Source organism: Lepidochelys kempii, chromosome 4 (assembly GCF_965140265.1).
Source record: "Lepidochelys kempii isolate rLepKem1 chromosome 4, rLepKem1.hap2, whole genome shotgun sequence".
NCBI lineage: Eukaryota > Metazoa > Chordata > Testudines > Cheloniidae > Lepidochelys > Lepidochelys kempii.
Window position 1 is genome coordinate 12,786,948 of NC_133259.1, and position 243,827 is coordinate 13,030,774.

General features: G+C 44.3%; 9 protein-coding genes across 18 annotated transcripts; 7 read left to right on the forward strand and 2 right to left on the reverse strand.

The window, feature by feature from the left end:
- The first annotated feature begins 8,917 nt into the window (after nucleotides 1–8,917).
- On the forward strand, nucleotides 8,918–11,456 carry LOC140910960 (C-X-C motif chemokine 10-like). Its single transcript, XM_073343174.1, has 4 exons — nucleotides 8,918–8,986; nucleotides 9,772–9,898; nucleotides 10,514–10,603; nucleotides 11,348–11,456. Exons 1-4 carry the CDS (start codon nucleotides 8,926–8,928, stop codon nucleotides 11,454–11,456), a joined length of 387 nt encoding a protein of 128 aa, XP_073199275.1. The 5' UTR covers nucleotides 8,918–8,925.
- Nucleotides 11,457–18,091: 6,635 nt separating this feature from the next.
- Nucleotides 18,092–21,335, forward strand: LOC140909931 (C-X-C motif chemokine 10-like). The gene is made up of 4 exons (XM_073340024.1): nucleotides 18,092–18,197; nucleotides 18,983–19,109; nucleotides 19,725–19,814; nucleotides 20,559–21,335. The coding sequence occupies exons 1-4, from the start codon at nucleotides 18,137–18,139 to the stop codon at nucleotides 20,665–20,667; spliced, it is 387 nt and encodes a 128-aa protein (XP_073196125.1). The 5' UTR covers nucleotides 18,092–18,136; the 3' UTR covers nucleotides 20,668–21,335.
- Nucleotides 21,336–22,806: 1,471 nt separating this feature from the next.
- Nucleotides 22,807–59,576, forward strand: SDAD1 (SDA1 domain containing 1). Of its 2 annotated transcripts, none has more exons than XM_073340414.1 (22): nucleotides 22,807–22,981; nucleotides 28,347–28,451; nucleotides 29,129–29,227; nucleotides 29,728–29,874; nucleotides 32,666–32,737; nucleotides 32,837–32,937; nucleotides 36,612–36,669; nucleotides 38,181–38,255; nucleotides 39,587–39,688; nucleotides 40,511–40,580; nucleotides 41,996–42,099; nucleotides 43,421–43,478; nucleotides 44,600–44,658; nucleotides 46,173–46,249; nucleotides 47,476–47,573; nucleotides 48,319–48,395; nucleotides 49,737–49,869; nucleotides 51,554–51,651; nucleotides 52,679–52,869; nucleotides 53,409–53,493; nucleotides 53,969–54,130; nucleotides 59,416–59,576. In XM_073340414.1, the coding sequence occupies exons 1-22, from the start codon at nucleotides 22,892–22,894 to the stop codon at nucleotides 59,464–59,466; spliced, it is 2,112 nt and encodes a 703-aa protein (XP_073196515.1). In that variant the 5' UTR covers nucleotides 22,807–22,891; the 3' UTR covers nucleotides 59,467–59,576. The 2 variants fall into 2 exon arrangements, with proteins under 2 accessions (XP_073196515.1, XP_073196517.1); XM_073340416.1 differs by having other exon boundaries at nucleotides 22,808–22,981; nucleotides 29,728–29,838.
- Nucleotides 59,577–65,325: 5,749 nt separating this feature from the next.
- Nucleotides 65,326–85,258, forward strand: NAAA (N-acylethanolamine acid amidase). The gene is made up of 10 exons (XM_073340417.1): nucleotides 65,326–65,557; nucleotides 66,839–67,003; nucleotides 73,060–73,186; nucleotides 74,383–74,473; nucleotides 76,580–76,656; nucleotides 81,274–81,446; nucleotides 82,332–82,394; nucleotides 83,025–83,091; nucleotides 84,088–84,116; nucleotides 85,177–85,258. Exons 1-10 carry the CDS (start codon nucleotides 65,376–65,378, stop codon nucleotides 85,250–85,252), a joined length of 1,050 nt encoding a protein of 349 aa, XP_073196518.1. The 5' UTR covers nucleotides 65,326–65,375; the 3' UTR covers nucleotides 85,253–85,258.
- Nucleotides 85,259–93,347: 8,089 nt separating this feature from the next.
- Nucleotides 93,348–132,623, forward strand: PPEF2 (protein phosphatase with EF-hand domain 2). Of its 6 annotated transcripts, XM_073340420.1 has the most exons (18): nucleotides 93,348–94,331; nucleotides 95,604–95,676; nucleotides 100,481–100,510; nucleotides 105,378–105,505; nucleotides 107,541–107,598; nucleotides 109,219–109,394; nucleotides 120,246–120,360; nucleotides 121,363–121,409; nucleotides 122,376–122,542; nucleotides 122,632–122,668; nucleotides 122,762–122,911; nucleotides 124,230–124,580; nucleotides 124,993–125,178; nucleotides 125,935–126,077; nucleotides 126,915–127,021; nucleotides 127,477–127,640; nucleotides 128,683–128,770; nucleotides 130,767–132,623. In XM_073340420.1, exons 2-18 carry the CDS (start codon nucleotides 95,622–95,624, stop codon nucleotides 130,985–130,987), a joined length of 2,223 nt encoding a protein of 740 aa, XP_073196521.1. In that variant the 5' UTR covers nucleotides 93,348–94,331; nucleotides 95,604–95,621; the 3' UTR covers nucleotides 130,988–132,623. The 6 variants fall into 6 exon arrangements, with proteins under 6 accessions (XP_073196521.1, XP_073196519.1, XP_073196523.1 ...); XM_073340418.1 differs by lacking the exon at nucleotides 93,348–94,331 and having other exon boundaries at nucleotides 94,356–95,676; XM_073340422.1 differs by lacking the exons at nucleotides 93,348–94,331; nucleotides 105,378–105,505 and having other exon boundaries at nucleotides 94,356–95,676.
- Nucleotides 132,421–157,684, reverse strand: NUP54 (nucleoporin 54). Of its 2 annotated transcripts, XM_073340425.1 has the most exons (13): nucleotides 157,551–157,684; nucleotides 155,049–155,210; nucleotides 148,562–148,645; nucleotides 148,303–148,440; nucleotides 145,875–146,101; nucleotides 142,937–143,124; nucleotides 141,254–141,450; nucleotides 138,225–138,279; nucleotides 137,476–137,569; nucleotides 136,121–136,228; nucleotides 134,550–134,669; nucleotides 133,998–134,108; nucleotides 132,421–133,123 (listed from the first exon to the last, which is right to left on the reverse strand). In XM_073340425.1, the coding sequence occupies exons 1-13, from the start codon at nucleotides 157,600–157,602 to the stop codon at nucleotides 132,995–132,997; spliced, it is 1,665 nt and encodes a 554-aa protein (XP_073196526.1). In that variant the 5' UTR covers nucleotides 157,603–157,684; the 3' UTR covers nucleotides 132,421–132,994. The 2 variants fall into 2 exon arrangements, with proteins under 2 accessions (XP_073196526.1, XP_073196527.1); XM_073340426.1 differs by lacking the exon at nucleotides 155,049–155,210.
- Nucleotides 157,685–160,160: 2,476 nt separating this feature from the next.
- On the reverse strand, nucleotides 160,161–200,322 carry SCARB2 (scavenger receptor class B member 2). 3 transcript variants are annotated; one of them, XM_073340429.1, is made up of 13 exons: nucleotides 200,076–200,322; nucleotides 194,293–194,450; nucleotides 189,904–190,051; nucleotides 182,494–182,682; nucleotides 181,888–181,979; nucleotides 177,551–177,670; nucleotides 176,130–176,308; nucleotides 173,533–173,651; nucleotides 168,905–168,978; nucleotides 167,664–167,715; nucleotides 166,539–166,697; nucleotides 166,339–166,407; nucleotides 160,161–163,817 (listed from the first exon to the last, which is right to left on the reverse strand). In XM_073340429.1, exons 1-12 carry the CDS (start codon nucleotides 200,190–200,192, stop codon nucleotides 166,378–166,380), a joined length of 1,437 nt encoding a protein of 478 aa, XP_073196530.1. In that variant the 5' UTR covers nucleotides 200,193–200,322; the 3' UTR covers nucleotides 160,161–163,817; nucleotides 166,339–166,377. The 3 variants fall into 3 exon arrangements, with proteins under 3 accessions (XP_073196530.1, XP_073196529.1, XP_073196528.1); XM_073340428.1 differs by having other exon boundaries at nucleotides 166,334–166,407; XM_073340427.1 differs by lacking the exon at nucleotides 166,339–166,407.
- An 8,341-nt stretch (nucleotides 200,323–208,663) lies between these two features.
- On the forward strand, nucleotides 208,664–225,498 carry FAM47E (family with sequence similarity 47 member E). Its single transcript, XM_073343175.1, has 6 exons — nucleotides 208,664–208,768; nucleotides 211,655–211,812; nucleotides 213,393–213,546; nucleotides 218,526–218,705; nucleotides 220,895–221,047; nucleotides 225,320–225,498. The coding sequence occupies exons 1-6, from the start codon at nucleotides 208,664–208,666 to the stop codon at nucleotides 225,431–225,433; spliced, it is 864 nt and encodes a 287-aa protein (XP_073199276.1). The 3' UTR covers nucleotides 225,434–225,498.
- Nucleotides 225,499–231,769: 6,271 nt separating this feature from the next.
- On the forward strand, nucleotides 231,770–234,943 carry STBD1 (starch binding domain 1). The gene is made up of 2 exons (XM_073340025.1): nucleotides 231,770–232,167; nucleotides 233,580–234,943. Exons 1-2 carry the CDS (start codon nucleotides 231,900–231,902, stop codon nucleotides 234,440–234,442), a joined length of 1,131 nt encoding a protein of 376 aa, XP_073196126.1. The 5' UTR covers nucleotides 231,770–231,899; the 3' UTR covers nucleotides 234,443–234,943.
- Nucleotides 234,944–243,827: the final 8,884 nt, after the last annotated feature.

The following is a 243,827-nucleotide window of genomic DNA, read 5'->3' on the forward strand; positions in this document are numbered from 1 at the left end:
AAATTATCCTTGACATTTTGACAGCATTTTTTAAACAGTTTGTTGTCAAAATTTAGGATTCAGTTTCTGGAATTTACACTGTGAGGGTTACCTAAGTCATGGCATTGCTTATACTCCCTGATTGGATGATTTATGCAAACAAAAGGTGCAAATTTCAAATTCTGAATATCATGATCATAGACAATGTGAAATTTGTTTTGAGTGAATATTCAGGTTCAGCGTTCTTTGTATTAATGAAGCTCCGCCGTTCATGAGGAGCCAGTGCAAAATGGTTGCAAATATGGTCAAATCCAAGTTAGTTTTTGTAAGCAGCCAAATATATACAGAATATTTTTTTGCAGTTCTTTCTGTTCTATTATACAGATATCGATTCAAAGCCTAGTGGAATAATAGGATTCTTTCCACTGACTTCATTGGGCTATGAATGGGCGATGGGGGATGGATCACTCGATGATTACCTCTTCTGCTCATTCCCTCTGAAGCACCTGGCATTGGCCACTGTTGGAAGACAGGATACTGGGCTAGATGGACCATTAGTCTGACTCAGTATGGCCGTTTTTATGTACCCAAGTGAACAATGCTGGTCTTGGACAGAATAACATTTTGGCTGATTACAGACATGCTAGGACCTTTGGATTTGCAATGGCAATGTCCTTCCATGGTGGGTACAAGTCCTGTTTATTTCTCAGTTGCCAGCGTTTTGCTGGCTTGAGGCCAGAGCGCTCTGTCCTGTTGGCCCATTGATTCATGGCCTTCACAGTGCACATTTTTAATCAATACAAACTGTAGTTTTCTTATCAAAGAAATTCTATAATCTCACTTTACTCCCCCATCCTCCTCTTACAGGCAGTCCCAATCCCAAGGTTTCTGATCTGTATCTTCCCTCACACTTTCCCTTTCTCCTGGGTATCATGATATTCCCTGGTTAGCCACATGCTTAACCTGAAGCATAGAGTTGGTCCTTGCTGGATCAGAGACCATGTTGAGCACCTTATAGGATCGAGACCAAGAAGATCTAGGAAGTGATCACCTAGAATTGGGTTATGACTCAGATTTATAAAATGGAAAATCTCTTATTTTTTCCCTTCTGTCTTAGTTATGCAGCTAGCAGAGTGTCAGCAAGACTCAGACTGAAAGAGGAACTGGGAAGGTGGGGGGGGTCTCCTGCGGTTATAATGAAGATATTATTTCAATATAGAGAAAACAAAAGCAAAGCAGGGGTGCGGTGGGGAGGTGCATTCCCCTGGTTAATCATCAGCCATTTGATGCCTAAATATATATACACAGCAAATCTCTCACTTTCACATCATGATTAAACGAAGGCCGTTTGATTAATTATCTATCTTAATATAGGGCCTGATTACCAAGAAAAGCCTTTACGTAAGGAGCTCCAGGGGGAATTCAACCCCAGACCGCTAAGTCACCCAGAGGGCAGCTGTAATAGACTGATTCTGTGGATGCGGCAGAGGGTGTACCCAACGCACCCAACAGTGGCTTGCACTTGCTTCCTGCATAGTCACTACACCTGTGCAAAATGAGGGGACAGCAGGGTTAGAACATTACTTTGCACAATTGGGGGTGGCCACACAAGCTGCAAGGCAGTGGTGAATCGGGCTGAAAGCCACGTTTTAGTGCCGCTTTGCCTCCGGCGTGTCACAGTGTAATTGTTCTGACCTTTGTAGACAAATATTTCATGCAATGTACAGCGCTACTGGAGAACAGAGACCTGTCGTATGGAAGAGAGCGGTTGATTTAATGTTAGAAAATTAAATGGAAGGTGAGAAAATTAAAACAAAGTCTTCTTAACGGACGTGCACGTTATACCATTTTTCCAGCCAGGCAGCTGGCTGGGATTAGTGAGCAACAGCTTTTTCTTGCTGCTTCCTAGTAGCTCTGCAAAGCAGAGAGGATTCCCGAGTAAAAAGGAGTTAGGAGGCTTGTTTCTGTTGGTAATCATTTCAGGCTGCCGGGGCACAATGGTTACTACAGTAGCGGCTTAAGCCGCAGACTGTGGTTTGGCAAAGAACATCAAAACTTGTGGGGATTTACTACTTTTCTTTTCTTTTCCAGACAAACACTCCATTTAGTATAAGTGAACAAGAAAATGGAAGTCCAGGAGGGGAGTTCGGGGGAAGTGGCTTTAGAAGTGGTGTATGTGTTGGGCTGGACATGTCGGAGACGTATGTCCGTGTGGTGCAGCGACAGCATTCAGACCCGGGCCACACACGCAGGGGTTCCTGTTATCCCTTGGCAGCCTCATGTTCTTGAGGTCAATGCGGATGGATGGCCCTTCGCATCTGCCAGGATCAGGCCCTCAATTTGGTCATTCACATAGGAAGAACCAAATTAGACAGGCCATTTGGGGAATATACTGACATCACAAAAGGCTCGAGTTTTTTTGCTCTTTGCCACGCCATTTTCCTGTGGTTTGCCAACACTTTCTCTTCAAAGTTCTTGATTTCATTCTCTTTCTATCCATACGTCTTCCCTTATGCCCCCTCTCCATTTGCCTTTTGCCTCCATTGTATCCTCTTGGTTCCTGGTCTTAAGCTCAATAAAGGCAGTGGGAGACTCCCACTGATTTTAAGGAGCTTTGGATCAGGCCTATGGCCCTCATCCAGCCTCAAGTCTCTACTATGCCACCATCCAGAGTAGGATGGCAGTGAGCTCCCCCTAGACTCCTCTCTCCTTCTGTACCTAAGGCCTGTGCAACCAGGTTGGCTATCCTTCCTCCTTCCTGGGGCTCTTTGCAGGTGGGCATCCCAAAATACATTGCACCATGTGAAAGACACCCACAATCTTCTGTCATCAGCATCATCAGGTGAGGCAGTGTAGGCCAGCTATTGAGAGATCCAGAATGCAGGGGTAAAAACACGGTTTTACAGCATGGTAGGACAGGTCAATATATACACTCTGGGCTTCGTTTGAATTAAATTTTGTCAGTTACAGTGCACCCACCTGGTGCTCTGCATGCATGCACTCTCTATTTAAATAAAAAATACATGAGGAGGACCAGTGTCCAGAAACTAAGGCCAACATTTTCAAGTGACCATTGGTTTTGGGTGCTTTGTTTTCTAGGTTCCCCAGCTCACACCTAGGCCTAATTGTCAGTGGTGCTGAGTGGCTGCAGCTCCAGCAGAAATCAAGAGGCTGTGTGTGCGTTCGCTAACTCTGAAAGGCAAGCAGCCCCTTTAAACCGTCTCAAGATGAGCACCCAAAAATGGAGGCACTTAACAGTAGTGGTCATGTCTGAAAATTCGGCTTTGGAAGTCTCGCAGCTCTTCCTCCCCAAACAGAGGGCCAAGGTGTGCACTGTGGTCTGTGTTGGGGCAGGAAATCCCTGGGAAGGATTGTGCTTCAAGACGTACAACCCCACCCTTTGCCACTCAGCATGCCGGGGAAGCAAGTACAGCAGCTAGCATGTTGGTCAATGCTGAGGACTGAACTGGAGAATCTCCAAAGTTAAGAGTATGTTTCTATAGCTCAAGCTATCTGCAGGCAGTGGCTGTGGATCAGGAACACTGAACCTTGCAGCATCAGCCGATGGAGCTGGCCAGGTGCTCAGGCAAGATAGCTTTAGCCCTGGTTCTTCCCCATCCCTTTCTGCTCCCTGGGCATGTTTGGAAGGACACTTTAAATGATTCATGGGTTAAACCTGGCACCTTAATTTGAAGTTGCCTGATCCTGCACAGCAAATGTGCAGTGTGTTGTGTGTAGAAATGCAAAGCCAAGAGGGATGGGCAGGGGCAGAGCACAGGGGAACCAGTCCTGCATGGATGAGAGCATGGCTGCCCAGACACCAGCTGTTCCCAAATAGCAGCAGGAATGAGACCAAAGAGGGTGATGTGCAGCCTCATTTTCATGAGGAGGGTCACACGGAAGCCTGTGTCTCCTCAGATAAATCCATTCTCAGCCACCCTTTCTTTAGCTTGCACTTTTCAAGTGAGGTGCTCAAGGAGATCACCACCACTACTCAAGCAGAGATCGACACCAGGTGAAATCACAGCCCCACGGACATCATTGGCAGGCCTATTATCTTCAGTGGGTCCAGGATTTTCCTCCTAGTCCTTAACCCTACTTGTTCTAACAGGCCACTTCCATTCACACTTGCACCAGAGCACAACAGGCCTTAGGGACCTGCCATTCTGGGCACAGTGTGCAGCAAGGAGCAGTCTATAAACACTACAGATACATTCTCATATTTTAGGCAAGGTGGGAAACACTGAAAGACATGACACTGTGATCCACTGGACTTTCAGAAGGCCTTTGACAAGGTCCCTCACCAAAGGCTTTTAAGCAAAGTAAACAGCCATGGGATAAGAGGGGAGGTTCTCTCATGGATCAGTAACTGGTTAAAGTTAGGAAACAAAGTGTAGGGATAAATGATCAGCTTTCACAGTGGAGAAAAATAAATAGACATCGGAAATAATAATACACATCGGAAAACATAATCCCAACTATACCTATAAAATGATGGAGTCTAAATTAGCTGTTACCACTCAAGAAAGAGATTTTGGAGTAACTGTGGACTGTTCCCTGAAAACATCTGCTCAATGTGTAGCAGCAGTCAAAAAAAAAAAAAAGTTAACAGGATGTTAGGAACCATTAGGAAAGGGATAGAGAATACGACAGAAAATATCATCATGTCACTATATAAATCCACGGAATGTCCAAACTGTGGATACTGTGTGCTTTTCTGGTCAACCCATCTCTAAAAAAGATCTATTAGAATTTGAAGAAGTACAAAGAAGGGCAAACAAAAAGGGTTACAGGTATAGAACAGCTTCTGTGTGAGACAAGAGTAAAAAGGATGGGACTGTTCCCCTGAGAAAAGAGACAACTAAGGGGGGACAGGCAAGAGGTCTATAAAATCATGACTGGTGTCAAGAAACTGAATAAGGATGTGTCATTTACCCCTTCACATAACACAAAAACCCAATGAAATGAATAGCCAGCAGGTTTAAAACAAATAATGGAAGGACTTCTTCACACAACGCACAGTCAACCTGTGGAACTCATTGCCAGAGGATGTTGTGAAGGTCAAAAGTATAACTGGTTTCAAAACAGAACTAGATAAGTTCATGGAGGATAGGTCCATCAATGGCTATTAGCCAAGATGTCCAGGGAAGCAACCCCATGCTCTGGGTGTCCCTAAACCTCTGACTATCAGAAGCTGGGACTGGATGACACAGGATGGATCACTCGATAATTGCCCTGTTCTGCCCCTGCCTCACCTCTTCCCATGCAGTTCCGCCCCCTCCTCTGAGTATGCCTCGTCCTCACTCCTCCCCACTCCCTTCCAATGCCTCCTGCATGCCGCGAAACAGCTGATCGTGGCGGTCGGGAGGCCCTGGGAGGAAGGGGAGGAATTGATCAGTGGGGCCACAGGCAGATGGAAGGCGCAGCAGGGTGGGAGCGGGGGAGCTGGCTGCCAGTGGGTGCTAAGCACCCACTAATTTTTTCCGTGGGTGCTCCAGCCCTGGAACACCCACGAAGTCGGCACCTATGCACCCAGCCATCATTGAGGATAGGTAGAACTTTGACCCTAACTTAGAGGAAAAACAAATACATGTTTGGGTAAAGTGTGTACAAAGGCTTATGGCCAGCTGCCTAGGTATGTACAAGACCTTGGCTTTATTTGTACGTGTATTATATACACATCCTGTTCATCTTATCTGTGAAGAGGGGAATTCTTATGCTGTTCTGGTGCAAGTTGTCAGCACGGATCTTCCCAGCCTGCTCTAAAATCTATCAAATATAAATTCACCCCTTCCCTGAACTTTGGCTTTAATAACAATAAGATCACAAAGATCAGTTCATGGCTTCTCCCCAGGTTGGCCTTAACTCAAGTTCCTCACTCAAGACTGCTCAGCCCACACTAGAGCGGGTCAAAGCTTGGGATTTCTGCTCTGTGGGAAAGTTCAGTGTTTTATTTTTGTCCAATTTGGTCCACTCGGACTGCTAGGGACCCCAAAGCTTCTGCTCTCATGCTTGCCTGCTTGGAGTTGGGCAGCGGAGGAGGCCAGCTGGCCAGGATGTCTTCAAGTCCTTGGGTTCCCACTCAGGGCAGTCTGTGTGGCAGGCACAGCACCAGGAGGGGTGGTGGAGGAGGGAAGGACAAGGCCACACAGCACTTTAAAAGTTTAAAACTTTCAAACTTATTGAATGCCAGCCTTCTGTTGCTTGGGCAATCCCCTGGGGTAGAGTGGCTGGGTGGCCGGAGGCCCCCCCACCGCGTTCTTGGGCGTCTGGGTGAGGAGGCTATGGAACTTGGGGAGGAGGGTGGTTGGTTACACAGGGGCTGTAGAGGCAGTCTGTGCTCCTGCTACCTTTCCTGCAGCTCAACCATATGCTGGAGCATATTAGTTTGATCCTCCAGCAGCCTCAGTATTGAATCCTGCCTCCTCTCATCACGCTGCCACCACATTTGAGCTTCAGCCCTCTCTTCAGCCCGCCACCTCTCCTCCTGGTCATTTTGTGCTTTCCTGCACTCTGAAATTGTCTGCCTCCACGCATCCGTCTGTGCTCTGTCAGTGTGGGAGGACAGCATGAGCTCAGAGAACATTTCATCAGGCGTGTGTTTTTTTCACCTTCTGATCTTCGCTAGCCTCTGGGAAGGAGAAGATCCTGTGATCCTTGAAACACATGCAGCTGGTGGAGAAAAAAAAAAGGGACAGTGGTATTTAAAAAGACACATTTTATAGAACAATGGGTACACTCTTTCACGGTAAACCTTGCTGTTAACATTACATACATAGCACATGTGCTTTCGTTCCAAGGTCACATTTTGCCTCCCCCCAGCGCGTGGTTAGCACCTCCATCCTCCCCCCTCCCCGTGGCTAACAGCGGAGAACATTTCTGTTCAGCCACAGGCAAACAGCCCAGCAGGAATGGGCACCTCTGAATGTCCCCTTAAGAAAAGCACCCTATTTCAACCAGCTGGCCATGAATGATATCACTCTCCTAAGGATAACACAGAGAGATAAAGAACAGATGTTGTTTGAACGCCAGCAAACATACACTACAATGCTTTGTTCTACAATGATTCCTGAGTACGTGTTACTGGCCTGGAGTGGTAAAGTGTCCTACCATGGTGGATGGAATAAGGCTGCCCTCCCCAGAAACCTTTTGCAAAGGCTTTGGGAGTACATCCAGGAGAGCCGCGAATGCCAGGGCAAATTAATCATTAAACATTCTTGCTTTTAAACCATGTATACTATTTTAAAAGGTACATTCATCAGAGGTCCCTTCTCCGCCTGGCAGGTCCGGCATGCAGCCTTGGGTGGGTTCAGGGGGTACTGGCTCCAGGTCCTGGGTGAAGAACAGTTCCTGGCTGTCGGGAAAACCGGTTTCTCCACTTGCTTGCTGTGAGCTATCTACAACCTCATCATCATCATCATCTTCTTCATCCCCAAAACCTGCTTCCGTGTTGCCTCCATCTCCATTGAAGGAGTCAAACAACACGGCTGGGGTAGTGGTGGCTGAACCCCCTAAAATGGCATGCAGCTCATCATAGAAGCGGCATGTTTCAGGCTCTGACCCAGAGCGGCCGATTGCCTCTCTGGTTTTCTGGTAGGCTTGCCTCAGCTCCTTCAGTTTCACGCGGCACTGCTTCGGGTCCCTGTTATGGCCTCTGTCCTTCATGCCCTGGGAGATTTTGACAAATGTTTTGGCATTTCGAAAACTGGAACGTAGTTCTGATAGCACGGATCCCTCTCCCCAAACAGCAATCTGATCCCGTACCTCCCGTTCGGTCCATGCTGGAGCTCTTTTGCGATTCTGGGACTCCATCATGGTCACCTCTGCTGATGAGCTCTGCATGGTCACCTTTGCTGATGAGCTCTGCATGGTCACCTGCAGCTTGCCACGCTGGCCAAACAGGAAATTGAAATTCAATAGTTCACGGGCCTTTTCCTGTCTACCTGGCCAGTGCATCTGAGTTGAGAGTGCTGTCCAGAGCGGTCACAATAGAGCACTCTGGCATAGCTCACGGAGGCCAATATCGTCTAATTGAGTCCACAGTACCCCAAATTTCGACCCAGCAAGGTCAATTTCAGCGCTAATCCCCTTGTCGGAGATGGAGTAAGGAAACTGATTTTAAGAGCCCTTTAAGTCGAAAAAAAGGGCTTCGTCGTGTTCACGGGTGCAGGGTTAAATCGATTTAACGCTGCTAAATTTGACCTCAACTCCTAGTGTAGACCAGGGCTTAATCCCAAATGTGAGTTGACTCATCTTTGGGGCTTTTAAATATTAACAGAAATAGTGCACTTTTTTCTGATTAGTATGTCCTTCACACTTGCACAGAATTTGTAGTGAAAACTTTGGTCCATGTTTCCAAGCAAGATTCCTAAGAGATATGAGAAAACAGGGCACGCTTAATGGAGTGCCAGGAGCTGAGATAATTTGACTCCCTTCTCCCCATTCCTCACCCCACACAATGTTTATTTGTGGCTTTCACTTCAAGAATTTCCCCAGTGTTATTTTTGCCTCGGAGAGCAAAACAATGGTCACCTTTTGGGACTTTCATGCACAGATTGAATAATCTCTGATTATTTTAACTGTCACGACAATAATCAAGACCAATCAGCAATCACCAATCACCAATCAGCTCCGCTCCCTGCACACATAGAAGCGAGCATTAATCACTTCCTAAGACTCACTGAAAGTCTTATGAGAAATCAGGAATTTCAATGAAAAGGGAACAGTTGGCAAAGCAAAACAATGGTTACCTGTTGGGACTTTCCCGCACAGATTGAATAATCTCTGGTTATTTTAGCTGTCACGACAATAATCAAGACCAATCAGCATCAAGGAGGGAAAAGGCTGAGAGTATAAATGTACACTGGGACACACTTTGTCTCAGGCACTCCTCAACCTCTCCCAGACATCCAAGAATCATACAGAAGAACCTTCGCTCTCATCACCATGAAGGGAACCTGGGCTGTTGTCCTTTGTTCAGTGCTCCTGCTCGCGGCTGAAATTCAAGGTAAGAGGCAGCAGTATAAAAAAAGACGTGTAATACAGTGAGAAAGCCAGAGGTGTGATTAACTGGAGAGCTGTGCAGAATAAATGCTTGGAACTTCCTTTTGTGGCAATAAAGTGATCTATGTTCAGGGTTGTGTTCTACTGCCACTCACAAACATCTGTCCGCTCTGCTCGTGTCTAGAAGGTGTGTGTTGTCCACACAGGACTCGGACTGATCTGCTTGTATTTAGCAGGGAAATGAATAGAACAGTTTTTGGCAGGCTTGGATTTCTGCCCAGACTGTCCCCTAGTTTGTAAGGGTGTGAAATCAGCCTCAGTCCATCATATTTTTGTCTTGTTTTAATCACCAGAGGAAGACAGTTTGGGCCTGATCCAAAGCACATTCCAGTCAGAGGGAACTTTCCCACTGATATCAATGGGTGTTGGATCAGACCCTTTGTGAGCAACAATGATTTTAGGTCCAACTGCTCCCTCTGTTCATTCACTCCCATCACTTTTACACCAGGGGTGACTCCTGTTTTCCATTGACTCGTGTGAGAGCGGAATCAGGCTCTCTGACTTCAAAACTAACGAGATGAAGGCAAAAGAGTGTAGCGCTTTTTGTGACATTGACCTCATGTAAATATGCACATGGTAACATTGCAGGACAAATGATTCTGCAGCCCTGAGGATGAAATGGAGTGTTTTCAACCTCTCTTCTTCCAACTTAAACATATTTTACTGAAGGCATCTCAGGTATCTAATATCATTCTAATCTCTCTCTCTCTCATGGCCCATTTCTTTTAGGGCAGCTGGCCTATGGACATGGACGTTGCAGCTGCACAGAGAAAGGTTCTGATTTCGTTCAGCGAAAAGCCTTAGGAAAAATAGAAGTGATTCCCAAGAGCTCTTCCTGTGACCATGTTGAGATCATGTGAGTAATAACTGCTCAGATATCGCCACTCAGAGGGGCTGCTTGTTGCAATGGTAGAAAATATGGGGATTTTTTCCCCTTTAATGTAACCCCAGGTTCTGATGTCCATCTCCGTATTCCAAGCAAAGCGAAGTGCAATGAGGCTAGAGACTAAGGCCCAGGTCATCAGCTGGTATAATCAACACAGCTTCACAGACTTCAGTGGAAATACACCAACCCATAGCAGTTCCAGACTAGCCTGGAGGGTGGGATTCTCCAGGGCTCTGTGCCCTGTTCAGTCAATGACCCCAGATCTGAATAGGAGCATTTTGCACTCAGTTGGCACGGGGTAAATGACTACACAGGTTTTAGGGATTCAGGCCCTGAGGCTGGATGAGAACCTAGATCCCGCTTCCTAGGTGCACATAAATACATCAGGTAGATCATTCTAATGCTTTAGCTGATTTGAGGTCTTTCGATTTAATATTCACTCCCAGCTCATGGCGACAATGTAGCATATCACTCAGCTCACCAAGGGCCAGACTCCTGCTATTCAGACCCTGATCCTAGATCACAAAGACAACGGTGACCTTTCCATTATATGGAAATAAATTCTGTTTTCTTTGTTAATTTCAGTGCTACAATGAAGCCCACTGGAGAGCAAAGATGCTTGAACCCTAATTCCAAATGGGTACAGAAGATGATAACAACCCTCATCAAGAAAATGTAGGTTTCCCATCCATCTGCAAGGAAAAATTCTCATGTGCTTAAGAGCTCACGTTATTCTTATACATCAGTGAGATCCAACTTTGGGCTGAATCGATGGTCACTGCAGTCTCACAGCCTCAGAAACCTGCATTGCAACCCCAGAAAATGGCATATTTCTTGGGACACAGTATAAGGTATCTGGTGTATACAGAACCCCCCATTGAAGCAATAGCCCGTGCTTCACGCAAAAGAGCAGGTCAAATGCACTGCATTGTTTCAAAGGGAAGAACAAGTTCGTTTAAACAGCCTGTGTGTCTCAGGCTCAGTACTAAACTCACTTGTGCTGAATTTTGGGGCTCTTTACCCATGTGTGGGCTTCAAAAGCTGGGAAGAATGGCCACCCTTGATGCCTATTGAGAAATCACATAATCCTTTAGGACCAGACTGTGCCACATTTACCCTCGCTGAGTAACACCTTACTCCACAAGTCATCCGATAGAAAGCAAAGGGACTATTCACAGAGGAAGGTGCCAATCAGCTTAACCCTGGCAGAATCTGGTCCTTTAAATGTAACCTACTGTTCTACCAAGTACTCGATGGCCCTGGTTCTGATGTGACTTAAACTGGTGTAAATCAGAAGTAAGTCCAATGGAGTGGCACAGCGTAAAGCTAGTGTGAGAGGAAAATCAAGCCCTTCTGTATGTGAAATCCAGAAAGAAAAATTCTAAAGGATAAAGTTCCCACTGTGTTTTATTTTGACAGGTCTTCACAAAGCACTCACCGGGAAAGGAGAAGAGCTAAAGATCACTTCAACAGACACGTGAGATTTTCGGATTTCAGCGCTTCAGGCTCCCTCTCCAGTGAGCAATGAACTTGAGTCTGCTTCCTCCACCTGGCTCTTCGACTTTTAAAATACAAATGCTGCAGTGAGGCAAGTTGTTCCCAACATACAGTCGTTGCATCCATTAAGGTAACATCTGGGCAGTGACATCATCTCAACACTGTGATGAAACATCAGCATGTCACGGCAGGACGTGCAGTGAGGCATATGTAACCTCAGTAATCCTACTGGCAAACCAGTGACAGTAAATGCCCAGTTTGTCTGTGGGGTCTCCTGGTGGCTATAAGTGGTAATAGATTGCTTCTGCTTATCTAATTAGCAAAGGTTTCTTTGAGCCACATGATTGGGTTATTATATTATTATAATCATAACTCGGAGATACAAATATTCTCAGATAACACATACTAAGAATTCCAGTTTATTTTTTCTAGCAGATTTGAAATTAACGTAATTCTTAGATACATGTTCCATGTTCATTTATATAATATAACACATGCTTGTTGTTCTAGGATATGTGTAACATTTGTCTGTAGGCTTTATAAATAAAATTGAGGAAGGCTTATAATCTAAAGCCTATCACACTGTGTTATTAACTGATGTATAAACGTTTATTACACAGATTAAATGGATCTTATCTTGATGAAATATAATATAACAAATGAATGTAATATAGTATTCACAAACATTCCTTGTGCTAGACTTCTCCTTTTAAAGATAAACCAATTAAAATGAATAAATGACACTGAAAGTTGTAACAGTTGCCTTGGAGTTTGTACTATGTAATCATTCATGAGCTGAAATTTCATTCATAGTGCTAGATATATTTACAGTTGAGTAACTCCATCTGAGAATTAATGCTAATATCCTACCATATTAATTTGATAAAAATTCACGTATAGAAAGCTCAATGCTTGCGTACATTCAATCACACTACAGTGAAGCAATATCCAACCAACAGAACTTTCTCCAGTCCTCCTCCTACAGCTCTAACACCAGAACTGCACCCCATCCCCACCCATCTCCTTACCTTTCCCTGTCACCCCAAAGAAAACCCTGGAAGAACAGATAAGCAGTGCGGCTTCACCTGAAGGTCAACTAGGGTGAACAGATGTCCCTATTTTATAGGGACAATCCTGATATTTGGGCCTTTTTTTCTATAGGCACCTATTGCCCCCCACCCCCTGTTCCAATTTTTCACACTTGCTGTCTGGTCACCGTAAGGTCAACACATTTGGTCCTTGGCAAAGCGCGGTGGGAAAGCTAGTGCCACACTGGAGGGCACCTCCCTGAAGAGGCTCTGGGCCTGATTCCCGTGTACACTGCGGCTCTTTGCCTTGGTGTGGCAGTGCGAAGGGGCTGAGATGTGCGTCCCTGTTCTGTGACACAAAGCAGCTGGTCCCAGAAGAGCAGCACAAGGGCCCAGATCCTCCAGAGTATTTAGGTACCTAATTCCTATTGATTTCAGCGGGAACTAGGTGTCCAACACCTTTGGGGAACTGGGCCCGCTGGTCCCAGCTGGAATGCCCCCTCTGCTGGCCAGGGCAGCTCTTTCCCTTTTATAGAACTAATTCTTGTTAAGCGGGAAGATTTTAATGAAGCATTCTGCACCTATCCCTGTGCCTGCCCCAAGGAGCCCCATCTCTAGTGCTGGCCTTGCTGCCCATCACCCTCAGCAGCACACATAATACTTCCCAGAGCTTTGAAAGGGGAGGGGCGCATGCCTGCAGGGCAGCAGAGATCACAACAAGGAGCAGAGCAAACAGGGCAGGCATTGTGGGATACCACAATGTGGGGAGTTTCCCACATTGTGGGAAAGCCAGTTCTGTCAACAAAAGAATCAGCAGTGTCTACACTGGTTCGTTGTCAACAATAAAGGGAGGGGGAAAGACAGAAGTCTCTCATAGGGGTGGAAGTGTTTTCTTGACAAATCTGGGCATTTTTCCCGACAAAAAAGTCTCATTGTAGTAGGTACGCTCCTGCTGTTTGGTCGCCAAAAGGCAGTTTTTGGTGACAAAACTTGGTAGTGTAGACAAGGCCTAAACTGACAAACTAAATTGGAAAAAGGCACTCTTATTCTGGGATTAGTGTGTCTACACAGTTTGCAAATTAATTCCAAATGGACACAAATCAGATGTCAAGAATTATAACATTCAAAAACCAGTCGGAGAACACTTCAACCTCCCTGGTCACTCAATGTCAGACCTAAAAGTCGCAATTCTCCAACAACAAAACTTCAAAAACAGACTCCAACGAGAAACTGCAGAATTAGAATTAATTTGCAAACTGGAAGCCATTAAATTAGGCTTCAATAAAGACTGGGAGTGGATGGGTCATTACACAAAGTAAAAACTATTTCCGCATGCTAATTTTCCCCCCACTGTTACTCACACCTTCTTGTCAACTGTTTGAAATGGGCCATCCTGATTATCACTACAAAAGGTTTTTTCTCCTCTGATAATAGCTCACCTTAATTGCAAAAAGAAAAGGAGTACTTGTGGCACCTTAGAGACTAACCAATTTAGTTGAGCATAAGCTTTCATGAGCTAAAGCTCACTTCATCGGATGCATACTGTGGAAAATACAGAAGATGTTTTTATACACACAAACCATGAAAAAATGGGTGTTTATCACTACAAAAGGTTTTCTTTCCCCCCACCCCACTCTCCTGCTGGTAATAGCTTATCTAAAGTGATCACTCTCCTTACAATGTGTATGATAATCAAGGTGGACCATTTCCAGCACAAATCCAGGGTTTAACAAGAACGTCTGAGGAACGGGGGCGGGGGGAGGGTAGGAAAAAACAAGGGGAAATAGGTTACCTTGCATAATGACTTAGCCATTCCCAGTCTCTATTCAAACCTAAGTTAATTGTATCCAATTTGCAAATGAATTCCAATTCAGCAGTCTCTCGCTGGAGTCTGGTTTTGAAGTTTTTCTGTTGTAATATCGCAACTTTCATGTCTGTAATTGCATGACCAGAGAGATTGAAGTGTTCTCCAACTGGTTTATGAATGTTATAATTCTTGACATCTAATTTGTGTCCATTTATTCTTTTACGTAGAGACTGTCCAGTTTGACCAATGTACATGGCAGAGGGGCATTGCTGGAACATGATGGCATATATCACATTGGTAGATGTGCAGGTGAACGAGCCTCTGATAGTGTGGCTAATGTTATTAGGCCCTGTGATGGTGTCCCCTGAATAGATATGTGGGCGCAGTTGGCAACGGGCTTTGTTGCAAGGATAGGTTCCTGGGTTAGTGGTTCTGTTGTGTGGTACGTGTTTGCTGGAGAGTATTTGCTACAGGTTGGGGGGCTGTCTGTAGGCAAGGACTGGCCTGCCTCCCAAGATTTGTGAGAGTGTTGGGTCATCCTTCAGGATAGGTTGTAGATCCTTGATAATGCGTTGGAGGGGTTTTAGTTGGGGGCTGAAGGTGACGGCTAGTGGCGTTCTGTTATTTTCTTTGTTAGGCCTCTCCTGTAGTAGGTGACTTCTGGGAACTCTTCTGGCTCTATCAATCTGTTTCTTCACTTCCGCAGGTGGGTATCGTAGTTTTAAGAATGCTTGATAGAGATCTTGTAGGAGTTTGTCTCTGTCTGAGGGGTTGGAGCAAATGCGGTTGTATCGCAGAGCTTGGCTGTAGACAATGGATCGTGTGGTGTGGTCTGGGGGAAAGCTGGAGGCATGTAGGTAGGAATAGCGGTCAGTAGGTTTCTGGGATAGGGTGGTGTTTATGTGACCATTGTTTATTAGCACTGTAGTGTCCAGGAAGTGGATCTCTTGTGTGGACTGGACCAGGCTGAGGTTGATGTTGGGATGGAAATTGTTGAAATCATGGTGGAATTCCTCAAGGGCTTCTTTTCCATGGGTCCAGATGATGAAGATGACATCAATATAGCGCAAGTAGAGTAGAGGCATTAGGGGACGAGAGCTGAGGAAGCGTTGTTCTATGTCAGCCATAAAAATGTTGGCATACTGTGGGGCCATGCGAGTACCCATAGCAGTGCCGCTGATCTGAAGGTATACATTGTCCCCAAATGTGAAGTAGTTATGGGTGAGGACAAAGTCACAAAGTTCAGCCACCAGGTTAGCCGTGACATTATAGGGGACAGTGTTCTTGACGGCTTGTAGTCCATCTTTGTGTGGAATGTTGGTGTAGAGGGCTTCTACATCCATAGCGGCCAGGATGGTGTTATCAGGAAGATCACCGATGGATTGAAGTTTCCTCAGGAAGTCAGTGGTGTCTCGAAGGTAGCTGGGAGTGCTGGTAGCGTAGGGCCTGAGGAGGGAGTCTACATAGCCAGACAATCCTGCTGTCAGGGTGCCAATGCCTGAGATGATGGGGTGCCCAGGATTGCCAGGTTTATGGATCTTGGGTAGTAGATAGAATATCCCAGGTCGGGGTTCCAGGAGTGTGTCTGTGCGGATTTGATCTTGTGCTTTTTCAGGGAGTTTCTTGAGCAAATGCTGTAGTTGCTTTTGGTAACTCTCAGTGGGATCATAGGGTCATGGCTTGTAGAAAGTGGTGTTGGAGAGCTGCCGAGCAGCCTCTTGTTCATATTCCGACCTATTCATGATGACAACAGCACCGCTTTTGTCAGCCTTTTTGATTATGATGTCAGAGTTGTTTCTGAGGCTGTGGATGGCATTGTGTTCCGCACGGCTGAGGTTGTGGGGCAAGTGATGCTGCTTTTCCACAATTTCAGCCCATGCACGTCGGCGGAAGCACTCTATGTAGAAGTCCAGTCTGCTGTCTCGACCTTCAGGAGGAGTCCACCTAGAATCCTTCTTTTTGTAGTGTTGGTAGGGAGGTCTCTGTGGATTAGTATGTTGTTCAGAGGTGTGTTGGAAATATTCCTTGAGTCGGAGACGTCGAAAATAGGATTCTAGGTCACCACAGAACTGTATCATGTTCGCGGGGGTGGAGGGGCAGAAGGAGAGGCCCTGAGATAGGACAGCTGCTTCTGTTGGGCTCAGAGTATAGTTGGATAGGTTAACAATATTGCTGGGTGGGTTGAGGGAACCATTGCTGTGGCTGCTTGTGGCATGTAGTAGTTTAGAAAGTTTAGGGTCCTTTTTCTTTTGTAGAGAAGCAAAGTGTGCGTTGTAAATGGCTTGTCTAGTTTAGTAAAGTCCAGCCACGAGGAAGTTTGTGTGGAAGGTTGGTTTTTTATGAGAGTATCCAGTTTTGAGAGCCTTAATTGATTAGTCTCCTTACAGCTGGTATGGTAACACCCATTGTTTCATGTTCTCTGTGTATAGATATCTTCCGACTGTATTTTCCACGGCATGCATCCGATGAAGTGGGTTTTAGCCCACGAAACCTTATGCCCAAATAAACTGGTTAATCTCTAAGGTGCCACAAGTACTCCTCATTTTTGTGTGTGCTAATTTCCCCATACTAATTTCCCCCGACTGTTACTCACACCTTTTTGTCAACTGTTTGAAATGGGCCACCCTCATTATCACTACAAAAGTGATTTTTCCTGCCTTGGTATTCTACTGTTAATTGTATTGTCTCGTTAGCACTGACCCCCCACTTGGTAAGGTAACTCCCATCTTTTCATGTATTTATACCTGCTCCTGTATTTTCCACTCCATACATCTGATGAAAGTGGGTTTTAGCTCACAAAAGCTTATGCCCAAATAAATGTTAGTCTTTAAGGTGCCACAAGGACTCTTCATTGTTTTTGCTGATACAGACTAACACGGCTACCACTCTGACTCCTTGTGCCGTATCATTGAAAATATTGCCTTGTAAATTAAACTAAGTAGAGAGTATACAGTCTAGGTGGAGAAGTCACAAAAGCCAATAGTCCTGCAGAATTTTTCGTCTTTGCTGGCTGTTCCCTTTTCATTTAAATGCCTGTTTTCTCCTGGGGACACTAAGTAGGTTTCACTTTCCATGACTCTTAGGAAATGATAGCCCGCACATGGGATGTGTGCAGGGAGCTGTCTGGGTGATCTCAAAAGAGAAACTAACCCATGGGGATTTCTTAAAGTTAAAGCCCCCGCAAATATATTTTAGGGGTGGGACAGAGAAAACAGAGTCAGATTATCTCAATTCCAGTCCCTTAATCCCAAATGTGAGTTGACTCATCTTTGGGGCTTTTAAATATTAACAGAAATACTGCACTTTTTTCCTATTAGTATGTCCTTCACACTTGTACAGAATTTGTAGTGAAAACTTTGGTCCATGTTTCCGAGCAAGATTCCTAAGAGATATGAGAAAACAGGGCACGCTTAATGGAGGGCCAGGAGCTGAAATAATTTGACTCCCTTCTCCCCACTCCTCACCCCACACAATGTTTATTTGTGGCTTTCACTTCAAGAATTTCCCCGGTGTTATTTTTGCCTCGGAGAGCATAAAGGCAGCTCTGCTCCCTGCACACATAGAAGCGAGCATTGATCACTTCCTAAGACTCACTGAAAGTGAAACCGAGTTTGTCGCCTTATGAGAAATCAGGAATTTCAATGAAAAGGGAACAGTTAGCAAAGCAAAACAATGGTTACCTGTTGGGACTTTCCCGCACAGATTGAATAATCTCTGGTTATTTTAGCTGTCACGACAATAATCAAGACCAATCAGCATCAAGGAGGGAAAAGGCTGAGAGTATAACTGTACACTGGGACACACTTTGTCTCAGGCACTTCTCAACCTCTCCCAGACATCCAAGAATCATACAGAAGAACCTTCGCTCTCATCACCATGAAGGGAACCTGGGTTGTTGTCCTTTGTTCAGTGCTCCTGCTCGCGGCTGAAATTCAAGGTAAGAGGCAGCAGTATAAAAAAAGACGTGTAATACAGTGAGAAAGCCAGAGGTGTGATTAACTGGAGAGCTGTGCAGAATAAATGCTTGGAACTTCCTTTTGTGGCAAAAAAGTGATCTATGTTCAGGGTTGTGTTCTACTGCCACTCACAAACATCTGTCCGCTCTGCTCGTGTCTAGAAGGTGTGTGTTGTCCACACAGGACTCGGACTGATTTGCTTGTAATTAGCAGGGAAATGAATAGAACAGTTTTTGGCAGGCTTGGATTTCTGCCCAGACTGTCCCCTAGTTTGTAAGGGTGTGAAATCAGCCTCAGTCCATCATATTTTTGTCTTGTTTTAATCACCAGAGGAAGACAGTTTGGGCCTGATCCAAAGCACATTCCAGTCAGAGGGAACTTTCCCACTGATATCAATGGGTGTTGAATCAGACCCTTTGTGAGCAACAATGATTTTAGGTCCAACTGCTCCCTCTGTTCATTCACTCCCATCACTTTTACACCAGGGGTGACTCCTGTTTTCCATTGACTCGTGTGAGAGCGGAATCAGGCTCTCTGACTTCAAAACTAACGAGATGAAGGCAAAAGAGTGTAGCGCTTTTTGTGACATTGACCTCATGTAAATATGCACATGGTAACATTGCAGGACAAATGATTCTGCAGCCCTGAGGATGAAATGGAGTGTTTTCAACCTCTCTTCTTCCAACTTAAACATATTTTACTGAAGGCATCTCAGGTATCTAATATCATTCTAATCTCTCTCTCTCTCATGGCCCATTTCTTTTAGGGCAGCTGGCCTATGGACATGGACGTTGCAGCTGCACAGAGAAAGGTTCTGATTTCGTTCAGCGAAAAGCCTTAGGAAAAATAGAAGTGATTCCCAAGAGCTCTTCCTGTGACCATATTGAGATCATGTGAGTAATAACTGCTCAGATATCGCCACTCAGAGGGGCTGCTTGTTGCAATGGCAGGAAATATGGGGATTTTTCCCCCTTTAATGTAACCCCAGGTTCTGATGTCCATCTCCGTATTCCAAGCAAAGCGAAGTGCAATGAGGCTAGAGACTAAGGCCCAGGTCATCAGCTGGTATAATCAACACAGCTTCACAGACTTCAGTGGAAATACACCAACCCATAGCAGTTCCAGACTAGCCTGGAGGGTGGGATTCTCCAGGGCTCTGTGCCCTGTTCAGTCAATGACCCCAGATCTGAATAGGAGCATTTTGCACTCAGTTGGCACGGGGTAAATGACTACACAGGTTTTAGGGATTCAGGCCCTGAGGCTGGATGAGAACCTAGATCCCGCTTCCTAGGTGCACATAAATACATCAGGTAGATCATTCTAATGCTTTAGCTGATTTGAGGTCTTTCGATTTAATATTCACTCCCAGCTCATGGCGACAATGTAGCATATCACTCAGCTCACCAAGGGCCAGACTCCTGCTATTCAGACCCTGATCCTAGATCACAAAGACAACGGTGACCTTTCCATTATATGGAAATAAATTCTGTTTTCTTTGTTAATTTCAGTGCTACAATGAAGCCCACTGGAGAGCAAAGATGCTTGAACCCTAATTCCAAATGGGTACAGAAGATGATAACAACCCTCATCAAGAAAATGTAGGTTTCCCATCCATCTGCAAGGAAAAATTCTCATGTGCTTAAGAGCTCACGTTATTCTTATACATCAGTGAGATCCAACTTTGGGCTGAATCGATGGTCACTGCAGTCTCACAGCCTCAGAAACCTGCATTGCAACCCCAGAAAATGGCATATTTCTTGGGACACAGTATAAGGTATCTGGTGTATACAGAACCCCCCATTGAAGCAATAGCCCGTGCTTCACGCAAAAGAGCAGGTCAAATGCACTGCATTGTTTCAAAGGGAAGAACAAGTTCGTTTAAACAGCCTGTGTGTCTCAGGCTCAGTACTAAACTCACTTGTGCTGAATTTTGGGGCTCTTTACCCATGTGTGGGCTTCAAAAGCTGGGAAGAATGGCCACCCTTGATGCCTATTGAGAAATCACATAATCCTTTAGGACCAGACTGTGCCACATTTACCCTCGCTGAGTAACACCTTACTCCACAAGTCATCCGATAGAAAGCAAAGGGACTATTCACAGAGGAAGGTGCCAATCAGCTTAACCCTGGCAGAATCTGGTCCTTTAAATGTAACCTACTGTTCTACCAAGTACTCGATGGCCCTGGTTCTGATGTGACTTAAACTGGTGTAAATCAGAAGTAAGTCCAATGGAGTGGCACAGCGTAAAGCTAGTGTGAGAGGAAAATCAAGCCCTTCTGTATGTGAAATCCAGAAAGAAAAATTCTAAAGGATAAAGTTCCCACTGTGTTTTATTTTGACAGGTCTTCACAAAGCACTCACCGGGAAAGGAGAAGAGCTAAAGATCACTTCAACAGACACGTGAGATTTTCGGATTTCAGCGCTTCAGGCTCCCTCACCAGTGAGCAATGAATTTGAGTCTGCTTCCTCCACCTGGCTCTTCGACTTTTAAAATACAAATGCTGCAGTGAGGCAAGTTGTTCCCAACATACAGTCGTTGCATCCATTAAGGTAACATCTGGGCAGTGACATCATCTCAACACTGTGATGAAACATCAGCATGTCACGGCAGGACGTGCAGTGAGGCATATGTAACCTCAGTAATCCTACTGGCAAACCAGTGACAGTAAAGGCCCAAAAGGAAAAGGAGTACTTGTTGGATGAAGTGAGCTGTAGCTCACGAAAGCTTATGCTCACATAAATTTGTTAGTCTCTAAGGTGCCACAAGTAATCGTTTTCTTTTTGCGGATACAGACTAACACAGCTGTTACTCTGAAACCAGTAAAGGTCTAGTTTGTCTGTGGGGTCTCCTGGTGGCGATAAGTGGTAATAGATTGCTTCTGCTTATCTAATTAGCAAAGGTTTCTTTGAGCCAGATGGTTGGGTTATTATATTATTATAATAACTCAGAGATACAAATATTCTCAGGTAACACATACTAAGAATTCAAGTTTATTTTTTCCAGTAGATTTGAAATTAATTCTTAGATATATATGTCCCATGCTAATTTATATAACACATGCTTGTTGTTCTAGGATATGTGTAACATTTGTCTGTAGGCTTTATAAATAAAATTGAAGAAGGCTTATAATCTAAAGCCTATCACACTGTGTGTTTAATTGATGTATAAACGTTTATTACATAGATTAAATGGATCTGATCTTGATGAAATGTAATATAACAAATGAATGTAATATAGTATTCACAAACATTCCTTGTGTTAGACTTCTCCTTTTAAAGATAAACCAATTAAAGTGAATAAAAGACACTGAAAGTTGTAACAGTTGCCTTGGAGTTTGTACTATGTAATCATTCATGAGCTGAAATTTCATTCATAGTGCTAGATATATTTACAGTTGAGTAACTCCATCTGAGAATTAATGCTAATATCCTACCATATTAATTTGATAAAAATTCACGTATAGAAAGCTCAATGCTTGCGTATATTCATTCACACTACAGTGAAGCAATATCCAATCAACAGAACTTTCTCCAGTCCTCCTCCTACAGCTCTAACACCAGAACTGCACCCCATCCCCACCCATCTCCTTACCTTTCCCTGTCACCCCAAAGAAAACCCTGGAAGAACAGATAAGCAGTGCGGCTTCACCTGAAGGTCAACACATTTGGCCTTTGGCAAAGTGGGGCAGGAAAGCTAGTGCCACACTGGAGGGAACCTCCCTGAAGAGGCTCTGGGCCTGATTCCTCTTTACACTGCGGCTCTTTCTCTCTACAGTGGGGGGGGGGGGGGGGAAGGATAGCTCAGTGCTTTAAGCATTGGCCTGCTAAACTCAGGGTTGTGAATTCACTCCTTGAGGGGGCCATTTAGGGATCTGGGGCAAAAATTGGGGATTGGTCCTGCTTTGAGCAGGGGGTTGGACTAGATGACCTCCTGAGGTACCTTCCGTCCCTGATATTCTAGGATTCTTTGCCTTGGTGTGGCAGTGCGAAGGGGCTGAGATGTGCATCCCTATCCTGTGACACAAAGGAGCTGGTCCCAGAAGAGCAGCACAGGGGCCCAGATCCTCCAGAGTATTTAGGTACCTAATTTCTATTGATTTCAGCAGGAACTAGGTGCCCAACACATTTGGGGAACTGGGCCTGCCGGTCCCATCTGGAATCCCCCCTCCTCTGGCCAGGGCAGCTCTTTCTCTTTAATGCAACTAATTCCTATTAAGCGGGAAGACTTTAATGAATAGCTCAGTGGTTTGAGCATTGGCCTGCTAAAAACCCAGGGTTGTGAGTTCAATCCTTGAGGGAGCCACTTCGGCATCTGGGGCAAAAATTGGGGATCGGTCCTGCTTTGAGCAGGGGGTTGGACTAGATGACCTCCCGAGGTCCCTTCCAACCCTGATATTCTATGATTCTGCACCTACCACTGTGTCTGCCCCAAGGAGCGCCGCCTCTAGCGCTGGCCTTGCTGTCCTCTGCCTGTAGGGGGCGCAGGCGGCTCCCAGCGCTCGCAGGAGGCCAGACTCCGAGCAACGCACAAGCAGTCGCTTTTGGAATAAGTTTGCCCCTCTGCGGCTCCCCTAGCGCCGGAAGCCAAGATGGCGGCGCCCAGTGGTAGCTCACGTGGTCGTTCCGGGAGGGGCAGAGCGTCTCGCAGGCAGTAGCGCCCCGGCCCCCAGCAGCCATGTCCGGCCGCAGCAACAACAAGCTGCCCAGTAACCTGCCCCAGCTGCAGAACCTGATCAAGCGGGACCCGCCGGTTTATACCGAGGAGGTGAGAGAGCGAGCCCCCTCGCCGCGCCGGGAAGGTGGGGTGGGGGGGTCAGCCCCACGCTCAGCCCCCAGGATGCCCCTGGGCCCCAGCCCCCCCCATCCTCGGTGCGCAAGGCCGAGGTCTCTGTGCCTTCTTAATAAAAACCCCCTTTTTCTTGGGAGGCCAGTGACGCCGCTTGGTGTGGCCTGTGGGGGCCAGAGAGGGACAAGGCGCGGGAGGTAATATCTCTTAATGGACCAGCTTCTGCTGGGGGAAGGTGCAGGCTGGCGAGCTTCACAGAGCGCCTCTTCGGGTCTGGGGAAAGTAACCAGAGTGACCCCCCCTCCCCCCAGTCGGTGTCACGCCCACAGCGCGATCCCCCCTTGTCCCCAAAGGGCGGTATGTCCTTGCTCACACAGGGCGTGTGTACCTGGCGGTAACTAGTTGGACGAGGAGGGGAGTGAGATCCTAGTGGCGACGAGGCACTGTGCTTCTCAGCTCGGCTGGCTACATGCAGGTGCCTGGTCTGCGCTGCCTGGAGTTAGGTGTTTTGCTGTAAAAACGCCCCTTTCCCCCGTTAAGGTATAGCTGCCTTGACTAGAGATGGTGGCATATAAGGCAAAACTCCTTCTCTTTCTCACATGGGGCTGGACCCCTTAAACTCAATGTGACTTTACATGCTTCAAGTTAGGCATGTGCTAAAGCGTGGAGCTGAGCCAGGGCTGTAGCCCTGGTCTAGACACCTTTTGCTAGCAATTTAACTATTTTAGTTAGGGGTTATCTTTTTACCGATATAGTTAGACCAGTATAAAGGTGCCTTGTGCTTGTGTGATTTATTTGTCTCCCTGTACTGGAATAGCTATGCCATTATAAAGCACTGCTATACTAATGTAACTGCATCCATAGGGACGGAGGGATGACTGGCAGTTCTACTGTGAAGTCTGTACCAGTATAGTTAATATGGTACAACTTTTGTGTGTAGATCAATGCCTGGGAGAGACTTGAAAATTTGCCTTAGGGCTTGTGTACTCATGGAAGTATTAAGGAACAGCTATTGCACCTTATTCACAGTTGTTGTACAAGCATTGGTGAACCCTTAAACTGCCGTCTTGCCATCTTTTTAGCTTCTTAAAAAAGCTAGAAGTAACTTTATGCCAGCCCTGAGTCCCCTTACCAGTTCTTGTAGTCTTACAATTATCTATTCCTTTTTAAAATAAAAACTCCCCTTTTGCTACTGAAAGTCATACCCAGGCATCTGAACCTGATGGATGATAGGGAAGACATCAAAACTGGCAAGACACTTAGGGGTAGTCTGCATTACCCTGCTACATCGGCACAGCTGCACCATGTCTGGTGAAGATGTGCTATGCTGATAGGAGAGCGCTCTCCCGTCGGCATAGTTACTCCACCTCCACAAGAGGCGGAAGCGATGTTGTTGGCAGGAGAGCATCTCCTGCTGACTTAGCACTGGTGTGGCTAGCACTTAGATGGATGACATTTGTGTCGCTCAGGGGGATGGCTTTTTCACGCCCCTGAGCGAGGTAAGTTACATCGACTTAAGCGGTAGTGTAGATAAGCTCTAAGTGTTGTCAGATGCACAAGAAGAGAAACTGTAAATATATTTCTACTCTCTCAATGGGTGTTAAAGACTGTTACCCTGCTGGCATATGCATGGTCCAAGATAATGTCTCTGCCAGTGGGATAATCATGTTGAACATTAACTTTGGCGTGGGAGAACTGTTCTGTTTGATCCTTGATGTTAAACACAGCCGTTCTCACAATGTACATATGGTCAATAGGTCTGGATAGGTTTCAGAGTAACAGCCGTGTTAGTCTGTATTCGCAAAAAGAAAAGGAGTACTTGTGGCACCTGAGAGACTAACCAATTTATTTGAGCATGAGCTTTCGTGAGCTACAGCTCACTTCATCGGATGCATACCGTGGAAACTGCAGCAGACTTTATATACACACAGAGAATATGAAACAATACCTCCTCCCACCCCACTTATCTAAAGTGATCATCAGGTTGGGCCATTTCCAGCACAAATCCAGGTTTTCTCACCCTCCACCCCCCCACACAAATTCACTCTCCTGCTGGTGATAGCCCATCCAAAGTGACAACTCTTTACACAATGTGCATGATAATCAAGTTGGGCCATTTCCTGCACAAATCCAGGTTCTCTCACCCCCTCCCAAAAACCACACACACAAACTCACTATCCTGCTGGTAATAGCTCATCCAAAGTGACCACTCTCCTTATAATGTGCATGATAATCAAGGTGGGCCATTTCCAGCACAAATCCAGGTTTTCTCACCCCCCCCCCCCACCCCCATACACACACAAACTCACTCTCCTGCTGGTAATAGCTCATCCAAACTGACCACTCTCCAAGTTTAAATCCAAGTTAAACCAGAACATCTGGGGGGGGGGTAGGAAAAAACAAGAGGAAATAGGCTACCTTGCATAATGACTTAGCCACTCCCAGTCTCTATTTAAGCCTAAATTAATAGTATCCAATTTGCAAATGAATTCCAATTCAGCAGTTTCTCGCTGGAGTCTGGATTTGAAGTTTTTTTGTTTTAAGATAGCGACCTTCATGTCTGTGATTGCGTGACCAGAGAGATTGAAGTATTCTCCGACTGGTTTATGAATGTTATAATTCTTGACATCTGATTTGTGTCCATTTATTCTTTTACATAGAGACTGTCCAGTTTGACCAATGTAAATGGCAGAGGGGCATTGCTGGCACATGATGGCATATATCACATTGGTGGATGTGCAGGTGAACGAGCCTCTGATAGTGTGGCTGATGTTATTAGGCCCTGTGATGGTGTCCCCTGAATAGATATGTGGGCACAATTGGCAACGGGCTTTGTTGCAAGGATAAGTTCCTGGGTTAGTGGTTCTGTTGTGTGGTATGTGGTTGTTGGTGAGTATTTGCTTCAGGTTGCGGGGCTGTCTGTAGGCAAGTACTGGCCTGTCTCCCAAGATTTGTGAGAGTGTTGGGTCATCCTTTAGGATAGGTTGTAGATCCTTAATAATGCGTTGGAGGGGTTTTAGTTGGGGGCTGAAGGTGACGGCTAGTGGCGTTTTGTTATTTTCTTTGTTAGGCCTGTCCTGTAGTAGGTAACTTCTGGGAACTCTTCTGGCTCTATCAATCTGTTTCTTTACTTCCGCAGGTGGGTATTGTAGTTGTAAGAAAGCTTGACAGAGATCTTGTAGGTGTTTGTCTCTGTCTGAAGGGTTGGAGCAAATGCGGTTGTATCGCAGAGCTTGGCTGTAGACAATGGATCGTGTGGTGTGGTCTGGGGGAAAGCTGGAGGCATGTAGGTAGGAATAGCGGTCAGTAGGTTTCCGGGATAGGGTGGTGTTTATGTGACCATCGTTTATTAGCACTGTAGTGTCCAGGAAGTGGATCTCTTGTGTGGACTGGACCAGGCCGAGGTTGATGTTGGGATGGAAATTGTTGAAATCATGGTGGAATTCCTCAAGGGCTTCTTTTCCATGGGTCCAGATGATGAAGATGTCATCAATATAGCGCAAGTAGAGTAGGGGCGTTAGGGGACGAGAGCTGAGGAAGCGTTGTTCTAAATCAGCCATAAAAATGTTGGCATACTGTGGGGCCATGCGAGTACCCATAGCAGTGCCGCTGATCTGAAGGTATACATTGTCCCCAAATGTGAAATAGTTATGGGTAAGGACAAAGTCACAAAGTTCAGCCACCAGGTTAGCCGTGACATTATCGGGGATAGTGTTCCTGACGGCTTGTAGTCCATCTTTGTGTGGAATGTTGGTGTAGAGGGCTTCTACATCCATAGCGGCCAGGATGGTGTTATCGGGAAGATCACCAATGGATTGAAGTTTCCTCAGGAAGTCAGTGGTGTCTCGAAGGTAGCTGGGAGTGCTGGTAGCGTAGGGCCTGAGGAGGGAGTCTACATAGCCAGACAATCCTGCTGTCAGGGTGCCAATGCCTGAGATGATGGGGCGCCCAGGATTTCCAGGTTTATGGATCTTGGGTAGTAGATAGAATATCCCAGGTCGGGGTTCCAGGGGTGTGTCTGTGCGGATTTGATCTTGTGCTTTTTCAGGAAGTTTCTTGAGCAAATGCTGTAGTTGCTTTTGGTAACTCTCAGTGGGATCAGAGGGTAATGGCTTGTAGAAACTCGTGTTGGAGAGCTGCCGAGCAGCCTCTTGTTCATATTCCGACCTATTCATGATGACAACAGCACCTCCTTTGTCAGCCTTTTTGATTATGATGTCAGAGTTGTTTCTGAGGCTGTGGATGGCATTTCGTTCCGCATGGCTGAGGTTATGGGGCAAGTGATGCTGCTTTTCCACAATTTCAGCCTGTGCACGTCGGCGGAAGCACTCTATGTAGAAGTCCAGTCTGCTGTTTCGACCTTTAGGAGGAGTCCACCTAGAATCCCTCTTTCTGTAGTGTTGGTAGGGAGACCTCTGTGGATTAGTATGTTGTTCAGAGGTATTTTGGAAATATTCCTTGAGTCGGAGACGTCGAAAATAGGATTCTAGGTCACCACAGAACTGGATACCTTCCTTGCTGTTCCATCTCCCCTGTGGTTAGAGGTTGAGTTGCAACCAGAATTTTAAACCTCAGGAATTCTCAGGATGATAGTTTAAAGTGGCCTTATGCAACACCGGTCTCCCTCCTGCCTGTAGGCAATGTGAATGCATTGTACCTTCACTGGAGCTGTTTGTGCTTTATCAGCTTCTGATGCATACTCTTCTGGACAGGGACTGTGCTCTGCTGCTCCCCAGTCCTGCGAAGACTTAAGCCTGTGCTTGACTACTCACAGTGCATAAAATCTTTGGAAGGTCAGGGCCTGGGGGTCCACACAGTTTCTAGCAGAACGGTAACCTAATTTTGATTGGTGCCTCTGTGCCCCACTGTAAATATTAATATCTCACCCTAATAAGAGACTTACTCCCATCTCACATGGATAAGCTGTTAAAGTCACATCCCTGAGACGCTTGAGATGTATCATCAAAAGCTGCTTGGCAGGGAAAATAGAATTATATATTTAAAGGGACTCAGTGCCATTTCACGGGGCATGGAGCAGTGTTCACGTCCACTCCCCTTCAGTACTCTGGCCAAGCTGGGGAAGCTAATGATCCAACCAGCAGATGAATCCTGGTCACATGCCACCTGAGGCATGTTGTGCATATGCTAAAAAGAGGGCCATTTTGGGGGGGATTTTCTGACATGAATGGGTTTCTATGGGCCTGATCCTGTACCACTGAAGTCACTGAGAGTTTTGCTGCTGTTTTCAGGTGGAGCAGAATGGGGGCCTTAGATCTCTTGATATTGAGAAGCTATGGTATCCAGTAATGACAACTAAGAGTGAAATGGCATATTTGTGTTTCAGTTTCTCCAGCAGTATCGTCACTACCAGTCCAATGTGGAGATTTTCAAACTCCAGCCTGATAAGCCCAGTAAGGAGCTGGCTGAATTGGTGATCTTCTTAGCACAGGTAAAATTCTGTAATTCTAGGAAAAACAAACAAATTGAACTATTAAAAGGTGACCTGCAAAACCTTTCCCCACAATGAAATAATTGTAAGCTATATACAAATGCTCCATATAGATGACAAATAACAGACGAAAAGATTTTAACAATATATTTTTTAAAATTTCCATTCTCCAGGTTTGCTTTCTGTGGTTTACAGTATAAAATGGTAAAAACAAAACATTTTAAAAACTGAACTGTTTATTTAAAAAAAACAAACAAACAATAACCCAGTTGTGCCCCATTTGACAACTACCCTTGCGTCAGCAGAAATTTTAATAGGTGCGTTGCTTCAGAATGATTCTGGAACATCATAGTGGTGCCAAATAGAACTTGTTACTCATAATTATCTTATTTTTGGAATGGGTGTTCCAGATCACCTTTAAATGCAGATTTTACGACACTCTTAATCCTTTAATAAAGAAGTGAGCTTTTATGTAGGAATTAATATGATAGAAACTTCAGCATTCCAAGATATATTGCACATCAACAAAATTTGAAAAAGTTAGTCGTCATTTAATGTATATTTGGTTAAGGGGTATATTTTTACGGAGTCAGATTCACCTCTCAGCAAATGTACCATTGTTACACTGTTAGAGTTTATTATAGGGACTTCAATAAAGATTTTGTTTTTTTAAACAGGTTGGGCATTGCTATCCAGAACATCTTGTTGATTTTCCACAGCAGCTGAAAGAACTGCTTTCTTACAATCACACCGTTTTGGATGCAGATCTTCGAATGGTAAATCTGACATTTAAAGCACTGATATTTATTGCTAAGGTCTTTAAGAGGATTCTGTACAGAATTTTATTTTACAGTATAAGCAAGGACTTGCATTGTCCTGTGTGCCTATTAATTTTGTGTGCCTCAGTTTTTCAGTGTCCAGCTTTCTGAAAGTCGGACTCCTTCAAGATGCCTCAAATTGGGCATCCAAAAATCAAGGTCAAAGTGGTCAGTTTGGTAGAGAAGTGGTACCCTGGTTTTGAGGACCACCACAGAGTTAGCCACTCTGGGCTCCAGGAGCACATCTTTGCCCTGATCCTTCAAAGACTAATACACATGCTTAATTTACTGTGAACAGTCTTGTTGACTTCGCTGGAACTACTTGTCGGGTGTAAAATTTAGCATGTGTAAAAGTCTGAAAAGGATTTGGGCCTGACTCTTTTTCTTTGTAGATGAATAATAAATGCTCTTGTCTCAGTCATTTTCAAATTGTGATTCTGGTCACTTCTTTGTTGCAGACATTTTGCAAAGCTCTGATCTTATTAAGAAACAAGAATCTAATAAACCCTACAAGTTTGCTGGAACTCTTCTTTGAACTCCTGCGCTGCCATGATAAACTTCTACGGAAAGTAAGATGCAGAATAAGAATTGGTTTTATGTCCTTGGTGAGCCTCTTGTTAATGTTTTCCCCTCTCTTATGAGAAGGAAACACAAGTAATTCAGCAGTACCATACAGCCTGTTCGGTCTTCAAGGTAGCTAAATATATAATCTTATTGTAGTTCTGTTGGTTCCAGTAGTGAAGATTTTAGTGTATTTGGGCTTTAAGCAGTTTGATGTGCCTGTGACCAACTATTATGGAGACGGACACTCAGGGATAAATACAATGAGTATGAAAGGGCCAACTTTAGAAACCTGAAAGGTGAGATAAAATCAAGACCTCAAAAGGCCAGGGTGGGGATTGGCAGTTCATTGAGGGTTATGGGCTTGGTTCCTAGAAGTTCTGAGTATTTTCTGGTGTCCCTGACTTCCTGGGGCCTGAGCAGCTGTAACTCCTTGTGTGGGCTCATGTGCCAACCATTTAAGATTTAGTGGAAAAATCATTCCGATGATGGTGTTGGGACATTCCCCAGGATGCGATCTGAACCGCTGGACTGCTGTGTCCTCTTAGCTCTCCAGCCTGGGATCCGTTTTACATTGCTTTGCTGAGGAACAGCAATCCCTCCAGGCTCTGTTCACTCTCAGCCACCAGCAGGCAAAGTCACTCCTAGCTGAGTACATGACTGCTATGCTTAGCCAGCCATGAATTACATACAGAGAGGCACCCACATATCCCTCAGCTCCAGCCTTGCTCCCCAGAAGTGTACGTCTCATACTGCTCAGTAGCCCACTGGACAGTACAAGTTCATAGATAGTTCGTCATTCCAACAAGGGGTAATAAGTATGCACCAGGCTTATTGACCTAAGTAGAGATTCCCAAGCACTTCTGCCAAAACACACTGCTTTAGATAAAACAATAAAAAAAGTTTATTAACTAGAGAAAGATAGATCTTAAGTGATAAGCTATAGAAGTCAGAATTGGTTACAAAAGAAATAAACAGATAAATATGCAAGCTAATTCCTAAATTTTACTAAGGCTAATAAGCTTAAAAGCAAAAGATGTGTCTCACTGTGAGTTGCAATACATTTCCAGGCTGGGTCCCCCCGCCTCCCCGCACTTTGTTCAGTTCTCTGAGAGTCATTGTTGTCATGAGCAGAGAGGTGGCTAGGGACATTCCCCCTCGCCCCCTTCTTGCACCCTAGCCCTTTGTGCTGGAAACATCCTTGCTGGATCATAGGGACAGGCAGTTCCATTGTGTACTGAGCACCAAACTGTCCTTTGGATGAATTGTAAATTTCTTGTTTGCAACTCCTCACCACCCCTCCTTTCTGGAGAATGTCCAATCAAGCTGGTAATGACTCTTTAGCACTTTGCTGGCATGCTAGGGTGTCTTTGTCTCTGAGAAATTGAGTTGTGGACGTTACCCAGAACTCCAACACGTTTCAGTAACCATCATAATTTTACATGCAAGTGTTGTTGCACACATTTCAACAGGATCATAATATTCAGCAGATTGAGTTTTCAAATGATACTGCACAAGGCATACTTTGTACAAAATATAACATAACCATATAAAAGTGGTGAATGTGAGCTACAGCGTGTCATAGGTGTACTAGGAATAAACATAATTACATTGATTTAAAAATCAGCATATCTGACCTCTCTTGGAGATACTGTGGATAATTGTCTAGGCATAAGTTAGAATGTGTTCTACATTCCTACATGATACTAATTTCTGGAATGGAATTCAGGAGTTTATTCCTAAAGTTATGAGATAGACAGACAGTCCTATTCACTGAGGCCTTTTCTGTTGTAGGTGCAGCACCCAACAGGAACTCCTGAGTTCTTTAGGGAAACTTGTAAATGAAAAGCGCTGCTGGGCATAAACATATTTAAATGCCTTCTTTGTTGCAGAAAGATTTATCACTAACTGAAAATAGAATTGACTGGAATCAAACTTGCTACAACAGTCAGTCAAACAGACCAGTCAAAACTTAGCTGAATTTGCAAAAGAAATTTCAGCAATACAAGTTTTTTTTTTCTTTTTTTTTTTTAAAATTACGGCTATATTTGATGTTGTTCAATTCTCTATGGTTTTTATTCTGCAAAGACTGTGGTCTTGTCTACATTAACTCCCCATGTGAACGCTCTTCTTCTCCTTTTGTGGTTTAACTTAGGGGTTGTTTAGATGAATCGTATGCCGCAAGTTGGGTGTAAATCTACATTGCATTAGTGTGCTGTCTGTGTGGACCCTGCTACCACACATGAAAAGTTCCCTAGTGCGCACTGACCTGCTCTGCTTTGAAACAGGACTAGATGAAAATGCCCTACGGGACTTGTAGGATGTGGTAGCAGGGTCTGCAGCGATAGTGTGTGGCAGGCTTGTGCACTGTAGATTTATAACCCAACTTGCCACCCACTCACTGTTCATCAAACCGTTACTTCACTTTGGAAGTGGATTAATCTTAAGTGCAAAAAATCACTCAGTGCAAAATAGGAGGGTCCACACCGGAGACTAGTGCAGCATAGCTATTGTTCTTTAAAGTCACACCCTAGTTTATTCCACACCTAACATCCCCTTGTAGCATCCCCTCTGTGTGCTGTGAGTAGCCCTATTGAAGTTAGCGGGACCATTTGCCATGTGTGAAGTTAAACACATGAATAAATCTTTGTGTAGGATTGAGGCCAATGACTTTTTTTTTTCTCTCTCCCAACTGTGGCTTTGGAAAAAACTTCTTTGCCATAGTGACTGGCGCTCTCCTTGCATGGTAGTACTAATGGGCTTTAGGGAATTAACTTTGTAGGTTGCAGAGTGTAAATACTTCACTTTACCGTGCATGTCACTGTTTGTTTACAGACTTTATATACTCACATTGTGACAGACATCAAGAATATAAATGCTAAACACAAGAACAATAAAGTGAATACAGTAAGTATGCTGGCTTCCAGGTTTACTTTGAATGAATGTTTTTTATTATGAAAACTTTTTCAAACTCGCTCATAATTTTCCCAATTTCTTCTTCTTAAGGCACTGCAGAACTTCATGTATACTATGTTAAGAGACAGCAACCCTACTGCAGCCAAGATATCTCTGGATGTGATGATCGAATTATATAGAAGGAATATTTGGTGAGTTTCATTGCACAGAATTGGTTCTTGATTATTCTGGGGAAACCCAGGACGGGTAAAAATCTGATTTAAAAAAAAATACTTTTTTATTTAAATTTGAAATGGACAACTTTTGTTAAGGCCTAAACGTACTGTAATCTATTACAATCATTTAAACTAAACACAAAAAAATATTAAGTAGTACATCTTTGCTGCCTAATTCTAAAGAAAGTCAGACCACTGCACTGGTGGAAGTCACTGGCTAAGTACCTAAAACCAAAGTTTGTTGAAGGGCTAACTCAGCTTTTCACAGCAGTAGCCTCTATTGCATGTACTGAGAGAATATTTTCTTCATTTCAGTTTATTCAGCTAGTTCAGGTCAATGACTATTTTATTCGTAGGTAGAAAAAAATTGGGAGTTGGAAAAAGCAGAAAATCTTGTTTTCCTCTTCCAATCTATGAATAAAAATTAAGTGGGAAAGGATCAGATCTCCTAGTTCTAAAATCTTGAGAGACATGGTGGCAATCAATTCAGTTCGCTAACTACAGATAATACTTCTTTAGTTTAATAAGTCAGTTAGTTTTAAATGCAAAACATGTTTTGATAAACTTTTTTCCTATTGTATCCAGCATGTTTAAGATAGCTTTAACAAACGAAAAACATTTTAAAATGCTGTTTTTGTGCATTTTAATTGATTTTTGAATTTCCGTCCAAATAGATTTTACACAAATCATAAGCAAAAAACCATCTTTTAATAAATAAGAAATGTTACTTGTTGCTTTCTAACGTAACAGAAAATGTAAAAATTAAGAATCTGAATACATGTATTTAAGCAATAAAATTGTTTAAATAAATGTGTATAGAGGTAGTGCATCTTCCTGGTTAGAAAAAAGAAGCATCAAGTGTGATGTAAAGGCTATATTTTGTTGCAAATCAACCTGTTTTAATGGTTCCCAACCAATAAGAATCAATCTTTCTTTTAAAATCATAGAAGGTTAGGTTTGGAAGGGACCTCAGGAGGTCATGTAGTCCAACCCCCTGCTTGAAGCAGGACCAATCCCCAATTTTTGCCCCAGATCCCTAAATGGCCCCCTCAAGGATTGAACTCAGAACCCTGGGTTTAGCAGGCCAATGCTCAAACCACTGAGCTATCCCTCTTTTGGAAAATAACAAAAAGGTACAAATGCAAAACAAGTTTAAAATTGTTTATTTAAATCAAGGTTTTCCACTTGCTGATCTCAGTCATGATTTTAATCACAGATTTTAATCGCTTTGATTTTAAATCAGTGCACCCTGGGGCAATCCATTTGTAGTGTGGTTGTATTGTGTTTTGTAGAACACAGTCTAGAAGGGCAGAAGTGACTGAGAGACTTTGCAGGAGAAGGTGCGTAGGAAGAATCTTAGACGTTTTCCTTTTCAGAACAATAAACAAGTATACTTCAAACCATCAACCAAAACCTGCACATACACATGCTTTCTTGAGCCTCTCTATTGGTGCATTAAATCTTGAGTATAGTTCTGCTGTATAGTAAGTCGTGAAGTCCAACTATGGTTGATGCCCAAGCCCTTGGGTACGTTTGCGGCAGTGTGTATAGCGCATGTAGCTCCCTGCAGGGGGGAAAGGCGTCAGCAGTGAGGAGGTAGCGGGACACTACACTGCTAAAAAATATCAGTGTCGACCTGGGAGGCACTGCTTGGGTGTGTCGAGAGATGTGTAGGGTATTTCCCGAAGTTTCTGGCGAGTTTTGTACTCTACTTGCCTAAGCGGTGTCTCCCCGGCGACATTGATATTTACACCCGTGCTAGCCGGGGTGTGCGCTGTCTGTATTCTACACACTGCTGCAAGTGTGGATGTACTTCAAGAGAAGAAATAGGATTTGCATGGTTAGGATTTGAAAAGAAGCCTGTACATTGATGCTACGTGCTTGGTGAATTAATGTTTTTAGTTGTGAGTTGGTTTTCCGGAGTAAAAGCAAGCGCTGTTTTGAATAAGCAGGAGGCGGAGTAAGCTCCAAGATGGCGATGTATTAGAAGAAAAACAGAACTTGGAGTATTAATGGAGTTACACAGATGTTTACTGATTCCACTGCTGCCTTAGTTCTGGTGCTGCTGCTCTCAGCAGATGTTTCACAGTGAGGAATAGCAAGGGAAGATCTTCATTTGCCCATTGTTTTAGGTTTTAATTATCCCTAAGTGTGTGTCGGTCGGTCAGGGGGGAGTTGTCACCTAACTTGTACCCCCTTTTAACCTCCTGGTCCTGCCATGGAAATGAACTGTACAGATAAGAAATACTGCTCCTTTTGAGCATTTTCTGCCTCTTTGGGATCTCCCCAGTGTTCTGCAGGGGTGGTTTGCACAGCCCTTCGTTCCTTATTCCAGGCAGAATTCCTAGGGACTTCAGCAGGAGTTCAGCCTGACTGTGCGCGGCAGGACTCCTTTTACAGAAAGGAGAGATAACAGCTGCTGCATGAGGCGCATTGGCAGAGCATGTTTGGGCTTCAAGAGCTTTGTTCATGGGCTGATCTTGGATATACCATGAATCTGTTGGACAGGCAGGCAGATAAGTCATGCACTGCCACAATGGGTCTGCCAGCTCTAGAACAGCAGCGTAATAATGCCTCTGGTACAATGGAGGGGAAAGAAATATTCCAATAGAGTAAAAACTGGGAAAACTTAAAATATATAGATGACCATCTTACTTATAGACTCATAGGCTTTAAGGCCAGAATGGACCATCATGATCATCTACTTGGGCCACAGAACCTCACCCACCCACTCCTCTGGCTGAATGACTGAAGTTTTCAAATCATGATTTAAGACTTCAAGTTACAGAGAATCCACCATTTACTCCAGTTCAACCCAGCAAGTGACCCGTGTCCCATGCTGCGGAGGAAGGTGAAAAACATCCAGGGTCTCTGCCAATCTGACCCTGAGGAAAATTACTTCCTGATGCCACATATGGTGATCAGTTAGACCCTGAGCATGTGGGCAAGACTCACCAGCCTGACACCTGGGAAAGAATTCTGTGTAGTAACTCAGAGCCCTTCCCATGTCGTGCCTCATCTCCAGCAGTTGGGGATATTTGCTACCAGCAGTTGCAGATGGGCCATGTGCCATTGGAGGGAATGGTATGATGAGATTGCCTACATCATACCTTCCCCTTTCAAGGACAGGGCTTTTGCGGTATTGCTAAATAGCTTTATAGGTATTTAAGAGTCAGCTTAAATTCAGTTCAGGGCCAACAGAATTTATAAATCTCTTAGAGGTTGTTTCTGTCAAACCTTTCCAGTAGCTTTTGTAATGAAAGCCAAATCTCTCTGCATTTAATTTTAACAGGCAATGTCTTATTACTTGAAGTATCTTTTACTGTGGGGCCTGTCATTGCTTTTATGGAGTCATCTTCGTTGTCAAAGTGCAATTGTGTGTTCTTCTCCAGTGTGAACTTAGATAAAGCATATATGCTTCTGGGTATCTAGACCTGATCATTTTTGTGTAGGAAAAATGACCACAAATGGCATGGAGAAACATCATCTCTTGGTTTGTATTTGAAATCACTGATGGTGTGATGAAAGCAGCTAGTATTGTGGGATTTGTTTCCAGTGAATCGGCTTTGCATTAAATCTACCATGATGTCTTGTTTTTTAAAATCAGCAAACTTCTTGGTGAAGGTACGTTAATGTTTTGCTTTTTTCAGGAATGATGCCAAAACAGTCAATGTTATCACAACAGCCTGCTTTTCCAAAGTCACAAAGGTGGGTGGAAATCGATCTGAAATGCCAGTATATTTTGCTTCAGCTGTTTTTGCCATATCTCTGTCTGTCACATATATGTGTGTGTGTATATTTATATATGTATTTGTGCAACTTCCTTTCTATACAGTAGAACCTCAGAGTTATGAACACCTTGGGAACGGAGGTTGTTTCTAACTCTGAACAAAACGTTATGGTGGTTCTGTCAAAAGTTTACAACTGAACATTGTCTTAACACAGCTTCGAAACTTTACCATGCAGAAGAAAAATGCTGCTTTTAATTGTCTTAATTTCAATGAAACAAGCACAGAAACAATTTACCATGTCAAATCTTTTTTAAACGTTCCCATTTTTTTAAATAGTTTGTTTAACGCAGTACTGTACTGTATTTCCTTTTTTCTGTTTGTGGTCTCTGCTGCTGCCTGATTGTGTACTTCTGGTTCCAAATGAGATCTGGTGTTCATAACTCTGCTGTTTGTAACTCTGAGGTTCTACTGTAATTATTCACGAAGGTGTTTCATTAACTTTTGGCTACAAATAGCTGGAGCACATCTTAATTTATTTCTGATGTAGAGAAATAGATTTGTCACTTCTGCCCACAGATCTGCAGCGATAGAAATTAGTAGCCTAGCTATTGCTGGCTGGTGTGAGATTCCATACCCCCTCGCGCTGGGCAGTGCTAGCCAAAAGGGACTCTCGGGAGCATTGCCTCACGTTGATCGGCACTGTTGCGCTTTCTTGGCTCCAACAGTGAAAATAACTGGTATCCCAGCTGCCCGTTCCCAGAAACAACCCTGTATCTGGATGCTGCAATGGTGGTGGTTTTAGAAATGCCTAGGATGCCATGGGTAGGTTCGTTATATGATAAAGGCCCATACTCTCTTTCTTAAAACCACCATAGGCTTGTGAAACTGAGCATAGGATCTCAAGCTGCTGCCAAAGTTACCATGAATGGCCTAATTGCTCAGAGCAATAAAACTAAAATTGTACTAGCAACTCAAGAAACCAGACTTTGCACAATAGGTTGTGTCTACGCTATGGTCGTGTCAGTTGATGATCACACCTTTTCACATCCTTGGCTGACGTAACTCTGCTGGCCGCAGGTCCTGGTTTTGATGCCGTTGTGCTGGCATAGCTTGTCTTGTTTAGGGGCTGGTGGAATAAACTATGCTGATGAGCAGTGTAGCCGGTAGTAAGATCCATCCACACTGGGGTGCTTTGCTGATATACCTGTGCTAGTAAAGCAGCCCTCGTGCAATAGTACAGGTTCACGTGGGCCATTGTGAAAGTCCTGCTACACTTCGATCAGTTGCATGCCAGTGCTTCACTGCTGCAAGACTGGCAACAAAGACTGACCGTGGTTTTTTGCACATCTAGTGTTTTCAGTCAGCCTGTCCATTTTACGCCATTTCCTATCTCTTGTTATAAGCAACTGGTGACCTAACATGGGGACCTTTGCCTCTTGTAAACTAATTCTTCCCCCCTCTATCCCCCCAAATGCCCATGTTTTTCAGATACTAGTTGCTGGTTTGAAATTCTTCCTTGGGAAAGATGAAGATGAGAAAAGAGAGAGTGATTCAGAATCTGAGGTTAGTCCAGAGGCTAATTCTCCTGCTGTCACTTTCTCAAACTCTGCAACATGTATCTACAGTAGGTATTGTGTATCTTGCATTGTCCTCTCTGCTCCATCCAGGATGCCAGCCACCTACACCTATTTGTTGATTCGTCTCCCCGCCACCAGCCAGAAAGAACAGACGGGATTGTGTGTTAATTTGCCCATCAGTTTGAGAGATTCAGTCTCCTCAGGACATGTGCGTTATTGTTAATGGGAAAGACGCCTGCCCGTTGAGGGGAAGATCAGGAAAACAGTCCCCTTCGTTTTCAAAATCGTTAAGGGCCACTTAGTGACTGGCCCATTTGTAGTACCCGGGCTGATGGTTGCATTGCTGGCAGCATGGGAAGTCAGAACCTGTATTATAAGAATGAGCTAGTAGGAAAAACAATTTTTTCCCCTTACAGACTGTGAGAATGTAGTTGTTTCTAGTAGTGCCCTCAACATGCCGGGCACTACACATTGATGATACAAAGCAGGTGTGGCCTCTGCCCTGAAGAGCATACACTGTAAAGTACTTTTCCAGGAAGAGTGTGATGCTTTTAGGTTCAGTCTTGTAGTTGACCACTGGCCAAACTCCAATTAAAGTCAGTTGTTGATGTGCTTGAGTGGGGATTTGGGGATTGAGCTCTGTGATTGTTTAGAAGGTAAAGAATTACCAGAGGCTTCATGTAGACTTGTGATTGAGGAACTGAACTGGGAATCAGGAGACCAGGGTTGTGTTTTTTTGTTTTTTAATTAAAGCTCTGCTGTAGACTTTGCATGTGACTACTTAATCTCTCTGTGGCTCAGTTCTTCATCTGCAAAATGGGGAAAATAGCACTTCTTTATCTCACGTGGTGGTGTGAGAATAAATTTACTGATATGTGGGGAGTGCACAGAGGTTAGTGATGGGGGTCAGACAAGTACATAGATGCTATTACCCTAGCCATCCTCCCACCCCCAGCTACTTTATCTGATCTGTACTGAGATCCTTTTAAAGCGTTACTCATGAATTGGGTATTGTTGAATAATACGTTACTATTGCCTAATGACTAGTACCATGTCTGTTGTATTGCTTTATTGACGTGCTGTTACCTGGTCCTAAACCTTGGTGTATGTGTTCTCTTGTATGAAGTCAAAGTTTTAAGTATTGAAATGAATGTCAGGCTGGCTACATGGCAAACGTATGGAGGTAGAGTGAATTGGTTTCCTATTTTTGAAAACCTGGTGTGTGACCCTGACAGTTGTTGCTGTCAATCAGCTGCAATATCCTATTTGAAGCCTCATTCCCTTGAGTCATGCTCTATCTGATGTTCCTTTCCGAAGGATGAAGGGCCTACAGCCAGAAACCTCATGGTGAGATATGCAACCGGAAAGAAAACCACCAAACACAAGAAGAAGATGGAGAAAGCCATGAAGGTTCTGAAGGTAAGGGAAGCCCAGTTGGACATTTTGGCATCGCCATGGAACTAGCTGCAGAATCCAAGTGGTAGAAAGGGAAACAGCAGTAAATTGAATACTTGTAAAGCTAAATAGGATTTTAAAAGCAGTCGGGCCTACCAGTGCAGGGCTCAACTTAATCAAACGCCTAAAGATGACATGCTCTTCTTCTTTTTTCCCGTTTTGAGACCATAGTCCTCTACATCCGGTTCTCTCCTTCATTGGTTCATACACCGGGACCCTTGAAGACCTGGATTTTTGTGCTCTCCTGTGTCCCTTTTTAGCCAGCTACCCTTTGTCATGTCTTCTAAGCAAAGCTCCCTTTGCTGCTCTAGCAGCAGCCAGCTTGACATACTCATGTTCACGTGGAAGAATGTGTTGAAAAGAGACTTTGCTAGGTTAGATTGTGGACCAGGTTCTGCCTTGATTTGCATCTCATTCAATCCTTTTGCGTGGGGTACACTGTAAGTCAGGGCACGATTGTGGCATGTTTTCTGAACTGCTGTTTCCCATGCCCAGTGCCTGGTTGGGAACTAGTATCTATATAGCTAGAGGTATGTTTCAAGAGTTTGAGTGGAGCTTTCGTTACGCAGTTTGGATTGACTTTGCCTAGAGTCGTATGGCTGAAAACCACACGTAACTCAGGAAATGTTGAAAGTGCTGATGAACTTTACTATTTAAAATCAAAACATGCCTCTTAAAGCTGGTAATGTGAAATGGCAGTTTTCCAGAACTAATGTCTGAAATTAGCTTAGAACAACTCTTCCACGGAAAGGAAAAAGTGTCTCCTTGTCTCTTGCTGTCCTACAGAAACATAAGAAGAAGAAAAAGGCAGAGGTGTTTAACTTCTCCGCTATTCATTTGATCCATGATCCCCAAGGTAAGCGTGGTGTCCAAGCCAATTGATATACATGCGCCTTGGAAATTCTAATACATGTTCGAGCCAAGATACTGATGTTCAGGCAAAACTGCAATGGGAGAGACACCTATGCTCCACTGTTTGAACGCGGGCGTGATATGGAATGCTTAGATACCACACTTCGTCACCAGATCTCAAAGCACTTCACAAATGTTGATTAAATCTCACAGCACCTTGCAAGTTAGGAGGAATAGTCATAGATTTTAAGGCTAGATGGGACCACTGTTATGCTCATCTAGTCTTGACTTCCTGCATAATGCTGGCCACAGAGCTTCACCTGGTAACTTCTGGTATGTAACTTCTGTCCGAGCTAAGCTTATCTTTATCCAGTCTTGCTTTAAAGACTTCCTGGAGAAACTGAGGGAAATAGTGGAAACTAATTACCATTCATCACTTAGTTGTTTAAAAATTTGCCCCTTATTTCTAGTCTGTTTTTGTCTAATAGTACTCTTTCCCTCTGGACAGCATAAACTTGTTTTTTTTCAGATAGGCCTCCACTCAGCCTCCCTTTTAGTGCATGTTAACTGGCTTTAAATATTGACCCTAAAACCTTAAAGCTATGGAGCTGTGTAAAAGGCATGTGCCATCCGTGTGCCCTGCTTGAATTCCCCAGTTGGGCGTCAGTAAGTTGATTTTAATAGATCTTGAGACTTTGGTTCAGAGCTCCCAAACTTAGTTTGCAGAGCAAAGTCTCTGGCCAGGCTGGTCTCCTGGACTGAGAGAGGCTCCATGCAGGCTATGCTGGATGCTTCTAGTCCTGTTTTCCTTGCTCAGCTTCCTTTTCCTGTTTAAATAGCCCACCCACAGGATGGTACAGGGCCTCCTTGGTTGCACCCAGGATACTTCTCTGGAGTCCTTCTAGACCCAACTTCAGGGCCTTACACAGGAGCCCAGCTTTGCTCCCTGTGGTTCCTCCTGCAAATTGAGTTTTCTCCACCCTTTCAGGCCCAGGTGTTTCAGGCTGTCACCCGATCCCAGTGAGTCCAGCCCCCTTAGGCAGGGAAGCAGCTAAGTATGGCATAAGCAGGGCTGATTGAACAGGGCTGGCCGGCCCCAGGCCTCTTGGCCCTTAAAGGAGCAAGCCACCCTGTGACAAGCCCATTGATTTACCGTTTTGCTTGTTTATCCTGTTCCCAATTTTATGAGCAATTTTTTTCTTTAGTCATGTTTTTTCTTCTTGCTGATCTAATGCAGTAACCCATTCACCTTGTGTATCATCAGGGTGAGGCTATCTGAGCCTTAATAGCTGCTTATCTAATGATCTGTGTCTGTCTTATTCTGTGAAGTCTCTTGGGATGTGACACTGACGCACATCCTGCTCTGACATCCTCGAAACCCCAGTGCTATTACTTCCTGCTGACACTCCATGTTTCCAGATTTTGCAGAGAAACTCCTAAAGCAGCTCGAGACCTCCAAGGAACGATTTGAAGTGAAGATGATGCTCATGGACCTTATCTCTAGACTAGTTGGAATACACGAGGTACACATCATGTTAACTGCACTGGGGTTTTGAGCTCTCATGTCGGAAGTAGGCTTGTTAGGCAGTAATGGGTCTGAATGTGATCAAGATGGCATGGTGGGTTAACGCTCTGGCCTTTCACCACTGGAGACTTTGTTGTTGTAAGTGAAGATGAGTTTGACTTAATTTTATTTCCTAATGGATTTAGGTCTATCGCACCACGCCATTCCATGTCTGGCACGGTTAGCTGGCCTGAGAGGGCCAGCAGTGTAACAGTAAGTGCCTTACAGGCCAGGCCAGGGGTGTTAGAACAATGTGTATTGTGGGGTTGCTGAGAGCCATAGAACCAAACTGTAAACCCTGTATATGATGGAAACCCCTTCAAGCCCCTAGTTCGAGCACCTGTGGGTCAGGAATCCCTGAGGTTTATGATAACTACATAAAGGAGTGTCCATCCTGGGATCTGAATGCTTTTGGCAGTCTCTTCAAAGTACTGTCAATCATAAATGGACTCTGGCAATTCCCCACCTAACAGCAACTTGAGTATAACTCAACTGTATTAATCCCCACAAACAGAATTTCTACAGTCTTCCAACTTCTCCTTCTGTCCAGCTCCCTGTGGGCGCAGGAGAAAAGATGGGCCTTGCAGCCTGTCCTGGGGGTTGGCAAACTCAGGTGGTACCTGAGGGAACCTGCCCAGCCAGGGCCCGTGCCATCTGGTTCTGCTGGGACTGTCTCTTCATTCCAGACTGTGACAGAAGAAAAATTGAGTGACTTGACAATTTGAATTCAACAGACACTATATGAAATCCTAAATGTTCAATATTGAAGTGCAATGGTTTCGGGTCCATTGCCTAGTGGGTACATGGCCATGTGATGAAGGCCACACCCCTGACAGGTGCCCCTTTGACAGTCTTCTTGAAGACTAGCTTCCATGCCCACTCGCTCCTCAGTTACCTGCTTGTGCTTACAGGGGACCTAAAATGGGACACTTGCATTACAGCCCCAATTCAAAGTCCGTGAAAGCCAATGGGATCCCTTCCTTCCATTGACTTCAATGGGATTTGGATTGGGATCAGTATTTACTTTATTAAAGAAAATATGGAACATCTCATTGCAGTATTTCCCCCCGACACCCCCCCCCAATCCAAAGCAGGAAGACACATTTAGAATCCACTCTCTGTTACAAACACGTTGTCCAGTAACACCAATGCAGTCTGTGTATACCATTGTCTGTACAAAATGATTGAGTGTTTCACAGCCCCTCCATCTAGACAGGCAGATATAAGAGAGGAAACGCTGGCAGGGTTTTTTAATCCAGTATCAACTTTCCTCCCCACAGCTCTTTCTCTTTAACTTCTATCCCTTTGTGCAGCGGTTCATGCAGCCCCATCAGAGAGGTAAGCAACCATCGACAAAACATGTATCCTCTCCCTGCCTTTGGGTTTTGCATTCCCATATTGCCCTGCGTGCAGTCAGTTTCGAGCAGTGGTGCTGTAGGATAAAGGGTGGACAATCAAGTTTGCCCTGTCAGATAGGGAGGGCGTGGAAGGAGGAGGGTGAAGAACAGAGATGCAGTTTTGCTACGAGGTGTTGGTATGGGATACGGAAACGGTGTGTTCCGTACTTCTGAAAGTGGGAGCTAGAATTCTTTAAATACAGACTAGAATGGATCCCCTGAATTCTGTGAGTTAAACCAAGCTGCTACAAGAAGCTGTCTGTAATTGTTTAGCAAAGTTTGTCTCTCTTGCTGCACCATAGTTAACGTTGCAACACTATTTCAGTCTAGAGCAGCGGCTCTCAACCTTTCCAGACTACTGTACCCCTTTCAGGACTCTGATTTGTCTTGTGTGCCCCCAAGTTTTGCCTCATTTAAAAACTACTTGCTTACAAAATCAGACATAGTGTCCTGTGACGCTTTTGTATTTTTATTACCGAAAAATGGCTTACTTTCTCATTTCTCATATAACTATAAAATAAGTCAGTTGGAATATAAATCTTGTACTTACATTTCAGTGTATGGTATACAGAGCTGTATAAACAAGTCATTGTCTGCATGAAATTTTAGTTTGTACTGACTTCGTGAGTGCTTTTTATGGAGCCTGTTGTAAAACTAGGCAAATATCTAGATGAGTTGATGCACCCCCTGGAAGACCTCTGCCTACCCTCAGGGGTACATGTACCCGTGGTTTAGAACCAGTGCTCTAGAGCAGACTTTTCAAAGTGCTCTCCAGCCCATATGCAGTGGTTAAAAAGAGGTGGCCAGCTGAGGGCCTGGGATAAACTTTGTGGTATCAGATTGCGTGCGTTATTGTGACAGCGAGTGGTTCAGAGGATCTGGTTTTGCAAGGCTCCAAATGACCTTCATGTTCTCTATGGAAGTTCAGGGTGCTGAGCTTCCTGCAGGATGGGACCCAGAATTAGAAGTTGTGATGCACGGAGATACTTATAAGTCTCTGAAAGCAGAAATGGCTGTCTGTTGACTGTGGAACCTTTCTCTCTTTCTCTCCTATTCTTCTAGAAGTGACCAAGATCCTTCTTTTTGCTGCGCAAGCATCTCATCAGCTGGTGCCGCCAGAGGTCAGGATCCTTCCAAATCTCATTCATATTAAACAGTAGACTGTGTGCAAACACTGGAAATATAACTGCTGAACGTGTTGACAGAGCTATGCTGAGAGAGACAAAAAACCTGCCCAACCGTGTTAAAACTCACAGGCTGGAAGTGTTGTTGGATGCTGGGTATTGTTTAAGTAGGGGGAAAAGTAATGAAGGAGTGATTTCTCCGTTGTGTCTGCTCAGTTCCTCTGAGATTACATCCTCTTGGTGTCAGGTGGGGTTGAAAAGCACATGCTGATCTTTCAAAATGGGAACACTTGTGCTTATTCTGCGGTTTATGTTCCATAAAAAAAAAAGGGTTCACCCAGGCCAGTAAGGGGTTCAGTCAACACCTGCCTTGCAACTCTGGGTGTCTTAAATCCTATGCTTCTGTAACGTGGGGTTTTTTATCCATGAAAGCTGATGCCCAAATAAATCTGTTAGTCTTTAAGGTGCCACCGGACTCCTCGTTGTTTTTGTTCAAAGTAAGAGTCTCACCACAGTTGTTTCCCTGCATGGCTGGCTGGTTCTTAGCCAGGGTTCAATCACGGAGCCCACAGTGCTCTGTTTCTTTGACTGTTCAGGTGAAGGATAACTTCAGGGGTTCTCTCCCTCTCTTTTTGTAGTCTAGTAAACCTCTGAAACGTGTTCTTCTGAAGTTCTCTTCTGAAGAGAGAGGTTCTTTCCCCTGCTGGGTGTAGACTCCATTCTGCCTGGTGCAGACACCAGGCTGGCTTCACCCCTGCTTGTAATTTTTACACTGCAAATGATTTTCCTGCAATCTCCCATACCAATAAATAGCCCCCTGTCCGTGGCAACACCTGTCTTGTGGGGCTGGTCCCTTTCATTTGTCTCGAAAAACCTGTTTATCAACTTCCCCTGACATGCCTGGTTAAAACACATTTTAGTCACACATTTCTGGATAACTCTTTGCAGGTTAATCGTATATACATCACACAAGAATGTGAATGATCAGTGAGTTAGTTGTTTTTCAGTGATTTATCACATGCCACTTTTTTGGATAAATATCATGACGACAGTGGATGGGGATATACTGAGTGGGTCAGGCCAGCTGAGTCTGGAGCTCCTTGCCATTTAGCCTTGGGATGCTCTTAGGGTCACAGACTGGCTCCCATATATCACTTTTAATCAAAGTAAATCTCCAAATGGCTTTACAAAGGAGGTCAGAAGCATTACCCCCATTTTACAGACAGGGACACCGAGGCACAGAGCAGTGATGTGACTTGATCGAAGTCACTCAGCAGGCCAGTGGCAGATCCAGGTCTGCTGAATCCCCATTCAGTGCTGTATTCACTAGGCCGCATTTCCTCCCTGTAGTAAGATTTGTATCGCAAAAATTCTCCGTGGCTTAGAATGTCTCTTAAAGGGCCAAGTCCCAAGCTTTGAGTGAGTTTGCCCTTTGTGAGTATGGCATTGTATGCAAATGAGTATAACTACAATAAGAATGTGTGTTCATCTGTCTTTACTTTCCTTTCTAGATCATCCAGTCAGTATTAATGACCATAGCCAACAACTTCGTCACTGACAAGAATTCTGGGGAAGTTATGACTGTAGGGTAGGTATGAAAGTTCATGATAACTCAGTCTGGGATCCGTGGGGAACCTGGGTTGCTAGAAACAATGTACAACTCATAGAAAATGGCTTGGTGTATCTCTTTAAAAAAACACCCATTGAAATAAAAAAATAATCTTTTGTGCTTTGAGTTTAGTAAACTATTTTTAGTTGCCAACACTGCTATGTCACTGGTCGTAGAGGTCATTGGTGAGCACCAGGATGCTCCCCAGATGCGGCTGAATCCCTGCTTTCCTGGGTAACAAGATCTTTGGGAATGTTCTGCGCGTATCCCATTTATCTGTAAACTCTTAAGTACGTCATGATTTTTCAGGGTGTAGATACCATGATGGTCAAGACTTCATTCCCTATCTATACAATGACTGAAACTGTGCTAGCTACAACTAAGTTTAACCATAGCTGTTGCCAGCGGAATGCTAACCCAGTTTCTGCGCCCAGTATAAACTGGCTTATTTTGCCGAGACCCGTGCCATAGACTGATTGATGTATAATAATAATTGTACAACATATTGTATCTCTTTTATAATCGAGATATAAGATGAGTCTGAGGAAAAGGTGTCCCTGTTCATACCAACTGCATGGGGCTGTGGGTGGAAACATGCTCACTAGTTCGAGCCATGCTTTAAGAATGGTTCTTGCTAAAATGGTTTCAACCATAAGGAGGAGGTGGGGGGTGGACCTTAGAGAGAGACTGGGGAGGGTGAGGGTCAATGTGAGGGTAAAGTTACTTTGAAAGGGAACTCTCCTGAGTGAGCATACAGGTTCCCAGCATAGGCTGTCCTATACTGATCTAACCATGGATGAATGCAGTCAAGATTCCTGACTCCTCTAGGCACAGACATGGTCCACAGATTTAAAGGGTTTTAGCTTTTCTGTATGGGCTGCCCACTTCCACCCTTTGGTCTTGGATGCTTTCTAGCTAGTTAGTGATTGCTGTGCCAGTACTTTATCTTAATTTTCAAAGATGCTGAGCACTTGCACCTCTGGAAACTGGTCCATCATGGTGGCTAGGAGAACAGACTATGCAAAGCTGCCATGCTTTGGATAGGCTACCTCGGGGGTTGAGTCCCGTGCTGCTCTTTTCTCTAACACTGAGTTGTGTGCCTCAAGATGACCGTCCCTGAGTCTCAGACACGGTCGTGCAACATGCTGCAGCCAGGGTCTTTTCTAACTGAGACAAATTTTTTTTAAAAACTTTGATTTTTCTAGAATGAATGCGATAAAAGAGATAACTGCGAGATGTCCTCTGGCTATGACCGAAGACCTGCTCCAAGACCTTGCCCTGTACAAATCTCATAAAGATAAAAGTAAGTTTAGTGCTTTGCAGGTGGAAAAACGTGTTGCTCTTTTTTTTTTTCCCCCCATGTTTATGCTGAGTGTTCTGATGTAAGGAATAGGTTAGAGTTCAGAGTATTTCTCATGTTAGTCTCCTGCACCTCTGTGTCTGTTTCAGGTGTCCTCATGTGAGAGATGAAGTAGTCAGAGCAGTTGGGAGGGGAAAAGGGTAGTTGCCTAGCAGCTACCTGAACTGAAGCTACGTAAGGGCTTGATCTTGCACAGTTTGATCAATGGGAACGTTGTCAATTGGTTGATCACTGACTGTAGGGGATGCAGGTTCATGTCCTAAATAAATATTGATTGTGTGAGTTACCTTGGAAATGTCTGATCTAGTTCTGGAGACACTTTCTTCTTCACTACTTTTTTAGAAGTAACAGATTCACACCGATATTGGTAGCTGCTTAAATTTTGAAAAAGGATTTTTGGGGAGATGTATCCAATAAACAAAACTAGAGTAGAGCAAAGAAGGCTAAGAGTAGAAGGTAGTTTTACAAAGTAGGTAGTCCAGAGTAGAAGGGAAAGACATGGATTCTCAGATAGAATAATGCGAAGAAGTTACTATTGAGAAAGATGTAGGAAATATAGCGGTTTTCCTTTTACCCTCCTCCCCACCCACAGAACAAAACCTAATTCTAGCTCAATGCTTTCCTTTTCATTTGATCCAGATCCTGCTTTTTCCAAGGTGTTTGTTTATTCCTGGTATTTGTTTTGTAGATGTAATGATGTCTGCAAGAACTCTGATACATCTCTTCCGATCACTGAATCCGCAAATGTTACAAAAAAAATTCAGGGTAAGTGATGTTTATGTGCATTAATTTGTATCTGAAATGGAGGGTTGTGATCCTGAAAATGAGGATGAAATAAATTGAACATCTCTAGCCAGTGAACATGGTTAACTGTGTGCATACTTTTAACTAAGAATATGTGCATTGCATTTTGCTCTGGAGAGATCACCTAAAGGCAAAAGGCAGTGTGGCCTAAGGACAGAGCACTGGACCTAGGAGACATGGGTTCTATTCCTGGCTCTGCCACTCGCTTACTAGGTGACCTTGGGCAAGTCACTTCCCATCTCAGTTTCCCCATCTGTAAAATGGGGATAACGGTGCTTCTTTGCAAAGTGCCTTGAGAGCTGTAGAGTATCTTTGTCCCCACCGCTTCACTGCAGAATCCATCGTTAATCTATGGAGAGGAGATGTTTTTCAATAAAGTGCTGTGCTCTGAAAATGCAATATCAGAAGCTCTTCATCATTTATTTTTCTGTGTGACTAAAACCTAACCTTGTTAAAAGAAGTGGGTGGAGGGATTTTCTGAACCTGGAGGGCTGTGGATCTCTGTTGTTCCAATGCTCATTAATGTATAAAGCTTGTTTGGAATAGGCCCAAGCTGCAGAAGTGTAATCCAGAGTTTTGGAGGGCATGCTGGGATGTGTGCCTCTGGCAGATTTCTAACACTGGCACAGATTTCTAACACAGATTTCTAACTTCTTGTTTCATTGGTGAAAAAACCACCTTGTAACAGGGCAGTCTGCCCTTTAAGGGGAGCAACCAGCCCTGTTCTGGGGAGCAGCGTGGCAGGCAGGTGTTGGGAATTAACTGACCCAGCTGGGTAGCAGCAGTTGATTGGGTCTGATGTTTTCCACTAGGGGATATAAATGAGGACCTGCGGCAGTCCAGGACCAGGAGAGGGCTGGGAGAATGCTCTCCTGTAACTATGGCAGAGGACTACAGGAGGCCCTGTGGACCTCCTAGGCAGGGTGGAAATCCTGACACTAAACTGCCAGTCCCCGTCCAGTTCCCTTCGTTTGACCCTTTGACCGCACTCCTGTCCATGTTGTTCATTAGTTGTCCCCTGTAATTATTTGGTTTTCCAGGTCCTGTGGACCCCCCTCTTGGGCTTGGGGGGGGAATCCTTTAGCTTTGCCCGCCCACTTCCTGGATCCCAATAAGACTAAATTGCCAGAGGCTGGGGGAACACCACAGTGTGTGTTGTGAGCAGTACTATGTATATTACCATATCATGTTTCCCAGGCTGGTGATCGAGTCCACCAACCTTATGCCCCTTTTAAAATGTTCTGTTGGTGAAATTAAAGAAAACAAAGAGCTACTTACAACATGTACTTGGTTTACTTATAGGGTAAACCTACTGAGGCCTCATCAGAAGCCAGAATCCACGAGTATGGAGAATTAGATGCCAAAGATTATATTCCAGGAGCAGAAATATTAGAGGTTGAGAATAAGGAAGAAGAAGGAGGGAAACACGAGGAAGGTTGGTTAGTTTTTCTTCACTTCCAGGCCGTACAGCATTGACACTAGAGTTCTAGTTACATGTGAAAGTGTGGTGCAAGTCTCTTGTTGTAAAGCAGAAAGTTTGACAGTGTAATGTCTTGAGTAACCCTGGCCATGTGTCCAGTGAAACAGCACTAGTGCTGCCCTTGAATGAATGAATGAATGAATGCAATACACACCCAGTTATATTTGACATTGGGTCTGTGCTGCTTTATGCAGTATTTGCTTTAGCAAGAGATAACAAAAGGGTTTTGTTGCCTGTGTGACTAATCTTCAAGAAAAAGCAGGTCATACGGCTTCAAAAGTGCACCTGTTCAGCTCTCCCCAAGATAAAGAACTGCTTGCTTACTATGTCCTTGAGTCACTTTGAAGACTTAAGAAGAGCAGTGCTCAGGCTGTTGAAAATGTAACATGACTTTTTCATACAATGTGTGCTGCTTCCATATCTGTGTGAACTGGTTGGATGTTGGGGATGCGGCAGAATATCCCTGCCTGCTTGTCTACTGCGCAGGGCACCATACATCATGGGGCACTCGTGTAGCGCTGTTTATCTTCAGAGCCTTTTCCAAACACATTTTATAACTTTATAGAGCTCTTTACAATAACTGCAACGTAGGCTGGCAGTAAATTAGGTTTACACGACAGCTTGTCTCCATTGCCAGTGATTAGACATCGGGCACACCAGTGTTTTGCAAGCTGCCTTTGGTGTTTTCTTACAACTTTGGGGATAACTTGTTTATTTCTATGGTTGGTCCCACTTACAACAACTGATGATGACATCACAACCTCCATGAAGGATCTGATTCTAGTTACTGTATAAACTTGTAATAAAGTGACAGTTTCTGCCTTAAATAGCTTGTGTACTATGTTAATTACAAGATGCAACAGGTGCCTGAAGTAAACTGGTTAGGGGCACGTCTTGTCTTTGACAGCTTCCACAAGCCATTTCCACCAAACTGCCGGTTTTTATATAAATACACACATCTTAATGTTGCTGAGAGACACAACTTTGTGGTCCATGGACTATTTTTGTACAGCATGTAGCACAGGGATCAGCAACCTTTGGCACGCAGCCCATCAGGGAAATCCGCTGGCGGGCCAGGACGGTTTGTTTACTTGTAGCGTCCGGAGGTTTGGCCGACCGCAGCTTCCACTGGCCGTGGTTTGCTGTTTCGGGCCAATGGGGGCTGTGGGAAGCAGCAGCTAGCACATCTCTCGGCCCGCACCGCTTCCTGCAGCCCCCATTAGCCTGGAATGGCGAACCACGGCCAGTGGGAGCTGTGATCAGTTGAACCTGCGGACGCTGCAGGTAAACAAACCGGCCCGGCCCGCCAGTGGATTTCCCTGATGGGCCGCATGCCAAAGGTTGCCAATCCGTGATCTAGCACATTGTGGATGATACCTGAAATGTATACTTTTTAAATAGCAGTCAACCTCTACCATAACTTGACAACCCTTTAATGCTTGCTTGTCATTTCTAGTGGTATCTGGACTAGGTGATTGAGAACTGCAAAGGGAGGGCTTTTAAAAACAGTAGTGCATTTAGCAGGTAGAGATAACATGGAAGGAAACAAATCTGGGATCCAGTCTTAATTGCTATATTTGTTGTCACGCAATTGAACTAAGTCTGTTCTAGTCACTGTGTGTGCCTCTTGCCCTGGCAGATGGATGGCAAAGTGCCAGTCTCGGTGAGGAGGAAGACGATGAAGATGGGGAATGGATAGATGTGCACCATTCCTCAGATGAGGAGCAGCAAGAAATAGTGAGTTTTGTCATCACTTTCTGGCCTAAATATAAATGTGATTTTCAAAGATTGGGCTTGATTCTCCGTTGGCTTGCACCTTTAATGTAGTTTTCAGCTGTGCCAAGGGAGTGTATAAACAGTAGCTAATGAGAAAGGGGTGTGTCACACCACCATTGCACAGGTATAAGTGAATATCCACAAGTCAAAGCAGGGGAGAATCAGTCCTGTGTGTAAATATTTTACAGCCTATGGCAATGGTTTTCAACTGTGGACCACCACTTGTTCAGGGAAAGCCCCTGGCATGCCAGGCCAGTTTGTTTACCTGCCGTGTCCGCAGGTTTGGCCAATTGCGGCTCTCACTGACTGCGGTTCGCCGCTCCAGGCCAGTGGGGGCTGTGGGAAGCTGTGCAGGCTGAGGGATGTGCTGGCCACCCTTCCCACAGCCCCCATTGGCCTGGAGCGGCGAACTGCGGCCAGTGGGAGCCGTGATCAGCTGACCCTGCGGACACGGCCGGTAAACAAACTGGCCCGGCCCGCCAGGGGCTTTCCCTGAACAAGCAGTGAACCACAGTTGAGAACCACTGGCCTATGGGGAATAGGGCAAATTCTCTCCATCTTCAGCAAAGAGGAGGAGTATTTTGGCACATTTCTAATGCTCCTTACTCCTTCTCTCTCCCTTATACATGAACAAGCACACTCAACCAATTTCCTGGAAAGCCTGGGAACTCCTTGATCACAGGCTGCGTGGTGCCCCAACGTGGGCTCTGTTGGTAATGTTACACCCACTGTTGAACTTTGCTGTAGACCTGAAGAAGGCCAGTGCTACTCCCTCCCCTACGCCTCTCACCTCCCACATATTCTGGTCTTCTGCCCTAACCAACCATATGCCCTTATTATAAAGGCAAGTCCTGTTTCTCTCCAGCGACCTGCTTAGGTGGAGAGAAACAGGACTTGCCTTTACAATAAGATTATAGTGTACAAATAAACCATACAACACCATTGCTTTAAAGACCCTGATGATTGTCACTGTTGTCCGCATTTAAAGGGGGAGAAGATCAAAAGCATGCCTGTAGAAGAACAGAAAGCCAAAGCAGCAGCAGTTAGCACGAGCCGGGTTTTAACTCAAGAAGACTTCCAGAAAATACACCTGGCCCAGATAGCCAAAGAGCTCAACTCAGCACCTGGCAAAGCTGCAAAGAGGAAGAACATTGCAATAGACAGCGACGAGGAGAGCAGGTAGAATACAAAATTCCTTTTCACTCAGGTGGTATAATGGATATTATTTCTACTGCAGGAGCCCTTAGGAGCCTGAACCATGGGCCAGGACCTCATTGTGTTACGTGCTGTATAAATGTATAATAAAAAGATGTGTCCTCATGCTACACAGCTTCCAATCTAAGTATGAGACAAGGCAGTGAGTGAATATAGGGGGGTCAGCACAAGGGACCAATGAGACGATACTTGTCAGCTTGATAGGCTGTGGTCTCAGCACACCGGCTGACTGACCGCTGCTGAGATTTTTGTAGGTATGGTAGTTAAAAAGGGATTTGAAGGTGGACACTGAGGCAGCTGTGCAGATGTTTATGGGTAGCTCCTCCCATGCATAAGGGCAGCATGGGACAAAGCATACAGGTGCTTGTGTGAAAGTGGGCAGTGAGCTCAGAAGCCATATCTCGAGAATGAATGAGAGATGATAGAGAGGGTGAGGATAGATCCGTGCGTGGTAAAGGCTCTCGTGATGCCAGACAACATCATAATCTCTCTTTGTTTTGCAGGGGAGAGTTGCTTTCGCTCAGAGATATTGAGCATCTACATAAGAAGCCTAAATCAGACAAGGAAACAAGACTGGCCACAGCCATGGTGAGGAGCCATGATATTCCAGATCTTCTTCCTTGCAGATTTTCAGGGGTTTCAGGCTTTGCAACCTGCAGAGTTACAAGAACACAGTAGGGGCAGGTTTCAAAGGGCTCAGGCATGAATGACAGCTAGGTAACTGGTTGCCTCCCCCTCCTGGGTTCTTTGCCGACCTGGCACAGACCAATGGATAACTTTAGTCTGGTTCCCTGTCTCTGACTGTGGCTGATGCTGGGAATTTTAAAACCTTTTTTTTTTTTTTTTAATAGAGGCTCTTATTCAAAAGTTACAGTTAAACAGCCAATCACAAAGCACATAAAATCGCTCAGGAAAGCAAAGTGAGTCTGGATTTGCAGCTCCAGGAGTGGAAAGTGTGCAGGGGTAAATGGCATTTCTATGGAGACCAGTTAGATGATCTGACTTGTGAGAAGAAAAGATAACCCTATGGGCTTTAATTGTTTGGATATTTTTTCCTCCGTAGGCTGGAAAGACAGACAGAAAAGAATTTGTGAAAAGAAAAACTAAAATGAATCCGTTCGCTAGCTCCACTAACAAAGAGAAGAAAAAGCAGAAGAACTTTATGATGATGAGATACAGTCACAATGTCCGAACAAAAAATAAACGTTCCTTCAGGGAAAAACAGGTCAGTATTTAATACTCAGCCCATTGGTGACAAAGTAAATTGGAGACTAGTCAGGGGCAGTGTATGCAACAAATTTTAGTTATTTGTATTTCAGCTAAAATAAGCGCCCCTCACGTGCTCTAGGAGGTTTTATGTACTTAAAGATTTCCCGTGACAAAGCTTAGTTCAAATGAACATATAATAGGCTGCTTCTCTTAAACTAATGATCACTTGCCAACCAATCCAATAAAAAAGCCCCTTGTGCAGTCTATACATCCCTTAGCCTATGTCCTACCCAAATGCCTGAGCTTTGTAGCAGTCACAGATCTGGGCTCTTGCAGACCAATGGCTGCCAGTGCTGGGGGGCTTTCTTATAACTGGCTTGGACTTGTCTGCGTAGAAAACACCAAATCGTGGTGAAGTTATATTAGGGCTGTAGCATAATATGGGAATGTAATTATAACACAGCGTGGGCCCCTTGGCATTGGCAAGATCAAACTTTGATTATACTACAATCAGGGACACCAGTGGGACAGAACATGCTGCCTTTGCGTGGTAGAATTGGCTTTGCAGACAGGCCTTTTAGTCTATCCTTTTCTTTTCCTTTGGGCTCCTCTTCAAACCCTCATTTCACAGTCACCATCTTCCTGATTACCTTATTCACCAGAGACAGGTCTGTCCTCCCTCTCGTTCTGGCTGGGCATGCTGTATCTATGATCAAAGGTGCCTCCTGAAATCCTCTCATCTGCTCTGGAAAATCAAGGCCAAAATGTTGCTGACTATTATAATGCCGCTATACTTGCTCAAAGAGCCATTTCCAGGAAAATCCTGCCTTGTGGCTTTCTCACCAAGCTGTCTCTTTGGTAGAGCATATGTACTGACTTCATTATAAACACCCCTTTGTCGGTAAGATTTGGGTCCCAGTGAGTAGCTCCAGGGTCTGTTTCTGGCTTTTTATTCCCTGCTAAAGGCAGCCAAACAGTGTTGAGAATGGTCCGCCAGTGGCTTTTCTTTACAAACCAGATGAGGAAAGTAGATCCTGGGTATTCTTATATGATGTTTTATTAAATAACATGACTCTGGAGCAGTACCTCTAAATCTGCTCTTTACTTGGTATCTTCTCCATTTCCCACAAAAGTGGGATCTAGGCTGATCCCATTGACTGCAGCAATGTGCTGATTCCACCCTCTCTTATAAAACACAAGAGGTTCACTTTGTGAATGAGTGGCTTAGGTACTTTAATGAGCTCGCTAATCCTCTGCACTTGCATTGAGGTGTTGACGTCTCTGATTTGGTAGGCAGCCAGACTACCTCGCTACATCAGATCTCTGCGAGAAGCAAAACAAGCAGTGTGTTAGTGATTTGAGCCAAAAGGCTTGAAGGCCCCTGTTGGGAAGGGAACGGCTTAAAAGAACTAAAATTTGATTTTATAGTTCCAGAGCTAAAATCCCCATTTTAAATTAGGGCTGTCAAACCTTTAAAATAAATTTTGCAATTAATCGCAGTTGTAATCGCACTGTTAAACAATAATAGAATACCACTTTAAATTTATTATAAATATTTTTGGATGTTTTTCTACATTTTCAAATATATTGATTTTCAGTTACAGCAGAGGATAAAAAGTGTACAGCGCTCACTTTATATTTTTTATTACAAATATTTGCAGTGTAAAAAAAGATGAGTATTTTTCATTCACCTCATACGAGTACCGTAGTGCAATCTCTTTATTGTGAAAGTACAATTTACAAATGTAGGATTATTATTTTTTTTTTTACTATAACTGCATTCAAAAACGAAACAACGTAAAACATTTGAGAGACTACAAGTTAAAGCATGAAGGGGCTTACGAATGTTAAGCATATCTGGCATGCAAATACTTCGCAGTGCTATCTACAGCAATGCAACGTGAACGCCTGTTCTCACTTTCAGGTGACATATGTAAATAAGCGGGCAGAATTATCTCCTGTAAATATAAACAACTTGTTTGTCTAAGTGATTGGATGAACAAGAAGTAGGACTGAGTGGACTTTAGGCTCTAAAGTTTGACATGGTTTATTTTTGTGTGTGTTTACATAACTGCACTCAGAAACAAAATCTACGTTTGTAAGTTGCATTTTTGTTAGAGATGGAAAGAATGAGCAGGAGGACCCAGAGGCGGATTGAGTGAATGGACTTCTTTATTACGGTACTTGTTCCCCTTGACCCAGTTGTTGAGTAAGCCCTGAGTTAATCACATCACGCTCTTTTATCTAAGTTAATATGTAAATACCCACATTTACTACAATGCCCCCAAACCCCTTATTTGATAATATGAATGCCCATATAATGAATATTAATAGCTATATGCTGAATATCATATATCCGCCCCTGTTTACTGTTTATAGCATTAAGCATATTCTACAGACATTTTTACCTTGAAGATACTGCAAAGAAATGTAATTGTAGCCACAGGTTCCCTTAATCGCAGTTTGCAGGGAAGGGAGGAAGGGCCATGTCTCGAGCTCATTTATGTAGCTGGGAAAGGAAGGTGGGGGAGATAACACTTCTTCACACATGGGGTATCCTTCAGACAACCACATTCCTTATGTAGCTGCAGCGCTTATCTATCCTTAACAAGCAGAAGGGAAGGGAGAGGATGGTAACTTTATCGATTAAGCGAAGAAATAGTGCGTGCCTATGCCTACTCTCTATTACCATGATAGCACACCAGTGGTTTCCCAGGTCTTTACTTAACCCTTACAAGTCCCAACAATTTTCACGATAAAGAGATCGCACTATAGTACTTGTATGAGGTGAATGAAATATACTATTTTTTTTACAGTGCAGATATTTGCAATAAAAATATCAAGTGAGAACTGTACACATATTCTGGGTTATAATTGAAATCAATATATTTTAAAACGAAAACATCTAAAATATTATAATTTTAAATTGGTGTTTCTGTTATTGTTTAACAATGAGATTAAAACTGCAATTAATCGTGACTATTTTTTTAATCTAGTTGATTGGTTTTGTGTTTAATTGACAGCCCTGTTTTAAATGTGTCTACATTTCTGGCAGAACCTCTCTAGAGTGACTCTGTACTTGTAAATGTCAGTCTTTCTTTTTCTTTTTCTTTTTTTTAAGAAGCTTCATTTGCCCTTTAAAGAAATTACTTTAAACCTACTTAAAGGGACAAGAGTGATATTGTACTGATCTTTTCCAGTTTAACACCATTGACACAGTGCAATAACATTTATATTACATTAATTACATTAGTGATTTTTTTATTGTAGTGTCTAAGAAGTGTCACTACTGCTATGTTTACTGCTTGAATCTAGGACTTCACTGACTCTTGGTTGTATTATCAATTCTATCTAGGTGTGAGTATGATCCCTATCACGACAGTGCCTGCCATGGTTTTTGGTGTAGGGGTTTATGAGCGGTCTTTGCCTCTCATTTTTACAATATATATCGAGATTTTTTTCCTAAAGTACTAAATAATCTGCTTGGTTTCTTGGCATTTTTAATATTTTCTAGACTAAGTTATTAAGTCTAGCCTGATTAGTGTGTCACTAGAAAAGTTATAATAGCTTTTCCTTAAAAGGGTAATTTTAGTTAGTATATTAAACTTTCCTAAGTGCTTAAAATAAGAATTAAATTGTTTCCAAATTACTGTTTTTATAAAAGCTTTTGGCAGTGAATATCCAATTTTATCTCAATGTACCTCTTCCTAATTGTTTGTGCCAAGTTCTGTTTCAAAGTAGCAAAGTGTGTGACATTAAATACATAGCTGTTAATACCTCTGTGCATAGAGTACCTAGGGCACTAGCCCAGGCAGGCTGGCTTGATTCCAGTCGGGTGACTCATAGACTTTAAGGCCAGAAGGGATCATCATGATCTCTTGACCTCCTGCATATTGCAGGCCACAGAACTTTACTTACCCCGTCCTGTCTTCAATCCATAACCTCTGTCTGAGTTACTGAAGTCCTCAAATAATGATTTAAGACTTTGTTACAGAGAATCCACCCTTTACACTAATTTAAACCTGCAAGTGACCCGTGCCTCATGCTGCAGAGGAAGGCAAAATACCTCCAGGGTCTCTGCCAATCTGACCCAGGGGAAAATTCCCCATCCTTGGTGCTTAGCAGTCCCACTTCTTCTTTCCTTGTTTTCTTTTTATTTATACGGCTATAGAACATTTTACTGTTGGTTTTAATTTCCTTTGCAAGGTCCAACTCTGCTTGGCTTTTGGCAATTCTCACTTTTCCCCTGCACTTTCTGACTTCCAAGAGGTAGTTTTCCTTGTTGATTCATCCCTTCCTCCATTCCTCATAGGCTTTGTACTGTCTCTTAATAACCTGTTTGAGATGCTTGCTCATCCAGCTTGGTCTGCAACCCTTCCCTATGGACTTTTTCTCCTTGCTTGGGATGCAGGCTTCAGATACTTTCTGCAATTTTGACTTAAAGTAATTCCAAGCCTCCTCCACATTCAGATCCTTGAGTGCTTCAGTCCAGTCCACTTCCCTAACTACTTCCCTTAATTTTTTTAAAGTTTACCCTTTTGAAATCCTAGTTGCAGATCCATTTTTGTTTATCCTTCCATTTAGCTTAAACTGAATTAGCTCATGATCACGTGAACCAAGGGTCACCTACAATCAGCTCTTCTATGAGATCCACACTACTCACCAATACCAAATCTAAAATGGCATCACATCTTGCTGGTTTGGCTACAGTTAGGTGAAGAAATCTGTCAGCTATTGCATCCAGGAAAATCTAGTCCCTGCTATAATTAGTAGCACTTGTCCTCCAATCTATAACTGAATTAAGGCCACAGTTTTAACTATGGTGTGTTTTTTGAATTCCTGTGTGGCGATCTTGCCTGCTAATGTCTCCCATCCTATAGGTGGCTACATGCCAGCAATGAACAGGATTTTATATATATACGGTTTTCACATCACATGGGGATTGCTGCATGATGGGTGCTATATTGGTATTTCAGTTAAATACTTAAAAAGAACTGGAGTACTTATGACACCTTGGAGACTAACAAATTTATTTGAGCATAAGCTTTTGTGGGCTACAGCCCACTTCATCAGATGCATCTGATAAAGTGGGCTGAAGTGGGCTGTGGCCCACAAAAGCTTATGCTCAAATTTATTAGTCTCCAAGGTGCCACAAGTACTCCTTTTCTTTTTGCGGATACAGACTAACATGGCTGCTACTCTGCAACCAGTTAAATACTTGAAAACTTGTAGTAAGAATACCTCAATATTGCACTGTTATGCAACACGATTTATTTTATTTATTTGTTTTTTGTATTCTAGTTGGCATTACGAGATGCACTTTTGAAAAAGAGAAAAAGGCTGGTGAAATAACTTAAAACAACAAAGGAGCGGACTGTTTTATATCCTTACTGTGGGTATAGTAATAACCCTAGAAAATAATTTTTATATTGGAAAGTACAAGATCACCTGTACTGAAGAATTGGATGTCCATTGAATATAACTCTGCAGCACCAAATGAGTCTCATTTGTACGTGTTGGCGTCAAGAGATCCTGCATTCTAGAAGCATCTTCAGAAGGGAGGCTGTTACCTTTTATTGAATATAACTTATTTTGAGTTAACTGGTTATGTCCCTGTAAATATTAACTAAAGCAAGGAGAATTTCATTGTTAAATGTTTTGCCTGAATCATGGAAAATGTAAATCCTAGATCAATCCATGTAAAATCAATCCATGTAAAACTTTTACGTAGATTAAAAACTTTGTGCCTTTCATAAGCATGTAATTTTTTAAAGGACTTTGAAAACGGTTAACTTTAATTTCCCGCTTTTAGAAATAGAAGGTGGGTGAGGACTGAGGTAATCGCTTTTATTAGACCAACTTCTGTTGGTCTGAGAGAAGCTTTCATGCTACACAGAGCTCTTTTTCAGGTCTGAGAGAGGTAACCAAAGTGTCACAGCTAAATACAAGATAGAGCAGATAGTTTAGCATAAGTAGTTAGTGCATATTCTAAGGCAGGCATTCTCAACTTTTTTCTTTCTGAAACCGCCCCCCCCCCCCCCAACATGATGTAAAAACTCCACAGCCCACCTGTGTCACAACAACTTTTTCTTTGCGTATAAAAGCCAGGACCAGTATTCGGGAGTAGAAAGCAGGGCAGTTGCCCCGGGCAATATGCCCCGGGGGCCACCGCAAAAATAAGTTGCTCAGGCTTCGGCTTCAGCTTCAGGAGGTGGAGCTCAGGGGCCCAGGCTGCAGTCTGGCGCAGCAGGGCTTTGGCTTTCTGCCCCTGGCCCTAGCAAGCTTAATGCTGGCCATGTTTGGAGAACCCCCTGAAACCTGCTTGCAGCCCCTGGCTGAGAACCACTGTTTCTTAGGGACCTTTGAAGATGAAGTGGCCCGTTTAGCATGCCTGTAGTCATAGGACAAAAATGGGGGTTAGTGGGTTACGGCGTGTTGTAATAAGCTATAAATCCAGTGTCTTTATTAAGGCTATGTTTTTTAATGGCTAGCAAAGTTATGAATTTAAACTCCCAGGCTTGTCTTTTGAAAGTGTTGTGCAGGTTTCCTTTGAGGATGAGGACTGTGTTCACCCACAGGTGATATGATAGTTTTGTCTTCTATCATTTTCTTGTGAGTTCATTCAAGGGTGTAGTTATTGTCTGGTTTCCTCCCCATAGCTGTTGGGACATTTAGTGCACTGGCTGAGGTACACCACATGTTGTGATAGGCACCACATGTTGTGACATGTGTAGGACCCATGGCTCTTGAAAGGTGTGTTGTGGTGGACATTGATTGTTGTAGCCGTGGAGATTTGTCTGCAGGTGTTGCATCTGTTGTTGTGGCAGAGTCTGGTGCTGCTTTAAGTTGGTGACTTGTCCTAGTATAGCACCCCCTTCTCCCTGCCCCTTTTTGTGTCCTATGACCACAGAGGTGTTAACAGGCCCCTTAATCTTGAATGGTCCTTTTAGAATATGTGTTAACAGCTTATGCTAAAGTACAGGTTCAGTCTTGTTTTTAGCTGTGACACTTACCTTTCCCAGACCTGAAGAACTCCCAATAAGCTCAAAAAGAAAAGGAGTCCTTGTGGCACCTTAGAGACTAACCAATTTATTTGAGCATAAGTTTTCATGAGCTACAGCTCACTTCATCGGCTGCATACTGTGGAAAGTGTAGAAGATCTTTTTATATACACACAAAGCATGAAAAAATACCTCCTCCCACCCCACTCTCCTGCTGGTAATAGCTTATCTAAAGTGATCACTCTCCTTACAATGTGTATGATAATCAAGGTGGGCCATTTCCAGCACAAATCCAGGGTTTAAACAAGAACGTGGGGGGGGGGGGGAGCGGGTAGGAAAAAACAAGGGGAAATAGGTTACCTTGCATAATGACTTAGCCATTCCCAGTCTCTATTCAAGCCTAGGTTAATTGTATCCAATTTGAAAATGAATTCTAATTCGAAAGTTTCTCGCTGGAGTCTGGATTTGAAGTTTTTTTGTTGTAATATAGCAACTTTCATGTCTGTAATCGTGTGACCAGAGAGACTGTAGTGTTCTCCGACTGGTTTATGTGACCTAGAATCCTATTTTCGACGTCTCCGACTCAAGGAATATTTCCAACATACCTCTGAACAACATACTAATCCACAGAGACCTCCCTACCAACACTACAAAAAGAAGGATTCTGGGTGAACTCCTGCTGAAGGTCGAAACAGCAGACTGGACTTCTACATAGAGTGCTTCCGCCGACGTGCATGGGCTGAAATTGTGGAAAAGCAGCATCACTTGCCCCATAACCTCAGCAGTGCGGAACACAATGCCATCCACAGCCTCAGAAACAACTCCGACATCATAATCATAAAGGCTGACAAAGGAGGTGCTGTTGTCATCATGAATAGGTCGGAATATGAACAAGAGGCTGCTCGGCAGCTCTCCAACACCACTTTCTACAAGCCATTACCCTCTGATCCCACTGAGAGTTACCGAAAGCAACTACAGCATTTGCTCAAGAAACTCCCTGAAAAAGCACAAGATCAAATCCGCACAGACGCACCCCTGGAACCCTGACCTGGGATATTCTATCTACTACCCAAGATCCATAAACCTGGAAATCCTGGGCGCCCCATCATCTCAGGCATTGGCACCCTGACAGCAGGATTGTCTGGCTATGTAGACTCCCTCCTCAGGCCCTACGCTACCAGCACTCCCAGCTACCTTCGAGACAACACTGACTTCCTGAGGAAACTACAATCCATCGGTGATCTTCCTGATAATACCATCCTGGCCACTATGGATGTAGAAGCCCTCTACACCAACATTCCACACAAAGATGGACTACAAGCCGTCAAGAACACTATCCCCAATAATGTCTCGGCTAACCTGGTGGCTGAACTTTGTGACTTTGTCCTTACCCATAACTATTTCACATTTGGGGACAATGTATACCTTCAGATCAGCGGCACTGCTATGGGTACCCGCATGGCCCCACAGTATGCCAACATTTTTATGGCTGATTTAGAACAACGCTTCCTCAGCTCTCGTCCCCTAACGCCCCTACTCTACTTGCGCTATATTGATGACATCATCATCTGGACCCATGGAAAAGAAGCCCTTGAGGAATTCCACCATGATTTCAACAATTTCCATCCCACCATCAACCTCGGCCTGGTCCAGTCCACACAAGAGATCCACTTCCTGGACACTACAGTGCTAATAAACGATGGTCACATAAACACCACCCTATCCCGGAAACCTACTGACTGCTTCTCCTACCTACATGCCTCCAGCTTTCACCCTGACCACACCACAAGATCCATTGTCTACAGCCAAGCTCTGCGATACAACCGAATTTGCTCCAACCCTTCAGACAGAGACAAACACCTACAAGATCTCTATCAAGCATTCTTACAACTACAGTACCCACCTGCGGAAGTGAAGAAACAGATTGATGGAGCCAGAAGAGTTCCCAGAAGTCACCTACTACAGGACAGGCCTAACAAAGAAAATAACAGAACGCCACTAGCCGTCACCTTCAATCCCCAACTAAAACCCCTCCAACGCATTATTAAGGATCTACAACCTATCCTGAAGGATGACTCAACACTCACAAATCTTGGGAGACAGGCCAGTCCTTGCCTACAGACAGCCCCCCAACCTGAAGCAAATACTCACCAGCAACCACATACCACACAACAGAACCACTAACCCAGGAACCTATCCTTGCAACTGTGCCCACATCTATTCAGGGGACACCATCACAGGTCCTAATAACATCAGCCACACTATCAGAGGCTCGTTCACCTGCACATCCACCAATGTGATATATGCCATCATGTGCCAGCAATGCCCCTCTGCCATGTACATTGGTCAAACTGGACAGTCTCTACGTAAAAGAATAAATGGACACAAATCAGATGTCAAGAATTATAACATTCATAAACCAGTTAGAGAACACTTCAATCTCTCTGGTCACGTGATTACAGACATGAAAGTTGCGATATTACAACAAAAAAACTTCAAATCCAGACTCCAGCAAGAAACTGTTGAATTAGAATTCATTTTCAAATTGGATACAATTAACTTAGGTTACCTTGCATAATGACTTAGCCATTCCCAGTCTCTATTCAAGCCTATTTCCCCTTGTTTTTTCCTACCCGCTTCCCCCCCCCCCGGACATTCTTGTTTAAACCCTGGATTTGTGCTGGAAATGGCCCACCTTGATTATCATACACATTGTAAGGAGAGTGATCACTTTAGATAAGCTATTACCAGCAGGAGAGTGGGGTGGGAGGAGGTATTTTTTTCATGCTTTGTGTGTATATAAAAAGATCTTCTACACTTTCCACAGTATGCAGCCGATGAAGTGAGCTGTAGCTCACGAAAGCTTATGCTCAAATAAATTGGTTAGTCTCTAAGGTGCCACAAGGACTCCTTTTCTTTTTGCGAATACAGACTAACACGGCTGTTACTCTGAAATCTCCCAATAAACGGGAAAGCTTGTCTCTCTCACCCACAGAAGTTGCTCCAGTAAAAGATGATCTATCACCTACCTTGTTTCTCCAATATCCTGGGACCAACACAGCTACATCAACAGTACATACTTTCCCCTTTTTTGTTTAAAATAAAACAAACTTCACAGCTTGTACAATCAAATGATTGTGGATGTGCACAGTTAGGGTATTCTATGGTCCAAAACTGGAACAGTTAGTGGAAGAATGGGATCTGCATGACTGTTCTAAAACAATGCCCCTCTCCTAAACCTGACATCATATGGGCCAGAGATTTGGCCATACTGAGTCAATTGCAGAATGATGCCTAAATCTGTTGGAAGATGAAATAAAGTGCATGTCTATACCACCCCCCGCTGATAGCACCTAACCAATTACTTTTCTGTAGCATTTTGCTATGCAGTTTTTTTATTCAAAAATAATTTGCATCCTGTTTCCGTCACATTTCCCTCTCTCATCTCTGTCCTTTTTGTTGTCTGTCCCTCTCCCCACCCTGCTTTTCTTTTGACAAGTTCCCTTTTAAAAACACTTCACACTACGTTGCAAAGCCCGAAGTTAGAAGCTGGATTGATTTTTTTTTTTAATTCGTTTTCCCTCCCCTTTAAAGGTTTCTACGCTAGAAAATGTAAACAATAGCTAATGCTTTGTTTATCTGATACCCACACCACCTTTAAGAGTTGGCCGGAAGCCTGAGTCCATACCTGTAGGAAGGGGAACTGCTGCCCTGGGTCCATTTGTGTATGCATACAGAGGTACTGGAAGTAGGGGGGCTGCTACGCTGCCTGGCTTGAAGTGGTTTCCCTTTTATAGACAAGCTTTACCGTTTGGTGCAATGGCTGTCAGCACCCCCACAATTTAAAAAAGAAAAAAAAAGAAACGGTTCCAGCCCCCCTATGTAGCTAGAGCCTTGTATAAATAGGGACCAGAAGCCCCAGGAACGCAGCGTTCGTGGTTTAAGGCTGGCGCTGGCTGAGCGGGGATGGAGGGAGGCCAGGCCTGGCTGGGTCGGTGGGGCTGGAGCCAAGCGAAGGGAATGTTTTAAAAGCTTTGCCCCAAGGCCCAGGCTGCTGCTCGGGCCCTGACTGAAACCTAGCGGCTTCACAGCCCGCTTAGCCCCCTTTGGGGTGAGAAATCCGTTTCCTTATCTAGCGCCAGGGATTCACATCCTCCCCCGCCCGGGGGCAGAGCTTCCCCGCCGGCCCCCGCCCCTGCCGGCTCCGCCCTGCCCCGCGGGCCGCTCCCCGCTCGGAGCGGGGCCGAGGGCGCCGGGGCCATGGGCGCGGGCTGGGGCTGCGCGCTGGGGCTGGGGCTGCTGCTCCTGCTCTGGGCGGCGGCGGCGGCCGCCCCCCCGCTGTGCAACGTGAGCCTGGAGCAGGCCCCGCAGCAGCGCTGGCTGCCCGCCCTGCGGCACTTCGACCCGGCCTTCCTGCGGGCGGCCGTGGCCCGGGTCATCGAGTGAGTGAGTGTGTGAGCGAGGTCTCTGGGGGCGCCGCCCGGCCCCGCTGTCTGGGCCCCCCACGGTCCCACACACCCAGCCCGGGGCGTGGCTCGGGGGCGGGGGGGTGTCTCTCCCCTCGTTTTTCCGAGGGCGCCCATCACCGTGGCGCCCGGCTGGTGGGCCCTGCCTCAGCAACGCTGCACAGCCCCACTCGGGGGGGGGGCATGGAGCCAGCAGAGCCGAGTGCGGGCAACCAGCGTCGTCCCGCCGCCCTTTGCTCTCCGCTCGCCTTCCCCACCCGCTTCTTTTGCCTGGTGTCTTGTCCAGGGGCTCTCAAAGTGGGGGGGTCGGGACCCCTCAGGGGGTCGCCAGGTTATTAGCTGGGGAGGGGGGGCAGCCGCCAGCTGCCACCCCCAAACCCCGCTTTGCCTCCAGCATTTATAATGGTGTGAAATATATAAACAAGTGTTTTTAATTTGGGGGGGGGGGTCGCACTCAGAGGCTTGCTCTGCGAAAGGGGTCACCAGTACAAAAGTCTGAGAACCCCTGGTCTTGTCCCTAGCAGATCTCCCCATGCCGGGACGGCCCCTGCTGGATGGTACCGGAGCTGCTGCTTTGCTTGGAACCTGCCCTGGGGCTCTGCTGGCTGAACAGCTGCCTTGGTAGCAGGCCTAGGGGCCGTGCAGAGGGGCCCTGGAAGGCCATGTTGCGAGTGGGTGATGATGGGCTGGGCCCATACTTTGCACACCTGGGAGGAAGGGGAGGTAGCTGGTTCTGGCCCATTGGCTGGGTGAGGGTGCTCTGAGTGATGGTGGATTTTGCCAGCTTCAAGCCCCAATACTCAGGCTTTATGTAAGTAGAGTGAATGTCACCCTAATAAATAGCAATTTTAAAACCCCCAATACCACAGTGATGGCTGGTTAGAAATGTATAAAATTTGGAGTTTGAGGGGCCCTAATGGGAGAGGAAAAAGCATTGCACCCTGTAAAGCCTTAAGCACATGCTTCCCTTCCCTTCCCTTCCATGAATCCTGCTGAACGCCGCGGGATTACTTATGTGGATCAATGGCTGTGGGATCGAGGGATAAGATCGTGAGCCCTACAGGCAGTCTAGCACAAGTGTGGCTGCTAATTAATAATTGATAACGCAAAACAACTTTCTGTCTTGTGCTGACAAGATGGGCAGTGAATCCAATAACTGGTTAATGTGTGAGGTGTAGATACTGTACATACCACTCTGACTTGCTCACACCCATCTTCAAGGGAAAGATTAGCTGATATTTTGGATTTGTCTTTCAGTGAAAGTGTACCTAAGTGGGTCCATGCTGTCATTCGGCCAGTAGCAAAAGAACTGGAGTCTTTTATCCCTCAACCCTTTGCAGGAGAGATCCTGGGAATGTGCAAGGCACTGGGGATTAGTGTTGGAGATGGAATTCTCGTGAATTTGGCCTATGAATTTTCTGCGTAAGTATCTCACTTATCCTGGGAAATAAATTCAGAATATTCCAATTTTAAGGCAGTGGAGCAGAGTGTCTTAATGCAAAATGGCTATAAAGTATAATAGATTGAAGATGATAAATCTCGGGTCTAATATATGAGATGGAATCAGACTGAATTTTGAGCATACAAATCAATCAAGCAACATTAATGCTCTAATGGGGGGTGAGATGGTGCAGTGCAGTAATGTATATATTGAAATTAAGGCTGTCAATTAATCGCAGTTAACTCACATGATTAACTCAAAACAATTAATCGTGATGAAAAAAATTAATCGCGATTAATCGCACTGTTAAACAATAGAATACCAACGGAAATTTATTAAATATTTTGGATGTTTTTCTACATTTTCAAATATATCTATTTTGATTACAACACAATATAAAGTGTACAGTGCTCACTTTATATTATTTTTTATTATAAATATTTGCACTGTAAAAATGATAAACAAAAGAAATAGTATTTTTCAATTCACCTTATACAAGTACTGTAGTGCAATCTCTTTATCATGAAAGTGCAACTTCCAAATGTAGGTTTTTTTGTTAACTGAACTCAGAAACAAAACCGTGTAAAACTTTAGAGCCTACAAGTCCATTCAGTCCTACTTCTTGTTCAGCCAATCACTAAGAGAAATAAGTTTGTTTACATTTACGGGAGATAATGCTGGCCACTTCTTCATTACAATGTCACGTGAAAGTGAGAACAGGCATTCACATGACACTGTTGTAGCTGGCGTCACAAGATATTTATGTGCCAGATGCGCTAAAGATTCATATGCATCTTCATGCTTCGGCCATCGTTCCAGAGGACATACTTCCATGATGATGACGGTTGTTAAAAAAAAAAAAAAAATTAAATTTGTGACTGAACTCCTTGGGGGAGAATTGTATGCCTCTTGCTCTGTTTTACCCACATTCTGCCAGATATTTCATGTTATAGCTGTCTCGGATGATGACCTAGCACATGTTGTTCATTTTAAGAACACTTTCTCTGCAAATTTGACAAAATGCAAAGAAAATACCAATCTGAAGTTTCTAAAGATAGCTACAGCACTTGAACCGAGATTTAAAAATCTGAAGTGCTTTCCAAAATCTGAGAGTGACGAGGTGTAGAGCATGCTTTCAGAAATCTTAAAAGAGCAACACTCTGATGTGGAAACTACAAAACCCAAACCACCAAAAAAGATGCCACCAGCAGAAGGTTGATTTTCTGACTCATAATGATGAAAATGGACATGCATCGGTCTACACTGCTTTGGATGGTTATCAAGCAGAACCCGTCATCAGCATGAACGCATGTCCCCTGGAAGAGTGGTTGAAGCGTGAAGGGATATATGAATCTTTAGTGCATCGTGCATGTAAATATCTTGTGACACTAGCTATAACAGTGCCATGCGAAGGCCAGTTCTCACTTTTCGGTGACATTGTCAACAAGAAGCAGGCAGCATTATCTTCTGCAAATGTAAACAAACTTGTTTGTCTGAGTGATTGGCTGAACAAGAAGTAGGAGTGATTGGACTTGTAGGTTCTACAGTTTTACCTTGTTTTATTTTTGAATGCATGTTTTTTGTACTTAATTCTACATTTGTAAGTTGCACTTTCATGATAAAGAAATTGCACTACAGTACTTGTATGAGGTGAATGGAAAAATACCATTTCTTTTGTTTTTCACAGCACAAATATTTGTAATCAAAAATAAAGTGAGCACTGTACGCTTTGTATTCTGTGTTGTAATTGAAATCAATATATTTGAAAATGTAGAAAACGTCCAAAAATATTTAAATAAATGGTATTCTATTATTGTTAACAGTGCGGTTAATTGCAATTAATTTTTTTAATTGCTTGACAGTCCTAATTGAAATGTCAAAGCAAACCGGCAGGGAGCATCCCTTCAAAAGCTCATTAGATCCTTAACAGTTAAAAAGTAAATTAGATTAGTTTAATCATTTAGGCTGTAGGATTTCACTCAAAAAGCAGAAGTAAGGAGGATTTGTCTGCTCTGAGAAAATGAGTTTTGTTTTTTGTTTTGTTTATTTTTGAAAAGTTGTTTGTTAAGTATCACTTAGCTTCCGCTTGGAAACAAGTACATTTGTGTTTAAAACTGTCATGTTAGCTGATTGTGGCTATAGCCGCAAGTTACTTTTTGGGTTTGTCTACAGTGGGAAAATGAGGATAGTTCTCTTTCCTACGGTGAACAAATCATAGAATATCAGGGTTGGATGGGACCTCAGGAGGTCATCTAGTCCAACCCCCTGCTCAAAGCAGGACCAATCCCCAATTTTTGCCCCAGATCCCAAATGACCCCCTCAAGGATTGAACTCACAACCCTGGGTTTAGCAGGACAGTGCTTAAACCACTGAGCCACCAAGCTTAAATGGGGGGAAAAAGTTAACTTTTGTTTATTTTCAGTCAGTCAGTTAGTGCATGAGGAAACAGAAACAGGTTGTTTGAGTTCACAGCACTGCAGAGAAATGTTTAATTTAAAAAAAAATGACACACAAATTTTTCATCTGGAAAAATTCGCTCTCCATGTTTGGTTTTGACCCCTTTTCATCACAGTAGCTGAATGTTGGGCTTACTCTAGGTGACACTGTCTCTTTGCAAGCATAACTATCTGATATGTAAAAAGAAAAGGAGTACTTGTGGCACCTTAGAGACTAACCAATTTATTTGAGCATAAGCTTTCGTGAGCTACAGCTCACTTCATCGGATGCATAAAGTGGAAAGTACAGTGAGGAGATTGTACTCCTCACTGTACTTTCCAGTCTCCTCACTGTACTTTCCACTTTATGCATACGATGAAGTGAGCTGTAGCTCACGAAAGCTTATGCTCAAATAAATTGGTTAGTCTCTAAGGTGCCACGAGTACTCCTTTTCTTTTTGCGAATACAGACTAACACGGCTGCTACTCTGAAACCTATCTGATATGTGCGGGGCCCCTGCTGTGAGGTAGTCAGTGCCCTCTGCTCACAATGAAGCCATTAAGAGTTGAGGATTCTCCGCAGGACACTGGATTGGGTCCTAAAACATATGCGAGGTGGTGATGAAATAGCAACAGAAAGCTAATTTGTTGCTCATCGTTTCTATGATCTAAACATAATATATTTTACATGTAATCCTGTAAAAACAGCCTGGGTGCTGTGTTTGGAATCCTAGATTGCTGCATATTATGAAAGGAGAGTGACATATTTTTTTCTTTATCAGTTTTCTTCCAGGATCCTCAGGCATCTATTCTCTTTTATGGAAACAGTGTGCCACTATTACCATAAGCAGTAGGTTATTACATAGGGGTGTGTGTACCTTATCTAGACAGGGAAAAATATTGCATTAACACATACCTTCTAGTTCAGGTCAAAGGTATCCTGGGTGTAATTGGGTGCAGTTCCACTGGAGTCCTTGGAGTTGTACCTGTTGAAAAAAGAGCTGAATATGGCTTTTAGAGTTTGGTATATGCTCCTTTGAGTGTGCCGTGATCTACAAGTGATGGTCAAATGTTCAGTAATCATTCAAGTGTTACTGCATGACTCAGATGCCACTCACAATGGATAAAATTCTATATTTTTAACAGGAGATTTTTATTTTGTGATGTGTAAGTTGTTTCTTAATGCTAATAAAGGCCAGATAGCTCTGGTTAATTACTTTCTAGCTGAAGAGTTGTCTATTAAGAGTTAAAGACTGTAAGGTATGGTTTGCTATGAGAGAGCAGTATTAGAGGGAGACCGATTGCTATAATTAGGGTTCTATAACAATTTGCATTTTAAACTCCTGGTTACTGGTTTAAGTTACTCATAACTTCTCTGAACTCTCACATTTTGGGTTAAAATCTGCCTGAATTGGAATTTATGTTTTGGGAAACTTTGAGCCAAAATTGTTTAGTTTTCAAGTAACGGGAGAGTGGAAAAAAATATGCTTTCATCAGTATAAAAATGTTCTTAGTGGCTTTTTTATTTTATTTTTTTACGTTTAAATGCTGCAACAGCTGGTGTAAGGAAACTGAAGTTGAAATTTGGTGGGGATATCTCTCTCATTGAAGGAAAGTGTCTTAATGTTCTGATGAAAATTTATTTTGATTTTACCAAGTCTGAGCATTTGAAAATCACATTCTAAGTGCAGTGAGATTTTAACTAAGAAGTGCTAAATGTATAACATGCACTGCTAAAGGTTATGTTATAAATGCTTGAGTGGCAAATTTAGCAATCCAGTAACAATGAGCTGTGAATGCCTCAATCACTATTAGAGCTGGTTGTGAAATTTTTGACTCAACTTTTTTGTCAGACAGTGCCAATTCATCAAAACTGAAATTGTTTGCGGGAAAGGGTTGGTTTCGATAGATTTCTTGTCTGTCTCAAGTTTTTGGGAAGTTTTGAAATTGTCGAAATGTCCTGTTTTGAAACATTTGAAATGAAAAATTTCCATTTTTCTGTTTAAAATGACTTTTTATTTAGAAATTTAAGTTAATTATAGTTTAAAATATAAAACATTAAAAGGTTGAAATCAAAACAAAGCATTTTGATTGACCTAAACTGATTTAATTTTTTTTTTTTTTGGATTGTCAGTTTGCAAAAACTTTTGAGACTTCAACTTTTTGTCCCTATTTGGGATGGGAAAATTTTCCCAAGACAGGAAAAACATTTCCCACTCAGCTCTATTCACTATGTCTTGTAAGACAAAAAATTGCACAACTCCTGGGACTCACTTCCCTGGACCTCATGATGAGTAAGCTAGGGCATTGCAGAGATGTTAAGTTGCACAGTTAAGCACTCAGGTCAGGAGCAGTCAGTGTTAAGAGGCTGCATGTGTAATTTGAACGCCTCTCTTGTGTACATACATCATAATACAGTCTTTCATTACATGATTACATCCTGTTTCTTAAATAATACAAATTTTTTCTACAACCATAAGTACACATAATTTTTTAAATTCTGATATATTTTTATCATTTTCATTGTCAATAATTCAATATCTTTTTTGATTTTTGCCTTTAGAGAGTTGAGAACCAATATATAAAGCATGCATTTTAATATCGGGCCCAATCCTGTTATATTAAGGGTAATTATTGTTTTAGTCAAGGGAGAAGAGAGAGACCTAGCTAAGTTAATTCTTTTTAACTTGACCCTGGGCTTGTCAAGGTAAATGTAGATACATCATTTATTTTATGGGCATAATTTTAGATTTTTTGTATCCAAAGAAACTGCTGAACTGGTTGATAATTTGCAGCGGGATGGGGATTGGTACCTTTAAGGTTAGTGAATGAAAGCAGCATGTTACCTGCTTGAAAAGGTATTTTTATGGTTGGAGGAAACTGAGATGCCTATGTACCAAGAGTAGCACCTGACCTTTATAGCTAGGAATTATAGTGCTGGGTTATAATTGTGTTTGTCCTATAAATAACTTTCATGGACTCTTTTCAGAGTAGCAGCCGTGTTAGTCTGTATTCGCAAAAAGAAAAGGAGTACTTGTGGCACCTTAGAGACTAACCAATTTATTTGAGCATGAGCTTTCGTGAGCTGCAGCATCCCATGAAGTGAGCTGTAGCTCACGAAAGCTTATGCTCAAATAAATTGGTTAGTCTCTAAGGTGCCACAAGTCCTCCTTTTCTTTTCATGGACTCTGTTGGTCTGTCAGACAAAGAGTAGCACATAGTACTATAGGATATTATAGATGTGTATCTCAGTCAGTAAAAACAATTGGATGGCAATATGTACAGTATAGAAATGGTATATAATTAAAGATGGCATCGTAATACATATGCTGAAAGGGGCGGAGAGAAGGTTGCAAACGCAACTTTTACTGTCACAGATGAGCGTTTACATTGCTTTGTGGTCTCCACATGTGGTTTTTTAAACTGTAGCTGTTTAACATTTGTATATGCAATGCCATAAGTGCTAATGGCATTTTACAGAGAAAATAAAATAAAGGTTCAGTCACGGCCGTAAGAAATTTCCTGAAAAATTATTCAATATTGAAAAAATCTCTGTGTTTTGGGGTTTTTTAGATAGTTCCCTTCTGCTTTTGTTTTCCAAGGTTCTGTACCAGTATTGTTGCTCAAGATTCCAAGGGAAAGATTTACCATGGTCGGAACATGGACTATGCTTTCGGAGATATTTTACGCAAGATGACAATTGACGTGCAGTTTATGCAAAATGGGCAGGTATGGTCTGTTTTTGGTACGGGTTGATGCTGTTTTCTGAGAATGGCACACAGGTCTGCATATTTTTAAGCAGCTGGACTTAGTGGTTTGAATAACAAATCCACAGAGGAGTGCAAGAAAATGAGTAATAGAATATTTGCTGTTTAGAGTGCTTCGCCATCTGTCCAGGTTTATATAATAGAGCTTTGTTTATCATTGTAGTATCTGAGCACCCCAGCCTCTCTCTCTGGGGCTACGGTGTAACTGCATTTGAGTTATTCATTTTTGGGCACCACAATATCAGAGAGAAATTGAAAAACTGGACAGAATTCATACTAAAACAAAATTGACCTGGGGCCAGGAGAGACCTACTTACAAGGAAATATTGAAAGAGCAAAATATGTATAGGATAGTGAAGGGAGAACACAAGTTTACAAATATTAGAATGGTGAAAACTCCAAGAATGGAGAGGAATTATTTAAGGTGGTACATGGGTGTATAACAAGAGTTTAATGGAAGGAAGTTAAGAAAAGGGGAACTCAGACTGAGTTTGAGAAAAATCTTCTTGATTGTGCGATGTATTTGGCTGGAGAATAGTCTCCCAAGGAGACCAAACGCAGAGCACATTTAAAACATGATCAAAATATTTGAACACATGCAGTAGAGCTCAGTTTTGGTGAGGAGAGGGATTGGAGAGCCTAACAAGTAATTTTCGTCTCTGATTTCTCTGATTCTTCCCTTTCAACACTATCTTTTCCTTTTTAAGAATCTTATTGCATGGCTGTCAGTCTGACAACTTCTGCAAATATTATATGCGCTGACCAATGTGTGTGTTTTAGTTTTTAATATTTTAAATGATGTATTTGCTGTTGCAGTCTCCTCATATCTGTCTATCTTAGAAATGGAGGATTCTGCCTCACAGTCAGACACTCGCTAACTTGAACAACATTTTAATAGCAGTTGGGTTATCCTTAGCAATGAAATGCAATGGAATTTAATCTTCGCTTTTTTTATCTCTAGTTTCCTTCTTCAATCATGATGCAGATATTTGAATGTCATAATGTTATTGCGTTAACTTTTTCAAATGACAAATGTTGGAATCCAGTTATTTCTTCACTGGAAATCCACAGGTAAAATGTAAGAATCTGTTTTGGACCATTGTATTAAAAACATGTCTGTCCCATAACTGTAGAATGGTGTACATTTTCTGATTTCAGGTAGCGTATAAGGGTACCACATTTATGGGCTATGTCGGCTTATGGACCGGACAGAGTCCACACAAGTTTACAATTTCTGGTGATGAACGAGGTAAGTCAAGCTCACAACCATAGCACTGTCATACCAAAACATTTCAATAGTTTAACTCCTTAGTTGTAAATGATGTAGTTGAACATCGTTCTAAAGCACTTTTGTCTAAGTGAGGTTGGAGCTATCACCTTATGCCTGACAACTCTCCTACGTTAGATGGGACTTACTGCAGTTCAGCTGCTTTTATCCTTGTCCGACTCTTCTGCCAGAGTCTCCCTCAAACATGCTGGCCACTGAAGTGGGGTAGAGCACAACTTTCTGGCCTCCTGCATACATAAGCACCTGTGGCCACCCCGAAGAGGAGAGATGTTTAGATGTCTATATGGCAGCATTTGAACTTCAAACAGCAGAAGCAGGAGATGGGGGAATTCTGGGGAGGCAGCAGGAGGAGAATTTGTGGCCCTTTGAGGAGACGCCACTGAGGAAGGGAGACATGGGGCTGAGAGAAAGAGACCATCTTGTGCAGGGAGTCAAAAGCCTGGATCCCCTGGCCTGTTCTAGTATGGTAGGGCCCATGCATACGGGGGAAAAGAGGAGAAGAGAGGCAGTTGGATCTGCAGCGTGGGAAAAGAAGGGTTGAAGAAGTGGTTGGAGACAGTGGATTAAGGGATGAGGGAAGACTGAGAAGCAGTGCAGACCCACTTGAAGGGTCATTGGAGAGAGAAGGGACAACTGATGACAATGGAAAAGCATTTGAGAGCAATGAAGGCAGAGGTGGCAATGTCCCTTTAAGTTAGAGGCCAGTCTCTCCCCCTTGGGAACCTGAGTTTAGATTGAAAGATGTAGAGGCATGTATAGAACGGTCAGACCTTGGATCCCAGTTTTTGAAGGAAGCAAACCAATGTTTAATGAGGGGGAGGCAAAAGGAGAATTAAGCATTGTTAAATATTAGAGATGGGTCTGAGCACCAGAGTTGAGAGGTAGTTCGATGTGGGTCAAGTTAGGGCACCCTTGTCCACCAGGCACTGGACTGAGATGATGATCTTGCTTCATATACTCTTATATGATAAGGATGTATGACCTTGGTCTCTACAAAGAACAATAGCACCAACAGCAGCGTGCGGGGAGCGTGTATTGCTGTTGTGCAGAATAACAACTGCCGCTGGCTTGCTTTTTTTACCTACCGCTGAACTATTGAGATAAAATTGAGGGAAGGAGTCATGAGACTAGAGGAGGTGATGGCTCTACATTAGCCTAAAAGTTATTTAAGTGACAGGAAGGATTCTTCCTGTGGACTTTCTCATTTGTGTTTCTGGCCCGTGGATAATTTTAACCATGAATGTCAGTTTCTGTTCTGCTTAGTTTTCTTCAGCCAAAGAGTCATCACTGCTTTTTTAGCTGTGCTCCAGATTTCTGTCCAGTACTTTTCATTCTTTGTAGAATTAAAATACAATAAATTATACAGGGAACATAAAAGTAGGAGCGTTTCCCCTAGAAGCTGTTAACAGTTTAGGCGTGGCTGGCTGAATTGTGACCATGTCGTTAATGTGTGTTACAAGACTCTGCCCTCTGTTACACTAACCTCAGCCTTTCTCTTGCCCAGTATTCTGCTATGAAGAAATAATGTTTATAAATGGAAAAGCCAGTGAGTCACCAACTGTAATGGGAAAGGAACGTGGGGACTTTACGACTGAAATTGTTAGTGTTGGTCTTTCCTGAGAGGTGTTGAGTACTTCTTGTGACAGTGCCCCTTAAATTCACTTGATATTGAGTCTCCTACAGTGATTTTACTTTTGGGTTTTTGGTGTAGGTAAAGTGAGAAAAGACTAGTTGTCCCAAACTCTGTTGCAGTATTGGTCCCTGACGCAGTGGCTGTCGCATTATAGCTACCTGGTGGGTCATTCTCCACCCAAAAGTTGCTGCAGCTGATGCTGAAGTTGGTAATCAGTGGCTGTCACTTTGATTCCCAATAGCAGCATGGCTAGAGAATTTATTGTACTGTACTTTGTTGGTGAGGGAGAGGATTATAGAGATCGAAAACAGAGCTTGAGAGGAGAAGTGAAGGATGGTAAGATGGGGAGAGATGATGAAGATACACAGTATAGGTATTGGTTGGCAGCAGGAATTGCCTGCGTGTATAATAGCACTTCCCTTTTCTTTTTTCAGATAAGGGAAGATGGTGGGAGAATGCGGTAGCTGCTTTCCTGAGTCGAAACGTCCCAGTCAGCTGGCTTGTCAGGGATGTACGTATGCAAAGTGTTCTATCTTCTTTATCTTAGTCACATACCACTAGCTGTTTGAAGACGCAAAGTATAATAAGAACTTTGTCGTTCCATTTTTCATTTGTGTTGAAAATTACATAGATACCCTGGCAAGTATATGACCTGTATAGGAGCGTATTGTATTGGTTGAGAGTTTTTGAGCTATAAACTGTCCGAAGGCAGGAAATAGAGGCCCTTCCAGTACTGCAGGGGCTTCTTGCCAAGTAGCTTGAATTTATCACTCAGTAACATTTAAGTTTCTGTGAAAAGACGCCCGTCCCACAGAACAGGAAGTATTTTAAGGGACCAGGTGGCTACAAAGTAGTGTAAATGCATAATAGCTGCACTGTTAGCTAGACATACAGGTGGGTATGCGATAGGGAAGGTATTTTACCCCACTCTGAACTCTAGGGTACAGATGTGGGGACCTGCATGAAAAAACCCCTAAGCTTATTTTTACCAGCTTAGGTTAAAACTTCCCCAAGATACAAACTATTTTACCTTTCGCCCTTGGACTTTATTGCTGCCACCACCAAGTGTCTAATAAATATATAACAGGGAAAGAGCCCGCTTGGAAACGTCTTTCCCCCTCCCAAAATCCTCCCAAACCCTACGCCCCCTTTCCTGGGGAAGGCTTGATAAAAATTCTCACCAATTTGCATAGGTGAACACAGACCCAAACCCTTGGATCTTAAGAACAATGAAAAAGCAATCAGGTTCTTAAAAGAAGAATTTTAATTGAAGAAAAAATAAAAGAATCACCTCTGTAAAATCAGGATGGTAAATACCTTACAGGTAATCAGATTCAAAACATAGAGAATCCCTCTAGGCAAAACCTTAAGTTACAAAAAGACACAAAACCAGGAATATACATTCCCTCCAGCACAACTTATTTTATCAGCCATTTAAACAAAACAGAATCTAACACATATCTAACTAGATTGCTTATTAGCCCTTTACAGGAGTTCTGACCTGCATTCCTGCTCTGGTCCTGGCAAAAACAACACACAGACAAAGAGAACCTTTGTTTCTCCCCCACTCCAACTTGGAAAGTATCTTGTCTCCTCATTGGTCCTTTTGGTCAGGTGCCAGCGAGGTTATCCTAGCTTCTTAACCCTTTACAGGTGAAAGGGTTTTTCCTCTGGCCAGGAGGAATTTTAAAGGTGTTTACCCTTCACTTTATATTTATGACATAGCTGCACTGGTAGCTAGACATACAGATGGGTATGTGATAGGGAAGGTATTTTACACTATTTGCAAATATAGTTGCATATTTAGGCTATTGCTTCAGCAAGTATTCAGCTTCACAGTGAGAAGTACACAGGCATTTAAACTCTGGCTAAGATTATGGTTTAATGGAATCCCACGTGGTTCATACATATATGCGATGTACTGGGTAGTTGGCGAGATAAAACTGCGCTGCTTCTCAGTGTCATGAATTACAACAAACAAGACGCTTTCGTTTCCAAGTAAAATAAACAGTATGTTCCACTGCGGAGCAGGTGTGTGGTGTCTGAAAGCAGCACTGTAGTTGGCAGTTTTGATAAATCTGTCACAAAGGGTCTGTCTCTTCTGCAGTCAGAGGTGCGAATACAGCGCATGTAGACACACCTGAGCTGGCTTTGATCTAGGTAGATCAGATAACAAAAGCCGTGAAGCCACGATGGCATAGGCGTACAAGTTCTTTTGGGTCCTTGGGTCTGTACTTCAGCAGGTAGTTTGTGTTGCCATGTCTTCACTGATATTGAGTTAGCTAGATGAGAGCTAGTCTGAATCTTCTTGAGAAGATTCAGTTCCCATCTCAAACTCAGAAGAACCTGAATGAACACTTCTGCAGAAGCTAGTTAGTTGTTGCAGGGATTCGATTTAAAATAACCACCTGCTTATCCAATGTTTTGCCTTCAGCAATATGTATGTACTGAAACAATTAGTGTAACAGTTTTTAATTGTAAAGCCAAATGCCTTTTGCCAGAATATCTCAAAACGAAGACATTGAAAAATAATACACACCTGTTGAGGCATCAAAGTGGCATTGTGGGATCTTATATTTGATTCATTTGGTGAAACTCCAAAGGGGAGAGATTAAATTTTCAAGGAGGGAGTCGTTATGTGTAACACTGGGTGTTTGTTGAAAGTTCGTGAGTATACTAGAACAAAGAGGAGTCCTTGTGGCACCTTGGAGACTAACACATTTATTTGGGCATAAGCTTTCGTGGGCTAGAACCCACTTCATCAGATGCATGGAGTGGAAAATACAGGAGCAGGTATAAATACATGAAAAGATGGGAGTTGCCTTACCAAGTGTGAGGTCAGTCTAACGAGACAATTCAATTAACAGTAGGCTACCAAGGAAGGAAAAAAAACTTTTGAAGTGGTAATGAGACTGGCCCATTTCAAACAGTTGACAAGAAGGTATGAGCAACAGTAGGGGGAAATTAGTATGGGGGTAATTAGGTTTAGGTTTTGTAATGACCCAACCACTCCCAGTCTTTATTCAGGCCTAATGTGATGGTGTCCAATTTGCAATTTAATTCAAGTTCTGCAGTTTCACATTGCAGTCTGTTTTTGAAGTTTTGTCAACTTTTTGAAATGGACCACTCTCATTACCACTTCAAATGTTATTTTTCCTCCCTTGGTATGCTACTGTTAATTGAATTGTCTCGTTAGACTGACCTCACATTTGGTAAGACAACTCCCATCTTTTCATGTATTTATACCTGCTCCTGTATTTTCCACTCCATGCATCTGATGAAGTGGGTTCTAGCCCACGAAAGCTTATGCCCAAATAAATTTGTTAGTCTCTAAGGTGCCACAAGGACTCCTCGTTCTTTTTGCTGATACAGACTAACACGGCTGCCACTCTGAAACCTGAGCATACTAGATTTCCTGAATTGCAGAGTTCTCCCTATAGCTGATTACTGAACCCCCAATAGTAATAATCTTTTTGAAATGCCAGGTACATCTTGTCCAAAAGCTAAAGAAAATTAACTGTCTGTAACCAAACTCCATCTTGCCATGATATGTGGAATGAAGATAGAAATGTACAGAGGGCTGCATAGGAAGTATGTGCACGAAGCTCTAAGCAATTATTAGGATTTCAGTGCACAGATCCCAGGCTAAGGGAACCAAACAAGTGACTTTGAACAAGGTGATGAGAGGAGAGCACTTACACATTGTGACACACAAATCCAACCTCCTGCTTCTTTCCTGTTTGGCTCTCATTCACACACCTGATACTAGTTCAGCACATCTGAAATGAATTTGCAGGTGCAGTCTAGACAATGGTAGTGACCTTTGTACCATACGCACCATATGTTTCTTGCATAACTGCAGTGGAATAATGAGCAAACATTGAGACAGCTGTATATGAGGAAAAAAACCAAACCTTTGGTTACCGAGAGCCTGACATTGCTAAACATTTAATTTCTTCATGTACCTTGTTATACAAGGTACCTGCTGTCTCATTTGTTTGTTTTTATTTCACAAGCCCTGTTTTCTTTTAATTCCTGTACTGTGTTAATTTGTTAGGGTCAGTTTTTAAGGGAGTATTTCCTACAGCCCTAATCTTGCAAACACTTCAGCATGTGCATAGTTTTACACTTATGAGTAACTCCATTGACATCAATGGGACTAGCCGTGTGCATGAAGTTACGTGTATAAGTTTGCAGGAGTAAGGTTTAAATAACTCATTTGCATTTTTATCTCCCCACTGCCACCAGTATTCACATAAACCAAAGTTAAAACCAAGGCCTGGAGAAGCCTTTTTTCTTTCATCCCATAATTTAGGGCTCAGTCCTGCAAAGTGCTTCCGTGGAAATTGACAACACACTCAGGTCCTTTACTTTTCATCATTGATGCTCTCTGGGTACTTTCTATATTTTACTCAGTTGGGATGGTGAAACCAGAGTACTCAATTCCTAGTCATTGTCCTTTCCTGGTTCTTATGCCGAATGGTGGAAGTCGGGTTGGACAGCTATTTTCATGGAATTTTTAAAAATGTCACTTACTAGCTGTGGGGAAAAATGTGTGTTCACCAAACCTGGACCTACCTGACAATCGTGTGCTTGGGCTGGGATATTCAAAGGAGCCTAAGGGAGTTAACTACCCAAGTCCCATTGAAAGTCAGCTAGGAGCAGGGGCCTAATTTCCTTAGGCTCCTTTAAAAATCCCAGTCTTGGGGTTGTTTTTCTCTTTTTTGGTTTCCTCATTCTTCCTAATGGGCCTGATGAGTTGAAAGGAACGACTCTTAGCATTAACTTCTCACTAGTGGGAGGATGTGGTGTACAATTTGGGTTTATATATGGTTCCAGTTCTGCCAACATTTAGATGCGTGCTTAAGTTCAAGCACATTGCCTAGTCCTCTTGGCTTCAGTGGGCCTGCTTAGAGTGCATACATTGATTGCAAGATCAGGGCCTAAATGAGAAACCATTCCCATACTACACAGATACCCACTCTACTGATCACTAAGCCAAAACTGACCTTTTCCATAAAATGCAGCCTTCACTGGAGCCAAGAGCCCCCCGGCTCTGAGCTGTCTTGATGCAGTGTCTCGGCAGGCTGTGCAGTATTGATTCCCAGTGATTTTGGTTTTGCACTAGACCCTGAGCAAAGCTGCAGACTTTCAAGCTGCCGTTCTCAAACTGGCTGCGACCCCGATCATTGCGGACGTTTACTACATCGTCGCAGGAACGTCGCCCAAAGAGGGCGTGGTCATCACAAGGAATAGAAGGGGGCCGGCAGACATCTGGCCTCTTGAGCCCACAGCTGGAGCGTAAGTGGCCACAAATGTTGCTTTGTTTCACCTTTGTGAGCTGCTATTGGGAAGAGTGTTCAATAGACCCAAGACGCGGTGGGAGGGCAGCATCTTGTGGTCTGCAGTGTCGACTATGGTTGAGCCTGGAGATGCTTTCGCTAATGTCTCTGAATGGAGCTCCATCCAGCCCTCCTCAGCCAGGGAAGCCACTTTCGGACAGGGCAGGGGCAGTCCTCAGAGAACCGGGGGGAGAAAAGGGACATGTGGATTGTTTTTTTTTTTTTTACTGAGGACAATACACACAATTGAGATTATATAAGCCTGTGACAAGAAGTACAATTCAGTTACTGGTACAGATATGAATGCTATCCAATTGCTGAGCCGCTTCACTGGCAATAATATGCCAGTCTGCATGTATGTAGGAGATTCAGGGATGTTTCAAATTCATGTGTGTCACTGATGTACAGCTCAATTTACAAGTAACAGGATGTTTTTCTGACTGTTAGCCTTGCACACTCACTTTGGGATCTGAAAGTTATGCTGGATTCTTTCCTCCTTTTGTATCATCGCTGGTAATAAAAGATTTGCATGCTAAACTGCGCTATCTGTGACCTATCTGCAACCCCACTAGGTTCAGATATTACTATTGGGTAAATAATTTGTCGTCGTAACTAGAATTTAGCAGACAATTCAGTTGATGCACAAGATGAATCCAGCTGATTCTCTGTTAGTAATGCTGGCTTTGCAGGGCTAACAGAAGTAAAAAGCATTTTAAAAAACCTTATCTTTTTCACTAAAGTAAAACAAACAAACATGCCAAAAAAACCTCATGTCTGTTTTTATTAGCCACCTGTGCAACTGGGTGAAATTACACTTGCTTTTTTGGTTTGTTTTGTGGTGTAGGTGGTTCCGTGTGGAAACAAACTATGACCACTGGGTTGCTCCTCCTCCATTTGATAAACGAAGGTGAGTTTGAGTAGGAGTTGTGACCCCGGATGCCGTTTTTGTATTTAAGAGGTGACACAGGCTTCTTGGGTGCTTCCCTGGGCAGCTTCATGTGCTGAGCAGGCAGCCACTTCAGCTCCTGCAGCCTCACTCAGAAGAAACTAGACCAGGTAAGGAGTGATACTGCCTGGTTCCAGTGCTCTTTGGCTGGAAGCACAGTGGTCACAGGGTGACGACTCTCTAACATGAGGCAGAAGAAAATCGTGGGAAGGGAAAGATGCTTGGTGTTGGTGTCCCAGTAGAAGACAGAATTTAACCCTAACCATAGTGTTCAGGCCTCACAATGACAGGCTGTTTGGAGGCATTGTTAAAAGCCTCAGCAACATTTTTAGTTGATTTGGCTGTTTGATGCAAGGGGGCAAAATGTGTTGGCAGATTGGCTGCAGTTCTGTAGCTATATCCTCTAATGGTAATGCCTCTCATTCAATTATGGTCGATTGGATTCAGCTCATACCATCTTTTAGTGTAATTAAGCCCCAAGCAGATGTTTTGATGTGGATTGATTTAGTGGCCAACATTTCTCATTCAGGCTGCATAACGTTTTCTATGGCCGTTATTTTTGTTGAGTGACGTTGCATCCTTTCCTTGCAGAACTGCAGCCATTAAAGCTCTCAATGCCACTGGATGGGACAATATTAATTTTGAGACCCTCTTTCAGGTATTTCTTTTAAATTTTGCATCATGATGTCTGGATGTTGACTAAAAATTCTGCTGTTTGGAGAGAAGGTTAGAACAGCGATTAAGGAATGTGACGGTTTTTAGTGAGGATTTGGAAAATTACACAGGCATTTCATGGCTAAGGATATACAGCAAAGGGCTCATGTTTGCTCATTTGAGTGGCGATTGTCGTCAAGGGTCACTTGAACTGCGCTCTAGTGATGGAGAACTGAGCCAGGCTGTGCTGCTGATTTAGTGTATGACCTTGGGCAAGTCACTTAAGCCCAAATTTTCCAGTGTCTGTGAATTGTGGGTGACTCAATTTTGGAGCGCCCAAGTTGAGAATCCTGGGGTTTAATTTTCAGCCCCCATTGGCTTCAGCTGACACTGTGGGTGCTCAGCTTCTCTGAAAATTAGGCTACAGTGGTCTCAAACTGAGCATCCAGAATTAATTGGGCAGCCTTGATTCTTGTGTGGGGTTTTTAGGCAGTAATTCAGATATGGTAGACTTTCAGAAGCACATTAGGGAATTAAAAGTACAAGTTCCACTGATTTCTGCCCATTATATACTATAATTGTAGTGGTTCCTTTTAGGATGCTATGAACTATTACTTTTAAATGAGGAACATGTGTAACATAGCTGTATTCTGATTGCTCAGACAGGAGCATGTGAGGAACGCAGGTTGACTGTATCACCAGCATTATTAGATGATTTCTTTGGTACAAGCACAGGTATAAATACTGCAGACACTTAGAGAGGGGGTAGAAGGTTGATACAAGTTCCTCTTAAATGGAGGAACTTGACAAAACTTTGTGCATTTGCAAAGCTTTTTTGTTTAAAAATGTTCAATAAAGTGCTCTGATTTTTAAAAATGGATAGGGTAACCTTTGATCTTGCGTTATCCATCTTAAATAATTGTATCCGACTGTTTCTAAATAGCCTTAAACATTTCTTTTAATCTGACAAAATGACAGGCTCTTTAATTTTTTTGAATAGGTATTATCAGTGAGGCCGGTCTTAAACAAGTAAGTATCATGTTTAGAAACATAGATCAATGCCCATTGCCACACCAGGGCAGTTTATATTTAATTTCGATTTAGATTATCAGAAGATTTTCCTTTAACTGTGCAAAATATCCCATGATTTTCCCCAGCCTTAAACACTGCTCCTGTGCTCAGTGCTTTTCAGTGTCTGCCCTCACTTGGGTTTCTGACTTCTTTGTCGGTCACTCACTGTCCAGTAAAAGAACCATAGTTCATAAGGCTCAGTCCTCCTGTGTGTGGAGTCTACACTTCACAATAATATGCAACAATGAAGCAAATTGATACTCAGACCAGCCAGTCTTCCCCTGAGTGATGCATCTTGTTCCTGATATGTTGAATGTTCATTTTCCACTTAGTTTTTGTTGCAACTCTTGCCTTTGTTAATCAGTGTTAGTAAATTTGCTTTGCTTTGAAGAGGAAAAAATAATACATGCATACCGTAGCTACTGAGTGTAGTTTTACAAGCTACTGCATGCCTAACCAGTGCTGAGTTCTTTCACTGGCTCCATAATGGCTCTATGTTTTACAAAAATTTGCATCTCCCCTTCTTCCTGTTGTCCTGTTTTATTTTTAGACGTAGCTCAGTATCTCCACAGCTTCCCTCAATCACGCAAAGAGCTCTGGAATTGGTTCCTCAGGGTCAGCAACAAGGATTTAAGCCCCTATATATTGTGCTTATACTCTTCCTCACAATTTGAATTCTGTCACTGTAACAATTGAGATCAATACTATTAATATTCTAGTAAACTGATCAAATAGATACAGACTCACAATTTAGGGCATATTTTCTGCTGGGTAAAATTCCCTTGATCTCTATAGAGCTGTGCCATTTTGCACCAGGAGAGAATTTGGCTGTCAGTGTTACCAAACTCTTCCGGATATTTCAACACTCTGTGCCTTTTGATTGTTTTGATTTGGACAAGTAGAATGCTTCTTTCTAGTAAGATTGATTCTATTGCTTTGCTGTTGTTACCCGTATCTTCCTGGATTTGAGATGGTATTTTAAGCACACAGTACATCTTTTTTCCCCCTTTTCCCCCAGTTACACCATATATACCACGGTAATGAGTGCTGCAGTCCCAGACAAGTACATGACACGGATCAGAACCTGGGAGTGAACATGTGTAAGTAACATATTGGTGCTGATAGTTGTTTTCAATGAATATGAGCTCTCAGTGGTACCTATGGATGGGATTTCCTTTCCTGTTGAGGTGAGGGAACTTAGCACCTGATTCCCTTAGGCTGAGATTTTCATAAGAGCCCATCTCCCATTGAAGTTCAGTGGCCTGCTCTTCCAGTCCTGGGTTGGGCCTAAAAATCACACTTAATTTTATGAAGCTTTTAATGATGCAGTTTAAATGTCCAGCAGGGACTAGAGGTACAGTCCTATAAAACAGTGGTTTTCAAACTTTTTCTGGTGACCCAGTTGAAGAAAGTTGTTGACGCCCATGACACAATGGAGCTGGGGATGAGAGATTTGGGGTGTGGGAGGAGCTCAGGGCTGGGGCAGAAGGTTGGGGTGAGGGCTGTGGGGTGGGGCCGGGAAAGAGGGAGTTTCAAGGTGTGGGAGGGGCTCTGGGCTGGGGCAGGGGGTTGGGGTGTGGGAGGGGCTCTGGGCTGGGGGTGCAGGCTCTGGGGTAGGGCTGGGGATGAGGGGTTTGGGGTGCAGGAGGGGAATCCGGGTTGGGGGCAGGCTCAGGGCTGCGGCAGGGGGTTGGAGTGCAGGAGGGGGTCTGGGCTGGGGATACAGGCCCTGGGGTGGGGCCGGGGATGAGGGATTTGGGATGCAGGGACGTTTGCTGCTTCCTGCAACTCCCATTGGCCGGGAACGTGAACCGCGGCCACTGGGAGCTGCAGGCAGCCATGCAAATGTAAACAAACTGTCTTGTGGCTCGCCCGCGGATTACCCTGACAGGCCGCCGGTTGCCCGCCACTGCACTATACGGTAAGTTTTCCTTGAGGGTCCAATTTTGCTGTAATTTGAATGACTTTGGGTGTCTCATATGTCAAATCACTTCAGTTGTTCATTTCCCTCCCGCCCCCAAGAAACAGCATGTGCATGTTCAGGGGGTGACAATTGCAGTCTAAATTAGATATTTGTACTTTGACCTTCTAAAATTACAAAGCAAAGAAATTTTGTGACTGCTGCTGCTGCACTCCCATTCCTGGAAGAGAGGAGAATTCCTTCAGGGCCAAATCCTGATGCTGCTGATGTCAGTGGGAGTTTGGCTGTTGACTTTAGTTGGACATGGATTTGACTCGAGGGTTAGCAGTGGTCATGTTGAGCTTTTGAGATAGCAGGGTTTATTTTTTTTCTGTTGGAGAATTTAAAGTGTTTGCTTTATTTCTCTGATCTGTGCGGATCCATGCTCATTTCTTTCTTACTCTCTCTCTCTTAACAGACAAAAGGGGGAAAAGCTGAAGCTTTCCAAGTCCAGCATTCCGTTTAAACTAAACTAATGCATTGTAGTTGTTTTGTTGAAAACAATTCCATGAACATTTCAGGTAAAGCTGACTTGCAAGATTCTGATTTTGTTCATGTTCTGAAATGAAGGTTTTACTAATTACGTTGGCTTTCTAGCAGATTTTTAAAAGAGAGGGAACTGATTTTCACTCATGTTTCTGGAATGCAATGTGCACTTTAAATGAATGTACTGATGAGTTTATTAATAATAAAAAGTCTCTATTTTTGCTTGGCTGGTAAGAAAATACTGAAATAAAAATATTCAGCAGGCTGTCTGGCTTATGTAGGGCTATTTTGTTGTTGTTCTTTCATCTGACATGTTAGGGGCCTGTGATCCACATCCACAGTGGAAGCCCTATAGTCCTCTCTTTAGCACCACCCCTGAGTAAAATGAGCTGAGATCTGGATCAATCCCTAGGCAGGTTGGAATGGGCTGTGGGAAGTCTGCAGGCATCAGGGTTACAGCAGCCCTTCAAATTGGCTGCTCCTCCATGGAACTGTGTTTGGTTAACGGATAGGCCTGTGTTCTTCCCAGCACACAGGGGCCTGGATCCCCAGTGCGGGCTCCCTGCAATACTCCTCCCATGGGACCCTGGAACCAGACTGGTTCTCCTGTGTTCCAGCATTTCCTTGGCCCTTAGTTGGACTGCAGGATGATAGGTGATGGAAGGGTATGTTTTTCCAATGATACCCCAGAGCAATTTAAATTGCATTCCTTTAGCATTGCTGTAGAATGGATGGAAATACACCGTTTGTCTTTGATCTGAATTGCTGGTTTTCCCTGAAGATTACCACTCAATCTGAGAGGTGGTTATTTATGCTAAAGGAATGTGCAGAGCAAGTCTGGACTGTGTGTAACTTAAAATTAATGTGCTTTCCTCCAGGATAGAACAGCCAGGCTCAGCTTAGGGGATATAATGGCACTGATTGTTATTTCCCTAACAGATTGGAGGATCCTCAAGTCTAAGGGCAACAGAGACTGAATTTCCTTTGCACAGTTGAAGTTCACATCAGTAGAAATTTTGCAACTATGTTCCCTTTGATCGTGCTGCAATTGTGCACCAGTCACTCATTCAGTTTGTGATACTGTAGCAAAACCACAAGAGTTGGAAGGATTGATTTAGGTAAATACCTACCCTTATAGTTTCAGTGTTTAGGATCTGATTCCTGACAGGGCACAATTTTCATTGATGTCAGTGGGAATTTAGCCTGAGTCAGGACTGTAGGATGGGGTGATAGGTCTTCAAATAAAAAGCTTCCTAGGTAAGAGCTGCAGTAACGCCTCCGATTGCAGTGTAGACCTACCCTCTGCCAGGCTAAACCCCAGGGCCGTGGTGAAGTGGGTCGGACATGGCATTCTGTATTGAATACTGTACCATAGGTATATGCACAGCATGCTAAGAGGAGAGCTCAATTGAAATGTACTCAAACTGACTGAAGAGGAGACAAATGTATGTTTTTTCGGCCTCCACCTGCCACTTTCTCTTCCCTTTGGAATCACAGAACATCCACATGGTCCTTTCAGCAATGGCTCATGTGAAAAAGTAACAGTGGGCAAGTATTTAGTGTATCTTGACTGTCTTTCTACATAATTTAAAAAAAAAATAGCTGGGGTTTTGCCTTTCTGGTTTTCTATGCAGGACACTTCAATATAGCAGGACTTCAGGGATTGTTGTCTGGGTGTGGAAGTGGAGGCTGGGCATGCAGCCCTTCCGAAGTCTAGGAGGTTGAACTGCTGGATAAATTCAGACAGCATCTCAGGACCTGGAGTGCTCTTCTGCAATCAAATTTAAATACAATTCATTGCATAGCAAAATAATTTCCAAAACAATTGCTCCCTTTAAAACATTGATTCACAGTGTCCCTTGCAACATTTTTGAATTGGTTGTGTGAGCTTTTCCTACCAGAGCTTTATAGAAACATGTGTCCTTTATCTCCTCATGCTGTAGCTAGCTAAATGTCATTACGTACTTACCTACATGCTCTACTTTTACCTGGATAAAGGCACTGCAAGCTTTTCTTTGACCCAGTTTACTCAGGAGCATCAGTTATAGAGCTAGTGTCGTAATTGATGTGAAGAGAAACAGAGGGTTCCAGGAAGAATGTGGGAATAAAGGAGCCCACACCGATTTCTTAATTCCGTATCTATGTCACTTTAATTTGTAGAGCTGGCAGCCACTCCTGCCTCTCTCTCATTCACATATCTTCTCATAACAGCCACACCCAAAGCTAGGGGACCAGATATTTAGCTGGTGTAAATAGGCATAGGTCTATGGACTTTTCCTAGAGGTCTGCTGATTTACATTCGCTAAAGATCTGACCCAGAATCTTTGTGGTTTATAGATATGATCAAATTACTCATTGCAATTAACATTTGTTGTGAATATAGATTTTTTCCCCCCTGTTTGCAAATGGATCCTGGTTTTGCAGATATTTGTCATCTGTAAGTACCCAGTGAATAGTTTATGCAAACAAATGTCAGTGTGGTTTGTTGCAAACAGTTTTCACAAACACCCAGCAGCAGTCTGGTTATTCATGAACATCTAATAACAATGAACCGAGCTCCGCTATTTTAATTCGCCATTAGGTTAACTGCTGTAAATGAAGTTGATGGATTTCCACTCCATACGGCTAAATTCAGTGCCTTGCATAATGTCCAAGTACCTTTATTTTTTTTAAATTTAGGTTGATTTTTCCAAGTGTGGCAGAGCCCCACAAGTACGAAAGAGTTGCTGCTGCATATACAGTGTGACTTTTATAATGGTTTCTTCGGGCAGTCTCTTCATTACTTTTCCTAAGCAAGGGATTGCCACAAGGAGAGATGACATAAATTCACTGGGATTCAGTACAGGGATATTGGAACAATGTGTATAGTGATGGTGCTGAGAGCCATTGAACCAAACTGTAAACCCTGTATATGATGGAAACCACTTCAAGCCAGGGCATGTGGCAGCATCCCCAGCACCCTTATTTCCAACACCTATGGTTCAATAAGGATTTTTGCATCTATGTGGAGGGTGAACCCTTTAGAACTGCAGTATACAAGGATGGTGGAAGAGGCTCCTTTCCAGTTCTCTGAATCCAGAATTTAGCTAGGAATGCAAAACTGCGTCCACTGGGATTCACATTTGGTTAAAAACACTATTATATTGCCAGCAAGTATAGTGGTCCCAGATGAGATGAGTTAACTACGGATTTTCTGGCTATGAACTGCCCTGTGCTGGCAAGGGTATCTGTATTACTTTGAAGCTTTTTGTCTGATTAGTCCTAAAAGGAACCAAGACAAAGCCATTCTGCAATTCCAGGAACCAGGAGCTTTCTCTTTTGGGTTTTAATTTGCCTATGTCCTCTGCACTGCAAAATCCTGACCTGAGCAAGGGACCTTTCCTCCCAAAGTAGGGATTGAGTGGGAACTTTTTCCCCAGAGAAACTTTTCATGTTACAAAAGGCAGCGGGAGGTGTATAAGAGCTGGTTGCTCAGTTAAAACGTGAGAGGCCAGCGTGCTATATTTCCCATCCATAATCCCTGCTAGTAATCCTAATCCATTTCAGATCTCTTGCCTTTTGTAAGAGTCACATGGGGAGGGCTTTGAAAGCATCTCAAAACAACTGTGCAGTAAATAAATCCTAAGGTCTGTGCTCTCTTTGGAGACCATCACATGTGCTTCATGCTGGACGTGCAAAAGGAAATGGGAATTTTCACAGAGTGGCTGAGGGGAAGATATGCTTGGAGAAGCTCGTTCATCATTTTAAGGCCTCAGATGGGACTGTCCAACTAAAGCATCTCAGAGACTCTTGATCATATTGGGCATCAAAGGCTGATTTTTTTTATATATATATATATATGTGTGTGTGTGTGTGTGTGTGTGTGTAAACATGCACAAACAACAAACCATGTTTTAAAAAAAACCACCCAGAGAGCTTTGAAGTGTTTATCCAAATAAATCCTTCTTTAAACTAGAGATTGGGGACAAGGTAAGTTTTCTATTTTTTCTTTCTTTGTAGCAATGTCTTGTGTGGTAGGGTGATTAAATAACTCCTGTGGAGGAAAGTAGACCTTGATGAAGTTCTTTGGCTTTTGGCTATGTGAGACGGCAGTGTTTTTTAAGTGCAGTTCTCTTTGCCAACACCCCATCTGCTGCCCATGTGCAGATGACTGTTTATAAAACATAACCCTTACCAGCCTATGGTTGGATCCAATTCTACTGCAAACAGTGGAACACGTGTATTTGCTATCAGGAGGTAAAGACAAGGTGTTGGGTCTTTAGTGTCAGTTACCTTTAATTTTTTCTTGTTGGATTTTTATTTTAAAGTTTTTTTTATTTTTTTTCTTGCAAGATCTTAATTTGTATTTATTGGTTGTTTGTAGATGACATGGTAACATCTTCCTTTTTACAGCAGGCTTGGCCGCGTTCCATAGATGGTCCCACTACTTAGTAATAATACAGTAGAATCCCGATTATTCCAACTCCCCCTTGTCCTATCCATCCCATCCAGGGGTGCTGGAGAAATGTGTATAGTGATGGTGCTGAGAGCCAACGAACCAAACTGTAAACCCTGTATATAATGGAAACCCACTTCAAGCCAGGGCGTGCAGCAGCCCCCCTAGTTCCGACATCTGTGATCCTATCTAATGAGGCGCCAGTGTATGTCTATTCTGTTGAATTCTGATTATCTGAGCTCTTGATTATCCAGGCATATCTGCAGTTGCCAAAGCAATGTGGATTCTGTTGTGTAAGCCCCGCGTGACATACGTTCTGGGTAGAATCTTTCTCAGCTGTGTTTCTACTTTGTAACAATGCATTTTCCTGCACCTAAACAACGTAGTGTTTTCGCGTGATGCCTTAGATTCCTGTAGCTGTGGCAGCAAATTCTGTGCTGATTTACATCCTGGACAATCTCAGCGAAGTTCATGTAGCTGCTCAGTGCAAAACTGAGTCCCATAAAGTTTTATCAAGAATATTAATTCTTGGAAAAAGAAAAGGAGGACTTGTGGCACCTTAGAGACTAACCAATTTATGTGAGCATAAGCTTTCGTGAGCTACAGCTCACTTCATCGGATGCATACTGTGGATGAAGTGAGCTGTAGCTCACGAAAGCTTACGCTCACATAAATTGGTTAGTCTCTAAGGTGCCACAAGTCCTCCTTTTCTTTTTGCGAATACAGACTAACACGGCTGCTGCTCTGAAACCAATAATTCTTGGGTTGCCCAGGAAATTTTTAGCTCTGACTTGCAAGTTATTTCTTTTCTCTAAGACATGCTCTGACTCAAACCTTATTTCTTCTGAATCATTTGCCTTTTTAATGTATGTATCCTGGGTGTTTAGAAAACTCAGTGATAAGAATCGTCACACCAAAACAAACTTGCAAATCTGCAAAGATTTATTGTAGTCTCAGTTTGATACCTGACCCAACAGAGGAGTATATATGCTGCATTGGTAGGAGGTGTGGACTCTTGTAAGACTTGTCTATATTTAAGTACAATAATTATAACTCTGCTGAGCAGCGAAATTGCACTGTGCATATGTTTTTGTTTTTTCACGAAGACGTAACTTGTACTGCTTTGCTGACTGGCTCAACCTGACTGGCAACGCAGTTGTCATTCTTTGGTGCTTTTGTTCTTTCTTTGTCTTCTATTTTTTCATCTGTTCGGCTCTGGTTTGAAGAGTAGGTGGGTGTGCTTGGTCATTGTGCAGTTTTTTTTCGCTGTTGCTTTGCTTTTTAATGTCTGTTTATTAGGACGGTCTCCATGCACTTAGACTGTAAACTCATTGGGGCAGGGACTCTCTCTTCTGTGTTTGTACAACACAACGAGGTCCTTGCCCAGGACTAGGGATCCTAGGCACTTGGGTAATACAAATAACACAGCATCACAATTAGATGGAGAAACGAGATCCCATGCTGCGATGTTTTTGACTGTGCTATAGTTTTCCAGAAGTAAAGTCTGGTCCTTGGAGTCATGTGAGACCAAGCAGTGGAGGAGACCCAGGAGGGACGATCTGGACCTGGCAGTAAGGTTGAGTCGATGTCTAGGATTAGATGGGAGGATGTTTTCCAGGGCTGCATTCTGGGATTAAAGCAGACTTCTGTGGTGCATCCCGTCTTGGGTCTGGTGCTGCTGCACTGCATGGGTGGTGTCCCGCCGGGAGTGTTTGGTGTGATTCTTTCCTATGGCACCCAGCAGTGTCTCCTACCTCCAGCCATCCCTAAATCACCTGGCAGTGCCCCCTCCCCTCAATCACAGGTCCGTGGCCCCTGCCTGCAGAGAGTGGGAGGGTCCGGCGGAGGAGGCATGTGAAAGGGATGGCGGGGGGGGTGGGGAAGGAGAGAGTCCCTGTTTGACCTGCCCCTTCCCCCACTCACCTGGTTCATTGGGGGAGCCCCCACCTACTCAGAGCTCTGTTGACTGACAACACTGTGGACCGACCAGTCATGGCTCTCCTGTGAGGGTGAGGCTCTGTGAAGTAACCCCAGGCTCTGCTCAGAGCACCCCACTTCACTTACAACCTGGGGAGGCTGCAGTGCAGCTCAGCCAGGGCTACTCAGGACAGCAGGAGGGTATTACTGCCCTCCCTCTCCTGCTCCGTCCCCCTCCTCTTCTCCTCCCCTCCCCCCAATGGTGTCCCTGCAATCAGCACAGGGCAGGGAGAGTCAGAAAATTGTACAGTTTAGACTGGAATGTCCAGGGGTCCCTGTTTGGCTGCTGCTGCCCCTGCCAGCTGGAGTCTAGGGTTGGCACCTCTCCGCAGTTTTTCCCAAAGGCCCCATGGTGGTGGGGATTTAATGCTGGGTTTACAGCTGCTGTTTGCACAGCTCTCACTTCAGTGGTTTTGCTCCTTTAATGGCACCAAAACGGAACTGGATTTTCCTATGTAGGTGAGAATAAGCTGTGCAAATGCCCTCTTATTGTAATGCCTTGTAGGCGTTGTTACTTAGTGTTTGTGAATGCACTTGGCCAGTTTGGGGAGGCAGGTGCAGAGGGCATGGAGAGGGAGAGGTGAGGGGCCCCCTTCCTCCAGAGCTAGGATTCTGTGTCCTTCAAAGCTAGTTGAGTTCTGGTCTGCCACTCCCACCATGAATCTCTCCCCTCTTCGCCCCTCAGTCAGGTCCTTCCCTGCCACCCCCTGCGTCTCCTTCCTGACCATCTTCTGTCCCTCAAGAATCCCGTTGGAAGTAAACCCCATAGCTTTCACATTGCGCTGTCTGTGACCAATGCTTCACCATCAGTTGAGTGTGGGTGGCTGAGATGTTGCCAGGAATATTGCTGACCAAAATGCTGCACGTTCCTTTCATGGCAGATTCCTAAAATGTAGGCTTCTGTCCCACAAGCTTTCGTATGACACTTGCCGCCTTCCGTCGCAAATCAAAGCAGTGCACCTTCCATCCACTCCAGTCTCGGAAGGAATGGACAGGACCACCTTAGCTGTGTTAGCCTTCGGGACTCCTCTGCTCATTCTAGTTTCTTCTGTACCGAGAAGGAGTATGAGCTCAAAGGCTGTGTCTGTGGGCTCCGAAACGAATGGCAGGTTGGGTGATGAAAAAGGAATCCCACTGGCTTGGTTTTATTATTGTTCCCCAGAGGGAGAGATTTCAGAATTTGGCTGATTCCTGAAATGTGTTGCAGGCTGGGTGCTGTCAATATACACCCTTGGCAATGGTGAGAATTAAAGAGAGTGGCTGGGATCCAAGCAATTCATTGATGGTGTAATACCCCCAGGAGTAAAACCAGAAGGTGAAGAAAAGCAGTATTTATTTAACAAAGCTGATTATTTTCTTACGACAGCTAGTTGTTTATTTTAGACCAGTCTCTACTCCAGCTGTGATAAAGCAAATAGATTTAAATGCCATCCCCTGTCCTTTCATTCCTTATAATTAGGGATATACCCTAGGGAGAGGGCATGCTTATGTGTGTGCGCAAACACAGACACCCAATGGAATGAATGATGTAGTGCACCCCAGAGTTATTTATTTTAATACGTCATATGTGCTTGGGGCTCACTTTGCATCATTCTCATGCTATGACATCCCCAAACTCCCACGGAAAAGTCCCATGTATAATTTCATACGGTTGTCATCCTGTATTTAGAAATGACTAAACTTGTTCAGTGCAAGGGGAATGCATTCCTTTAATTGCCCTGTTCTGACTAACTTTATTGTAGCGTTAAACTTTTGGTGACCTACCTGATCCCTCCACTCCACTCCACCCCATGCATACACGGGAAATGCCTGCCTCCAGCCACCTTCTCAATACATCTTTCCTGCTTCCAGGCTTGTCTTGGACATCCTATCATTTATCTGCACCTCTGCAACCTCTGATTAGTGTGACCCTGCCATTCAGGTTGAATTTCTGAATGAACCCCTGCAATATGCATTGTTTCCAGGTGAAAATGATGTAATTGTATGGACTGTTTGTGGTTCTGACTGGCCTCAGATGAAGCTATTTGGCCTGAATTTCTTAGGCAAATCATAAAATATGGTCTAGGGTGCATAAATATTTGTCTAACAACCTTTCACTTTTTATAAATCAAATCAAGGTTCAGACTAGTTAGTCTTGTGGGTTACCTACTCTTCAGACATCTACATCAATATATTGAAACCTAAATACTGTACCTGTTTTAGGCACATAATGCAGTCTTGGCACGTAGGCACCTAACGTTCTAAAACATCTCTGTTTAATTGAAAAACAAAAAACTTGCAAAATTTCCTTTCATATATCTGACGTGAAGCTTGGAGCAATCACACTGGTGACCATGCCAAAAGAGTCCATCCCAGGTTGCGCGCAGATGTACATTATGTTGGAAAAATTAGATGTCAGGGTTATACTTGAATCAAGATAGATCACCTGTAAAGCTGTGGCTTCTAAACCTTACTGAGTATTAATATATTCACGGTTGTCTCCCAGCAGCTTGGGACACAGGGCACCCATCCTGATTGTGATTGAATGCTCTTTCCACTGCTTGCTTGCTTGATTTTGATGATACTGTATTTATTTGCAACCCCACAGAAACGTTGTTCGGTGATCATGGGGTGTAGTAGTTCCACAAATGCCTATTACTTCCTGCGGAAATCGGAAAAAGGTGAGTGTGTCTCATAAAATATTTCAGTCTTTCCTGGTGGATTATAAACGTCCCGCTAGAAAGTCACAAATATTCAGCATAGAGATGCATCAGCTGTATTGCCTGATGATGTTGTGTGGCCCAGTTGTGCCCCATAAAAACAGACATTGAGTTCCCAAAGAAGATAATAGTAAATAGCTTTTAGGTGAGGCTGAGATTAAAGGCAGCAGAGGCAAAGCTGTAAAGCAAAGCAAATCTGTTGCAGTCGTTGCCCACGTTAATTTGTCAGTTACTGGTAAACATGCACGTATTGTGCTCTCATGCTCTGATGGCGAGAGCTGTGCTGGCATGAACACTACTTTCTACGGCCTTTGAAATTGAAACCAAAACGAGGGCTGGTTTGTGCAGTGGGTTTGCTAAACTAAACTGGGATGATGGAGAATTAACTGCTTTGGCTCTTTTAGAGGTTAGATGTTGGGGTTAAGCAGGTTGAGAGTGTCTGTATTAAATTGTGTTAATGCAATGATCTTCTTGTCTTGTCACTGGGGATTGGGTTTGACAGAGTTGGATTTTTAATTTTTCTAATGAAAATGGATCATGTCAATGATTGTTGTTTGAGGTTTTTTATTTTTCTCTATTTCAGTTTTCGCAGAGATCGCCGTCACATAAGCTGGCATCATGAAACTGATGTGTTATTTGTAGCTCCACTAGAGTGTAAACTGGTTTTTTGTTTATTTTGGACACAAATGAAATAAAAAATCAGTTTCTCAACAGAATGCAGCAGTTGCCTAAGACTGTAACAGGGTTGGAATCATTTTGAAAAAAAAAAAGTGTTCTGATTTTTTTTTTTTTTAACCTGAAACCATTCAGCAAAACACACACAAATTACTGCACTGTTTTGGTGGCACCGAATCTGCATTTATCGCCCAAAAAAGTTTCGGTCAAAAAACCTTGCCCAGCTGTAAATACAATAAGGCATCTAGATATTGATAGCCATGGTATCTTAAATTCAGTGAAGTCCATACATATTGTTAACCATGTTCTGTATGTCCCTACTCCACATTCCCAAGTAATCTCGGTAAATGCAGCCGGTATCTTCCATGAGTATTTTGTTTGCAGTGTTGTTGTATCCATGTCAGTCCCAGGGTATGAGAGAGACAAGGTGGGCGAGGTAATATCTTTTATTGGAGCAACTTCTGTTGGTGAGAGAGACGAGCTTTCAAACTTACACAGAGCTCTCCTTCAGAGCTGTGTAAGCTTGAAAGCTTGTCTCACTCACCAGTAAAAGAGAGTGCCTCACCCACCTTGTCTCTCTAATAAGTATTTTCCGAACATTAGGGTTCGGTTAAAGAGCTCCATGTCACACAGGGTGGTGCTGTTAGCATAGACACAATAGATACCTTGTATGTTCCTTGTGCAGAGGTACCCCTAACAGAGCATCTTTACATCTTAAACCTATAATCAAGGCCCTGTCCACTGTGCAGCCATGGTACTTGTTGCTGAGTCTATCACAGACCCTGGAATCACGCTTCAGAATCTTTGTTTTAACTGTAATTGTTTCCTGCCCTTATGGTTGTGACAACCACTTTGAAAGGGTAGCTGAGTGTACACCTGTTCAGTACTGTCTTCCTGAGTCCATAGACAACCTGAAATACTAGCTCTGAGTGGCTACAACGGCTTCATTCATTTCAAATGTCTGTTAACTCTGAAACCTACAGATGGCACTTTAAATAGGAACATTACTAATTTCATTGCTGATCATTTTACCAGAAACATCCAGTTAATGTTTATTCCGCAATCCGAAACTGCATCCCCAACTGCCAAAAGTCTCACGTGCCTTGTACCCTGCTGTCAAAATAATCAGCTTCCTCCTGCTGACTTCCCATGCAGCTGCGCTTGTCAGTTAAAAACGAGATTCTGAAAACTAGAACATACAATGGAATTTAGTTTAAAATAAGTAAAACAGAGGAAACTGGTCTGAGTGTAATATTCATTTTCAGATTTCATTCATTTAAAAACTGTCTGTTATTTAATGAGACTGTCACAGAATATGTCTGCCACATCAGAGTACTACAGAACCAAAGGTGTTGCTGTGTGGTTCAGACCCAGCTTGCTGCAGCGTATACAGGGGTTGGTCTATAACAAACTGAACATAATCTTCAGCTTTTCTTCAGACAAGGAATCTGAGTTTTAAGCTATGCATGTGCAACTAAGTACTGGATCTGTTATTTGGTCCAAATTGTCCTGGGTCCACAAAATCCCTGCCTCTGCAGCTGCATTACTGACTTGTCCTGGACCTTTCAGAAGCCCTGCTACAGAGCTGTGTGGAGAGTGATTAGGGGTAGAGCCAGATGGACATGTATCATCTTCCACCAGCCCCATGGCCATTCTAAGGGCAATAACCCTGCATTCTGTGGAATCACCTGGGAATGTTTCTGTTGGAAGGCATGGGCTGCAGAAACCCTAGCAGCATGACTCCATTAGACCCATGCTACAGTGGAACCAAGAAGGGGGCAGCCTGGACAGGGAGCCCAAGAAAGAGTGCAGAGGGCCAGGACTGCACACACATCTCAGAGGATCCACTGGGACCAAGCCCCTGTCCATTTCCCAGCGAGGCGATCTCTGATCTCTCTGATGGAACTGTGGAGAGGAAGCTCCACAAGAGAAACTTCAAAATGTCATTTCAATGGACTAGCTCATTTTCCACTTCTAACCTCTGAGTCTCTAAGATGGGGAAAGCACCACTATAAAACCAAAACCCTACAGCCTCCCCTTGTAGCTTTAGTGTGAAATTCCCACTTCTGATGCTGTTATAATGAACAAGAAGACCAGATCCTCAGCTGGGGTAAATTGGTGTAGATTGAGGCCATGGAGCTTCGCTGAGATACACCAGCTGTGGATCTGGCTCTCTGGAGTTCTTCACCAATTCCAGTTCCCATTTTAATACTTGATTTTCTTTTATTTAATATGGACAGGATCTGTTAGACCAATTTTCAGTGAGGAATCCATAACGTGCAGTTTGAGTCTCTCTTTCCATTCTTTTCAGGCTTGAGATCATTGCGTAAGCTGATCCAAAGCTCTCTGAAGTTAATGAAAGTCTTTCCTGGTGGACTTTGGATCAGGATCTAACATCTGCCCTTTTGAAGCTGGTTCTTTTTTAACCATTTGGGGCTTTCTCCATTTTTAATTCGTCTGAGAGTTTCCCAGTGCAGCCAGAGTCCCTGCATATGTCTGAGTAAAATGTAACCCCATTTGTTTTATTAATGCTACAACAGGCCACCAGGGAGCTGCCTTCTCTCTCGCATCCTACCTGCTGCTGGTCGGTTGATTTGGCCTCAAACTGATCCTATGTCTCATCTGCTTTTTGTATGTTGCTTTACGCTCCAATGTGACGTTTTGCTGAGCAATGTGTAAACCCTGTGGCACATCCCCCAAAGGACAGAATGGTTTTGTCCATTTGTCCACATTGGGAAGCAAGGGTGTTGTTGCTTGCTTGAACTTGTTCTCCTGAGCACCCCAACTTTCCTGAATGTTTGAAATTATGGATTGTGAGAGGTGCCTGTTAAGTAGCCACTGAATGGGGGTATAACCTTTTGTAGCTCTGACCCCTCCACTGACTGAAGTCAGAACTAAACTCCAGTCTCTGCCCAGAAGGTACTTATTACAAGGTGTCAATAGAAAATGTAATCTTCAGGGTGAGAGGTGGGAATGGAGCGAACCAAGCCACTTGAAACACTAGGAACCAGGCAGAAAATAAGACACTGAGGTGCTTTCACGTTTTCCTTAAAGTGAATGACATTGTGGTCAACCTGGAGAGGGTGAAATCTTCCATCTTGCTATACACAGTAGGGCCAGAGGCACTGGAGATCAATGAGGCATATGAGCAGGAACATGAAGGGGACTCCAGACTGCTAGACAGTTATCTAGGGCTGCCAGTTTTAGTTGGACAAGTTCCTGGAGGTTTAATCACATGACATAGTCTTTAATTAAAGATTAATCTTCAATTCCTGGAGAATCCAGGACAATCCTCAGCAAAAATGTCACTTGTGCAAGGGTCTATTTTCTTTTAGTATGGTAATTGTATTATTTGGGAAATATGGTAGTATGTGACTGTCGGTGAAGACTGCATTGCAATGCATGTGCACAAAGGGGCAGTGGTGAAGATGTGCATGGTCTTAATGTTGTTATTTCTTGACTTTTGTTATGTTTAGGCACGTAACCTTAATTTTTAAAATTTAAAACGTTAAGTTGAAAATTTGCCAAAATAATGCACCTTACTTCATATTTTTGTTGATCTTATCTTAAAGTTGCTAAGAATCATAAATCTTCACTTAGGGCAGGGAACCTACGCTGTTGATTGATCTACTTTTGATACTGTGTAGAGGTTTGAAAGTAGGGTTTCCTTAATTACACAGGCATTAAATTAAAATCAGACAGTTTATTCAACTACCTATTTGTATTTCTAATGTGCTCATCCCTGTAATATCTAGACAGGTTGACATTCTTCCAGGGAAGTTTGTTTAAGGGATACTCCTGGAAAAGTCTCATTTGAGTGACCAGATTTGGTTATTAATGATTTCAGACAAGGTGAAAAGGGCAATATTTTATTCACCATTGATTTGGGTTTTATTGAATTGTATTTGCTACAATGAATGGGCATATTTTAGTTTCTGATTACTTCTGTTTGGGTTTGCTGAACAAGCAGAGTTATATCCTCTAGTGAATAATTACATGTTTGTGTGTGTCTGCTGTTCAGTTTATTACTCAGATCCCCATAAAATGTGAGAAAATCTTTATTTTCTTCTTCTTTCTTTTTTTAAATCAGTTCAAACACTGCCAGATGCGGCTCACCCAGGTAAGTTGGTTGATTAGAACACATGGCTTTTTCAGTTGTTCAATTGTAATAATGTATAAAGCAGCACAACAAAACAGTCACTTACCTTTTGATACATTAGCAGTACTAAATAATGCACATGTGATGTTAGATGCTCAGTGTATGGTCACTATTGAATCTTTTGTGGACTTAAAAGATCTGGTTTTAAATGTAAATGACTGGTAACTCAACTTTCTGAGGGCTGTCTTTGCTGTTTCTAATGTGCAGTGGCTTTAGAGAAAGAGGGAAGTACTGCTTTACGTAGGGGGACTGGGTTTAAATTTCAGTCCGTGGATTCAATTTAAGATAAAGTACCTGGAATATTTTGCCCCAAGTATTTAAGCAGAATGTCTTTGGATATCAGTGTGGAACATGGGTAGATCCTGTCTCCTGAGGGAGGGATTGTTACCAAGGGATTTTCCTGGCCCCATTGATGTCAATAGTGAAAGTCCCATTGACTTCAGTGGAGTCAGGCTTTCACTCTTGAGTCTGGTCCCATCTGTGCCACTGATTTACTCTGTGACCTTGGGCACTTCTCTTTTAGGTGGTCCAGCTATATAAAACATTTAGTACTGCACATGAGGTCAGGCAGGCATCTTATTATCTAATTGCACCTGTATATTAGGCAGTTTCTGTTGCCGATAATTCTGTCTGCAGTTTGCCAATTTGTTCAAGGTCCTTTCTCTCTGTGATCTGAAACCATGGCCTAGCATGAACAAATTGTTGATATAATTTTCCCAGGCCGATTTTGTGGTAAGTCAGATGAATCATGGGGCCAGATCTTCAGCTGGAATATAGTCAGAATAGGCCCTGATTTACACCAGCTGAGGATCTGGACCATGATTTATGAGTCTCTTTTGCTTGCTTTGCGGACTGTGTGGAGGGCAGATAAGGGCCTTAAAGTGGGCGTATGAATTCCTGAGTGAGGCAGTGGAGACTTGACCCCTTGTGGGGTCCCAGAGCCTGGGCTCCAGCCCATGCCTGAACATCCATACTGCTCTTTTATAGCCCTGTGAGCCCCCGTCAGCTGACACGAGCCAGCTGCGGGTGTTTTGTTGCAAAGTAGACACACCCTAATGCGCTTGTCCGGGGGTGGGTTTATTTTTGGCCCAGCTGTTAGATTTTTGAAGCAGCTGCCTGTCCCGCAACCCAAGCTGTCAGTGAGGAACAGTGTTAAAATATGCTTTAAGCCTCAATGTCTGGAGTAGGGCCTAAAAATAATGAGAAAGTCATTGCGCATAACAAAGAAGTAGGTGTCAGATGATGGAGGCGGCTGCTGAGATGGCATGGATTTTCCCCAAATAGTCCCACAGGCTAAATCAGGTCAGGAAATCAAACTGGCAAATTTGTGTGTGTGTGTTTATATATATATATATAAAAATAATAACCCCCCTCCCGACTTAAATTAACTTTCGATGCAGGCCACTAAAAGCTAGGATTTTCCAAGGTGTGACTAGGTTTTAAATACTCAGGATAGGTAACATACTGCCCTGATCTTAGACACCTGCAGTAACTAGGCACAGGAGGAGAGAGATTTACAGTGTCGGATGGTGGACTGAGCATGGGGAAGGGAGCCAGGAATTCCTGGGGTTTGTATCCTAGCCCTGCCAGTAAATTGCAGTGTGACCTTGGGCAAGTCACCTGACCACAAGTGTAGTATTGTCCTCATTTTACTCTCAGGGTGCTACGAGCATTAACTAGTTAATGTGTGTACAGTGCTTTGAACTCAGGGCTTTGTTCACTCATCTATGGAGTTGGCAGGCTAGCTGGTGAGTGGTTCCATTCCTTCCTCTACAGATCTTCTGAGGCTGGCACCCCACAAGGCCCCCACCCCAAATCTTTTCCAGTGCCCGACAGAGTTCTGGTCTGCCTGCTCTATTCATTGTTCAGGAGATAGTGAACTGACTAAGGCTGCAAGCACCATTAATATGCTGATGGTGTCAATCTGGGTCTCCTTTGTATCTGATTTGCACAGGGTGGTGTCCTTGCTTTCCCAGTGCCAGACCAATGTAGGGACTTCTGTGAGAGTGAACTGGCTGGATGAGTGCTGGCTGACTAGGGAAAGACTCAGAGTTTGAGAGGTTGGTCGGGATGGTGCCTGTCCTGTCATTGTGTGCATACACCCATTCCTGGGGCCCATAGTTTAGGGGGAATGCTGGACAGGGGTCAGCAATGTGTCCATGGGAAAAATGTTGAGGTCCGTGGTAATTTTTCAAAAAATTGAATGACATAGCCCCCCCCCCCAGTGTCCCTCACTAAGTATGGTAATTTTGTCAAGTGTCCGTCACGCAACATGGTGGTGCTGACCCCTGATTCTGGACCCTTTATTGATCCTGCTTTCCCAGCTGGCTTCACTGGGTGGAAGTGCATATTCCTAACTGGGGACAAATACGTGGCAATGGGCTCTTTAATCTCACAGATGAAGGTTGGACAATATCCAGTGGCTAGAGGTTGAAGCTACACAAATTCAGACCAGATATAACGTGTACGTTTTTTAACAGCGAGGATAATTAGCCATTGGAATGATTTAGCAAGGGTTGTGGGGGGGGGGGGAGTCTCTGTTGCTGGCAATTTTAAAATCAAGAGGTGATGTTTTTCTGAAAGATCTGCTCTAGGAAATCTTTTGGGGAAGTTCTGTGGCATGTGTCAGACAGGAGGTCAGAATAGATGAGCATAGTGTTGGCCTTGGAAGCGATGAATCTGCCGAGTGTGAGGATTGAGACCTCATCTCTCCTGTGTGTAATCTGTCACTTCCAGCTTGGATTACTGCAGTGTGCTCCATGCCGGGCTAACCTTGCAGACCGCTGGGACACTGCAACTGCTGCAGAACATGGTTGCCTGCAGGTTGGCCATAGAGAGGACATTACACTAACAGTCCAAAGGCTGCACTAGCTTCCTGTTTGTCCCCAGGTGCAATTTCAGGTGTTCATTTTGGTCTTGAAATCTTAGCTCAGGTTGCGAGGACCTAAACCTGAGCTATCTGCCTCCACTCATGTCCCATTGCCGTGATGAGATCAGCTGAGGTGCTGTTACTAACAGTCCTTAGATTTGAACAGTTGAGGTTGGTAGCCTCAAATTCACGCTAACCCGCTAGTCTGAGGTCACATACGTTTGCAGCCATTTATAGGGCAGTGTGCAAAGTATATGTGTTCATTGTGGCTTTTGACTGTGATGGATTACAGTAGAACCTTGGAGTTATGATCTGACCAGTCAACCACATGCTTCACTGGGAACCAGGAAGTACACAATCAGGCAGCAGCAGAGACCAAAAACAAAAAAAAGGAAATACAGTACAGGACTATGTTAAATGTAAACTACTAAAGATATCAAGGGAAATCGGCATTTTTCTTCTGCGTAGTAAAGTTTCAAAGCTGTATTAAGTCAATGTTCAGTTGTAAACTTTTGAAAGAACCACCACAATGTTTTGTTCAGAGTTAGGAACAACCTCCATTCCTGAGATTCTACTGTACTTACGATGGGTGTCCTTGTTTTTAGGGTTGTTCAGGATGTTGCCTTTGTGTTCAGGTTTTTATTAGCGCAGGGAATAGCTGTAAATTCAGGGATTGCTTAATGAATGAATAAAATGCAAAGCACTACTGATATATGCGTGCTAAGTATTAGCACAGTTCATTGGCCGGAAGCATGTTTCAAACCCAGGCGGTGGCTTTTGTGTGTTCCCAGTGGTTCTGGGGAGTAGATGCTTGTTTCCTATACAGGAATGCATGGGTTGGAGGCTCACCTCAGAGTGGATGGGCAAGAGTTGCCTACAGAAATGTGCTGAGAGCTAGGTTAAAGCAGAGGTAGAGATTTCAGGTCTGCTTCATCACTGTGTGTTAGGCCAGTTCTGTGCCAGTGTAACCCTTCTGAAATCAGTGTAGTGACAGCTGTGTAAAACTAGAGTAGCAGTGATGAATCAGGCCCTGTATTTATTTGACTTAGAGCAGGCAAAGCCCAGCTTTATTAAGGTACTGGACAGAGGTCAGGCCTGGGTTCAAATCCTGGCTCTGCCACAGACTCTGTAACCTTGGGCAAATCCCTTAATATCCCTATGGCCCAGCTCCCATCTGTAAAATGAGAATAATGATACTTGAGAGTCAAGTGGAAATTGTCGATTTAGAGTTAAGCTTTTTGAGGCAGGATTTGGTTAAATAATAACTGTGCCATGAGGAGCCACCAGGTAGAGCTAGAAGTGTCTTGGGAGTCTTTGACAATAGACAGAGCTCTATGGGATCAGACTTTTCTTTCATGACAGTGGAGAAAGTGTTTCTTAGTTAGGATTTACCCAGAAGAACAACTGATAACGTCATGTTAACATCTGAGCTGGCTGGAAAATTTTCAGCAAAACGATTTTGGTTGGAAAATACCCATTTGTTGACGTAAAAACCTGTCTGTTTCAACTAAACTTTCTCTGGGAAGGTTTCCCGAGTCCGGGATGGAACTGAGAGAGAGAGAGACCTCATAACAGCCAAGAGCCTGGTGGTTTGGGCACTCACCTGGGATGTGGGAGACCAGGTTCAAGACCCTGCTCTCTGTGATTTGGGGCAGGGTCTTGACCCTGGCATCCTGCATCTCAGGTGAGTGCCGTAACCAGTGGGCTGTTGGCTAGTCTCAGGTCTGTCTCGTTCTCTCATTTTTAAATGGGAAACGATCTTAGTTTCATCCTGATACGAAACCAAATGCCAAAATGGAATTCTCTTTTTCTGGCCAGCCTGAGTTAATTCTTTCCTACGATTCAGCTGTGAAGGAGAAAACTCCCTTCTTTCCCTGCATAGCTGGGAGGGAGAAGAGCACTTGCCCTGGTGCTGAGATACTGCAGCTCAGCTCTCTGGTTCTGTTCTTTGTGTCACAGCCTTCAAGGCCGCTGTCCTGATCCAAAGATGGTATCGACGCTATGTTGCCCGGCTAGAGATGCGCCGAAGGTGCACATGGAGAATTTTCCAATCCATAGAGTACTCCTGTGAGCAGGATCAGATCAAGGTATGGTGCTAAAGAGAAGGAGACAATGGAATCATGTGCCCTTTGTCATTGTTGTCTTCGTAATTCTTATCGGGCCATGGATGTGCATAGTGCTTTGCAGACCCCCACAATCTTTTCCCGGAGAGGAAGGCCCTGGGATGAGACTTTGGAGACCTGGGTTCAGTTCCCAATTGTGCAGCAGACTTTCTGGGCGGCCTTGGGCAAGTCACTTACTTATCCTCTGTGCCTCTGTTCCCTATCTGTACAATGGGGATAATACAATTCCTGTTGTCTGTTTAAATTGGAATCTTTTTAGAGCAGAAACTATGTGCATGTACAGGGCCTTGCACATGCCATCTTTTAGCATTTCATCTAAATCCTGTGGGCCCCGATTGGGTTGAGGCCTTTAGGAGCAACTGCAATAAAAATTGATCAGTGATGAAGACAAAATACAAGATCCACTGTATGTGTGTGAGCAGAGGGGAATGGATGAGACGAGGGGAGGAGAAGGGTGACTGTAAGATCATGTGGTAGGTAAGTGAGTAATATGCATATTTAGTGACTTCCACAATTGGGTTTTAAATATAGAGGAATTTTTTTCGCAAGCTTCTCTGTTCCCCTTTCTTATGTGTGTTTTCTGTTCTGCCTGAGCAGGCATGAGCTGCGTGACACTTCCTGCCAATGAGTGGGTGGCATCTCGAGGCTTTTGTGGTAGACATCTGAAGGCTGTTTCTGTGGCTGCTTGGCAGGAAAAGTTGTCTCCTGCAATGAAATAGCAGCTCCTGATTTGCTGCCTCCTTTATTTATATTTCATACTTGGTATTAGTTGATGTCTGTTTTCTGGTAAGGTGTTGACATCCGGATGGCTTCCTAGCCCCCTTCTGGCTCTTTTCACGTTGACTTTCTTTTGCCTGTTAGTCCCTGTTCACTTGTGTATGATGGAAGCCAGAAATACTTAATCGTGAAGCCATGGGGAGCAAATGAAATGGGACAGGATTGGGCGTAATTTGCTAACCCAGCCTCCAGTCACAGCTCCTCTCTGGGGGTTTATGAACACTAGGAGGGAAGCCACATGAGCGCTTACTGCTTAACTTGGCTCAGCATTTTCTCACCTGACTGTCTTAAGCAGAAGTTTGCATCTTTTGTTTCAGCAGGTGAGATATTTTAGATCAGAGAAACAGTAGCTGAAGGGAAAATTGAAATCTGGACAGACCCTCAGAGAGGGATGCTATGATTTCTTATTTTCCATACCTGCAAATCCCTTGAAATAAAACAGGGTGGAGTGAAGCAAAGGGAGTCTTTGCATGCACTCCAGAAGCAGTTATAAGGTAATGCTCATCCTTAGCCTGATCCAAAGCCCATTGACATCAGTGGAAAGATTTGCACTGTCTTCACTGGGCGTTGGATGAAGCCCTTTATTCTTGGTCTCCCAGGGCCAGATTTTTTTTTACTGTTCAATACCCAACATGCTTCCAGTGGGATGAACTCATCTGAAAATCTGGCTGTTAACAATTAGCATTAAATTGGAAAGATGGTTACTTAAATATCACTGGACACAATGTATAATTAATGAGTGGATCTCTCCGCAGTGGGATATTTTGAGGCAAACGGCTCAGCAAGAGTAAAAAAAAGATGGGTCTTTTATAGGAATAAGAGTATATCGGTAGTTTCATTGCCCAGGGTAGAAATGAGCAGGACTATCAATCCACAGGCGTCACAGTATAAATTAATAGCCACCTAGAGCTCATAGAGAATTTCCCCCCCATGGTGTAATACTACACAATTGGCTACATTTTGTGGGTTTTACATCTTCCATGGAATTATTTTACATTGGCCTCTTTGGGAGAGTGGATACTGGTCTATATAGACCACTGTTCTGCTCCACAATGAGAACAGCTGTGACCGGATTTGCTGTATATACAGTGCAATATGCAAAGGAGGAGGAAGGAGGTGAAAGGGGGAGCTGTGTTCTGAAGAACGCCCCGCGGTAGAGCTTTCAAAGCTTTAGCTCATAACTTAGGGTGAATAACATGGCACTCCTTCTTGTCTTCTGCAGCTTCACAACTTCTTCAGCTACCTTATGGACCACTTCACCCCAAGCAGCAGCAAAGAGAGTAAGCCTGTGTATTCCATACGTAGATATGGTACTTGCGGCACTGAAGGCTGCACGCTCAGTGCAGGGTGTGGAGATGGAGGTGGACTCACATGGCTCAATGCTGATACTTCTAGCTGATTAAGGAGTGACCTTACAGGGATCTGAAGGGAGACCTGTCTAGATGTCAAATGGATCCATGACTACAGTGCATGCGTTAGACAGACCATGATTATAACGCAGGCCTCAGGAGTTTGAAGTGGGGTCAGGAGTCAAATAGGGAGATCCCATGGGGGATCTGGAGCAGCCACTACCCCTCAAGGAGTTGGTAGGGGGGAATAAAAGTACACATCCATAATATTATTGTTATAAAAGAGCTTGTCATTGTCAGATGTTCCCTAACGATAATAATCAGGGTCCTGTGGATTCCATGATTTTGCAGCTGCAGACTCCACCCTTGGAGAACTTGCTCCAGAATATTAATTTTCTTTAAAAATATTAAGTTTCTAGCCCTCATGGTTGTGGCGAGAACTGTAAAAATATGACTGCAAATCAGTGCAGTGCTGCCTTCCTGAGTTGATAGACAGCCTGAAAACAGTAGCTCTAAGGGGTATGGACTTCCCAGTTTCCCCCAGTGGTGTGTTACCTCTAACTCTACAGGTAACATGTCAGCATTAACTATTTCACTGCTGATCGCTTCAGCAAATACATCCATCTGATGTGCTTATCCCATCATCTCAAAGTGCCTCTCTCGCTTAACTGGGTGCCCCACCTTTTTCTCCCTCAACAAATCCTACAACATGATTCTGTATTGTCAATACATAATACATTTGGGCTACACTGAAGATCTGGATACAGAAGAGTAAAATACATTGACTATTATATCAAAATTAATAACACAAGAGACGCTGCCCTTGTTATACCATTCATTTTCACATTTAATTCTGGTGAGAAAAAACACAAAAAATTCACCACAGACTGGCTGCACCAAAATGCTGCAGAAATCATGAGGGCTTTTAGAAATGCTTGCCACAGAGCATACTGGGCCTTGCCTACATCTAGTCAGAGTCACATCTAGAGCTGCATGGAAATGTTTTGTTGAAATATTTTTTTTCTGTGGGAAATCCCATTTTTGTCAAGATTGAAACATTTAAAAAAAACATGTTGATTTCAGTGAAAATTCCTGTGGAGAGAATTTTTTTATTTTTATTTTTCAAAATTTGAAAATAATTTCATTTTGGAAAATGTCCACGTTTCTTTCAGATGTCTGAATTTCATTTTGGAATTTCAAAACGAAAAGTTTCCAAAAGCTCAGAGTTTTCAGAATGTCTGTTTTATGGGAAATTTCAAAAATAGTTGTTTTCGTTTTGCATCGGAATGAAAAGAAATTTCAAAATGTCAAAATTTCCTCCATGCAGCAAATTCTGAGTTTTGACCAGGTTGAGTTCCCTCCTCTCCTCCTAATGCAGACACAGTCTAGTTTCTAACTTGATTATGTGCTTTGGAATCAAGCCTAAAACATTGAGAGGAGCCTACTGCAGGGTTTTTCTCCAATACCCCTCCAGCCTGATGATCTTTAGCAAGTCATTGAAATTACACATTGGGCCCGAATACCCTTTTTTTTTTTTTAAACTCCACCCAGGGGACTTCATTAGCCGCATGTTGACGGAGGAAGAAAGCTACAAAGACACAGAGCTGGAAAAACTCTGCGACTATGAATCTGTAGAGGTGCCAGATTCCTACACTGGACCCCATCTCTCCTTCCCACTGCTGCCTGATCATGCAACTGCCTTACTCGAAGCTTTCAAACAGAAACAAGTAAGTACTCCCAAAGGGGGATTGTAGTGGTTCCCTCTCATTGCACTGCCATGGAGGTGGGGTGGTAGAAGGATAATTCTAGGGGGTTGTCCGCCTCTTTTTTTCCAAACACGTGGTCAGGAATATGAAGAGGAAATTTTTGAGAACATCACCTTCTTTTGCTTCACGGGCCCACAGAATCTACATTTGATTATTCTGGAGGCTACTGACCAAAAAGGTGAACAGAATGTTAGGAACTATTAGGAAAGGAATAGAAAATCAGACAGAAAATATCACATTGCCACTATATAAATCCATGGTGCACCGACTTCTGGAGTACTGTGTCCAGTTTTGGTCACCCCAGCTCAAAAAGGATGTAGTGGAAGTGAAAGGTTCAGAGAAGGGCAACAAAAATGATTAAGGGTATGGAGCAGCTTCCAATTAAGGAGAGATGAAATAGATTAGAGCCGCTCAGCTTGGAAAGGAGATGGCTAACGGGGGATATGTTAGAGGTCTATAAAATCATGATTGGTGTGGAAAAATAACAAGTGTTATTTACCCTTTCAGAGTACAGAAACCAGGGGGTACCCAATGAAATTAATAGGCAGCCGATATAATACAAACAAGAGGAATTACCTTTTCACAGCGCATACAAGTGTAGAACCCGTTGCCATGGGAGGTTGTGATGGCCAAAAGTATAATTGGGATAAAAAAATAATCAGTCTAAGTTCATGGATCATCAGTGGCTATCGGCCAAGATAGACAAGGATGTAACCCCATGCTCAGGGTGACCCGAAACCTCTGACTGCCAGAAGGTGAGAAAAGACTGGGTGGATCTCTCCAAAATTGCTCTGTTGTTTACCCTCCCCTTGAAGCCCTGATACTGGCCACTGTCATAGACATGATACTGGGCTAGATGGACCATTGGTCTGACCCAGTATGGCCGTCCTTATATTCTTACGTTCAAATTTTTGACGGGTGTAAATGGGCACTGCTCAGTTAAAATCAATAGAGTTGGATCCATTGACACCTGTAGAGACTTTGGCCTTACATATTTATCCCTGTTTGAACGGGGAGGTGAGCATCTGTTTACCAGTGAAGCCCTCTGTCAACTGATCTAGGAGCAGCTTTGAAGGGAAATCCATTCCCCTTGGCTGGAAGATGGAAGCTGTTATGCTTATAAGAAGCACCCAGGATCTTTTTCAGGGGGAAGGCAATATGCCATGTTTATTGAAGATACAAGAATTAGCATATGCTTTCAGTCACCCCCCCCCCCACACACACACACACACTGTCCCGCCAGTCGATGTTATAGTTACCAGTCTAGAGTCCGGATCAATCTAGTGGCCAGCTTCGTTGATCACTGATAGGGAGGAGCTGGGTTCCGTTGGTCGTGATACAATGCTCTGGGGAAGTCTTGGCAGGACAAAACCAAAGTTTCATGGCAAGGCCCCTGATTATATAGTGATTTTTTTTCATTGGGACCAATGAGTTTTGCGCCGTCATGCTGTAATAAATTGTTGTTTGACGAGTGCTCATTTTCCTAAATTGTCCTTCTCATCCTTTGTCTTATTCTTTCATCAAGTCTCTCAGGGAGTTACCCCTTGCTGGTTTTGATCAAAGCTATATTGTCACCGTTGATAGGTGCCTGTCTTATCTTTAGAGTCGTCAATCTGCCCTCCTCTGACATTTCGGTTGGGGTGTGTTGCAGCCTCCTGGCGCCCTTGCATCTGTCTTCGGTTCCTCCCTAGAATATCTGGTTCGGTGATGGCCTTCACATTTCTCTCTTAACACCCATTCCTCATTCACACACAACACCAGAATTAATTTACACAGAACATTTTGAACAGGAACATCAAGTTGCAATGCAAAAGAAAAACAATCATTGCATTCTTTTTCTTATTTTAAAATGCTAAACTTACAACAAATTGGTGACCCTCAAAGGCCAGTTACTGCCTTGAAATCAGCCCAGACACTGATTCTGGCTGATGCATCTCTACCAATGGCCCATTAGGCCATTCTTTTCTGCTAGTCAAAAAGCTGGCTGGCAGGATATGGTCAAATCATACATCAGTACATTTAATACATACTACATTATTAATCTTTGTCCTTCATTCTAAATTATACAAAATACAAACATAAAATCCTACTACTACATGTCCCCCTTTTGACCTCTCAAGAATAATTCTTGAGTGAGTCATATTTTATACAACTGTTTCATAGCAATATACTGAGAGTCAATTTGAGCTTGTGGTTGTAATTTAAAAAACATTCTTTTTGTCCAACAGCACATACAACATATTCCTAGCAAGCAAACACAGGACAATATTAACACAACTAGTAATGGGTGAAACAGACCATATGCCCTTAGAAGTCAGGGACCAGCCAGTAAAAACATTTTACCGGTGATAGCCTGTCAGTTCTTTTTCAGACCTAGCAATTTTTAGCATTTCTCCATTTGCATGTAATATTTGAATGACACGCTTCCCTATATCCCTCTGTGTTTACTGTAAAAACGGAGTCACCTTTGTTTCTGACAACAAGCAATCAGTTAGATCGTGCCAATCCAGGCCAAGGGTAACAGAGAAATTAACCGGAGCGGCAGTTATAGTGCTCTGTGCTGCTTCTATCTTTGGTAAATAGTACGTATGATTATAGTATATAATATATGGGCATTATATATATTGGGCTAGTATATAATATATGGGCATTACGTCTACATTCATTCCCTGAGGGTTGGCTAATACTTGCATCCTCCCAGAATACTGTTTCCCAGGATGTAACACATACACATTATTTGTTGTATAAAACACGCCACGTTTTCTAGTTTGTCCCATACGCATGTTCCCAAGCATGTGTCCTTGCTGCATGGTTCTGTGGTGACAGGTAGGGACAAGCACACCCATTTCTGAGGGCTCCACTCCATACACCCTCGGGTGTCCAAAAATTACTTCTCTTTCCCAGCCCACTGACACATAACCTGGGGTAGCCAAAAGGATCCCATTGTCAATTTTGGGAGCGGGCTCACTTTCTATATTTCTGTCTCCACAGACTGTGCGTGAGCAATTTTTACAATAATTTCACCTAATAACAAATCAGACTTAACCGTGCTGGAAACATATTGCATCCGTTCATGTTTGTAGGTGTCAAACAAGGACCTCTTCCATTGTTTTAAAAGATGCGTTAATACCTGTACATTCCCAGATATTACCCAAAATAGTTCATGTTCAAGTGATGCTAAACTAAGAATTTGCATCTCAGTACATCCTATGGCCAAGGCAGTTTTATTCCCTACTTCTATTTGTTGTTTATACAGCAGCCGGGAGGTGGTGGTCAACCACCCCCACATATTCCATGTTGCTTTTAGGTTTCCCAGGCCTATTTGTACCAAGTCCACAGTCATATCTGCCTGCTTGTGAATGAGACTATCTTGCAGTTGTGGCAAGGAACTTAACTTATTCTTAGTTATCTCCAGGTCTACAGTATTAATAATTCCTGCTCCAAAACCACCTCCTCCTAATATGGTGTCTACGACATCTCGTTTTGCTCAGCCATTGGGGTGTTGATGTGTTTTTATCCAGGCCTTTAGAATAGGAAGGGAGTAGGGTGAACATTTGGGTTCCAATTTAAACACGTTCAGCTGAGTCCAATCCATACCAATTTTCATTTTTACTAATTGTGGATTTAACAAGACTTTTACTGGATCACACTGAGTCACAAACAATTCTGGTTTCTTTATCTTAATCGGGGTACCTCTTTCAAAGGCATAGTCCCTGGTCCAGGTTCTGATGCGTGTGTCCGGGAACCATAGGCTCAGTTTACTACGGGGTATTGGACAGTATCCCACAATAACTCTTAGTATTGTCCCTGTCTTAACAGGCTTATCTCATTGATATGGTAATCGTGGGTAGCTGGAATGCCAGTTGTTATCCCCATAAGGACCTTCTATTTTAATCCCTATTTCCCAGTGATTTGGTATTCCTGTGGTGTTTATAAGGTAAACCTTAAATCCCACTTCCCCTTCCCAGAGATTATACATAGGTATTTCCTTAGGGTTTTAAGAGTTGGCTAGTGTTTTTATCATACCATTCCTTGAGGATCACAGGTAGGAATCCATGATTGGTTGGCAGGGAGGGAATTATTCCTTAAAGATTGGTTTATGAGCAGGGCTGCATCTTCTCCCATGATTGCTCTAATTATCTGGGCACTAAAAGTTCCCAGAAGCAGGTAAAGCCAGACCTTACACTGGAGTCTCATTTTCTGTGGATTAAAATTCTGATGGTTAAGCAGCACCTCGTGCTAAGGTTCCGGGATGTTCTTTTCTGCAAAGAATTCAAACATAATTATTTATGTAAACAGTTTAATTTGTGAAACATGGACCCATTTCAGTTTTCCATCTTTTTCAATGCGGTATACCAATGGGCGAAGGCAGTCCACTATGGAGTAAGGGCCTATCCATTCTCATTCCAGTGAGTGACCCCTTTTCCCCATTTTAAGGTACATGACTTGGTCCCGTTTCCCACAGGGCTGCCTTTGTGGGCCTCTGTTTCTGAATTTTGTTGTTCATGTGTCTGATGGCCTGATTAACCCTATACTGGAGGGTGGTTTTATCTTCTTGTAACTGTTTGAGCCATTGAAAATAATCATGCTGAGTTATATTAGAGCTCTCTTCTTGACCTTGTACTAGGTAACTAGGATCAATCATTAGGCCCATTGGATGTCCAAACAGAATTTGAAAGGGTTGAATTTTTGTCCTTAGTCTATTACTGCTGCGGATGGCAGCCAAAATCAGAGGCTGTTTGTCCGGCCAGTCTTTTCCTGTGTGATTTACTACCTTCTGCAGTGCTTCCTTAATAGTAAAAAAAAAAAAAAAAAAAAAAGAAAGGGAGGACTTGTGGCACCTTAGAGACTAACAAATTTATTTGAGCATAAGCTTTCTTGAGCCTATGTAGCTGTAGCTCACGAAAGCTGATACTCAAATAAATTTGTTAGTCTCTAAGGTGCCACAAGTCCTCCTTTTCTTTTTTGGGGGGGATACAGACTAACACGGCTGCTACTCTAAAACCTTCCTTAATAGTGCGGTGCGGTTCATGCACTCGACTTGGCCTGAGGACTGAGGCCAATATGGTATATGGAGCTTTTGTTTAGTTCCCAAGGCTTGTATCATTGTTGTAAAGATTTCTCCTACAAAGGCTCCCCCACTGTCAGAATCTATCATTTCAGGGGTGCCATATCTACATACTACCTCATTAAACAACTTTTTGGCCACCACCCTGGTGCTGTTATTTTTAGTGGGAAATGCCTCCACCCATCCTGAAAAGGAATCCGTTATTACCAATAAGTACTGGAATCCTTCCTTCCTCCTTGGCAATTTGTCAATAAAATCAATTTGAACCCTGTGCCACGGCCCGAGCCTTCGTTGCTGCATCCTGGGTTGCCAGTGCAGAGGATGAGCCTTGTCCTGAGCACATAGCACACAATTTCGCACCCATGTTTTAACATCATCTTCCACACACTCCCATTCTGCTGCTTGCTTTAACCTTCTGCTCATTCATGCATAAACTGATGGGTTACATTAAGTAACTCCCGTCTTTCTGTTTTTCCTGGAACTCAGTTAGGGCGGTCTGTAGTGCCATCTGTTGGCTCAGATGTGTCAGCACAGACATTCCTTTTCTGACCTTTGGTTACAACTGCTGAGTCGTGTTGTCGGGCTATTATATCTACCCTATTATTCCAGGTGGCCTCCATACCCGTTCCTTTACTGTGTGCCTTTACATGTCGCACCTTTAACTGTTTAGGGTTCTTTGTTACCCACTGGTAAATCCATTTCCATTCCTCTGAATATGCAATATCCTTTCCATCTGCTGCTTTCTACCCGTTCCTATACCAATCATGTATCCAGAACTGTATCCCCTTAATTCAAAAATCACTGTCAGCATAAATATACATGGGCCATGGGGAATTTTCATATTGCCTTAAAACCTGATAAATTGCATGGAGCTCGGTATGCTGAAACAATCCATTGTCTAAATGTCCCTGATAGCTCACCTTACCTGATCACTCTTGTTACAGTGTGTATGGTAACACCCAATGTTTCATGTTCTCTGTGTATATAAATCTCCCCACTGTATTTTCCACTGAATGCATCCAATGAAGTGAGCTATAGCTCACAAAAGCTTATGCTCAAATAAATTGGTTAGTCTCTAAGGTGCCACAAGTCGTCCTTTTCTTTTTGCGGATACAGACTAACACGGCTGCTACTCTGATTCCTCTTCTAACTTAATGGCAGAGTATTTTACACATCTTTTCCCTTTTACTACCATTGCACTCCCGTCAGTAAGCCAGACGTGCTTTTCTTTACTCACGGGATCTAATTCTTCCAGTGTGGGTGCCTCTACCAAGGCAATTCTTTGCTCCAGAGTGACCTCTGGACATTCATATTGGTTCCCTTTTTCAATTAGGGCATGTTAGCATGTCTGGCTTGGATACCGTTTCTGTGGTCACCCCTCTATTAACTAAAATAAGCGTCCACTGGGCCATTTGGGTGTTTGAGACTTTACCTCCCATCAATCTCCATGACAAAATGTACTTGAGAGGAGTGTGGGTGCTTTGGATAGTAATAGGGGTCGTTCCTGTGAGGGGCTCAAAAGATTGTACTGCTCTGACGGCTGCTAGACACTCTCATTCACAGGGGTCAAAATTTATTTCTGCTCCTTGTAATTTCCAGGATTCATATGCTACCGGCACTAGCTTTCCCTCTTAGTTGTTTTGTAATAGTGCGGCAGCCAAGGGCATGTTATTGGCTGTCAAACGAATAACAGAAGGCTGTGATTCATCAGGGAAACGCAGGGCTGGGGCTGTGAGAGCCTTCGGTTCTAGCAGGCTCAAAGCGGAGTCCTGCTCTTTTCCCCATTCCCATTTTGTCTTTTTCTTTAGCAGTTTCCACAATGGGTGAGTTATTTCAGCATATTTATAAATGTGTGGTCTAAGAAAATTGAATCTTCCTAGCAGAACTCTTAAAAGAGTGGGTGTCGGTAGGGGCCGGCATTTCCACCAGTGCCCTTACCTTCCTCTGATCTACTTGTCTCCCTTCTTGTTCAATGACTATGCCCAGGTATGTAACCTGAGGTGGCATCAACTGAGCAAGCCTTGTCTGAGGATACTTTGAACCCTGTTTCCTGAATTAGTGCCAAAACTTTTTCCGTTAGTGTTTGAGTTTGCACCTCAGTTTCCCCAAATATCAAAATATCATCTACATATGAAAACACAAAAGACCTTTCTTGTGGACTCAACTGGTCTAGCATAGCCACAACGTGCCAATGGGCAATAGCCAGGCTGTTGTGATATCGCTGGGGCAACCGACAAAAGGTCCATTGTTGCTCCTTTATTGTAAAGACAAACCCATCTTGTGAGCCCGGGTGTAGGGGTATGGCAATGAAACAGTTGGCCAGATCAATAACTGAGAAATATTTAGATGTGGCTAGCACTTTTTGCTTGACCTGTGTCATATCAGTCACAATAGGGACCATAGGAATGACTCCCTTATTGATTCTTCCATAATCAATTGTTAGACGCCAGGATTGACCGTCTGCCTTTAGCAACGGCCACACAGGGGAGTTAAAGCATGAATTCATTTTTCGAATGACCCCCTGTTGTTCTAATTCTTGGATGGTTTGCACCAATCGCGCCTCTGCCTCTCTCGGGTAGGAGTTTTGTTTTTGGGGAGGCACACATTCCCCAACAATCTTAACACAAGCATTCATTTTACCGCAATCTGTTTTCTTTTGAGTCCATACTGAGGGAAATTTCTAACTTCCAAAGAGTACCTCTAGGCATATTAATCACCCCATTGTTTTTGAACAGCCAGTCAGATCCCAGAATAATTTCATCAACCATATCAGGAGTTTGGATCAAATCCCCTAATGTCTCAAACCCTTGCACCGAAAAGGGGACTTGGGTCCATTCTCACCCGAGACTAGGTTTCCCTTGAAAGGATTTCAAAGCTACCTGTTTTAATCTTTTTTTTCTGCTTTTGGGGTTGTTTTGATTAAGGATACAGCAACTCCTGTATCTATTACAGCTAGTGTAGGGGTACATCCACCCTGCTGAACATAGGTGGATGTGGTCATCCCCTGGGATCCCAGGAGATCGTGCCTATGAACCTCCATCTCTGTGCCCCTACGGGGGTTGGGGGGTTTCCTCATTCAGAGGGCCCCTCTATTCTTGCCCCGGAAAAGGGAGTGGGTCCGGGAAGCATTACAGTGAGGAAGGAGGGCGTGGTGCACTAGGAGTTACGCTAGCCACCTCTTTTGGTGGGGTTTTCAACCTCATGGCTTCCATGACTAGTTCTAGTGTAGGGGCCCTGTTCCACTGTTCTCGGTTTGCCCTGTCCGGCGAACCTCATTTTCCGTGTGCCCACGTCCTTCATTTGATTGCTGGGAGGAAGCTGTCTGATATTACCGCAGGTCTGGATATAACCGATCTCCTTGTCGCCCCCAGTTTCCCCATCCACGGGATTGTCCTCTAGTATATCTTCCTCAGGACCCCGTGATTCCCTTTGTGATGCGCTCATTGGTGTATGTAACTGCTGGTTCTAATGCAGCTACCTAGGCAGCACTTTCTTTTTTTTTATAGTGGGCTGTGGTCCCGAATGGGTAGTTATTTGTTGGACCAAGCCTCTTAGTTCCCCTAGGGTAGCTGGGCCACCCTCTTGCCAAATTCCAAGTCTCCCGGAGTAGTAGGGGGTTAGGGAAGCAGCAGTCTCTTAAGGATTGTACACTGAATGCCACTGTATCCAGTGCTGTGGCGTTGCCCAACGGTGTTAAGCCAGCCATTATCTGCATCAGACCCCATCGGGTTAAATAATTCTGGGGGTCTTCAAGGGGCTCTTGGGTTGTGGCTACGGCTTGTGCTATGAAATTGTGCCTGCCTATTTGCTCTCCAAAAAGTCCCATTACAGTCAATATGTTGCTGTTCTCGTCGACTCTAATCCTGTCTAGGACCCTCCGAATCTCTGAAGCCGTGCAGCCGCCCACCAAGCGGCAGACTTCAGTGGCGTTCAGCTCTTCCCTTCTGGCGAGCAAAAACGCATTAGAACAGCATCTGGAGAAACTGTCCTTTTTAACGGGTCCCGGACGATCAGCCATGGCTTTTAGGTCAGTGGCTGATACAGGGACAGTGGTGATAGTTGTATTTCCCCCTCCCTCTGCGGGGGTTGTGACTATAGTTCGTCGTATGGCTGCAATAGGGTTTTGTTTGAAAGGTTCCAATCCCTGGGGCTCATCCCATATATCTCCATTCCAAGCTTCACTAGGGTCCCATTCTCGCTCCCAGTCGGGGATCTCGCCGTATTGGGCTTGGTCCCATTCTCCTGCCAGCACAGCTGTTGCTTGGCAGGTGGCAAACCCCAGTTTTGTTTGGAGACATTTAATAATAGATTCTCAGCGGTTGTGATTGGCAGAGGCCCTACCTTGTTCTAACGTTAGTTTCTTTACCATTTCCTGTAAAACCTGATTCTCTTTTTGTATTTTCTCTTTTTCTTCTAGCTGTTCCGCTGATCCCTTCTCTTTTATTTTAGCTTCTCTTAGGGTATCTTGGAGAATGTCTAACTGGCTTTATTTTCATTCTGAGTCAGAATGAAAACAAATTTAAAACCCCCCAAATTTCCTGTAATACAGAAAGTCCAGTTCCCGACCAGCTCAGTTAACAAGGTGGTGGCTCCTTGCATAATAGCAGTTCTCTGAGACGTTCTCCTTCAAGAACAGTGCTGTTAAAAAAAAAAAAAGAGAGAGAGAGAGAGACCTCTGGTGTCTCTACAAAGGCTTGGCTAGACAAACCGTCTGTGCACTAAGTATCCATGTGGTGCTGCTGCTGTACATTCAAAGTCCCATAATGAACTTTGGTCTCCTCCACTTTGGAACAGGGGTAGGTCAGTGCTCACTAGGTGAGCAGGCAGGGTTCACTTGGACAATTAGTGCGCAGCAGGGCAGTGTGAGGTGGATTTACAACCCAGCTTGCCACGCACTAACTGTTCGTCAAGATGTGCCCTTAGTTCAGCAGCATTAAAGAAATCCTCGATACGTGTGCTTCACCTGGACACAAGGCAACGCAAAGTCGCACTTTCTGCGGGGAAGACTAAAAATAAGAAACGCCTGGAGGAGACTCTTTTCCTACCTGGAATATCTGGGCTGTGGCTGTCTGGAAGAGAGGCAGCAAGGTCTAGTGGATAGTGCACTGGACTGGGAGCCAGGAGTCCTGAGTTCTATTGCCAGCTCTGTCACCAGACTGGCATGTGACCTTGGGCGAGTCACTTCCCTTCTCTGTTGCTGTTTCCTGTCTCAGCCTGCGTCTGTCTTATCTGTTTAGTTTGTAAGCTCTTCCTGGCAGGGAGTGTCTCTTCGGTGTACGTACCATGCTAGCACAACAGGGTCCTGATCTCTGTTGGAGCTTGTAGGTGGTAACAGGTAACCACTAAAACAGCTGCCCTTGTCCTGTGCCACAACACACTAACTCTCGCTGTCTCTCGGCAGGCCAGATTTTCAAACACGTTCAGGCCGCAGCAGCTCCCATTGCTCTCAGTGAAAGGCGCTGTTCAAAATCTGGCCCCTAGCATACTCCCACATAGAAGAATTGCAGCTAGTCCTTCCTAACTTGGCTACTGCTATCTCAGCTGGGCTGGCCCATGTACACAGTCCAGGTCTCCTTTCCCCCGGACCGCTCCTGGACACCTTGTTACTAGCAGTAACGTGTTAGGTGGCCCTTTCCATTTGGAAGTACCATACTAATAGCTTGCCCAAGCCCGTTTGCCTCTGCTCCCTGAACACTGTCATGTGGTGAACTTCCCACTCTAATTCCCTTGATTTCTCCCAGTAGCAGCTCCACGCTCATTATGTCTTAAAACTCCTGCACGAGACCAGGAGACATCTCATGCAGCTGCCAAACATCAACCATGTCTCCACCTGCTACAGCGAGGAGATCACTGTCTGCGGTAAGAGCGCTCAAAGGGAAACCCCCTCGAACATCCAGAACTAGCAGCCACACATGTGGATGGTGATTGTTCTTAAATGCAAAACAGTGTAGGCCAAATCCTGCTCTGTAATAGGTGTGTGACCCCAGTATGTGCATAACAGAGCAGGATCCGGTGCTGTTACTTGTGATGGTGTAGCTTCAAAATGGTATCGCTGTGTCTCTGTATACAGTGGGAAATCAGGTTGGGTGTCAAAGCTCACCTTTACCTGCTGCATTCAAGTCAAATCAAACCTAACCGTTAGAGGGCCTGAGTCTCCATACTGACTAGGCTTTGCTCAGCATCGGGAGCTTTGTCAGCTGTATTCTTTCCCTATTTTAGATCAGTTCAGCCGCTGGAATATAAATAGAACTGCCCTGAGACTTGGCCATGCACATTGTGGTCAGTGAATCTAGTGATGCTAGTATTCAGGCTGCTATAGCTCTGCTGTAACAGGAGAAGTTGTGGAAGGGAAGGGGGCTTGGGTGGGGGTGCTCCACGAGAGCAGTTCGGGGGAATCCAAACCATAAAACCCAGTTAATCATTAAGGAGAATGAACAAGGCTTGTGATGCATCCTTAAGAATTAGCTGCTTTATTGAATAGACCCAGTTTTGCCATTAGTGTCTGTAGAAGTAACTAAAGGCAGAGCGTCTTTAGTTAGTGTAACTGGGCACAGGAATTGCCCATGGGAGACTTGTGTATGTGGATGGGAGTGCAATGCATGGTAAGTAGCAGCAAACAGTAATAGATGCTTCTGTGGGACTAGGTGGAGATTTTATTTTTTTAATGATTCGACCTCTTTTGGACCCCTTTTTCTGACGACAACATCTAGTGGGTCCGGGGACACGGAAAGCAGCTTTGATTTATGGAAAGCGATTTAATGGCCGTCCCTTTTGTTAAGCGACAGCATGAACAGCTTTGCTTTGTTAAATGTCAGGGAGGAGGAAAGCATGCCCTGAAATGAATGTCTTTTCATGTGTTAGGAGACTTGCATGGCCGGCTGGATGACTTGTTTCTGATATTTTACAAGGTATGTACTGTGCTTTGCTAAGAGTCACACTGGCCCATCCTGCGGCCTTTACTCATGGGAGCAGTCCCACCGATTGCAGTGGGGAGTATTCTCCAGCATCAAGCTCTCAAAGCTGCCTTCTCACGTTCAGCTCAGTTGGTTTGGAAATGGCTTCCCTAAACAAAAGCTTATCCCTGGTTGTTGTTTAAATCTGTTATTACAGCTATTGTTCTAGTTGTACATTTTTTCCAAGGGTTAATAGTCAATTTTTTAAAGCTAGAAGACAACACCTGACTGTTTTCTTACCACTTGTTTGTATCCCTACATGTAAAGTGATAGGAGGCTGCAGAGCAGATACTGGCCAAGACGCTCAGGTGGGGTAAATGGTTGTAGAAGTCAATGGAACTGCAGCCATTTGGATCACCAGAGGAGTCAGCCAATCGAATTACCAGCTTCCTTCTGCCTAATCCTTTACAGTACAGTTAGCATTATACTGGGTGAAATCCTGGCCTTAGAAAAGTCAAGGGGAGTTTTGTCATTAACATCAGTGGGGCAGGAATTTCACCATAGGGCACAATGACTAGATGACAGTACTGATTCTTTTTAGTTGCTGACGTGTATGATAAAAAGAACAGGAGGACTTGTGGCACCTTAGAGACTAACCAATTTATTTGAGCATAAGCTTTCGTGAGCTACAGCTCACTTCATCGGATGCAATCCGATGAAGTGAGCTGTAGCTCACGAAAGCTTATGCTCAAATAAATTGGTTAGTCTCTAAGGTGCCACAAGTACTCCTTCTCTTTTTGCGAATCCAGACTAACACAGCTGCTACTCTGAAACCTGTGTATGATAAAGATGCTGTGAATCAGAGGAGCTGGAACATGGATATATGTATGGGTGGCAGTGCGGAGGACGCAGGGAGGGCGGGATTTGCCGTCTGTCCCCTTCTCGCCCTGTGGCATTTGACTGTATTTCTTGTTTGTGTAGAATGGCCTTCCCTCCCCGGAGAAGTCCTATGTGTTCAACGGGGACTTTGTGGACCGAGGCAAACAGTCCATTGAGATCTTGATCATTCTCTTTGCCTTTCTCTTGGTGTACCCGAAGGAGGTTCATCTGAACCGCGGAAACCACGAGGACCACATGGTCAATTTACGGTATGGGCGTGGACTGCGGCTGGGTATTGGAGTGTACTGTGCTTGTTATTAAATGGCTACTCAAAATCGTCTCTTCTGTTTCCATCTAGCTATGGTTTCACGAAGGAGGTCATGCAAAAATACAAGGTAGATTTGCTTTGAAATCTCACACGTTCTTTTCTGTGTCTGGCACACACTTCCTGGTGCTTCACCTCCTCCTTCCTGCTCTTGTCTTTCTAGGTGCATGGGAAGAAAATTCTCAAGATGCTCCAGAATGTCTTTTGCTGGCTGCCACTGGCCACCATAATCGATCAGAAAGTCCTGATTCTACACGGCGGGGTGTCTGACGTGACTGACCTGGTGCTGCTGGCCAAAATCCCAAGGCACAAGGTACATCTTCTTTGTGGACTCCTTGAAATACAAAGGCACCGCTGGTTTGTGATTGTGAGAGCTTGTTTATCTCTGGTATCCTGGCCAGAGAGAATAAAAACCCAGAGAATGGCTTTGTAGTGGAAGCATGTTTAGATCCCAGCTTGAAACGGACTGATTTGACTTAACTGAGTGTGTGCACTAGATGTAAAGGGGAGGAGAATAGAATAGCTTCTGGGTTTCTTTTCAGTGGGAAGAACGTAGTTTCGGTCCTGGGTTGTGATGGATTTTGATGTAGTTAAATGGATTGGCTGAGGCAGGCTCTGTGATCCAAAGGGAGTCAGTAATAAGGGTTAGGACTCTGTCCCCTTGCTCATGGATTGTTTCCCTCGGTAGCACTGGTCCCCTTGCTCTGCACCCCCTGGCTTGTAATTCCTTTTTCAACACTGGGCTTGAGGATGGTCTGGTGTGGGTAAGGCACTACAGGGTGACTCAGGAAATGGGGGTTCTAGTCCTGGCTCTGCCCTAGGCAGATTCTGGAGTGACCTTACGCGGGTTACTTTCTCTCTGTGTGCCATGCTTCACCGCACTTCCCTACTGTGCAGGGGTTTGGGGAGGGCACATTTTCTTCTGAGGGATCCTGCTGTGATAACACCCACAAGATCTCTCCCTATAACCCGACGCCCAGCCAACCCACTCTCAGCTGCTGAAACTCTCTGTAAGCTCCCTTGTAGCTTTCCACATCCCCTCCAGGAATGACAGGAATCCCTGATCCCCCGCCTCCTTTAATCACTAAACTCTCCTTTTACCTTCCTAAAATCAAGTATCTTTTGCTTGTCCTGCTGCCAGCCCTTTCCACTTTCAGCTAGTTCGATTTCTGTCCGGGTACTGACATGGATCTCTTGATCATAGGATCTTAGTACCTCATAAGCATGTAAGGATTTTATCATCACATCACCCCTGTTCAACAGTGAGGCACTGCCCTCATTTTACAGATGGGGAAACTGAGGCACAGGGGGGTGGGGTGACTTGCCCAAGGTCACCCAGCAGGCAGTGGCAAAGCTGGGAATAGAATCCTGTCTCCACTAGACCATCCTTCCCAGCAGCACTAGCTTGGTTACATCCTACTTTGCACAGGACTCCACAATAGCTAGGGCCAGACCAGTAAGAGAGTATGATTAATCCCAATTTGACAGAGGGGGAAACTGAGGCCAGGAGTGCTGCATGACTTGGCCAAAGCCACAAAGGTGGTGTTTGTGTTGGAGCCAAGGTCAGAACTTGGGAGCTCCTGGCCCCCAGTCTGGTGCCCAGACCCACCCCTCTCTCTCTTTTCTTTCAGTTTGTTTCTGTGTTAAGGGGCAAAAAGAGAAAAGAGAAGAGTAGACACATGGACTCCAAAGCGATAAATGGCGAGAGCCCTGTGGGCGTTGATCCTCCGAGGAGCAGTTCGTTCCTTGGCTCATGCCTCCAGTCTGAGCTAGCTAGCGCTGCGAGCTCGGCCAGCAGGGCGGAGCTCTCCCAGTGGGTCCGGCAGATGGTCCAAGAGGAGCTGGAGAAGTGCCGCAAGCAGGTGGGGTTCGATGAGACTCCAGGGGACAAGGAGCTCACCTGTGTCAGCTCCGTCACCATGACCAAGTCAGAGCTGGAGTCCTGTGAAACAAGCGAGTCTAGCCAAGAAGAGTGGAAGCAGGTGAGTTCAACCTTGTTTCATTTGTCTTAGAGAAGACCGCACTAAGAATAATGTAACTTTTGAGGGAAATTAAAGTCCTGGGAACTCTTCTTCTCCCTTTAATACATTGTCGCTAGTTTATTTGTCTCTTTGGGGCAGAGACCATCTTCTTGTTCTGTGTATGTACAGTGCCTGGCACAGTGGAGTTCTGGTTCATCATGGGCTCCTAGGTGTTATGGCTATTATAATAATAATACAGAGCATGGTTGTGTGTTGCCGCACCATGGTATTGGAAATATCTCAGTATTCCCCAGTGCTTAGAGGAAATGATACCTGTGGAATCTCAGATGCTCTGGTGTGTGCAGTGTTGGTAAATGTTGGCATTGCAGCGGCAACCACTGTACAGAGTCGTCATGTATGTTTGATCTCTCAGATTGTAGATATATTGTGGAGTGACCCTATGCCTCAGGAGGGTTGTAAAATGAATACGGTGCGAGGAGGCGGCTGCTACTTTGGACCTGATGTGACAGAGAAGATTCTCCAGAAGCACAGTCTGCAGTTCCTGATCCGCTCTCATGAGTGCAAACAGGAAGGCTATGAGTTCTGCCACAATCGAAAGGTAGCTGGATAGGCCAATGCTAATGGGTCAGAGTTCAGAGTATTGGAGTGCATTTCCGTACTATCACTTTGGGCTTCTTTTGAGTTTTGCTTTAACTCTGAATTTCTTGGAGTCTAATGTTGATAGCTGTTGTTGATAACTACTGGACAAAATGCCTGTATGGTTTTTACCCTGAAGTTACTGATACGTGCTTTCCACCTTAAGTCACTTTCTGGCCTGGGAATCTTGAACTAAATTACACTCCAGATGGATCTGACCCGCAGACGCTGCCCCTGCACACAGACCAAGCATTGAAAGGTGCTGTACTTAGCAAAATGGAATCCTATCTCCTTCGTTGCATAATTACCCCTGGGGCTTCCAAACAGATGTTCTGTTCAAAACTGCTTGCAATGATGCCAGGTTTGAAAACCGCAACTGTGTTTAACGAGCAGACACAGGACCAAATTCTGCTCTGAGATACACTAGTGTAAATCCAGAGTGACTTCACTGACTTCAGCAGAGTTAGTCTGGATTCATAGATGTAGGAGAGGAGAATGTTGCCAAGAGAAGTCAGTAAAATGACGGAAGTCTGGGGATGGTGTCCAGTGACTTTAGCCATGCACACAGAGAACATGTATCGTTTTCATTCTTCCCTTCCCAAACATTCTCCTAGAATTTCCTTTCCCCAAACAAGTTATACTCCTTGATCCGAGCTCCGATTGGTAAATGTGGATTATCTGTGTGTATTGTAAATGACTGTCCTTTTTTTTCATTTAGGTACTGACCATATTTTCCGCTTCAAACTATTACGAGATTGGCAGTAACAGAGGAGCCTATGTGAAACTGGGGCCGGACCTGATCCCTCATTTTGTGCAGTATCAAGCTAACAAGACAGCCCATACATTAACTATGAGACAAAGGCAAGACTTTCTAGTTTAGTGTTAGAAATGGCACAAAAATACAAGGCTGTTATAGTGTTAGCCAAGCTATTAAGAGATGCACTTTGGATCATCAAATTCCGCTTTAGGATTAAACCAGAATTGAGATTGATTAATCCAAAACCCCAGATATGAACATTCCTGACGTTTTGAGAAAGTTTGGATCTTGATTAATCAAGACTGGGTGTCTTTCTAAAAGATGTGCTTTAATACAAACAGAAGTTATGTGCTTGGTACAGGAATTACTGGGTGAAGTTCTATGTGTTATGCAGAAGATGATCATAAACTCTTAATCTTTGGTCCATTTCCAGTCTTACACTTTATATTGAAAAGGGAACTCTTGCCATTTACAAACTATCTAGAAGTTTGACTCGATCACTTCAGAAGCTGATCATCCAGCATGTTATAGGTGGCTGATCTCATCTGAACAACCGAAACAAATGCGGACAAACCAAACCTTTGTCGGTGAATTAGGAATAACACGTGTGTCTATTCCTGGGGCCAAGCGAGGCTTCTGAACCAATTTTAGCAGGGTCCTGAACTAGTTATGTGGGATGGTGGTGGGGCGTTTTGTAGCACTGGTCATAGTGCCGTGATTCGTGTTGGGATGAGTTACACCAAAGCTACGTGGCAGGGTAACTTGTGTAAGCTGGTGTTGCAGTTTGGTTTTAACTTGCCTGCAACAAATGCTCTACACTCATGTGAGACAAGGGTTTGTCCAGGGCATGCGTGAATGGTCCAGCAGGGGCAGATGCTCTTTATCTCGCTCTCAAGCGATGAGCTTTTTTAAAATGTCTGGCTCTCTTCTGCTTCTTCTAGGATCAGCAGAGTGGAGGAGTCAGCCTTTCGCGCGCTCAGGGAAAAGCTCTTTGCTCACACATCAGACCTCATCTGTGCATTTAAGAGCTACGACCAGGATGGAACTGGTAAGACTAAGCAAAGAAAGAGCTTCCTGTGCACTGGTAGGCAGTGGACAGGGCACCAGGCGGGTTTCCCTGGTGTAATGGAGCAGACTGTCTATGGCAGCTGTACAGCACTGGTTGGCAATGGGCTCAAAGGGGCATAAAGCAAGAGTGGGAAAACTTGGGCCTTGGTGTCCAGGTTGCTGCTGCCTGTGACCTTTGGAAACTTTGCTCTTAGGACAGGGAAAGATACCATATCTCTGCCTGTAGTGACATCCTCTCAGCCTCAGATCAGCTGATCTAGCTGCACCTTGACTGGAGGAATGTCACTCTAGTGCAGAGCTGTAGGAGTGAAAATAAGGCTTGTTGAGGTCCCATGTAGTCCGTGGACGATATAACCAACAGGATTACTAAATAAGCAACGCCGTTCTTCAGCCTCCGGTTCCCAAGGTGCTTTCACGAGTGTCCCTTTCAAACAGGAACCATCACACTGAGTGACTGGGCAACTGCAGTAGAGTCAGTCTTGCATTTCGGACTGCCCTGGCGGATGCTGAGGCCGCAACTGGTGCGCGGCACTGCAGGGGGCCTGCTGGAGTACAGATCCTGGCTGGATGACTTAACTGTGGAACAACGGAGCAAAGAGGTAACTAACAGTGCAGCCATTCCTCAAAGCACGGTAGAAGGCTTGGACAATGAAGCCCACTTGACCACCAAACTGACAGGGCCTGCAGATCCCATGCTGATGAGTGCATGAATATGCTAGGAAAGGCTAGGAGAAATTCTTCCTGTAGGCCCTCATCCAAACCCCACTGAAATCGATGGGAAGATGCCCACTGAGTGTTCAGTAGGCATTAGATCAGGCCAATGAGCATTTTATTCAAGTAGTTAATAATTATATATTTATTTCTATTCCTTAAACACCAGCAAGTTAATCCCTTAATCCTCACAACAATCCTGTGAGGTAGGTAGGGACCAAACCTTTTTGTTCAGGGTAGGAGCGGATTTGTGTTCCTTTTATTAGCTTTTTTTTTTTTGTTAGGGTTCTTTTCATGCCACAGGAAGCCACTTAGGGGGCCAAAAATTAGAAAAGAAAAACAACACTAGAACTGGGGACCCAACTGGCATATTTAGATCCAGATTTGGAATAAGCCATAAAATTAGAGGTGTGAAAACCTAGCCCCTTGCGAAATTCAGGCCTGGATCCCGGTTTGAATTTAGAGTTGCTGAAGTTCAGGGCTTTTCAGATCCCAGTTGTAGTGATGTGGCTCTGAGACATTGTGTTTACGTGTTGCTGGATTTAGGAATGGCTCACCTCCAATTACTAAGATCGTAACTGTAGTGTAATCAGATATCTCAACGCAAACCCACTTGCACCTTACAATACTGTTAAGTGCTTGTAGATGGGGGTCACACTGGGATGCAGAATCATACCCAGGAGAATCAAAATGTCAAGACAACTCCAAAAGATTTAGATCTGTCTACAGTTAAAGTATTTAGTAAGGGTTTCTAGATGTTTCAGTTTGCAGCACAAGGTAATGTGAAAGAGCGATTCTTTTCAGGTGTAGATGAATTGCTTTTATTTATGCAATACAACTCGAATCACTATTCAAAAGCCTGAAATCCCAGCCTATGCTAGGACTGGGTAGTAAGTTTTATCATAAAAGGAAATGTGTTATATCTTCCAGCACATACAGTCAAGCTTGCTAGAAGCCATTTATCGAAACAGATCCAACCTGGAGACCATCTTCAGGATCATAGATAGCGATCATTCAGGTAAGGATGTGTTTTCTTCCCTCCTGCCTCTCTATTTTGTTCCATCTCACTTTTGGGCTCACACTCATTGTATGTTAAACCTCAGAAACTGGAAGCAGTTTGATCAATGGTTAGAACAAGGTCCTTGGGAACCACAATGGCCCTGTGGTTCAGCTGAGGATGGGTCTAGTTCACTCTAACTGTGGATGAATCACTTCTTTGTGCTGTGAAAATGGGCTCATGTAGGACCTCAGTGCAAAAGTGATATTACCTCTGAGGATGACTCCGTAGTTAAGGTACCCTGTTGGGACCCAGGAGATCTGGGTTTTGTTCCCAGTTGTGCTACAGCTACCTTCTGTAATGGCAAATTACTTATGCACCATTAAAGACAACGGTAGTTTTGTCAATGATTTCCAGGAGTGTAGGATCGAGACCTTAAACCAGTCTGTGCATCAGTTTCCCATCTGTAAAATGGGGTTACTACCTGACAGGATCTTCTGAAACTTAATTCAGTAAATGATTGTAATACACTGAGAGCATCAGATGAAAAATGTGGTAGGCATGTAGAGTAATATGAAGTTATCCTGGATAAGTTCATTAGAAAAGAATAAGGTATGTGTAACTGTTTGAGGTTACATTTGATCTATCCCATTAGTTAATCCCTTGGGCGGAGTGGCCAGCTAGCCAGCATCAACAAAAATGGGTGAAGATGACCCTGCAGTATCAATCCCATTATCCCCAACCCCCCAGTAAACAGCCATTTTTTATGCTGTTAAAAAATTATCTGTAAGAGGGCACTGTATCTTCTCCCCTCACTCCTGGTGCATCTCAGCTGTTTAGAAAAAAGAAAAGGAGGACTTGTGGCACCTTAGAGACTAACCAATTTATTAGAGCATAAGCTTTCGTGAGCTACAGCTCACTTCTTCAGATGCATATCGTGGAAACTGCAGCAGGCTTTATATATACACAGAGAATATGAAACAATACCTATTCCCACCCCACTGTCCTGCTGGTAATAGCTTATCTAAAGTGATTTCCAGCACAAATCCAGGTTTTCTCACCCTCCACCCCCCCACACAAATTCACTCTCCTGCTGGTGATAGCCCATCCAAAGTGATAACTCTTTACACAATGTGCATGACAATTAAGCTGGGCTATTTCCTGCATAAATCCAGGTTCTCACATCCCCCCCACCCCCATACACACACAAACTCACTCTCCTGCTGGTAATAGCTCATCCAAACTGACCACTCTTCAAGTTAAAATCCAAGTTAAACCAGAACATCTGGGGGGGGGGGTAGGAAAAAACAAGAGGAAACAGGCTACCTTGCATAATGACTTAGCCACTCCAAGTCTCTATTTAAGCCTAAATTAATAGTATCCAATTTGCAAATGAATTCCAATTCAGCAGTTTCTCGCTGGAGTCTGGATTTGAAGTTTTTTTGTTTTAAGATAGCGACCTTCATGTCTGTGATCGCGTGACCAGAGAGATTGAAGTGTTCTCCGACTGGTTTATGAATGTTATAATTCTTGACATCTGATTTGTGTCCATTTATTCTTTTACGTAGAGACTGTCCAGTTTGACCAATGTACATGGCAGAGGGGCATTGCTGGCACATGATGGCATATATCACATTGGTGGACCTTCCTGCCACAATGCATTAAACCTTTGCTTCATTTTTGCCTGTCATCTCTGCATTAGTAGTTATAACAGTACTTTTAATACATGTTTAGAAAGTGCTGGAAAAGAGTAATTTAGCCTCTACACTCAATGGAGATATGGAGTATTGTCACTAGTTTATACGTGGGAAAATGAGGCATATGCAGTAAATGATTTCAACGTCATGGAGTGAGGAACATGGCTTTCCTGACTGCTGCCAGTTCTGTGTAGGACTGCACCATTGCCTACCCCCGTGTGCTGCTGAAGGGGCAGGCTCAGAGGAGGGCTGCATGGCCTCTTGTACACATTTGAGGGCAGGACTGTCACTAAACTGAATTGCCAGTTTCTTCCCTGCAGGGCTTATTTCATTTGAGGAATTCCACCAGACCTGGAAGCTGTTCAGCTCCCCTATGAACATGGAGCTCACAGCTGATGGCATCAGTGACCTGGCCCGCAGCCTAGATTTCAACAAGGATGGAAACATAGACTTCAACGAGTTCCTAGAGGCCTTCCGCCTCATTGAACACACTCATGGTGATGATAAAGCGCCCCACCCAGCAGAGATGGCTGTTAGCTAGTAGGGCAGGCTGCAATGCCTTTGGATGATCTCCTAAGCCGCAGCACAAACAAAGGCCCTGCCAGCAGCTATGACAACTTGTGGGGAAGTAGAACCGAGTTACATTTTAGACCTCTCAGTGCTGTTAGGAGTTACTGCCCCTGTTCCATTTTTTGGTATGAGAATTGGCCAAATAAGTAGTAATTTAAAAGGAAATGGAGGGAAGGTGTTGCTCAAGTAGATATTTATTCTAACACTCTGCAAGGGTATAGTGTAGCCTGTTACCCCCATTTACTGACATTTCTGTAAACTATTACAGGATCATTAACAATGTTTGTGAAGTGGCATTATTAACACTTCAGCTAGTGCAGATGTTCCTAAGTACAAACCTAAAAACAGGGTGCAGGAATTTTGTTCTTTAAATAGACTTAAAGCCCAGAAGCAACCACTGATGATGAGCTAGAGTCTGACTTGTATAAAGTCAGGCCATCGTGTGAAGTTCTCTCTTTTTTTAAATCCAGTCTTGCTTTAAAGACTTCAAGTGATGAAGAATCTGCCACATCCCTAGGGTAAGACACTCCAGTTGTTAATCAATCACCTTGCTAAAATGTGCTTTGTCTAGGAGAAAGAGATCCACTAGCTAGAGTTTTACAAGAGGGGTCAGCAACCTTTCAGAAGTGGTGTGCTGAGTCTTCATTTATTCACTCTAATTTAAGGTTTTGCATGCCAGTAATGCATTAACGTTTATGATATATAACTAAACTATTGTTGTATGTAAAGTAAATAAGGTGTTTAAAATGTTTAAGAATGGGCAGTGTGAGTGCCACTGAATATCAGCTCCTGTGCTGCCTTTGGCACAAGGGCCAGTGGTTGCCTACCCCTGAGATAGATACTTAAGAGCTGCTATACAGGTTCAGGTAATTGACCCATCGCCACTAACTAGTGCTGCAGAGGAAAGTGAAAACTTTCACATAACAGCGAAAACGTTTGAACAATACACTGGAAGTACTGTTAGCTGATACAGTTGGAACAAATCAAGGGCTAGATTCACCCAAGCTTCACAAAATGATGTACCTCACTAGGATTTGCTGAATAATGGAGGCAATATTTGACCCTGAATTTGCAGAGAGTAATGGTATTTACCAAGGACTTTTCACCTTGTTTAGGAACCCCAGACAGACATCGGTCAGGTTTGAGTCATATTTCTTATTATAAAAAAATATTCCAAAATGCTGTATCTAGAGTAATGCTAGTATAATGCAGGGGAAGAAATCAGGCAAACTTAATTTTTTTACAGTATGATGCTTGGTAGATTTCTTTTGTAGCACAAGTCTGCTGTATTTCAGAATTTGTTAGTCACAAGTGCCTTTGACAAATCTCCAAGTAGCTATCTTTCCAAAGAATGAACAATGTAAGTATGCCTGTTTAGAAATAAAAAGGCAACATGATAAAGGACACAGTTTAAAGCAGACATTTTATTCTATTTCCTGAATAAGCAAAATGATATAAAAATATAGCCTTGCAGTCCAAAAAAGTCACATTACACAAACACTAAATCCACAACTTTCCCCAGCAGATAAATGAATAATATTAAACATGTTTACAGGGTGATGTACAAGTTTGCAACAGCCTAGTTGTTTTTGTATGCATAATTTTGTGATGTAGATTCCTTTCATGTTCATGAAAACTTGAAAGACAAGATCTCCTTAGCATTGCATGGAAGAACAATGCTGTTGTAAAAATGTACAATAGTACATAACTTTTGTAGTAGAACAGTATCTGAACAGATTCAGTTTCTTTTAAGAAAGAATATACAGCTTTATAAGTCTAAACCTTCCAAAGGTCATCAAGTTTGAAAAGTATGGAAGAGGCTTTGCTAGTCCAAAAGATTACAGCCAATACCACATTTATGAAAATCCTATAGGAAGATATGCATTTTTTTTTAAACCTAGTCAGTTTCAGCCTTTGAAAGTGAACCCTGAAACAAGATAATGCATTTGAAACATCCCTAACAATAGCTTATGACAAGTCAACTGAAGATTCCTCCTCTGATAGGGATGCTCTCATTCAATCCATGTTCTGTTAGTTTTAGATCTTCCAGGTCATCTTTTATTATGCTAATCAAATGACTCAGGCCTTCTTGTTGCTGCTTCAAATGCTAGAATAATTAAAGAAAGAATGTAAGAAACACTTCAGGTGTAGCATTTATCACACAAAACTATAGCTCAGTCCTTGATGGTTAAAAGATCAGAACCTCTCTAAAATAACTAAGTTACTGTAACAGCTATAAGTTTACTTTTTAAAAGCGAAACTACACGACTTGTGCAAAACAGAATACATTTTTACCACGGTCATGCCTGAAGGCCTCTGAGTGCCTTACCAAAAAACACTCAACTATTTAAATTTGGAGTACCTGTGGCACCTTTGAGCATAAGCTTTCATGGGCTAAAACCCATTTCAGCGAAAGCTTATGCTCAAATAAATTTGTTTGGCTCTGAGGCGCCACAAGTCCTCTTCGTTGTTTTTGCTGATACAGACTAAACACGGCTGCCACTCTGAAACCTACACTCTGAGTTCACTCAAGATTAGAGCTGGTTGGAAAAATGCAGATTCAATTAAACTTTTGCCAACACATAGCGAGTTCCAGGGTTGACAGCACTGCTGCAGAGAGCGTGGAAGACCCAGCCTAATCATGCGGAACACCCACAGCTCCCCCCTGGCTCTCTGGTGGACCAGGGAGTCTGAAGTCTTAGGACTGGTTTTCCAAAATCTGCACTTCTGGGTAGCCCTGCATGAGGACTGCTTGGGGTACCACAGGAAAACAACTTCACTGCACAGGATTACGAAGAACAGAGCTCTTAGTATTTGCTTGATGCTGTTGCTGAATTTCCTCTAGACTAAGTCCACTTGAGAGGCATGCTGAAACTTCAATTCCAACACCACTGTTTTCCATCTTTTTATAAGCTGTGCACCCTCCACTCAAGCAGGCTGTTGTAGAATTCTGCATGCATTTCTCCACAAGGAATACTTACTTGCTTGATTTCTTGTAGGAGATCTGCATCAATGTAGTACCTTTCTTCTGCCCTAACTGCTCCAAAATGATTTTGCATCCTGATCTGAGACATCAGTTCATTTAGTCGACCCTAAAAGTAGATGGGAATCACATGTATTAGGATAGAAAAGCAGTTTCCCCCTGACATCCGTAGTCCTGAGAGAAAAATGTACCATCAGCGTGAAGGTTTTGGCTCAGCTTCTTGCATTTTTTTTTTTTGAATTAAAAAAAGAAAACTAAGAGGGGTGGGGGATACAATACAGTAAACAAACAGTCTGATACTGTTCATAAAAATTGCTTCAGTACTCGCTATGTAGTTTTTGACCTTGTAAGGGGTTTTTTCAAGATTGGGTTTAGGACTTGCAAGTCTGCTGACTCAAATCAACAGGGAAAATGTCAATATTCTTCCTATGAAAGAAAACATTAACTACAAATGGTTTTAACCAAGCTTTGGGGAGATCATTTTACAGCTTTATTGTAAGTACACCAAGAGCCCTTTTCTGTTGCAAGAGCTTATATATAATTCACTCACCTTGAACTGAGTAGGTGCATTGAGTTCACATTGAATGGTGTCTAACTGTACACGAAGTTGTTCCTCATCAGCCTGAATGGCATAGCCACTTTTCCTTTGAATCTCTTGTTTAATTAACACCTGCAAAAGGAACCACTGAAGTTATGACCTTTGGAATGACTTGTTTTATGTGCATAAACTCCAAATGTCAAGATTCTCCTGCAGATGTCTCAGACAGAAGAGTGGCGGGTCTAAAGGCTGCCTTGTATGTTGTATGCAGTGTTGTCACTCCCATGCTATCAGAGAGACAAGGTGGGTGAAGTAATATCTTCTAGTGGACTAACAGAAGTCCAAAGATATTACCTCACCTACCTTGTGTCACTTGTATGCTGTGTCTCAATTTATATCCTATAGTAAAATGGATTTACCATTTCTAGTAAAATACAAATCAGAGTCACAATGTTCTACCTGTACATTTGTTTCTGGGGTTTAAAACCACAGTCGTCTACTTCACTTGTGGCACGTTAGATACAGGGGAAATGTTTTCCACGAGGTCTCCCTCCCCACACTCCCATGTACATCTATTCCGCTTTCCCCACTCAGGTGGTCTTCTACTCTGCTGGCCCACAGATCTGAAATACATCCACCAGACAAAATTCTCTCTCATCTTCTTCAAACGCTCCTTCCTTCCACTCAATCCTTCCACTTCCCCCTCTTGCCTTGTATTTGTCTTTAGAGCAAAAAAATGTTTAAGATAGATCTTCCAGATCTATCTTAAAGCAAGTTACAGGTATTAAAGAAAATGCAAAACAGAAAATTAATTTGTCCATTTTACTCAAATGGAGATTAGGGATTTCTTACAGAAGGAAGTTTAGAACTGCCATATAGCTAACCAACCACACGAACAAGAGAATAATAAATCCAATCAACCGGCAAGCCACTATCACCGTAACCATATTAACTGGGATTGTAAAAAAAATGGCCATTTCAGATTAATTTGTTCTTCTGTCTGCACAGTGTACACTCAGTTTCATGAGCTTACTAGGGAAAGGAGTTTATAAAGAGAGTCATGAATTGGTAGGACTTGGGGCAGGTACAGGATCTGAAACTACTTAAAGTTGGATTTAAAAACAACGCAACCTGACTCGTTCCAATAGGACAACTTTCCCACAAAGTTAGGCAGCTTTTCTGGTAAGTCTCTGATCTTGACTATAACAGGGTTTAAAAGAGAACTGGATAAATTCATGGAGGTCAAGTCCACTAATGACTATAAGCCAGGATGGGTAAGGAATGGTGTCCCTAGCCTATGTTTGTCAGAGGGTGGAGATGGATGGCAGGAGAGTGATCACTTGATCATTACCTGTTAGGTTCACTCCCTCTGGGGCACCTGGCATTGGCCACTGTCGATAGACAGGATACTGGGCTGGATGGACCTTTGGTCTGACCCAGTAGGGCCATTCTTATGTTCATGAGAGGGAGACTTGCACACAAATTGAAAAAGAAACAGGAATGGGAAATAGAGCTGTTAAAAAAAAGTCCACTCTGTTGCCAGTGGAACATGCATCAGATTACTCACTGCGTCCAAGTGTTACCTGTAAGGTTCTATGAGAAAGGTCCATTAGTTTTCTCTTGTACTGTGCTATTTTTGCCATAGTTGTGGTCTGATTTTTCTGCAGCTCACTAATATCTTCTGATATTATCTGAAAGAAAAAAACATGGTTGCAGCTGGTGGCCATCCAAAAATTTAATTTAATCTTTTTATAAAAAAAACAAAAAAAGATTTTCCTGCTTGTAAGCATGTACTAGCAGCAGCAGCATTCATTTCCCCTGCCATCAGAGTTTCAAAACAATGATCAGTCCTAAAGGAAAAGGGGCCATATTTGAAAACACCTGCAGAGAGAATCAGATGAGTAGTTCATAATGTAAGAATGCCGTCATACCCCCTTGTTTAATAAGTGGGTCTATTGCAGCCCATCTCTGCCCTTACCATCATTCTGTTTTGTATGTAATTAACTGAAAGTTTTAAATATTTATCCTGAGCAGGAGAGCAGCTGAGGGGGCTTTATTCTGTCAGTGTCCTTACCCCCTTTCCACTCATGTCCCTTCAAAAAGTGAAAGTATCTGTTCTAGTCATATCCATTACTAGGGGATTGGTGCCTAATATATGCTCCCCAAAATGAGGCAGTGTCAGGTGCTACGGCTTGAATTTTCAAGCACCCCACTCATTGGAAGTCAGTCTAAATCTACTCTTTTAGTTCAGGCATTTTCAAAAAAGTCTCCAAATTAGGCACCCCATTTGACCTGTCTTAGCCAAAAAGCTGATAATTCTCCTCTTGCAAGTGAGCAGATGAGAGAGAAGATATTCATACAAACCAGAGAACAGCTATTGCATAAGCCTTCCGCTCCAAGGTAGCATGGTGTGAAATCTCTGTTAATCATATACAAAAGTCTTAACAGCTTCCATAAGGGTAGTCTTAACTGAAGCTGAAACAGGAACTGCAAGTCACCTACTCAAAAGACATTATTCTAAATTCATAACTGCACAGATACAAGTGTCTATGGGTTTGTCTACCCTGGAATAAAAGATGCAGGACATGGCCGCAGCTGGCCCAGGTCAGCTGATTGACTCCAGACTCAGGCTGCAGGGCTAAAAATTGCTGTGTAGACATTCAGGCTCAAGTTGGAGTCTGGGACCCTCCCTCCTTGTGGGGTCCCAAAGCTCAAACCCAAACATCTAAAACAGCAATTTTACAGCTCTACAGTCCATGAGCTGGAGTCAGCTGACCCAGGCCAGCCATGGGTGTATTGCTCAGTGTTAATACTTCCCAGATTAGTTCTCAGCAGTCGGAAATCAGGATTTACAAAGCCACAAGAGTCACACTTTTCGAGTGCTAAATCTATTGTCTGCAACCATGTTCAGAACGAATGGTGTCAAGTTAACACTTACATCTAATCTGGTCTGATGCTGCTTAGTCATCTGGTCTTGGACCTTTAATCTTCTCAACAGCTCTTTGAAACCTACCATTGGTACAGGGATAAGCCTACAGGAACAGAAGTGTTTGGTTATTAAACAACTCAAGATTTACAGCTATATTTAACAATATATTCCTGAATTGCAGACTCTGTTCATTACAAGAATGAGAAGTCACTGTAATTATGGGTGTTACATTCAAAAGTCCTCACCACTCATCCCCACAGTGTAGGCAATGACGTTTATTTAGAGTTGCAGGACTAGCAGGATAGGGTTGACCCCAAGAAATGTGCTGGTTTGAAGTTCACAGATATAGCGAGCTAACAACTCCAAACAATTAACATATATCCTAGAGCAACACACGACGACACACACGACTTGGACCTGTTCTAGGCACCACCAAAAGTTATACAAACCTGCCACCCCTGGAGAGAGGGAGGGAAGGAAGGAGCCGCAGAGGGGGCTGAGTAAGTGTCTTTCCTTCCCCTGGGTCCTAGAGGCAGATTTACTAAAGTGGCATTTTTGTGAGGGAGATTTTGTTTGTGATTCTGTGGCAACCCTCTCATTACCTACCTTGTAGTTATCACATTATACAGTTATACCCCTAAAATATCTCCTAAAGTTACCTGAAAGTTATTTTAGAAAGCGTTTGTTTTTTAAGGCTAAATTCACACCACAGATCCATGTTTACAAAGGAACAAAACACAAAAAAGAACCAGACTTACTTTTCAGGATCAGGATTATCCACTTTGGCCTGTTCCCAGATAATAGGATCAACACCTACAAGAGAAAATGGAAATTCTTTCCATAAGGACAATCTCAACAGTGCTTCAATAGTTTTCACATCACATGGCTGGTAAGTGATCAGATTTAATAATGCATGTGAAAGAGCCACACTAAAATCAGCTGTGAAACTGAATCTTCAAGCTATTAATTCAGCTTACTAAAAAGGCTTGGGCCCAGGTTTTGTAGAAATATCCGGGCCAAAGAACAGTTGTCAAGCTGTCTCACTGGTAGAGAGACATGAAAGGAAAGTGAAAATGGTGATTAAAAAAAATTAAGTATCAGAAAGAAAGGTTCCTTAAAACTGTCAGGAGACCACCAAAATCTGGTCCAAAAGGAAGATAAAAATAGTAGTACAAGCAACTACATTGTGTGTTAAACAAATGACAACATCGAAATCAAACACACAAGACGTCTTTGGAAACCTCTTATCAGTTCAGTCAGGATGTCACTTATTTTGCCATTATTTCCAGTATATTAATGAATATTTATATAGCAATTTTATGATTAAATAAGCTGCAAATCTGGTATAAGACAAAGCGATGGAAAGACTTCATTTGGCTCCATCATTGCTGCTGAGCTGGCAAACGGGAAATCAAAGAAAGATCTAGCCATTAAATATTTTTAGGGCTGTCGATTAATCACAGTTCATTCACATATTAACTCAGAAAAATTAATTGTGATTAAAAAATGAATCGCACTGTTAAACAATACCAATTGAAATTAAATATTTTTGGATGTTTTTCTACATTTTCAAATACTGATTTCTATTACACAGAATACAAACTGTACAGTGCTCACTTAATATTTATTCCAAAAATAGTATTTCTGTTCCCCTCATACAAGTACAGTAACTTCACTGAACGTTGTAGTTACATTCCTGAAAAATGCTACTTTCAGCAAAACAATGTTAAACAAATTCAATTTCCCCATAAGAATTAATGGGGGTTAGGTGGAAATTTTTTTTGTCAGACAAAAGACATTACACACACACACACACAGAGTGTAAGTTTTAAACAACTGAATACTGTACACAGCCATGATGATTGTGAACCTTGATTGAGGTGGTGAAGTCCGAGGGTGGAAGAGGGTGGGATATTTCCCAGGGAATACCATACTGCTAAATGATGAACTAGCACTCGGCTGGGCCCTCAAGGGTTAACACGTTGTTAGTGTAGCTTCACACTCTACAAGGCAGCATGAATGGAGGGAGGAGACACAACAGATGCATGGCAGTGGCTGCAAACATTCCCTGCGGAAACGGAGTATGATGAACCCACGCTATCCCACTGGAGCACACTACTCCCTCCACTTTCCAAAGTGCCGGGGGGTGCATGTGTGTGAGAGACAGACAGACATGCACATTGCCCCTTTAAGTATGCCGACATCACTCTAAGTACACTGCTTTTTTAAATAGATCAGCAAGTTGAGACAGCAGCTGCTGCCAGCAAGCTCCCTCCATCCTCAGCCCTGTCCCCCCTTCTCTGTGGAGACGGGGTACAGGAGCAGGGGGGACACCCTGACATCAGCACCCCTCTTCGCTCCCCACCCCTTCACAGCAAGCAGGTGGCTCCCGGGAGCAGCTCCAAGGCAGAGGGTGGGAGCAGCACATGGCGGGGGGGGGGGGGGGGGGGGGAGGGAGGAAGGAGGGGAAGACACAGCACCTGACCTGACCTGACCTGCCCAGCAAGGCAGCCGATTTTCCCTGTATTCCAGTAACGCACAGGTGTTCCAGTAAGGGGCCTGTTGTGCTGGGTTCCTACACAAAAGACTGTTCACGTCCAAAGAGCTTAGAGTCTACGCATAAGGTAAACAGATGGGAGAAGCACAAGGTGCCAATGATTCAATTATGCTAAAGCTTCGTTAGCTGCACAAAATAAAGAAGCAGTTCTAAAAACCAAAATGTATTCCAAAACACAGATCAGTAGTTAGTTACACCTAAAGTTACTATATCTGAAAAAGATGGGGCAGAAGTTGTTACTTTGTGCATTGAACAGACTTTGTCCCCATATAGTCAGTTTCCCCCTTTTTGTGAGTCTTTCACATAGCAATAGGGGAGAGAAAAATCATTTAAAAATGGCAGAACGTGATAGCAGAACCACAGGTATAGTACATAACGCTATTTTGAATTCATTTTTTGAAATTGGATTAGATTTCAAATCGATTCCCTTAGTTAAAAATTTTTTATCCTAATTTTGCTACCAAAGAGCCTGATTTCCAGCTATGGAATGAAAGATTAAAATAGACTTCAATCTTTGTTATTTTTGGCCTTTAAAAACCACCACAAAAAAAAAAAAATTACACAACCCCACACATCCAGAACACAGGCAACTTATCTAAGCCAAAAACAGACAATTTGAGATTTTTGAACCTGGAGAGCAGGCAAAGAGTTATTCCAAATGTACACATATTTAAGTGTGAGAAGATCCTACAAACTATTCTCTTTAGGCCACAGACCAGCAAACAGAAGCTAAGTATCTATGATATTGCAAGTGAACAAATGAGCAGTCAAAAAGGTCACTGCACTCATCCAAAGGGATACAATTACCGTCTGTGCACATGTACTGATGTGTATTGGCCGAGTGACTCAGAAAGTTGGGAGGAGTGAATACAGGACCCTATGGTGTTTATTTTACCTGCAAAAGTTACTGTCCTGGCATATCACTTTTGCTGGACTCAATGAAGCAGTTAATAAGATGAACTGAACTAGTTTAAGACTCTTACAGTTTGGTTTACACTATTGTCTACCCCTGTATTAATTATTTGCATAACTTTGTATCTCATCAACTGAGAAAAATAAAGTTACTTTGTTGGAAGGGTTAGAAATATTTGGAACAGACATGTTAGTACATACGGTCAGCTTAAAAACTCCTTTGATTAAAAATGTCATTTTTTCCAGTCACTTACTCTCGGACACCTGGAGAACGTGGAAGGGCTTGTTTACCAACTAATGCAACACTCCAGTACATACCAGCAGGAGGATTCTGTAGAAGCTGTTTGATTTGTGCTGGAGAAAGTTCTGTTCTGGCCATGGAAAGGGTAACTCCAAGCTGCTGCAGTGATGTTTTTATGTTAACTTGTTCAAAATGAGCATACAGGGTTGTGGCTGGAACTCTCCTTGAAGTCCCATTTGGTGACCGCTCAACAAGATAAATGACAACTTCAGTCCTGAACAAGCAAATGCAACAGAAAAGAAAACTATAAGAATACAAGTACCCTAGATCAGTTAATGGTTTACAGAAACAACAACTGAAATACAATTATAAGCCTGGAGCCAACCGACGAACAGAACAGCATCATTATTTTAAATTAATACATTCCAGTCTATTTAAAAAAAAAAAAGCTGAAAATATTTACTGGTGACTAATATAGCAAACAAAAAAGTGAGCATCACATTCAGAATTACAACCACAAATATTAATCAATTGTTCAGAAGTCAAATACTTGTTTAATGAAACATAACTGAACTACACAATTATACAGCTTTAAAAATATCTACACACAGATTCATTGTCAGCGCATATTAGAAACCACTAGGGTTCACATTTTGGGAACAAAGGAAAATGAACAGGATATCATGCACATATCTTCCTAAATTACATTAGCCTAGCCCACCCAGGGCAGAAAACATCAGCATGCCCCTCCACAGTGGCCAAGCAAAAGAAAAGGACAGCCAACCAATCAGGGGGAGAGAGGGAAGGAGTAGAGGAGAGTGGGAAGTGTGCCTAATCAAAGCAAAGAAGAAGAAAAGCAACCAGTAAGTTGGTGCTCAGGGTGACGACCCTGCTCACCCATCCCTAGAACCAGCCCAAATTCTATCATTGGAGGAAAAAGAACTGGATACTGGAGTATCACATCTCGTGTCTTTTCATACATCAAATCAGTCTATATGTCAGGATAAAGTGGAGTCTTTGCTCTAAGTTTAGCAAGTGTGTGGATGGTAACAGCCAAAAGGTGCCTACTGTCACGGGGATGTTAGAAATACTTAAGGTAGTCCAGTGTAAACAGTTCTCTGGCACACCACAGGCAGAAGTAGCCAGTAACAGTCAGTAAGCAGACTTAATTCCGAAGCAAATATTTCTTGGCTCAAATGCTAGAATACCTTGTCAGCACTGGTCCCCAAAAAAACCAAAAACAAACACCACCACTGTCTACCTTAAGTATCTTACTGGTGGGGAATGCCCTCCGCTTTCTAAAATATTTAGTGCATTTAACCCAGTTGCAGTAACCACTACGCATATCCCTGATTTTTCCTGCACTGCTGCGGAGCAGAGGAATCACAAGATTATTCTATTGCCAGAACTTTACTGGCCTCACTGGTGATACAAATGCCATATAAACCAAGGAAATCGGATTTAGTGATCCGGCAGAAACAGTGGAAAGAAACGAAAGGGGGGGGAAGGAAAAAAAAAAAAAAAAAACAGAATAGGCCAAAACCTGTACACAAAAATGGATACCGTCGAAGAACACAGATGATACTATATTGAGAATACAAACAAACATATATTTGAATATCCCTATAAGACTCTTAAAAGGAGTTTCAGCAGAAGCTTTGTACTGAAGCAGATTGACCTTAAGAGAGCCAACACATTATACACGCAGAGAAAACCAAATAGAGAAGGGGGCAAAATTGCACAAGAAGATATTCACGTACTGATCATCTGGCAGTGTTTTAACACCTTCTACGTTGACCGTAAGGGTCTGGTTTCCTCCCAAAATTTTGTGCAGTGATTCTACTAGCTGCTGCTGCTGGTTTCGAATGTCTGCTTCTTTTCTATTGAAGACTAAGACCACCAGGCCATCTTCATCCTTGTTGTTGGGCATGCAACTGTAGCCCACAGCCTGTGGAAAAAGCCAAATTGGATGTTGTTAAAGGTTCACCTGAAAGTGGGATACATCAAGACATGGGTGTAGGAGAGAACACTCACAGAACTTCTAAAATGACAGACTGCACTCTAAGGCATGTTTTTAGTTTAAGTTTTTAAAAAGGTAAATGTTCAGAAATGTCCATTCTCTGCCTTTGAGAAATTTTGGCCTGTTCAGAAGATTCTAGAAACATAGAATATCAGGGCTGGAAGGGACCTCAGGAGGTCATCTAGTCCAACCCCCTGCTCAAAGCAGGACCAATCCCTAATTTTTGCCCCCGATCCCTAAATGGCCCCCTCAGGGATTGAACTCACAACCCTGGGTTTAGCGGGCCAATGCTCAAACCACTGAGCTATCCCTCCCCCCATACTGTTGGACAACAGAAATTTTGTTAATGTTTTGGAACGGGGCTGAATTAAACATAAAACAGAATTTTATACATTTTCTAAAATGCAAATGTAAACATAGGAGAGGGGATTTTGACTTGTGCGTGGTATTAAAACCCCCTTGTAATATAGAAATAAGGAAAAAAGGAAGATAAAAATCATAGAAATTTAGAGCTGATAGGGACCTAAAGAGGTCATCTAGGTAGTCCATCCCCCTGTGCTGAGGCAGAACCAAGTATAACTGTCAGGGATGATCTAGGTATTTGTTTAACCTGTTCCTAAAACCCTCCAATGATGGGGATTCCACAACCGCCCTTGGAAGCCTATTCCAGTGTTTAACTACCCAAATAGTTAAAGCTTTTCTTAATATCCAACCTAAATCTGCCTTGCTGAAGATTAAACCCATTTTTGACTTGTCCTACCTTCAGTGGACATGGAGAACCATTGATCGCCATCCCCCACAGCCCTTAATATATTTGAAAAACTGTATCAGGTCCCTCTCAGTCTTCTTTTCTCAAGACTATACATGCCCAAGCTTTTTTAACCTTTTCACATAGGTCAAGTCTTCTAAATCTTTTTTCATTTGTGTTGATCTCCTCTGGATTTTCTCCAGTTTGTCCACAACTTTCTTAAAGTCTGGTGACCAGAACTGGTCACATTACTCCAGCTGAGGCCTCACCAATGCTGATTAGAGTGGGACAGATACCTCCCATGTCTTGCATAGGACACTCCTATTAATATACCAAAGAATTATAGCCTTTTTCACAACTGCATCACTTCCAACCTCTGGGGATTTCTGGAACCTCCATTCTCTGCAGTATTGACTGGAGTAGGAAGATACAGGGGAACACAACTCAAGGTGTACATACTGAGTGCTTCTATAGGTATAAAGGCTTAAATGAAATAGAACAATCTTGATCAAGATAGAACATTTGAGAACTCCAATACCCCCAAGACAGTTACTTTTCCATCTCAAATGTGTAGTGATGGAGTTTTGAATGCCTGTGTTTAAAAAAAAAAACAAACAAACAAAAAAAAAAGCAAACCACCCTAATCTTATCTTCTCTATTTTCTTTTAAAAACCTCTCTATCCTTTCTATGATAAACTTGCAGTAAGATTAAGTATTACACTCTTTGGCTGATGCAACTCAATATCCCAACACAAAGAAACTCTGTTGTTCATATTATAGCAACAGTAATTTTCTAAGACTGCAGGACAGTTTGAAAACAGTCATGAATTAGTGAGTATTATCCAACTTGCTTTAAGGCAACTGTTTTCATGCACTGAGGGGTTGTAGTGTTTTAAGGTTCAAATGCATTGCTTCTTAGCACACCTGGGGCAAGTCATTGAGATCTCCTGATACAATATAGCAAAGACAGTGAATTGCATGGAGGGGCTACAAATGGATTTTTAATATATGATGCATTGTTGCACTTACAACTCGTGTCAGTATACGCTCTACATTCTTAGAAGAGAAAGTCAAACGAGATTCAGCAAGAGTTCCCTCAAAGCAATTTCACTTGCGTACAAAAAGTCCATCAGCCTGAATCAATCAATATTCAGAGTAAAAACTGCTTCTCTTAGGGAAGTATCTCAAATGTGTACAGAAAGCTAGGCTTATTACTGTCTTTGATATGTCCATTAATTGACCTGTAGCTGAGCTAGAGTAAGCATCATCAGATCTGTGGAGGATGAGGAACCCTGTACTCTTTGCTGACACAGCAGAACTGGAAACTGGGACAAGGCTTAAGGACAACTTAAAGACTCCTGCGGATAAAAGCAGATGAGTTCAAATCAGAATAAGCTGGCCTGAATTTGCTGATGCAGAAGAGAATATGTGCAGGCCAAATTTAGAAAACATTCTCCTGTTGCTGAGGTTGATGCAGGGAGCAACATTAAGTTTGCTGTTCTGGATCTCAAAAAAAACCCTAATATCCTGGTCTTCTAAAGCTTAAAAATTTGAAAGAATTTTAAGTGTTACTATTTAAGTGATCTGCACCAGAAGAAATGCATTTCTAATAGATTAGTGCTCATCTTGGATGGTTAGTGACCTTAATTCTCCTAACACTATCCTGGAATATTTTATTTGTCATATTGCTCACATAAGCATGCATGTCATTTGTAATACTTAATCAGGGCCTAGATTTTCAGCAACCACGCCACTCAGAGCTTTGTCCCAGGCATATTAGAATGGGACACATTACCTTGAAGAACATACTATGTTACATAATTTAGCTATTGCTAATTCTAAGCAACTCCCATGATGCATTTAGGATTAAAACAGAAGACTGCAAATAGTCTCAGAATAAGTACTCTGATAAATACCAGAAGTATCATACCTTAAATCTGCAAAATGGGTTTTCCTGCGTGAACTCCACCGGAGCAATGTTGCTGTTAAAATATCCTTTGCCTGCCCCCCAGAAGGCTTGCAACTGGTTCCACTTTGCCAAAATAGCATCTCGCTCATCTCCCAAGAGAGTGGGAGCAGAAAGTGCACTGGCTGTGTTTATCAGCTGGTTGGACTGGGAAGGTGCCTGAGTGGGCTGACTGAACAAGCCACCTAATGCTAAAATCAGATACAGAAAACACACAGTTCTTGAGGAAGAAAGAAAGATTAACTGATTAATGCACACCACACTAGAGCTTCTTGTGCATTTGGGGGGCGGGGGTGGGGTGGGGGGGGAAGACACCAAGAAGTCTGTGGGTAAATAATAAAGCACAAAGTTTGATTTTCTGAATGACATTATTACCCCCTACCCTTCTTAAAAGTGATGATGGAATTGTCTGACATTCAATTACATAGAGGCACACCTTATAAAAAGAGGTCCCTCAAATGGGTAAATATAGACACGATTGGATAAACATTCTTGGATGCTTTAAAATCTGAACGGTACATCTGTTATTGTGACACAGTAAAGCAGTCAGCAGATCATAGATCTATACATATCCTGACTTTTCTTTAAACCAAATCTGTAATCAATTCCTTCCTTTCTCATGACGCTGTTACTGCCACTATCAACTTGGTAAAGATTCTTGGTGCCAATGCTAAACCAAAAAAAGGGACCAATAAGACACATGGAGATCCCAAGGTAAAGCGTAGGTATTTCTGAGGGCTCCTATAATGGGGCTGTGCAGATATGCATGCTATAACCAAGATGCTCAGAAGTCTCCTGGACTGACAACAGCGATCACCAATGTGCTGGATTCCTTTTTGATACATTTATGCTCCACTATCTAGAATTTGTTGGATCAACCCACACTTCTTGGAGACCAAAAAAATAAATGGAACAGACTTTTGTAAACCTTTTAAGCTGGGGCCAAAAGGGAGCACTGCCTGAATTTGAAATCGACAGTTGATGGTGCTCTAAACTGATCCCTTCTTTACAGGAAAGGAAGGAAGATGGGATGTGACTGCTTCAGGAGGCAGGGGAGGAAAATAATTCAGTTTATAAAGTCACTACAAAAAGCGAGCTATGTTCAGAAGCAATGTTGCCCCACGCAGCCAGGAACTGCAAGCAAGTCTCTTGCTATGGGCTGATCCTTTGGGCAATGTCTCAAAGAGTTTGGCCTGGTTCTCTTGGTCTCTTTCAAATAAGGAATGAAAGGCCAAGTGCCATTAGAATTTAACCTACATGTTTTGTAGATAAAGAGAAACGAGCTGAAATTTCTGTTTGATTTATAGAGACCCTTGGATAAGACATGCCCACACTCATACAGAGAGTTTTTCCTTGTTAAGACATGGAACCCATGCCCTGATCTAGGCTATTCCCAAAGCTATCCCTCTTGGAAAGGGCGGGCAATATTAAACTTGGAAAAGAACTACCTTACCATAGGATTTAGCTTGCTCTGCAGTAAGGATGGCTACACTGCCAACAGAAAAGCAAAGGCCATCCTGAGGCACATTGTGAAGGTACCTGGGTATTATGCTGCAAACAGGAATGTTAATCTGTTAACTTTTAAAATGATATTTAAATTATATCATTTACCCGGTTAACCGATTAAAGGGAGAGGGGCCCGCCCACGAGGCCAGGGGTTAATGGTTAGCTGGGTTAACCGGGAAGACTAATGCTTACTGGTTAACTGTTTACTATTTTACATCCCTAACTGCAAAAGGACAACACTCTCCAGGATGCTCTACAGAACTCTTGCTCCTCCAGCTTTTTCATGAGATCCCTTGTTGTAGACAGACAGTGTACAGCATCAGCAAGACAGGTAGCAGATAACTCAAAAGGTAAGTGATCCATCTCTTTTTTTTGGTCCAAGGGGATGGACACTCTACTGGTACATCTTGAAACTACTGGGAATGTGCCAAAGTTTTTCATTCTCATGGAGAAACCTGTAGCAGTTTGAGCAAGAGGTACTTGAAGTGAGGGGCCTGCCAAATGGTGAATTTTTAAGCATTCACATTAAAATGTCAAGGCTATTTGGTCTTTTTTTTCCACAACAGAGCACTACTGAGATATGGGGCTTGGAGGTGAATTTAGTGCTGTGAGTGAGGTTTAGATGCCTCATCTCCCCCTTCAGGTTCTGGTGCTCTGTGTAAAAGGCTTAGACTATGAAGGGTGCAGAGATCTGTAAACCCTTCACTGATGGTTCTGGGGGCACAAAAAAGCAGCTTAATATATTAGGTTGCTAGAATTTTCTATTATTTGCCCATTACTCAAGTAAACTCATGCTAATATTTTGATTACTCAGGAGCGATGAGCAAGAGATATTTTGCTTACTAACATTAGCTTTTAAAAGAAATAAAGAAGTCTTTGTACTTACTGGGCTGCTGCTGTTGGGTACTAAATCCTCCAAAGCCTAACCCAGTTCCTAAACCAGTACCTAGGCCGGTACCAGTTCCTGCTCCGCCAAAACCAGTACCAAATCCAAAACCTTTGTTTTGGGTAGCACCAAACAGTCCTTAGAGGAGGGGAGAAAATCAAAGATAAATAGAAGAATTACACATGAACAGCAAAAAGAGATAAAACTTCTAAAAGACTGATGCTAAGTTTAATTCTAAATCAAAATGATGGCATCTCACCAGCGGTGCCTGTGTTGGTAGGAGCAGAAAAGCTAAATACTGATCCAGGAGCGGTGGTAGTTGTCCCAAATCCTCCAAAAGCACCTAGTAAATAAATTGTACAAATAAACAAGGTAGCTTTGCCACAAGGTTCAATCTCTTGTAGGTCATGATAAACTGCACATTCCAATGCAATGAGTTTTATGAAGGGAGATGCTGACAGATGAATGTGTTGTGACACAAGCATATTTTTCTGATCATAGTTATTTACTTTACTGACAATAAAGTAAACAGGAGAGAAAGTGGGACCCAGAAAGCAATACATAGTGACAAGTGACCTATGGATATGAAAAAAACAAAAAAACACCACACCCTTAGGCTTTAGTTAACTTAAGTTGCTCAGTCCCAGATGTGCTCTCCCCATCTACAGAAAATTATAGCTAGTACTAATATTTGTCACATTAATTCTCTAGAGTCTAGAATAACTGGATTTTTGTGGGATGGGGTGGTAAGTTTTTAATATAAAGGACCCTGGGTATCTGGCTGGTGAATCTTGCCCATATGCTTAGGGTTTAGCGGATCGCCATATTTGGGGTCGGGAAGGAATTTTCCTCCAGGGCAGATTGGAAGAGGCCCTGGAGGTTTTTTGCCTTCCTCTGTAGCATGGGGCACGGGTCACTTGCTGGAGGATTCTCTGCTCCTTGAAGTCTTTAAACCACAATCTGAGGACTTCAATAGCTCAGACATAGGTGAGGTTTTTCGCAGGAGTGGGTGGGTGAGATTCTGTGGCCTGCATTGTGTAAGAGGTTGGACTAGATGATCATAATGGTCCCTTCTGACCTTAGTATCTATGAATCTATTTAATTAAAAATATAAAAGAACTACAAACACTTTGGTGGAACTAAGCATCTTACATACGATGGTTGCATATGAGCAAGAACACAGACAGTAATGTTTGCTTAAAACTCTGGAATAATGTATGAATTCTCTTTTTTGTGGAGTTATGTTTGTGTGTGTTTTTTTTATAACTACAACACCCCTGTGGCAAAGCCAGCATCCCTCATGTCAGCAGGATGACATTCTATGTCCCAATCCTGCAAGAAAATCTATGGGGGTAGACTCCTGTGGAATTCCACTGACTTCCATGGGCATGGATGAATGGGTCTCTGTGACGTTCTGTACCTAGTGGGAACACACTACACCCCCCATGTTCATCCTCGTAAAATGATTGTGTGGTATCGAATACAAAGTTTGTCGTGTCGGGTGTCTTTGGAAGGGTCATGATGCACTGAGCATTGTTGTTATAGTGATGCTATAGAAATGGTTGTTACAGTAATGTTATAGGTTGTAATTTCATGTATACAGCAATGAGGCTGAAAATGTGTCTTCATGGCTTAAAATAAGCCCAGGCAAAAACTCTCCAAGAGCAGAGAGGCAGTTCACATATCATTAGGGCATGTATGGGACAAACCCAGCCCAGCCTCACAGGAACAAAGGATGCTGGCTTAGGCAGCAACAAAAGGATCTGTTGGATTCTTGAGTGAGTCACCCCCCTCTCCATTCCTTTGGTCAGTTTGGGACTGTGATGAGCTAATGCTCACCTGACTCTGAAGGGGGAAGGTGGGGACAAAGCCAAGAGGGAAGAAAGAACATGATAAAAGGGAGAGACGTTTGCCATGCTTCCTCTCTCTTCCACCTCCATCTACAGACATCACCATCAAGTGACTGAAGCGCTGATCGAAGGGGAGAGCCTGGCAACCAGCCAGCCTGTGGTGAGAAGTTTGTACGGGCATTGAAAGTGTTAAGATCAGCTTAGAATGCATTTTGCTTTTATTTCATTTGACCAAATCCGACTTGTTGTGCTTTGACTTATAATCACTTAAAAAAAATCTTTATAGTTAATAAATCTGTGTTTATTCTACCTGAAGCAGTGCGTTTGGTTTGAAGCGTGTCAGAGACTCCCCGTGGGATAACAAGCCTGGTACATATTATTTCTTTGTTAAATTGATGAATTCATAAGCTTGCAGCGTCCAGCAGGCATAACTGAACACTGCAAGACGGAGGTTCCTAGGGTTGTGTCAGGGACCAGAGATACTAGCTAGTGCCATTCGGTTGCACAATCCAAGGAGCAGTTTACATTGCAGAGGCTGTGCATGAACAGCCCAGGAGTGGGTGTTCTCACAGCAGAGCCTGGTAAGGCTGGCTCCCAGAATCAAGGATTGGAGTGACCTAGCAGAACACCGGTCCAAATTGTAACGTTCCCTGGTGTTGTCTCTCTGTGGAGATCAGTTTTCGGGATCAGGTCCACAGCGTGGCACACAGGTTGTTAGGAGGATGGATTTGTCGGAACAGTTTACAATGCAAAGGGAAGTACTCAGTTCTTGAGAGGAACAGTCAAAGGGCCATACAGTAGAACCTCTTTAACATGTAAATATGTAAGATATCTATATCTCAGTTCAGACGCATGGGCTGAAATGTCCTCAGTAAATTGATAACACCCCCAATTTTAGAATATCACCTCTTCAAATCTCTAACGCCGACCGTGCCATCTCACTGCCTGGCCAAGACAGCAGAACAAATACAAGGCAGTACTTCAAAAGACTTGACTGGATAAGACTGAGTTATTTCCATAAGATGAAGGGCTATCAGGATTTCATATATGCAGTGGGTACCTTTACCCTGACATTAATCCCAGGCACATTTTAAAAAAAATAAAAAAATCAGTACCTTGAATCATTACTCTTAACCAGCTAAACATAAGCCCACAATCTTTTATCAACAGCAAAGAGTGGTCCTCTTCCAGCTCTGAAATATTTGGAAATTGCAAACTTTCCTTCTGGGTGTGGATTTCACAGTGGTAAGCCATGCCTTTGTGATCCCCCTTTACATTACTGCAATGTACATGGTTTGGGATGTCCCTTGGTCTGCATTTGTAAGAGGTAGCAACACCTGCACCCTCCAAGATTCACTGGCTGTATGAAGTCCAGCAAACATGCTTGAGGTTTTACTTTTATTAGCCAAAAATTTAAGTCAGCAGTTCCCAAACTTGGGGTCTGTGAACAGTTGACTAGTCATATGGTGCTGGATCCCCTCTATTTCCTGCTACTTCTACAGGTGTTCAGGCCCTTCATGATAAGAATCTGTAAGAGCAGCTGGAAACCTGAAGAAACCAGATTAGATGCCTCTACTAGGGGCCTCTGCTACACAGTATTAAAAATAGGAACAGAACCCCCGGGACTTGGAGTCACCAACAGCAGAATCATGTCCTAGTAACAAAGTACTAGGGGAGCATAGGGAAAAAGAGGACCATATGGCTGAGCAGCATATCCAGGGAAAAAGGGAACCAAACAGAAGGGAGCACGTGTAGGGAAATGAAGAGAACAAGAAGAGAGATTCACTTTTCAATTACTGTAGCTGCCACAGAGATATGTGATCATAGATGGGAGAGGAGGTGGTCTGCAAGACACTCTTAAGATGTCCAAGTGTTATAATTTGTACAGTATAGGGCCAGTCTGCCTGAGGGACTATCAGCTGCTTTCCCATCACAGCACTGGGGCTGTATCTACTGATGATCCCATGGTAAAATCTCAAGAGATAGGCAGCAGAGGAGGCATGGTAACTTTAAGACATGCTCACGTTTTTATATACTGGAATGCCTCACTGGTCTCATTCAAGACAAGGCTGAGTAAGTGGTTTTCTTAGTTTTTGGGTGGCAAACAGAAGTGGAGGGGGAGAGTTAGTTTGTAAGTTTTGTTTAGATTATTCTTTGGCTTTACTTTTGGCAAAAGCTTAGACGCCTCCACGTGAGCGCCACTTTATAGTTAGGGTGTATAGTTTGGTGGTAGGCACAAGTGGACAGCATTTATTTCTACTGAGATATTATACTGCAGCTAAGTATTATGGACACATTTTTCATCCTCAATTTCCTTTTAAATACATAATTTCAAGCAGATATATAATAATAATTGACTGCCACTCAAAGTTACCCAACAAACCAACCAGACAAATTATATATATGAGCCATGCACTTTGCTCAAGAGCAGCAAACTCAGCCATCTCCATCCTTTTTGGGGGGCAAAGGGAGCAAACTCCAGAGTCCAGGGCCCTGTCCCGAGAAAACAGTTTCCAGCCCCAGACATTTGTAGCTGAGCCTCTTGAGCTCTAGCTTCTCGCAACTACTGCGGCTGTACTGGGGAAAGCAAGAGCCTTCTACATATCCAAGATTCAAACCATATACAGCTTTATAGATTGAAATCAGCAACTTGAATTTAATTTGAATCAAGAAGGAAGCCAGTGCATTTATCCAAAAAAAGGGGCTAAGCAGCTCCTTGCAGCTACTGTTCCCCGCAGACAAGCAGTGGTGTTTTACACCAGCTGCAAACATTGATGGGCTTTCAGGGGTAACTTCATGCGGCGTGCATTGCAATAATCCAGTGTAAAATTGCTCAGACACATATTCCTGATCCGGACACGTGTGAAAGTAACCATCACCTTATTAGAGGACAAAAGATGAAAAATATACTTTATTTCACTGACAAGACTTGGGTATCCTGGAGCATTAAGAGGTCAAAAAGCAATTCTAAACTGTACTCATAGACAAAAGATAGAAATTCTCCTCGAACAGAACCTAAAGAAGCCATCCCATTATACCTTTGAGATTCTTTAACTCAGCAAATCGGATCACCAGTCCACTCTGATCTTACTCCTGAACTTGGCCAGGCAGCAGAAAAGCAAAGACACTATATCATATAAGTTAGATGAAAACAATGGCATTACAGTCTCCCCCAGGGGCCTCCTATACACATATGGAGCAGGAGGAGTGACAGCACCTCACAGACCCCAACTAAAAAAAGAGTCCACTATGTAGACCAGCTGTTGTAAAGCCATTTGTAAGTTATATGTAATAAAATAAAAAATTTTTTTTTAAACTTAGTGTAATGAAACAGTCAGCTTGAAATGGCATGTTATGTATGGCAGGAAAGCAGTTATGAGTGGAAAAATTATACAATCTTAGTTAAAATTGCAAGATTATATTCAATCAAGAGCTTTATATAGAAATATCAAACAGTATGGTGTACATGATTCAACAAATGGATATAGTCATTGGAAATGACATGTCAGTTTATCAAAACACAGTTTACATCTGAATCAAAACAAATCATGTTTTAGTTATAAATCTATTATATTTACCATCCCTGTGCACTCAGAATGAAACTTAAACCAGACTTAATTTTCAACCTGATTTGATTTTTACTCATTCAGAGCATCAGCTTTATGCAACTGGATGAAAAAGGTTTCCAGTGATAAACCCAGAGCTTCAAACTCACTGTGTAATGACAAACTGTGTGAGAAGCACTATCAGATCATGGGATTTTTTTTAATTATTATTATTATTTTGTACTTTGGCCAACTTGATACCTTTGCTTGAAAATTATTTAACTGTAGTACTAAACTGCTAACACAATGAAAACATGCATCTCAGATTTGGTTTTAATTTAGCCCATATCCATTAGAAAAAGACAATTGATTAGAATTTGTACCAGAGTAAAATTAATTAAATAAGATTTACATTGATCATCAGGTGCATGAAAGTGAGATGGGTGCTAGAATACAAAAAAATATGGTAAGACTGTGGAATGCATGTAATTCCTATACGAGCAGCTGCAAGAACAAGATCCCAGGGCTAACTCTACATAAATGGAAACATATGAAATAGTATACCACCACACAAGGCACAAATATTTTCACGTAAAAAAAGGTAAGACTAAATTGAAAATAAATCAATTTACACTGGATTGCTGATTCACTTCACAACAAATAACCAGTGTCCACACTAGGAAGAACAAAAAAAGCTAGAGCATCTTTTAAAGACAATCTTGCATCTGTGCATTATTTCAGCAGATGAACAACAGTACTTGAACAGAAACAAAAAGCAAGGGTGATTGATTTTGTGCTGATCGTATAAAATTTGTTTCTCCACAGAAACTAGTTAAGTGTGGTGTGTTCATGATAACCAACTGAAGTCCAATGAAGAGACATAAGGAAAGATGAAAAACATGACTACAGTAGTCCAAGAATCTAAAGTAAGGAAATGCGACTTTACAGATTTACTCTGTAATTATGCAATATTACCAATATCCGAACAAAGAACTGAGATTACAGTTTGCCAGTAAATCTGACCATTTGCTAAATAATCAAGACTTAGATTTAGACTGGCAGGACACCATGGTTTATTTTGTTTTTAGAGAAAATGGGCATTTACAGACCAAGTAGTTTTCTTTCAACAGCTATTTCACTGGATTTGCATAGAAAACCCAGAAATTAGTGGAAGTGTTTTAAAAATCACATTTAGAGATTTTGCTACAAGTTATTAAAAACTTTGTTCCCTAATTTGGGCCACACAAAAAGTATTGAAGTAGTTTTTTATACTTAGATACCAGAGATCTGAAAAGAATTCTTGGACCCCTGCTATCAACATTCATTACGAACAAGTGTGTGTGTTATCTACCTGCACTTGCCAGACTGTTACCAAAATTGAATGGTGGCGCTGAGGTAGTGGACACACCGAAATTCCCAATATTAAAATTCACTGCAGGATTGGCAGTTAATCCGAAACCCCCAAAATTAAACCCACTGGCAGTGGAGTTTGCAGTCTCAAGCCCACCAAATCCTAACAGGTGGGAAGCAGAAAGAGAGCACGCAGCATTAGTTTGAAGCAAAAAAAATAGTGTTTTCCATAGCCAGGGACAAGAAAAACAAATAGTTAAAGAAATAAAAAGCATAGAGGAGAGAAGTTATTCCATTTCAAATGAGATTCATTTATTTAACACAAACGGAGTAGTCCAAAGTTTTCTGCTATTTAACCTATGCTGTTAGCAGATACAAAGCTAAAGCACAAATAAAAAAGTGTAAGACTTCTCTCCCCCTCCCGGCCCCACACACACACTTATGTCTGATCTACACATGAACGTTACAGTCATGTAACTGTGTCAGAGGCACAATTTTTTCTGCTATGGTTATACCAGTACAACCCCTAGCATGGATGCAGGTATATCAGTATAGAAGTGACATACTGGTCTAGTTATTCCCTCTCCCATATGGGAAAAGTTTTACAAGAATGAAACAGAGTCCAGACTAGGGAGTTGTAGCATTTTAACTCTATTAGTACAGCCAGTATAGCTAAAGCAGTACAACTTTCCAGGGGTATGTCTTCACTGCAGAGTTAATTCGGGTGATCAGCACTTGGGTGTGAGTGGCACACTGCAAAGCCATATTCAAGTGTGTCCATACTGTGTCCACACTGGTACTATACTCACGAGGACTTTCGTGGTTATATCCCAGCATTCTTAACATTGCAATAAGATGAATCACACTATGATTCTCTCTCAGTGAACTGTGGGAGAAACTGTGTTTCTATGCACACAGGAGGACTTTTGGGAAGGCATTGGAGAATTATCAGCACCCGAGCGTTTTAGCCTGTATCTACGCTGCAATATGGGGGGGGGGGGGTCACCAGCCTCAGTGTAAGCAACACTCAGGCTGTAGCCTGTACCCTAGGCCAGCTAGCCAGCCTGGGTGTAAACACCACCAGCAGTCAGGCAAGAGGTTTTTGTGCATGGATGGGAGCCAGACTAGGGGCACCACTCAAGTAAGAGCCTGAGTTACCTCTGCAGGGAGGATAAATGCCAGGGCAGACAAAGTATTGGAAGTCTAAGTGCTCTGAAGGGTCTGGAAATGACTTGCCTTTTAGCACAACCTCTTAAAGCTTTGGTGTCTAGTTCACAAATACAGCTATGCCTAGACATGCCAAAAACATTTACAAAGCTTAAAAAGAACTTTCCCCTCCTCTGATTTCAAGTTAGATGTATCCTTTCCTCCTCCCCACATGCTAGAAAATGTCACGCAAATGATAAACTATCTAGGGACGCCTCTTAAAAAGCAAAGAGCAACCACCCTATTGTGCTTGAACATGAAGACTTTTGTGAATACTTGAGTTACCTGATAACAATTATCATGACTGACTAATCAGTGCCAACTAGTACACATCATGTACAGCCTCATCTCAGCTAACCGTGAATAAACTTTTCATAATCACATTAAATTATGTGACTCAAGACAAACCCTGTTTAGTTTCTGGTTTGGGTTTTGTTTGTTTTTTTACACTGCTCTGCCATCTGTGCCTCTCTTTAGTGCAAAGGTAACGAACCTCCAGCTGGCTTTACGGAGGAAGGATTATACCATAATGTGACACTATCTGCAGAAGCAGCCTGCAAGAATCATAGAATATCAGGGTTGGAAGGGACCTCAGGAGGTCATCTAGTCCAACCCCCTGCTCAAAGCAGGACCGATCCCCGATTTTTGCCCCAGATCCCTAAATAGCCCCCTCGAGGATTGAACCCTGGGTTTAGCAGCCCAATGCTCAAACCCTGTAGGGACAGCTACCAAAATTCACCCCGGGGCCCCTCCCGCACAAGCCTTATTTCAATGGCATGAGGCTTTAAGAGGGACGCATTTCCCGCGCAGAAACAGACCAGCGCGGCTGGGGGCAACGAGCACTTGCGCCCTGGGGGGGGGGGGGGGCGGGGGGCCTGAGCGGCGCCCCGAGCTCACGCGACGGGCGGGAACTCAGCGCAGCGGTTACGCCGCCCAACGTGCTTGGTCTGGTTGTAACTCATCGGGACGGAGGGGGGAAGAGGGAGGCGGGCAGCGAGCCGGGGGAACGGCCGGGGTGTCACCGCCACGGGGGCGGGGAGCGGCCGGACCCACTGCCCAGCCGCCTCATGCTTCCAGCAGCGACGCCCGGCTCCCATCCCGACCAGACACCGCCCCCCGTCCCAACCCGTCCCTGCGCTGGCAAGGCGGGAGGGGGGGGAGGCGCACCGCCCCCCGCTCCGGTTGCTAGGGCGAGCGGCATGGGGGGAGGGAAGGAGGGAGGCACGGAGCGGACACACCCACTTCCCCGCCACCCCCCTTGCAGCCGGTCTCCGCGCCCCGGCCGCCCCGCGCGCACCTGTCGGGTTCGCGGCGGCGGCGCCGGCGGCTGCCCCGAAGTTGAAGGCCATGAGGCGGCGCGGTTGGCGGAGTGCAGCCGCCGCCGGGTCCGGCTGGGAACGGTCACCCCAGGGGGAACGGTTCCGGGTGATGGCCCCGCTCCCGGAAACATTAACAGCCCCGGCAACCCGCGCCTGAACGCGAGAGGGTGGCGCTGAATGATGACGTAATAAAATTCGCTGGTTCGTCATCCACACGAACGACCAGCCCCTACGACAGATGGGTGGATCACGTGGCACGGCGGGGGGGGAGGGGGCGGTCTGGCGCTCTGTTACGATTTAGCGGTGACGTATGGGTGTCGCGCGCCTCTCAGTATCAGAGCTGGGACTGAGGGGGAGGGCGGAGAGAGAACATTTGTTGTGGAACATACCAATCAGGCTAATGGAGGGGGGAGGGCGGAAATCACCGACTCAGGGCTTTACCATGCGGCCTAGGAGGGGGAGGTGCCCTTTCTTGTGGCAGAGTGGTTAGAGCAGTGGGCTGGAGCCAGGACGCCAGGGTTCCATTGCTGGCTGTGCTGCCAGCGTGGGGGAGCTGGGCCCAGATCCCCAAAGGAGCACAGGCACCTAGCTTCCACTGATGTCAATGGGTGCGTGGGGTGAACATGAGCCCGCTTCCCCGCAGGGCATAGGGGGCTGGTGGGCGACTCCTCGCCTACAGGACAGTTCCCCCATGCCGTCCCACTGCATGTTATACAGAGACCCCCAGCCCGCCCCTGACAGCCACCTGGCCCTTGCTTTTCAATCAGCTTCGTGCTCAGTCTTTGCACTCTGACAGGTGATGGGAGTTACAGATTTAAAACTGCAAGGGAGCCAGCAAGGTTACTGCCTTCCACAGACACGCCTTTGGATGCTTGGCCGTTAAAAAGAAAACTGCAACAGGGTCACAAGTGGATAAAATAATTTTTACCTAGCCCTAGATTAACACCTCTCCCATGAGGCCAGGTAAAAGATGATGGGCCCAAATTTCACTTTTACATCAGAGCAACCCTGTTGAAGTCACTAGGGTCACCCCAGCTTAACCCATCATAATCTGAGCCATTGGGCTAGGCCCTCCATTCACTGTCACCAGACTCTACCAAAGAGGGGAATCAGGCCCATAGGCAAATCTATACTGGAAACTTACTGTACCTTTTCTACTGAAATTTCCACTCCAAATAGGTCATCATTTGGAGCCTGATCCTCCTTTCCTTGAGTATCCACAGCTCCTGAACAGAATATGAGGTTTGGGTCCTCAAGGAAAATAAATCAGGTCCTTGGTAACTCCCTAAAAATTATCTTGCAGTTGAAATAGTTCTCCATACAAAATGGCTATTATTTTTCACCCACTCCTTGGCAGAAAATGGTACAGACTTCTCTGGAGTCCTATATTCAGAAGGTATTTACTCTGTTTTTCAAAGAAAGGCATGAGATGAGGGCAATTTCTTATTTGTCTTCTAGCCCCAGATCCCACACACTGCTCCACACACTTATTAGGCCTCACTGGAATATATGCTCCAGCTATACAGGTGGTGGGGGAGAAGTGGGGTTCACTCCCTTCTACACAGCATCCCAAGTCACCAGTGCGTAGCCATAACTCAGTAAAGAGCAGAGGAAAGTCAACATTTTCACAAGTGTCCACTAATTTGAGTACCCCCAATTTTTGGGTACCCAGCTTGAGCCACTTACAGCCTACTTTTCAGAGGTGCCAAGCATTCCCAGCCCCATTGAGATCAACCGGAATGGTGGGGGCTCAGTATCTTTGAAATGGGGACCCTGGGCATCTCAAGTTGGGTACCAAATAACGAGGCACCCAAAATCAGTGGACACTTTCTGGTGGTTCCTACTAACTACAGACATCCAACTCACTGTATTGCTCTTTGTGAATCTGCCTCTATGGAACAAAATAGTGAGAAACTATCAGCAAAGCTATCAATATTCTAAATCATAGCACCTCCCTGGAAATTTACATAATCCTTATTTTACAATCCCAACTCTCTGGGTGTAATAAATGTCTCACAGCCATGTTCCACTGAGATACAAGCAGCTTTACTTTTCTCTTTCAGTGCCATCCCAACCCTTCTCCCATTAGAGTTAGGGGCACTGGTTCCCCCTAAGCTGTGCGCATGTGCACACAGATCCTAAACCCCATGCACACGGCAAAACACCACATGCACAAAAATTTGCACAGAAGCAATTTTTTGCTTACACAGCCTGTCAAAAATTAGAGGGAACATTGGTTAGGGGCCATTTTGACTTCAAAAAGAGAGCAGAGTTGGACCAATGCTGAACATTCCGGTAACAATCCCCCTCAGGTGCCTATGGTTAGGTTCCTAAATCCATATTCAGGCACCTAAATCAGTGTCCTGACTTTTAAAAGTGATGAGTGTCCACTACTCAGTGGGAGCTGCTGGATGCTCAGCACTTTTCAAAATAAGGTCACTTTTTTAGGTGCCTGAATATGGATTTCAGAGCCAAAAACTAGGTTTGAAAATTTTGGCTATGAACTGTTTTATTTCAAAAGGCACCAGATATACACAGATATAAACACAGAAGTTGTATAGTGAAAGAAAATACCAAGTTCATCACACTTTTTATAGAAACATTAACTTTTATTAATGCAACACCTGATCTGCATTAATAGTGGAAACAAAAATTGCTAGAATCACAAAGTGAATCACCTGTGCAAACATACTGATCATCGCTATGAGTGTCTCCTCTTTAACAGGTTTCAGCAGCTGTGTTAGTCTGTAGTCGCAAAAAGAAAAGGAGTACTAGTGGCACCTTAGAGACTAACCAATTTATTTGAGCATGAGCTTTCGTGATGCATCCAATGAAGTGAGCTGTAGCTCACGAAAGCCTATGCTCAAATAAATTGGTTAGTCTCTGAGGTGCCACTAGTACTCCTTTTCTTTTTCCTCTTTAACCGTCAGCCTCAGGAAAACAAATACAAAATCCATCAACAAACAACAGTTGACCATTATCTCCCGTGAGTCTTCAATAATTAAAAAAGTAGCCAATGCTGCATGGAATCACTTCCACTGTGTGGAACAAACAATGCTTTACAGAACAGCTGAACAGAAGGGTTATAGATGGAAAATCTTCCCTGGATTCAGGCACAAGTAATTCTTATTAATAACAGGTATATAAGGAACTGTCACAGTATATAAGGAACTATCATACAGTGATCTTAGCACACCTGCAAGGTGCTGAGTGTCTGACTTACAGTGAAGTAAGCTGTCCTTTGAAGAATCAAGACCATGGCACTTTACAAATATAAATTCATCCCCACAACACCTCTGACGGGGGGTGTGTGTGTGTATATATTAGGTAAATGTTAATAACCCTACAGATTACAACTCTGATGTCCTGACAACCAGCCTTGGGCTCTAATCACTAGACTGTGCTGCCTTTCAGTGTTAATTAGCTGCTATTGTGAGTTGCATGTGGGCATCCAGAGGAGAATGATATTCTTTGTAGTGTTTCTTTAAATGTTAACAGCTGAGAAAGATGAACAAATGGGATTCTGGATTTTTAAGGTACCCAGGGCACAGTTTACAAAGAAACAATGCAAAGGCCTGTCAAGGATAACTGCCCCTGCATATCAAATATACTGTATTTGTAATTGCATTAAACATTTAGGAAATCTACAGACCTTCTGTGTTGAGGTATGTTTGGAACATTAAAAGGAAAGCAGAATAAACATCTTTTTTTAAATACTGGTAGTAACTCTTTATAAAACACAGCTGGAAGGTCTGGCATCCAATAAAATGGCTCTCCCACAGATATATTTGACTTTTGTCGGTGTTGGATTGAGAGAGGGAGTGAAATGCTCCATTAAGAGGCATCAAACTGCAATGTACTGGTTTCACAAAACTAAAAGGAAATAAAACTCTAAAATTGTATCATGCATCCTGCTTGAATGGGGTTTTTGCTTTTAACTCCGTAGACATTTTTGCTCTTGCCTTACATAGAAATGCACACACCTTTCTCCAAACTGCTTAATATCTATGCGTCTATTTGTATCTAACATATGGGATTTTAAAATGTGTTTGGTGTTGACCTAAGCCTGCTCCCATTGACTTCAGTGGGAGCAGTGTGAGGCCTTGTCAAAATGACTTCCTCAGAAAATACCTGAGGCTTTGTAGATGATTTGTAGGTTACTAGTGTTGTGCACAGATAACTTTTACACAAGGTGCTATATTTCAATTTGGATCATACAATGATCTGAACTGTACAACATAAAGACTGAGACAGAAAGGTGATGTGGAGTTCCTGATTTAGCATAATGTACTGCAATAAGCAAATGGTCCACAAATAGAACACAGGCTTTGCAGCTACTGACTCAGTTTCCCCAGCTAAGGAAGGCTGGTACTTAATCTGAGAGGGATGTAGCCTTTCACCAACAGCACTGGGCATTCTGTAGCTGCCCCCTTCCAAATACAAGAAAGAATTTAAGTGGGACCCTGGGCCAAAGCTATTGGCGTTTCCCTTAGCTGGCAGGTTTATTCCAGAGGTCAGCCAAGGAAAGAAATAAAGGGGTCCTGGGACTCAAAGAGTGGGGTGATGGGGAGGAGGTATCTACAACTGGAATCTACATATGTGGCAAAGGAAGATTATCCCCTCCCAAAGAACAACATTTGGGGTAAAGGTAAGGCAGAGTTCCAAACCCCCTTACCCACAAGGGTTTTCACATGGCATTACTTTCATCCTGGCAAATCAGAGGCTGGACAGTTTCCTCTCATGAGGTTAAATGGAGACATTACTGCAGAGCAAATCCCTTGAGATGAATGGCTGTAGTTGGCTAGTCTGAGTCTCTCACTCACTGGGAACACTCTTGCAGATCACAACGGGTTGGGAGCTCCATTACGTACAAGAGCCCTTATCTGCAGTGCGGCAGATGCCTGAATTTGGATGCTTATTTGGTTGGTTCTGGCTTGCATAAGAGGAGCCTGTCGGCTAAAGAAGTCAGCCTGGTGCAATGCCAGTATCTCTAGCCTTCTGTAATTGGTACCAATCTATAGACCATAGCACAATGGGGCTCTGGTCCAGGACTAGGGCTCCTAGGTGCTACAGTAATACAGATAATAAATAATAATAGTGATAATAATGAACTTTTCTGACTGGGACACCCCAAAATGTTCTGGATTGCTGAACAATTGATAGGCTAACACCCTATGCATGAGTGTTCAGCCAGTCAAAAAAGTAGGTCTCAATTTTTCACTGACTATTCGATGGAAATATGTTTGTGAGAATGCTCTTCCTCACTGAGGGAAAAAAGGTACCCTTATATTTTAAGCTACCAGTATTTAAAAAAAAACCCGTTTATGCTGCTTTCCTTAATGTTCCAAACATGCCTCAACACAGAAGGTCTGTAGATTTCCTAAACGTCTGCCTTTACAGTGCTCCACACACTAGATATTTTGTGAGACACTGACACAGGAAAAAGGAGAACGCTCTATTGTACCCTCAGCTAACCAACCCTGTGTTTTCCAGTGTAAAAAATAATTAAAAGTTAAAAACTTGCCAGGCATTTTATTAATACCACACAATGGGATTTCAAACAATACTGGGCAGATCAAGGTGCTGTACGAAAATGTGCTATGAAGCACTTGGCTTCTTAACTGAAAACTAGATATGACTAAATAGGCCTCACTTACAATTTGGCTTAGATTCACAAAACAATTTTGGAGATAAAAGGCATGATGGGTAACTACTAAAACAATCCAGTCATGTTAATAAGAAGCCAAGTGTGCTCTACACAAAAGACAAAATTAGACCCAGTGCAATATTTTCAAACATGCCTAAGTTCCATTTTCAAAAGGGACTTAGGAGCCCACATTATTATGGTCCTTTTACAAAGTTTACCCCACGTAATTCTAATACATGAATCAGGGTATTATACTCTCACTGATATAGTGGTTCTGAGCTTTTATGGCTTTCAACAGCACTGGGAATATTAAACACTAGTTAATAAAGCAGGATCTCAAGTCATTTTAATATCTGGCTTTAAAACTTACTTAGCAGCTGAGAAGAACAGTTTCCTCATTCATTAGCATTTTAGCTTTTTTTATCCCTGTACTACTAATAATCATAATTAGCATGGTGGGTTTTCAGGCAGCGCTGTGTGCCGGGTAGTATTCGGTATTAGATCAACTTGCATAGTTTATTCACCAAGCTCACATGGGAAGGGGGAAAAAAGAATATTAGGATGTCCTGATGAGCGGAGCCCTTTCCTCTTCAGTACTCTGAAATACAAAATGGCAAAGCAGAAAAGTTAACTGCAGTGTGTTAGACAATGTGGAGCTGGAGGACAGCAAATGTAAGACTGAGTTTCAAAGCACCAAAGAAGAGTGATCCTGGTTTTTATCACCCCCTAAGTCCAAATTCCATCCCTTGTGCCATACAGGAACAACTATTAAGGTAAAAAAGCACCACAGGGCAGATTGTGTGTGGTCTTTACATAGATATTCAAGCGGGATGATGCAAGAAGCCACCCCAATTTTGCTCACCCTATGCCAGGACCAGCACAACCGCAGCATATGCTCTACTGTGAGCACATGGATTGTTCCTCATAGGGCTCCCATTGGGAAAGCTGCCCCAAAGGGGCTGGAGAGGAGAAAAGGGCACACCCCCCTCTTCTCTGCATGGGCAAGCGTTGCTGACCAGCCATGAAGAGGGGAGCGTGCTGCATCATCCTAGGGAATGTGCAGCAGGCACATGCTGTCTGCATTCCTTAGAGATGTTTAGGGGGTGACACAGGGATCAGTGTTAGGGCAGGGCTTATTTAACATCCTCCATGATGATGCTGGAAGGCGACATGAACAGCATATTGACGAGATTACACTGGGAGGAGTTATCTGCGCCAGTAGGGACAGAGATCATTAAAAGGGACCTATGGAGGGGCAGGGTCAAAGGCAGGAAATCTTGGAAAAATGCAAGATAATGCATCTTGGGAAAAATAATCACACTCAAAGGGATGGAGAATCCTGGGAAGCAGTAATGCTGGAGACTTATGGGCGACAGAGGGCAGGGTAATACGACTGCAAAATTAAAGGCCAATCTTGGGCTGCATCTGCAAAAATATTGGGTCACAGAGCAGGGAGGTGAGAGCTCCTCTGCATGTGGCTGGAACCACCTCTGGAAGGTATGTGCACACTTCTGGGCACCTAGAATGTTAATGACAGACTGGAGGGAGTTCAGAGAGGAACAACAAAAATGATACGGGGCGGGAGAGACAGATTTAGAGGAAAGATTTAAAGAGTTAAATATATTGAGCTTTGCTAAATGACAATTGAGGAGTGAGGTCAGCAGTATGGTAATAGTCTACAAATAGTTTAAGGCCATAAACACGAGGGAGGGAAAAGAACTGGTGCAATACACGAGGGTATAACTTGGGCTGTAGGATTTTCATGGCCATCACTGATTTCACTGTTTGCAGGAAAGAGCATAGTCTCTGAGAAACATGAAATTCAAACTTTCCACTGTTTTTTGTTCCTTCTCTGGTGCCAAGGAAAGCCTGAGAAACGTGGCTGTGACTGATCTTGCTGGGGTTGGGATGAGGCCTTGGCTGGAGCCCAGAGGCCTGCTGCTAGCCTCTCAGGCGGAGCCTGCCAACCAGACAGGGAAGGGAAAAAACTCAGGTGCTCAGGAGAAACAGGATCCGCCTCTCCCATAAAGGAACCAGGACCAGAGTCGTTAAAACATCCATTGCCAAAAGGCTGAGCAGGGTGCAAGAATGAAGCAAAAGTTTCCAAGTGGGAGCAGTCAACATTTGAGGAAAGTCTGTCAGGCTGCAGAAAGATGACACAGGTCTCTTTCTCGAGGTCTTACCACAAAAGAAACCATCACAAGGCTAACTAATAAGCATGCCCAGGTCCTCACAAACTGAGAAACAGCACACGCACGGTTTGGGTCTGAATTCAGGATGCGTGTGCTTTTTCGTGCAGTTGCAAGAACCTGTTTAGAAAGCAAAATACACAAAAAGCAAGACTGTCCTAGAGCAACAGCAGCTAGAAGTGGAAAAAGCCTACTAGGGTACCCTGTCTCGGATCACAAAGATGTCCATAGTTTAGCATCCATACGGGACTGCTGAAGTAGGGTGAAGTTTTGGCTCACAATCTTTGACAGCATTGACAACCTTAATGCCAATTTTTTTAATATAACAGATCAGAATACCCATATGGAACACTATTATCTGCGTATGGTACTGTGGTTTTTTTTTTTTAAAGTCATAATGTGCATTTACAGCATAAGTTTGTGCATTTGAGAAGGAATTTGGAGGAGTTGATCCACTTTGTATCGTCTTTGTATGAAGTATACTGACATGTGGAGATGCTCAGGTTGTAAGATTATAATTGCCATTGAAGGATTAAATATGGTAAGGTCAAAGTTAAGGTTGTGCATTATGGAGTGATTTTCAGTTCTCTGAGGGGGACAGTATTGTTGAATGGCTCAAGTGGCAAAGCTGGGATAAGAATCTGAATTTGTTTGTAGTTTCTGGGTGTCCAGAATTGGGCTGTTAGTTTGGGAAGAACACTGGGCCTTTGGGAAGAACCAGCCCAAAGTATTACAAGAGAACCTGAAAATCAATTTAATACTTTTTCCTCAAAAGGCAACTGTCAAATTGAACAGGGCTCAAAATGTCAAATATGTGGGGTTTTTGGATCTTACCCTTCAGAGTTCACTAGACAGGCTTATTTTTACAACTAGTGTTTGTAGCTAGCAAAGGAATTAAGAACAAAAAATATTTATATTCACCCACCTTACCACGTATCAAACTGGCTGCATAGCTTTGCTTGGGTGCACTTACTCTGGGTCTATTAACACTTCTCTAACCTGGAAAGAGCATTTGCAACAAAAACAAAAAGCAAAAGTGTTGTGGGAACCCAAAAGGTAAAAGTCAATGAGAGGCAAATAAAACACAGATAAACACTGAGAAAGAAAGGTCAACTTCAGATGCTACTAACCTCTTCCTTTGTTCCAGGGGGCCTGCATACGAGCACAATGAAACAAATCCCCAAAATAATTCCTAATGCCATGATTATGAAGGGGATGCTGGTTACAACTGTGGCTTCAAACAGAACACTCTTCAGTTTTTTGGCAGATGCTTCGTCAATCAGAACACTCTAGAGGAGCAGGGAGCATTGAGAAAGAGTAAAATGATACATTTCAATACCTCTCTCTTATTTAGAATAAGCATAAGAGGAAACAGCGGCATCCCCTCTGCCATGACGACTGTTTGATATGCCTTGCCATGGACTAGAACTGCTAGCTCTAGTTTAGAAGCTACACTGGATACACTGGTCTACATTTTCAAAAGTGACTGATGATTTTGTGTGCACAACTGTGGGACACCTTAAAAAAGGGCTGGATTTTCAGAGGGAAGGTGCTTTCTCTCGAGCACCCCCCAGAGGGAATGGTTCATGAATCACCAGCACACTCCCTGCGATAGCTAAGATGTTCTTGGAGGTCTCCCATTCAAGTACTGACCTCGCTTGACCTTACTCACAGTCTGATCCTGCAAACTGTTGTTGCCAGGTGGCATGCTTGCTGCCAGGAGTTGTCTCACTGAAGTCAATTGGACTCAAGACAGTAAGCACTACTCCCAGCTTTAACTATATGCAGGATTGGGCATTAATTTGTGAGACCTCAGGTTCAGAGCATGAAGGGACATGGCTGCAGGCCACAATGAAGATCCTCTGTGAGATAAAGCTCCTTCCTAGAGATAAAGGGGACTTTACAAAGACTATCACAAATCCAAGGAATTCAGAGACCCATCTTCAGTGAAGAAACCTCCCTGGAAGTCTGACAAACGAAAGGCCTGATCCATCAAACTTCTTCCCCCTCAGTCGCTCTTACGCCCATGAAAGATATCATTGAAGTCAATAGGAGTACCCACGTGAAGGGGAGTTTGCAGGACTGGGACCTAGGACAAAGATCAACCAGAAATTTTATACAAAGAACTATTTCCTACCCCCCTGCTAGTGTAAAATTAGGAGAAACATGACACATTCCCCACTTTTTTGCAGGCCCAGTGGTATCATCTTTCTAGATAGGCACACACTGCAATGGAGACCATTTACAATATTTACCTCATTTACATGCACCACGGGGAAAACCAATGTTCTGACACTGCCTGTTTCACTGTGTAAAAAGACAGCAAAGCATTCAGATTCTGCAATGGTTTCAGCTTTCTCCAGACAGATTAGAACACAGCAATCAAGGGGGAAAACTTTCCCATGTGAAAACTCCAGACCCTTCTTATCTTTATTTAAACTTTTAACCTTCCCCTCCCCTATATTAGGATAGGGATCAAGATCTAGAAACTGGAATGTAGTCTTTGTTTTTAAAGCAATAAAATATACTGGGGTTTCCTGGGGAGTGACTGGGGAGGGGGCACAATCTAGGAGAGGCTTATTAATAGCTGATCTCATGGAAAGTTTGTGCCAGGGAATGGCAACACCAACCGGAGTGGTTGTTGAAGGCTATATGTATTTGTGAAATATACATATACTGTTATAAGAGACGCACACCAGCTAAAGTGATGCCTGGTATTAGAGTGGAGTTATGTTAATAGTGCCAGCAATACTGGGATAGAAGGTATTTCAATGAGAGATCTCATAACCACTAGAAAGTACAGTACAGTAGATATAAGGAAATGATATGTTAGGATCCAGTCCCCCAAAAGGGATCTGGGCAGATAAGATGCCACCTTTATATATTTTTCAAGTGCCTTGTACATACAGACTTGTGTGGGAACTTTGACGTGTCAAGTTGAAAGTGAATGGGAGTTCCTGTAAAGTTTTTAACTAGCTCCTGCTACCACTCGGACACCAATCTGGCCTCACCAGCTGGGACTGTGTTTGGCATTTGCGGTGGCAGAAATCATGGCTGTGTGTGGGTACACGTGCATTCCTGTGACAGTGTCTCTCTTATAACTAAGATAAGGTCAGCCAGCCAGATCCTCAGTCAGTGTGAATCTATTTTATTGACTTCACAGAAATCATGCCACCAATACGTTTTGGTTCTGTCACATAGTGTGTTTCACATTTAGGCTTTCGCAGTTTGAAAGATATGTTCAGAAAACATAGCAGGGCCATAGCTTGTGACAGCTCACACTTGAGTTTTCAGGTTGTTGAAAAAACTACAAATTGCCACTATGAATGTGAAACAAGAAGAAGGAACTACCCTGCCATTTTCTAGGTAAGATTCTTTTGGATCGAACTCTCTCTACAAATAATGTTTCCTCCAAGGACTCTGCAGACAAAGTCACCTCAAATACAAAGTCAGGCAAGCAACCCTGAAATCCCCACTGCTAGAGGCGAATACTTACATAAATCCCTCTAGTTTTCTGACAAGAACATTGATCTGCATTCTCTTGGCTGCTTGTACAACTATCCCAGTCAGCTGTGAAAGAAAGGGAAACTTTTAGAGTAAAAAAATTTGGATTTTTTTTTAAAAAGTATGATTTCAGCCCAATTTTTACAGTGGGAAGGAGTTGTTAAGATGGCAAACCACCACATCTACTAGTTAAGATGGAACTGGATGGGTTTCCTGTCTCTTTACAGGAGAATTAGGTAGATGCATGCAAGGGGACTATTTTTATTTGTATCCATCCATCCAGATACTTAGATGACCCTCATTACTATAGAGCCTGAGAGTCTGTGTACTAATGGGGTCCCTAGAAGCTCCAACTGAGCTTGGGGCACCATTCTGTAAGGCACAGTACAAACACACAGTTAAGAAACAGTCTGTCCCAATGTAAACAGATAAGAAAGGCAAAGGGTGGAAGGAAGGAAGTGCTATTAGCCCCATTTTACAGATGGAGAACTGAACCACTGAAAGGTTAAATTGATAGGGCCAAAGTCACACAGGAAGTCTGTGGAGGAGCTGGGAATTGAACCCAGAGCCCTTGTGCCTTAACCATAAAACAAATTGCTACTAAAGCCCAAGATAGAGTGATGAATCTGGCTGCACTGCCACTGAGAAGATCCGTGCAAAATAGTCTTCTGCGAGTTGCAATAATAATAATAATCAACCAACAGCATCATAAATGCTGCAATGTCTGGCATGTTGGAGGAAGGAGATTTTTTAAGTTTAGAAGTGGTAAAATTTAGCTTTAATTTATTTGGCGGGGCAGCGGTTAGTTCATATGACTGTCAATCCCACATTGAGAAAGAATTGTGTAAGAAGGGATTAGGCAATCAGGAACCTGCCGGCACCAAGAGTTTGGATTCCAAACAGCATGTGCACTAGTGCTCAGAAAGGAGCTGCCCTTGCTGAAGCAGAAGGAAATTGTACCTCCCTGCATCCTGAGTCAGATTACTGTTTCCCCCTATCATTATGTTGGTCATTCCTTTATTCTTTCCCCTCATTCTGTTCTCTACTGTATGCCTTCACATTTTCACTTCCAGGCCACTGCGCTGTTGTGTGGATTTACAGAAGAGTAAATTTTTAAAGCCACGGATCAATAGGTACAGTAATACAAATGCTGTGCCAGATTCAGCGGTCAAATCCCAGCTACCTTGTGACTCCCCTGAAATGCAAAATAGCTGTAAACCCAGCTAACGGCTCTTTGACCAAGGCCAGCAACTACCTGGGCTTATTGACATCCAGGGATGAATGCAGAGCCTCCATCTTGAACTTTTGGGGCAGTCTGAATGGATTTAGCCTCTTGAGGCTCAAGATTGGTCTCCAGTCTCCTGATTTTTTGGCCCTGAAGTAGACAGAAGATTTCACTTTCTCAGGGGAAACTGGGAGATGGCTTTGGTGAACGTGAGACAAAAGCTAGAGCCCACGGACTGCTCGTTGCTCTATGAGCCAGGAAGTGAGAAGGAAGAGAGCCAAGTGAAGAGGGAGGGGGTTTTCTTGGAATGCTATGATGGAAAACACCAGCTGCATGGAAACAATCTCCACCCTTCTCGGGCAAAAAGAAATCCCGTCCCACACAAAGGGAAAACTTCCTGTCAAAACCTGTCCTTGAGGAGGCTGCCTAGCGTGGGTGGGTTGGTGGGAAAGCTTGAGATATCGCTAGCAGCAAACTGATCCTTTCTGGTACTGAGAGCTGTGGAATTTGGAACAGACTGGTCCTGGGGCTTGGAGTGGGAAGTGCCTTTCTGAAGAGGTCTTGCTGGGGGGTGTCTCCCTGCCTTCCTTCTCTGGAGGAAGGTCAGTCTTGGGGTTCATCATATGAACCAGGCTACTGCTGAAGAGGTGGAGAGGGCTAGTGAACAGGGCTTATAGAGGAGATTGCCGACCAGGGAAGAAGCCAGAATAAACACTGTGAAACCCTCTGGCCTGCCATTATCTAAGCCATCACATTCATGACATCACATATAAACTGGATGCCTAAGGGAATAAGGTTTAAGGACTCAATTCTGAGTCAATGGGAGCTGGATCAGGCCTTAGCATCTTCCTTCCTTCCCTGCCTAGGGAGTGTATTCTACAAGCCCATATCTTTGGTGAAGTCTTGGCTTTACAAAAGCAACACTAAGTGCTCAGCAGCTCTCCAACACGAGTTTCTACAAGCCATTACCCTATGATCCCACTGAGAGTACCAAAAGCAACTACAGCATTTGCTCAAGAAACTTCCTGAAAAAGCACAAGATCAAATCCGTACAGACACACCCCTGGAACCCCGACCTGGGATATTCTATCTACTACCCAAGATCCATAAACCTGGAAATCTTGGGCGCCCCATCATCTCAGGCATTGGCACCCTGACAGCAGGATTGTCTGGCTATGTAGACTCCCGCCTCAGGCCCTACGCTACCAGCACTCCCAGCTACCTTCGAGACACCACTGACTTCCTGAGGAAACTTCAATCCATCGGTGATCTTCCCGATAACACCATCCTGGCCACTATGGATGTAGAAGCCCTCTACACCAACATTCCACACAAAGATGGACTACAAGCCGTCAGGAACACTATCCCCGATAATGTCACGGCTAACCTGGTGGCTGAACTTTGTGACTTTGTCCTTACCCATAACTATTTCACATTTGGGGACAATGTATACCTTCAGATCAGCGGCACTGCTATGGGTACCCACATGGCCCCACAGTATGCCAACATTTTTATGGCTGATTTAGAACAACGCTTCCTCAGCTCTCGTCCCCTAAAGCCCCTACTCTACTTGTGCTATATTGATGACATCTTCATCATCTGGACCCATGGAAAAGAAGCCCTTGAGGAATTCCACCATGATTTCAACAATTTCCATCCCACCACCAACCTCAGCCTGGTCCAGTCCACACAAGAGATCCACTTCCTGGACACTACAGTGCTAATAAACGATGGTCACATAATCACCACCCTATACCGGAAACCTACTGACCGCTATTCCTACCTGCATGCCTCCAGCTTTCACCCTGACCACACCACACGATCCATTGTCTACAGCCAAGCTCTGCGATACAACCGCATTTGCTCCAACCCCTCAGACAGAGACAAACACCTACAAGATCTCTGTCAAGCTTTCTTACAACTACAATACCCACCTGCAGAAGTAAAGAAACAGATTGATAGAGCCAGAAGAGTTCCCAGAAGTTACCTACTACAGAACAGGCCTAACAAAGAAAATAACAGAACGCCACTAGCCGTCACCTTCAGCCCCCAACTAAAACCCCTCCAACGCATTATTAAGGATCTACAACCTATCCTAAAGGATGACCCAACACTCTCACAAGTCTTGGGAGACAGGCCAGTCCTTGCCTACAGACAGCCCCGCAACCTGAAGCAAATACTCACCAACAACCACATACCACACAACAGAACCACTAACCCAGGAACTTATCCTTGCAACAAAGCCCGTTGCCAATTGTGCCAACATATCTATTCAGGGGACACCATCACAGGGCCTAATAACATCAGCCACACTATCAGAGGCTCGTTCACCTGCACATCCACCAATGTGATATATGCCATCATGTGCCAGCAATGCCCCTCTGCCATGTACATTGGTCAAACTGGACAGTCTCTACGTAAAAGAATAAATGGACACAAATCAGATGTCAAGAATTATAACATTCATAAACCAGTCGGAGAACACTTCAATCTCTCTGGTCACGCAATCACAGACATGAAGGTCGCTATCTTAAAACAAAAAAACTTCAAATCCAGACTCCAGCGAGAAACTGCTGAATTGGAATTCATTTGCAAATTGGATACTATTAATTTAGGCTTAAATAGAGACTGGGAGTGGCTAAGTCATTATGCAAGGTAGCCTATTTCCTCTTGTTTTTTCCTACCCCCCTCCCCAGATGTTCTGGTTTAACTTGGATTTAAACTTGGAGAGTGGTCAGTTTGGATGAGCTATTACCAGCAGGAGAGTGAGTTTGTGTGTGTGTGGTTTTTGGGAGGGGAGTGAGAGAACCTGGATTTGTGCAGGAAATGGCCCAACTTGATTATCATGCACATTGTGTAAAAAGTTGTCACTTTGGATGGGCTATCACCAGCAGGAGAGTGAATTTGTGTGGGGGGGGTGGAGGGTGAGAAAACCTGGATTTGTGCTGGAAATGGCCCAACCTGATGATCACTTTAGATAAGCTATTACCAGCAGGACAGTGGGGTGGGAGGAGGTATTGTTTCATATTCTCTGTGTATATATAAAGTCTGCTGCAGTTTCCACGGTATGCATCCAATGAAGTGAGCTGTAGCTCACGAAAGCTCATGCTCAAATAAATTGGTTAGTCTCTAAGGTGCCACAAGTACTCCTTTTCTTTTTGTGAATACAGACTAACACGGCTGTTACTCTGAAACAGATCAATACTGAGGCTCTTGTATTGCTTTTCTGCGTAGAGCTTGGTTGTCTCTCTCCAGGGTCTGGTATCGTGTAATGCCCCTATTTCACTGTGGGACAGATTGCTACCCGGAGGTGGCTGCCTTCATTTATTCACTTTATCTAGTGGAGGGAGAATCAGATTCCCTGCAAGTCATTTCAAAGGGAAGCACATACTTACAGGATTGATGTCCAGAAATGTTTCATGATCCTCCTTCCTGGGATGCATGCCCTGTATGTCCTTAATATACTGCTCATCTGCTTGGTAAAAATGTGGGGCTGATAAAAGGATGGGGACCCCTGGAATTTTAAAACCGTGAAGTCACTATTTTCTAAAGAGAACAATGCATCAGATCCCCACCCAGCCAGCCAGCCAGTGTGGCCAGGAACAGAAATAAGATACTGCGCACACACACCATGAAACAACTTTCAATACATCACCACCGCTAACAAAAATTCCCAGAATCCAGTAATAAATAACTGAAGAAAACTGGTTTCTTCTGGGGCCCATTCACTTCACTGGAAGCATTTTACAGAAGGCAACATGGCCTGGTAGATAAGGCACTGAACTGGGACGCAGGAGACCTTGGTTCTATTTCTGGCCCTGCTGGCTGAGCTTGGGCAAATCACTTCCTCTCTCCCTGCCCCAGTTCCCCATACATAAAATGGGGTTAATGTACAAGCCCCTTGTAAAGTGCGAAGAGATCCACTGATGCAAAGTGCTATGTAAGAGCTGGGTATTGTTATTTATTAGTCTTATGGTCCAAACAAAAACAGATTCCAACCTAGTTCTGGTGTATACTATCTAGGTTCTTACACTCTCATCACTTCAGCCATCAAGTGCCTTCCAGCAGGGCATTAAGCAATGTGACTAACATCTATCACATGTAGTCTGATTCTCTCCCGAGGGTTAGGCCCTCATCCAGCAAAGCACTTGGGCACACAGGTAGTCCCATTGAAGCCAAAAGAGTTACGCTGATTGACACTAGCTGAGGATTTAGCCCAGGGGTGGCCAACTTGTGGCTCCGGAGCTGCATGAGGCTCTTCAGAGGTTAATATGCGGCTCCTTGCATAGGCGCTGACTCCGGGGCTGGAGCTACAGATGCTAACTTTCCAATGTGCTGTGGGGTGCTCACTGCTCAACCCCCTGCTCTGCCCCAGGTCCTGCCACCACTCCACCCCTTCCCCCGAGCCTGCCATGCCCTTGCTCCTCCCCCATCCCCACCAGAGCCTCCTGCGCACTGCAAAACAGCTGACTGCGGCGGGTGGGAGGTGTGGAGAGGGAGGGGGAGGTGCTGATTGGCGAGGCTGTCAGTGGGCAGGAGGTGCGGGGGGGGGGGGGGGGGGTTAGTGGATGTGCGGCTGCTGGGGAACGTATTACAGTGGCTCCTTGGCAATGTACATTGGTAAACTCTGGCTCCTTCTCAGGCTCAGGTTGGCCACCCCTGATCTAGCCCTTTGTGTCATCCATGCTGTAAGCACACTGCACTTCTGAGGTGTTGCTCATGTTACAGTCTGGCCACTTAGGCACCTGTGTAACTTTAAGTACGTGAGCACTTTCATTGCACTGATTAAAAGCAATTCTACTAGGACTATTGTATTCCCAACACTGACAGGGTCTAAGGACTTTTTAAAGAGGTGTGATTACAAATGTCATGCCAATGAAGCATTGAGACAGCACAGAACATGACTTTCACACGCTGACTGGGGAAGTGACATTTACCAAAGTAGAACTTGCCCTAGGCCAGCCCACCCTGATTAGCAAGGAGGCATACCTGAGCAGGAAACACCTGGCCCTGCAGCAGGTGTTCTCAAGGAGAACAGAAGTGGCTGCGAGCAACTCGGCTCTAGCAGAGAAACTGAAGTTGGATGAGTGAGGCAACAGGCAAGGAACGGCCTGGGAGAATGGATGGACTTGAAAACTATATTTTGAATGTGTTGTGAAGTTAATAACGCAGGAGCCCCTAACTGGGAGAAAGGTTGGGGCCTGGAAGCCAGAGCCTGAAAGGCTCAGCTCCAGCTAGGAAGGGCTGGGAGTAGCTTGCCAAAGCAGGGGAGACCCTGAACACCAGAGGAGTTTGGGGCTGTGCCCAGTTTAATGGTGGAGGCAAGGCTCTTGTGTTCAGTTTTTGAAATGTAAGTTAATAAACCAGACCCTGAGGAAGGCTTTTACAAATCCAACAACAGCTTTTTTTTTTTTTAGTTTACTGAGGAACCAAAAGGGGAACCGGAGGTGAGGAGCTGCTGGCAGGGCTGCCTTGAGGCCATAAGGGGTCATCTGGGCAGAGCTGCCCCATCTTCATGGACATGCCCCATCTTCATGGAGGGGAAATTCACCCAGTACAGCCAGCCAGCATGAGGCCTATGCACCAGGGTCAAGTGGTGTATAGGCCCCAGTAGTAAATTTTGCCTACTAAGAAGTGACTGTGTTGCGTAGAGCACGGCTGGCTGTGACTGCTTTTAACTTTGGAGTCAGAAGCACATCCTAGGAGTGGGACTATAGTCTTCATATGATGTAAAACTAGAGCTTGAGCAGATGACATCTTTCAGGAATGCTATTTAAGATCTGTTTTCTTCACTCCTGTAGCCTTTTAATAATAACGGGTGATACTGGGCTTGATTTGGCAAGATGCTGGACTCTCTCAGCTTCTCATGACTTCATGTAGAATTGAGAGTGCTCAGTACCCCACAGGATCGAGCCAATTGCCCCAACGTGGTTCAGTTAAACGAGAAAATGTGCTGCCCCAGAAGTATTTCCCACACTCCCTGGATACATACCTTGCTTGCAGATGCTGACATTCAGGACCCCTGAGCCGTGGCAGTTTCCTGCTGGCACACAGAATCCCGCATTGTCCGGGTTCACCGACGTATTGGCAAAGACCTTTTCAGGGGGCACAAACCGATAGGCAGGGATTCCAGACACACTCACAAAGCTATCAAAAGTTATATACAGAGATCTGTGGGGAAGAAAAGCAAGAATCTGAATTTATAGACACAAGGACTTACTAGCCTATGCTGTACAGCCTTCAAAGTGGCATCTGCATGTCCATTTGGATTTACAGTAAGCTACAGGCCTGCTCCAAAGCCCACTGAAAATCAACAGAAGCCTTTCCACTAATTTCAATGAGCTCTGGATCAGGTCCTATATGCCTTCTTGTGGTGTTGCACGAAAAGGGTGAGCCTTTTTAAAAAAAAAAAAAAAAAAAAATGGAGGTCTGGGGCACAGATGCCTGGCCTCAGAAGGGTTTCTCAAGTCCTCAGGATTATCTTTTCAGTCATAAGATTTCAGTGGTGCTGCAGCTGTTTAAGCCACAGATCTCACAACCACAAAAGTGACAATGAAAAGAATGGATGGGGGAGACAGTACCAGCAGGTCCCAAAGAGGGCAATTCTTGAACCCCCAACATTGCCTGGATTCATCTAATGGGGGTTATCTTCCCGATTTAAAAAGTAAATGGCATGTCAATTTTGTTTTCAAATGGCAGAGAAACCTAGGAGGAAGCAGGATACTAGGTAGAATGACAAGAGAAAAAAATCCCAGGCTCTTCCATATCCCATTACTTGTGTCTCATGGTGGAAGTGATGTCATGGAATGATGCATTCTGGAATGTCTTTACTAAACTAGGAAGTGCGAGAGGATTTCACACAGGGAAAGAAGTTTTAAATAAGGTCTGTTTAGCATGCTTGTGCTGTCTCCTCTCATCCTGCTGAGGGAGGGAATTCAGCAAATATTTCAGGATTTAACTCAAATTTTCATTTTACTTTTGTCACAAATAGTTCATTTTTAACTAGATGTGACTTGGTTTTTAGGGGTTAACTCACTCCTACTTGTTAGAGTGAATTAATAAAGGACAAAAAGAAAAGGAGTACTTGTGGCACCTTAGAGACTAACCAATTTATTTGAGCATAAGCTTTCGTGAGCTACAGCTCACTTCATCGGATGCATTCAGTGGAAAAGTGACCTGTAGCTCATGAAAGCTTATGCTCAAATAAATTGGTTAGTCTCTAAGGTGCCACAAGTCCTCCTTTTCTTTTTGCGAATACAGACTAACGCAGCTGCTACTCTGAAACCTAATAAAGGACAAATGTACTTAAGGAATAGAGCTTGTAAAACATAACATTAGGGAAAAAGATTTGAAATCTCAGAAGGATCCAGTGTGAACAGTTTGATATGTTACGTTTGGAATTATTCTCCTTACCTGCAGAAATCCGAAGAAAAGACATAAATTGTTTCATCTGTGCTTATCAATGGGTGGAAAGCACTTCCATCTGTCCCATTGATCATATTACATGACTCTGTAGTCCACCAGTTAAGTGACCTGCAGTAAAAGAAGCAGAGAGAGGGAACAAAAGAGCCAAAGAATTATTGAGCAATGGGGAGTTAATACCGCTTGGTTGGTGTGGGAAGGACCGTGACGGCCTGACTCTCATTCACACCAAAAGTATGTCTACACTGCAGTCAGAGGTTGACTGTAGCTGGGTAACGGTGCATGGCTATAGCACTGAAGACACGGTGGCACAGGCTTCAGCGCAGACTAGGAAAGTGAATACACACCCAGGTTTCTGGGTGGACTTGTACAACCCAGACTGGGGTCTACGCCATTGTGACTTCACTGCTATTTTTAGCTGTGCTAGCTAGATTAAAGCTAGTGCAACCGTGTCTATCTGCGCTTTAATCAGACCTCTGATTGCAGTGCAGACCTACCCATAGCGCAATGGAAATAGCTCTCGCAGTGTATAGGGGGCTGAAAATGCACATAAATTACACTTACATCCCCTTTACATTGGGGCCGTAGTGTAACTGAGAATCTGGCTCCCAAGCAAGAAGTTGCTGGCAAACATTTTAATTAGCAGCACAGCGTTTTGGGTTATTCACTTTGGGCTTGTTTACGAGCCAGACCACATGTCAAGCAAGTGTGTTCGAACCCCCTTCTGCCTCTAGACAGGTGTTGGGATGGTGCCCAATTGGTATGGCCGTACTGAATGAATGGTGTGAGAACATGGCTTGACATGAGTGAACTTCAAAAGAGGATTCTGGGAGCAGAATCCTTCTCTTCGCATCAGGCAGATGCCAGAGGTGAAACTGACTGGCTCCATGCTGCGTGTAGGATCAGTACTGATCTTTGGGTCAGCAAATATGTCCACTTGAAAGCAAACATGTGTGGAATGTCCTGAGTGAAGCACGGGCTGACCGGGGCATCTCGACCCTGTTGGAGGACATCACGCAGGGGGCTGAAGTGAATGGATTGATAAGGGAGTGAATGTGGGGTAATGTTCAGTTGGCACCGCTCTGCAGTCTCCTCCGAAAGTAATAACCAGGTAGAAATTAGTAACCACACGCCCACTGGGCACGCTTTTAAGACATGTGACCCCTTTGAGGAAAGGCTATAAAAATCAAGCAAATTAAACTACTGTTGGGGAATTCCTTAACTGACGCTTGAAGAAGCTGCTAGACCAAGTAGCCAAAACTCTGCTCTGTGGGCTCAAGTAGGACTGTGACCAGAGGGGTTTCCATGCAGCCGAGGCCTGGCGTTGAGGGAATCTGAGACAGACTAGAGGGCTGAGGAGACCAGACCTGGAGGGAAGAAGTCATCCATAGAATTGGTAACCACCCCCTCTGTTTGCCAAGCAGGAACTGTGTGAGACTAGCACAGGGCCTGTTTGGGTATGTTTGTGAAAGAGAGGCTTGCTAAGAGGAATGTATAGCTCTTATTGTATAGTTCTTTAATGTCTAACATAGGAATTATGTACTTAAATGTAACCTTTTACTGCTTGTGCAATTCTTTCTCAAATAAACTGATGTGTATGCAAGATAATTACTGTGGACCTTTTTAATTGGTATGACGGTAATCTGCTCCACTGGGAGCCATTAAAAATCCATTCAGGGGTTGTAGCCCCCTGGTGCCAACAACAGGCTCCCCAAACCTTGGGTCTGGATACAGAGGAGTAGGCAAGGCTACTTGCTGGGAACAGTGGGGAATGGTCCAAGCCTTGCCTTAGAGGCTCCACCCCACTAATTGATACCCAGAGTAGCTGACCAACTGCAGGGTGTGGGGAGCTATCCCCAGGAGCAAGGAAGCAGGGGATGACTGACTCAGTGGAGACGCAATGTCTCCTGGGTGGGGCAGTTTTATGCACCACCCCTTGCTAACTACTGTATCCAAAGTCACAATCTGGGTGACTGAGCAACAAAATAGCAGATGAAATTTAATGTTGATAAATGCAAAGTAACACATTGCAAAACATAATCTTAACTATACACATACAATGATGGGGTCTAAATTAGCTGCTACCACTCAAGAAAGATCTTGGAGTCATTGAGTGGATGATTTCAGAGAACTATCCACAATGTGCAGCAACAGTCAAAAAAGCGACCAGAATGTTGGGAATCTATCCCTTTCTTAATGATAAGAGAGAAAATATCATATTGCCTCTATATAAATCCATGGTATGCCCACACCTTGAATACCGTGTGCAGATGTGGTTGCGCCATCTCAAAAAAGATATCTTGGAATTGGAAAAGGTTCAGAAAAGGGCAACAAAAAGGATTAGGGGTATAGAATGGCTTCTGTATGAGGAGAGATTAGTTAGACTGGGACTTTTCAACTTGGAAAAGAGGTGACTAAAGAGGGATATGATAGAGGTCTATAAAATCATGAGTGGTATAGAGAAAGTAAATAAGGAAGTGTTATTTACTTCTTCTCATAATACAAGAACAAGGGGCCATCAAATGAAATTAATAGGTAGCAGGTTTAAAAACAAGAAAGTGTTTTTTCATGCAACACACTGTCAACCTCTGGAACTCTTTCCCAGAGGGTGTTGTGAAGGCCAGTACTATAATGGGTTCAAAAGGGAGCTAGATAGATTCATGGAGGATAGGTCCATCAATGGCTATTAGCCAGGATGATCAGAAATGGTGGCCCTAGCCTCTGTGTGCCAGAAGCTGGGATTGGGTGACAGGGCAAGGATCACTTGATGATAACCTGTCTGTTCATTCCCTTTGGGGCACCTGCCATTGGCTGCTGTCAGAGGACAGGATACTGGGTTTGATGGACCTTTGGTCTGACTCAGTATGGCTGTCCTTAAATTCTTAATCTACCCCTTTGCGTGAAAGCCACCAGAAAACAGCAACTAACAAGAAAATTTAATAGAGGGAAACAGCAAATGGAAGCAGGATCCAAGTATGTTCACTCCAAATAAAGATAAATGTCATTTGTATTATAGAAATCTGCAAGAGTACACGGATGGATGTTGACTAGCAGGAAACACATGGAGCGAATCGTCAGCTTGAATGCATTAACGCAAGCTCCACCACCCTTAATATTTATTGTATACGGAATAAAATCAAAGGGAAAACTAAGTAGTAGCCTACAATACTGCTAAATGCTCAGTGAATATGATGTAGCAGTTAATTGGCAATAGTTTTAAAGTTCAGACTGATTCTGTAAAATTAGTATGCAGAGAAATACGTCCGTTCCTATATGGAGTTTGTAGTTATAGTCTCCAGTTTTTCAGTAGGAGTTTTGACATCAAGCCAAAAGACCAAAAGGATCACAAACTAAACCCATGCATGCTAACCAAGTAAGAAAGCCCTTGGGGGGTCCCCACCTGCAGTTGACCTGGCCTAGCTACATCACAGTCAAAACTATAGAGCCTTGTCTCCACTAGGATTTTACAACAACTGCACCAATGGACAAATTTTGCGCAGTGAAGACATAACCTAAGATGATTTGTTTAACTAATCCCTGCTACAATTCTAGTGACGATGAGGCAATTGCAGTTTTAACCTATGTACCTTGGCCAAATAACACTGGTTAAAACTACAACTTCTCCCTCTTTACTAGGACTGTAACATGAGCTAGCTGAACACAGGACAGCTTAACACAGGTTTAAAAACTCACCTTTCTCCCAGGGAAGACAAATGCCCAGACAGAATGGACTTGGTCCAATTGTTAAACTCTCCTTTTGTGATAGAAACAGTCCTGTTTGCTGAGAAGTTACACTCACTAAAACTGAATCAGCTCCAACATCCACCCCTCCCACTTCTGGCTGCCCAGGGTGCGGGTTTGCTCATGCAGGCAGCTATTAAAATCCTGGGGATTCTCCTGAGCAACTGCAAGTTGTGGGAGTGTTTCTCTCTCTCCCTATCTATCCACCTAGATACTTATACTGCTTCCATCCCTGTAGCATCTGAAATGCCAGCAGTAATGACATGCCTCAAAGAGGGTGCAATATGTCTGTGTGGGGGCATGGCCACAACCCAGCCTCATTTTGGCACTAGCTGGTGGCCTGTGGGCAATGGTGGAGGGAGTGGATGCGGCACCCATGTAAAGGTGTTTTGCTCCCTCAGCACATTCTGCCTGCCTCTGTTCTCTGCAGGCAAAGGTGAACTTGCTGTGGGATTTGTGGTGTGTAGAGAGCCTGCCACTAAACTGGCTTCTTTGTAAAAATGTCAGAAATGAAAGGCGCTGTCTCTGCTGACTGAAAGGTCTCAAAGGAAGGGAGACGTTTCACACCGTCCGGTTCGACAACTTACTCTTTTCCTCTCCACTCCACGATCTTCGAGAAGTTACGGTAGTTCATTTTCCCACTGAGAACAACATATTCACCGTCATCCGTTCCATTCATCTAGAAACACAGAAGAGTTCATCTGCACAGTGCGGGGCCAGTCACTCCCTAGGGCAGCTGGCTGATGCACTAGAACAGGGTGGAAGGTGTCTACTGTTGTGTCGCCCTGTTACCATGCGTTGGACTCTGCTGGGGGCTGCAAGCTAATAGTTGACAGAGAGGGACCATCAACCTAAGTATTCCAGATGATTTCAAGGAGAGAGGGAAGGGGTATCCAAGATATCTATGACCCAAGCCATAAAGAACTTTAGAGACTGAATCAACACCCTGAATTGCAACCAGAAACAAACTGGCAGCCAATACAGTCTCTCTAGGGCCCAGATATTTATATTATGATATTTCCTGCAATGAAATGCTATTAAGTAAGTGGGCAGCCACATTCAGTCTCAGCTGAATTTTCCCAGTGGTTTTCAAGGCTAGTCCCACAAACAGTGCGTTATGGGGGAGTAAGGCACGAGCAACAGTGATACGGTCCACATCTGACTAAGGAAACTCTGCAATCTCGACAAGTTACCTTATTAAATAAGCCAAACTCTGAATCAATCTTAGGATGAAGTATATGAAGGGTTGACAAAAGTTTGTCTTTGTAGCCCCACAGTAATTCGTGGACAGTGTGTGTCATAAACAAGTTTTCTTGGTATAATATTAGGAGAATCTCTGTGGGTAGCCGTAGAGAAGTTGATTTGGTCCATTCCATTGCAGTCTGATATGAGAGAGGAATCAAGAACAAGTTGATACAGTATTAAAATAAAATGTACTTATACACACATAAGCATCAGAACAGGGTACAGACATGAAGCATATTTTCAACCTTATGACTTAATGATATCAGGTAATTTACTGGTCACTGGGATTCTTCTGATATGTTCGTATCAATATCTGCTTTCATAGGCCCCAATTCAGCTAAACATTTAAACACTTGCTTAAATCCATTCCTATTCAGTAAAGCACTTAAGTTTCATTCCATTAAGTTAAGCATCTCCTTAAGAATGTACATCAAGTTAAACATGTGTCTAAGTGATTTGCTGAATCGAGATGGTCCTTAAGCCCAGTAATCTATTGGCCTGAGTGACTGAATTTTACGTTTCAAGATGTTGTGGCTCTGAGGCATTAAACCAAAGTACATGCAAAAATGTTTTGCTAAACAGAGGGGGTTTGCTGAAGCACAGAAGCCTATTACCCAGAGAAGAGTTTGAAATTTAGTTTAAAAAAAGATTTGGCTCAGAGTTGTGAAACCAAGTGCTGATTAAATTCTGTAAAAGGTGGCCACTTCTCCAAAATGCATGGACTGGCTGCATCACCTACTCCGTGAAGACAGCATATGCTGAACGGAATGGAATTTATTTTTCCTGTAACCTGTGGTACATTGCACTTTCTACAGCTCAATAGAAGAAATTAAGTTAAACAGATAGGTGAAAAAAAAGAGCAAAACTGACATAACAGATTGGTACAAATCAAATACTCACAGAACTGGAAGGGACCTCGAGAAGTCATCTAGTCCAGTCCCCTGCATTCGTGGCAGGGCTAATGATTACTTATGGCATCAAAATCATGCTATCAGCAACAGAATGGAAACCTGGTTGTTCCCAGCGAGTTTCTAGCCTGATTTCCCAGATAGGTGTGGGCAGGGATTCTTTTCAGGGAACAGTGTTAGTCAAACAGCGCAAGAAACTACTTCCCTAGGTAGTCCACAATAGGGTTTTTGTACCCTTGTCCTCAGAAAAAGAAACCTTAGTTCATCCAGGTCAGAGAAACCATGCTTGCAAGAGCTGCATTTAAATGCACTAACAGGAACGACCCCTGTGTGGACTGGGCTAGAGTTAGGCTTGGCAGAATTTGATTTTTATTTTAATCATTTTGACAGGTAACGTCAGTGGTTATTTTCAAGCATTTTCTTCAATTTTTATCAATTTAAATTTTCACAGTTGTGGGAACTTGTGAGCATGATCAGACCATAACTACTGAACGACAGCAGGCACTGAGATTCTAAAAGTTAAAGCTTTACATCGCATGTCAAAATGTACATCATAAAGATCCTCAAATCAAACTCCAATACGTTCTCACGCAGCGTTTCCCTTACTTTGCCTAGCTGTACATTTTGGTTATTATCGATGGAAATAGTTTTCGTTGGGGTAAGAGAGTGGCTTGCCCCACAATCTGGAGAGCATAGGGCTAAGCCAACCCTGATTATGGAATGAGTCCTACTGAGGGGAATAGGGCAATTCCCTATAAAGTAAAAGGGGAAGCCCAAAGAGCTGTCGCAATGTCAGTAGACACTGCAGGGGAAAAAAGGCTCCTGCAGGATCACGACACCAGGGAACTTGGAGAGTAAAGCCCAGTGTGCAGGAGGCTGGGGTGTGGCAGGGCTGTTGGGCGAGGGAGCTGGAAACCCTGACTCTGTTTGGGTCTGGAAGTCAGAGCCCCAGTGAGGGAGAGCTAGGAGATCAGACTCGGACAGAAGAGCCCTGAGGGGTGAGAGAAAATACCAGAGCTAAGTATGGACTTTCTTAGTGTTGTTGGTATGCGCTTTAGTTTGGGACTCTGGGGTGTTGTAAACTAGTTCTGGTATTAAGCTACCACAGGCAGGGGTACTGTTAACCACAGAAACCCTTTAAGAACTCACAGAGGCTATGTCTAGATCAGGGGTGGGCAAACTACGGCCCGGGGGCTGCATCCAGGCCTCCAGACATTTTAATCCAGCCCTCGAGCTCCAGCCGGGGAGCGGAGTTGGGGTCTTGCTCCACTCCACACGGCTCCTGGAAGCAGCAGCATGTCCCCCCTCCGGCTCCTACCTGTAGGGGCACGCTGCCCCCGCCCCAAGCCCTGCCCCCACAGCTCCCATTGGCCGGGAACTGCAGCCAATGGGAGTTGTAGGGGAGACACCTGCAGATAGGACAGCATGCAGAGCCACCTGGCTGAGCTTCTGCTGCTTGAGGTAAGCGCTGCCTGGATCCTGCACCCCTGACCCTCTCCCATGCCCCAACCCCCTGCCCCAGCCCTGATCCCCCTCTGAACCCTTCGGTCCCAGCCCGGAGCACCCTGAACTCCTCATTTCTGGCCCCACCCCAAAGCCCCCACCCCCAGCTGTAGCCCTCACCCCCTCCCACACACCAACTCCCAATTTTGTGAGCATTCATGGCCTGCCATACAATTTCCATACCCAGATGTGGCCCTCAGGGCCAAAAAGTTTGCCCACCCCTGGTCTAGACAGCCTGCGGAAGCGAGCCTCCCAGTGCTGTAACACAGCTAATTTTAGAGCATTAGGACATGCCCTTCTAATGCAAGTCCCTCGACCCAGGCGAAGAAGCTCTTTTCCACATACACAGAGAACCTGGAAGAGAAAAAAAAGCCAGAGGCGGGGAGCCTCCAGACACCCCTGGTCGGGAGGGGATGCTCAATAAGCAGCAGTCCTTTTAAGCTGGATTCTGTGAGTATGGTAAATTGACACTTTGCCAATAAAATACTTATCCTTCCTCCAAGCTTAGCTATAGTCTTTGCAGTATTACTTCTGGCAATCTATCATAGCTGATAGCATTAAGAAGAGGTAATGTTTAAAAGCACTCATGTGGTAGCAAGGAGACACAGGGGAAACAACTGCATTGGTTGCAACTACAAATTAAATTAACTTTTTACAGAGCCTTCATTAGACCACAGTTATGTAGCCAGGCATACAAGAACCTACTTCTACCATGCTTGATAGAGCTGCAAAATGAAGTGAGTGCCCCACATGATCCAAGTCAATGAGATTACTGCAGTGGGTTTGCAGATCAGACTCAGACTGCAATGCTGAGTGTTTGAATAATAGTTGCAAAGAGAAATAAAACGACAGGTTTATTACTATTTCTAAGTTATTAGAAGGTGGGTGAGGTAATATTTTTCTATTGGACCAACTTCTGTTGGTGAGAGAGGCAAGCTTTTGACCTTACACAGAGCACTTCTGGTTTGGCGCTGTGGACCGTAGGAAGCTTGCCTTTTTCACCAACAGAAATTGGTCCAATAAAAAAATATTACTTCACCCATCTTGTCTCTCTAATATCCTGGGACCAACACAGCTACAACACTGCACATTCAGTGTTATGAGAGACTATGTTTTTATGGCTAAAAATACTCCACAACAATGCAATTTCTGACTTTCCAAATCCAATTCTCATTCTTAGAGTTAAACTCCTCCCAAGCCCGAATTTTAAAATGTTTCACCACATGAGGAGCTGCACTCTTACTTGTGCAGTTGACAAATAACATTGTGCCACTCACTAGCCAGTAGCTCAGATATTCAGTGCTGGCCATCAGATAGCCAGCTTCTAAACGAAAGGCTCTGGGCTGGTCAACGCTGAAAAGTTATGTCAAAAGTTATGAAAAAATCCACACCCCTGAGTGATGTAGTTAAGCCAGCCTAACCCCCCGGGTAGACATCTCTAGGTTGATAGAAGAATTCTTCTGCCGACCTAGCTACTGTCTCTCAGGGAGGTGGGTTAACTACAGCAATGGGAGAACCCTGCCTGTCGCTGTGATGAGTGTCTACACTGAAGCTCTGCGGCAGTATGTTTTACACTGATGTATCAGTGTCTTCAGATGATCATTGATAGGGCCCTACCAATTTCATGGCACTGAAAAATGCGTCACGGACTGTGAAATAAGCCCTTCCCCATGAAATCCGATGTCCCCTTGTTCCGAGAAGCATCTCGGCAAAGGGGGCTCCTAGCTCCGGCTAGGCTGGGGAGGGACAGGACTATCCATCCCCTGTACAGATACTTGGTGGGGGTGGGGGAAAAAAAAGAGACCAGATCCACCTCTGTCTGCTGCAGGATGCTCTGGGACTGGGCAGCAGCCTCAGAGGTTCCTGCAGCTGGAGGAGACTTGTGGAGCTGGGTCTGATCTTCCCTGCGTTGCTGGGAGTGCCCCAGCTGAGGAAGCACAGGACTTGTCCATCCCCTGCACAGCTGCTCGTGGGGAAGGGGGAAAAGGGAGATCAGACCTCTCCTCCAGCTCCGGGAACTTCCTGAGGCTGCAGGAAGTTCTGCGGTTGCTGCCTTCCGAATCCAGCTCGGAAGGCAGCACAGAAGTGAGGGTGGCAATCCCATGACCTCCCTACAAGTTTGCAACCCGCCCACAATCCCCTTTTGGGTCAGACCCCCATGGTTACAACACTGAAATTTCAGATATAAACATCTGAAAACATGAAATTTACCAATTTTCAAATCCTATGGCTGTGAAACTGACCATAATGGAGGGTGAATTTGGTAGGGCCCTAATCATTGAGCATCCAACTCCACCACAACAATACTGCTGCCTGAGCTTCTGCTGCTAGCAGTCACCCAAGTTCCCTGTATTGTGAATTAGTGTCCAATCTAATGAAGTTACATTCTGGCACATGAGCTGCAAGTCCAGCTGGAAGTGCAAATTAACTCACTTGAGGGTTGTTTGGTTTTTTAAGCTTTTTGGAGAAATGATTAGCTTCCACATAAAATAATGAATTTTTACATAAAAAAGGAGAAAACTTCAAAACCCTCAAATCTTATTTTTAACAATAAAAAAAACTTTATTTCAACCCCTCACCCATGTAATTTGCTTTTACCCAGCTTCTTAACCACAAACTGAACAAAAAATAAAAAGTGATTGAGTTACCAGGGATTATTAGTAGTATGGTTTAGTCTAAAAGTGCTATTTTTAGATCACATGCCACTCTGTTCAATCTATTGCAGGTGGGTCAGGGAGAGGGCACCCTTTGTCTTAAGTAGCTGACATTGAAAAAATGCTTGACTTTGCAAAACTACTATTGAGGTCAATAGGACTTTTTGCCTGAGTATGCACACTAGGACCGCACAAAATAGGGATTGGATAGCACACTCACACAGTATAAATTGTTTTAGAGAGAACCCCAAAGATCTGTGATGGCTGGTTTCAGCTAAGAGAAGCTAGCCATGACACTGTTTCATTAACAAATTTGTCACGCATTACATGTTCAGGTACCTACGCTGCAAGTGAGCACCCCCTTATGTGCACACTGAACAGTTCTAGGTGTGCAACACAGCCTCGTCTTCAGAACGTAGCCCACCAGGTTAAAGATTGAAACAAACCTTTGAATATGGCTCTGCAGAAAGCCACAAGATGGAGCTGGTGCCTAATCAAGCTGGGAGCCACAACTTATTATTTGTTGTTTGCAGTGTTGTTGTACCCGTGTTGGTCCCAGGATATTAGAGACAAGGTGGGTGAGGTAATATCTCTTATTGGACTGACTTCGGCTGATGAGAGAGACCACGCCTAAGCTAAAAAGCATGTCTACACTAGGAAATTAGGTCAGTATAATTACATAGCTCAGGGATGTGAAAAATCCACACCCCTGAGCAATGCACTTACACCGACCTAATCCTTGGTGTAGACAGCACTAGGTGTACAGAAGTTGATCCAGTAAAAGATATTACTTCACCCACCTTGTCTCTCTAATGTCCTGGGACTGACATGGTTACAACACTGCAAACAAATTATAAATTCAGGCTCTCTGCATATTCTGTCTCTAGAGGTTTGTTTCCCTCTTTAACCTGGTGGGGTTTTCCAGGCTGCATAGCTCCCTACCTTACACTGTGATACCCCAGCAAGCCAGACTGCCTAAACAGGCCAGCACCTGCACTTAGCTTTCTCTCCAAGGGCTATGACCAGAGTATTGTAAGTTACCACACTGCTCCTTCTAAGCAAGCACATTTATTCTTAAGGTAAAAGTATAACAGACAAAACATTAAAACCACAAAAGAACCTACATGCATGCTAAAAAGCTTAGCAGAGGTCCTGATCCAACCTAGAGCTCTGGTCAAAACCTACACCTGGGTTTTCCCTGTGATTACAAGTTCATTTGTTTTAAATCCAGAACTACAACTGAGACTGGGCTGATCAGCCGCTTCTTTATACAGCTTGGGCCTTTGATCTTGGCCTTCCATAACAGGCAATCAGCAGACAATGACCCTCTGCTCAGGGCATAGCTTAAAAGGCCGTGGTTTTGCCTAACTGGAGCAGGGGATCTGCATTAACCTCTTCCTATGGATTCCCCAGGAAATCCACTTAACACTTATTGTCCCTAAAGTCCATACTTGTCTGGCACATTTTCAGTAATCTCTGGTATTCCCAGGTCTTGCATCTGCCACACCTCTTCCTCAGAGAGGCAATTTATACACAATCCCAGCCCACATTTATACATACATGTAATAAAATAAGGTCTTTCAAAGATATTACAGGAAATTGCCCTATATTTTTGTAACACAACCTTTAGTCAAAAAACCATTAAAATATTAACCACTGTATCTGGCTTTTGCCTATTTCTTTAGTATAAGTCCTGCCTTTATGGGCATAGCCAAGAGCTGAAGAACAGAATCAGACAGTGGACCCGATTCTGCTACCCAGCACCTTGTGCAGTCAATTATGTCAGTGCAAAGGGGGTGTAAAACGCTACTACTGTGATCTGGGATCATTTTACACGTATTTGAACTGGTGGACATGACTACACAAAGCGTAGGGTGACGGAGAATCAGGCTCAGTTCATTTAAAAGTATCTGAGGAGTTCAGAGATCAAGTTTTCTTTTTTTTTAAAATGGGGTAATGCATCCTTTAAAATGAGACAGAGCCTATGAAAGGCCTGAGAGTGGTATGGTCCAGTGGTCTGACCACAGGGTTGGGATCCAGAAATGCCTGATTTCCAATCTCTGTTCTGACACGGTCTGCCTTGATGGCCTTTTAACCTCTCCGTCGCCAAGTCCCTGTCCGTTAATGGGGATAATTCTTACCTATCCCAAGAAGTTGTCATAAGAAGAAATGAGTTGGCAATTAACACGCTTTGAAGATGAGAAATACCATGCATATAAGTACAAGTTGTAGCCATATGTCAGTAGTAGCCACTTGTTAGTAGTATTCCAGCCACATATACAACAGAACTCACCACTGCAGGAATATTTACTGTCCTGATCAGATCAACTTCAGGGTCTCCAACAGACTTCTCTCGTTCAAATACATAGGTCTTTGGGTTCACAGAAGAGACTCTGGTGCCATTGTCCAAAATATGAACATTCACTCTTGGCCTGTACTCTCTGGGAGACAGAAAATTTGGGTCTTAAGGAAATTTGCAGTGGTACAAATAATATTTATTATGGCTACAGAACTCCTGCTTTAAGTGCATAAAGAGAAAGGGTGGGATTTTCATAAGCACTCAGCACCGGTCTCACTCTGCTCTCACTGAAGTTTGGATCCCTTTGGATCCAAAAGGGGCAGAGTTAGGTCAATGCTAAGCACTTTTTAAAATCCTGTTCACCCACCAATGTTCTTAATGCAGTCTAGTGAAGTTTACTTTTTTGCTTTATAAACAACAATGGAAAAAGAAAGATTATAGCCCAAGACAACACAAAAGGATTTAAAGGCCCAATCTAAGGTTCTGCACATGAAATACGGATTGAAAACTATAGTTTTGCCTCTTCACTGTGGGAAGAATTCACTCCTCCTGTGCAGAAGGCCAGTGCAAGGTGCATGCCCCACTTAAGCCTCATCGCCCGGATCCAAGGCCAATTGACACCAACAGGGGAGTCTTTCCATTGATGTCAGTGCACTTTAGATCAGGTCCTATGGGTTTCTGGTGAGACAAGACTGGAACAGGCCTTATGCTGCTCTCTGCACAGGGATGAATTTCACCCTAGGTTCTTGAATACGCCAGGTGAAACACCGGCCCCACTGAAGGCCACTGGATTTTTTCCAATGACTTCAGTGGAGCCAGGATTTCACCTCTATAATACTGTTTACCATCCCAAGCAGCAGATGTCCCAGGATTGCTCATAAACAAGCCTAACGCATAAGGGGTGGAATTCTGCCAGCTGATCTGATCAGAATTCCAGTTTTCAATGACTTCGACGTGTATGCCCCACCCTCGTACAAACTTTAACAGCCATCATTTCACAAATAATATATACTAAGTTCTGCAGAGCTGGCTCGCCCAATTTCCAAATTAACTGTGCCTAGAACTGTTCCAAAACAAAAGCAAAAGAGACAGATATAAATGTCAGGTTATATGCTTTGCCAGCATTTCTTTATAGCTGTGTAAGAATATGGTTACATCTCACTAACTCCACACCAGCTCCTGAGTTACAAGGATCATATACTGCCTTTTTCAAGGGTTGCTTCCTGAGCAAACATAATCAATGCTGTATTTCATACATTTCAACTCCCATGTTCTATGCCAACTGCACAAGAATCTTCAGAAAGATAAGGTGGGTGACGTCATTTTTTATTGGACCAACATCTGTTGCAGAGAGACCAGCTTTCAAGCTTAGAGCTCTTGTTCAGGTCAAGAAGAGCTCTGTATAAGCTCGTCTCTCTCACCAACAGAAGTTGGTCCAATAGAAGATATTACCTCACCCTCTTTGTCTCTCCAGTATCCTGGGAGCAATATAGGTACAAGAACAGTGCATACAAGAATCTTCAGAGCATTCTAATCCACACATATGAACAGACAGCTATATTGGCATTCAATTTTTTTTTCCCCCCCCAAGAAACTGGTTCAACCTCTAAGCTGTTCAGAGAGATGCTTATGTTCCATGGAAAATATTCCAGTTAGAAACCAGCCATTCCCTCTGCCCCAAATGTTTATAAATGACAGATCCACCACATTTCAGCATCCTCACTATTGGAGAACATTTTGGGATGGCAACATTTCCCATTTGACTTCGTAACAGACTATCGCGGAATAATCACCCCTGGAAGCCAGGAATTGAATTGGAGGGGAGAGGGCAGAAGCACTTGGAGAGGGCTCCCAATTTCTATGCCATAATCAGTCTGAGAAATCTCCCACTCCTAAAAGGCTTGGAGGAAAAAATAAAACTCACCCCTTAGGGTTCCAAGGGTTGAGTCTCAAAGATGAAAGAGGAAAATCTTCAATATGGCACAACCAGACAAAATTAAAGAGCGTTTCCGAGCTCAGCAAGTTTGGACAGAAGAGCAGGCTGTGCTTTACAATAAATTACTCTTTTGATCTCCATCCTGTAAAGCCAGTAAATACGGCTTCAGGTGACTAGAGAGACCTGCACTAATATGATTTTTGGCTCTAGCTATAAATCTGAATTTTGCAGCTTATGCCCATCTCTGCAATTACAACAGTCCTATTGACTGTCCCGGTGTTTACTGAGTTTACAGTCTGTGGATCAAAAACATGATTTGTTTAAAGCTACGTCATCTGTCCAGCATGCCAAGTTTATAAATAGCCCTTTAGTATTGTCCAATCTTGTTTGCGTCAGTCACAACACTGTTCTTCCCCCACCCAATTTCAGAGCATGTCCACTACCAAGCCAGCCTGCACTACCCCTCCCCCTCCCCCCAAAAACACAAGCGCACGCTTCATTTTAAGCATGGTTTAAGCACTCATGTGTTTAAAGATAAGCATGCACTTCTGTGCTTTGCTGGCTTGGGGCCTGAGCAAGGAGCTTGATATTTCTCCTCCGTCCCAGTTGGCAGCAGTCTACAATGGCCCCTATGTAACGCAGCTGGTGCTGTCAGCAACCCACAGCCCTGGAAATGTCAATCAGTACGTTGGAAAAACAGAACTTCGGCTTCCAGTGTTTCTGTATCAGACAGACTATCCTGTACAGACAAATCAAAATAGGGCAAACCAAACAAAAGAGAGAGAAAGTGAATCACAGACCTTTGAAACATGCAGCCCTGGCTTACTCACGTCACACACAAGTAACTGAGACCGAGCCTGCACCACCAAGCCTGCCTCCTGCACGCTGACTGCAAAATTACATGTCATGGGACAGCTCTTGCCAAGGGATCTACACACCAGCCATTCATGCTATGTTTCTCCACATTCATACACGTGATCCACCAGCCACAGCCCCATCCCTGATTCTCTGTCTTCCATCCCAACTGACTCTGGGGCAAGTGGGCCTTGGCAACGACCGAATTCTCGCAGTACGCTTTCCCCACTCGGAAGGTTTCCACTCAGTTCTACCTGCTGGCTTTCTAACTTGTGCAGCCTCACAAATGTGTGTTGGGGAAGGGTATAGGGGGGAGGGGAAGAATCACTGCCTGAGAAGGATGACAGGAAGGAGGCACCCAGGGATGTGTCATGAGTACCGTGAGGTGGGGGACTCTGCTTGTGTCACTTCACATAGGGGCCTACAAAAACTAGGAGCCCTGTTTGTCTGACACACAGGAGAGCACCTCTGATTAGTTGTAAGTGCCACACTCTGCCAGAACACTTCACACAGAGATGCTGCAGCAGTGGTTCCAAGCGGCATGGGTGTTGTAGGAGCAAAGCTTCCAATGCCATGGGATGGAGGCCAGAAAGAGTGGAGGGAGAATATGTGGAAGGAACCAGATTGGCCACTGTGACGAAATAAGGAGGGAGGAGAAGCAGAGACTACAGGAGGGGAAAGGAAGATGAGAGAATAGCAGGAGCGGCAGTGAGAGAACGAGGATGCTGAGGTGGGAAACGAGAAAGGCAGAGGGAGAGAAATAACATGGGTAGGAAAGGCATGTGCCTAGACCAATATGGCTGTGAAACATGAAAAAACCAGGCTCTCCCTTCAATTCTCTAGCATCCCTTCAAACACTAGGGGCCTGATTCCCTTTCACCCAGTGGTCCCCAAACTGTGGGGCAGATGAACGTTAAGGGGAGTGCAGAGGGGCCTGGAACAGCCTCCACAGGGGGCAGGGAGGGAGCACCACGCAGCCCCACTCTGCTTCCAGCTCTGCGCTGGCCCTGACCCCGGCCTTGGCCTCAGCTCTTGACTTCTGGCCCCAATGCGGTCCTGCTCCTGGCCCTGGCTCACAACCATGGTCCAGACCCGTTCCTGGCTGCGGCTCCAGGGGGGCAGGGCGGGTTCCATTATGGGTAAGGGGGGGGGTGCAATGGAAAAAGTTTGGGGACCACTGCTCTAGCCAGTGTGAAGACACATTCTATCTATCATAGGTACTTATATGACCCTCATCACCATAATACCTGAAAATCTCACTGCCTTGCACAGATTTTTTCCTCACAACACCCTGCTGAGAGGTAGGACAGTACTACCTCCATTTTACAAATGGAAACTGATGCACAAGGTAGATTATGTGACTTGTCCAGAATCATACACAGGAAATCTGGAACTGAGCGACGAACTGAACCCAGGTTTCCCAAGTCCCAGTCCAGTGCCTTAGACACTAAAAGATCCTTCCTCCCTTGAGTAAACTCTCCAGCACATAACATATCAACAGGGTTTTTTTTTGCTAAAAAACCTGTCATGGTTGCCCCAACCAACCCTCCCAAGTTTTATTTTTGCAAATACAGTGAGTGATATAGACTTACCTGTAAGTGTATGGCCCTATTTCTTCCACAGAAGGGGTATCTCCATTGACCACTTCTAGAGGATTGGTCACGTTAAAAAAGTAGAACTGCATGTAGACTGGTGGAGGAGGGTCTTCCCAGAGGTCAAAGGCTTCTGTGCCATTCTTTAATACTGTTCCCTACACAACAAAAAAAAAAGAAATCACATGGTTGCTGGGCATTCTGTGAAGATTCACTGTACGAAGAAACGGACCCGTGAGTTGCCCTTGGACTGAGGCTGATGAGGCCCTGCAAATACTTCTCTATGGGCTTAACTTTAAGCACGAGTAGCCCCACTGAAATTAAATGTGTGCATTAGCCTTTGCAAGACGGGGCCTAGAGCTCCAGAAATTCTCATTCTATTTCCCTCAAATGTTTGTGTCTTAAATTCCCTGGCATGTAGACCTACCAGCCAGAGCACAATGAACTATGTCCATACCAGCCAATACTGGCTACTGAGGTACAGCAATGCCCTTACTCACAATGAATCATTTAGGCCTGGATCTTCAAAGGTATTCAGGCACCTATATAACTTTGAAGATCTGGGCCTTACTTCACAAGTGGTTTCTTCCAGTGTAAGATGCTACTAAACCAGAGTCAGGGTATCGGAATCTGTCCCTATAATTCTGGGTGAAATGCACCCCTCCACACTTCTAAACCCCTTAGGCATTTCTCAGCCCCTCTGAAAATCAAGGGCTTAGACTGTAAATTCCTTGTTGCATTAACTTCAGTAAGATCAGGATTGGGACCACTATGCTTAAGTAGGGCATAGAGTGTTGCACAGAGGTGAATGTAGCTGTCTGTATACATATAAATACAACTTAGAATCTACATAAACTGCAGGAGGTTTATCTTTGACGGTCATCTTATAATAAGTCAGATGTAGTTATACGGTAGTGACGTGCTTTAAGCTTTATCCTGTTATAAATGACCAGATTTAACCTGACAGAATCCCACCAGTATGCACCCTGGGGTCCTGGGTTCTCTAATTCATACAAACCGGGAGCAGGAGGTGGGGGAGCAGGAACAGAAACAGCTAGCTGCATTGGGATTTTTCAAACCCTTTGTCTTTAGTTTTCTAACGTGGAACAATTTCTGAAGACTGCATTGCACTTGTAAAAATAGGGACAAAGGATGAAGGGCCTGTAACAGGCTGGCAGTGTTTACATGGAACACCCCCCCCCAAGATATGTTGATCCTGCCAGGGAATGCTAAATTAAATGAGTTCTGCTGATTCACCCAGGCAAGTGGATTTCTAGCCTCTGAATATAGGGGAGGTGGGAGTGGACATGTAGAGATGGAGGATGTAGAGTCTGTGGCAAACAGCCCTGAGGCAGGCACCCGAGGAGTGCTCAAACTAGGAGAGAAGCTGAGCTTTGTGTTATTGTTAATTTCTTTGCTAATAAACCCAATTCCAGCAAAGGGGTGACATTTTGACTCTGCAGCATGTGAAATTTATTTTAGGTCAGACTGGCAAGAGCACTTAGTCTCAGGCTCCAATCCTGCAAGTTACTGGAGGTCCTCACATTTACGTGGACCAGGACTTAACAGCTGTTTTACCAAAATCCCTGGCTGGGCCTGGGCTCCTTTTCCACCCCCATTAAAGATTTTCCTAACAAAAAAAGAGAACACAAAATGTACACAAATCCATCTGCTATCAGCTCATCTTGCATTCTATAGAAGTTTATATAAGAATGTCCATAAATCCCTGTTATTGCAGAATCACTTAACTATTGTATCGGCAATTCATCTATAATTGCAGGCTCAAGGTCAGAATGCCACCTTTTTACATGTCCTCTAGTAACATGATATACAAGACTCATTCCCAAAGTGCTCATTTTGTTTTGAAAATGACATTACAACAATGATGCAGCCCTGCTATAAAAAGAGAAAATAAATCGATATTGGGGAAAATGGTTTCAGCTCCACTACAGTCAATTCAGGGATAAATCTGACCCACTAAGTTAAACTGTTTAAGAAAAAGCACAAAGAAAACCGTATCGTCAATGCTACATCACCAGGAGGCAGAAGAGGGGGAAATAATTTGCAACTAAATCGATCACATCTCCATTCGCTCCTTTTATTTTTCTGGAAAACATATCAAATATTGTAAACACACAAGCTCAAAAGCAGAAAGGCCTGGAGAACTGCCAATTCTTGGTTGGTGCTTATAGGGTCTTAATTTCATCAATACCATTTGTTTCTTGGACACATTCTGGATCTCCAGCCTCAGATTCTGTTTTCTTTCCACTTACATTTTGATTTTTGAGTGGTTAGATTGAGCTTGGGATGACCACAATATTTCTGAGTGGGAAAGTAAGCTGGCCCAGATCCTCCAAAGTATTTGGGCACCTAACTCCCACTGGTACCAATGGGAGTTAGGCAAACCCACTGGTACCAATGGGAGTTAGGCAAACCCACTGGTACCAATGGGAGTTAGGCAAACCCACTGGTACCAATGGGAGTTAGGCAAACCCACTGGTACCAATGGGACAAAGGGTTAAGGGCCTGTAACAGGCCGACGGTGTTTGCATGGAACACCCCTGTGCCCCTGCCCCCCACCAAGAGATTCCACTGCAGAGGAATGCTAAATTAAATGGGTTCTGCTGATTCACCAAAGCAAGTGGATTTCTATCATCTCTGGATATAGAGGAGGTGGGAGTGGACATCTAGAGATGAAGGATGTAGAGTCTGTGGCATACAGCCCTGAGACAGGATATCTGGCCCATTGGGTCAAATGAGTGACAATCAACCCCTTGTAGCACACTACATCATAACCATAGTAATACCCAGGAGTTAGAGTCCTTTTCATAAAAGGATTTCAAGTCATCTATTCTGAATATGCCACATGTATTACGGAAACATTATTTTAGAAATGTTTTGGGAAGTTATTTTTTTAATTCCATGGGGACTCCCAGTATTTCTGACCTCTTGTTTCCTGTAGGTCCTGATGTCTTAGGCCCTGATCCTGCAACTCATTCCATGCAGGTGGACTCCCGTACCCATGCGAAGCCCCACTGATCCTTCCTTAGAATTCATGCTAGTGGATTAAATATTCATTGTTTCCCCATAGGCGCGCCAAAGATCCAAAGAACTTGTAACACCTGGGAATAGTTATGTTCCCCTCCTGCAAGGTTTCATTGTGATTTTTCAAGATGCCCACACTCCTGGATGGAGTACAACTGAACAGCAGAGTAAACTTCTTCAACCACCCTGAGTAGGACTCCTTGACTCAAGTCTAGTTATATTTTTCCCCATCCTCTTGGGAATACTCACTTCTAAAGTAACATTTAAACTGGTCATTCAGTCTTCTACACCTGCATGTTATTATCTGCATTGACCATAGTGACCCAGAGCTTCATCACCCCCAGTGATCCACAGCTTCGTCACCTACAGCAATTGTGACTGTTCTAGGTCTGGACATTCCTCCTACTGCACAATTCAGACTGATGAGAGCTCATCATAGCATATCATCATACCTGGCTGCAATTCCAGTTTTGCTGTAAGGCCCTCAATGGATTAGGGTCTATCTGTCACAAAGACAGCTTCTCCCTCTGCAACCTACTTCAATGGCTGTGAGCAGATGGGGTTGTTGCAGCTGCCGGAGACCAGAATAAAACTCTTGAGAACTTGGAGCTAAGGGATTTTGGCACAGACTCTGAATAGTGCAACTTCCCCATCAGGGATGGGGGAAAGCCCAAATCTTGCCACATTTCAAATGCAATGCAAGATTAATCTGTTTGCACATGATGTCCTAAAATATCACTGACTACATCATATAGCCAGAAGCTTTTTCCCTAGTATGCAAAAAAGTATGAACAACCCCACTAAGTAAATAGCAGAGTCAATGGAGTGATAGCGAGGAAAATCTTTTGGGGTTTTTTTTCGGTTTGTGCATGTGGCACCTGGATCTGACCATGAGGGGTGCATTGGATAAGCATAGAGAGAGTACCTGACCCTGCATAGCAAGTACAAAGTAAAAAGCGATGAGCAGGAGAAGCACAGGGGAACCCAATCCATTAGTGAGAGCACCATTGAGCCAGTACCAATTTATTCTTACCTAATACAGGAGTAAGGCCAAAGAAGAGAGTATAGCTAAGGGCTTCACCAGCATGTGGACAATCACAACTAAGCCCATGTCTGCCGCAGACACTCCCATTCTCCATCCCAAGCTCTGTTGTACCTCACACCCTTTGAGGTAAGAGGGAGAATACATGCAGTGGTGGTGCAACCAACTTCTACTTAGTACAAAGGAATACAGTCATAATTTTCAAAAGTTCCTACGTGACTTATATCCCTAATTCTCACTGAAAGTCAACGGGACTTAGGTGCACCCCCAGTCACTTAGGTGCTTTTGAAAATTTGAAGCATTACCTGTGCCGAAGCTTACCCTCCACTCACAGTTTCACATCTCTTTGCGCTCCTTGCTGTGTGCTGCACAAGGACTAGCAGGATCAAGGCCAGATTTTCTCCTTCTTCCTCCCCACCATTAACCCTTTATGCTAGGAGACTATGGCCTGGTCTACACACAAAGTACCAACGCAGTGCTTGGCAGCCTGGTCTGAGCTTCAGAAGACCTGGTTTCTATTCCCTGCTCTGCCACTGCTGTATGGACATGGCCAAACCATTTCATCTTTCTGCACCTCAGTTTCCCCATCTGAAAAGTGGGGATGATGATACCCACCCTGCTTTGTGATCTAGAATTGAATAGCACTGTATTATAACCAAATATTATTAATGATTAGCATGAAGAGTTTGCACTTACTATTAGGGCTGATGTCAGTAAATAATGATTCCTACTATAAACATTTTTTAAAAGTAACCATTAATGCTAATCGAATTGACCCATCTTGACTCCAGGCTAGAAACTCTGGATAACAACCATTCAGAAACAAAGGGCAGATAAGATGGGAGAACAAATGGCTTAAAAAAGAAAAAAAAACTATGATAAATAACACCCAGGAATTAATTTTAAATGCTTTTTTAAAAAATTGATAGCCATGTGTTGTTATGAGGTTTAAAAAAATACTGAATATTTTTTAATGATTTGCCATGGTTCACACCATTAATATCCTAGCCTGACAACAAATAAAGCACTGATCCACACAGAAGTCAGGAAAAGCAGAGAGAAATTTATCAGCAAGCAAAAAGGCAGAATTATTCAAGATAAATGTCACCAGGACTATATAACATGAACTGTAAGTACCTGCTGTCTTAAAGCTTTATATGCTTTTCACCACTTACTTACTGCTGCTTTGGAGTGTGTCCCTTAATTACAGTTATGAAAGCTACTTGCATCTGACGACATTTTACACGGTTTTAAAAATCACACAGCTCACATTTTTAGGCTTCCCCGGGGAGGGGGCTTATTGATACAGGATGTTTTTTGTTTCCAAGGCAGCCCTTGCAGTCTCAAAGGATTTTTTGCTGCCTCTCAACAGGACATTTACAACCAGCCTTTATTTTCAACGCATTTATTTCGAGCTGTCTCACGGCCGCTCAGGGGCAGCCTCTCGAGGTCTCCTCCAGAGCCTGATTTCACGGCCCCCCGCTCCCCACCCTAGCTGGCATCCAGCGACGCTTCGCCGAAGGTTACCCAGGCCCCCAGGGTAGCCATCAAGCTCCATTCCCGGCCTCTCCCCGCTGTATTTCGAGCTAGGGGGAAAGGCCGCCGGCGACTCTCGCCCGGCACGGTCTGTCCCGGCGGCGCTTGCCCCCCAGGGCTCCCCCCTGCCCCGGCGGGCTCCGGGCGGGGGGACTCTCACCTCTTTCACCCGCAGGTCCACCACCCTCTGGAGGACGTGGGCCACCAGCAAGGAGACGCTGGCGACGAGCAGGGTCACGGACAGGACCCCCACCGTGGAGAGGCAGCACGTCCTCATGGCGGAGGGCGGAGAGCGGAGAGCGGGGGCCGGGCCGGCGCACGCACACCGCCCGCTCGGCTGCCGGGGAGGAGACCGGCAGACGGTTGCGGCCGGGCGGCCCCGCTCCGCCTACGCGAGCGCGCGGGGGGGGCGGTTGGTCGGCCGGGCAACCAGGCGCCGCCCCCCGCGGCGGCTGCCCGGGGCGGGAGGGTGCTGCCCGGTTCGGCTTCCTGGGCGAGGCCCGGCAGGTGGCGCGCCGGCTGCGCAGCGGGCCTGGGGCCGCGCTAACGCCGCCGGGCCCTGGGTCCGCCCCGCCCCGCCCCGCCGCCGAGCCTGGCCGCGAGCAGCGATCCCCGGGGCGGGAAGCACGGGGGATGGATGAGGGGGGGGGTGTCTGTCCTTTTATCCGGGCTCCCACTGCCCGCACTTCAGCGCGGGCGCCCGCATCGGACCCTGCCCTGGGGGGCGGAATGTGCAAAACCCCCCGTCAGGGGCTTTTTAACGTGTCGCGCCCGGTTGGCGGGGGGCGGGGTCTGGCCTCTCCCGCGGGCCGCGGATGAAGTGGGTTGCTGATCCGGACCGGGCTGGCCATCCCTCTCTGTTTTTCTGCCGGTTGCGTTTACACAGCAACCCGCTCGTTTCATCTGTGGCGGATTCATTTGTGGGGACTGGTTTTTCTCGTGCTGGGAGAGCCAGTCTGGCAGGGTGAGAGTCACAGCAACAGAACATGAAATACAGTCGAATGGAGAGAGATGAAAATGCACTGGGATGACTCGGGGCCGGGGATTTCTCTGAAGATTCCTTTTCATTTGACTTACTTGGGACTGAGTGATTGTGACAATGTCAGTACAGTACCCACGCAGAGCACAGGTGGGGCGTGAAGAGAACTGTAAACTGCTTCCTCAGAGCTGGTCCATGCTACCAAGTTAGGTGGGCTTAACTACCTCACTAAGGGCTGTGAAAAATTTCACCCCCTACGTGATGGAATTAAGCTGATCTAAGCTCTGGTCTAGGCACCTCTTGAACAGAAGAATTCTTTCCTCAACCTAGCTACTGCCTCTTGGAGAGGTGGATTTACTACAACAGAAGAACCCCTTCTGATGCTGTAGGAGGTGTCTACATTACAGCTTTGCCACCAGCATTTCTAGTGTAGACATATCCTCCGACTTGACTTGGTTGTTTGTTTGATTGTAGGCCATCTGCACAAGTGTGCCCTTGGGTCGTGGAGATTCTGGTTCAGATGAGCATTGTTTGAAGCTCTTTGCTTCAGAGAAATGCTAGGCAGCAAGGTAGTCATTGTGACTTTGGAGCTAAAATTTGAGAAGATTGGCGAAGGCAGCCAATTGATCTAAACCTTTTATCATACAGTATTGCAGAGACCTCTTCATTAGAAGTTCTGAATTAAGTGGCTGGTGAATAAACCACTGTGATGTAACCCTGCACTGATACTGCGCTGCATAAGAAGACCAAGGTGCCTACACTGCTAAAAGTCACTTTATCCAGTACCCTTTCCTGAGCACACAGGCCATGGGAAAATCCTTGGTTATTTGTTATACCAGAAAGGCAAAACCAACAGTCTGTGTCCTGGACTAAGCAGGCCTAGGCAGGGCAATGAGCTGCCCATACATCTTTCAAGGGTAACAAAATCTGCACCCATTATTTGTCTGATCTATCAGGGGGGTAAAATCTAGCAAAAGGGACATGGAATTTATGGTTAGTGCTTGCAGTAAAAGCTTCCATTGGCAGGGATCCTATTGCACATGGAATTTTGCTAGAGCATAAATTAGCTGTACAATGTATACAGACATTTAAAAGTTTCACCAGTGAACAAGAGGAACAACAACTATACCCCAGATGGAAGAGCAGAAGGGGAAAAAAGCCCATTGTCATAGGATCAACACACACACAAATTGCCTCGGTCTTGAATTAGCCTTCATATGCCATTATTTTGTAGAGAGCAGATTCTGCCATAATTCAGTGAAAATCAGCTTGCACTAATATAGTTGAACTGTTCATGAAAAATAAACCGATCAATGCACTATTGAGAGATTTCTCCTTTTAAGGCCCTCAGCTGGGGAGTGTTGCTCTAGCATCCCTCAGTAATTGCCTCCAGGGCACTGCTTGCAGAGGGCAAGGAGCTCTGTGAAAGCAAAGGCTCCCTGCCCTCAGCAGTGCCTGCTGATCTAGCTGCTTCCCATTATGGCCCTGTGATTTCCAAGGGGAAGCTGAGCCCTGTAAATGAAGAAGACTCCTGTCCTGTAGCAGGAAACAATGGTGCTAGCCGCTCTAGTTTTCCAACCACAAGATGCAAAAATCACAAGTCAAGCCTCCAAAATAAATCATGAGATTTAAAAAATAAGTTTTGTTTTGTTTTGTTTGCCTTCTGGGTTTTGAGCCTTTGGGGTTCACATTTCAAGCTTTTCTCTACACCCATGAGGGTTTTTCTTTTAAATTACTAACGTTGCACCCTCCTTCATTGCAGCAGATGTTGGAATAGTTTTGTGGCATGCATTTTTCTGCTTGTTAAAAGATTCTAAACCCCATTCAACATGTATGGGGAAATTGGAACAACCAAGTTATAATTAATGTGGTTTACCCCCTGAAGTAAAAAAGTATAAGATTTTGCAGGCAACCTTGTTTAATTTGGTGAAAGGTTATTAGGTTTCAGTTTTGAGGGGGTAATTTAATTCTGTTTTCTTATAAAGGCTCCAAAACGAAACCAACAGAGTAAATCACTGGAAGATCTTTTTGAAGGCCAGCTCAGGTATAACAAGGAAAGGAAACTCTCCTGAGTTCAACAACTGGAATTACAAATTCTCCCGTATACCATATATTGTATTATCTCTTGGGGAATCTTCAAGAACAGATGCCTCTTTAGAGATTGCATTAAATGCAGTTTTAATGGCCTTTGAAGCAATACAGCAGAAGTTTGTTTCCAAACTAGAAACCTTTGTTTTTCGAAGGGCTGTTTTTCCTCACACTTAAACTGGTTTCACATCAGAATAATTCCATTGTTTTAGGGGGAGTTACTCTGGATTCACAGAAGGGTATGGGCTTGTCTACATGGCCTGTTAGTGCAGAGCAAGCCAGGATGTGAATCTACAGTGCACTGGTTTGCAGCATGCTAACTGGCTTCCCTAAAAGTTCTATAGTGCACTTTGACATACTCCCGTTTCAAACAGCAGGGAACTTTTAGTGAGTGGAAGTAGGGTCTACATGGCCAGTTAGTGTGTGGCAAGCTAGTGTACTGTGGATTCATATTCTGGCTTCCTGCACACTAACTCATTGTATAGACAAGCCTTGGGTGAGAAGAGAATCAGTCCCTAGTCTCTAAATCAAAGACAAAATTGGAAAAAAAAAATCTGAACCTTGTAGCTATATGCAGTGTTCTTCTGTGAAATCTGATGGTCATAGTGGTGACACTTTTTGTATTAATACAATTAAAGATAATGCTATTTTATCTGAACATTAGAAACAATGAGAATCAATAGAAAGGCAGGAACACTGAGGCAGTCAGAGTTCAGGAGGGTAACAGCACATTTGAAATGGAAAATGAGATTTGACTGAATCACTTAAGACTAAATTTAATTTATTATTGCAAAGAAATAAAACTCCCTTGAAGCTAATGAAACTATTCAGATGTATAAAGTTGGACACATGCTTGAGTATTTGTGGGATCAAGCCTTGAAAGGCTTTTTTGTGGAATCTTGTTTGTGCTAGTGTATTTCTCATTCATAAAGATCTACCCGTAGATGAAAGCTCATGCTCAAATAAATTTGTAAGTCTCTAAGGTGCCACAAGTACTCCTTTTCTTTTTGCGAATACAGACTAACACGGCTGCTACTCTGAAACCTTCCATAGAGAGTATACCTGTACAATTTGGCCATACAGATTTTCTAGATTCTTTATATGAAGTCTTTGTCTGGTGAAAGTTATTTCACCTTTAAAAATAAATATGAAGCGGCTCACTGTTGATTATATTTTTAAAGTACATACTTGACAAAATTTCTACACTTGAAGTACAGTGTGGGAAGACAGTGGGTGCAATGCTAGATTGATGTGTCATAATATGTTGTAATCACAGAACAAGCAGAGACTGATCTTTCAGCATGACACTGCCAGTGGGAAAAGGCATGATGGCCCTGATTCAGCAAAGCATTTAAATACATGCGTAACCTTAACAATCCTCAAAGCTTTCTTCTCCCTCCACTCCCACTTCTCCCCTTCCCTGCCCCACCCTTCCCCCCCCCCCCAATCCTGGCCTTCTCGCCCACTTCCTTCAATATCCTCTCTCCCTTCCTTTGTCTTTCTGTTTAGCTAAGTTTAGCTAACGCCTCCCGGCAAAATACCACCCCAAACATCCAAAAAAATTCTGGCGCTAACATGATGTTTGCAAACCATTCCTCTATTCTCTCTGCTTGTATTGTACATCCCTTGTCAGTTTGGTCTATTTAGATGGTAAGATCTATGGAGTAATCTGTCTATTACTCTGTGTTTGTACAGTGCCGAGCACAATGGGGATTGGTGCCTAGGTGCTACCAAAATAAACGTAATAATAACAATCTCATCCCTCCTCAGCAAAACACTTTGCTGCACTGGGGCCTCACTGAGTAACTAATGGTGGTGACCACGTCACTCTCTCAGGCAAAATGGGCCAATATCCAAGAGCAGACGGGCCCTTCTATGCATGAATCTCACTCCCTATGCACAAAAAGGTGCTTTGCCACCTCTATGGCAGTGTCCTCTGCATTGTAGCCTGTGGTGGGCTCTCTGCAGGGTTGGGATCGGAATGAGAGAGGGGACTGGGGAGACTTAAGGTGGGGAGAAGGACAGGTGTGGACGCACATCGTCCTCCACTTCAGTCCCATTGAGATTTCCCAGAAAAGGCCAGATAGCAAGCCAGCGGGAGTCCATGGTACTGTGGCTCTGATGTCTCCATGCTGCTAGGGAGGAGGGACACAGAACCAGTGGGTAGGCATGGAGCCTCCACACAGAGGCCTATCCTCCTGCGCAACCTCTATGATCCACACAGGTTTCTGAGGCTCCTCCAAGTTTGGAGGAGCTTGTGGCTTATCATCTGAAAGGCAATCCTCAGGCCCACAAGTGGAAGCATTTGGGCGGGGGTGTCCATTATCTCAAAGTGTTTTCCACATTCTGAAGCAGTCCAAGAACCCCTGTGCATGCTAAGCTAAACCAGGGATGGAATACTCCCCTCAGATGCACAGGGAAGATCTTTGAGAAGCAAGCAACAGAAATTATAACTTACCTAAGCTAGAGATGCGGCTCCTCTGAATTGGCCCCAGCAAATCATCAAAAGGGCGTGTGTCAAGCAGGGAATCTAGTAAAGTAGTAAATCACCCAGCAAGTCAGTGGCAGAGCCAGAAGAGAAGCCAGGAATCCTGACTCCCAGGACTCTGCTCCAATCGTAAAACAATCCCTTTCCATTGTAAATGTTTGATGTATGTTTTAACAAATGAAGGATAGATTTGGAAAATTGGTCCCGTTGGTGGTCTGTGTCACAGTTCAGGACCAGCTGTACCTCTAGCCTCCTCGGCTTGTTGTTCAAGGGCAACCCCTCTGGGATTTAGGCCTCTATATTCTCATCTGTGGGCCTTCATATCCCGGGAGTGGAATTTAGCAGTATCCCACTCTCAGAGCTGGGAACCAGGATACAGATCCCTGTGATTCCCCAGCAGGCTCGACTTGGTCGGAGCCCTGCAATTCTTCCCTTCGGAAGCTGTGGCCAGTATGTGAATACAGTGACATAAAACGGCCTTTGCAAAACCAAGTATTGTTTACTCTCAGCGGTGGGCATCAAAGCACAACAAAAAAAAATTTTTTAACACAACAAATAGTCTGCATGCGTCTGTCCTATCTAAAGTATAGGTAGGACTAGCTTCTCCAGACACCCCGCCTCTGGGGACTGGGGTTCAGTGTGTTTCCCAGTAGTCCCTGTGTCTCTCTCCCTTGTATCCCAGGGGCTCAGTGACCATTTTTATCCATTCCCAAGCTCTTTGTTTTAGTTTTCTACCTGGATTCCTCCCTCCTATGTACCAAACAAGAGCTGTTGAACTCAAAGGGATTGACACCTGTATTATTCTTTTCAGTATTGGTGAATGATGCTGTCTGAGCTTATGGTCTCCCTTCCTCTATACGTGCAAGACAACTCCTGTTAAAATGAACCCCTTTGTAATCATCTAGCAAACTGCAAAACTACAATCAAAACCTCAGACGGAACATGTAATAGTCATAAAATATTACAGCATCTTCCGAGTCCTTCACAGGCCAGTCTCCCAATGACTTAACAAATCCACCATCGCAAAGTGCTCTAACTGGCTTCCTTGCTGGAAGTCTCAAGTCCCGTGGCCAAGGTCTGAATGGGCCACAGAGAATACAAACATACAGACCTATGAACTATCCTCCCAGTCCAAGAGGTGGCATCTCCAGATAAAGGTCAAGGCATATTGGTGCAACTCTGTGGGGATGTTTTCGGGAGTGTTATTCCGGCACGTTTCATGAGTATGAAATGTACTCCAAATCATTAGTAAACTTGAATATATAAAATGAGTATAAGTTAAAAAAAAGTCAACATTTGTCTGATCCTGCAAACACTGATATTTTATACCATCTTTGTACAAGTATTTGCACTGGTATTTTATACCTTCTTTGCACAAGTATCAATGACTGCACAAGTCTGGAAGGTTAAACAGCTTCTAGGAAGCAAGTTTCACTTTAATATTTTTATTCTCATTTATTATCCACATACACTACAAATTAGCAGCTGGCATATAGGAAAGGAACTCACTGTAATACTACAGAATAGTAGATAAACCAACTATTCTTGAAAGAATTAAAGTTAACATGCATGTGAATAGATGCTAAGCTGTATTCTACATATGGAATAACAGTTCCCCTCTTGGCTGAGCTACAAGTTATGGAGGCATCAGTAGTAGCGAGGCCGTAGTTAAGGCTGAGTTATGGTTTGCATTTAGAACAGGGCTAAAATTGCTCTGTTTCATATCCTAATGACTGAATTTAACCTCCACGTTTCACACAATAACTTTTCAAGGGACAATGGAATTTTCTATGTATCTTTTTGGTGAAATCTTTACTAACTTATGCAGAGGAAACATTTAACAATTCTCTCTTGTGAAATTTGCTACACACACACACATTCTAACAACTGGGACATAGGTCACATTTGAAACTTTAAAATTAAACACAGAGCATTTCCATTGCTCATCACATCTAATTGAGTGATGCCAAGATTAGCCAACACAACCACGTACATCCACCAGCTACTTCCGTTTTCATTTGCTGCCTCCCTGACTCACCAACTGCCTCTGTACATAGTTCAGTGAGCCTGGGCAGTGGGTTGGGCAGCGTGGGATATGAGGGTTCAGCAGGAATGCAGAAAAAGCAGATGGATTTAGCAGGGATGGATGGAGACTGGGGGAAAGTGATGTTGTGTGTGCATGTGTGTGCAAGCGACTTGGGGGAGAGCGTGGAAGGTGGAGTGGTAGGGGGAAGATCTCATTGTCTCCGAACCAACTCATCAGCCCTTGAATCATTCCCTTGGTGCTGCCGCTTCAGCTCCCCAGTGTACCTGGCAGTGCTGTAGGAAGCTGACTGTCTCTGTACCAAGACATCGGTGCATCAAAGACTCTTCAGAGCAGTGCCACCCCAAATGCAGGCGCACCAAGGTATGAAAAGCTTCACCAACTTAAACCAGTTTAATGTTGCTCGACTGCACATCCCCCCCACTGGAGACAACAAGCAAGGAAATAAACAGTGAAGCCGCTCAATACCCTAGCTTCACTCCATTCATCAGGTCCCATTCTCAACTTGATTTCCCTGTGGGGGTAGTTTCTACTCTTGAGAGGGCACCTGTGTAAGAACCCAGGCAGACAGAACCGCCTCAGCCCATGGCTCTTCACCCTCAACCTGAACAACCACAGCGTGGCCTTAACTCTCCCCGTGTTTCCTGGTTACGTGGCTGAGCTACTTCCGTGGTTACGTCAGGGCGGGTGTGGCATTCGGCAGTGACACTGTGTGTAGTGGGTGCCTAAGGGGGAGTGAGGATGCTGGCCCTGTGGGTGCAGTGTGTGAGGGGGAGTGAACAGGCCTGACTGAGCACCACCCATTGGAGGTGCTGTGCCCAGGTGGGAGGCAGGCCGTGAAGACACAAGAAGTGGCAGGCCCTGTGGCCACACTGCTCTTGGGGGAGGGCCAGGCCTGGCAGCCACGGTGTGGAGAGGAAGCCTGGCCAACAGTTGTGGTGCACTGGATAGACGTGATGGGGGTGGGTAAGAGAGAGAGAGTGTGGGGGGCAGATACACTAGGAGAGGGGTCAATCAAAGCCTATGTAACGGTTACTCTGCTCAACAGCCTCTCCCGCTCTTGCATGAACACCATGGCCACCATCTCCTAGCAACCAGTGTTCTCAGTCTGGGTGGTTGGAGCCGGTGCTTGGAACAAAGACAGCCCTAATGTTCTGCCTTGTGGCGGGGAGCAGGAGAGGAGCACCTTGTCCCTCCAACGGTCTGCAGCAGCAGCAGCTGCCTCCTACCTGCAGGAATGGGCTCAGCCCGGTGGTGAGTGGGGTTGGTGGGGAGGCTGTACGTCATTGGCTATTTGTGCCCATCCTTCTGGCAAATTCACATTGGGTGTGTAGCGTGCAGCCCACCTTCCAGAAGCTCACCCTCATGGCCCCAGGCAGACAGCAGAGTGCACCATCCTGATTTGAGTGCATAACAAACAACGGGGCTGACATGTCAAACCCTGGGCCGCGTGCTGTTAGCAACACTCATCTCATTCCCTCTTGCTTGGTAAAGGGTCTTGTCCACGTGGCATGCCGTGTTTTCAGCACAGGACTGAAATAATCCTCTGCCTACTCTTACGTCATTACAGAGGGGCCATGGTAGGATCATGCATGGAATATGCAAGACTGTCCTCAACTAGGCATGAGCCTTGCATGAGTCTTGCACTTTTGTTGGAATGGGCTTATTCAATACGTAAATCTGCTTTTAAATTTATAAATAGGGAAGAGTTTTTCTCTTTTCTTTAAAATATTTTGTGACCACTTAAGAAGGCAGGGGTTGAGCACATCTAACCAGCTATTAACATACATGAAGTGCATGAGTTTCAGTCACTATGTATGTAATGAGTGACTTTTGTGGTAGGAAACGTACCAGACTGAGAGACCTATAGGATTGGCTTGCTCTTTGGATCCATCTATCAGCCATAATAACCCAGGCAGTGGCAGTGGAAGTCTCCTTGGTTGTTCAGTGTTTGGCCTCTCTGATGAAAATGCCCATACGGATGCCAAATTAATGTCCATTGAGATGTGGACACTTGGGTCGAAACCAGTAACTCAAATCCCACAGGCCACTCAAAATATGGGGAGGACATGAGATCACTGCATTCTTTGGCCTGGTTTTTTTTTTTAATCAATGCTAAAACAATTACACATGTGCTTGTTGTTTAATGATACAACATGAACCAAATTCACAGCTGGCCTAAGTGGCTGTGGCTCCAGGGACTTTAGTGGAATCACACCCGTTCATACCCACGGTGACTTTGGTTCAAAGTCTTCATTTTTTTGAAATCAGAGGTTTTAATGAATGAATATTTGGGCTTGATTTTCGGAGCTGTTGAACAGCTGCAGCTCTCCTGGTCTTCAGCTGGCGTCCTGGCTGCCCATCGTCTCTGAAAATCAGGCCAACTTTATTGACAATGCCAGGTCTGCATTTTAGGACAGACCATTTGAACACAAGCACCTGGCTCTGATCTGGGATTATAAAGAGACTGCACCACCCCGTGTATTTTGCAGAGTTTCAGTCTGGCAAGGGAATGGAATGGAAGGGTGAGTTCATATTTGAGCTGGACAGGTGGTGGCAGAGATATTACTGTGCTTTGTTAAAACTCATCCCCCTGACTTTAAGCACTGACCAGCAGCATTTGGTCTCAGGTACAAGGAGAAATTGCCTTCTAAGAGCTTTCGAGAGCACAGCAACAAAGCGAGGTTCTCAGATTCTCTTAACAGCCAGCGCTGGAGATTCTTGAAAAGTGGCCTGGATGATTTCAGAAGTGGTGTCCCTGCTCCATCTGACAACATCATCATTCGTGGCACAAAGGGGCTTTTACCTATTGTTCTACCTAATAATGCATCTGATGCTTCCTGCCGGGCCCAGCAGAAGGTGGGGAAAACGTTTACAAGACAGTCCAGGCTCAGTCCTTTGCAGAAAGCCAGGCAGGATCACATTGCACAGACAGAACACTGCCTAAACCAACACCCCCTTGCACTCTACCCTCATCTGGAAGAAAGCATCCCTCCAGAGGTAAAGACCCCAGGGTTGCTGCTGTTCTTCCTCAAGACTGCGCATCCTTTTAGCATGTTTTAAATATAAAAGTAATCCAAAACCCAGCTTTTCTCACTGGGTGTTTTAAAACCATATTATTTCCTACAGATTGAACGTCTACTAAATCTGACTTGTCATGGGAAGGTGACTCTAAAGACAGGCAGAGATTTGAACTGATAGCAGTCACTGGCAGGCTTCTGAGACACCCTGCTAATATTCTGAGATTTGTCACACTATTTGTGTTCAGTCAGTGAGCCTGCTCCCACTCACCCATCAACATGGGCCACTATACAAAAATGGGCTCATTTAATAATCATTTAATTCCATATCTGGTAGATTATACAGCGATCAGTTGGTTTACGTCGCTGTATCACGGAGCACACCTCCAGATATAACTGGCAGTTCCAGGGCAATGAATGGATTATCTCTCTATTGTATTAAAATTGAAAGATACCCTGGAGTCTTGGCCAAAGTGTGGGTCCTGATGTGATCTGGACCCTGGCCTGACTCTAGAATAATTATTTCTCCCCCAGAATACTTCCTCTGCTGTGGGGTCCCTCCCAACCTCTCTTCTGTTGGGAAACAACAGGGCCTAGTCAGTGCACACCTTCGCTTATGATTTGGGGCAGGTGGGTTGACACTGAAGGACTCCGTGCAAGCAAGCTGGGGGCAGGGAGTAAAAGTGGGTGGGAAGCATTAGGCTTTCCACTCTCAGGTGGAATAGGGGAAGGTTATGATGGTCTTTTGGAGAGAGAGGGGCCAGCAGCAGGGAGATGGCAGGCCTTGTACTGGGGGCCACAGCGAACTCAGGGTGAATATATTATTCCTCAGTGGTACAGTGCAGAATGCTGAGGAGGATCACACTGCTCAAAGGTTAAGAAGCAGTAAGACAATGAAGGTGATTGTATTCATTGTGCCATGAGAGCCCTTTGAATTTGAGGATAGATAAGGAGTCTTGGCTCCGGTTCGGTTCGTGGTGAGATCAGGTCACAGAATGGTTCATCACATGCTGATGGGGGAGCTAAGGTAGGGTGCATGATCTGTAATGGGGTCTCCTATGCAGTCTCCATGGGTGTGAGTTGTTTTTGGACATGTGCTCTGTTCTTGTTTGGCTCTCAGCTTTTCGAAGAGGTTGTGGCCATCCTGGACCCGGAGTTGTGCTTGCATAGTAAAGCTGGATACAAGGATCGTGACCAGGCAAGCCATACCCCTCAGCAAGAGCTGTTTCAGCTGGAGGATGGGAAAAGTAAAGAAATAAGCCCCAGGCCATCAGCACTGTGAGTACTGGACAGGACAGAGCGAGCAGCACCCAGGGCTGCCTGAATCCACCTTCTGCTGCTGGGCCTGGGTTCAGTTCAGTCTCTCTCCTCTGAAATGAAATGTATTGAAAGAGAGGAGCTGAATGTTTCTGCGGGTGGATGTTTTCCATATCCCACCCCAGTTCAGCTTTTAGTACCGTTATACAAGGCACTGGTGAGACCTCACCTGGAATACTGTGTGCAGTTCTGGTCTCCCATGTTTAAGAAGGATGAATTCAAACTGGAACAGGTACAGAGAAGGGCTACTAGGATGATCTGAGGAATGGAAAACTTGTCTTATGAAAGGAGACTCAAGGGGCTTGGCTTGTTTAGCCTAACTAAAAGAAGGTTGAGGGGAGATATGATTGCTCTCTATAAATATATCAGAGGGATAAATACCAGAGAGGGAGAGGAATTATTTAAGCTCAGTACCAATGTGGACACAAGAACAAATGGATATAAACTGGCCACCAGGAAATTTAGACTAGAAATTAGACGAAGGTTTCTAACCATCAGAGGAGTGAAGTTCTGGAACATCCTTCCAAGGGAAGCAGTGGGGGCAAAAGATCTATCTGGCTTTAAGATTAAACTCGATAAGTTTATGGAGGAGATGGTATGATGGGATAACATGGTTTTGGTAATTAAATATTCATGGTAAATAGGCCCAATGGCCTGTGATGGGATATTAGATGGGGTGGGATCTGAGTTACCCAGGAAAGAATTTTCTGTAGTATCTGGCTGATGAATCTTGCCCATATGCTCAGGGTTTAGCTGATCGCCATATTTGGGGTCGGGAAGGAATTTTCCTCCAGGGCAGATTGGAAGAGGCCTGGAGGTTTTTCACCTTCCTCTGTAGCATGGAGCACGGGTCACTTGCTGGAGGATTCTCTGCTCCTTGGAGTCTTTAAACCACGGATTTGAGGACTTCAGCAGCACAGACATTAAGTGAGAGGTTTTTTGCAGAAGTGGTGGGTGAAATTCTGTGGCCTGCGTTGTGCAGGAGGTCAGACTAGATGATCATAATGGTCCCTTCTGACCTAAATATCTATGAATCTAGAAGGCCTTGGGGACACCCTTTCTAGTAACTGGGCTCTGGCTAAACGGGAGAGCCAGCTCAGTCGATATTGAAGTCTTCTGTCTGGTTCCTCTGATTAGACACACCCAGGAGGCTTCCCAGGGCTGGCTGGCTTAGATGGGCTTCAGCACATAAGCCTTTATGGGCCTGATCCAAAGCCATTGACGCCCATGGAAAGATTCCCGTAGACTCCAGTGGGCTTTGTCTCAGAACCTAGCCGCTGGTCTCCCTGCAGACCGTAAAGATCTGCACATAAATCTCTGTGTGCTGTAGGCCTGGTGAGGACAGCCAGCTCTATAACAAGGGGACTCTGCAGAAGAAGCAGCAGCAAGGAAAGTATGAAGGAAGTATGAATTGCAAGCTGGAAGCAGCAGGCACAGAGATAATTATTCAAACCCTACTGATCTGAAACCGCAGGAACGCATTTGTGCTGATGAGAGGCACTTACAGACTGCTCATGACTGTATCATATCCATCTCTTCAGCCTCAAGCAGTCTAAAAGCAAGAGTCCATACACATTGTTTTCCAAGAAAGAGGTAGCAGCAAGGGAAAAGGCAGCCAGACGGAGCTATATTCCTCCCCTGGATGAGAATGTAAAGCGAGTGACTAAGGAGTTTTGTGACTGGGTTGCTTCTTGGGTAAGTTGAAAACCAAAACCCTCCTATCTCAGCAGTCCAGTAATGACTTGGGCCAATGTTTTCCGACTTGGGTACCCGAAGGGCATCTACATCCTAAGTGCGTCCCTCAGCTAACATGCCCTGAGCACTACCGCTTCCACAGACGGCAATGGGAGATAGGGATGCTCAGCACCTCTTGAAAGATATAGGCCACTTATGCCCAATGTCTATTGACATTCACTGGGAGTTTGGAGCCTCCCTCCCTTCGTCACTTTTGAAAATCCCAGCCTAAATATGGCTGTAGGTGCCTAACCTGAGGCACCCAAGTCTGACAATGTTAACCCTTACAATTCTGCTTGTACAGAAGTTTAATTACAGTAGCCCAAATGCAAAGCAAACCGCAAATCAGTTCATTCTGTAAACTTGCCAAGTCCATCGGCTTACTCAAGCATTTGCCTGAGAGAGGTGTGGAGGGGGAGTTATTGGTTAGATTTAACTGCTTCATTTTGGAGTCAGAGCCAATTTTTTTGATTGACAGTGACTCAGCAATTCAGGCATTGATTTTAGTGAACACAGAATGATGGACGCAGTTTAAAAATGTGCAAATAAGTAGTGGCACATTCCCTTTCTCTAGGAGCCAAATTCTAACTTGAGTGATACTGCAGCACCACAAATGTCAGTGGGATTAGGTGGGCTAAAGACAGGGCAGAGTTTGGGGAGTGCATCGGACATGTATTATACATGCCATGCCTGGGATTTTAAATAGCACTCTGCATTGGCCTAACTCGGCTTCCACTGAAGTCAATGGTAAAGATTCCATTGACTGCCACGGGAACAGAGTTAGGACAATGGTGAGTGCTTTTGAAAATCCCATCCCAAGTGCTTTCAGTCCTGGGGGTACTTGGTTATGCTTTCACTGAAGTCAGAGGACAAAGTCCCATGGACTTCAATGGGAGCAAGAGCAGGCCCCTGGATCCTGAATATTTACATAGCAGTGCTCAGACATACTCCTATAGTGTGCCACTTAGTACAGAGAGGTCTTGGATAACCAGGGATTTCACAGCATCTTCTCACTGTGGCTATCTATATCTGTGGATCTAAGTCAGACTGTAGTCTCCAGACCAGACCAGTGCCTGCTTTATCTCAAGAGTCCATCTTCTGTCAAAGACCAAACTCTCTCCTTTGAGTCTGACATATGTCATGGGAATTGAAGGCTTTAAGTAGAGTCATTTGCTAGCCTAGTTTATGTTATCGTTTGCTCAGTCATTCAAATAGCTCAATAGAAATACATTTGTTTTGCAGAAAACAATGTCAGTGGTGTTTCTCTGGATTCACGCTCGTAGCTTTAATATGTACAAATAGTAAAATACCAGCTTCAATCCTTGACTGCACTGAGCGAGACAAAGGTGGCTCAAAGCTCTCCTGATCCTGGGGCTGGCGGCCTCTGGCTCAAAAATAGAGCAGGCTAAGAGTTGTTCGAATATGGGCCAGTTTGAAATGGCTCCTGAGAAGCCATTTTGCTGGGGAGGATTGGCGGGAGCACAGCATGTTACAGTCCTGCCCCTCCTACCCTTGACACAACCCTCTACACCAGGCAGGAGGCTGGGAATTCCCCGGTGCCAGGTAAAGGTATCTGTCTGTTTTATGTTGGCCGAGGGACGGAAGATCTGACCCACTGTATCAACAAATCCTTAGAAAATCATGTATGTCAATAGCCTTGTGAAGGGTCTCAGCACAGAGACCGCAAAGGGAAATACGGTTACCTTATGAGGCCCACTGGACCTACTGTAAGATAACAAACAATCTGGTGGGGTGTGTCTTCCCTTCAATTCCAAATGCTGAGTATGTTTAAAGGCCCTCATGGTGAGTCTGAAAAAGGAATTCCCTAGAAATGAGACTGTAAGGACTGAATTCCCACTGCATTGCAGCAGCCATTAGCTAAAAATACCTTTGCTTTTCTGCAATGGAGCTCATGTCTACCTGTTTATATAATGAGGCTCTGTTTGCAAAATAACCCTCGACTCCTATCACCGGAGGTTAGCAAAGCTTGAGAAGGGGACAAAAGGCCACTGTGTTGGCACCTGCTGCACTGGAAACACAGCAAAATCTCTATGTGAGCAGTGCTGGAGGAAGACACGGCCACTGGAGACAGACGGACCCTTTGTTTTCGGGCTGCTAAGTGGTGGATTACAAACAAGGGAGGGTAAAATACAAGGTTGCAAGGAGTGGGCCCTGTTCCCCAGTCCTGCCTCATGGAAAGCACTGAGCTACTGAGTGCCCACAGATCCTGTTATTATTATTTACTTGTATTATTGTAGCGCTAAGGAGCTCCAGTCATGGACTAGGCCAAACACAGATTTCACTGGGAGCTGTGAGTGCTCAATGCCTCTGAAAATCAGGTCATGGGTGTTTTGTCGTTGACTTCAAAGGGAGCAGGAGCAGGCCCAAAGCCTGGAGCAGAACATGCCCCTGAAATGTGTGCATGAAGGGCTGTCCGTACCCAGATTCATCCTGCTCTGCTTGAAAGGGGGGCAGAGGAGTGGAATAAGCCATCTCTTCAGCACTGTCCCCACCCTCCTTATGGGATCCTCAAAGGGCTCCCCATGGGGTTATGAGTGGGTCCTCATGGGGACACATTTGGGAGTTTGAGCTGGGGGTGGGGCTAGGGAAGCTGGTTTGTGATTACAGCAGTGCAGATTACTAGGAAGAGGTAATGCAGCTCCATCTTGTATTACCGTTAATAGAGAGCCCCTCTTTGCTGGAGGACCCCTTTAAGGAGGATCATTGGGGCAGCTGTGTCCAGGGGAGGTCTTGGGAGTATAGACCCATTTGGGGCTCCAGGAACCCCTGAGATCTCGAGTCAGCCCTGGCCTCCTGTGGATCTTGGGATCTGCTGAGTGCTGGGTGCAGATCCATCCCTGTGTCCTGTGGAGCCCAGCCCAGTCATGGAATCATCAGTCTTACTAGGTGCCCCATTAGTGCCACATCTGAACAGGAATTAGGATTTCCTCATGATGCCCCTGTGATTTTGGGAGCCTCCCCAAGGGGATCATAGCCAAGTTTTCCCTCCCTGAGGCCTATGTGCGCAGGTCTTTCCATGGAATGGGAAGCTCTGCCCCCCCCAAGCACCTGCATTTCCCAGTGATTTCAACTCAGCACTTCCCAGGATTTAGCCCAGCATGGAAACCAGATGTTCCAGTAGCTGTTCAGAAGGACAGATGTCCAGGATCCCTGTAACTGTGCAGCTGCTTATCCCAGCAACGGTATCTTCAGTTATCCATATTGGCTCTTTGCTCCAGCTCCTCTAAGAAGCAGCGTAAGAGTGTGATAAAGCGATGCAGTCACTTTCCTAGAACACTGAGCTATTGTTTCTTGTGACAGAGACTCTCACATGATCTGATGTTTTCTGTGTTCATTGTGGCCAAGTGCTATTGCTTTAAAATTGGGACTGAAATGGACAGGATAGCATTAGGGAGCAGGATTGGGAAATGCTATATGAGAAATGTGGGCTGCATTGCCATTCTACCTCTGTCCTCACCCCTGACATTGGAGTGTGCCAAGGAGTGCTCAGAGGCTAGCCATTCTCTGCCTTCCCCACTGTGCCCGGTCCCCGGACTTTAAGAGAACGCCACGGTAGGTGCTAGACCTGTCAATCTCAGGGGACTATATGCCTAGCACCACCCTCGTATCCCCCTCAGAGCACAAATGGCCTTCAGTGACCTGTTTAAAAATAAAAACCAGACCAGGAGTTACAGAATCTCTGACCCCTGTGCTGCACTGTGTCATGCGCTCATGTCTTGTTTTACTTTATAGCTAATCTGACTGGGCGGGAAAAGACTTTATGCTTTTTCTGATCAGAGCAGCACATGGTAAAGGGACCTTTGAAATGGTTCTTCTTAGTTCCTCTTTGCTTCCCTGGTGTAGGAATTCAAGAAGTATGTCAAAGAGGGGCATGGTGACTTAGCATCAGCAAGAAGTTGTGTACCAAGGTGTGTGGTGCAAGACTTGGTTTCAGTCTCTGTAAGCCCCTGCTCTTCTAGTCTAATGTGGATCTGTCTCCAGGAAACAGCATTAGTTCTTGGGGGGAAAAATCACTTTCTGCCTGTTTGCTGGCTGTTTAGGAATCTAGGCTGTGATTTTCACAAGCACGTAAGGGAGTTTGGCACCCAGATCCCACGGAATGGCAGTGGGAGTTGGGCACCTCTAAGGAGACCTGGTTCTTAGTCACCTGCTCCCTCATCAAATGACCCGCCTGCTCTGAAATAAACCAGTCATAGGTGAGGCTGACCCCAGACTCCCTTTAAGTCAGTGGTTTTCAGCACGTAGACATACCCCTGGGGGTACTTGAAGGTCTTCCAGGGGGTACATCAGCTCATCTAGCTATTTGCCTAGCTTTACAACAGGCTCCATAAAAAGCACTAGCGATGTCAGTACAAACTAAAATTTCATACAGACAATGACTTGCTTATACTGCTCTGTATACCATACACTGAAATGTAAGTACAAGATTCATATTCGAATTGATTTACTTTATAATTGTATGAAATGAGAAAGTCAGCCATTTTTCAGTGACAGTGTGCTGTGACACTTTTGCATTTTGATGTCTGATTTTGTAAGCAAGTCGTTTTTAGATAAAGTGAAGCTTGGGGGTACCCAAGACACATCAGCCTCCTGAAAGGGGCACAGAGGTCTGGAAAGGTTGAGGGCCACTGCCTTAAAGGGCCAGCTCACAACATGTAACAGGATTCAACCCTACTGAGCAGGGCAGATAGGAGATTTGTAATGATCTGTATAAATAAATAACAGCGGTTGGTAACCACTGTCCTGGGCTAGGCTGGAACTGGTGCTGGGAAATGGTGCCTATCCCCAATCTGGTGAACATCTAGCTCTCTACCAGTATGTTGTAAATATTCCCCCCACCCCACAAGTGTGGTGTGTTTGACAATGTCAGAAACTGCCTCCTGCTACCTCCTAACGGTGCACTTGGCTTATTATTGCAGGGAGGAGAAAATTATAACATCAGTGAAGATACCATCATGAGGCTGTTTGATACCGGTTATGAAACCAAGCCCACACCGACTATGCCTGTCAAAGTTGTGGAGATAAACAATGTGCCACCAGAGCTGAGAAAGCGTCTGGGGGTTTCATCCTCCCTGAAAGCTGTAAAGAGTCTTCCTAAGGTAAGCAGGCCAGGGAAAACGAAACAAGCTGCACCTGCAGCTCCTATTAACTTCCATGGGAGTTCAAGATGCTCAGCAGCTCTCAGGATCTGGCCCTATATTTTGTACTGTGTTACGTTATCTTAGTCTTAGCGGTTTATACTGCCACCCATTACCATAGTATCTGAGCGCCTTCCACATAAAATCAATGGCAAAGTCCATAATTCTATACTCTGTCTATTATCAGCAATAAAATCTGTGTAACAATATATTACTTCTAGTATGTATTAGCTAGTATTTCGTTCCACTTCTCTGCTATATGCTATCACAGTTGGGACTGCATTCTACTGCATGCAAAACTACCATTGTCCTCAGTGGAACAAAACTGGGTTTGGGACCACTCTCATTATGTCTCTAAAACAAGTGGCAAGAGATGACCCATAAAATGATATTTGCTGTTGTGCCTAGGAAGAGAAATATCTGAGTCAGCAGAAACTGCAGGGCACATAGATTAGATTTGATCGCTCTTATTTTGAGCTGTTTCTACTGGGCTTCAACAGGGAATTATCACTGTCATAATAAATTACTTTTATCTTGCAGTGTCTCATATTCCTCCTTTCAAGCCTCCTAGGTCCCCAGTCATTGAAAGGAAGCCCACTAGCCCTGTGGAAGGGCATGGCTTGTGCTTTACTTACCCCTTCATCAGAGTCACCTTGAGAAACAACTCAGCTCTCCAGCGGTTGCCTCCCAGCTTTTAAGGGCAGAAAACGTAAAGAATATATAGCCCCCAGGAGATAATTCCGAGAGCTTGTGCTGATCACAGCGCTCTGACACTAGTGCCAGATTTGCAAGTTTTGTTTCCATGTGTTCCTCTCCTTTGCATTGGGTCATCATTAGAAATTCTCTCCTTGGACCAGAATTGGGATCAGAGGGAAGGGAGACTACTGATCCTCAAAAGCCCATTTTGCAAAAACCAAAGGAAATATTCTCTCCACTTTTCAGAGTAACAGCCGTGTTAGTCTGTATTCGCAAAAAGAAAGGAGGACTTGTGGCACCTTAGAGACTAACCAATTTATTTGAGCATGAGCTTTCGTGAGCTACAGCTCACTTCACCGGGTGGGGAGCTTTTTATTCAGAATAATGCTCTTGAATTGCCACCTGCTGGCCATTCTGTAATATTGCATACAACGAAGGATGACATCTGTACTCACATTCATAATCCTTGAAAACAGTCTGATTTTTAAAGTAGTACAATAAGGAAATATGTTAATTCTGCAAGGTGATGCTTTGTCAGCCTACTAGAGCGTGTATAAGGGAGCGTGTATAAGGGTGTCCCCATCCTGCCCTTGCTATGTCATTAAATGGGCAGCAGGTCCTGGTATGAAACGGTTGCAAACCACAGCTTTAATCAGTGGTCAGACAACCTCAGGGCGCAGACAATGTTAATTCCCAATGGCTCTATCAGGATCTGAGTGCAAGTTTTTTGCACAGGCTGACTAGTGTTTGAGATAAAGAGTTTTGCTGTTAGGCGTTGGGGTATTTCGTGTTACTCCATTTTTGGCTGCACCTTTAGGCAGCCCTTCTGCTCAGTGTAGATGAGTACAGGAGAGTGAATGGAAGAGGATAACTTTCTTCCTTGCTAATTCATTTCAGCTGAAGCCTCTCCCACAGCTCTGTGCTCTTCTTCCTTTCCACTCTATTCCCCCACCTAGATTTTGCCCCTCTGTTTCACTTTCTATTTTATTAGTGAGGAGTATTTCCAAGGGGAACTAACAGCTTCTAGTTAAACCCAAATTCCTGTCTATTTCCTTGTCTATGAGAAAGCACAACTCACTAGTATAGAGATGTAAGTAGGAGAATGTGGAGACAATGATTTCTACTAGCTGAAGTCTAATGAACAGTAGAAGAATCAATGGTGATGAAAATTAGTCCTTTTTATTATACTGCTATTGCTAGGGGTAGCTAGTGAAACACCTCACACTTATGTAGCATTAATAGGACTTACACCTGCTATAGGCACCAGAAAGAGACACAACTGACTCCATCTTGCACTCACCGCTATGGTATCTAAGCATCCGATCACATCCATTGACCAGGGCGGACATTCCCTCTAGTAGAGGGCAGTAGTTCGCATACACATTGTGGGAGGTGAGTCAGACCTACCAACATGATTAGAGGATGTTCCTAATTATTATGAATTTATTGTGCAGGGTCTCTACCAGCCCAAATGGGAGAAGATCAGGTATGGAGCCTGGTACCTGGACCCAAAAATGTGGATAAAACAAAAAGTAAATGAGCCTTTAGAGGATCCAAAAGAAGCAGCTGATACCATTCAGAATTTAAGGAAGCGGTTTAGTGAAAAGGTACTGTAAGCATCTCTGGGATCTTTGTGGTGAAATTCTCATTGTAGTTCAAGGCCACAGAGCATACGTTGTTGCTGGAACATGCCTGCACACCATCTGCTATCTGACTCAGTTACAGTGGGAGGGGAATGGTTCATATTACCCACCCTACTGACTTTAATTATTATTACTGATTATTTGTATTCTGTGACAGTTGGAGACCCCAGTCGTGGATCACGGCCTCACGGCTCGGCACCTTAGAAGCGCAACAAAAAGACAATTGTACGAACGTCCTAACTCCCATGACCTTTTACAGCTCATCCCAGGTGGTGGCACAACAGCGCCTTGTCTAGGGGCTGAGTTCAAAAGAAGACCTAAAAGCCAGTCACAATATTTACTTCAAAGGGTTTGAGTTTCATGTCCATTTAACGCTGATGAAAAATAGTTTTCTCTCTGCTTCCATGCATCTCAAGACCAGATTAACCGCCTTTCAAATTTGGCAGTAAAAATTCACTCCCAGTCTGAGACTAAGCATGCACAATTCCAGCTCAGAAGGAATTATTGTTGGTCATGGTCTCGACCCCTGTAAACAAAGGATCGGGTTCATCACTGTTGTAAGAAGGCCCAAGTCTGTGGCCTTGTTGACACTAGAGAATTGTATAGTTGCAGGATCTGGCTGTAAGACTTATCCACCTGTAGTCTTAACTATCCCAGGAAGACCATACATGTTAACCTGCTGTCTGGTCAAATTCCATCTACCAGCTCTAACCCAGCAGTCTGAAAAGGTTTAAGTATCTGGCAGGGGCAGGAGAGCTTGTGGGGGGAAAGCCCAAGGAACAACAGAGTTCAGAAGAAAGCTTTGTCTTTTTGTTATTATTTCAGTTAACAATAAATGTAGGAGTAATTTTGGGCCGTGTCTCATGTGTGTATGTTGTGATAAGAGCTGGGTGGGAATTCCAGCTGGTTACAACAGCTTTACAAAATAATCCCTAGTAATTAGTGACTTGCTACAACACTCACTGAAAAATGACATACTGTCTCATCGCAGTTCAGTGCTTATGAAACACCTGGATTGCCATAAAAATAGCAAACCAGAAATTATCTCTTGAATGAACTACAATGCATGAGATTAATTAGATATGGAATTTACCATATTTGTGAGACTTTCACAGAAATAACTTTCCTTGTCCCTTTCTTGCTTTGTTCACTATTGTATGAATGAGGGCATGAAAAAAACAAATAAATCTGTGAGATTTATTCTTGAGTGTTCCCTTAATTTGGATTGGAAATTCTCCTAGGAGACAGAGGTCATGCAGCTCCATGGAACACACGCTTTTAAGGAATTCCTCGAAAGGAAGGGCTACAGGAAGCCTGAGGTAAGTCAGTGAGAGTGTAACAAGTCCGTGGATGTGATCAGTAGCAACGACAGACCAGGATGCCTCTGGCGCTATGCACTCTGGGAAAAGAGATGTGCTTAAGGCAGCTTGGTTTAAGCATCATTGTTTCTGGCACAGTGTAACTGACCAGGGTCGACAAGGATGGGCAGTCTTAGAACCCTGTGAGAACCATGTTATAAAACCATGCTGTACACAACCTAGCGAGGAGCCCATGGGCCAATCTGCACTACAGTCCTTGCCATGTCAGGGTACCATGCTACAGCTGTTACTGAACTGTGCTCTTAGCCCTGGGGCCAAATTCAGACCCCTTCCAAGGGATGGAAGTTCACCAAAGCCAAACACCAGCCCTGCTGGGCCTGAATTTGGCCTCAAAGCTGTAAAATAGCTTCGGGTAGGCCAGTTCTTGTTCAAAGCAACTCACACTGGTCAGGGAAACGAGGCTTGAACCCTGCTGGCAACGACGGCATTGAAACATGGTAGCAGCTAGCACAGTTTGGACAGGGCTGGTGAAGGTTGCACAAGCCACCTCAGCAGGACGTGCAGCAAGATATTGTTTCGTCATGGCCACGAAACTCAACCCAACAAGGAGCCCTCCTCTTAGGCCATTCATTCAGAGCTCAACACGGAAGGCCAGTCCTTAGAATGCCCCTTGGCTCATTGCATCTAATGCTGCACCCATCGCTTGCCAGGGTGATCACATGTCGTGCAGCCTATTCTAGGTCTTTTGACCTATTAAGAAGGAACTATTGTCTTTTCCACTTAACCCTTTGGCTGCAGCATCCTCCACAGTTTCCACACTGTGGCTGAAAGCAGAATCATTCCTAAATGCTGGATTTCCACTGGAGGTCATCGGTTCACAGGGATGGGCCTGGTACATGGGTGAGGCAGTACTGGAAGTGTTTTGCTCAGTAGAAACTGGTGACGTCAGGCAGTCAGTAGGCAAAGATGGCACATCCCCTTTACAGGTGTCTGGGACTCTCCAGGACACGTTGGGATTTTGGATGTCATCTGGTGCCAGGGACTCATTTTGACCATATTATACACATTTATATATGTTAGGTTAGGTCTGGTCCCTGGGCCAAACAGTGTGACAGGCTGGGACTGAATGTCTCCAAATCAGTCACCTTCAAAGAAAAATGGAGAGATGGAGACAAAAAGAAGTGCGTGACAGACCAGACAGGAAGAAGCAAAGCTAGAAAAGTTGCAGGTGGAGATGGAAAGAAGGCTGCAGAACAGAGATGGTCCCTCCCCTATATCTGTCAATAAAAACCCTTCTTATCACCTACACCAATAAATGATATTCACAGCGTCCTGGATTCAGATGGTTTGGCTTGCACATTTTTGCCCCCACCGCAATTCTGGGCAGTGTTCCTCTGGTCTCCCCTCTCTGTGTTGTGTTCCTCTTCTTGGCCTTACCATCTGTTCACTCATCCTCTTTCTGCTCACCTTCCCATTCTGAGTCAGCTCCTTTCTTCCCGGGTCTCGTCTCCCCAAGCCTAGGCTCTCTGCTTCCGGATGAGTTTCTCTTCACCCTCAGTCTGAAGTCAGTCTCCCTATTCCCCCTTCATCCTCTAAACCCAAGGCAGAGTTTCCCTTCCACCCCTTCCTGCACCACAGTAGGTTCCATTAGCTACCTCATGCAGAAAATCCACGTCTTCATGCCCCCTCATCCCAATCAGCCCCAGAGTCCCTCCCTACACCCAATCAGCTAGAACTGGGTGTTGTGCTTCTTGTTTCCGGTGGACTGGGGAAGTGAAGACCCAGGAGGCTTTGTGGTGCTGGCAGACGGGAAGAGGGAGATGCGAGCAGCTAGGTGTGGGGATGGGAAGACAGCACAAAGTGACAGGAGAAGGTGGGCTGAAGTTAGGGCAGTAAGGTGGCAGGTGGGGTTCTCATTAGACTCAGCAGATCAGGCATGGCTGCACTGCCACACTGCTTTGTGGGTTCGGCAGGAGGAGAGCCAGATTATGTTGACTAAGCCACCAAGAGCAAGGCCGGAGAAAGGGAAAAGCAAGAGGAGAAAGGGGACCACAAACACCAGAGAAAACAGCATGATTCCTGAGAAATCAGACTGTGACCTGGTGGTGGGTCCTTTTCTCCTTAATTCTTGTGCTCTTTCACCTCTCCCTTTGCTCTCAGTGGTTGTGTCTCATTGAACCAAAACAGGGCAAACAACATGGTGTCCTTTGCCTGCCCTGGACCAGCAGCCATTGGCTTTGTTCCATCTGCCAGGTAAGTAAGGCAGCATTTCAGCAGTTAAGCCATGCTGTCTCCTCCTCCCACAGCTCCTACCCCTCCCCAAAGATGCAATGACCTCAGAGGAAACTCTGTGTGTGTGTGTGTGTGTTTTGCTAGGACACTGTCATTGACAGAGAGATCTGAGGCACTGACCCCCTGTAAAAAGCAGCAGGAAGTAAGGCTGGATCTGGGCCAAAGGCTATTGGAGCTGCATATTCTCAGCCCAGTGCCCAATGGTCCACATCACAGAAGCCACCCCCACAGCTGCACTAATTGGCTTCCCCATTCAGGGGATCTCAGTGGAGAGAGCAAAGAGTGGATGAGCTATGGGAACTGAGCTGTGCTCTCACCTATCAAGATGCTCTGGCTCGGTCAGGATGGGGTTGGTGCATGACTGCATAGGAAGCTTCCATCACCATTGCCAATGTGTTACCTATGGAGACAAAGAAGTTTGCTAGCCCCAGAGACTGCATTCATGCACCTTCCAACAGTTCTGTGTCTCATGCCATTAAAAAAAAAGTTCTGTATTAAAGCACTAAGCTTTAAGCTTTAAGGTATCTTGATCCTCTGTGACTTGTTCTTTTGTATCTTATAGTCAGTAGCTGGCCATTTAAATGCGTTCCTAATAACTGTGCTTTATGGCTATGTTTTCTTTTAGTTTCTTCTGCAGATGCTGGCTGCGAAGGATGGCAAAGGAGCAAAAGAGGAGACGTGGAAGGGCCTTAAAGAGACACAAGAAGCCCAGGGCAGGTTTTCCCTCCACACTCGTTAATTAATGCAGAGCTCTGACTTTGTTAACTCACATTTGTTTCCACTAAATAAACCGTTCTGAAGGCTCCCGTGATGGTCATTTCTAAGCCGTGTTGATCTGGTTTCTTTTCCCCTTCCTTCCTCAGAAATTGCTCATCAAATAGATTTGAAACAGAAAACACTTGGGGTAGTGGGTCCGAGACGCAGGGTAGCTGGCCCAGCTGCACTGTCCCTACGAGCTGGCTCGGAGGCACTGTTACGTTCTAAAGATTTCAGCTCCTCTCTGCTGCGCGGCAATGACTAGGAGTGTTAACCAGCATGCCACGGTTATGTATAATGTGTATGAAAGGAGTGCCGCAAGGCTCCAGTCAAGACTGAGGGGTCCGATTGTGCTAGGGTAGGTGCTATACAAATGTGGAATAAGAGACATTCTCTGCCCCCAAGGAACTCACTGTCACCTCGACAAGGGAAGTATTATCCCTCTCTCACTGATGGGGGAACCTGACTCTGTGTATGGGCTGCTGACTTCATCATCCAACTGTGCTATGTTTGCTCTGACCTAGCCCCACTGAATACCCCAGGAGGGACACTAAGGCACCTTGGCTGGGACTCTGTGCTGTGTTTTCCAGGAGGTGCAGCACAGAGGCTGCAGCCAAGGGGAGAAGGGGCAAAGGTGTCTCTAAGATGGATTTTCTGTGTGCCCCGCAGTGTAAATTAGAGCAACCAAGAGCTGCTCTGTTTTAAGCTTCCACCCCAAGGGTGCCTACATGCAGCTCCACAGCAACTTGTAGCATGTAGACTGTGGGGACTCCCTCCCCACCCTGGGGTCAGGTTTTCAAGGAAGCCCGCGTAGGCGACTGCCTGTGGGAGCGCTGTGCAGTAAGAACTCTGCTGGCTGGCTGCAGGGCTTTTACAGAGCAGTGTGCGGAGGCTGTAGCAGGAGTCAGACTCCCACCAGTGAAATCAGTGGAGTTTCACTGGCTTAAAATGTAATGCAGGGGTGAACCAGTCCCTTGGCTTCAGGCCCAGCACTAGCACGGGTCAGAGGTTGCAGGAATAAATATGTTGAAGAGTGCTTCCCAGAACACAGAGACCTAATCCTGGAGCAGTTCCTGAAGTCATCCCCAGCTGTGAAGGAGACTTTATCTGCAGGATCTCACTCAGGGGCAGGCTGTGATTTCAGGAGAGAGCAGGAGACTCAACCTTACAGTAATGAATAGGTGGTTGTGTCATTTAAAGTCTTGTTTAAAAGAAAAACGAATGGCGATGGAGTACATTCTCATGCAGACACAGGGCACTTACGAATCTGAAGCACTTATTAGTAACGGTACCTGCAAGCTAAAGAGCTGCTTTAAACCAAAGGTTTCTGTTAAAGTATCAACAAACTATTCTCCCTCAATAACACCAGTGTTGCTTCCACCATTTCAGCTGCACTGATGTTAGCAAGGGGGAGAAATTATTGAGAACTGTCCCTAGTGTAGACCAAGTCTACAAGAGAAACCTGAAAGAATCAGCTTTCCCATTGGAGTCAGGGAGTTTGAAAGATGTTATATGATAAGCTCAATTATTTAAACACAAATAAACAAGCAAAACCAACAATGCGTAGTGTGTAGTTTAACAACTGCTTTAATAAGCTATATATATTTATGTTAGCATTGACCTTATAATAACTCGGACACACGATTTCTAATGTTTTGTTCATTTCTAATGTTTTTTTCCCCCCAGTCTTACTTTTCACCAGCAAAATGTCTAGATGGCTGCTTTCTGTGCAGAGCTATTCAGAAAAGTGATTCTGTAAACCCAGCATTATGGGTTTAAGAATCATAGAATATCAGGGTTGGAAGGGACCCCAGAAGGTCATCTAGTCCAACCCCCTGCTCGAAGCAGGGTTTCCATGTTTATTGCTTCTCAGTGACACCAGAGCAGATTTGCTCAGTGTACAAAGAGAGTATTTTTTTCCTTCCAGTTGCTCGCCCACCAAACTAAGCCTGAGTCAGCCTAGTTCTTTTCAACTTATCCTCAATAGCAGCCTTGCCACTTCGACAACTGCACATAAAGTATACCAGTAATATAGCTCCATTTGACCCATTCGTTTTTCCTTTTTCCTTCATATTCTTTTTCCCCACAAGGTATTAAATATACATTATTCAGCAGTGAAAGGCCCCTGACTATGCGATGTTTCCATAACTATCAGGGATAGACGATGGCAGAACAATGCTCTCTTTTAATTCACTTACTTTATTTTAACAAAAGGACTTGCACCCTCCAGATTCGGTTCCAGAAAAACTACAAGGATAATGGAAATATTAAAAGAAGTCTAAAAGGGAAGTGGCAACCAACTACAGGAAGGGATTAATTGCACATACTTTATATACGGGGCCATGGCAAGTTAACAGAGCTCCTCATATTGCAATTTGGAGGAACATGTTTTAAATAGCAAGGCAAAGCTGCATATACACATCTCGCCTCTGAGCACACACAGTGATAACAAAGACAATGTACAAAAGGAAAATCTTGGAGAGGATGTCCAGTTGGCCCCAGGCTCCACTGCTCTTCTCATCCAGGGCCTAATTCAGCATGTGTTTAACTTTAAGCATGTGCTTAAGTTCACCCCATTCAGCAAAGCACTTACGTACATGCTTAAAATTAGGCATGTGCATACGTGCTTTGCTGGACTAGATTCTCAGTGAAGTTGTCCAAGGTAGTAAGCACAAATCATATGTATAGAAGGGAAACTTGTTTTAGATTATGAACTCACTGTATTTATGCAACCATCCAGGGAACTTCAGCCATTGTGAAGACTGTATACTTGTGCGTCTATAAATTTAAATGACATTTTATGTCCTCTTAAGCTGACACAGCGTTGCTCTCAATGACGCTAAAAGATTAAGAATGCCACATACTGGAAATAGATTCTCTCCAACATCCAATTAGCCATTCTCTTTTCTAACAAGATAGCTGATAATAAGATCTCATTAATGGATTTTAGAATTCAAATCACAGCAATTAGGTAAGGATAAAAAGAATGGATTCCCAAGACTGAATGGAGATATCTTTCCAAATTCTTTGTCTGGTGCTAATCCAAGGGTGGGTGAACTTTTTGGCCCGAGGGCCACATCTGGGTACAGAAATTGTATGGCGGGCCATGAATGCTCATGACATTGGGGTTGAGGTGTGGGAAGGGGTGAGGGCTCTGGCTGGGGGTGCGGGCTCCGGGGTGGGAATAGAAATGAAGAGTTTAGGGTGGGGGAGTGGGCTCCGGGCTGGGGCGGGAGGGTGGGGTGAGGGGGGTAAGGGCTCTGGCTGGGGGTGCATGCTCTGGGGTGGGGCTGAGGATGAGGAGTTTGGGGTGCAGGAAGGTGCTCCCAGATGGGACTGAGGGATTCGGAGGGCGGGAGGGGGATCTGGGCTGGGGCAGGGGGTTGAGGTGTGGGGGGGTGCCTCGGGGTGCAGGCTTTGGGTGGCGCTTACCTCAAGCAGCTCCTGGAAGCAGCGGCATGGCCGCGGTTCCCAGCCAATGGGAGCTACTGGTGTGGTGCTTGGGGCGGGGGCAGTGTGCAAAGAGGACCCCCTGGCTGCCCCTATGCATAGGAGCCGGAGGAGGGACATGTTGCTGCTTCTGGGAGCTGCGCGGTGTGGCCCCCGACTGTGTTCCCCAGCTGAAGTGCCGGAGCGGGGCAAGCCCCGGACCCCACTCCCTAGCGGGAGCTCGAGAGCCAAATTAAAATGGCTGGCAGGCCAGATGCGGCCCATGGGCCATAGTTTGCCCACCCCTGCGCTAATCAATAGGCTAAGCCATATAGTGTTATTACCAGTTTTTAATGACTGCCGAACTAGGATCAAGGATCTACAATATAAAGCCACAACTCTTAGACTGAGTTACCCGAGTTGCTAGTTTAATCTTTACCAGTATAATCCTTTAATCCAGCATTAAAATCTATCCTCGCCACTTTAAGAGGCCCTAAACTGGGTAATAAAATTAAATTAAATCAAAATAATTGTCAAATCTAACCTATGCTAATGGGATCTGAAATCCCTACCAAGCCAAAAAAAGCCTCCAAAGCAGAACTCAAAAGAAGGAAGGGCAGTACAATGTTAAGAAATCCAATTGTAAGCATTAGCATACAATGCGGAAGTTCCAAAAGGAGTAATACATTTATCTGACTTCTAAAAGAAGAAACAAGAAAACAAAACTAGCCAGTATTCAACAGTACTAGCAAGTAGAAAAACAAACTCATCTGCCTTAACTCTGCCCTGCTAAGAAGTATCTATATAAATCATACTGCTCCAGGAGTTACCGCAAATAACCTTCATGAAATATGGTGCTGACCATCAATCATGAGAGTGTATGATCCTTCACTGCAGAAACAATTCAAGTCCTCAGCATATAGTTCTGACATGGCATAGCTTTCCATGTTAGAATTATCCCCTGTATTAAAAACCACCTTGTAACCTGCCACTGGTGACGTCTCTAGCTACTGCCTTATTGCGCGGAACGGAACATTTGGTACCAGCCTTCACCTGACCGTGACAAGAAAATAAACGGTGAGAAGAAAAAACAGGAAAGGAAAAAATGATAGGAAGAGGAAAAGGAAGGGAGCGAGAAAGTCTTAAACTGAGCTAGACTTTCGCATTTCTATTTTAAACCTTTTTTGTTTACATTCCAAGGGCCCACTTCAGCCCTGGTGTAAGTAGGTGGAGGCTGCACTTACTGACTCCAGGGCCGAAGGCACAAACCCTATAGCACTATTCAGATAACTGAAGTGTGGGGGATTTAGAGAAGCAAGGGAGCAGCATTGTATTTGGGAAATTCCTAGAGACAATTCTGAGTGCCACATAAAGATCCTGAAGCTGCAAACTGAAGGCTGACGGAGTGCCACAACACATATTCAGGAATATGAGAATGCAGGACTCAGAACTAAGTACAGAGGAGCTGATGTAAAATGCGTTCCCAAGCTGGATAGTTATTGTGTGTTTAGAACCAGGGAAAAGGTAATAGAATGTGGTAGGGCTGAAAATAGAGGTGGGGTCCATTCCCTGGCTTTCCATACTAATACATCTTGGAGTGGGGCAGGAGAAAGCAACATCAACAGACAGTGTAGAGATGGGCTCATGTTGCAAAGGCTGGATCTACATCTGGATCCAAATTTCCTCCGAGACTGAGGAAAGTAGCATCTGGTGCTCCAGTTCAAATTCCTCCTGCAGAGGAATGCCCAAACAGGGAAATGCTAAACTGGATCTGAGCTTCCCAAAGATCTGAGGGTTTCTGATTCAGGGTGCAACCTGGACCCACCTCTAGTTTAACAATATAAAACACTTCCCTCATTTCTCATTTTTCTACATCCCTGCTCTAACCCTTCTGGATGATAAAACAATCCCTGACACTGGAATCAGAGTTGGGGCCCAAGCTGCAAAATTCTGGATCCAAATCCAGCTCTGATCTTTCCCAAAGTTCAAGAGGGGAGGTGATTTGAGATGCTGGGGTTCTGGTTCACCCAGTGCAGAGGCAGTAGCTAGTCATCAAACATGGATCCAGAGTGGACTCGGGCAGTGCGGCCAAACCAGCAGCCAGAAGGAGACGATCAGTCTTGGGAGCTTCACCAGTGCTAACAGGACGTTAACTGGTCATGCTTGAGGGTAGCCTGCAGCAGAAGCTGCTTTGTGCTGAGTGACTGAGTCTGTGGTGAAAATCAGGATGTCTCCATTTCACCACACAGACCTGGCTGTGGAACATCGGTTCACCCCACTCCATCACTGTTTAACAGGAAAGCTCCATCATCATTCCCCCAAGTCCTTACCCCCTCTAGTTCTAGACACATCAGCCCTGACTGGACAAATCTTAGGCTCCTAGATTCACATGTGGGCATCTAATCAAGCAGTCTGATTGTCAAACTGTGGAGACCCAGCAGCTCCTACGGAAGACAGCCACTTCCAAGAGCTTGGCCTTGACCTCTTTCCCCCCAGGGGCTGTCCCCCTCTAGCTGGCCTGGCCTGGGAAGGGGGTCACCCTCTGAGCCGCCCTCACAGCGGCCCCCAGCCCTGGGATCCGACCTCCCCGGCAGGACTCCGGAGTGTTTTAGGGGCAGCCTTTCGGTGGGGAGCCAGCGGCTGCAAAGGGAATAATGTGCTTGGCCCAAACTTGGCTCAAGAAGAAGTCAAAACTAAAAGCAAGGGCCCGATCCCGCCCATCCCAGCCCAGGGGCTTTCCTGGGACCAGCTGAACATGTATAAAAGCCAGCCACGCTGGCTGGGGCTCAGGGGAGGGCAGGAGCTGCCCGGCCATCGAGCTCCGGCCGGCCGGGGGTGCTCTGCCCCCGCTGGCGGGCGGCTCCGAGCGATCGGGGAGGGGCGGCTCCGAGCGATCGGGGAGGGGCGGCTCCGCCCCGCGGCCCGGGCGGGGCAGGCGAGCCCCAGGCGGGATCCGAGCGAGCCCCGGGAGCAGATATAAGGCGGCTCGAGGGGCAGCTGGGCTTCCGCATCCCCCAGCCATGGCGCAAGGCGACTCCCCGCTGCCCCTGCAGCCTTCCCCGCGGCTGGAGGCGGCCTCCCCGGCGCAGCCGGCGGGCGAGCCGCTGGTGGGGCTGTGGCCGGCGCTGCTGGTGGGGCTGGTGGCCGCGCTCCTCGCCTGGCTCTGGTACGGCCGGGGCGGGGAGGAGCCGCCCGCGGCCCCCGAGCGGCGGGGCAGCAGCAGCGCGGCCGCCTGCCCGGAGCCGCCCGCGGGCGCCGAGCGCTGCGGAGCTGCGCCACAAGCAACAGGTACCGGCCCGGGGCCAGGCGGGGCTCCCCCTCCCCGGGGGGCGCTGCAACACGCGGGGTGGAGGCCGGGGCCGCGGGCGCCGCCCCATGGGCTGGGCAGGCAAAGCGGCGGTGCTGGCTCCCCGGGCCAGGGTCCCTGTCCCCCGTGCCCGGCGCTGCGGGCACCTTCCGCGGCGGCGGCGGCTGCTGCAGTGCGGCGCGGGGAGCCGTGGTGCAGAGCGCGGCCCCGCCCCGCCGGGAGCTCCGGGGATCTTGGAGGGGGGTGACACCGCTTCCCCCTGCCCTTCCCCGCTCTGGTCCGGGGGAGTACCGGGGGCGGCAGAGCCCCGCCGGCTGCCCCGGCGCCCGGCCGGAGAGCTCCGAGAGACCGCGGGGGGTGAGGTCCTGTCTCGCTGCCAGCGTTGGACTGCTGGCCCCCTGGCGGCGCGCAGCCTCCCGCGGAAAGGCCGGGCCGCCGCGAACTTTGCCGTCTCCCCCCACCCCGCAGAGCTGGTGCGGGAGGCAGGCACGTGGGCTGGGAATTGTTTTCGTCTCCTGGTTACAAATGCGCCCCCCCCCCCTTCCCAAAGCAGCAGTAGAGCTGCTGTAACCCAGAGGATCACTGGGCCCCCTAGTGTTGGGGTGAATAAAATAGTAGCTTGCCTCAGCCAAATAGAGCCGCTCCACCTTGGAGGTGGGAAACGTAGCTAACCCACTTAACTGTGGGCCTGAAAATCCTCTAGAAGGCTTGTAGCTTGCACCTCAGAGCAGCTAAGCAGCCCCAAAACCCATCTGAAGCTACTGGAAACCGGAGGTGCCTGGCATTAATAGCTAGAGACTATTTCAGGGACAATCTATGTGGCTAGAAAACTAAAAGCATAGCGGGGTGGGAAGAGGACAAACTATGCTACTTCTAACTCCCGCATGTGGAAGGAGAATGTTCTAGGGTTTTGTAAAGTGAATATAAATATCCAGCACTTCTGGAGCTGCATGTCAAACAAGAGTTGAGTTGTCTAACTGGTTGTGAATACATGATCCTTGAAAGTCAAAAAAAGGAGGGGGGACTCCCACAGGTATAGTGGATGCTTTGAATGTTCTGAAGTTAGGACTGTGTAGTAAATATACAGATTTGTAGAGATAGGGTTTATGAGGTCTTGGCATAGAGTACTGATCAGTAATCAAGCCTTAAAGAGCAAGGACAAACTTTGAGCATGTCTTGTAAGAATCTTTGCCTAATGTAACTGTAGTACAGGGGTATATAATTTGCTTCCATTATTTAAAAAAACAAAAAACTTGCCTAGTAAATTGTAACTGCAATGTCTAGAAAGTAACTTTAGTCTGGTGAGTTATGAACACTTTCAGTTGTCTAATGCTGAAACCAAGAGGCTGTCAGTTTCTGGTTAACTAAGTATTTTAATATTGTGTTTAATTAGAGCCTCTCCTGGAAAACCGTGAGTGTACCCTGTTGGAAACCACTGCCAGTGTCCTGTCCAGCCCTCCAGAGCCTGGCAACTACCTAGCAACAGAGAGTCTGGCAACTACCCCAAGAGAAGATGTCCCAGCTCTAAGTGATGATGGTGTTCCTGGAGAATCTCCTGAAATGGAGTCACTGGTCGAAGAACCTGCCACCCCGCTAATGAATTACCATGAATACTTAAGCAATGAAACCCTTGGTTCCTCTACAGCAGAATCAGAACTATTAAAGGGACAGGAGAGCGAGGCACAGTGTGGGGACACTTTGGCAGAAGCATCTCCTTCTAGTGATGTGCATGAGAACAAAACTGAAGAACAGTCAGGTCAGACGCTTGAGTATCAGGACTTGGTTGATCATGAGGAATGGGAAGTTGTTCCTGAACACTCAGCCTGGGGAGATGCTAGTAAAAACAGTAGTGCAGATGACTCCGACGCCAATTTGGGCCAAGGCAACAAGGAATTGGAACAGGTAGACTTCCTTGAGGCTGATTCAAAAGCAAAGAGGGTTGCAGCTGTGCCCCCAATGCCTCAGAATATCCATGTGAACTTCCGTGTGCACTACATCACTCACACTGATGCTCAGCTGATTGCTGTCACTGGTGACCATGAGTGTCTTGGTCAGTGGCACAACTATGTACCACTCAAGTGTGACAAGGATGGTTTCTGGTCTGATGCTGTTCTCTTACCAGCAGATTCCAAAATAGAGTGGAAGTTCATATTGGTGGAGAATGGAAAGGTCACACGCTGGGAAGAATGTAACAACAGAATCTTAATGACGGAACATGAAGATAGAATGGCCCATCAGTGGTGGGGATATCATTGAATAGGATCTCAGTGGAAGCTACTGACGCAGCAAAGAAAATGGTTAGACTAAGCATGGGGGCCTCTAATTTTATTCCGGTTTCCGGCAGAACCTTCTCTGGATAGTAGACCTTAATGTATATCATATACCAATCCCTGCTAGAACTGTCTGATCCACCAATTTCTCCTCTGCTAGAGTTAGCTATGGCTCTAGGAAGGGATCCTCCATGTGAGGAGACTCATCAGTTAAAGTCAAACCAAAATCTGCCTAATGATATCAAGACAGATAGGAAAGCAAGAGCAGCACTTGAGACAGCCCCTTGTGGGAAGTTAAAACTTGATGCTAAATTTGACTTTGTATGAGTGGGGCAGTGGATGAATTTTTTGTACGACTGGCTTAAGGTTTAATAGTGGACTGAATGCAAGAGGAGGTGTAGCTAACTACACAGCACTTGTGGCTTGCTATACAATGTTTTTAATTTATTGTACTGTACAATTAAGCAATAAACATAATATATTTTCAGATTGATAGTTCTTCATGTTTGACCCTTAGACATAACCTAAATTGTCTTAAAAGGTTAATTCAGAGTAACTGGACCTGCTTCCTTTGAGGTGCCAGGTGTTCCCTGACAGTTGCTCTGCACCTTTATGGAGGAAAGAGGGCCTGATCCCCAAAGTCTCCCCCTTCTTCCTCAGTCCCACTCTGCTACCTGAAAAGGGAATAGTTGGCCAGCCTGAAAGCTCAGATTAGCAGGGTGGCCTCCAGAAGGCTGAAGTTCAGGAGTGACCACCTGACATGTTTAATATGTGACTTTCCTCTCACTGGGAACAGGTTGGGGTTTCCAAATGAACTTTGTAATTGTTATCTTGGGTAGTGGGAGGGGAAAATCAATCTGCAGTGTTTGCACTTGAAACAAGAGAGGGAGTACTCTGCTGCTCTAGAAGCTAACCAGTGCAGGGATTTCACTCCTAAACACCAGTGTCATTTAGTTATACTTGGGTTAAAAAGATTTTCTTATCTTGTAAATGAGCTTTCTGCATGGAAGGGACCGTCTGGGCTTCTCATGAGAAGCCCAGCTCCCGCTAATGTTTTGGCACTTCAACTCCTCTGCTGCAGTTGGCACGTGTTCTCCAGTCAACTGATTCACTAGCGTAAAAAGTGATTCTAGGTTGGTTGTTAATCCAGTTAGAACAAAGCCAGGGTGGGCTTCCAGTTTGGGAGATGGGAGCTGCTACCTTGCCAATTGACTCTTTTCTGTGTAAAAGTAAAATGTTTCTATCTAGTGCCTAGAATTACCTGTACTATGCAGAGGACTGTGGCTTGCAGAGTATACTCTTCTACAGCTGAAGTAAGACCCACCCACCCCCACCAGACTCCCCACTTCAGAATAACATGCAAAGGTGTTGTAAGTTCCAGGTTACTACCTGGGAAGATCTCTACCAAAGCAGACTTTCTTAATTCATGAGTAGGGCCCTACCAAATTCACGGCCATGGAAAAAGTGTCAAGGACTGTGAAATCTGTTTTTTTGTGTGCTTTTACCCAATACTATACAGATTTCACAGGGGGAGACCAGCATTTCTCAAATTGAGGGTCCTGACCCAAAAGGGAGTTCCAGAGGGGTCGCAGCACCCTTCCCTGTTGCCTTCAGAATTGGGTGGCTGGATAGCAGTGGCTGTTGGCCGGGCGCGCAGCTCTGAAGGCAGCGACCCGCCAAGAGCAGTGCAGAAGTAAGGGTGGCAGTACCATACCATACCATGCCATCCTTACTTCTGGGTTGCTGCCTTCAGATCTGGGATCCTGGCCAGCAGCTGCCACTCTCCAGCTGCCCAGCTCTGAAGGCAGTACCGCCTGCAGAAGTAAGGGTAGAAGTACCACAATCCCACCCTACAATAACCGTGCGACCTCCCACCCACAACTCCTTTTTGGGTCAGGACCCCTACAATTACAACACCATGAAATTTCAGATTTAAATAGCAGAAATTATGATTTTTAAAATCCTATGTCTGTGAAATTGACTAAAATGGACTGTGAATTTGGTAGGGCCCTACTCATGAGCTTTATGAGAGGAGAAAGGAGACACTCTAGCTAGCTAATCAAGTCAAAGGTATTTTTTTCACCCGATCCAGCTCCTTTGAAGAGCACTAATTCAAAATATCTCTGGTCCTAGGCAAATAGAACACTGTCATACCCTGGATATAGTTAGGGCAAAGGACCTCCCTGGGAGAAATAAGGTTGCAGCGGAAAGAGGGGGGGGAATTTTCTGGTTCTCATGGAAGTTGGGCTGAACCATGCATTTTTTTTTTGTTTGAACTCAGAAAGGCTTGAAGGTATGTTGTCTTAACCTAGGTGGAATATATGGGCCCAAAGAGTCAGAGGTGTTGACATGATCCTGTCATTGTCCAACACTGAAAAAGATTTGGTTTGTTACCATGGTAACACCCGGTTAATTTTTTTTACTGTTTCTTTTCCCTTTAGCTGTAGAGGTGGTTTGTTTGATTTTACACTGAGAAATGGCTTGTTTTGACTCTTTTAGAGAGTGGTAAAGAGTAATAACTGCCCTTTTTGGGGGTGGGGGGGGGGAAGAGAAATTAGTTGAAATGGGCTGTTAAAGTCCAACCCTGTTTCCTACAAGACCAAACAAGATAAACACCCACGAGCAGGGAAAGAGAAGAACAGCAAAGATAGAAAATGCAGTTTCTGCCCCCGGTGTGGACTCACTTGCAACCTCACTGCTGGAAAAACCCAGGTATAGTGTGTGATATCAGCCACTCCGAGACCTGGCACACTTGTACCAGCATCAGGTTGTTTAGGGCATTGCTTTTAGCTGCCTTTCTGATCACAGGCTTGCTTACAGTAGTGTTGCAAAACAGCCTTGGCTGGCTAAGCCAGACTCGTGTTAGAGAGATAGGAAAGAGAAGAAATAAGGTGGGGAAGGAAAAGATACAAAAATGAGGCAGGGGATGAGAGTTATGCCCCAGGTGGTGGTTGGAATTGCACTGCAGCCAGTAGAGGCGGCTGTGATCTGGGTCCCTCTTGGCTCGGTGTGGGGTCAGGATGTCTCAGGATTGGGATGACGGCCCAATTGTTACAGTAGATTCCATGGTCGCAGGAGATGGTCGTGGGAGTTGCAGCAGTAATGGTAAAGCTCACTGCAGCACTTGTTGGCTGGCAGCTGCTTCTGCTAAAATTCTTCTCCCACCTCCAAAAATAGTCTTCCCTTTTTAAGAACCCTTAAAAGGAAGTGATGGGTGGAATAGCTCAACCTTATTATTTTGTTCACCCATTAGATCTAATTTCCAGTACCAATTTTGGTTCCCTGATTTCCAGTCCCATGCTTCTCGTTTACTAGGCATGGTCTTAACCCACTTCTTGAGTTTGGACTAATTCAGTCTGTCTCCTTTAGTGCCTTTTCCTATCAACATTTATTGTTCTATGGGATTGGAACCTTTTCTAGGCTCTCTCCACTTTCCCACAGTGAGCTCACAATGGGGTAAATTTGTAAGCTCAATTATTAAAACAGGTACCATTACCATGTAGTCTGACCCAAATAGTGAGGTACTTCAAGTGGCTCCATTCCACCCCGACTAAGCTTTCTGGCTGAAGTAATAGCTGCCAACTGACACTTCGGCAAGGGGGAGCCAGAAGGAGGAGACTTCTGCCATAAGGTCAAACTCTCACACGGGGGTGACTGGCTGAGGCATGGCAACCAGCTTCTTTACTACCCTTGTGAGTCTTGAGACATGAAGAATCGGATTCGAAGAGGGACTTTTAATAGCTGTAGGCATTTGATCCTTTAGCGTCCAAAAGACTGTCCTGGGAAAAGCTCTAAGATATAAAATGAGGCAGTGCTTGGCTTGCCATTGGTAACTCTACCTTCTCTTAGGTATGCTCTGAAAATGTTGTTCTGGTCTTCGATGGAGTGCTAATTACTTTCACAGGCAAAACCTGTTGTCTGGGCTGAAGGAGGAGAATCCTTGTAGTGTTTCTCTGGTATTTTTAAGAGAGGGATAGGGCTGCTTTTAGGGCTAGCTGAGGATGGACTGACAAGTATAGGCTGGAGCACAAGTAGGATATCTGCTATTTGTCTTCACCTCTTGGAGGACCTGTGGGGAGGACAGCTGGTTACTTCACCTGCTGGGAAGGCCTGAGGCTGCCTATTCCAGCTGAAGAATGTTGGAGATCTGTCACTTTGTTGCCAATGCCTATCACGGGATGCCCAAGGGGATGTAGTTGGAAGATTGCTGAATATGGGGACCATTTGCCAGGTGGGAGCCTCTGAGTCAGCCAGTCACCTCAGCATGTGCAGGATCCTGCCCAGTGGGTGACTGAAAATGACACTTTGCCTAATGCTGTAAAATAGCTGCTTCCTGTAGCTGTTTCAGGTACCTCCTTGCTAGTTGATGTAGGAGATCATTGCTGGGGTGTTGGTCCAGATCATCACTGCTTTTCCCAGCAAGGCTAGTACCCCCATATATTTTTTTCACCACTGATGTAACTGCCTGGAGCCACAGTGGAATTGCATGTGTGGGAACCTCTTCATGAGGGCCAGGACCCCTGTGCCAATGGTTTTGTAGGGTTACTGTCTGACTTTTTAGGTTGGAATCTGTTCTCAGTCCAGAGAAGGCCTTGAGGTGGGAGGTGGTCTCCCCTCCAGAAGTACATGGTGTCTTCTCTGCACTTGGAGCCTTGTCTGGCTGTCAGGGGAAGCTGGAGCCTCGCCTATGGCTTCCATTTTCTTTCTACAAAGAAGACCTGACCCCCAGCATCTGAGACCTCTTATTGGTCCAGAGGACATGTGACACCAAGCTATGCCATCAACATCAGTGCTGTCTGCCCCTCTGCTGAGATTGTTGTCCTCAGCTGACCCAGAAGTTGGGCAGTGGGCAGCTCTCCCTTCCTGTCGCTGGCTGCAAAGCCCAACCCTGCAAAGAGGCATGCCAGTTTGTAGGTGGAATCCTTGACTCTGGGTGGATGTGGGGCTTTCATTAGTTTTCTGGACATAGAGTCCTCTAACATCTTCTTTGCCAAAGAGCTCCTGCTACTACCCATGTCCTTTGTGAAGGCCCTGGGAAGTGATGGTGGGTAGAAAGGAAGCGTACCAAACTGAAAGTGGTCTGGAGTCAGGGTGAAGTACAGGAACTTGTGATGCTGCTCAGCAACGGGGACATGTGAGTATGTGCCCTTCATGGGAGATAAGGAAGTCCATGAGCTCTATGGAGCAGTGCTGGGCTGAACTGTTGACTACTGATCTGCAAGCACTGAGAGCAAATACCCCATGGGTGGATGAGCAGCGATAGGTTGACCCTTTTCAGAAAGGGAGCTGAAGTCCATAAAACCACCTGAAGAAATCAAAGCACATAACAATCCTCTTGCACCACCTTTTTTTGTTGCAAATGCCTTCAGGGACCCCTTCTGTGGGAGATCAGACTTCTTAACTGAAGATGGGAGAGCAGAGCTGATTGGGGTAGCGACCCCTGCCACCCTCCAGTCACTCTTGTCATATCTTAGGAAGCTGGTCAAATTGTCCTGGTGTCTTAGAAAATTTCTGCTAGGGCCTGGGATGGGCAGACAGATATGGGTCCCAAACCTGATGTCCCAGGGCAGGAGAAGGGAACCTAATTTTTGCTAAGAGAGGTGTGGGGGGAGGAGGAGGAGCACCTGCTACCTCTTTCCTTCTCTCCTCCCTCAACCCCTTGCACCTAGGCCACAGGTTGAGAACCACTGTTCTATGTGCCATTTGGGGCCCAATCAGTACACCGCTGCAGCCCATGTGACATCCCCAGAGCCATACAGGTAGAATATACATATTGTGTGGATGCAGCCCACACACAGCTGCATATGCAGTCCATAATGGTAAATATGTTGAGAACCACTGACATAGAGACTTTGGATGGGAGGGTAAAGAACAGATGGTGGAAGAAAGTGGGTGTGGAAGGGGAAGTGGTACTGGGGAATAGGGCCCATCCCTTAAATCTGTGGCTGCAATGCATATATATATTTTTTTCCTATGACCACATTGAGGAACAGTTCTCAGCCTCTATCATTTTTTGTGTGAGTGTTGCAGGATTTGGGTCGCTGGATGACATTTGGTTATTTTGCAAGTTGTGGATCCAAAAAGTGTGGGGACTGCAGAGGAGGTGGGGTTTCAAAAAGGCAACCAAAGGGGATATTTTTAATACCATAGTATTCTTTCTGACCCCAAACTTCCCAGAGATCATCTACATGGGGATGAGGTGTGCCATATCCAGTTTCAAGGGATTGGCTTCTTTTTGGATAAGCTGTGGGTAGGAGGCTTGAGAATCAGGCTAATCATGGGAAGCTCACTTTTCAACTATTGAGCAGCTCTGGTGCATCATAATAATGTCCCTGTTTATTGATGACCTTGCTTTCTCTAGTCTATAAATAGAAGTCTCCAAAGCCTGCTAATCTGGCACCTTTCACCAGTCCTAAATGCGTTTAAATAGTCTGGGTTTCTTTCTTGGGGTTAAAGCAATAATTGATGTACCTAACTGATTCAAGGCAGAAGAAACTTTTGCAATGATGTAACAAGTTAATGGAGTCTGCATTAGTTGTTGTTTTTCATAATGAAAGTGACCAACACTCCCAAAAGAGACAGTTGAAGGGGAAAAGTAATCCTTAACCCATCATTTGCAGGTCTCTGCATATTGTGTCAAGTTGCCTTGCAATTTTTAACCATCATCACTAACTGGTAAAAAGGTGACATACTGTGAATTTTAAAAAGCATATATAGAGTACAGCCTTCAGTTTGTGAATGGATTTATAGATACATTGGAAGCCTGTCTGAGAGGATTAAACTAATCTAAAACTGCAGTATTAGATTAAGATGTTCACCATAAAGCCACTTAACCTCCACTAGAATAGACCACTTAATGCAATGATGAACATCTTTCAAGTAGACTGTAACCCTGGCAAGGAATAAGGTCTCCTCAAATGACAAGAGCGTTCAGAAGACAACATGCATTTTTAATGATAAAGCAAGAATTCTGCAGATGTAAGCGTGAGGGCTGTATCCTACAGCTGTGAGACCAAAGACCTGCAATGTAGCAGGAAGAGAAATTCTCAATGGATATTACTCTTTAACTAACAGCCCAGCACTAGGTAAACAAAGTAACATCAGGTGGTATGATGAAGTGAATTACATTAGATTTCATTATCCTAAAGTCTGGTAGATGCCCAATTTGTGTCCCTGTATTGGTTGGGGATGTGATTCTTATAGTGATATGGTTATACTAGTTTAAACCCTACTGCAGTTACACCAGTATACTAGTTCCTTCTACTGGTTAGCTTATTCCTCATCCTTTATGGAATTCATACTGGGGTAAGTGCATCCATGCTGTGGAAGTTGTGCCATATTGGTATAGTTAATGCGCTGCAACTTTGGTATGAAAGCACAAGGCCCAACACTCAGCTGCTCAGAACTTTCTTAAAAGCAATCATGCTTAATGGCTCTGCAAATATGGGCTAGAAGGCTTTTGACCTCTAGGTTCCTGGTTCAAATCCTGCCCAGGTTAATAATGTCTGGAAGCTGTTACTATCTGACTGTTTTGGGGGGGCCTATATGAAATTAATTTAGCCTTGTTCATGAATCAGGTTACTGGCTCACCAACACTGTAATAGGCACCCCTTTTTGGCAATCTCCCAGCCCAGACTTGGCTTCTCTCTCTGCCAGCTGAGGGGTGGATTGGTAGAGTAGTCCATAGAGGCTTGCATTGCCACTTCCTGCTCTGCATCTGTTCTGTAGTTAACCCATTCAAAGGGAAATCCATTTATGAAAATTTACTTCCTCCCTTGCATAAAGGCTTGGTTTAGGTCATTCCAGCTCTTTGGAAGGGGAGTGTTAAAATCTTAAGTTGTATAGGTTTTTCTAAAACTTTTTTGTGTTTAAAATTCTTGAGAATTAAATGAAATATAAAAGAAGAACAGACTAAAGTTACACCTAACTCCTTGTTATATCACTTAAGCTTTGACCTTAAGGTTACCACAATGTCAGGGTGGCTTAATGGGGTGGGTTGCATCTAGATTATGAACAAAGCCTGTGCAACTGATACAAGATATTACCAAGTCACAAGCCTCAACTAGCGAGGAACTGAAACTAGGCGAGACTTAGTGTGTGACATTACTGTGGACGATGATGAAAAACCAAGTCTTTGAAAAGCATAAAGGAACAGTAATCTCATCACCCGCAAACCCCATCCAGTGAAATTGGGATTGGGCTGAGCAAGTTTGGATGATTGGTCTGTCCTGAGTATTGTATCATGGTAGCTTAAAACCAACAGAAGTTTTAAAGTAAGTTAGATGTTTTGTGGTAACCAAGTGACCTTTGCAGAGTCTCTCCTCCAAATGATACAGCTTTTAAAAAAGTGATGGGTTCATCATGCTCGAGTGGGTAACTAGGTTTATTCCTCTTCTACTTCCTCCCCCATGTAACCTTCTGGGCTGACCCCCGGTGAAATCTGCAGAAGAATCCAAGGGTATATCTAGGCTATGGACACTCTACTGGTGTAGGCTGCAACTACAGCGACCGAAGGGTTTTTTTTGTAGGTGCAGAAACACCAGCTCCCCGAATGACATTCGCTACGTCAATGGAAGTGCTCTTCTGTCCGCATAGCTGTGTCTCTGCTGGGGGTTAGGTTGGGGGGGGGGGGGGGGAGGCGGAGTGTTTTTCACATCCCTGACTGATGTAACTTAAGTGTAGACCAAGCCTCTGTCCCACTTTCCACAGGGACTTGAGAGCCTGTTTTATTGAAAATCAATGAAACTTAGGCCTGGTCTACACTTAACTTATACTGGCATAGCTATGGTGGTCAGGGATGTGTAAAAACCAAACCCCCCCCCCCCAAACACTCCCCAGTGCCGTAGCTAGGCCAACAGAACCCCCACTCTAGACACAGCTGTGCTGACAGAAGAGGGCGGGGAGGTGGTGGCAGAACAGTGGCAGGAAAAACTCCTCCTGTGGGCGTATACTCCATCTACGCCGGGGGGCTCTGCCTTAGCCTTTGCCTCTACTAAGTCACTGGAGAGGAGATGTAGGCTCCTAAATCACAGGCACTTTTGAAAATGTTACCTCCAGGCTTCTTTGTACAGAGGTTGCCTTAAAGTTTCAAATGCCTCTTTCTTCCTCTTTTATGATCACCCTGCCCATGTGGTCTTGTCTCCTTCTACGGGATCTACACACATTAGCCTGGCTAGGGGTGTCACTGCTGTTTTCACTAACTCCTCTGCAGCACTCTGTTTATTCTTTTATGATTAAATTAGCAGGTGTTTACCTGCTCTGTCATCTGCCCACTCACTCATGCAAAAATCCTCAACTGTCAAAAGTTAGATTAAGAATAAGTTGCTGAGTGTGACAGATGTGCCTCATGCTCATCTGTGCTTCTTGCTCAG

Excerpts from the sequence above, each read along its gene's own strand:
- LOC140910960 (XM_073343174.1), top strand. The coding sequence starts at position 8,926 with ATGAAGGGAACCTGGGCTGTTGTCCTTTGTTCAGTGCTCCTGCTCGCG. Across the intron at positions 8,987-9,771 it reads GCTCGCGGCTGAAATTCAAG|GGCAGCTGGCCTATGGACAT; the intron begins GTAAGAGGCAGC and ends CATTTCTTTTAG. Across the intron at positions 9,899-10,513 it reads TGTGACCATGTTGAGATCAT|TGCTACAATGAAGCCCACTG; the intron begins GTGAGTAATAAC and ends TGTTAATTTCAG.
- LOC140909931 (XM_073340024.1), top strand. The coding sequence starts at position 18,137 with ATGAAGGGAACCTGGGTTGTTGTCCTTTGTTCAGTGCTCCTGCTCGCG. Across the intron at positions 19,110-19,724 it reads TGTGACCATATTGAGATCAT|TGCTACAATGAAGCCCACTG; the intron begins GTGAGTAATAAC and ends TGTTAATTTCAG. Across the intron at positions 19,815-20,558 it reads ACAACCCTCATCAAGAAAAT|GTCTTCACAAAGCACTCACC; the intron begins GTAGGTTTCCCA and ends TTATTTTGACAG.
- SDAD1 (XM_073340414.1), top strand. The coding sequence starts at position 22,892 with ATGTCCGGCCGCAGCAACAACAAGCTGCCCAGTAACCTGCCCCAGCTG. Across the intron at positions 40,581-41,995 it reads TTTGATCCATGATCCCCAAG|ATTTTGCAGAGAAACTCCTA; the intron begins GTAAGCGTGGTG and ends CCATGTTTCCAG. Across the intron at positions 54,131-59,415 it reads GTTCCTTCAGGGAAAAACAG|TTGGCATTACGAGATGCACT; the intron begins GTCAGTATTTAA and ends TTTGTATTCTAG.
- NAAA (XM_073340417.1), top strand. The coding sequence starts at position 65,376 with ATGGGCGCGGGCTGGGGCTGCGCGCTGGGGCTGGGGCTGCTGCTCCTG. Across the intron at positions 81,447-82,331 it reads CTTGAGCCCACAGCTGGAGC|GTGGTTCCGTGTGGAAACAA; the intron begins GTAAGTGGCCAC and ends TTTGTGGTGTAG. Across the intron at positions 84,117-85,176 it reads GTGAGGCCGGTCTTAAACAA|TTACACCATATATACCACGG; the intron begins GTAAGTATCATG and ends CTTTTCCCCCAG.
- PPEF2 (XM_073340418.1), top strand. The coding sequence starts at position 95,541 with ATGCTCTTTCCACTGCTTGCTTGCTTGATTTTGATGATACTGTATTTA. Across the intron at positions 107,599-109,218 it reads CCCAAGCAGCAGCAAAGAGA|GGGACTTCATTAGCCGCATG; the intron begins GTAAGCCTGTGT and ends AACTCCACCCAG. Across the intron at positions 126,078-126,914 it reads ACATTAACTATGAGACAAAG|GATCAGCAGAGTGGAGGAGT; the intron begins GCAAGACTTTCT and ends TGCTTCTTCTAG.
- NUP54 (XM_073340425.1), bottom strand. The coding sequence starts at position 157,602 with ATGGCCTTCAACTTCGGGGCAGCCGCCGGCGCCGCCGCCGCGAACCCG. Across the intron at positions 148,441-148,561 it reads TACCAACACAGGCACCGCTG|GACTGTTTGGTGCTACCCAA; the intron begins GTGAGATGCCAT and ends CCCTCCTCTAAG. Across the intron at positions 143,125-145,874 it reads ACCCATTTTGCAGATTTAAG|GCTGTGGGCTACAGTTGCAT; the intron begins GTATGATACTTC and ends CTTTTTCCACAG.
- SCARB2 (XM_073340427.1), bottom strand. The coding sequence starts at position 200,192 with ATGAGGACGTGCTGCCTCTCCACGGTGGGGGTCCTGTCCGTGACCCTG. Across the intron at positions 190,052-194,292 it reads ATAGGGCCATACACTTACAG|AGAGTACAGGCCAAGAGTGA; the intron begins GTAAGTCTATAT and ends TCTGTCTCCCAG. Across the intron at positions 176,309-177,550 it reads TTTTCTTCGGATTTCTGCAG|ATCTCTGTATATAACTTTTG; the intron begins GTAAGGAGAATA and ends TCTTCCCCACAG.
- FAM47E (XM_073343175.1), top strand. The coding sequence starts at position 208,664 with ATGTTCTGCCTTGTGGCGGGGAGCAGGAGAGGAGCACCTTGTCCCTCC. Across the intron at positions 208,769-211,654 it reads GGAATGGGCTCAGCCCGGTG|CTTTTCGAAGAGGTTGTGGC; the intron begins GTGAGTGGGGTT and ends TTTGGCTCTCAG. Across the intron at positions 213,547-218,525 it reads GTGACTGGGTTGCTTCTTGG|GGAGGAGAAAATTATAACAT; the intron begins GTAAGTTGAAAA and ends TTATTATTGCAG.
- STBD1 (XM_073340025.1), top strand. The coding sequence starts at position 231,900 with ATGGCGCAAGGCGACTCCCCGCTGCCCCTGCAGCCTTCCCCGCGGCTG. Across the intron at positions 232,168-233,579 it reads AGCTGCGCCACAAGCAACAG|AGCCTCTCCTGGAAAACCGT; the intron begins GTACCGGCCCGG and ends GTGTTTAATTAG.